At 43.6% G+C, this 288358-nt stretch overlaps 3 protein-coding genes, 1 long non-coding RNA gene and 1 pseudogene across 12 annotated transcripts in view; 3 read left to right on the forward strand and 2 right to left on the reverse strand.

The window, feature by feature from the left end:
* Positions 1-5952, reverse strand: part of LOC146064190 (mitochondrial ubiquitin ligase activator of nfkb 1-A-like) — a 6487-nt pseudogene extending 535 nt beyond the window's left edge. Inside the window, exons 1-3 of the transcript XR_014471763.1 lie at positions 5618-5952; positions 5423-5504; positions 2351-2471 (exon numbers count right to left, since the gene is read on the reverse strand). The product of XR_014471763.1 is annotated as a mitochondrial ubiquitin ligase activator of nfkb 1-A-like (transcript). The remainder of the gene's footprint in view (positions 1-2350; positions 2472-5422; positions 5505-5617) is intronic.
* A 15456-nt stretch (positions 5953-21408) lies between these two features.
* On the reverse strand, positions 21409-125403 carry ECE2 (endothelin converting enzyme 2). 3 transcript variants are annotated; one of them, XR_014471764.1, is made up of 20 exons: positions 114681-114995; positions 105779-105865; positions 100840-100984; positions 82311-82526; positions 62836-62960; positions 53752-53898; positions 52424-52489; positions 52060-52248; positions 51822-51964; positions 50760-50874; positions 42058-42168; positions 41860-41958; positions 34538-34615; positions 34187-34290; positions 33895-34005; positions 31380-31447; positions 27119-27309; positions 26318-26413; positions 25931-26234; positions 21409-25861 (listed from the first exon to the last, which is right to left on the reverse strand). XR_014471764.1 is itself a non-coding variant. In XM_083177411.1 (19 exons), the coding sequence occupies exons 2-19, from the start codon at positions 105863-105865 to the stop codon at positions 26058-26060; spliced, it is 2268 nt and encodes a 755-aa protein (XP_083033537.1). In that variant the 5' UTR covers positions 125351-125403; the 3' UTR covers positions 21409-26057. The 3 variants fall into 3 exon arrangements, 2 of the variants coding, with proteins under 2 accessions (XP_083033537.1, XP_083033536.1); XM_083177411.1 differs by lacking the exon at positions 114681-114995 and adding an exon at positions 125351-125403 and having other exon boundaries at positions 21409-26234; XM_083177410.1 differs by having other exon boundaries at positions 21409-26234.
* A 34854-nt stretch (positions 125404-160257) lies between these two features.
* On the forward strand, positions 160258-171599 carry PSMD2 (proteasome 26S subunit ubiquitin receptor, non-ATPase 2). Its single transcript, XM_083177403.1, has 21 exons — positions 160258-160453; positions 161205-161261; positions 161523-161687; positions 162659-162780; positions 163602-163826; positions 164022-164180; positions 164675-164819; positions 164902-164962; positions 165050-165196; positions 165279-165385; positions 165640-165767; positions 166598-166685; positions 166955-167117; positions 167236-167337; positions 168652-168785; positions 168941-169024; positions 170203-170371; positions 170463-170557; positions 170803-170929; positions 171019-171137; positions 171330-171599. Exons 1-21 carry the CDS (start codon positions 160346-160348, stop codon positions 171510-171512), a joined length of 2688 nt encoding a protein of 895 aa, XP_083033529.1. The 5' UTR covers positions 160258-160345; the 3' UTR covers positions 171513-171599.
* Positions 171600-174022: 2423 nt separating this feature from the next.
* Positions 174023-175219, forward strand: LOC146062647 (uncharacterized). Its single transcript, XR_014471443.1, has 3 exons — positions 174023-174096; positions 174229-174313; positions 174416-175219. It is a non-coding gene; the product is annotated as an uncharacterized LOC146062647 (long non-coding RNA).
* A 47267-nt stretch (positions 175220-222486) lies between these two features.
* On the forward strand, positions 222487-280360 carry EIF4G1 (eukaryotic translation initiation factor 4 gamma 1). Of its 6 annotated transcripts, none has more exons than XM_083177404.1 (32): positions 222487-222626; positions 238973-239086; positions 240691-240777; positions 242403-242423; positions 243835-244002; positions 244120-244216; positions 244842-244954; positions 246961-247053; positions 247561-247630; positions 249061-249939; positions 250696-250784; positions 253486-253666; positions 254688-254821; positions 254913-255032; positions 256326-256499; positions 257423-257620; positions 269701-269847; positions 269990-270226; positions 270485-270589; positions 270830-271084; positions 271197-271296; positions 271374-271476; positions 273470-273717; positions 273829-273956; positions 274031-274203; positions 274586-274711; positions 274843-274924; positions 275010-275108; positions 276595-276729; positions 276830-276911; positions 277022-277162; positions 279049-280360. In XM_083177404.1, the coding sequence occupies exons 2-32, from the start codon at positions 239024-239026 to the stop codon at positions 279237-279239; spliced, it is 4839 nt and encodes a 1612-aa protein (XP_083033530.1). In that variant the 5' UTR covers positions 222487-222626; positions 238973-239023; the 3' UTR covers positions 279240-280360. The 6 variants fall into 6 exon arrangements, with proteins under 6 accessions (XP_083033530.1, XP_083033533.1, XP_083033534.1 ...); XM_083177407.1 differs by having other exon boundaries at positions 244842-244948; XM_083177406.1 differs by having other exon boundaries at positions 222539-222626; positions 238990-239086.
* The last annotated feature ends 7998 nt before the right edge of the window (positions 280361-288358 follow it).

Raw genomic sequence — 288358 nt, forward strand, 5'->3', positions numbered from 1 at the left:
GTTTTAGCACATATACATTGTGTTACTTCTACTAGATAGAGAAAAGATCTTTAGTTGCAGTAATTTTAGCAAAGATTTGCAAATGTAAGCATTCAGAAATAACATTACAAAAGGGTTACTTGCTAATAAAGGTGCGGACCACCACAAGAGCCAATATAGATAGCCAATCCTCAATTGGTTGTGACTGCTGAAGGCGAGATAGTAGTAGTTCGTTTATTTATAAGGCGCAACAAAGTGTCTGCAGTGCCGTACATAGCAAACAAAAAACAAATGACAAGGTAACCTACAGGTTGTGTTGATAAAATACAGCATAAATAGGGGTATAGCTGGTAGAACTAAAATCAGCATCAGTTCTGAAGTAGGTGTCGAAATTGTCGAGGAGACTGAAGATGAAGTAGAGGAAGGGAAGAACAGGGCAGGAGCACTGGTGAGGTAAAGAGGTAGGGTGAGTACGTGAGGAAGGAGGGCCCTACTCATAAGAGTTAACAAACTAAAAGGAGGTGGGTGGACGAACGAAAACAATAGGATAAGTAGGAACGGATGGGAACAGATGGAGGGGTAGGGTAGGCAGGATAGGAGGAGCGAAATAGGTTAGGAGGAGGGATAGGCTAGTCAGAAGAAGTGGGTTTTGAGGGAGCGCTTGAAGGAGGTAAGGGAATCAGAAAGCCTGATGGGTGGTGGGAGGTTGTTTCAGTGCAGGTGGGCAGCACGAGAGAAGTCTTGGACACGGGAGTGGGAGGAGGTGATTAGGTGAGAGGTCAGGCGGCGGCAGAGCGAAGAGGACGGGAGGGAGTGTGGATAGAGATCAGTGAAGAGAGGTAAGGAGCGGTGGAGGAGGAGAGAGCCTTGTAGGTGGTGGTGAGGAGTTTAAAGAGAACTCGGAAAGGAATGGGGAGCCAGTGAAGAGATAGACAGAGGGGGGAGGTGGAGGTAGAGCAGCGGGAGAGGAAGATGAGCCTAGAAGCGGCGTTAAGAATGGATTGGAGAGGGGCGATGCGGATGAGAGGTAGCCCGGAGAGAAGGATGTTGCAGTAGTCAAGGCGGGAGATGACAAGAGAGTAAACGAGAATTTTGGTTGCGTCAGTGGAGAGGAATGGTCTGATGCGTGAGATGTTGCGGAGGTGAAAGCAGCAAGACTGTGAGAGAGCACGAATGTGGGGGGTGAAAGAGAGGGAGGAGTCAATGATGACACCGAGGCAGCGCATTTGGTCGGTGGAGGTGATCTCGGTTTCACCAATGCTGATGGAGATAGTGGGAGAAGAGGGGATGTTAGATTATAAATTCAGTTTTAGCCATGTTTAGTTTCAGGAAGGGTTGGGTCATCCAGGCTGAGATGGCCGTGAGGCATTCGGAGACCTTGGACAGTAGTGATGGGGATAGGTCAGGGGAGGAGAGATAGATTAGAGTATCATCAGCATAAAGGTGGTAATGGAAGCCGTAGGAGCTGATGAGGGTGCCCAGATAGGTGGTGTAGTGGGAGAAGAGGAGACGGCCAAGGACTGACCCTTGGGGAACACCGACTGGCTGCGGGGTAGTAGGAGAGGAGGAGCTCGGAGTGGAGACAGAGAAGGAGCGATCAGAGAGGTATGAGGTGAACCAGGAGAAGACCGTGCCAGTGATGCCAAAGGAGTGGAGGGTGTTGAGCAGGAGAGGGTGGTTAACAGTGTCAAAGGCAGCCGACAGATCAAGCTGGATGAGGATAGAGAAGAGGCCTTTGGATTTAGCCGATAGTAGATCGTTAGTGACTTTGGTCAGGGCAGTTTCAGTTGAATGTAAAGGGCAGAACCCAGATTGGAGGGGGTCTAGAATGGAGTTAGCAGTAAGGTGGCTTAGGAGAAGATTATAGGTCAGACGTTCTAGGAGTTTGAGGCAAAAGGGAGGAAGGAGATGGGCCTGTAGTTGGACGGAGAGTTGGGGTCCAGATTTGTTTTTTTGAGAATTAGGGAGACAAGAGCGTGTTTGAAGGAGGAGGGGAAGATCCCAGAGGATTGGCAAAGATTAAAGAGTTGAGCCAGGTGAGAGCAGACCGATGGACTGAGACGATGGATAATATTGGAGATAGACCTGAAAGCAAATGTCCGATAGGCTGATAAGGTTTATAGCACTTTGCTCAGTTATGTATAATTAACCCCTAAATAATCTCACTCTGTTACTCACACCTTAGACTCCAAAGAATATTTCCATCCATTGCTCAAGGGTTCTGAAGTTACACTGGTGACTTTTTCAAAGAAATAAAACAATTCAAAGAAATGATATAGCTATTATACTCCATTTCAACTACAGTATGAACTTCTGCCAATAAAGACTTAGATTTCAGTAGTAATTGCTTCTAGTCTATAGGTTATCTCACCAGCTTCTGGTCAGGCTGTTCCAGAACAGACGATGCTCTTCCATTTGATGCTTCTGAATTACAGCTTGTAGATGTGGATGGTTCTGGCTGCACAGAGGTGTACCAACAGCTTCCACCCTCCCTGTAAGAGAAACACAATAAGCTTTGTTAGAATTATTAGAATTATTATGGCACAATAATATTTAAAAATGCACTGCAGTTGGAATATAGAAGAAATGTAAAAGACAAATAGCCACTGTGTAAATGCAACCTATACCCATATACATTCATGAATATAGACCATTATATAACATTGTTTGTGCAGAATTTTAGAACTGCAGCTGAAAGGAGTGACATCAGTCACGAATGATCAAGCAGCGTGTAGGCAGAACACACTGGCCGTTCTGTCAGCAGATATATCTTTAGATGTGTACCCAGCTTAAGCTGTCTATATGAGGTGATGTTTCCCATAGCAACAAGATACTATTTGTCATATTCTAAGGTGCAATATAGAAATGCCGGACATATCGGACTGGTTGCTATGGGCAACATCACCTCTTTATTTTTAGAAGCTTTAGTAAATTTATCACTAAAACTTGAAGTTTACATGATATACATTTAGAGATCATTAATTCCCATACATTAGCAGATTTTCATTCCAACCAGCCAGATTAGACTAATGGTTTACTAGATAACTGTCAAATTTACGGGGTATATTTGCTGAGCAATGGATTTTCAAAACCCTAAATCTCTGCATACTTTTACTATACTTAATAGAACAATAATAGTTAATAATTAATTATTGCCCATTTAAATCTGAAAGGCAAAACCAGAAAAATTTAGGCTTTTGAGAATGCCCTACTTTAGCAAATATACCCCTAAAACATCAAAGAAAAGTTTATAGTTCTCTGCACTGATATTTTTGGGAAACAGGATTAATGAAAATATTCAATCTATACTAATAGTCTTTTTAAAAGAATTTTGAATCTAAACATAGACATACAGACGTTCACATACACATCAACAGATAATACAATCAAAAAAGGTTTATAAATGCATCTACATAATGTAAATAACTGTTAGGTGGATCAGATAAACACACATATAATAAAACATTTCGGTACTTGTTTCCTAGCACGGTGCCCATCGCATACCATACTTAATGGTGTGCGATGCGATATTCATGTTAAATTAACAGGAGAGCCTGTACAATGAAATATTGCATAGCATTGCATGCCAGCAAATGGCTTGCAATGTGATTTTTAATTGTACAAGCCCCCTGATGGGTGCTTACAATGTTAAATGCACACCCATTGTGAACGCCACCCCCACTATCAATACCAACCCGAAGCGTGGCAAGCGTAGCGAGCCCGCGAGGGCCAGCGGTACGCGTCCTCCGACCTTTTCATACCCCCACTATCCACGTCGGCGTGGAGTTGATCTTAGGTAGTGTGGCGAGCGCAGCATAACACATGTAAAGTAATCTGTGTCCCCCTCGCTGCGCTCGCCACACTATCTAAAATCAACTCCACGCCGGCATGGATAATGGGGGTATGAAAAGGTCGGAGGACGCGTACCGCCGCCGCTCGCCACGCTTCGGGTTGGCGTTAATATTGGGGGTGGCTTGTACAATTAAAATCGGATCGCATCGCATGCCGCTAGATTGCATGCGATGCAATTGTATAAGATGTAATAAGATCGAAATCGTGGGTGCCGTGCTAGGAAACAAGGTCCATATTGGCTTTTAAGCTTCCGATGTTTAAAATGGTCAAACCTATGCCTAGCTATGCTAGAGACCGCAATCTGGTCGGTTAAGAATGACATTTCTGCCTTCAAACCCCCTGTACCAATCAAATACCTGTCCAGAAAGAATGGGTGCTACAGGTGCATGGCATAAACACATGTAGCTTTCTAGATTGTGTGAATTTGTTCACACACAGGCAAATGTATCTCCATTTCTCAAGTGCTGACTTGTAGCAGCACATATGTGGTGTATGTCACCCGCTGTCCTTGTGGACTTCTCTATGGGTGGAAGACCACAAAGCAGTTTAAAGAACAGATGGCACTCCACAGATCTCCTATCTGGTTGGCAATGGAGGGCAGAGTCGTGACCTAGAACAACTTATGTTCTGGAGTATCAATTTTTTCACGGCACCCACAGGCCACCACCCTCCACTCCCAAAAAGGAGAAAAAAATATAAAATGAAATAAATTATGTTAATATGTGATCCTTAGGTTCAGTTACGTGGCAAAAGGCAGGATTTGCTTCTGTTTGTATATATATATTTTATGATTGGCATTAACCAAAACTGGCCATAAATAAATACTGTTTCCACATCGCAAAATGCAGGGTCGCAATGGGACTTTGAAACGGTTCAGTCCAGACGCAACCCTGTATTTTGAGATTTTCACATCCCCTCAGTGAACTGGTATTATTGCCAGATTGCTGACATCATCCGGGGGTGCGGCGAGGAGTCCGGGGGACGGAGGCAGCGCTTGGAGCAGCTTGTGCTGCCTTCTCCATAGTGTGAACGAGAAAAAGGTTGATCGACCCGTTTAACACGCTCACACTGCACAGCAATGAACCGGTAAGAACTCTGCTTTTGTACCTGTTCTCATTGCCGTGTTGCTACCCGTTTGCAGGACCCAGTAACCCCTTTCACATGCCACTAATTACTAGGTCGAACTGACAAGAAACCAGCTTGTTCCCTGTAATTAGTTGCAATGTGAAAGGGGTATCACTGACCATACATAAATTGAATTGGTCCTGGACCACCAACCTGTGGCACCCAAGGGAGCCACAGCAGCACAGTTTGGGAATCACTGCACTAAGGTGCTGTGTGGAGGCCGCACCCTCTCCCCAGGGCCACTCCCACCTGGTGTAAGCTCCTCCCCCGCTATAGTTTTCACCTGCCATTGCAAAACACACCCGAGTGTCAGTAAATGGGTGGATCTAGACACGTCCTTTGCCACAGAGCATGATGTCTCCACTCAATGGCACTGTTCTTTTTCATAACAACTGAAATCTAACAAACTAGCTTTCAAAAGTAGGCAAGTATGAGTTACTGGGATTGTTTGGTGGTCCTCACTCACCCTCAAGTACTGCATAGCACAGCTTCTGCGAGGATCCCATCAAAGACCTCAGGTCTGCGCCCACCTGTAGCCTAGGAGCTGCCTGGGGGTGACAGAAGAAACAGGGAAAGTGAGGACTCGGGCCAGGTAAAAAGCCATCTTATTAATACGTGTACAATGCAGGTAACATATATACACAGAACAGCAGCGCGTCACCTCTATGCGCCTCACGGCCGCCCGATGCCGCCGGTACAGCTGATAGAAGACACTGGTTAGAGCTACACTGGAGGCCAGGCACACGGCTTCCAGAGCTGATAAATCCATGTCAGCCCCGGAGGAGGCCGGCTAACAGGTCCCCGCTATTGGCAGAGGCCAGCAGCCCGTGGCGGAGTCAGTACAGACACTTTCATCCAAGTTCCACTTTCAGAGTAACGATGATTAAGGTGACCTACTAAACTACATATCCCGGCATCCACCGCTGCTCTGCACTACATCTCCCAGTATCCACTGCCGCTCTAGAGCACATGTCCCGGCATCCGCCGCAGCTCAGCAGCACTATATCGCCCGGCATGATACACACATATGTATATATTATATACACTACAGTCCATACTGTTCCTCCTCCAAATTGTTCATCTCGGGTGTATTGGTTTGAGAGATCTGATGTAATTCTGAACTACACACTTTACGATAAAGGCAGATTATATCTACAGTTTCTTATACAGCGCAGCAAATTCCGTTGCGCTTTACAATAGAAAACATAGATAAAAATACAGGGTAGTAACAAAATGAAATAGAGTTAGACGGGCCCTGCTTGCAATCTATTGCTGATATGCACGATAACAATGTTATAAATATCGTTAAAGGAGGTGCGTACACACGGGGAAATATGATCGCTGCCAATATATTGCTAGCAATATATTGCTCAGCAATCATATTGCTCAGTGTCCCGTTTTCATCTGCGACCAGAGATGTTCGCAGATGAAAATGTCACACTGCTGGGAGAAGAGGCAGTGAAAGTCGCTGGTCGGAGGAGCATGCTCCTCCGACCAGCGACCATTCAGGGGCTGAAAATGGGAGCGCGCACCTGGCGATTTATCGCTGGGGCACACTCCCATCACTGGCAATATGGTCGCCAGCGATTTCAGCCCCTATCGCCCCCGTGTGTACAAAGCTTTAGTCTAGTGTTTACCCATTATATCGTTAACGATGCATGCTCCTGCTGGTAGTTAATGACCACCCCTGCTGTCTGTACATGCAGTCATATTGGGTCTATGTCGTTTATGACGTGAATTTCGTTTCGGCATGGTGGGAGAATAAAATAGTGTGCGGAGTGCAGCAAGGCACCGTGCCCGAAGCATAGCGATGGGAGGGGCTGTTGTTAACTTCCAACTGTGTTGACATTCTGGTCAAAAAACAGTAAAAAAATGGTGTCGACCTAAGTGCTGTCAACAATACGATCCACACCCAAAACAAGATGGTTAGTGGTAATACAAGCAACTAAAGCCCCAGTCTCTCAGTCCCTACCAGATATCAGTGTGGTTACGAATAGTCAAATATGCACAGGGAATGAATTACTGATCATTGCGATCTGCATACAATGCACGAATCCCAATATCCCAAAATAACTGGGTAGGTGGAAACACATATTGACCTAATAACCTTAGGCATTGTACTATAGCCAATTTAGGCAACATAATTGCATAAATCTGTCACACGGCCACAATGCAATAGCACTGTCACAGTATATTGGGCAGTATATTGCTAGATATCAGTGTGGTGGACAACAGTCAACTCATACACACACCACAACTATATCAACACACAGATGCTAAATAGTCATTGTACTACAAGAATACACACACAACGGTCAGTTCTATTTTAATTTTATTATCACTTATCATGCACTTTCACATTGTTTTTAATATTTCGCAGCTTTCTTACAGATTAATAAAAGTTACATTTTAACAATTTCTTGGGACACTATAATGAACCAATTGATTGCTGAATAAGCCAAAATCATCAGCTTCGAGTGCCCCTTGTAGGAATTCTTCACTATTTTCATAAGTACAGAGTTTACGTTTTGGTTTTGTTTGGTTAGTACCTTCAGGGTATCTTAATATGCAATCACAGGCATACTCTGCAGCTTGATGTCAAACAATTTGTATAATTCATCAGCTATCACCTGGTTTATAAGATTAGCGCCTGAAGGGTTATTTTTTTTTAATGCTTTATCCTCATCATTTGAAATCGTTTAGTGTGTATGCCAAACTTTTTTGAACCACGGCACCCCGGAGTATCACATTTTTTGTCCCTCCCCACATCCTTAGGTTTAATTATGTGGGGAGGAACATAGATTATGATTGGCAGCCACCATTACCTGCCTATTACAATGACTATAAATAATTTGTATTGCTCCTGAACCACCAGGCACCCCTGCAAGGTTCCTGAGGCACCCCAGGGTGCCTAGGCACACAGTTTGGGAACGACTGGTGTTTATGCTCTATATCAATCATTATGTAGCTCCGGGGAGTTCAAGGGAAGTCATTAGAAATTTAGTTATCTGCCTTAATCATATAGGGGGAAATTTACGAAGATGTGTATTCTACTTCACATGTGATGTTGCTATGGGCAACCATTCAGAATCTACTTCTTATTTATTTAGCACCCTCTAGAACTGGGGTAGCCAACTCCAGTACTCGAGAGCTACCAACAGTTAATGTTTTCCAGATCTCCTCACAGAATCACAAGTGAAGTAATTAGCGCCACCTGTGGATCTTTTAAAATGTGTTAAGCAGCCCATACACGCTGCGATGCGGGCTGTGCGTTATGTGCTTTGAGGTGCGCGCTCCCGCTGCACCTTATCGCACAGTACGGAAAGTATGTGCTTGCACATACTTTTTGTACTTTGTTTTCATCACATTGCATCGCATTGCATGCACAGGACCAAGTTTGAGAACCACTGCTCTAGAAGATAGTAGACAGGATCTGATTGGTTGCCCATAGCAACATCACATGTGAAGTAGAAAACAAATTTTTGTAAATTTCCCCCAAAGAGGTGTAGAATATCTCAAAACCAGCAATTAACAGGATCCTAAACAGCATGGGTTTACTGGGGGGAGATCATGTCAAACAAATCTTATTGACTTTTTAGACTGGGTGACTAAAGTAACAGATCAAGAGGTGGGCTGTAGAGGTAGCTTATCTAGACTTTAGTAAGGTTTTTGACATGGGGTTCACTCTCTGACAAAATCCTTCTTAGATGGACAAAACCATGTGCACTGCAGGTGGGGCAGATGTTACTTGTGCAGAGAGAATTAGATTTGGGTGGGGTTTTACTTTAAAGTGAGATCTATATTGCAGTGTACAAATAAAGTAGTCAGTATTTTCCCTGCACAGAAACAAAATAACTCACCCAAATCTAATTCTCTCTGCACATTACACCTGCCCCACCTGCAGTGCACATGATTTTGTCCATCTAAAGCTGTGTACACACGGGGACGATTATGTCTAATATCACGGGCAATATGGTCGCTGAGCTACCATATTGCCCGCGATGGGAGTGTGCACGGGCGATATATCGCTGGGTGCGCGCTCCCGTTTTTCCCCCATTGTGATCGCTGGTCGCAGGAACATGCTCCTGCGACCAGCTGATTTCCACTGCTGGGCTCCCCCAGCAGTTTCTTTTCCATCAGCGACCATCTCTGGTTGCTGATGCAATCGGGACATTGAGCGATATATTGCTCAGCAATATATCCCCCAGTGTGTACGGGGCTTAAGAAGGATTTTGTCAGAAAAGGTGTGTACACACGGGGGAGAAATATTGCTCAGCAATATACTGCTCAGTCTCTCCTTTTCATCAGGGACCAGACCGCATAGGTAATCAGCTGGTCGTAGGAGCAAGCTCCTGCGACCAGCGATTATAACGGGGCTGAAAACGGGAGCGCGCACCCGGCAATCTATCGCCGGGGCATGTTCCCATCACTGGCAATATGGGCGCCAGCGACCATATTCCCAGCGATTTCAGCAAGCATCGCTGCCATGTGTACACGGCTAAAGAGTGAACTAGAAAGGCCCACTGTCCCACATCGCAGACTGTTAAACTCAAAAGCTTGGAATTGGATTCTAAGATGGTTGAATGGATAAGATCTTGGTTGCAGGACAGAAAACAGAGTTTTAGTAAATGGAGTGCAGTCACAGGATTACCAGAAAGATTACCAGAGGAGTACCCCATAGCAACATCACATGTGAAGTACAATACACATTTTAGTAAACATAGTGTCTATGAGGGCTTAAGACAGCTGAAATTATCTTTGCATTTGGCCTGTTTTAAATGATCTTCTCATGTACTTTATAATTATTAAGGTCTCTTTTCATAAAGATTTTATCTTGGCAATTCGGATCAGTGGAAGTACATGCTAGAATAGTGTTGCTCTGATTTGGCAGGTTATGTAGTTATTCAAAAAGAAATCCCTTTTGGGGTCTCCTGATGTGCTGGGGTATCCTTGTTCCCCAGAAAACATCGAATAACTGACAATTTAAGAAATGTATGCACTAATAGCTATGAAACAAGGCTGACATTGGCAAATACAATAACACATATAAATCATAAAATATGTCTTATTGTTTTAACCGGTTTAAATTGCCATATCTGTAGCTCATTAATTCTAAACATATATAAATATCATTCAATAGATTACATATAAACCATAAGAGGCGGATAGCTTTCTTATTAAGTAGTGACGTGGGATATACTTAAGTGCTCACCCCGTCACAGTGCTCCTTCTGGTTGCTGCAGAGGTCAGTTAAGATGCATTAAGGGTCGCAATGCCACTGACGCGATTCGCACCTATATGAGTGTTTTATCAATAAATTACTCTTAGGTTGTGTGGTTAAGAAAACATCTAATAAGCCCTTGGTAAGGTTGATATCCCATTGTGGACCATGGTGAAGTATAACTGGTGTTTGCACATGTCCCATTAACTGTGCATTAGGTATCCGCACTGTGAGCTGGTCACATGCTCAGTAAACACTTTTATCAACTTACAACTTTCATCAGTACTGGGCAGGTGCGATGGAGAAATCACACATGCACAGTACAACATTTGCCTATGACTGCAGATAGGTCAGTACAGCATAGCACCATCTTCAGATGGGGTGTGGATTATTAGATAGACAGTGTTTAGACAGACAGTCAATAGGTCGACATGCAAATTGGTTGACATGGTAAAAAGTTTGACAGGTTTTGCACCTTTTTGTGTCGATGTGAACCCCCAATTAGTGTAAAGCATACCCTTGCATGGATCGCTTTGGGCCTGGTGCAAAGTGAGGCAAACTTTACCGTTCTCAAGTGTAGTCCATGTGGATGGTGAAGTATGAAAACTATTTTTGGAAAATCTCATGTCAACCTTTTTAGTCATGTTGACCTATTGCAGTAAGCAGAGGTTATTGAATTGCCATGCACGCCATTTTCACCAGACTTGTGTATGTGGAATTGCCATCATCTGAGGACCGCAGAAGAAAATGTGCACAAACTTGCTCCAATAGATTAGTTATAACCAGAGGCTGTGAAAGCCCCTTGTCGTTGAATAAGGGCTTTTTTTGTATAGAGCCTTAAATCAAGTAGAATCACAGATTTCAATCATTTTTAAAGAAACTTACGAAAATCACTTGGATTTAGCAAGATTTTGTTACCACCCTTTTCACATGATTTATTGGCCTGATGTGTCAAAATCGTGAAGAAACGGGCCAAATTGTACTAGTGTATTTACACATAAACTGGGCCCGATGAAGAACTTTGTCAAAGACAAAATTGTTCAGGCCTTCAAGTGCCTCACTTCTAAATGTCCCAGATAGGCATACTTGCCTACTTTTGAAAACTAGTTTCAGGGAGATTATAGTTGGTAGTAGAATTTTGGAAAGCGCCCCAATGTGTGTCTTTCTCCTCCCAAAGGGCGTGTCTAGTTCCATATATGGAAATATTGTGAAAAGAGATGGTGAATGTGGCATCTAGAAGCATGGGTTTGCACTGCTACATCTGAGAGGAATCCTTTAAAATTACTTATATACAAATGTAGATGAGCCCCAAAGCAGTTAGTAAGAGCTACTATACTTGCTAAAGTGCTGGGAAATGGTGCTGATGATTTAATGTAAATGTATCTATCTCTCATTCCCTTTTATCCACAAAAATTTAACAGTGTAATGTGGGCTAGGGGAAATGAGGGAGATTGCTAGACTAATGAGGGAGGGAGAGAGGGAGATTGCTTCTATTTCAGGGAGTCTCCTGCAGAATGCAGGAGGGTAGGCAGCTATGCAGATAGGTGATGCTAAAATAAAGGAAGGTGTTTCCGATTTGTGAACTTCGTAGAGATAGTGAATTTGACTCTGCAATGTATGACAGGGAGAAGGCTACATAAAGATAATTCAAATTAGTGGCAAGAAAAGCAGAGAACTACTGGGTATTGGTGGAAAACATCAGCAAGGAATAGAAATGCATGGGATGTAACATGCCACTCAAGATACATTATATACAAAGAAGCAGCGCTGAAGTTACAATGGACACAATTTTGATTGATGGTAAAATACCTTTATATCAAAAAATGACATTTAATACATATTACACAACATGAATATATAATGCAATTGTTAAAAAAAGATAAAAGTAAGTAAAATAGATCTCACTCTGTGGTTGGATCGAAAAATGGACCTGGGCTGATGTCCAATTTTTTCTGTCCAATTGGTAAGTGCACTTTCCAATAAATGGTCTGCCAAATGGGATGGGATAGCAATAGATGGGGTACCGGCTCACTGGTCCTCACTATGTCACGGTGATCTTGCTTGTTGCCGCTGGAGGAGTCAGTGAAGGGAATTCCGGATTGGACCCTTTGTCCTGGGCCTTTTGAGGGGTATTCTGGGAAATTTATGAAGTACTCTGTACTCAGGAAATGAGTCCACTGTGTGTGACTTTTTTATGTGGGGGGGAAGTCACCGTTGTAGCAGTACACAAGTGGGGGAGGCAGATGTTAATTCTCCATGTGTGACTTATATGGGGATCCTGGACCTCAAACAGGTGGCTATGATGTTGTTGGCTCACCTGGAGGTATGGATGGCTGTTCACCCCTGTCACTTTGGTAAATGGTGAAAATTCTGGGACCCAATTGTTGGTCCTGTTAGGGAATATACACAGTCTCCACAGGTGGCCAGAGATGGCAAGGCTCACCTGGAGTTCCGTGTCCTGAAAGGTCCCAGATGGAAGAAAGGTTCCCAAACGGCAGAAGATGGTGATCGAGGTGATCCAATATCACAGAGATGAGGGGCTGCACCTGACGCGTTTCGCCACTAGCGGATGATTCTATTGGCTGCCTAGCGGCCAATCAAGAGCCGACTTTCTCGGCTCCTGATTGGCCGCTAGGCGGCCAATAGAATCAGTCTGAGGAGAGGCGCGGAAGATGAAAATCTCTGCGTCTCTCCAGTCCGTGAGCGGGTACCAGCCGGGAGCAGCGCGTCTGGAGCTGAAGATGCCGGGGTCGTCGCCGGGAACCAGGTGAGTAGGATTTCCTTCCTCAGGTACCCCTTTGGATTACTACGGATCCAGGACCCCGGAATCTTCAGCCCAGGAGCCCCGGACCAGCACCAAGGCCCTGGAACCGGACTCTTCAGCCCAGGAGCCCCGGACCAGCCCCGGAACCAGGACCAAGGCCCCGGAACCGGACTCTTCAGCCCAGGAGCCAGGACCCCGGATCCAGGGACCGACCCACGGGCTCAAGGTAGGTAAGTATCAGTATGTGTGGGCTGTGGATGTATTAAACTTTATTTTTCTGGGTGTCAGTGTGTGTGTGTTTTATTTAACTATTTCTTGTACTGTGGAACTACAAGTGCCAGCGGGCCCTTTAATGCCCGCTGGGCAGCCGCAGATTGGCTCAGCTGTGATTGGCTGAGAGCTCTCTCAGCCAATCACAGAACGGCCGGTCATTTGACAGGTATTTTGAAAATCTAATAGCCGCCACTGTGCGTCCCGTCCCGTAGCGGCAGCGCTGCTATTTGTGATCACAGCATGCCCGGCCAGGTCAGCATCACTCGCCGCACCCGGCACCCGCCGGGAACTCATTTGAGAGCCGCCGCCCGCCCCCACTACTGCCGCCGCCCACCCCCACTACTGCCGCTGCCCACCCCACTGCTCCTCACCGCCCTGCAGCTCCCCATTTGTTTTACATGTGATAAATCGCAAGCGATTTATCACATGTAAAAACTGGCTCATCAAGTGCCAAATTGTATGTGAGCCTCCCGGGGAGCTGCCGGGCGGCTCACAGGAGAATTGGGTCCGACTTGTCCTAAGGACAAGTCGGCCTAATGTATGGGGGCCTTTAGGCCCTACATGTCAGTGATATACTGTCCTGATAAGAACATATACTGATAAGGCAGAACTACCATTGGTGTATTGCTCTAGTCTAGGCACTAAGCAGCACACTGCTACCATGAGCAGCAATGAGTTTCCCCATGGACTGCTAATATGACTTTGAGGAAACTCAGATGACTGGCCCAGCGCAGGGTACATGGTGGGCACCAGTGCCTGATGAACCTTGTCCTCACCAAACCTGTCTCTCCCCATCACCTGGCATGTGTCATATTAAAAACTTGGGGTGGGGGAGGGACAAACTATGTTTTTGCACCTAGGTCATCCACTCACAGGTTTCGCCACCACTAACAATGTGTTGTACCAAGCAATCAATATTATCCTGTTTCACATGTAAATGTATATGTAGAAAAATCCATACCATGTATAGTACAATGAATGCCACATCATTTATGTTTCAGGAGACACATATGTGAAACTCATTATGAGATCTGTTCTTGTATAAAAGGACAATGAATGGGATGAACACTAGCATACCAGAATGTTAATTTGTTGTCCCTATTTTTATTCAATATGTATTTACTTTTTTTTTTTTCATATGAAACAAAAATTTTTGTGTTCTCAGAGAAATCCCATTATGATGTAACTTTTATGCATGATTTGTGAAGCAGTGTTGAGGCACATAGTCTAATGCCTCCCTCCCCCCCAACCCCCCCCCCCCCCCCCCCCCCACACACACCTGTCTTCTCCTGCATAGTGGGATAGACTTCACTGCCAAGATTCCACAGGTTGCAGCCCCATAACTGCTTCCTGAAGTGAGCCAATAGCAGGCTACAGAATTGTCACACAAGAGCACAGTCAGATGGTTCTGGGCTCTAGGTCAAAATCAAAGTAGCAGAATGGTGAGATAATTTGGGATCTACAGTAGGGCGCAGGCGGAGATTTTACGTCACAAGAAAAGTGGGTATGGTAGATGAAAGCAAAATCACAAAAAAAGCTGGAGTAGGCAAAGTGACCTAATAGTATGGTAGCTTTTAATAGGTTTAAATCGGTTGCCTATGTAACATCATAGTCACATGCTCTTATCACTTTAAGCGAAGGAAAAAATGGCATATGTTCCTGAGAAGAGAGAAGCCAGGTTTAGTAACCCAGAATCCACTTGCGAGTGCTGGTGAAGAAGGGAAGGAATTTGGGCAGTCTGCCATTCAGATGTAGATATGCACAGGGTATGTGGAATAATTAGCGCAATAAATTTGAGGAAGTGCGGCCTACTACAACAAAAGAAGGAGGTACACCACCTCCTAAGAATACTGGAAACAAACAAATTTAGTTGTAGCCTGGCGCAACTTCTTCAAAAAGATATTGAAACCACCATATACAATTGACAGGGGTTTATTAGATTAAAACAAGCAAACAAATAAATTGATACAGAATACAAACGAATAATTCTTGTGGACTTCGGACTGGGGTTTAACAATTTTTGAGGATATACATATTGTATCTCACCATCAAACGATGCTGCGGTGGGCTATTACTTCAGACGAAACTTCGTCTGAAGTAATAGCCCACCGCAGCATCGTTTGATGGTGAGATACAATATGTATATCCTCAAAAATTGTTAAACCCCAGTCCGAAGTCCACAAGAATTATTCGTTTGTATTCTGTATCAATTTATTTGTTTGCTTGTTTTAATCTAATAAACCCCTGTCAATTGTATATGGTGGTTTCAATATCTTTTTGAAGAAGTTGCGCCAGGCTACAACTAAATTTGTTTGTTTCCTGCCATTCAGATGTGCCAACAGACTGTGCTGATGGCATTAAGGCTTTTATTCTAGTGGATTCGGTCGGATGCGTATTTTCGGACAGAAACCGAGTGTTCTTAGCCCCGCCTTCCATACAGATCACTCACACCATCCGTATGCGGTAAGACGTCGACCGAACGGACCGCGAGTGGATTTTTCAGGTGAACACCTCCTCCATCTGTGGGAACCTCCCCCATCATTCGATGGTCGCCGACCATCGAATGATGGACCGAGCGGTCAGGCAGCACCAAGTGCTCCAGACCACTCAGGCATTTCTCCGTGCAAATGCAGGGATATGGGCGGGCATCTGGCATCTGGCTATGTCATTTGTCCGCCCCCCACACGTGTGTCACGGCCGGATAACCATATGTACGCCCAGCATTTTCATGGGAACGCCCATGAAACACGGGACGTACGCATATGGTAATGAGCCCAAACAGCCCTTCACGCCCCTCTCCACCCCCAGAATTCACAACGTATTCGGACGCCTCTGCACATGCGCAAACACCAACAATCGGCCGGCCGCCCGCATTCAGAGCTATCCGGGTCAATCAGAATAAGAGCCTAAGTGCTGATTTGTAGTAGTGCATCTTATTGTGATTAGTTGTCACGGTACAACAGAGCAATAACTCAAAAATACTTTTTATAGGAACTGTTGACCATTACAGGTCATGTTTCCCTAACTTTGTTGTGGCCCTGAAACTTCCAACTTTCTGCCCTCCTAAACAGATGTTCTCCAACCCATTACACACGACAACCCTCAGCCTTTAACATGGGAAACGGTCGTATTGTGGACCCGACTTAGGTCAACAGTCATTAGGTCGACACCTTTGGGTGAAGGTCGACAGGTGTCTAGATCGACATGGGACAAGGTTGACATGGTTTTAGGTCAACAAATGCGTTAGGTCGACATGGGTTTTTTCACTGTTCTTTTTAGCCGACATGTGCCGACAGGCGGTATTTCATGCCCTACCATCCACTAGGGCGTGGTGGGAGATTAAAATAGTGTGCCCTAAGCATAGCGAGCAGCTGCAGTTGACTTCCAACTGTGTCGACATTCGGGTAAAAAAACAGTGAAAAAACCCATGTCGACCTAAACCCATGTTGACCTTGCCCCATGTCGACCTTCACCCATGTCTACCTAGAACAGTGTCGACCTAATGACTGTCGACCTAAGTCGGGTCGACAATACGATCCACACCCTTTAACATATGTCAGGATGGCTCATAGATTTACATTGTTTACACCTTTTACCACAGTCGTTGACTTTCAAAGTCCCTTAAATCAGATTTCTTTCCAATATTATATTTTATTCTGAATATGAAAACTTCTTGGCCGTGTCTGTGTGCTTGTATACATGGAGTTGTTGTCACATGATTGGCTAAGTAGTCACATTAACAAGCATGAGTACAGGTGTACCTAATAAAGTGTCCACTTCATTAGTAGAACGACCTTCTGCAGTAGTAACTTGAAGATTTTTTTTATATATGAGTTTATTAACCTCATATAATAATAACAAATTGGATATTGTTCCATAAGTTATGTATTTCCTCCAGCTATAGCTTTTCAATACTGTGATATTGTGGAGAGATGTTTCTCTTGACTACAGAATGGCTTTCAATTATTTTCTGAGAAAGCCTGTAGACCCCTAGGAGGAAGCTCTTGGGTAGGACCATAATGGAAAGGTGTAAAGCAGGGATGGGGCACCTTTGCCCCCCCCCCCCCCCCCAGTTGTTGTTGAACTACACATTCCAGCATGCCCTGCTACTTTATTGATATTTGCCCATGCTGAAACTGTTGCAGATGCCCTGTTGGGATGTGTAGTTCAACAACAGCTGGAGGGTCAAAGGTTCCCCATCCCTGGTGTATTATTATTAAAAAAATGAATGCTATAAGCTAAAATCCCAGCATCATGGAAGAAATAGCTGAAGACAGGATGGACACTTTAGCAAACATGCTTCAAAATCAAACATGAAGTACTTCCAGGAACAAAAGCTTATGTTGTGAATAACCTTCAGTCTCCAGAATGTAATATTCTTGAAATCCATAGGGAAATCTCAATAACAATATGAGAGCTAGAAGAGTGCTGCCGGGAAGAGTGAGGAAATCATTGCTAAATAAGAACAGAAAAACTTGTGAGCTGGCTGCAAGAAATGTTAGTGATCTCTGCTTTCTGCCAAAGGAGACATGAAACAATGACAGACATGGTGCCTTTACTATTTTATTATCTCCTATACGTAAAATTCCACATAGAAAGATAAAGTTGCTGATGCTAATGTGAGATACACATGGGGGTAGGTGACCATCGAATGATGTCCCCTGCAGTTACACATCCCCTGGCATGTTTTCGAGGGGATTCGTTGGCGGGGCGGCGTCACAGGCGCTCGGTAAGCTGTGAACATCACTGCAAACCAGAATCTGTATGATTTTGATTATGTATGATTTCTACTAATCTAAAAGTCAGTCTTCGGGTCAGGCATCGACCCACCTGCGTACCCATGAGAATGCCCAGTGTTTTAATGGGGAAGCCCAAAAAACACTGGGCGTTCCCATGGCCCAGCGCCGCCACCGCCCCTGCCATTTGCCCAATGAGTGTATCAATTGTCACTGAGAAATGCACAATCGCAAACCCTGACCATCGGGGCAGGGGCCGCATTCATATCACTATGAGTGATCCAGAATCAGCCCCATACTATAGCCAAAATCGTACATGGGGGGGCGGGGGAATCTGGTTGGTTTGCAAAGGCAAACTCCTTCTTTAATGGATAAAACCATGTGCATTGCAGGTGGGGCAGATGTAACATGTGCAGATAGAGTTACATTTAGGTAAGGAGTGGTCAAACTGAAATCTAGTCAGTATTTACTCTGCACAGAAACAAAATAACTCGGCCAAATCTTATTCTCTCTGCACAAGTTACATCTGCCCCACCTGCAGTGCACATGGTTTTGTCCATTTAAAGAAGGAGTTTGCGTTTGCAAACCAACCAGGATCACCCCCATAGTCAAAATTGCACCATGTGTATGTATCTTTAGTTGGATACCTAAAATGTGGGCAAAACGCACATTGGGCGATTCCCGTGGCCGCCAGTGTAGTTAACTCTATCGGCGGTGCCGCTGTAGAATGATATTGTACATACACGCTGACACGATATCGGTCAGTGATGTACATGCAGTTGCTGATGATAATGTCAGATTGAACTGCATGTACAGACGACAGGGGGGTCGTTAATGACCCGCGGCCATGCACATCATTGACCTCGCACACTAGATGATATGCACATGATATCATCTAGTGTGCATATATTCAAATATTGGTATTATCCATCTGGTTAACAGTAAGTTGTGTGTATATATGCAGCAGTTTTATGCTAAAAGAGAACAATAGTATATACACCAAGCTACAGTAACACCAGATAAAAACCTAGTTTAGACATAAGTTCTTGAACATGTTAATAGTAAACGTACTGTACTGTAGTGCCACACACATTAAGAGAAAAAAAGATGCAGTTGCAGGAGTCAAACATTACTAATTAAAATTGTAATTTTGCAGTAAATAGCATGTATTTTTGCATAATCTTGGCCAGGGTTATGGGCTTACCTACCATGTCTAGGTAACCTCATCGGTTAAGTCCCTAACATTCTAAGGGTTCAAGTTCGGAGGGATGAGCACCCCCAAAACCAGCCCAGCCAAACCACCCCAAAGCATCACACCAGTGAAGCGTTAAAGAGTGTTAGATAGATAAGAGCAGATACTGCATGTGTTAGGAGTGTTATAGAGGTGAAAGATAATTGTGTGAAAATGTAACATATATATAGAGAGAGAGAGAGAGAGAGAGAGAGAGAGAAGGAAGGAGGCGGCACTCATCAGGCGGAATAATTGGTGTCCTTTAATCCGATTAAAGGACACCTATTATTCAGCCTGAAGAGTGCCGCCTCCTTCCTCTCTGTTTGTTGGCCCCACGTGGACTTTCAATTTGGATGGCACCGCAGCATTTATTCACATACATGAACTTCAGTAAGTCAATATATTTTTTTCTTTGAGTGCCGGATCTTGGATATATATATATATATATATATATTCCGGAAGTATCCTCCACACTGTGGGTGGGGGATGTCAGGCACTCGCCTTTATAACAAAAGATATCCAATCTTGTTATAAAATCCAATCCGGGTTTTATTATAACATCCAGTGATTTTTAGTCAGCATAAATCATGGTTTTAACGTTTCCATATGTGCCCCGACGTTTCGGTCCATAATGGCGGACCTTTATCAAGGAGCTTGGTAAATACGTAGTCTCAGCACTCAGCGATGTCATAGAAAGAAGCCCATGGTCAAAGTTTATACAAAACATCCATTTGCATGCCTTCAGGGGGGCACGTCTGGGGGACTCACAGCCTTGCGAGTCAACCACAATAAGGACCAATGTCTCTACATTCAATATGTTACTTTAATGAAGTGTCATACAAAAGACTGCATGGCTGTGTCTGGAGAGTGTTATTAATATATCACATCTGCCTTATCAAATAACATTTACACACAGGCTCAAATGCAAAATAAAAGCACTAGTTTAATTAGAGAATCTTCACTTTTATAAGATTAAATGTGACCTTTTTTTGGTATTTACAAAATGGGAATATCAAATATAATAATAGTAAGTTGCAGAAGTCACACATTAGTTATGGTATTGGGGGTATGGGTCAAGACACCTAGCCATTCAGAAGTGTGTGCTGGTCATCATTGTAATGTAAGCAGTTCAAATCTTGCACCAGCAATAGCATCATTAGAGGCTGTGAGGGGTGCAGAGCAACAGGGTGACCACATCCAAGCAGCGACGACTCCACTGTGCTAGGAGCAGTTCCTAAAGTGTTGTGTAAGAACCCAGCTAGACACACAATCACCCACCAAAGTGTCACACATCTAGGGGTGTGGCTTCACTGGCATAAGGCCATGCCTCTTTTTGCACAAGCATTCTAAAGGAATTCACATTGAGGCATTGGGCAGTATTTAATGGTTTCTGCGAGCTGTGACAGCGTGCAGTGCTGACTGCTCACTGTCACAGTTTGCAGGGTATTCAATTGAACCCCTGCACACGCCATTTCCACGTTGCTAGGTTTTTCTAGCAAGGGGGAAACGGCGTATGCGGCCGCTGAAAGAGCAGGGCTCGCGGCTAAATGCAGCAGGCTTCCTGCATTAGCCGCAAGCCTCGCTGTTTGGGGGAATCCTTGCTGTCCTCTTAATGCTCATTACAACAATGAGCAAAATACAGTATGTATGCAAATAAAATATTTAATCTTAAAGGGCCATATTCAGTCCCAGGTGAAAAATTGGCAGTGTTCCCCCTGGTTTTTTTTTTTTGGGGGGGGGGGGGGGGGGGAGAATTCGATTTGCCTGTTCAATTTTAGTACAGATTTTTTGGCCTGGGCGAAAACTATAGGATCAATGAAGACCATGTGTATTTCACCAATGCTGATTTGCCCGCCCCCCCCCCCCCCCCCACACCCCACACAAAAAAAAGTGAAATGGCATTGGTGAAAATGTACTCTCAAAAACATGCAAAGATACCCATGATTGCAAACGGGAAGGCAAATCTTTGCCATTTTTTTAACCTGGTGAAAAACTCCAAAACGTGTACCCTGCACAGGATATATAACTTATTACAGGTTTTTTTTTGAAACATGGAAATTGATCAAGAGGGCCCAAATATTTGCACACACACACACACACACACACACACACACAAGCCACACTATACTATACACACATGCACTCACGCACCCTTAGAGTGTATGACATACTGTGTGTAATATATATATATATATCAGTTAATAACTTTCCAGTACAGAGAGCCAGACAGATTCTGCTGGGTTTAATAAACATGAAAAAATAAAATATTTTCACAAATACACGGTAATGGAGAAGCCACAAGCTTTCGGTAACAGTAACATCATATAATGAGGAATTGTGCAGTTCTCAGCTACCCACTTGGTCAAACTATAGTAAGGGTACCTTTATATGCAAACATTGCATGTTTTGTGAAATATCTTCGTGCTTGAAATAAAGTCGACTAACGCGAGACTGGGCACTGCCACGTGGTGGTTCACACACAGGGCTCCCTGTATTGTACTAAGACGATTGAGTACTATAACCTGTGTGCTCCACTGAGACCCATTTTGAGGCCTCATGTTTTAAAGAACGGAGCTAATGCTACCTAATACACAAGGACAACAAATAGCGCAATGGATTGCATGACATCAATGGTTAAGGGCAGACTTACATGTCTCATGTGAAGCCTTCAATAGTTTTCATGTATTTGGCAAAAATCTCAAGCTATTAACAACTGATCACAAACTTTCTCAGCAGGTCACTATAGAAAGGCTGCCTCCTGAGTAAGTTCCTTAAGTCCATTTTATCAGCACACAGCGTGTATGTATGTGAGAAGCAGCAGATGTCACAGTGTGAGGTAGGTGTGGAGGGAATGGACAACAGGTCTACCAATGTAACAGCACATAGCCATTCCCTCCTATTAATTGGCTTGCACCTACTGCCTTTCTTTTCCTAGGACAAACTTACGCAACCTTTCTTCTCCAGTTCTTGCATTACAACTGACAATGAACGGATGAGAGGTACCTAATGCTGCAATTGAGCAGCAGATGGCTAGCCGCAGGTAGCCTAAGCATGCTCTAGGAACTCAAAGCCAGTCTGACCTTGTGCCTCAGTAAAGTGTTTCCATCCTGTAATAATATTTCTTCTTCCACAGGCTGGCAGTGACCCTCCCCTGTTATAGGTACGATACCTGGGAAGGAAAAGGAGCATTGCTTAACCGAACTCCTTGCATGAGGGGCTAGACATATCAAGCTTCAAAAGTGATAAAATGCAGAGTGATAAACAACCAGCCTGCTCATAACTGTCATGTTACAGGCTGGGTTTGAAAAATAACAGATAGGAGCTGATTGGCTGGTTGTTTATCACTCTGCATATTATCACTTTTTGAAGCTTGATACATCTGGTCCAAAGTGTGAAACAGTGTACACCTCACTAAAACGTTCAAAACGTATGGTGTACCTGATCACACTTTGTGGTGCTGTGTTGCTACTTGTTTCAGCTTTTATGACTATTCCTTTGTGTTGGTGTGTGCTGGCAATTAAGGCATGGTTTATTTATTTATTTTTCCTTTAGCATCTCCTGTTTCATGTATAGATCCCCTGATGTTCCTTTGGGAGGTCGAAGTTTGTCACTACTGGATCATTTTCAACATATCCCCATTTCTGCCACACTTGTGAACATCGAAAGATAGCGAATTCTATAAACTGATTGTACAGTGTTTGGGTGCACGTGGCAGAACTCTTTGTGATGTTTAATAGTTTCTAATCTCAGAAGCATGATGCCAGCGTGATATGTGTTCCATACAGTGCAAAAAAGTGGGATTGCTGGGGCAATTAGTCTCTTCCGAAAACAGGGTCCCCATGACAGCAGACGGTCAGGTGTGTGGTGAAAAAAAGCTGACACTCCAGACAGGTAGCATCAGCATCATCAACGCATGTTTCTATCAGTTTACACATGCAGCATCATTTATTTTTTATCACTGTCTCATCAGACAGCACACATCCAGCACCGACTCATCAGACAGCACACATCTAGCACTGAATCATCAGACAGCACACATCCAGCGCCGACTCATCAGACAGCACACATCCAGCACCGAATCATCAGACAGCACACATCCAGCACCGACTCATCAGACAGCACACATCCAGCACCGACTCATCAGACAGCACACATCCGGCACGTCTCATCAGACAGCACACATCCGGCACGTCTCATCAGACAGCACACATCCGGCAGGGCTCATCAGACAGCACACATCCGGCACCATCTCATGATACAGCACACATCCGGCACCGACTCATCAGACAGCACACATCCGACACCGAATCATCAGACAGCACACATCGGGCACAGACTCATCAGACAGCACACATCCAGCACCAAATCATCAGACAGCACACATCCGGCACTGAATCATCAGACCGCGCATATCCAGCACCGACTCATCAGACAGCACACATCCAGCACCATCTCATCAGACAGCACACATCCAGCACCATCTCATCAGACAGCACACATCCAGCACCATCTCATCAGACAGCACACATCCGGCACCATCTCATCAGACAGCACACATCCGGCACCATCTCATCAGACAGCACACATCCGGCACCATCTCATCAGAGAGCACACATCCAGCATCGGCTCATCAGACAGCACACATTCCAGCACCGAATCATCAGACAGCACAAATCCAGCACCATCTCATCAGACAGCACACATCCAGCACCATCTCATCAGACAGCACACATCCGGCACCATCTCATCAGACAGCACACATCCGGCACCATCTCATCAGACAGCACACATCCGGCACCATCTCATCAGACAGCACACATCCAGCATAGGCTCATCAGACAGCACAAAGCTGGCATAGCAAAGGAGAGATAACAATACAGCTGTGTGAAAGGTATAAAAGAGGTTCGCTTGCAGTCTGCTAGTTAACACATTTGTTAATTTATAGTCAGGCTAATGACATTTGAGCTTGTAATATAAGATAGCAGACATTCTTTCTATATTGTCTTGAGTCATGGAGTAGAGGGGGAGATAACCGTTTATAATGGAAGTAAATTTTACTTTTAGCAAGCTAAAGCCCTATACACATGCATCGATTTTTCGCGATTTTCGATTCGATTTTGCTTATAGAAGCAAAATCTAATCGAATCCTAAACGAAAACGAATGTTTTTGTGTGTCACTTTTGATCTACATTCGATGCGCGCTCCCGTTTTCACAAAATCGAACAAAAAAATCTACTGTGCAGCCAAGGAAATATCGAATTCGATCTAGTAAATCAAATCTGTACAATGTACATATCTAATGCAAAAGTACAGATCTAATGCCAAATCAAATGGAAAGATCTAATGCCAGATCTAATAGAAAATTGAATCTAACATCGAATCAAAAGCAAATCGATGTGTGTGTGTACAGGGCTTCTAAAAGATGGTAAGTGTAGGCCCCCATACACTAGTCAGATCTGGCCTGTTTTCTTCTGGTTCAGATGGATCTGACAGAACGATCTGAAGAAAAAGGCCAAATCTGAGCTCCCTCAGATCAGATGTGCAGATCCATTGGACAAAGAAATCTTTGGTGCTGCACCAAAGACCCATCTGATCTAAAGCCGCCAGGGGTCCAATATAGACCTGATCTGAAGTGAATAGAGTGAAAATTTAGCCCAGGGTTCGATCAGATTCCTGGGAGAGTTCAAGGGAAATCTGAACAGATTTGTAGCTTCAGATATGTCTGCATAGTGGATGTTGGGCAAGACTGGCCTGCATTATATACCTCCATAATAATAATAATAATAAAGCAAGCCTTTTTAATACAGAGCGTGATAAACAACCAGCCAATCAGCTCCTATCGGACATGTTACAGGCTGGGTTTGAGAAATGACAGGACACATGAACAGCACTGAAAACATAGGGCAGCGGTGCTCAGCTTGGAACACCCAGAGTTTTTTATGGGGATGCCCAGAAAACACTGGTTATTCCGCTACCCGCCCCTTCCCTCCCTTCACAAAGCAAACGACCCGGTGAGTGTGATACTCGCCAAAGGCGTTTGCACAGGGGTCTGTACATGCGCATATTTGCCCATGCGAGGACCTGCACCATCAGCCAGGGAAAGGAAATCGGACCTGAATCACCCCCTAAGTCCACTGGTGCGCTTAGCACAGCCCAACAATGTTGCCCACCCCAACACCTACATTACTTAACTGAGAAGATATTAAGGGCCTGATTAAAAGTTAAACTCTATGCCAAGCTGAGCGCTGTTGGCCGATGGTTACCGTGTAGTGACGCAAAACAAATGTGGACGCAGTGAGTGGGGCAGAGAAATATGTAACGGCCTGATAGCTAGGGAAAACAAGCATGCGCTTTGTGTGCTTCATGGTTAATCTAGGGATGGAGAGAAAGAACTGAATTACTGTACTTTTCTCATAATAAGCACATGTATGCTATGCACGTGTAATAATGCACACATACTGTCACACATCATACAGATATATCACACACACTTTACCATCACACTCATTTGTCAAACACACTCACTTTATCATCACACTCAAATTTCAGTGACACTCAGCTTCACAATCACACAGACTTAACCATCACACTCATATTTATTGTCACACAGACCTTACATCACATGCATTTGCCAATCACTCAGACCTTCACCCTCACACGCATTTGCCAATCACACAGACCTTCACCATCAGATGCATTTGCCAATCACTCAGACTTTACCATCACATGCATTTGCCAAACACACAGACTTTACCATCACATGCATAAGGCAATAACATACTTTGCTATGGCACTTAAATGTCAGTCACATTTGTCACACATCCATCTTAAATTTTCTAAGCACTTGCATTCACACTAATGTGTGGGTACAATCTTTCACCACACATCACAGTATTTTCCTGGGTTCATCGGGGTCCCCTTGGGACAGTTGAAATGTTCAGCAAAGTCCTTTGAGTTTGTCAGGGTCCCAATAACTCTAAATTTGGCTGGACTATGGGGATCTGTAACCAGTCCTTCATGGCTGCTCTCAGGGGTCCGCACAGAACACCACACCTACAAGACAGAGTGAGATGACTTATAACATTGTAGTTGAATAGGATGTATCACTACAGTCATTTAACAGATGTGTATTTCACCTGTGAAAATCCTACAAAGAAGAGCTGGTGGTTTGTCAGTCCTACTCCTGGCAAACGTTTCTCGTCTCCATGTTTCTGTAGCCAAGATTTGTAAGCCTGAAATGAGAATGCAGTGATCATGGTTTTAATTCAGAGACAGAGGTAGACTAAAGCTGTCCATACACTAGTGCGATTTGACCACGTTTAATCTAATTCCAACAGATCGGGCCGAGAAATCGTCCGAAAAGTGGAAAATCGTATATGTATTGTCTCTGATTCTGATTTGATGTGCGGCCCTGTGCGCATTAGATCTGAGTCGGAGATCAGAGGTGCTGCACGTAAAATCTGTTGTATCAGACAGCCTCCAGCAGGGCTGAATGAGATCGTACACGATATATCGTATGGAGCAAATATGATATATCGTATGTGATCGAGCTCCCAGGCGGTCAAGCGGGATCTGCGACTTCTTGCAGTAGTGTATTTTGGGCTTTTAGAGCCTGGAAGATGCAAAGGGGGGTATTCAATCCGGGATTCCGACTGTCCGAACATCCCCATAGTCGGAATCCCAACTGTTTTCGCCTGCTTCCGACACTACACTGCTTCCGAAAACGGCTACGGATTATCGAAAAACAGCTGCAGACTCGACAAGCCACGCCTGTTTCCGACAAAACAGTTTTGTCTTTATAAATAGACAAAACTGACAGCATTGAATAGGGGAGTGCCAGTATTTGTGGGAAATATTGGCACAGATTGAATACCGCCCTTATAGTGGTATATATAAACTCTTGTATAAATGGAGTGCTATTACAGTCTGTCACTCACATGGTATGCTGCTTTTAGGCCTCCATTGTCGGCTATATTCTCCCCAAGTGTTTGTCGTCCATTCACTTTCTCCCCATTCACAGTATAAGAGTTATACTGACTGACCATACACTCAGTACGGTTTTTAAATGCCTCCAGAGATGAGTTTTGCCACCATGGACGCAGGTTACCTTCCTCATCATATTCCCGACCTGTAATAGAAATGATCAGAGAATGACTAGGCTGTACTTCCCTAAGCAACTATGGGTTCTCAGAAAAGAATAACTGAGATTGTAGACCCAATGACAAACTACACAACAAAACACTGCCTCAAAACAGCCCCTTTCAGACCGCACTTTTTACCCATTATTTTTCAGTTTTTTTACCGTTTTAAAACGGTAATTTGTGCAGTCTGAAAGGTGCAGAGTGAATTTACCGGTTCTATTGAACTGGTAGTTCTAAAACAGGCATGTCCAAACTCTGGCCCTCCAGCTGTTGTGAAACTACAAGTCCCATAATGCCTTGCCACAATTTTGCTATTAGGGAATGCTAAAACTATGGCAAGGCATGCTGGGATGTGTAGTTTCACAACAGCTGGAGGGCCACAGTTTGGACATGCCTGTTCTAAACGGTAATAAAGCAGGGTCCTACCCGTTTCAGACCCGTTTTTTTTTCATCCACTGTTTTCTATGGGTTAAAACGGGTTCAGTGTTGTGAAGTAACAAAAACTGCATTGAAATACTGTTTAAAGACATGCAGTGTGAAAGGGGTTTTAGCTGGCATTCCGTTTTTAGAAACATTTTAAAATACCTGGTCAAAGCCAGTTTTGCGGTCTGAAAGCAGCATTATTGAGTACACAGCAATAGCATATGTAGAACATTTATTCATTTATTGTGATCTCACTGCAAACTGATAACTGGATACTGGTACAGTAAAAAATACATCTATGTAATTTGTGACATTTCTATTGAATTTTGCAATATAAAACATTTGTGTGGATAGACTGCAATCTAAGAAAACAAATGCTCTTTACCAAATTTGGTTTTCACCGTGCACACATATTCAATTAATCATTAAATTATATGTTGAATAAAATTAAATATCTAAAGAGCTTTCGATGTGAATTCTGTAGAAAAACTTGCTTTCATCAAGCCATATCTGTTGTTTTGTTCCAATTTGCCTGCTGTTAAGTGTGTGGCTACCTGTTGAAAGGTCAATGGTGTATTTATAATGAGTGCACACAGACGGCATTGTGTTGCAGAGCAGATGAAGTCTCAAGGAAATGCAGCTGTGGACATTTTTACAGTGATTTGCACATGTGTAGAGTACAGAAGTCTTCAGGAATAAGGCGCTTGCACCATTTTCCAAGAGACCTGCATTTGCGCAGTAGACTGGCACAAAGCCAAGTCTAAGGCACTGCCAGAAAGAAGGGGGCAGTACCAAACGGAGACTGCACACTTGCCCTCTCCTCTCTTGAACTGCCCCTGGAAAAGGTATAGGGAGACATTTACTAAGATGGGGATGGAACTTCAGATGGGATGTTGCCAGGGCCATCTTAACATTAGAGAGGGCCCCTGGGCAAAGTAATCCACTGCCAGCCCCCCCCCCCCCCCCCCCCCTGTGAGTTAGTCTGCCGGGAGGACACCCCCCCCCCCCCCCCCCCTTCGCAGCCTTCCGCGGAAAAATTAGTTTGCCGGGAGAACTTCCCCCGGCAGCCTTCCCCCCGTGAATTGCACCCGGATCCCCTCTGTCTTTCCCATTGGGTTGGGCCCCTAGGTCTTAGGGCCCCTGGGCAAGTGTCTATCGTGCCCAATGGGAAAGACGGACCTGGATGTTGCTATGGGCAACCAATCAGATACTATCTATTATCTTCTAGAACAGGCATGTCCTACCTGCGTCCCTCCAGCTGTTGTAAAAACTACACATCCCAGCATGCCTTGTCACAGTTTTGCTATAAGGGAATGCTAAAACTATGGCAAGGCATGCTGGGATGTGTAGTTCCACAACAGCTGGAGGGACGCAGGTTGGATATGCCTATTCTAGAAGTTGCTAAATAAATAAGTAGATTCTGATTGGTTGCCAATAGCAACATCCCGTGTGAAATACAACTCCCATCTTAGTAAATTCCCCCATAGTCTAAAGTTAAAGCTGCCCAAACATGCAGTTATTCTGTGGGAATTCCATCATTTTACAACAAAATCGTTGCAATTAGCTGAATGTATACATTACAGTATATAGGCTCCAAAGGACAACCAATCCTAAACACCACAATATCGGCAGGCATTAGCTTTGCATTGGAACTGACAGAAAATAAGACAGGATAATAACAGCAATCTGCAAATCCAAAACCGAGGCACATTGCCAGGACTTAATATGGATCAATGCCCTAATTAGGTCGAAAGGCAATAGGTCGACCCCATATGGTCGACAGGGTCATTGGGTTGACACCTGAAACGGTAGACATGGAAATGGTCAACACAAAAAGGTAGACAACATTTTTTTTTGTGTGTGACATTTTTTTAGTCAAAGCACATGGAATCCCAATTAGTACACTGTGTGCCCATGCATCAGGTTACTACTGCCAATCGTAGTGCACATGGATGGTAAAGTATGAAAAAGATGAAAAAAATGCAAACCCCCCCCCCCCCCCCCCCCCCAAAAAATATATGTTGAACCACTGTACATGATGACCATGAACACTGTTGACCTTTTACATGTGGACCTATTGACCTAATGTATGTTGACTATATGGCGTGGACCTGTCATCCGGATACCACAAGGACTGTACCTGTACATGTTATTCATTGTGAAAAAATGGTAAAGGGATGTTTGGATAATAAATCATTATTCTAAAAAGCATTTAAACTGTATTTATTCACAATGCCTTGCAAAAGCAAGGAGCCCATTTATCAGGCCCCATTTTAACATATCAAATGACTTAAATGTCGGGGTTATTAAATTAGTACCTAACACAGGAGACACCAGTGATATCACCTGCATCAGGCTATTAGGGAAACACAGCAGTCCGTATTACCCATTATTGTCAAAGGAGACAGGATCATGGATTTATTTACCCAGGTCCAAAAAGCTTAGCTTTTTGGAGTTGCGTCCATTGCCAAACACCATCAGATGGTGTAAGCTGCTTTGTGCCCAAAAAAGCATTATCTCTGGAGAGGGATCTTTTCATCCCTACCCATCAATCAACATCATCTTCCCATCAATCAAATATTCAAGCTTCTGTCCCAGCCAGTGGCGTATTTATAATGGGTGCAGTGTCTGCAGTGCACACAGGCCCCTGAGTCCCAGGGGGGCCACACTGCAGAGGATACACCCATTTATTTAATACTTACCCTCCGGAGTCCAGTGACTGAGGCACCAGTGCTGTGGGAATCGCCGGAAAAATGCCAGCTACACCTTTTTCTGGCGATTTGCCCAGTGGAGTCTGACTGCTCTAGTGTTCAGACTCATGCAGCAGTGCTGTAAAAATAGCCACTACGCCAATTTTTCAGGGAACTGCGCATGCGCAGTAGTGTCTCAAGTGCTCAGACCCTACTGTGCTGCGCTGCTCCCGGCAGAGGAGGGGGCCCAGCTGGTGGAGGCTGCTCTCTCTTAAAATGCCCCTGGTCATAGCAAAACATTTTTGATACATTTGAATGGAATGCCTTATTGCTGCGATATTTGGGGACCTATGAGCAGAAAATGATAAGTAGGCTTATTAGTGTTTATTATTAAATTACAATTAACTGGGACCCTACTCTTAGCTAACTCAATATTCTTATACCAGTAATACAGCTCATTACAAAAGCGGAACTATCAGTGGTGCAGCAGGTGCAGTACACCGGGGCCCCATAGAACTAAGGAGCCCATTGCTGCCCCTGTCACTCTCTTTCTGTCACCCACTGTGTTTCCATGTCACTCACTGCCTCCCCCTGCCTCTTCCTGTCACCCTCTGCATCTCCCGGTCACCCATTGCTGTGTAAATTTGGGTTGGGAGGAGGGGGACCCAAATTATATTTTTGCACCTGCGCTCCCCGCCCACAAGTTCTGCCACTGGCTCATGAGCTAGTATTCTTTTAAATTGAACGCTCTGTTGTGTTTAATTTGCATATGTGATGATAGTTTTTATTTGAATAAATGTTCTCTGTAAACTGTTTTTGCGACTTACATAGTTTTTGTGTTGCGCATTGCTACAGATGATCTATTTATTTCCATGAAAATTAGTGCTCATCCTAAACTCCACTCCCAGCTAATCAACTTCCAACCTAGTAATTAAGTTACAAACCTTGATCATCAAATGCATGTGTCAGTTCGTGTCCCATCACCACCCCAATACCCCCGAAATTTAGAGCCCTGAAGAAGAAAAGGGAGAAAAAACATGAATAGCGTGCACTAGAAGGAATAGACAAAGATTAGGAATTATTGGTATTAAATCAATCAATTAAAATTGTTATAGTCAATTAGTGAGTAGGATAGTGCAAGAGGATAAGATGACGGAATAGTAATGCAGTTAGTGAACCACGCATGCATTTCTCAGGAACTTGCCGCAGTACATTATTTGACCCATTAACATATAAATGGAGCTCACTGTACATGTGAAGACTTTTACATTACAGGCTTTTCAGCAATAATACAGTATTTCTATGTGCTTGAGGCCATGAAACTAATGGAATATAGATAAACATATGGTAATAGATTATTTCACATTCAGAATTCCTGCAGTCTATAAAGATTCAGTTGTCTTTAGGATCCTGGCTGTTCAGGCTATGGGGGTATTCAATGTGCCACCGTTATTCCCAACGGGGAAAATAGCGGCGGCTCTCTATTCAATGTCTTTAGTGACAGAATTGAAGGCGGATCACGGCCGGACTTTAGAAGCTGTCGGGCCCGTTCTGCCGATAACCGCCGTGGATTGTCGCGGTCCCGGCCGCAGATCGCCAATCCGCGGCCATTTTTGAGGCCACGCCCCCTTTGCGGCGATCGGCAGGTGGGACATTGAATCCTACCTGTCATTCAGCTGTCGGGCTTACCGCAAACGGGCCAGGATCACGGCTGTCGGCAGGGATCGACAGCCGTGATCCTAGATTGAATACCCTCCTATATGTCAATGGTTACGTGATGTGCACTTAATGGGGGAAATTTACTACGAATATGAATACAAAATGTTGTATTCGTATTCTTAATACGAATGACTACAACTGCATACGGCTGTTTCAGCCATATTCAAACTCGTGTTCCGGAGGGGAATTTACAAAGCAGTCAAATCCGACTGCTTTGTAACCCTCTGATGGCGTAATGATTTGTGTTAGCGGCTGTATATATATGGCCGCTAATACGAATTTCGTATTGCCAGTCTGACGGCTTTCTCGGCTCCTGATTGGCCGCTAGGCGGCCAATAGAATCATTCGTAAATGCCAAAAATAAGAATACACCAAAAAAATCTTATTTTCGTATGCAAATACGATGTTTTTTCAGGAATTTAGCTTAGTAAATTTCCCCCAATATGTATCACACATACAATATGAGAAACAGTCATATCTGGATTCCTATAAAGACTGTACAGGCCTCTGTGTAGGGAAGGGAGGCATAATTTTAGGGACAGCAAACGGACACTATTTTATTTTATTATATTATATATATTACTAATTGTTTTCTAAGATTGGTTATAGAATCCGGATGGTGATAATGCCGGCAACCTTTGGTAAACATTGGCTAACGCCAACCTTAATGCACTTCTTTCACAGCCTAAAGGAGCATATAGATGCTCCGTTTTTGCCGGCTCCGTTCTGTACTATGCGATGCGCGCTCCCGCGTATCACATAGGCCCTTATTCTAATCGGCTCGGTACGGCCCGCGTGCGGCCGTACCGCCGATGTTTTTACTCTGCACATGCGCAGAGGTGAATCTGCGCATGTGCAGCCCCCTTCGCCGCAGACGGATTTCGTCCGCCGCAAAGGGGGCGTATAGGGGCGTGAGAGGCATCATGCCCTCATTTCCCTATGTGTACGCCCCGCGTTTCATGGGCGTTCCCATGCAAACGCGGGGCGTACGCATGCTAATGAGGGCATGACGCCACTCATGGGGGCGGAAAGCTGACGTCGCCGGATGTCAGCTTTCAGCCCCCATACAAGCTACCACACGGACGATTGTCCGTGTGGTCTCAGCTTGCGGGAGCTGCCGCGGCGTGCGGACCTGCCTTCGATGGTCGACGACCATCGAATGCAGGGGGCAGCTCCCAGCATGGTGGAGGCGTACGCCTCCACCATTTTCGTGCGGTTCGCCAGCCGTCCGTGTACGGACGGCCGTGGCGAACCGTATGGTGGGCGGGGATTCGTCTGGTGCGGTCGGAGCCGCATATGCGGCTCGACCGCACCAACCAGAATAAGGGCCATAGTACGGTACAAAAAGTATGTGCTGCACATACTTTTTGTACTAGGTACACATCGTATCGGATCGCAGTGCATGCACAATGCATGCACAAGGGATGCGATCCGATACGATGTGTACTTTAAAAGTACAGAACGGACCGCAAAAACGGACCATGTATGGGGGGCATAACCCTAACTGTCATGTATATTATTACATTTTAATTCAGAGTACTTTCTGAATAACGGTATTAATTAGAAATATGAGTTTTTCTTCCACCTTGGAATGTGAGGTTGTTTGTCCCCTATAATGGTAATTGGTATTTGTTGAGGATTTCTATTTGAAATGTAATTATGTTGGTAAAGATGATCGTTATTTATTTATTACTCTTTTGAACATGTGTATTGTTCATGGTGGAAGCTTGGCATACATACTTTGGATGTGTGGGGGCGTAGAAAGGAGCCTGGAGGATTCCTGCTGGGAAGACAATTTCATTCTTATTTGGTAAATAATAGGCGTTTACAGTCTGAGGTGTCATACTCCATCTGCAAAGAGAGTCAGCCATATGATAAATGCAAATAACGTGTGTCTGCCAATCACAAACATACTGTATGTACATGGCTCATCTATACGCACACACCAACTGCTGTCTGCATCAAGACATCCAATTGTGCCTGTACAGTAAGTTCATGTGTTTTGTGAGTAATATAAGCAGTAGCCACTTACTGTTCTCTATTTGGAGGCTTCCTTAATTGTTCGGCCATAAGCTTGGCTGAGAAATTGTAGAAATTCAGCATGTTCTGAAAGAAGGACTCCTCAGACACCTCAAACTAAAGAAGGGGATACAAATTATTTCTGAAGCATGGCTCCCAAGAGTGCAACAATGGGGATCGCAGGTAATAAACCCCAATAATAGAGGTAAGTAGATGAAATGGGTATAGATCATTCATACAAAATATCTACTAATAAGGTGGAGTCAGCCTTTAATAATCCCATCGTACAACAGTTATATTGTTATCTAGTGAATGTCATGAGCCTCACACTCATTTTTATCACCATTATCCAGTCTTATCTCACCCCGTCATACACCTCATCCAGTTCCTTGGTGTCCAGAATAAATTCAGGAAATCCAATCATGTCGTATATAGCATCTGCCTGGAACATAGACAGAGTCCATAAGAAATCACTGAGAACACACATCCCATTGTAGCCATGGCTATTATCTGCCACTGTATATAATGTTTCTGTACATTATCTGTTGCTGTATAAAATCTGTTTCTGTATATTATCTGCTGCTGTATATAATCTGCTTTTGTATATAATCGGTCTCTGTACAGTACATGCCTTCACCTTCGTTTCCTTTCTAAATACCAGTTTCTTAGCTCTCCCTTCATATATCACCAACAGGCCACGCTCCAGGGTTTACTACCCTAATTCCTTATACCACATGCTCCAAACCAAAGAAATACTTGAAACATTACCAGCTATGGATATTTAACACACAGGTTAAAAAATGTAGCTCTAGACTAGGCAAAATGGAATACCTTGGCTTGTTGGAAATAGCTAAGTTGGATATTTAACACTAGTCACATTTGGGTTACATGTCTTCATGCCACCATGCTCTACAAGAAATAAGGATGCATCAATGAATTCTATAAACATGTAGGAGCTCTTCGTTTCCCTGGATACCTAAAGGTAAGCACTGTGGAACTAGGTAAGGAATGGCCACTGTTTGGTTGTATGGACATCAGACTTGGACATATCTGTGATCACACTACATTTCATATCGAAAATGGCTATTTTCACATGTCTACAGTAACTTGCATTCATTATTGTAGCATTAGCAGCATGTCAACCTTGATTCCCTGACAAGTGTGTAGCCTAATAAAGCAACCAGACTAGTAAATGTTACAAAGAATGTTTATAATGTGATCTGACGTTTGATGCACTGCACCCTACATACAATTACAAATACAAACATGTAGTGCATATAAAGGCACAGTAAACTTTTGTGCAAAGAAGTTTTTATTGAGACAATTTTAGATAGAAGTGGAATATCCTTCCATCAGATGTGGTAGAGGCTAATACAGCAGAGCAATTTAAATATGCTTGGGATAAGCATAAAGATATCCATACAAATAAATACGGGTAGGGTCGATTTTTACCAAAAGGCTAGAGGGGCCAAGAGGCTTTTACCTGCATCAAATTCTATGCTAACTTTTGTCAGACAGACATTCAATGCTGCAATATATACTGCAACAGTGGTGGGACTACCTATGTGACAGTTGGGGGTTGACCGTTTTTAGGCTTCATCTATGGGACATGTGCAACAATAATAATTTAAATGAAAGAGTAATATCAAATGTGCATAGTATCCGGCCCCAGAGGTCAACTGAAGAATCTCAGATACAGATAAACTATTTTTAAACAAGGTGCGAAATGTAATAGGGTGCGATTTTTAGACATGTGCAATTTTTTTACACAGAAATGGCCAAATTTGCATGTTTTCTAAATATTTCCCATGTAATAGGGTGTGAATTGCAATTTAATTTGCACGTCTTGCCGTAAAAATCGCACATTTTGATATGTCAACAAAATCACACTTTACAAATTGCATCCAGATGTTTTCTCATAGACCATTACCCAAAGTCGCACACAGAATAGAGCAGATCCAGGCTGACGAGTTTGACAGAATCATGCACAGAGGAGTGAGACCTGTAGATGGTTCTGTCTAAAAAAGTGTGTACTGATTCCCCAAATACAGTGGAAAAAATGGGGTTACCTCATATAAAAGAAACCAGCACCGGGAATCCCACTGACCTCCATGCCAGGGACCTGGCTCACTCCACCAGAGCCGGACTGGTCATCTGGTAACTCTGGCAAAGGGCCGATGGCCTGCTGGGCCGATTTTGTGATTTCATTTTTAAGTGCTTTCAGCGCCGCCTCCTAGGCGCGCATCACTGTGTTGAGCGGGCGCCAGGTAGGTGTGTCATTTGCATTATTACATCATGATGCATCGGCATCATGATGTGCCTGACCCGCCGACACACAGCCCTCTGTTCTGAGCGGCGCGGGTGGGCTGTTCAAGTGACGTTCCTGTCTTTGCCTCTTCTCCCCTATGACACTGAGCTGCAGTGTCTGACAGGCAGGGGGAGTCCTCTCACGTGTTTACAGCCTGAGAGGAGAGAACGGAACTTGGAAGCTGTGTACACTCAGTGACACAAACTGAGGTGAGTGGTGCAGGGGCTCCGGCAGTAATCATTAAAGTTCTAAAAGGGAGCAGGTAACTAGCACATGTCTGGGGGAGAGGGAGAAGGAAGTTGTGTTTTGTGTCTGTAATGTTTGTATTGCAGCGTGGGTGGGGGTGATGAATTCACCTGACATGTCTGCCTTGGGGTGCTGTTGTCTATGGAGGGCTATGCTGTCTATGAGGGGCTATGCTGACTATCTATGGGGGACTGTGCCGGATATATATGGGGGGGGGGGGCTTTGTTGGCTATCTATGGGGGTGGGGCAGTTTTTATTGGTTCTGTAACCACTTATTTGGAAACCCCCCTTTCAAAATCCTGCATTTGCCACTGGGTTCCCCCTAAAGTGTTATTCAGGAGGACCCTGAAAGGTATGTATTAATCATATCCCTTATGCTGTGTCCCTGCTGTCACTCTCCTCACTGCATCACCTCTGTCAATCTCCCAGCGCCCCTACTGTCACACTCCTTGCTATCAATCTCCCTGTCCCTAAACCATCTCCTTTTCTGCAAGGCCACGACCCCCTTTTGGCACATTCGGCTTCACCGCGCACAGGTCCATAGTACAAGAGTGGTTGACAATGGGACCACGTGTGTTCCATAATGTGCAATGGGCATTACAGTGTGTGTCATAAAGCAGGTGGGCCTGTGTGGCCATAGCAGGTGGGCCTATGTGCTCAAAATGCCAGATTTTTGGTCCCAGTCCGGCCCTGCACTCCACTATCCGTTTGGGGTGACCTGCGCTGGAGAACCAGCTTTGTGAGAGCGAGGAAGGATGTGTGAATGGATTTGTGTAAAATGTATGTAATAAGGTTTTGTGTGTGCGTCTTTATATTAACATTCTTTTTACAGGTGAACGACAAGTCTAAGGGGGCCCATTAATGCAACGCATGCTGGGACTTGTGGTTTGCCAAGTCCCAGCATGTGGAGGAGGCCTTCTTGGACTGTAAAAAGCAATTGTTTTAAATCAATTTTTTACCCTTATTTTATCAGCCCTGGGACGCCGGGGACAGCCCCAGGCTTCAGCCCGGGACAGAAGAAGCTTGGGGGGGACCCCGTTATTGTCCCCACTCCCCCAGTTACCCTGTCCAGTGCTAACCAGCAAGTGTGATCACCATTCTTTTTATTTTTACTTAAAACCGCACACTCCCATGCCGAAAAAAAATCACACATTATCGTTACTAAAAACTGCACGTCTTAATAATCGCACATTTTCTTGAATTTAAAATCGTCAGAAACCGCATGCGAATTCTGACTTTTTAGGTTAAAATTGCAAATGTCACATGTGCGATATTGTGCTATTTTTTGGCTGTCGAAAGAATGGCACCCAATTACATTTTACCCCTAATCCTAAAGTTTTATTATTATTCTGTTGTGCTGAGCCTGGTCATTTTGGATATGAAATACCCCCATGTGTCTATCATCCTGGGAAATCTTTGGAGTCTCTGTAATATCCTGGGTGACAGATACCCAGTGTAAAAGGTGAAGCATAAGAGATGTCTATGGAGCGATCTCTACTATTCCCTTTACTTATTACACATAAAACTATGCAATCTAGAAACATAGAAACATAGAAACATAGAATTTGACGGCAGATAAGAACCATTTGGCCCATCTAGTCTGCCCCTTTTTTTACTTGCTTGGGGGGGACCCCGTTATTGTCTAATCTCCACATTTTGTAACCATATCTAATATTCTATTTAAAGAACTTCAGCTCATCCTAACTACATTTATTGCATTATAAAGCAAAATAATTTGCATGGTAGACAATAAAAAAACACATTTTTACAAATAATGACTTGGGCCAGTATTCAATGAGAAAAATTTGCCTTGTTTTATGGCGAGTTTGTGCTATTTTTGCGTTGGAAGGAGCATTTTGCTCTCCAAAAGTGAACCACCCTATTCAATGTGATTTTTTTGCCGTCTTTTTAAGTGATTTTCGCCGTGTCTCTCCGTGTAGCAATTCTCCATCTTTTCATGGAGAACTGGAATGTGAACTTTTAAACTAAAAGGTTTTTTTTTTAAATTTTGGTGTCAAAAAATCAGGATTTTTTTTCTGTGAAGGGGCATGTTATTTTTATTCATGTGCTTATAGCACATGAATATATATTTAATTTAAAAAAATATATTTTTAAATTTTTTTTTTTTTTTTTTACACAGAGCAGCCAGCAGGGGGCCGGAGCTCTCAAGCCGCTCATTAGATATTCATATATTCACTGCATCTGATCATTACATATGTACGATCGGGTGCAGTGAATACTGGGTCCCCCGCTGGCTATAGGGGGGGGGGGGGGGCAGCTTGTGCTGCCTGGGTCCCGGGGAGCCCTCCTCCCCTCCACATATGTTCTGGGGCAGCCAGGGAGACTTTAATCTCCCTGGCTGCCACCGTCCCACGGCTCCCTGCCAGCTCCCTGCCGCGGACTCTCGTCCGCTGCAGGGGTTAAGACTCGCCGCGAGTGGCAGCGAGTCTTCACCACATTGAATAGTGGGAGCAGGAGTGGCAGCGAGCCCTCCGGAACAGGGCGAGTGCACGGCGAGAGAAAAAATCTCTCACCATGCACGGAGAATATTTCTCATTGAATACTGCCCTTGGAAAGGAAATGCAAGAAAGATTGTCTGTTACGATTGACCCTTATGCCATATAGTGACCACTACTCCAATACTACAGTAAATTAGGCAGAGGTCCTGTTATTAGATAGCAGCCCTTACAGTGTTACAAGACTTATGTATTTATTTTATTATTAGCATGAAGTGCTCTTTATCACTAACCTTCTACTCCGCAGTATCAGACTTTCACATGCATTTATTCCAAAAGTTGCCTGTGGGACTTGTAACCTAGACCCCTTTATTGATTAAACATGCTATATTCTCATATAACCACATTATTTGTTGTGAAGGGTTTTTCTCGATGCTTGATGCAGTTTTTTTGTTTTCAGTCTGCAATTAGTGCATTTTATTTGTTTCTCTAGTATCTAGCTAATTGGTGGCGGCAAGACCGAGAGATCATTTTACACGGCTTGGCAAGAGAGATCACTGTGTTGGCAAGAAGCTGATTTGAGTGCAAGTTCAGGATGTGGAGATAAAATACACATGGATTCAAATTATCCTATCCTCCAGCAATATTGGCAGGATTGTCTGAATCTATTTTATTGTCCCGACAATATGCCCACTAAGACTATAGATGAGCTTTAGAAAGGAAGAATGTCATTCTTTCACAAACAAGTAGTAACACCTGAGAATCGGCAGCATTGCTAGAATGTCACTGCTGAGTATCCACAAGGGTTGCTAATCCTTCAGATATTTATTACTGCCAATTTTGTAACGCAAAAACCAGCAACATTGACAACACTTACTGACACATTATGCAATATCAAATGTTGACTGGAAAGTGGCATCTACACCAAAATCTGTTAACAAACTGACACAATCAAAACTGTAAAGGGTTATACACACGTTGAGACGTTTACTAAGCGTTTTTGCTTAGCTATTTAGGGTTGGCGATTTCCCGGTGTCTAGATCGCCCATAGAGAGCCCATACACATGCAGCAAAGTGTGCTACGCGGTTTGTTAAGCGGTTTTGCTAAGTGATTTTACTTAAGCATAAAAAAAGGCAGGGTAGTGGTTCAGGATGACTTAAGGGGCATACACACGTAGAGATCTGTGCTAAGCAATTTTGCTAAGCAATTTTGCTGGTGTCAAGATCTCCCATGGAGAGCACATACACATGCAGAGATTTGTGCTAAGCAATTTTGCTTAAGCAAAAAAAGACTGGGTAGTTGTTCAGAATGAGAGATTGCGATCAGTATCTCTCATTCTGTACATACAGAGAGATTTGCAGTCATTTGCTAAGCAATCTGACTAGATTTTGACTGCATGCACTGACTTAGTTAGCAAGAGATATTTAATCTCTCGTAGCATACACACAGAGATCTGTGCTGACTTTCTAAGCAATCTAGTCAGATTGCTTAGAAAATAGCACAAATTTGCTCTGTGTGTACACCCCTTTAGATCGCTATTGCTCAATCTGTACACAGCGATTTGCAGTCACTTGCTAAGCAATTTGACTAGATCAACTAGTGGGCGATAGCGACATGTGGGACTGCGTAATGCCATCACTAGGGAACATACACACAGAGCCATCTGTGCTTACTTTCTAAGCAATCTAGTCAGATCGCTTAGAAGAGAACACAAAATCGCTTTGTGTGTATGCCCTTTAACACTGCTCTATGTACTATTTTTTTTAAACTACTGTATTTTCTTACAGAAGCATGAAAACTTGTCATTAAAAAGAAGATTAAATTGGTTGCAGGTTGTGCTATTAGATTAGAATCTTGAAATTAACCTGCAACTCATGCAAATCATTACACCATTAGAAGGTGTGAGAAAAATCTGCATGAAGTGCTACAGAAGGAGCAGCTCTCATTTGATCTGCTCCTGGCGATTCTATCACCAATAGCCGCCAGCAGCCATCCTGCGACAGAAGGGGCACGTGCGGATGAGACACTTGCTTGCTCCGTTCAGTTGGAGGCTAGCAGCCCTTCACCTGGCTCTGCCACTCCGCCCGCTCTGCCCCAGCCTGCCCTCGCTCCCCACCGCCTTGCTTATGGGGACGCACGTCCCTGTAGATGGAGCTGCCGTCCGCCAGCCTGCGCCAGCACATGAGATCTGAGCAGGCTGGCTGACGGCTGCTCCTTCTGTACCTCAGAGTCAGGACTAGTCATGAGTTGATTGCAGGCTTCTAAATGAATTGCACTGGCCAAGGGTGTAACTACCACTGGTGCAGCTGCTATTGGACCCACAAAATAACCTGTCAAAGTCATGTGCTATATACATTTTTCACCAATGGGTGGTACATAGTGGCCCTTACAAACTTTTTGCTATGGGGCCTACACATATCTAGTTACACCACTTGCTTTGGCTGCTTTATCAAATAGCTGAAATTACTGCAGCTAAATGAATCTCTCATTTTGTTATTATGAATAAACTTACTGATCGCCTCCAACTCTGGTCCTCTCGAGAAAATGCATTATACACAGGCGAGTGTTTGCATGTTTGTGATACATGTGTGGGTTTATGCATAGAACAAAATTGATATGTAACAGTGGTGGATGAAGCAAAACTGGAAAAATTAGAACCAAGCATTGTATGACACCTTCTCCTTTGCTATTCTCCGTGTCTTCTCATCCATCCATGATAGAGCTCCAAGTGTGTATTCAAATGCTGATCGGATCTCAACGATCATCTGCTCAGCCTGAAGGAAAGGTAAAGTGCAGATTATTACGATTTATAAACATCTGATTATGAGTATTATCAGGTGTCCTAATGAGTATTTCTTGTTATGAAAACTTACAATGTTTTTGCTGTTCTTATCAAACGTGGATTTGACAAAGAGTGATCCCAGAGCAAATCCAAGCGTATCATCTGTGTTGGATAAGCATGTCTGCCAGCGAGGAGTGCAGGACTGCAATGGAGAGGGAGAATGATATGTGATAAAGAAAGAAGAACCAGTAAAGTAAGATGACATGGGACACTAAAATGGATGAGAGGTCCAAGGATAACTCTTTAGATGACACCTAGAAAGAAATCAGTAAAGTAGAAAATGAGGTGGGCTTAGTGAAGCCAAATTTAAAATGCAGTAAAAGTTATCGATTGTGCATGATCAATGCTATGCTATAAAACATTTCCACATACTGGTATATTATTATAATAATTTTATTCCCCTCAAAATTCTACACAGTTTACACAATATACCCCATAATGACAACATGAAAAAAAAAGTTTGGGGGAGATTTTTGCAAATTTATTAAAAATAAAAAAACTAAGAAATCATATATACATAAGCATTCACAGATTTTCCCATGAAGCGCAACATTTACCTCAGGTGCATCCTGTTTCCATTGTTCAACATTGAGATGTTACTACAGCTTAATTGGAGTCCACCTGTGGTAAATTCAGTTGACTGGACATGATTTGGAAAGGCACACATTATCACGGCCGGAGGGGGGGTGTCTACCGTAAACCACAAAAAAGGGAGTAGTTTGAGAAGAACTATGGTACATGTTGTTGTGCGAGAATTCGGCCCAAGGCAGTAACTCCACCCAATTATCCTGAGACGAGGAGAGGTATAACCGAAGAAAGGTCTCGAGATCCTGGTTTACCCTCTCGGTTTGCCCATTTGTTTGGGGGTGGTAAGCGGTAGAGAATTTTAACTGAATATTAAGAGCTGAGCAGAGGGCACGCCAGAACCTCGCCACAAACTGCACTCCGCGGTCCGAAATGATCTCTTCTGGGAGGCCATGAAGACGAAAGACGTGAGAAATGAACAACTGGGCAAGTGATGGGGCGCTTGGTAAGCCCTTGAGGGGCACAAAATGGGCCATCTTCGAGAAACGGTCGATGATAACCCAAATGGTATTGAAACCCTCAGCGGAGGGTAAGTCCGTAATGAAGTCCATCGCGAGGTGAGACCAGGGACGGGCTGGAATGGACAGTGGGCGAAGTTTCCCGGCAGGAGCCTGGCGAGGTGACTTATGTTGAGCGCACACTGGACATGCGGAGACATAGGAGTGAACGTCCTTACGAAGAGAGGGCCACCAATAAGAACGTCGCAGAAAGTCCAATGTTTTATGAACACCGGGATGACCTGTGAATTTAGACTGATGAGCCCATTTCAGCAGCTTCGGTCTCAATTCAGTGGGCACGAAAGTTTTGCCGGTCGGAGGGGTAGGCACCTGAGTAACCGCAAAGACCATGGAGTCCAGCACTGGTGGTGTTAATCTCTCCTCCTCAGAGGGTGAGAAGGACCGGGATAGGGCATCTGCCTTGGTATTTTTGGAGCCAGGACGGAAGGACAATTTGAACTGGAACCGGGTGAAGAAGAGTGCCCACCGGGCCAGGCGAGGATTGAGGCACTGAGCTGACTGAAGGTACAGCAAATTCTTATGGTCGGTGTAGACTGTAAACGGATGTTGCGCTCCCTCTAGAAGGTATCGCCATTCCTCCAGGGCTAGTTTGATCGCGAGTAGCTCTTGTTCTCCTATGGGGTAGTTGCGCTCAGCTGGAGCGAATCTGCGGGAAAAGAAACTGCAGGGATGAAGTTTCCCATCCTCTCCATACTGGGAGAGGACAGCTCCTACCGCCTCGGATGAGGCATCGACCTCAAGAACGAAGGGGTGTTTCATGTCAGGTTGTCTGAGGACAGGTGCTGTAATGAAAGCTTGCTTTAATTTTTCAAAAGCATCTACGGCTGTTTGGGACCAGTTGGCAGGGTTAGCTCCTTTCCTTGTGAGGGCCGTAATGGGGGCGACTATGGAAGAGAACCCTTGGATAAATTTGCGGTAGTAGTTTGCGAACCCCAAGAAGCGTTGAACCGCACGTAGAGTTGTGGGTTTCGTCCAATCTAGAATAGCTGCTACTTTCTCGGGGTCCATTTGTAAACCCTGCCCGGACACAATGTACCCTAGGAAAGGTACGGCAGACTGTTCAAAGATACATTTCTCCAGTTTACAGTACAATTTGTTCCGACGGAGACGACTTAAGACCTCCTTGACCTGGTCCCGATGGGTGTCCAGATCCCGAGAGAACACCAAAATGTCGTCGAGGTAAACCACAACTGACGTGTAAAGAAGGTCCCGGAAGATCTCGTTCACGAAGTCCTGGAAGACGGCCGGGGCATTACAAAGTCCGAAGGGCATTACGAGATATTCGTAATGCCCATCCCTTGTGTTGAAGGCCGTCTTCCATTCATCCCCCTCTCTGATGCGAATTAAATTATAAGCCCCACGGAGATCCAACTTGGAGAAAACTTTAGCACCTTTAATTCGGTCGAAGAGCTCGGGAATGAGGGGCAGAGGATATCGATTCTTAATAGTAATCTCGTTAAGTCCTCGATAATCGATGCAGGGACGGAGAGAGCCGTCTTTTTTTTTTTACAAAAAAAAATCCGGCTCCCGCGGGGGAAGATGAGGGGCGAATGAACCCCTTCTGTAAATTCTCGGTGATATAATCTGACATGGCCTGAGTCTCAGTCAGGGATAGGGGGTAAATGCGTCCACGGGGAGGACTGGATCCAGGTATCAGATCAATAGGGCAATCCCACCTCCGATGAGGTGGTAAGACGTCAGCCGCCCTCTTGTTGAATACGTCCAGGAAAGATCTATAGGGAACGGGAACCTCAAATAGTGGTTTGGTCTCGGTATTACACAGAGGAACTACTCTATCCAAACAAGATTTAGCGCATGAAGAGCTCCAGGAAAGGATCTGCATGGAAGACCAGTCGATTTGCGGGTTGTGTCTTCTTAGCCAGGGAAGGCCTAGGACCATGGGAAAGGAGGCTCGGGGAATGACCAGGAATTTGATTAGTTCCTGGTGGAGTACGCCTACCCGAAGGGTCAAAGGGGTAGTACAGCAGGATATCAGGCCTTGTGGAATGGGGCTACCATCGACTGCGGTTAAACGGATCGGGGTCTCTAATTCTAATAACGGGATCTTATGTTGCTGAACAAACTCTTGAGACAGGAAATTAGCAGCAGCTCCAGAATCTAATAATGCTGAGACGTTGACGTTCTCCTTGAGGGAGAGCTGAACCGCAAGTAATGGATCTAGACAAGTCGGAGAGGATTGGACTTGTCCTAATCGGACCTCTCCGGACCCTATTAGGACCGAGAGTTTCCCGGACGCTTTACACATTGGGCGATTAGATGGCCGGCCTCGCCACAGTATAGGCAAAGATTCTCTCGTCGACGCCGCTGCCTCTCCTCGACTGATAGATGAGCCCGGTTCACCTGCATTGGTTCTTCAGGAGGTGGAGTAGGCACGGGAGGAGGACGAGGTACAGGATAGGTACGGGGACGCTCTCCTTTGTTCTTCTCCGTCTGTCTCTCACGGTATCGTAGATCAACCTTGTTACAGAGGGAGATCAACTCGTCTAGAGTCTCAGGAAGATCTCGTGTCGCCAGGTCGTCTTTGATTCGCTCTGATAAACCGCTCCAGAAGGCTGAGAATAGAGCCTCTTCGTTCCAACTAACCTCTGATGCTAAAGTTTGGAACTGTACCACGTATTGAGCTACTGAGCGATTCCCCTGCCGTATGCGCAGGATCTCCATAGCCGAGGAAGTATTGCGCCCAGGCTCGTCAAAGATACGACGAAATTGAGCAATGAAGTCACGATAGTTTGATAGAAGAGGATCATCCCTCTCCCACAGTGGAGAGACCCAGTCCAGAGCAGTTCCGGATAACAAAGAAACTATGTATGCTACACGCGTCTTGTCTGACGGGAAGAGACCAGGCTGCAAAGTAAAATGAACATCGCATTGGTTTAAAAAACCGCGGCACTGCTTGGGTGTTCCATCAAACTTGCTTGGAGAAGGCAAATGGAGCTGATTGGAGGCGGAGGATGCGCCAGTCGGAGAACGGGCAGAATCCGCTGGAGGCCGAGATGGTGCCTTAGGTAAGGATGTCTGTAGAAGATCTTGTCGGTGCGCAATGTCTTGAAGGCCCTGAGCCAACTGCCTCTGTGTATTCTCCAGCCCCTCCAAACGGGCCGCAATCTGTTGAAGTAGATCGGCCCCAATACCAGGTCCTGAGGCGGAATCCATGTGGCTGGAACAAACTATCACGGCCGGAGGATCTTGAGGACCCACCTCAGGTTCAGATTCAGGCGAGACTGGGGCGGAACGCCCTTGGAACTTGGCAGGTTGGATATACGACCTCTGCATATATTTTGGGCAGTGGGTTTTGACGAATACTCCAAAGCGAGGGCGCGGAGTCTAACTGCCCAGCGGTCTTCTCCAGGGACCCCCGCAAGGAAGTTTGGTTTTCGCTGCGTCTGGACAGCAGGTCGCGGCCCCTCACTTGGAGCACCCACGGGTGCCCTAGATGGAGCGGACAGGATGAGCCGCTCAGGGTAGGGATCAGGACAGGAGTAGGAGGATCGTAGGGAGTACCGGGATGTTTGAGGCAAAACTGAGATGTGAATGACGTAAACCGGAGAATGCTGACGGAGGAACTGACGACTTGACCGGATGGCTACTGTAACTGAAAACGGCACACTTGGCTTTAGAATAAATGAGAACTGAAAAGGACCAAACTTGGTTTAAACGTAAACTGACAACTTGTCAAAAAGATGAGGCTTGAAACTGAAGACTGCCGACACGGCTACAGGAGATGTTGACGGAACTGGAATATCAGGATCACAGGAAGGAACGGGTTAACACACAGGAGCAGGAACAGGATCAGAGCTGGGACAGGAGAGCTGGATTCGGCAGGAGAGCAGGATCAGCAGAACCATACACAACCAGGAGCTGCAGAGAGATGCTGACAGCTGACGAGTTGTTCCAGCAATGAGGCTAAGAGCCTCCTGGAATTTATACCTCAGCCCAGCAAGGTCCGGCCCCCTAGTGGAGAGAGGAGGTATCAAATAGAAGCACTGAGTGCCGATCACGTGACCTGCCCAACATGGCGGCGCCCAGTCCCGGGAGCCGGCGTCTGTGCTGCTGCCGGACCCGCCAATAGACTGGGGAGCCTCCGGACTATCCGCCGCCTGCATCCAGCCAGCCCCGCACCATCACGGCGCCAGGACCGGTGAACGCGGAGGGGTGAGTAGCCGGTGCCAGGTCTGGTGCCGCGCCGGGTTGTGACACACATCTGTCTATATAAGGTCCCACACTTGACAGTGCATGTCAGAGCACAAACCAAACATGAAGTCAAAGGAAATGTCTGTAGACCTCCAAGACTGGATTGTATCGAGGCACAAATCTGGGGAAAGGTAAAGAAAAATATCTGCTGCTTTGAAGGTCCCAATAAGCACAGTGGCTTCCATCATCCTTAAATGGAAGAAGTTTGGAACCACCAAGACTCTTACTAGAGCTGGTCGTCTGTCTAAACTGAGCGATTGGGAGAGAAGAGCCCTAGTAAGGGAGGTGACCAAGAACCTGATGGTCACTCTGTCAGACTACAGAATTCCTCTGTGGAGAATGGAGAACCTTCCAGAAGGACACCCATCTCTGCAGCAATACACCAATCAGGCATGTATGGTAGAGTGGCCAGATGGAAGCCACTCCTTAGTAGAATAATGAGGACAAAGAGGTTTATCTTGTTAGACAGAAGGAGGTCAAGAAGGTAATCAGATGTGCAAAAGCACAGGCTGAGGAGAAAATGACCCAGTTAGTAGGTAAAGGTGGGGACGGGACTTACTTTTAGGTATATAAGTGAAAGGAGAAAAACAAAAAAGTGCAGGATTTTTGTCGGACAGCACCCACCTTATGGAATGCCCTACCACGCACACTAGGACTCTCCTCTAGCCCCCAAAATTTCAAGCGTTCCCTGAAAACTCACCTCTTCAGGCTAGCTTATCATATTCAGGACCCCACACAACCTCCAGTAGCATTCATATCTAATTGCATCCCATCAGGACCGTCTAGTAATCTGATAGGACTGCCATGCTATAGAATTCTATCCTTATGTACCCCTCCTATTATCCCTATAGATTGTAAGCTTGCGAGCAGGGCCCTCCTACCTCCATGTCGGCTTGTATCTACCCAGTTTGTTTAATCACTGTTGTTTCCAATTGTAAAGCGCAACAGAATATGCTGTACTATATAAGAAACTGTAAAAAAAAAAATAATAATAAGACATAAAGACAGAGAGTGGAAGTCTTCCTGAGGGAGACAATGTAATAGATCATATTAATAATTATTTCTCATATGCTTGGTTGCACAGGGAGATATCAGCAGTAGGAAGAAAGAAGTAATAATGCCACTGTATAGGTAATTGGTATGACGTCATCTGGAGTAATGTGTTCAGTTCTGGAGGCCATATCTCCAGAAGGATATAAATACACTACAGACTGTACAAAGAAGGGCAACTAAAATGGTGCATGGCCTACATCACAAAACGTACCAGGAAAGACTAAAACACTCAATATGTTTAGTTTAGAGCAGAGAAGGGAAAGGGGGGACATGATAGAAACTTTCAAATATATCAAGGGTTTTAACAAGGTACAGGTGGGAGACATTCTCCACAGAAAGAGATGCAACAGAAAACGAGGACATGCACTGAAACTAGAGTGGAAGTTTCAGGGAAAATTTGAGGAAGAATTACTTCAAAGAAAGGGTAGTGGATAAGTGGTATAGCCTCCCTTCAGAGGTGGTAGATGCAAATATAGTAGAGCAATTTAAACATGCTTGGAATAGGCATATTGATATCTTTACAAAGAAATAAGAATTAAGGTAACATGTTTAAAAAGGGGCAGACTAGATGGGCCAAGTGGTTCTTTTCTGCCATCAAATTATATGTTTCTAGTAAAAGGCGCATGGCAGCCCATCTCAAGTTTGCCAAAATGCACCTAAAGGACTCTCAGACCATTAGAAACAAAATTCTCTGGTCTCATGAGACAAAGATTGAACTCTTTGGCATGAATGCCAGGCGTCATGTTTAGAGGAAACCAGGCACCGCTCATCATCAGGCCAATACCATCCCTAGAGTGAAGCATGGTGGTGGCAGCATCATGCTGTAGGAATGTTTTTGAGCAACAGGAACTGGGACAATAGTCAGGATAGAGGAAAGATGGATGCAGCAATGTACGGCGACATCCTGGATGAAAACCTACTCTAGTGCGGTCTTGACCTCAGACTGGGGCAACGGTTCATCTTTCAGCAGGACAACGACCATAAGCACACAGCCAAGATATCAAAAGAGTGGCTACAGGATAACTCTGTGAATGTCCCTGAGTGGCCCAGCCAGAGCCCAGACTTGAATCGAATTTTTGAGAGATCTGAGAATGGCTGTGCTTCCCATCTAACCTGATGGAACTTGAGAGGTGCTGCAAAGAGGAATGGGTGAAACTGTCCAAAGATAGTTGTGCCAAGCTTGTGGCATCATATTGAAAAAGACTTAGGGCGGTATTCAATGAGCCTGATTCGCCAGGTTTTTATGGCGAATTTGTGCTGTTTGGCGAATTTCTGACAAAAACGGTGAATCACCCTATTCAATGACCATATGGCGAATACATTTGAAGGTTTTTTTCGCCATGATTCACCGAGTAGCAATCGCTATCTTTTTATGGTGAAGTGGAATGTGAACTTTTAAAATAAAGTGTTTTGTTTTTTACATTTGGTGTCAAAAAATCAGGAATTTTATTCTGAGGAGGGGCATGCTATTTTTATTCATGTGCTGTAAGCACATGAATATATATTTAATTTTAAAAATAATATTTTTTTTTATTATTTTTTTTACACAGCATCCAGCAGGGGGCGCCGGAGCCGAGCCGCTCATTACATATTCATATATTCACTGCACGATCATTACGATCCTGTGTAGTGAATATACGCTCGCCTGCTGGCACCCCCGGGGGGGCAGCCTGTGCTGCCTGGCACCCGGGGAGCACACCTAACCCCCCACAAAGGTCTGGGCTAAGCAGAGAGACTACAATCTCTCTGCCTGGCACCGTCCTGAGGCTCCCTGCGGCAATCGCCGCAGGAGCTCATATTCGCCAGTCAGGGGCTTGCTGCCCCTGACTCGTTGAATACCGGAGCCCGCCGGCTCCGGAACGTGGCGAATGTGCAGCGAATCCAAAAAAGGATTCGCTGCACCTCGCAGGTATTCACATTGAATACCGCCCTTAAAGCTGCAATTGCTGCCAAAGGTGCATCAACAAAATATTCAGCAAAGGCTGTGAATATTTATGTACATGTGATTTCTTAGGTTTTTATTTTTAATAAATTTGCAAAAATCTCCCAAAAATTTTTTCACATTGTCATTATGGGGTATTGTGTGTAAAATGTTGAGGGGAAAAATTAATTTATTCCATTCTGGAATAATGCTGTAACATAACAAAAGTGGAAAAAGTGAAGCGCTTTGAATACTTTCCGAATGCACTGTATAATAATATAATAATCACCACAGATCTGTTTAAAAGCACTTCACTTACAGCCATGTCCTTTTATATGGTCAAAGAAATCGTAGCTAACCAAATAAAACCTAGTTTCTTAGTGGTAGTTCTATTTTTATAGCAAAGAGCATACAAAAATTGACACGTTAATTTGTGAACAGCACCTTTTTTGCCCCATATAGAGACTCAAGCAGCTTGTCCTGAGCTTTCTCAAAACGGGAGTCAAGACTTGGAGACATCTTCTGGACCAGGTTCCAGACCAAGTAGTTGTTCAGTATACTGTAAGAGAAACATAAATGGTAAAACTATACTTGAGTCTGATCAGGAATCGGGTGGAAAAGTATGGTACATTTCCCTTCCATCACAATCTATAATGGGATCCACAAAGGGCACAATAGCCAGCAATAAAAATCATGCAATAACGGTGTGCATAGCGTTGCGTTGATACCTTTTTGCCATGATAATATGCATTTGACGCGGCACCTTTTACAAATAGTTCCAAGAAGTAGTTGTAAACAGAGAATTAACAGGTAGCACCAGCGTAGAAATGGGTGTGGATTGGTTGGTCACCAGCAAGTTGTTTGACAATCATTAGGTCGACATGTGTCTAGGTTGGCATGCAGGAAGGTCGACATAAGTCTAGGTCGACAGGGTCATTAGGTCGACATAGGTTAGGTCGACAGTGAAAAGGTCGACATGGTTTTTTTTACTGTTTTTTACCTGAATGTCAACACAATCGACATGGACACAGGTTAAAGTGCTCCACGTGCACTCGGTGCCTCGATATGCTCGGCACACTATTTTATTCTCCCACCAAGCTCTAGTGAATGGTAGGGCATGAAATACCAGCTGTCGGCACATCGGCTCAAAAACAGTGAAAAACCCAATGTTGACAAAACTCATGTTGACCTAATGACCCTGTTGACTTAACCCATGTCAACTTAGACTCATGTCGACCTTCCTGCATGTCAACCTAGACACATGTCGACCTAAATGCATGTCGACCTAATGGTGTCGACCTAATGACTAACAACTTGCTGGAGACTGAATGACAGTATCCCCGTAGAAATAATGCTTCTTTGAAAATAAGAATAATTAAATATTTTCTTAACAACCCATCATACAAGCAACATGACACAGCAAAGAGAGTCTATAATGACGTAATATTATGGAAAGGCTACTGAAGCTTTATCTCAGAACAGGGTAAAGTATACACAGAATCTCACATGGAGTCTGTGCTGTTCACAAGCTCTGACACTTGCTGTAGATATTCCTTGCCATATACCACCACAGGCTCTGTGTCATTGATATCCAAAGGTGAGAGAGCAAATGTCAAATAATCCGTCCAATCAAATGCAGGTGCCAGAACCTGTCAAAATATGAGACCGGTACAAATAAAATACTAGTTTATTGTTTCTCCCATACTGGTAATTTTGCCTGAATGATACAGATCTTTGAGCTAACCTGCAACTCAGCCACAGTCATGCGATTATAAATCTTTTCCTCATCTCTACGCTCATCCTGAGGAACAGTAAGATTGGCGAGCATGGTCTCAAGTTCCAGAATCTGTGCCATCTGCGTCTCCACGGAGCCAGGAGAACCCCCAAGCAGTGTACCGACATCTACCATGTACTGTTGGTATGCAGCTAGCACCTGGGAACAAAGACACATACAGTATAGAACTGCAAAGTAACATATTGTGAATCTTGTAAAAGTATAATACATCTATATGCTATGGCAAATATCCTTAAAAACACTGAGTTGACTGGCTCAATGTATGACAACATATTAGCAAGGGACGAGAACCACATATAACAGAACTACTGACCTTCCCATTAGCTGTTTTATTTAGATAATAATCTCTTGATGGAAGAAAGAGTCCAGACTGGTCCACCTGTAGAGCAAAGCAGATTTATCATCCAAAACTTTTCCTTCCTTCTCATTATTATCTTTATCATAGTATCCCTTCTAACATGTCCAAACTACTGCTTATAATTAAGTAGGCCGGCCTCCGTTTGGATTCCCAAACAGTACTTTCAAGTGCAGTTTGACTGACGCTGCAGCAATCCGGATAACAGGTTTTGGGGACTACTCTGTGGGTACACCCTCTCACCCTACACCTATATACTACTAAACAAGCCATTAAGGAATTGGTAACTATAAATTAGCCTAATCCAAACAAACTAAAAACACCTAGATTATTGGACTGTGCTTATTAATGCTGACTAACAAATTGGCTGTACTTACATTACTAACAACCTACCTGGACACAATTCCTACAGCTGGTATTAACCCTGGAACAATCCGAATGTACTAACAATTTTTACTCTGTTTTTTCTTTTTACTACTTATCCAGTTTGAATATGTTCCTAAAAAGTCCAGTGTTATTGATTTTAATACTATTTTTCTTTCCCCCTTTTTTTTTTTTGGTGGTATCGGACGGTACATTTGAGAATTATTATTGATATATGTATAGTGATGTACTGTTTATTTATTTTTCTGTGTTTATAAATATTATATATGCTTTTTTACAAAAAAGTTGAACTGGCTTATGTCCTTGCCTAGAACCTGATCGCTTTCTACTATTTGTCTCCATTTCTGCTTATAATTAAGGTCTATGGGCCTTATTCAGGTCCGTTCGTTCGTACCCCTTCATTCGCAAGGGGTCTGATGGTGGGCGTATGCGCAGGGTCATTTCTGCACGTGTGCATACACCAGATGCGTGCGGCCACGGCGAACAGCGTGTTCGCTGGGCTTGTGTCCTCGCCGTTTAACACCCTCAACGGCCACTCGTTGGGCTTGTGTCCTTGACGTTTAACACCATAAACGGCCACTCGCCCTATGTTCCAGGGAAATCCTCACTGTTCGCCGCTAATGCAGCGTGCCAGCTGCATATAGCCATGAGCCTCGCCGTTTTGACGGACACACTGGCCGTTTCCCCCTCACTTTTTAGAAACAGTGAAGTGTAAACGGTGAGTGCAGGGGGTGGGTTGAATACTGAGGGCGGGCTATGACCGCGAGCAATAGGCACTCTGTTTGGCATTGAATATACCCCTATATGTGATGTGGTTCAATTTAGGTCCAATTCTAAATTAGGCATTTTTGTCCTTAATTACTGACCTTTTACAGTCTTATCTTGCCTCACTAACACTATACCTGGATTATGTTGCTGTTTGAGCTCTTGGAGTCTGCACTGACAAAAACACTGAAAAATGGGGTTGCCCGATAGGTCCCTGAAACAGTCTTCAGCATAGCCATGAAGTTCTCACCACGCCAATTACAGGAAACGTTCCAGCCACCAACCTTATTGCATAAAAGATATAAAAAAGTTGACAATATAAGTGGGAACAGTTAATGTGCGTGGCTAAGAAATTAGGGGGCAAAAGAGAGAACAAGGGGAGTGAGAGAAATAGAGTGGGTGTCATCAAAAGAGAAGGTGTCAGGGAAAGAGACAAAGGGTGTCAGGTAGAAAATTGAGAGAGTCAGAGAGAGAGCGAGAGAGAGAGAGAGAGAGAGAGTGTCAGTAAAAGAGTGGTAGAGACAGTGTCGAGAGAGACATAGGGAAAAAGAGAGAGACAGTGTCAGGATTAGAGAGAGTATCAGAGAGAGGGAGGGACAGTGTTGGAGAGAGAGAGTCAGGAGAGAGACCATCTCAGAGAAAGGGGAGGGGGGGGGAGGCGTCAGGGACAGAGAAAGAGAGTGACAGAAAAGGAGATCAAAGATGAAATAGTAAGAAAGTGCCCATTTCCTTCAATATACTTTTACCATCAATATTATTTTACAGTGCAAACCATCCCCCCCCCCCCCCTTGACTGTAGCCTGCTGTTAGAACCACCAAAACTCACCTCACAGGTACACCCTTCTCCGGTTAGAAAGACCCCCCCCCCCGACTTTCTTCCCTGTCCCGTCCCATCTTGAATCAGCTCAACTGGGCTCACGGGCAGCACTGCATCCTACTGTATCTTGATGGCTCCTCCTCCCACCCTGTATGTGACACATCAAGTGCAGTGCACTGTGATAGTGTAGTGTACGGGTGGGTGGGGGAGAGATCCATGCAGTGCGGGCACAGTTAATAATAGAGCGTATACTGTATATGCAGAAGAGCAACAGAAGTGGACACCATGAGCCCAGCACCAGCGACAGGCTTTTTTAATAGGCTCTATTAAATAACCCTATCAGCAGTGCTGGGCTCATGGTGTCCACTTCAGTTGCTATGCTGCATATACGCTTCTGCATTTGTGCTATCAGCGGTGGCCGGGGGTGAAAGGGGATCTGCGCCATTGGAGGCAGATTACCAAGGGTACATGGGTAGCTGCGGGGCCTTGAAGCAGCTCGGGCCTCAAAGCAGCTGCACCCCCTCCACCCTCAGTAGTTACGCCACTACTTAAGGGGCATTGTAGCAGGGGGCCTCTTCTAATATTTTGCTATGGACCCCATGAAGTTCTAGTTACACCCCTGTGTAGCACCCCTAGTCTGATTATTGAGGAGCAGATTGTGCTCCAAGTAGCTCGGAATAGTTCTATGGCCAGAAACTCTGGCTACAGACTCTAGCAGGGTGGTTCCAAATTTAGCAAGGAGGTGGCAATAGATTCTGATGATAAAACCTTCTAAAGCCCAGACTTAATGGTACCAGACACGTGCCCTGCCACTCTTGCTAATTACCCTTGAGAAAGAGGTAAGGGAATCGGCATGAATTGCTCAAAGAAACTGGAGGCTGAAGTACTCTTCTTCTGACCTGTGTACCTATAGTATAAAACTAGTAAACGCTCTTATAAAAGCTAATTGAGCCAATAAATGCAATTACTAAATCCTGCTTGTTCCTGTGACGACGCTTGGACTCCTGTGACTAACAGATATAATCCTTAATCCCCTGCTCCCGGCTGTCCTGTGTTGAGCCCAGCATCCTGTATCCATGCTCTGTCAGCTATCCAGCAGCCCTGAAACAGAGAAATCAGAAAGTGCTCAGGCAGATCGACCAGCAAAGAAGTGCTGCAGTAGCTACATATTGCACAAGAAGTGTGAGTGGTTCCAGGTGAGGGAGAGGCAGAATGAAAATGGCAGCAAATACCCTTTTAGAATTGGAGACAACCACGCTTGGCTTGGTTTACTAATACCACCCATACACGGTGTGTATTGGGCTGCCGATGCGATGCTCCCGCGCACATGCCATCATACAGTCCAAATGTTTGTGCTGCAGATACTTTTTGAACTAGATTGCTTCGTATCTAGTTCAAAATGCACGCTGCATTAGCACATCGCATGCGTTTTGAACCAGATGCAATGCAATTGTGTTTAAAATGCACAGTGTGCATCGCAGCGTGTATGGGCGGCATAAGTGGTAAGTTTAGGAGTAATTAGTAATGTCTCTCTTACCCCATTACTGCCTCACAAAAGTGCATTTGCGCAGCAGTGCCAAATAATAGCACTTATGTAACAAAATGCGCTTACCATACCACCCTGTGTTTTGAGGAGTTTAACTGTATGAGAATACTGTAGTTGCTATCACCTGTCTCCTTCACCATCACCTGGAACTACTTAATTCTTGGTGGTGTATGTAGCTGCTGCTGAGATTGTTTGCTGGTTGCCCTGGCTGGATGCTTGCCACTATCTTTATATCAGGACTGCAACCATATAATCAGGGATGATCTGGGATGCTGGGTCAAAGACCTGAATTGCCAGGGGATGCATTGGAGGGTTAGCTCTTAACTGTACATCACAGGAAGTAAGCAAGTATAGGCCGCTTACAGGAAAAGTTCAGGGTTTTAACAGAGTAGCATTACCGCTAATGGACCTTATTCAGGTCCCTTCGCTCCCCCATATATTCGCACAGGGGAGCGATGTTTTGCGTCTGTGCATGTGCAGACACAGGGTGCCTGCGGCCATGCAAAACAGGGTATTCGCTGGGTGCACGCACCCAGGATTGCGGGTAGGGGGAAGTGCGGCGGCCAGGCCGGGAGATTTCCCCATGGGAACGGCAAGCATTTCATGGGCGTTCCCATGAGAACAATGGGCGTTTCCATGCAAATCACCCGGTGATGCGGGTGGGGCAGGCATCACCGGATGTCAGCTGCCCGCCAACTTACTTCCAAGGGTGCAGGCATATCTAAGTGACCTGAGAGTCACTTAGCTATGCGTGCACCTTCGCCATCATTCAATGGTTGTGACCGTTGGCGGGTTTGGTGGACTAGCAAGGCTGCGAATAACCCCCAAAATGTAGTTCTTAAGGTGCCCATACACGTTACAATTATTGTATACAATATTGTATGCAATATCGCATCTCATCGCATCTCGGTTTTGTGATGAGAAGAGATATAGTACAAAAAGTATGTGCTGCACATGTACTAGATCTCATCTCATCGCAAAACCGAAATGCGATGAGATGTGATATTGTATACAATAATTGTAACGTGTATGGGCACCTTTAGAAAAGCTGCTTAACTCCACTACAGGTAATGATGATATACAGACTCATAGATACACACGGATTGAATATACATTATATGGGTAGTTACTACACTTAGGGCCTTATTCTGGTTGGGGCGGCCGGGCCGTACGCGTACGTCCCGGGGTTTTTTATGATCTGCGCATGCGTACATTCGCTAATGCGCAGGCGCGAACACTTCACAACGCTTACGGACGGGTCTCTACGTGCGAAAAAACCTATACGCGAGTGTACGGGCATTGGGGGCGGCATAGGGGCGTGATGAGGGGAGCGGCCGAAATAATGAGGGAAAATGGGCGTAAATATGGGCGTACACGGGGGTGTGCACCAAAAATGAGCGGTGCTACTACCGCACGATCGACTAAAGCACCGTTCATTTCGGACACAAAACAGACGGCCGCCAACCGCCATCTCAAACCACCCCTACAGATACCGCATGCCAGCGTGCGCCTGGGTTTGCTAATTTACGCTGATTACTACCAAACACATACACCTGAATGTAATAACCAATGCTGCAGTCTATTAAGTCCAAACCATGATTTCACTACCTGCAAGCAACACACAGCACTCAAACACATTGGAAGCTTATCTTTCTATACTTCTCTACATTTAAAGGTTTGTTTAATTTAAGGTAAGAATCTTTTTAAGACCTGCTTATATATGCTAAGGTAGGTATTTGTTAAACAGTTAGACACATTCACTACGTGCTTTCATAGACTTTACACAGTAGCACACTCAATCTACACAAGTCGACATGTGTCAACGTGTTCACTCTAATACAAACATAGGTTTTGTATTTATGATACAATAACATAAACCACATCTAACACCTACAAAGGATGTTTCAGCAATGTTTTAAGCCCATGCCCACTATTTTGCACATTAATTAATTCAATCAATTAATTAATTTTCATAATTATAGTTGAAAGGCAAGATTTGCAGGTCCATATATGTGAAGGGTATGTCAGCGTACACGGACGTACGCTCACTCTCACGAGCGGTGACATAAGCTGACTTTTCTATTGAAAACAATAGGGACCCGTCCGTGCAAGCTGGCGTACGCTCAGATAGCCGCAAGAAGTCGGTGGGAAGACGGACGAGAGACGTCCGTAAACGGTGGTGTACGCTCAATTGTACGCCAGTTGTCGGAGTGTAAGGGCTGGTCCGTCCGTGTACGTTGGCGTACGCTCAATTGTACGCCACTCCCCTTTGCAGTTGTTTCTGGCCGTACGTATGCGGCTGAGTTGTGGGTGGACTTAACCCCAACGGCCGCGTACGGATAGCGTACGTTAATAGCGAACGTACGCACGTTTGGCCGCTACGATCAGAATAACCTCCTTATATTCTACATTGGGCAAAAGGTAACTCAGTTCTCTGACCCTTTGAGAAGACCAGGTTGTGCCACTGGTCTTGCACTTGAATCTACACTTGACTTGATTAACACCTTAAGCATTGTACTAAGGGCCTGATTCAGACCTGTTCACTAGGCTGCGTACATTCGCAGCTTAGCGAACACATAAACGCTGCCCGCTTCCCCACCGCAAATCGCCTTTCTAACATGCAAGGGGATGTGTACGCTAACACATCTCCTGGCATGCAGCCGCACGGGTGAAAAATCATTTGATGGTCACGCACAATCGAAGGATTTCTCACCAATTCACTTAACAAAGTCAATAAAAGTCAGTCTAGACTGCGTGTGCAGGGGTGCGCCCAGCGTTTTTATGGGCACACCCATAAAACACTGGGCGTGCCTCTGCTTCCACCCCCTGAGTGCCCCATCCCCATTATGGAGCAGACTGTGCGGCGCGTGTGATATGGGGACAAGAACAAATTTGGCCCATAAAGAATGGGTCTAAATCAGCCACCAATTGTCAGTAATGTGATTCCTCACCTGCCCTGCATTGCTAATTGGGCAGTGCATAAGCCCCCTTTCCACACTAGCACCACAATATTTATTTATTAACAGTGTCTCATATAGCGCAGCATATTCCGTTGCGCTTGGGATATATAAAGGCATATTTTATAATGCTTTTTTGCTGCTGTTTTATGTGGATATTTGCATTAAGTATCCCTTACATATAATAACAAGGGGCCCTCTATTTTCCCCACAATAACAGTGCCAATTTGATCGCCGAGTCTGGTGCCACCTCTTTGCTGAATTTGCTTTAACGGACCTCAGAGCAGCAATCCTACTGTGGATTCAGCAAGGAGTCTTGGATCTCAGTTTTATGGTTTGCTACCTTGGACCTCCAACAGGATTCAATTGATGATAAGGGTTAAATCACAATACTGCCAGCACTCATGTCAGAAAAGTTGGACCAGATAGACTCTCGAGCACCAGCAATGGGGGTTACCTACTTGAACACCAGTGCTCCAAAGTGTACTGTTGCATAAAGCTGTCTCATGCACCCCAAACGTAATTTTCACAACTTGCAATATTAGAAGCATATCAAACCTATGCATATTATATTAAGGGAACTGCATTGCCACAGTCTATGCCCGCTGCTATGCCCACCCTTACTGTCCTACATTCATTTTCCTGAGGACACGTTAGCCATCTAACTTTCAAAGGGCTGCATTTATTATTAATCTAAGTAGCAAGTCATATCAATACATTTTAATCAAAGAAAGAGATACCTATTATAAACAAGCACAATAAGTTCTAACAAACAAATCTTATAACAAAGAAGAAATGAGCTGGGAGTTGCAAGAGAAGATTTGGATGGCTGCTTGGAGCTAAGGCCTGTATGTTTCCCATCACTGATATAACTCAATCTGTCAATAATACTGTAAGAATGTAAGTGAATGACCATGTACACTCAGGGGTAAATTTACTAAGATCGCCAAAAATGGACGATTTCTGTACGATTGTGTATTAAACAGATCAGCCGTGAACAGCCCTAAAATGTGGGTTTGGTGTTCGAGAAGCCACTGCAGCTACCACCTTTAATGACCACCCTTGTATTGTCAGGGGTAAGTACACCTGGGGGCACACCTCAACATCACCATGGAAAATCAACACCCTGACAGGAGGCAGAGGACCTTGTCAATGTCTGGAGGAACCAGCATTTTCCCTGCACAGAAACAAAATAACTCACCCAAATCTAATTCTCTCTGCACGTAACATCGCCCCCCCCCCCCCCCCTGCAGTGCACATGGTTTTGTCCATCTAAGAACGAATTTGTCAGAAAGAGTGAACCAAAATAACCCCCATAGTCACGCAGGGCCGGCAACACGTGGGGGGGGGGTCAAGGGGGACAAGTGTGACAGGCCCATGCAATGTAAAGGGCCCCAGAGCTTCTGTGCCCAGCCCGACTGCCATCTGTACTAGCTTGCCTGTCAGTGACCCCCACACCTGGCTGTCTACTGTGTGCGCGCCCTGCCTCCTGCGGCCGTTCGGCATTCAGAGCCGTCTACTCTGTGTGTGCGCACAGCCCAGGGCCATGTCCGCTCGGCTACCGGATTCTGTACTGCGCGCAGGCGCACAGCCGTACCCACTGCTGGTGCTGTGGCCTCAGTCTCCGGCTCTGCCTGCTCACAGTGCTCTGTGTTATTTTGTGTAAGTGACAAGTCAAGGCAGGTAGCAGCAGGTGAGCAGCAGCCAGGAGCCAGCAGGAAGCAGCAGCAGCCAGGAGCCAAGCCAGCAGGATGGAGAATGAGAGAGGTCCGCACCTGAAAGCAGGATCTGGAGCCGCAAAAGGTTAGTTGAAGCTCATACAGAAGAGGGTTGTTTAGGATTAGGAGGTGGGATGGGGGCCCCCAGAAATATCAGTGTACAGGGCCCCAAGATTTCTGTTGCCGGCCCTGCAGTCATGTCCACATAAGCTCTCTGTGCCTTCCCTGTCAAACAGGGAGCCAGTCTATCAGACCATTCCTCTGCAGGCCATTTTGAATGCATGGCGGGTTCACTCAAACGTGCAAAGGAATGTCTCAATGTCATCAGCTGGATTGAGCTTCGGTAATCTCTCCCGCTCTTGCCCCCTTTTTCTCAGGTCCTTTCACTCCTGATGCAGCAGCTGAATCTGAGCTTCCTGTTTTTTTTTAGCCTGAGTTTGCTGCCCCTCATGCAACATCTGAATCTGTGCTTGTTGCCCCTCATGTAATATCTGAATCTGGGTTTGCTGTTTAGCAGCCAGATCCTGTTGCCCTGCAGAGAGTTCAGCAAACACTTTCATTAATGGCTCCATAGTACCCGGTGTTTCCCCTTTAAGGGCAAATTTAGGCTTAATATAATGTGCTAGATTCACATAACAGACTTAGCTCGCACCTGTGCGCTTCACTGGCCACTTAACAGAAAACGGCAACAATCTTGTATGACAGGGTGGCCCTTTAAGGCTGGCTGCCACAATTAACCTTTGCAACTCCGAGTGGCCCTGCTAATCCACTACAGGCACAGATTTTAAAGGTTTTAACAGGCTGACCAGAAAATGGACACTCCACAATCACAACATTAACTGGCTCACAAAACAGCTGTACAATGTGTAACCAGAAAATGTTTGCCAGTTCATCTGTCTTACCAAGGTTCTTTGCGGTTTGCAATAGCTATCTGTGATGTCCCTGTTCAGGTGCCAAATGTGACAAGTATCACATAGACTGGATAGCAGTGAAGTATTGTTCTTTATTTGTAGCAGGTAGACAGCATAGACAGCATACAAGGTAACAGCCTGGCAATTCTTCCGTTACAGCATGGCATGAATTCCTCAGTAAGGATACACTCTAGACGGAGAACCCCTAATGTAATCCCCACATTCCCACCAATCACCCAGCCTCTTTTAGGCATTGGAAGCAATGAGCCCTGCTCTGGACAAACATATAAGAGGAAGTAACAAAATGCATCTTTAAAATACTGCTGCTGCTGCTGCTGTTCTAAATAATGGACTGGTTCTTCCTGGTCCTTCAATAAGTGTGGAACTATTTCTAGGCCTGTAAATCATAAATTATAGCAGACCAGCATCATATTCTCTATTTAGATACTCAGCTACATGTCCTACTGTGGTATTTAGATCGTAACACCTCTAGGACAATTAGTTTTAGTTTTTCTTACATCCATGAAATGCTATACTGGCTGTTTGAACACTTATATACTGAATGTATATGTATGTTATTGTGTGATTTATGTTTATATTCATTCTGCACATGAGTGGTCACCATCATTCTTCCAAAACTACTTAACCATCTCACTACCAATCAGTGGCGGCTCCTGCTATTGGGCTGCAGGGCATGCTCAGACTTCAGAGTCACTCAGTGTGATGCATCTGAAGGAAGGTATGCATTGCACCAGAGAGGTGCATGGAAGTTTTTTAATTTGAATAATATTTGTGTGTAGATATTTATTAAGAGTATCATTTTGTGTATTTGAATGTACTTCTGTCGGCTGCTGAGCAGCGGTGAATAAATGCTGTGCGCATGCGCATGCACAGCATCTATTCCTGCAGCCAGGGGGCTGGGGGCATGGCTAGAGGCTCACAGAGCCTCTGGGTCATGCCCCCATAGTGTCAAAATGGGGGGCGTGGCCTTGCGGGAGAGCCGCGAGTATAGGCCATGTCCCTTTAAATAGGTCACACCCCCGAAAATTCGGCGCACCTGCGGCGCAAATTCATCTGTCCCTCCTTCGTATCCAGAGAAGTTGGGAGGTATGGTTTTCTGAATATAAAGAGGCTTTATATATTGCAAACCAAGTGTTTAGGTCTTTTATCCATATTATCAATAAACCATTTAATTGTTTTATATAACTGGATTGAACAGAAATAAAGGTGTCATCATCTCATACTTCAAATTGTTCCCAAAATATATGTCACCTTCTTTATCAGATCAGTGAGGGGTTTCTCTCTCAGCTCCTCAATTTTCTGCTCCCTCAGACAGGAGAGGTAAAAGCGTTGTGTCTTCATCTCCGCCTCACTGCTGGAGTTAAATGTAGTATTCTCTGCATTGGGAACAGAAAGTGTAATGCATCAGGCAACATATATTATTCACACAATAAAACACAGGTATGGGCCTCCAATCACCTATTCCAGTGATCCAAGGAACCCGTGTGATAAATTTAGACACACGGTCCCAGGAAATCAACCGAAGCAGGTGAGAAGGACCAACTAATCGGGCGCACAGCAATCGATTTTATCAATTTTATCAAATCAGAATAATTTGAAAGGAGTGTGTCTTGCTGCTCTCAATTAAGGCTCTCTGTAGTCCTTAAAAAAGTTGAATACAAGAAACAGATAGAATATTATTCTAGAGAGCGCAAGAAACACTACACAATTTAATCATATAAAAATGCAAATTTAATTAATCATAAATAAACATAAAAATAACATTTCATAAAACATGTAATTTTTATAATGATCCTTTTAGGAATAATGAAAGAATAATAAAAATATCCTTTAGAGGAGAACCGTGTCCTTTAGCCAATAGCTGTCAGAACACTGACAGTTCTGTGTTCAAATGGCAATTTTGTTTAGTTAGAATATTTGTATCCACTTGCTTTATCTGTAACCGGTTGTGGCAAAATAGATGATTTGAAATTTACAGAGTCCAGCACTTGCCAGTAATATGGATAATGCAATTGATCCGTAACTTGGATTTATTTTATGTAGAAAGTCAGTGGTATAGATACAAAATTGTATATTCACCCGTAAATAGCTCACTCACTCAGTAGGCATGAGGTCAACATAAATAGTGTTTGTGTAGATAACAGCTTCCTTCAAAACCTTATGAAGGGTTTCCACGACCTGACCACAGCACTGAGACCTGCTCGCTGTGTCAGGGAGCCGACCGCCCTCAGACGGACGCTGCAGGGGAACAGATGTAATGGCTGTAATGGCTGTTGATAACTACCTCAGCTCCCGACGGGTCTTCCAAGTAATTTTCGCTGCACTCCGTCACCAGCGATAGTGCGCAGACCTCTGTGTCATTTGGAGACAAAGCTTTCTGTGAGCGCAGTGGGGTACGGGTGAACACAGGACACGGATCAGTTCGCAGACATCAAAGCATCAATGGCAAGGGAGAATCTTGACGCGTTTCTCCGTCATAAAGATTTGACGGTTTCCTCAGAAGATACTCCCACTCTTGCGCTGTGGTTATTTAAATGGTGGTTCACCAATCAGAATAGCACAGGTAAAAGGATCACCTAAATTGCATTTGTAATCAAGGCAGTATCGATGTAATCAGACAGTATAATCTCAACCATATGTAGTTCAATGGCAAGTTTCCTAATTTAAGCAAACAAAAGAAAGGATATATACATATATATTGACAAGGTAATTAATTTGAAACAGTAATAATAATATTGTTGGTCATAATCAGGGGCATAAAACGGACACATAATATATTTAGAAAGAAGCGAGGAGCCTATCTCACACTAATTAATACCCATTATCAGCATGTTGAAATGTCTATCAATAACATCAGACATAGTGTGGTGGCTGTGGCGCAGCACCCAAGGCAGAAACACAAGCACATAGGAAACCAGGGTTCAAGTCCAGCTAAGGACATCCAGGACCAAACTCCCATATATACACATATAACAATAATAACAATACCCTATATATTTTATATATATTTTAACCTCCAAAGCAATTACTCATTATTTATTCATAGCCATTTAGTTATTTATTTATTTATTTATTTATCTATTACTCCTCTCTCTCATGACTAGTAAAACTCGATATGGGCGTGCATATATACACATTCTCCATAGGTTTATAGTTATAATAGTGAAAAATTTACCGAAAACCATACAAATAATAATGACAATAATACAAATAATAATTAAATAGTTAAATGATTCCCAAAGGATTATTAGGTACATAATTCTTATATATATATCCATATATTTATTTTTACAAGTAATTTTTATCTATACAAAACTATGGCCAAATATAAAGCATTACTTTTTACCAGAAAAAGTTCTTTATTTTGATTTTAATTTTAAAAAATTGTTTCTCCCAATAGAAGCAAAACTTTTAATTATAACAGATTTTTACAAAAGAATTTTAGCTATGAAAATACAATATACACACCCATATATTCCCAAAGGGCAGAGGGAGGAATTTTTATATGAAGATTTCCAGAAGAAAAGTATAGCACATAATAATTAACTAAGCAAACAGAAACAGATCAATTTTAATATTAGGTATGTATTCTAAGAATTAGATCCATTTAGTTGTGGAACAAACACAGTTGGTGTATATATATATATCTCGCTATTATATAGCACTATTAATTATTATTAGATGGTTTTGTGCACATAATTCTATAGAGTTGAATATATTAGTATTTTTAACATTATATCATGATTATCAATCCAAAATCTATAGATAGTCACAGATGGACCACTTCATGATCCGAATCAGTACATCTAGAACAATTAACCAAAGAGAATCAGCCCACAATAAGTATATTATAAAAAATGGTATGTAATAAAGGGAATGCAGAAAACAAAAATAAACATTTATACTCTGGATTCAATTTCCTATGTTGTTAAGTTCAATGGACTCATTCAATCCGAGGGGAGTTAGGGAGCCTAGGGAAAAAATCCAAAAAGCTTCACGTTTACAAAGGGTGGAAAAACGGTCACCTCCTCTTTTTGAGCTTGTGATTCCTTCTATTGCTTGGATTTTCAGAACCTCCACATTTCCCTGGTGTTTCTCTTTAACATGTCTAGAGATGCTATGGGTTCTTACTTGGTTAATCACATTTCTTCTATGTTCAAGGAACCTCGTATTTAAAGAGCGGGTAGTTCGGCCTACATATTGCAACCCACAATCGCAAGTGATCAAATAGATCACATACGACGAGTTGCAATTCAAAAAACTAGTAATTCTATGTGTTGATAGGTTAGAGAAGGATGTAAATTGTTTACTTTTATCTATCAAGAATTTACAGGTTATACATCTGTTTCTGCCACACTTGTGGCAGCCTACAGTTTGTGTTGAGATTTTAGAGGACTCTGATGTTTTAAAATGACTCGGAGCTAATGCATTTTTAAGGTTAAGATTTTTCTTAAACACTATTTTTGGTCTATCTTCTAAGACTGTAGCAAGATGTCTATCAGTCTTTAGGATTTTATAATTTTTATTAATAATCTTCTTCACTTCTAAAGAATGAGAATTAAATTTCGAGATAAACAATGGTTTAAAATTAAAATCTTGGCTATTTTCAAAGGTATTATCTACAGTATTTAAAGTTTTAACAGTTGAAACTGTAAGTAAAGAGTCTCTATCAATTTTCTTGACATCTTCTAGAGCTGAATTTAGAACTTCAAACGGATATCCCTGATCTAGAAAGGATAAAATGAGATCATCTGCTTGTTTTTCAAAGGATAGGGGGTCGGAACAGTTTCTCTTAATACGCAACAGTTGGCTTTTCGGGATATTATTCACCCAGGGGCGATGGTGGCAGCTCTTGTAATTTAAATATCGACTACAATCCACTTCTTTTATAAACGTGGATGTGACGATTTTATTGTCATCATCAATATGAAGAGCGATATCCAAAAAAGTAATTTGCTTCAAATTAATAGTGTGGGTGAATTTCAAACCAAATGTGTTGTGATTCAAATAATCAATAAATTTAAGTGCTTCTAATTGTCCCCCTTGCCAAACAAAAAACATGTCATCTATGTACCTACCATAGGACACCAAGTCCGCCCCGAATGGCCCCCCCCAAATGTACTGCTCTTCGAACAGTCCCATATAGAGGTTAGCAAAACTCGGGGCGAACTTGGTGCCCATGGCAGTACCTAGAATCTGAAGAAAAAATAAAAAAAAACCATCAAAAGTGAAATAATTGTGGGAAAGAATAAAAGCAACAGAATCCAAAATAAATTTCCTCCTACGATCACTCAGGTCAACATCAGCCGACAAGAACTTTTCTAGAGCCCTAATCCCTTGTGAATGTGGGATGTTGGTATATAGGGACTCTACGTCGCAGGTTAGAAACATATAATTCTCCTGCCAGTTACAACTATGAATGATGGACAAAAAATGAGTAGTGTCTTTGATGTAGGACCTGAGTGATCGTACATGTGGCTGTAAAAAAGTGTCAACAAAAGCAGAAAGTGAGGTTGTAAGGGACCCAACACCAGAGATAATTGGACGCCCAGGGGGTGAAGAAAGTGATTTATGAATTTTTGGCAAGTGATAATAGGTGGGGATAATAGGATGTGCATTAAATAAAAAAGAATATTCTTTCTTGGTTATCGCGCCCTCATCAATCCCCCTGAGTAAAAATATCTTAAGTTGATCACAATACTCATTTGTAGGGTCCTTTGGCAATTTTTCATAAAATTTGGTATTATCCAATTGCCGATAGGCCTCTTTTACATAGTCTGTTTTATTTAAGATCACTGTTCCTCCCCCCTTATCAGCCCCTTTAATAATAATCGACTGATCTTTTTGTAGACTTTTGAGGGCTTTTCTTTCATTACTGTGTAGATTGTCAGATCTCTTTTTCATTATTTTTGGGTTCTTGTTTTTTGAACACATTGCAGAGAAATCATCTAAAGTAAGTGAATAGAATGCCTCTATACAACCATTTTTAAACTGAATAGGGTAAAACTCAGATTTTTTCCTTAATAACGTTTTATTTTTATTGATGTTTTCATTCTCCAAGTTATAAATTGGAATAAACTCATTCATAGGGGTGTAATTCTCTCTTTCTAGATCCTGTAAAATATTCACTGCAAGTAGATCATGTTGATCTAATACAATTGGGTTTCCACTAATTTCGTTTTGTTTTAGATGTTTACTCTGAAAATATTTTTGTCTGCACATATCTCTAGTGTAGCGATTCAGCTCAATGAAGAGGTCAAATAAATCTGGGCCCTTAGTAGGCGCAAAATTGAGTCCTTTTGAGATAACTGATTTTTCACTTTCAGTAAGAACTCTATCTGAAAGATTGAAAACTCCTGTATTTCTTAATCTTTTCTTATGTTTTTTGGATCTTGTCTTATGTCCTCCTCTACATCCTCTCTGTCTTTTCTTTTTGGCGAAGGTTGTTGTAAAACGCTGAACCTGTTCTGTGTCTTCCAGATTGGGTACAAGTCCCTCTCTAAAAAACTTGGGGAAGTAGCTTTCATTGATTCTCTGATCAATTGTGTTTTAGGCCTAGCTCCCTCTCTGATATCAACCGATCTCTCATCCCTAGGAGGATTAAGGGGTGAATGGTCGGGTAAATCAGATCTTCTATTGCTTTGATTAAATTGGTTTCTATTGTTATAAGGCTTCCTTCTCTGTCTTTGCTCCACTGGTGTAAAATTAGGATTCCTATCATTTTGCCACACTTTTTTGGGGGGTTTACTATACCTCTGTTGGTTATTATTTCTAGAGTCAGAAAAGTCTCTGTTTCTTCTGTTATAAGTTCGTACTTGGTTAGTTTTATAATCATTACTATCTCTGTATAGTTTATTATTCTTACTTGAAATCAGTGTTTTTTCATATTCATTAATTTTTTGGGTAAGTCTGTAGTCAAAGTCCCTGAAATCCTCTCTAACTTCATAAGGTTTTAAAAGTTCTTGAATGTGTTCAATTTCCTTCGCCATTTCTTTAACCTTTTTATCTCTATAGGAGATCAAAAGTTCAATCAAAGAAAAGGAACATCTATCTAGGGTACTGTTCCATGCCTCAGTGAGTTCTTTGTCTTCTTTAAAGGAGCAGGATTTAAAAATCCTTAGCCCTCTAGGGATAATTTTCTCTCTCTGGTATTTAGTCAAGAGCATCTTGTCTAACCAATGTCTTGTCTCGGTCTTAAGCAGTAATTCCAATCTGTTAAACAGCTGACGCATATCAAGGGGATTAATCACATCATTAGCCAACAAATCGTTAGCAGAATCATTAAACAATTTATCTCTCCTAGAACATCTCTCACTTGTACTAATGAAACTTGCCATTGAAAAACACCTGTGCTGCCCAATAAAACAGAGAAAAATATATAGCACACAATAAAACACAGGTATGGGCCTCCAATCACCTATTCCAGTGATCCAAGGAACCCGTGTGATAAATTTAGACACACGGTCCCAGGAAATCAACCGAAGCAGGTGAGAAGGACCAACTAATCGGGCGCACAGCAATCGATTTTATCAATTTTATCAAATCAGAATAATTTGAAAGGAGTGTGTCTTGCTGCTCTCAATTAAGGCTCTCTGTAGTCCTTAAAAAAGTTGAATACAAGAAACAGATAGAATATTATTCTAGAGAGCGCAAGAAACACTACACAATTTAATCATATAAAAATGCAAATTTAATTAATCATAAATAAACATAAAAATAACATTTCATAAAACATGTAATTTTTATAATGATCCTTTTAGGAATAATGAAAGAATAATAAAAATATCCTTTAGAGGAGAACCGTGTCCTTTAGCCAATAGCTGTCAGAACACTGACAGTTCTGTGTTCAAATGGCAATTTTGTTTAGTTAGAATATTTGTATCCACTTGCTTTATCTGTAACCGGTTGTGGCAAAATAGATGATTTGAAATTTACAGAGTCCAGCACTTGCCAGTAATATGGATAATGCAATTGATCCGTAACTTGGATTTATTTTATGTAGAAAGTCAGTGGTATAGATACAAAATTGTATATTCACCCGTAAATAGCTCACTCACTCAGTAGGCATGAGGTCAACATAAATAGTGTTTGTGTAGATAACAGCTTCCTTCAAAACCTTATGAAGGGTTTCCACGACCTGACCACAGCACTGAGACCTGCTCGCTGTGTCAGGGAGCCGACCGCCCTCAGACGGACGCTGCAGGGGAACAGATGTAATGGCTGTAATGGCTGTTGATAACTACCTCAGCTCCCGACGGGTCTTCCAAGTAATTTTCGCTGCACTCCGTCACCAGCGATAGTGCGCAGACCTCTGTGTCATTTGGAGACAAAGCTTTCTGTGAGCGCAGTGGGGTACGGGTGAACACAGGACACGGATCAGTTCGCAGACATCAAAGCATCAATGGCAAGGGAGAATCTTGACGCGTTTCTCCGTCATAAAGATTTGACGGTTTCCTCAGAAGATACTCCCACTATTGCGCTGTGGTTATTTAAATGGTGGTTCACCAATCAGAATAGCACAGGTAAAAGGATCACCTAAATTGCATTTGTAATCAAGGCAGTATCGATGTAATCAGACAGTATAATCTCAACCATATGTAGTTCAATGGCAAGTTTCCTAATTTAAGCAAACAAAAGAAAGGATATATACATATATATTGACAAGGTAATTAATTTGAAACAGTAATAATAATATTGTTGGTCATAATCAGGGGCATAAAACGGACACATAATATATTTAGAAAGAAGCGAGGAGCCTATCTCACACTAATTAATACCCATTATCAGCATGTTGAAATGTCTATCAATAACATCAGACATAGTGTGGTGGCTGTGGCGCAGCACCCAAGGCAGAAACACAAGCACATAGGAAACCAGGGTTCAAGTCCAGCTAAGGACATCCAGGACCAAACTCCCATATATACACATATAACAATAATAACAATACCCTATATATTTTATATATATTTTAACCTCCAAAGCAATTACTCATTATTTATTCATAGCCATTTAGTTATTTATTTATTTATTTATTTATCTATTACTCCTCTCTCTCATGACTAGTAAAACTCGATATGGGCGTGCATATATACACATTCTCCATAGGTTTATAGTTATAATAGTGAAAAATTTACCGAAAACCATACAAATAATAATGACAATAATACAAATAATAATTAAATAGTTAAATGATTCCCAAAGGATTATTAGGTACATAATTCTTATATATATATCCATATATTTATTTTTACAAGTAATTTTTATCTATACAAAACTATGGCCAAATATAAAGCATTACTTTTTACCAGAAAAAGTTCTTTATTTTGATTTTAATTTTAAAAAATTGTTTCTCCCAATAGAAGCAAAACTTTTAATTATAACAGATTTTTACAAAAGAATTTTAGCTATGAAAATACAATATACACACCCATATATTCCCAAAGGGCAGAGGGAGGAATTTTTATATGAAGATTTCCAGAAGAAAAGTATAGCACATAATAATTAACTAAGCAAACAGAAACAGATCAATTTTAATATTAGGTATGTATTCTAAGAATTAGATCCATTTAGTTGTGGAACAAACACAGTTGGTGTGTATATATATATCTCGCTATTATATAGCACTATTAATTATTATTAGATGGTTTTGTGCACATAATTCTATAGAGTTGAATATATTAGTATTTTTAACATTATATCATGATTATCAATCCAAAATCTATAGATAGTCACAGATGGACCACTTCATGATCCGAATCAGTACATCTAGAACAATTAACCAAAGAGAATCAGCCCACAATAAGTATATTATAAAAAATGGTATGTAATAAAGGGAATGCAGAAAACAAAAATAAACATTTATACTCTGGATTCAATTTCCTAGGTTGTTAAGTTCAATGGACTCATTCAATCCGAGGGGAGTTAGGGAGCCTAGGGAAAAAATCCAAAAAGCTTCACGTTTACAAAGGGTGGAAAAACGGTCACCTCCTCTTTTTGAGCTTGTGATTCCTTCTATTGCTTGGATTTTCAGAACCTCCACATTTCCCTGGTGTTTCTCTTTAACATGTCTAGAGATGCTATGGGTTCTTACTTGGTTAATCACATTTCTTCTATGTTCAAGGAACCTCGTATTTAAAGAGCGGGTAGTTCGGCCTACATATTGCAACCCACAATCGCAAGTGATCAAATAGATCACATACGACGAGTTGCAATTCAAAAAACTAGTAATTCTATGTGTTGATAGGTTAGAGAAGGATGTAAATTGTTTACTTTTATCTATCAAGAATTTACAGGTTATACATCTGTTTCTGCCACACTTGTGGCAGCCTACAGTTTGTGTTGAGATTTTAGAGGACTCTGATGTTTTAAAATGACTCGGAGCTAATGCATTTTTAAGGTTAAGATTTTTCTTAAACACTATTTTTGGTCTATCTTCTAAGACTGTAGCAAGATGTCTATCAGTCTTTAGGATTTTATAATTTTTATTAATAATCTTCTTCACTTCTAAAGAATGAGAATTAAATTTCGAGATAAACAATGGTTTAAAATTAAAATCTTGGCTATTTTCAAAGGTATTATCTACAGTATTTAAAGTTTTAACAGTTGAAACTGTAAGTAAAGAGTCTCTATCAATTTTCTTGACATCTTCTAGAGCTGAATTTAGAACTTCAAACGGATATCCCTGATCTAGAAAGGATAAAATGAGATCATCTGCTTGTTTTTCAAAGGATAGGGGGTCGGAACAGTTTCTCTTAATACGCAACAGTTGGCTTTTCGGGATATTATTCACCCAGGGGCGATGGTGGCAGCTCTTGTAATTTAAATATCGACTACAATCCACTTCTTTTATAAACGTGGATGTGACGATTTTATTGTCATCATCAATATGAAGAGCGATATCCAAAAAAGTAATTTGCTTCAAATTAATAGTGTGGGTGAATTTCAAACCAAATGTGTTGTGATTCAAATAATCAATAAATTTAAGTGCTTCTAATTGTCCCCCTTGCCAAACAAAAAACATGTCATCTATGTACCTACCATAGGACACCAAGTCCGCCCCGAATGGCCCCCCCCAAATGTACTGCTCTTCGAACAGTCCCATATAGAGGTTAGCAAAACTCGGGGCGAACTTGGTGCCCATGGCAGTACCTAGAATCTGAAGAAAAAATAAAAAAAACCCATCAAAAGTGAAATAATTGTGGGAAAGAATAAAAGCAACAGAATCCAAAATAAATTTCCTCCTACGATCACTCAGGTCCACATCAGCCGACAAGAACTTTTCTAGAGCCCTAATCCCTTGTGAATGTGGGATGTTGGTATATAGGGACTCTACGTCGCAGGTTAGAAACATATAATTCTCCTGCCAGTTACAACTATGAATGATGGACAAAAAATGAGTAGTGTCTTTGATGTAGGACCTGAGTGATCGTACATGTGGCTGTAAAAAAGTGTCAACAAAAGCAGAAAGTGAGGTTGTAAGGGACCCAACACCAGAGATAATTGGACGCCCAGGGGGTGAAGAAAGTGATTTATGAATTTTTGGCAAGTGATAATAGGTGGGGATAATAGGATGTGCATTAAATAAAAAAGAATATTCTTTCTTGGTTATCGCGCCCTCATCAATCCCCCTGAGTAAAAATATCTTAAGTTGATCACAATACTCATTTGTAGGGTCCTTTGGCAATTTTTCATAAAATTTGGTATTATCCAATTGCCGATAGGCCTCTTTTACATAGTCTGTTTTATTTAAGATCACTGTTCCTCCCCCCTTATCAGCCCCTTTAATAATAATCGACTGATCTTTTTGTAGACTTTTGAGGGCTTTTCTTTCATTACTGTGTAGATTGTCAGATCTCTTTTTCATTATTTTTGGGTTCTTGTTTTTTGAACACATTGCAGAGAAATCATCTAAAGTAAGTGAATAGAATGCCTCTATACAACCATTTTTAAACTGAATAGGGTAAAACTCAGATTTTTTCCTTAATAACGTTTTATTTTTATTGATGTTTTCATTCTCCAAGTTATAAATTGGAATAAACTCATTCATAGGGGTGTAATTCTCTCTTTCTAGATCCTGTAAAATATTCACTGCAAGTAGATCATGTTGATCTAATACAATTGGGTTTCCACTAATTTCGTTTTGTTTTAGATGTTTACTCTGAAAATATTTTTGTCTGCACATATCTCTAGTGTAGCGATTCAGCTCAATGAAGAGGTCAAATAAATCTGGGCCCTTAGTAGGCGCAAAATTGAGTCCTTTTGAGATAACTGATTTTTCACTTTCAGTAAGAACTCTATCTGAAAGATTGAAAACTCCTGTATTTCTTAATCTTTTCTTATGTTTTTTGGATCTTGTCTTATGTCCTCCTCTACATCCTCTCTGTCTTTTCTTTTTGGCGAAGGTTGTTGTAAAACGCTGAACCTGTTCTGTGTCTTCCAGATTGGGTACAAGTCCCTCTCTAAAAAACTTGGGGAAGTAGCTTTCATTGATTCTCTGATCAATTGTGTTTTAGGCCTAGCTCCCTCTCTGATATCAACCGATCTCTCATCCCTAGGAGGATTAAGGGGTGAATGGTCGGGTAAATCAGATCTTCTATTGCTTTGATTAAATTGGTTTCTATTGTTATAAGGCTTCCTTCTCTGTCTTTGCTCCACTGGTGTAAAATTAGGATTCCTATCATTTTGCCACACTTTTTTTGGGGGTTTACTATACCTCTGTTGGTTATTATTTCTAGAGTCAGAAAAGTCTCTGTTTCTTCTGTTATAAGTTCGTACTTGGTTAGTTTTATAATCATTACTATCTCTGTATAGTTTATTATTCTTACTTGAAATCAGTGTTTTTTCATATTCATTAATTTTTTGGGTAAGTCTGTAGTCAAAGTCCCTGAAATCCTCTCTAACTTCATAAGGTTTTAAAAGTTCTTGAATGTGTTCAATTTCCTTCGCCATTTCTTAAACCTTTTTATCTCTATAGGAGATCAAAAGTTCAATCAAAGAAAAGGAACATCTATCTAGGGTACTGTTCCATGCCTCAGTGAGTTCTTTGTCTTCTTTAAAGGAGCAGGATTTAAAAATCCTTAGCCCTCTAGGGATAATTTTCTCTCTCTGGTATTTAGTCAAGAGCATCTTGTCTAACCAATGTCTTGTCTCGGTCTTAAGCAGTAATTCCAATCTGTTAAACAGCTGACGCATATCAAGGGGATTAATCACATCATTAGCCAACAAATCGTTAGCAGAATCATTAAACAATTTATCTCTCCTAGAACATCTCTCACTTGTACTAATGAAACTTGCCATTGAAAAACACCTGTGCTGCCCAATAAAACAGAGACAAATATATAGCACACAATAAAACACAGGTATGGGCCTCCAATCACCTATTCCAGTGATCCAAGGAACCCGTGTGATAAATTTAGACACACGGTCCCAGGAAATCAACCGAAGCAGGTGAGAAGGACCAACTAATCGGGCGCACAGCAATCGATTTTATCAATTTTATCAAATCAGAATAATTTGAAAGGAGTGTGTCTTGCTGCTCTCAATTAAGGCTCTCTGTAGTCCTTAAAAAAGTTGAATACAAGAAACAGATAGAATATTATTCTAGAGAGCGCAAGAAACACTACACAATTTAATCATATAAAAATGCAAATTTAATTAATCATAAATAAACATAAAAATAACATTTCATAAAACATGTAATTTTTATAATGATCCTTTTAGGAATAATGAAAGAATAATAAAAATATCCTTTAGAGGAGAACCGTGTCCTTTAGCCAATAGCTGTCAGAACACTGACAGTTCTGTGTTCAAATGGCAATTTTGTTTAGTTAGAATATTTGTATCCACTTGCTTTATCTGTAACCGGTTGTGGCAAAATAGATGATTTGAAATTTACAGAGTCCAGCACTTGCCAGTAATATGGATAATGCAATTGATCCGTAACTTGGATTTATTTTATGTAGAAAGTCAGTGGTATAGATACAAAATTGTATATTCACCCGTAAATAGCTCACTCACTCAGTAGGCATGAGGTCAACATAAATAGTGTTTGTGTAGATAACAGCTTCCTTCAAAACCTTATGAAGGGTTTCCACGACCTGACCACAGCACTGAGACCTGCTCGCTGTGTCAGGGAGCCGACCGCCCTCAGACGGACGCTGCAGGGGAACAGATGTAATGGCTGTAATGGCTGTTGATAACTACCTCAGCTCCCGACGGGTCTTCCAAGTAATTTTCGCTGCACTCCGTCACCAGCGATAGTGCGCAGACCTCTGTGTCATTTGGAGACAAAGCTTTCTGTGAGCGCAGTGGGGTACGGGTGAACACAGGACACGGATCAGTTCGCAGACATCAAAGCATCAATGGCAAGGGAGAATCTTGACGCGTTTCTCCGTCATAAAGATTTGACGGTTTCCTCAGAAGATACTCCCACTATTGCGCTGTGGTTATTTAAATGGTGGTTCACCAATCAGAATAGCACAGGTAAAAGGATCACCTAAATTGCATTTGTAATCAAGGCAGTATCGATGTAATCAGACAGTATAATCTCAACCATATGTAGTTCAATGGCAAGTTTCCTAATTTAAGCAAACAAAAGAAAGGATATATACATATATATTGACAAGGTAATTAATTTGAAACAGTAATAATAATATTGTTGGTCATAATCAGGGGCATAAAACGGACACATAATATATTTAGAAAGAAGCGAGGAGCCTATCTCACACTAATTAATACCCATTATCAGCATGTTGAAATGTCTATCAATAACATCAGACATAGTGTGGTGGCTGTGGCGCAGCACCCAAGGCAGAAACACAAGCACATAGGAAACCAGGGTTCAAGTCCAGCTAAGGACATCCAGGACCAAACTCCCATATATACACATATAACAATAATAACAATACCCTATATATTTTATATATATTTTAACCTCCAAAGCAATTACTCATTATTTATTCATAGCCATTTAGTTATTTATTTATTTATTTATTTATCTATTACTCCTCTCTCTCATGACTAGTAAAACTCGATATGGGCGTGCATATATACACATTCTCCATAGGTTTATAGTTATAATAGTGAAAAATTTACCGAAAACCATACAAATAATAATGACAATAATACAAATAATAATTAAATAGTTAAATGATTCCCAAAGGATTATTAGGTACATAATTCTTATATATATATCCATATATTTATTTTTACAAGTAATTTTTATCTATACAAAACTATGGCCAAATATAAAGCATTACTTTTTACCAGAAAAAGTTCTTTATTTTGATTTTAATTTTAAAAAATTGTTTCTCCCAATAGAAGCAAAACTTTTAATTATAACAGATTTTTACAAAAGAATTTTAGCTATGAAAATACAATATACACACCCATATATTCCCAAAGGGCAGAGGGAGGAATTTTTATATGAAGATTTCCAGAAGAAAAGTATAGCACATAATAATTAACTAAGCAAACAGAAACAGATCAATTTTAATATTAGGTATGTATTCTAAGAATTAGATCCATTTAGTTGTGGAACAAACACAGTTGGTGTATATATATATATCTCGCTATTATATAGCACTATTAATTATTATTAGATGGTTTTGTGCACATAATTCTATAGAGTTGAATATATTAGTATTTTCAACATTATATCATGATTATCAATCCAAAATCTATAGATAGTCACAGATGGACCACTTCATGATCCGAATCAGTACATCTAGAACAATTAACCAAAGAGAATCAGCCCACAATAAGTATATTATAAAAAATGGTATGTAATAAAGGGAATGCAGAAAACAAAAATAAACATTTATACTCTGGATTCAATTTCCTATGTTGTTAAGTTCAATGGACTCATTCAATCCGAGGGGAGTTAGGGAGCCTAGGGAAAAAATCCAAAAAGCTTCACGTTTACAAAGGGTGGAAAAACGGTCACCTCCTCTTTTTGAGCTTGTGATTCCTTCTATTGCTTGGATTTTCAGAACCTCCACATTTCCCTGGTGTTTCTCTTTAACATGTCTAGAGATGCTATGGGTTCTTACTTGGTTAATCACATTTCTTCTATGTTCAAGGAACCTCGTATTTAAAGAGCGGGTAGTTCGGCCTACATATTGCAACCCACAATCGCAAGTGATCAAATAGATCACATACGACGAGTTGCAATTCAAAAAACTAGTAATTCTATGTGTTGATAGGTTAGAGAAGGATGTAAATTGTTTACTTTTATCTATCAAGAATTTACAGGTTATACATCTGTTTCTGCCACACTTGTGGCAGCCTACAGTTTGTGTTGAGATTTTAGAGGACTCTGATGTTTTAAAATGACTCGGAGCTAATGCATTTTTAAGGTTAAGATTTTTCTTAAACACTATTTTTGGTCTATCTTCTAAGACTGTAGCAAGATGTCTATCAGTCTTTAGGATTTTATAATTTTTATTAATAATCTTCTTCACTTCTAAAGAATGAGAATTAAATTTCGAGATAAACAATGGTTTAAAATTAAAATCTTGGCTATTTTCAAAGGTATTATCTACAGTATTTAAAGTTTTAACAGTTGAAACTGTAAGTAAAGAGTCTCTATCAATTTTCTTGACATCTTCTAGAGCTGAATTTAGAACTTCAAACGGATATCCCTGATCTAGAAAGGATAAAATGAGATCATCTGCTTGTTTTTCAAAGGTCTCAGTGCTGTGGTCAGGTCGTGGAAACCCTTCATAAGGTTTTGAAGGAAGCTGTTATCTACACAAACACTATTTATGTTGACCTCATGCCTACTGAGTGAGTGAGCTATTTACGGGTGAATATACAATTTTGTATCTATACCACTGACTTTCTACATAAAATAAATCCAAGTTACGGATCAATTGCATTATCCATATTACTGGCAAGTGCTGGACTCTGTAAATTTCAAATCATCTATTTTGCCACAACCGGTTACAGATAAAGCAAGTGGATACAAATATTCTAACTAAACAAAATTGCCATTTGAACACAGAACTGTCAGTGTTCTGACAGCTATTGGCTAAAGGACACGGTTCTCCTCTAAAGGATATTTTTATTATTCTTTCATTATTCCTAAAAGGATCATTATAAAAATTACATGTTTTATGAAATGTTATTTTTATGTTTATTTATGATTAATTAAATTTGCATTTTTATATGATTAAATTGTGTAGTGTTTCTTGCGCTCTCTAGAATAATATTCTATCTGTTTCTTGTATTCAACATATATTATTCACATACCTAAACTCATAGCCGTCCCAGTACAAAATACACTAAAGTGAGCAAGTAAAAGCAGGTAGATTTTTTTGCTGGTTTGAGGGACTGATTTTTAAAGCTTTGTTCTCTACCACTGATGCATTTCTGATTACTCTCCATGAATGTAAAGTATGGGAAACTCACATATTTGGACAGCTCTGCTGGCTCCTGTCCACTTTTCCAGAATCAAACAGACCTGTGATGATGCGTTTTGCTGTAAATTGTAGTATTATGGCTTATGGCATTATGGCCTTCTCTTTGCAGCATTAGAGAAATCAAGAAAAGAGGTATTTTAAACCTAGAGCAGTGGTTCCCAAATGGAGTGCCTAGGCACACTGGGGTGCCTCGGGATACTTGCAGGGGTGCCTTGGATTGGTGGTCTAAGACAAATTCATAATAGTTATGGGCAAAGCAATATGCAAAACCAGAGTTGGTGGCCACCAATCTTGAAATATATGTGCAAACAAAAGCTTACCTTGTTCCTGACTATATAACTGATCTTAAAGATGACATATAAACACAATTTACTTAATATTTTCTCAAAATTTATCAACTAGAAACTTCTGATCTAGCGGTGCCATAAAAAATATTCTGATATTCTAGGGTGCTGTAGTTCAAAAAGGTTTGGGAACCACTGACCTAGTGTATTCGGGCTGGCATGGGGGCTGATCACTGCTTTAGTAGTCTATTTTAGGGGCCAGTGAGGTAGTCCAAATCCCTCTGTGTTTTCTGGCTTCCCAACTTCCCTCCCATCTGATTTTTGGTTGGGCTTTCCTGTGGTCACCATCGTCGGGTGAAATTTCATAGTTGAAGTGCGCTCCCTTCGTTGACTGGCAGTTGGCTGTAACACCCTAACAGGGGACAGTATCATCACCCGAAAGGGTGGGTAGCCAAGGTAGAAGGTGAGTGGATACATTTTGTGGCTTATAGAAATTTTATGGTTGTGTTTGGGCAGTATCTGTCTGCAATGCCTGTTGCTGGGTGTGTTTTGGCATTGCAGATTTCTTTGCCATCATACTCTTAAAAATGAATAATAATGCAGTCAATAAATTAACTTACAGTTTCTCTGACAAATCTACGTCTCAGTGTCCTTATTTACTTTTAATTTTCACGAACTTCATCCGATGGAAGGTTTATGATTCAATTGTGTTATAGGAACCGATCAATAATGACGTGATTTGCAGTGCCACAATACTGCTCCCCCTACACAGATCTCCCAAAGATCTTATTAATAAAGAAGATAAGGATGAATTGATGCACCTGCTGGACAGGACTTCTTTTATTACGTACATGAATATCCATTTTGCATCTAGAAATGCTTAAATTCGCTGTATGTTCCTTTACTAGAAAAGCTGTCTCATTAATTGATTGAGCAACTTGCAAATAAGATAAAAGCGTGTGTGAGCATAAATTATATGAAAAATTACATTTTTTTTTTTTTAGGAATTCAGTGCATTCAAATAAATACTTTAGGACATTGTATTGACCTTCTGTAAGGAGCCTAACACCCTCCTTGAACTGCAGCTATAGTTGCAGTGTGGGAATTTGTTGGTAAAATAAATACTTTAACTTATGGGGGAAACAAATATATATTGCTTTTACTTTGTTACCTCCATCATAAGATGACAATAAAAGAAGTGCTATAGATGCGGCATATGTTAGGGCATGGGAAATCCTTTGCAGATGCAGTTATTGCTGGCAACTACAATGCTATCAGTCTTTCATTTATTAGATGACGTGATGGGATGCGGTCATTTGGTCTACAGCATTATGGTAGACAGTCATTAGGTCGACACCATTAGTTCGACATGGGAAAAGGTCTATATGGGTCTAAGTCGACGTAGAAAAAGGTCAACATGGTTCTAGGTCGACAGGTCATTAATACGACAGGTCATCAGTTCGACAAATGCATTAGGTCGACAGGTCACAAGGTCGACAAGGGGTTTTTCACTGTTTTTTGAGCCGACATGTGCCGACAGGCGGTATTTCATGCCGTACCATCCACTAGGGTGTGGTGGGAGAATAAAATAGTGTGCCGACACTTTCTTTAAACGGTACTTGTGTACTTTCACGGCTCCCATCGCATGCCATCGCATGCCATCGCATGCCATATGTAGTGGCATGCAATGGCATGCGATGCGATGAGATTTTCCCGTGTTTTTATGCATTTTTGCTAAAATCGCATGAGAATAGAAAGCGTGGCGAGCACAGCGAGCCACCGAGCCCGAAGCGTGGCGAGCGCAGCGAGCCCCGTGAGGGGACACGGATACCTTCACAGGTATCCATGTCCCCTCGCGGGGTTCACAGGTATCCACGTCCGCTCGCCACACTTTCTATTCTCAACTCCACGCCGACGTGGATAGTGGGGGTATGAAAAGGTCGTAGGACGCGTACCGCCGCCCCTCGCGGGCTCGCTGTGCTCGCCACGCTTCGGGTTGGCGTTGATAGTGGGGATGGTACAGTGTGAAAAATGGCATTTGGGGTGCATTTTACATGATGTCAACTCATGTCCATAATTTCAGTGAAAAATGACATCGCATCGCATCAGATCGTATGCGATCTCATGCGATCGCATGCAATGCGATTTTTCCCTGTACGATGCACATCGTGGGAGCCGTGAAAGTACACAAGTACCCTTTAAACTGTGTCCATGTCGACGGTGTGCACATTCAGTTAAAAAAAAACTGTGAAAAACCCCATGTCGACAATTTCACTGTCGAACTAATGACCTGTCGAAATAATGACATTTCGACCTAGAACCATGCCGACCTTTTCCCATGTCGACCTAGACCCTTGTCGACCTTTTCCAATGTCGACCTAATGGTGTCGACCTAATGACTGTCGACTATAATGCTGTAGACCAAATGAACTCGACATGATAATGAGAGTCCTACAGCCAGCGAATACTTAAATTTTCAATTGCACTAGGGTTCTTTATCAGCTGACACCTGATACTTATGTATATGTTTTTTATCAATGGGTCAAAAGTTTAATGATATTGTTTTTCTCAGTCTTGGACACCTGTATAGAAATGTAATGAGCAACCTTCATTTTGTATATCATGGAAACAAAGGCAACCAATCAGATTACCTTTATCTGACAGTAAATATTATATATCTGACTTAGGACGAGATGTACTAAGCCATGAAAAGTGATAAAATAAAAAGTGTGATAAACCCCCAACCAATCAGCTCCTACCTGTCATTTTTCTAACACAGCCTGTGACATGGCAGGTAGGAGCTGATTGGCTGGTTCACTCCATTTTATTATTTTTCAAGCTTAGTACTTAGTATTTATCACAATTGCAATTTTATGGAAATATTTGGCATTATTGGCACTTGCCTTTCAGTTTTGTCACTGTTCTATGCTGCTATATCCTATTCTACCTCTGTTTTTATATTCCCCATCCACCATCTTGATACACTTCACACATTTTCTCTTTCTAGAATTTCCCCTCTCACCGAGTATATGTTTCAGCACAGCCTGGTTTTGGTCCCAGATACTGTTGAATGTGTTCCATCTTGATCGGCCATCGGGCAGAGGGTTCCTCTTCATCCAGCCCCCACAGGAGTACTGATAGAAGTCTTGACATGGGTCCACCTCCCTATCCAGGGAATCCAGTATACGGCCAGCTACAGAAACACAGGCCTCTGAGAGACACAGGGAACGTGACTTGTCTGAGGATCAGAAGAAGTGAGAAGGCTTTACTATGCAGCAACGATTGATACAGTAGTTTGACATATATTCTTGCAGATGAGATTGAAAACAAAGAGATACTAAGAAGAGAAATGGTAGACAAGATTCATAGCAAATTATATTGTGCTATAGGGGCTAAAGGAAAAAAAAAACAATAGGGTGAGAGATAACGGAGAAGCATGTCTCCAAAAATGTACCAGTCTAGATAGGGCATTGCTGATTTCCCCCTCAGCCAGCAAATTTGTCTGGGGTAAGGGGTATGTCCCTGCCCTCTATCCATTAGTGGGGACATGACCACAGTGGTGAGCTGGAGAAATATCCACCTACCACCGGTGCATTGCAAAACACTGCAAGAAAGCCAGTATTGCAGTGAGACGTAGTTATATAAGCAGATCATCAATAGCAACAGTGATGGAAAACTGTACGATGATAATAAAAGGCCAGCACACTGATGGTACAGCACAGCTCCTTCAGCTTTTCAAATCTGTCATTTATGCTTGTCTGTTGTTGGTGTTGTTGTTATTATTACATTATTATTACTAGTAAGCCTGCTGGAAGCAAAAGCTTTGAAAGCTAGTCTGCTACTTTCTGTGTTTGTGCATGTGTGAGAAAGAGATGTAGTTTCACTCTCTTCCAGCAGATGGCAGTGTTTCTGAGACTCACGGACACTAGACATATATATAGATGATGCATATTAATAACAAAAAATGGCAATCAATAGTTGCACTTAAAGTGCCCACACATGGTGCGATACTCTCATGGGATTTGAAATTTTTAGTTCAAATTGCTTCTAGTTCAAATCGCACCATGTGTAGGGAATCGCATTCAATATGTACTTTACATATTTAAATTACATATTGTAGCCTAGTCCAAATCGTATGTAGTTGAAATAGCACAGTGTATAAAGTTCAAATTGCATAGCACCTGCATAAATAAAGAACAGGACACCACAGGCTGCTCCCTTGCGTAAAGAATAGGACACCACAGGCTGCTCCCTTGCGTAAAGAATAGGACACCACAGGCTGCTCCCTTATGTAAAGAACAGGACACTACAGGCTGCTCCCTTGCGTAAAGAACAGGACACCACAGGCTGCTCCCTTGCTTAAAAAACAGGACACCACAGGCTGCTCCCCCTGTATAATAATCATGGCTGCTCCCCCTGCACATTAAAAGGAGTAAACAGCAGAAATATTACATGCTTGATGTTTCTCCCTAAGTGCTGCTGCGGCTCCCCGCTTCTCTGCCCTGCTTGATTCCTTAACTGCGGCCACAGTCCCCATCCACTCCTCCGCCTGCCAGCTCTAACTTCCACTTATGTTTCTCCACAGACTCATGGTTGGGCGGCATTATGGTCATGACGTCCACACGCAGCTTCTGTCACCAGATATAGCAAATCTTATGTGCACCCCGTCCAGCCTCCCGACTCCGAGCCGATGCCCAAGGGACCGCACATCGGGTCGGACGGGATGTCTACATGTGCGATTTTGACTACTTTCACGGCCCGATTCATCCGAATCGGGTGAAATTGTGCCAAAATCGCATAGTGTATAGGGGCCTTATCAGGTGTATGATTTATTCACTGGGCACCAGCCATCGCAAGCTAGGAGTAGCCAGGAACTTACTTGCCAGCTGCAATGAATACAGGCCTATCCGGCATGGATCTGATGTCACACATCCTCCCCTAAAATGTTATTCAAGGTACAGTACACCTAGCATTTTGTCATGGCAAAGAGAGGATTTGCAATTAATTGCAATTCATCTGATCACTCTACATGGCATTCTGGAGTATATATAAATTGCCATAATAACAATTAAGGCAGTGGACTTTGTGAAAATGGTACTTGTTTCCTAGGAGGGCGCCCACGATTTTGATCTTAGGCATCGCAAGGGAAAAAATCGCGTCAGTCGCATCGCATGCGGCCAAAAAATCGCATGCGATGCGACCGACGCGATTACCGCGATTTTACATAGGGAACAATGTTAAATGGCCCAATTGACCCGATTTCACATAGGGAACAATGTTAAATGGCCCACAGACCCCAAATACCCACCCTGAAGTGTGAAATGGCCCCCCCAATTGTTAACGCCACCCCACGATCAACGTCAACCCGAAGCGTGGCGAGCGCAGCGAGCCCCGCGAGGGGACATGGATTACTTAACATGTATTCTGCGTCCCCTAGCGGGGCTCGCTGCGCTCGCCACGCTTCGGGCTCGTATTCTGCGTCCGCTCGCCACACTTCCTATTCTCAACTCCACGCCGACGTGGATAGTGGGGGTATGAAAAGGTCGGAGGACGCGTACCGCCGCCGCTCGCCACGCTTTGGGTTGACGTTGATTGTGGGGTGGCGTTAACAATTGGGGGGGCCATTTCACACTTCAGGGTGGCTATTTGGGGTCTGTGGGCCATTTAACATTGTTCCCTATGTGAAATCGGGTCAATTGGGCCATTTAACATTGTTCCCTATGTAAAATCGGTAATCGCGTCGGTCGCATCGCAAGCGATTTTTTGGCCGCATGCGATGCGACCGACGCGATTTACATTTTGCCATGCATTTCTATGTAAAATCGCGGCCATCGCATCGGTCGCATCTCATGCCATTATAATGGCATGCGATGTACATGCGATGCCCGCGATGGGCGCCCTTCTAGGAAACAAGTACCGTGAAAATTAATATTTGTGTAATTCTCAAAACTTTTTTTCCAAGCCAAGTTCCATTGTGCTTCATATACAGACTCGGTCACAGATGTAAATGAATCTTCGTAGCCTCGGCTGCATCGTGTTGTTATTAAGACACATTTTTGCCCCCGCCCAAAAAGATGCCTAATTTTAGCAGAGTTGTATAGAGCCCATGAGCTCATTCTTGCTAGGCATCTCATGCTGCATGGTGTATTGAGGCTAGCTGTATGAGGACTAATCTGTAATTATATATCATGCTCCATTTACTCATGTTGTCTAGGTCAAGCTACACATCTTCACAACACAACTACAGATGTGTCAACATACATCTTTGCTATTTTTCTCAATTTGGCACAACATGCAAAACACAATATTTCTCCAAATGTAGCAAGTAGATGGATTCTATTTTTTTTTTGTGCAGCAGTAGAAAGTAATAGATTAGAGAAACAAATTTTTTGAAAAATTACAAAAGCGTGACTTTTGCAGAGTTCAAGGCTTGCCAAACTGTATACATGGCACAATAAATAAAAGATGTATGTGGACACTATAAAGATAAGATTGTGACATCCTTATAAAGGGTCTTAAACAGATGGAGCACCACTCATGCTGCTCCAGCACTCGCCAGAATGCCCATCTGACTGGGACACACGCGTGTCTCGCAAGCATGCACGGGCAGGGTTAGGGGGGGGGCGGGGAGGCGGCGGAGAGCTCCGTTGGAACTGGGCGCGCAAGCATCTCCTGCGCACCCAACCCCTTCCGGCGGCTGGCGGTGGCTGCTGATTCTATCGCCAGCCCCCGGATGAATGATGGGGGCTCCATCTGTAGGTTACAACAGCTACAATTGAAGTGCTTAATGTTAATGTCTTATTTTGATCCATAGTCTGGAATACACAGTTTTTATTTCTATTAGGAAGAAACATTTATTAAAAAGCGTTCGCTCCCCTCTACTAAGGATCAGCATTAAATGTATTTTATAATATACAGTAATGTACAGTAGGTTTCATGAATTCGTGGACTGTTGAGAGAAGATGATGTTTTGTGCTTTGTGTCACCTGTGCAATCATGTGTTGCAGACAGTGGGCTGGTGCTTGGGTGGGAGGGCACATGTCAGTGGTCTCAGGGGTATCATGGTTATTAGACGTATTGAGAAAACCTACATTACAAAGAAACTTGTGATAAAAGTACTAATTTACTAAAAAGATATTGAGGGTAACGAGGGATTAGAGAATGATGTATTCACTGCTGGGAAGTCGTGAGCTGTAAAAAGTGTCAAAATGTAGCAGCATAAGAACAGGATTCTTTGGTATTCTGGAGCCGATTCAGACCCGTTTGTTTGGGTCCAAATTCATCCCTGTCCCCAATGTTCAGGATATGTGCATGTTCAAACTCCAGGAAGGGAGGGCCGAGGTCAGGCAGGGGGCAGCAGAAGGGGGGACGCCCAGCATTTTACGGGCATCCCCATGTTTTGTGGTTTTATAATAATTTGTAACAAGGACAACACAAGATACTCATGGAATCTTTTCTAAGTAAAAGCTGTTTTACATTCATCTATTTCTGTTATTCAGATTAAATGCACCAGACCATGATAAATGAGTTTTGTCAAATAAAATAGAATGTGACCTGTGTAAAGAAGGCAGCACGGGAGAGGGGGATTATGGGATGGTTTTTCTGTTTGGATTCTGTAATGTATTCATGGAATAACTAAAGGATTGGCCCATTGCTGTATAGGTACAGTAGGGTGGGATTGTCTAAGTACAACACAAAAGTACTGAGAGTTAATGGAGAAGGAATAATTTCCTGTGAGGCCAGAGGGAACATGAAAACAACCTACTCCAAGCAGGAGGTGAAGCAAGGGTACCTCATTAAGTAATTGGTCCAGAATTCCAAACTAAGGAATGCGCTAATGAAACCGGCACAGGCCAAGAAGCAGCCGTTAAAAGCCTTAACAAATAATACCATTAAAGGGATGAGAGGAATAATTCTAAATTGGATATGAGGGGATGAGACTCCTGTGAATTCCAGAAGCTAAAATTATTTTTCACAAGGGTACTTTGGTAATAATAATTTGAATGACACATTAATATTGTATTCAATAAAGTTTGCAGATGTTGTAGGGTCCAGATAGGCCAAAGTACAAAAACTTGTTATCTTTTTAACTAGAAAAGCTGAATTTTTTTTTTTATTTGTTGGAGATTAGTAAACATTTTATAGCATAACCTGTCTCTAAACAGATAGTCAAGATACTGTACACTATATCAGCGGTTTTCAAACTGTGGGTCGTGACCCCAAACTGGGTCCCGACCTTCTCAGCATGGGGTCGCGACTCCATGTTGCTGACCATCAGGCTGATGACTTTTCTAATCTCAGTCAGTGATTCAAGGAGTCTGAACAATCTGTTGAATCGTCTGTTAGACTCCTCCCATCATGTTGTGTCCCCACAATGCTGCCATGCATGTGCTGTCTGCGGACTACACATGTGATGTGATGACCTTCTGCAGTAACTTGCTGGGGTCCTGTCATTATTTTTATTGTTTGATGTGGTCCCAGAGCAAAATAGTTTGAGGACCCCTGCTCTATATGCACAAAATTATTTGTCCACACCCATAGGCGTGCGCAGCACATTTTATTAGGGGGTGCACCACCTATTGTGCATGTCTAATAACACCCATTGGGTGCTTCTAAAACCACCAATCAGGCGTGTCTACCATCATCTATTGGCACTCACTACAATATAAAAGTCTCTCAGCCACAACATAATCTCCTGCAAATAAAGTCAAAAACATATCTGGATGACACAGGTACGTAGTGATATGACAATGGTCTAATACAATTACAATGCAAAACACACGTAACTGAATGATGGGCTCTTCTTTTAGTACAGTTCTAAAAAGCAAAAGTCTTTGGTAAAAGGTATTGCTGGTTGCTAGCGGCAGGGAGGTGTTTATAAGGGCGGGCACAGCATTAGGGGGTGCCTGTGCACCCCTAACACTCTATGTGCACACACCTATGTCCACACCTGTTAATTATGCAGATGTTTCAATCAGAACTCAGCCATGCAAACAGTTGTGATACAAAATGGGTCGATCTGTAGAGCTCAGTGACGTCCAGCTCTGTGATAGGATGCCACTTTTGCAATAAGATGGTTTGTGACATTACAGAGTCAACTGTTAGTGAAATTCTTAGAAAGTGGAAGAGTTTAAGAACAGCCAGGGCCAGATTAATAATGGTCCAATTGGAGCTTCAGCTCCAGGCCCACCATTGTAATTATGACTACTGGCTCCATATGAAGCCTGTCAAAAGACGGCGCCTGAAGCTCCACCTTTGCCCGAAGCTCCGCCCCTGTACCTGTGTGTGGCTTCACCCCCTATGCTGTCCAGGTAACAGGCCGTATAAGGCACCCTCCATTGTAGGTGCTGTGCTGTGTCCAATAGTCTGTGCTGTTGCAACGCTGATGAGAGCCCTCAGGACATGACCTCCATAGAAGTGTCTACTATGTCTTGATTGGCTGAGTGACACATCACACACATTCAGTCAGTCAATCGGTGCACAGGCCCTCCCACCCTCCACCGCCCCCAACAGAAAGCTGAAACTCAAAGATGAAATTGCAGCAGCAGCAGCAGCAGTTTAACTGGAACAAATAGTCAAGTGTCACACACTATGGGGGGTATTCAAATGTTGGTCTGTTCTTTTTTTTATGCCTATTCTCCCTTTTTTTTCACAACATTTATATGTCGTGATATTAGTTTGATATTCAATTCTTCCCCATCTTTTAAAAGTTTGAACATCTTTTATTTCACAGTCATTTTCAATGGGCTTCGTATTCAAATGTTTGGTGATAAGTTTCACCCCTTATAATAGTCGTCTAAGCTTGGTCATTTTCTCGTCATTTTATTCACCTGGGTGTCGGGTGGTGACATAAGTGTCATTTATTGTTCTTGTTGTTTTTTTCTTTAAAAAGTTATGTTTTATGTAATGTTTTTTCATTAACTTTGATTTCTGACTTTGGTAAGGGGTGAGGTACCATGTAACAGGTACCATCTGCTACTATTTTAGACAAGTTACATTAACCAAAACAAGAGGATCTGCTGCTTGTGAAAATAGCTGGATCATCCATTATGCACCCCAGGCTCTCACCAAGGGCCCCATCATTTGTTTTTTATTTAATTTTGAAATAAGTGGGGAAAGAGGCCCTAACTAGAATGTTGCATGGGTCCCCACTGGGTCCAAACCCAGCTCTGATTGTGACAGCAAGGAAGAGAGACCTGGGCGAAGAGGTCAGCGGAGCTGACAGTGTGGCCTGACGAGAATTAGCAGCATTTTCTTTACTGCAGCGTCTGTGGCTGTTGAGCAGTGCTTGTGTAGAATGGTGCTGTTAAGGAGCCTACACATGGGGAGATGTTGAGCTGCGTTCTGAACAATGCTAGATTGCGCAGCGCACAGTGATGTGTGCTGAGCGATCTGTCAGGGCCAGTGTACTCCGGTGAGAACACTGGCCCTGACCCCAGCGATTAACTACATTTATCCTGCATGCTGGATATTATATGGCAGGATACATCACGCATCAGATACAACGCAGGATAGAGCGTGGGTCAGATACACCAATAGGGCACTTACTGTGACCAGTGATGTCCTCAGTGCAGGAATGCCTGCAGTATACTGAGTACAGGGGTGTATTCTGTGCCAACAGTGTGGGAGTACCGACGGTGTAAGCAGTAAGGAGCTGCAGGCGGTGTTCTAAGAGTGGAGGTTTCCAGTGGGGTTGGCAGTGCAGGAGGTGCTGGCATTACAGGAGTGCTGGATGTGTAGGAGTGCTCTCTGTGTCCTCAGCTTGGTGGATTAACAGCTGTGTCGGCAGTGTGCAAGCTTCCAGTGGACCTGTGATCTCTATGACGGCAGTCTTACACAGGTTGCCGGAGGGTGATGGGGAGGGGGAAGTTTGCCATGGCTTACATCATAATGTTTTTACATTTAATGATCGTTTTTATTTGCAGGTGCGGGGCACAGCTATGGGGGCGGCGTGTGCCCCCACCTATGCAAATATCTTCCTAGGCAAATGGGAAAAGGAGGTGGTGTTCAACGAAGAAAATGAGAAGTTTACATCACATGTCGCGATGTGGTTGAGATACATCGACGACATTTTACTCATTTGGGAAGGGGAGCAAACACTTCTCCTCCAGTTCATTGAGCAACTTAATATTAACAATCTTAATCTTCGTTTGACTCACACCATCAGCCAAAAAGAACTGGCATTCCTAGACTTGAAGATATATAAAGATGATACCAACCATCTTGAGACACAACTGTACAGAAAGGAGACTGCCACAAATACCTTGCTACACCAAACGAGTGCCCATTTCCCACCCACAGTGGAAAATATCCCAAAAGGGGAGTTCTTACGATTGAGGAGAAATTGTTCAGACGATCGACTTTTTAAGACTCAAAGTTTAGAGCTCTCCTCAAGATTATGGGAAAGAGGGTATAGCCACACCTCTACTAAAAAAGCAATGCGCAATGCCTTGAAGTTAGATCGTGGCACACTCATCTTCAAGACTAAAGAAGATAAAGAATCAGAAGGCACGATACGATTCGTAGGAGAATTCTGCCAGGAGTGGAAGATGGTTAAAGAAATCATTCAAAGACTAATGTTGGACCCGGTCTTATCTAAGAAATTGGGTCCAAGAGTATCTATGAGTTGGCGCAGGGCAAAAAATTTAAAGGACCGTTTGGTGAAGAGTCATTTAACTAGAACAGTAACAACTAACAAACGGGTAACAGGCACCTACCCCTGTGGCCAATGCAAAGCATGCCAATACATGAATACAGTGGACCACATTACAGACAAATATGGCAAAACCATCCCATTCCGCGATTACATCAATTGCAAAACTGAAGGTGTCGTGTACTGCATTGCATGCGGGTGTGGCCAGAGGTATGTCGGGATGACTACCCGTCCCCTCAAACATCGGATACTGGAACACATAGGGACAATACGTAATGGTGAATCGGATTTAAAAAAATCCAAGAAATTAACATCAGTAGCGAGACATTTTGTCACCAAACATAATAGTTCCCTGAAGAGTTTCAGTGTCTGTGGGTTGGAAAAAATCAATCTGGGCATCAGGGGAGGTGACCTTACGGAAGCCCTCCTGAAAAAAGAAAGCCAATGGACATTCGAATTGGGTGCATTAAACCCGGAAGGGATGAATGAATACATTAACTATGCCATTTTCCTATCAGGATAGCATAAGATCCCATAACTACATAATGGTACTAATCCAGCACAATATTCTAAATTAAATTACTTTTCCCCCCGTACGGATGTCGACATAACTAGACCCCTAAGATATGCTGTATACACCAATTAAACATAGCCTTTCTCACATCTTTATCCCATCTCTATATCCCCCCCTTTTCTTCCCTTTTCCCCACATCTTACCCTCCCCCCTTCCACATACCCTTCCTCTTCTTTTCTCTCCCTCTTTACATTGCACAGTTTTTGTTAACACATAATTGGCAAAATTTATTTTTGCCCCTCTTGTTCACTATTCACTTTGCACTCCTAGTCTAGGGAATACCCTACTATTATATAATTTGTCCCTATCTCCTTATATATACTTATTTCAGGCATTACACTATACATATCACTGAGGTATTGAATATAATCAATACGAGTGTGTCTCACCATATAAATACACTATATGTTGCACAATGAGCATGTTTGCAGGGTGAGTATGATCGACATCCTAAACTTTTTTTGAATATGAGAGAATTATAAGAAATCATAAACTCAACCATAACTTAAAATTATTATTAAAATAATATAAAATTTCTTTATAAATAAGAATTATAATAATTCCTGAAAGAACCTAGTTACCTCCCCCTCTTTAGGTATTTGAATTAGAATTCCCATGTAATACTACTTGATTCCCAAACCTATAAAAAATTTGCCTGCTCAATTGATAGGAATTTTTTATTATAATTATATGGGTGATATCCCTTTAAAAATAGGGTCAATTGCAGAAATAAAAGCAAAAATAATGACTACACAAAAGATTAACATCTTTTTCACTAAATTGATGTGTGAATATAAGTATTTATAAATTGAATAGAATTTGATATAAAGTCCATATATAATAGCCCGGCAAGGTGCTACAATAAACAAGTGGATGAGACACATGTCAGTTAATAAGAATTGCAAGGTGATTGGATAGCGGCACACATATAGTATCAGCGCAAACAGCTGAGTTGTGCTGCTGCGTGAACAAGCCTCAAGCGAAACGTACGTCCCCAGCAAGTGCCAGTCACGTGAGCGCTCACGTGACCGGCTGTCGGTCTCCACTCCGTCCTGGATCAGACAAACGGCGCTAAGGAGACACATGCATCGGCGTCTGGAACTGGTAACCGGGCTTCCCTCTGCTGTCTGCGGCTCTACCTTTGTGGATGCCATGGGCATGTAAGAGGCTTCTGCCCGATATACATATATATTTTTCCTTCTGTTTTATTAATTTCTACTCTGCACCTTGTAATCTCCCTGCACATATCTATGCAATGGAATACAACTAGAAGCATGCACTAAGTGGCCATTAGTATAGACAATTGTTATACATTGTTTGTAGATATATTTGCAACATTGTAATTTTGGTCTGAGCAGCAATACCACTATAGTGCCCTTTGTCTCTCCTGTTTGGATTGTTGCCATAAATTGGAGTATCATTATTGGAGTGGTTAAAATTGTTGTGCATGATGCGGTATGGTGTTTGTGAGATTCCCTTTTTTCTTCATATGTGAGAGCATGTATGTTTATACACTTAAAGGGATAGTACTACTTTGTCTATGAGTGGCAATATCAATGTGGTGTCTTTTTCACCCTTAAGATTGGTATTATAAGGGAAAGCTTGAGAGTGGTGCTAATTGCAGTTGTATGACACTGTATATGCACTGATTGCGAGATTTCCCTGCACTGGCTCTTTTGAATTAGGGGCGTGTTATATAAAGTGGGTGTTTTTTGCAGAAAAGTACTAATTCCCTTATACAATAGATGACACACAGTATATTATCTTGCTGCAGAGTGTAATTAATAAGAAGGATATAAAAGCGATTGAGATCCATATAAATTATATAGTGGATGAGATTCATATAAAAATATATATTTGTACATAAAATTGTAAATACTTTGTTTGATTATTGATGCAAATCACATATAATTTTGACCAATGATTAAAACCCTAATCACTATACATTTAAGTGAAACACCCTAAAACATCGATGGTGATGTGGTGATAGGGGGATATGATGGTCATTCATTTATTTGTAATTAATTTTTCATTGATATAACATCAATATCGAACAATTGTTATTTAATACCAGTTCCTGAATAAACTTACCACATATATTCGCAGGATGTTTGTATAAAATCTATTCACACAGCTACAATCTAAGGTGTAAACCCTATACATTAAAGTGTGCACCCTAATTTCTTTTATAACATAAATAAACAAATAATAAAAATTAAAAAATTAAATAAAAATATGGTTGTTTAACACTATAAATTATTAAGCGGGCACAGCAGCTAAAAATAATAAAAAATAATTCACAAATGCTCAAATAAAAATATAAAAAAATATTAACTGAATAGCTTTATTTGGAGGACCTAGAGTGCACCCCACCCGAGTTTCTTTTTTCTCTTTTTTTGTAATATAAGTTTGCCATGGCTGCCAGCAGACTGCCACAGCTTGCCAGGGGGAGGGGATCTCTGGGTCAGCAAAGCTTGCAAAGGGGGGTCGCTGCCGCTCATCTCTACTGTGTATAGCTGTACGCACATATACAGGTATATGTATCTGTATATAGATATAGATATCTTTATCTAAATTTATATATATATATATATATATATATATATAGAGATATATATATAGATATCTATATATATCTATATATATATAAATATATATATATATAATATCTCATATATTTAGCCAGAACTGTCAATCAAGTGTGTGTATAACGCTGGGCGGAGTCATAGATTGAACTCCGCCCCCGCCCAGCGTTATACACACAAACACCCAGCCTTATTCACATAAGATTGACAGTTCTGGCATACGCCCAGTGTCCCCCTCCCTTCCCCCGGCCTCCTGCTCACCTGGACTCCCGAGCCGGCACACAGCCAGAGGAGCAGCAGGCACAGCACTCGTCCAACCCCAGGGTCATCATCCCATCTCCCCCGCCCCCTCCCGCCTAACTTTGCAGGGTGAGGAGAATAGTCGTTAGCAGCTCAGACGCCCCCCTACCCCCGGCACCACACAGCGCAACGCACGTACTACCAGGCTCTCTGCTCTACATGTGGCCAGGGGGGGGGGGGAGAGAATCTGTGTGCCTGACACATCTATACAGAGGGCGCACAGTGCTGCCGAACACCTGTCTGTATGCCGGTGCTGTGGCCACACATGCCGCTGCTGCTGCTCCGGCACACACCACGCCCCCACCTTACCCCCTGCTGCTGACTGCCACAAGGGAGATCACTTCATTTTTACATTGCAGTTATTGACGCACATATAGTGCGCCAGAGAGCAGGGGCAGGATACTATACCCAGCAGGTCTGTCATTGCTGGGGCCTGTGTTCAACTTCCGCAAAACACTGCTCTCCTTCTTCCTCCTCACCCACTCCACTCTGCTGCCCCACTTCCGGCACCCCCCCCCCCCCAGGTGCCGGGACCCGGAGCATAGATCCGCCCCCTACACCCGAGAGGCACCGCCCCCCATATTTTCATTCACCCACAGACCAATTAAACAAAAAGAATGTATGACCATCGTCCTGTACAACCATCGATGCTCATGCACTGCTTATTACTACACTTTCGCTGCCCAGCTACCCTATTGCTATTGCTGGTTAACATCAATAACCACACCACCAATGCCTATCCCTACCCCTTCCCTCACAACCCCTCACAACCCCTCCCTCCCCTCCACCCCCCCTTTCCCTCTCCCATACCTCCCTTCCCTCCCCCCCTTACCTCTCCCTCCCCTCACTTTCACATCCTCTATCCCCCTTTTTCTCCCTGACATCCTATCTCTCCCTAATAGCCATCCACAGCACGGCCACCCCCCATCCTCAACCCACATTTCACGCAACAACCCTGTTTCCGGGTCAATGGGGGAGAAGCCCCTTACGACTGTGTGAAGAGCACTCCTAAAGCGCGATGAATCACCTAGTATAGATATATGTGTGTACACAGAGGCATACAGCTATATAATCATACTTGCCTACTTTTTAAAACTAGTTTCAGGGAGATTATGGTTGGTAGTAGAATTTTGCAAAGTGCCCTATTGAGGGGGCTTGTCATGCGCCACCCAAAGGGTGTGTCTAGTTCCATATATGGAGAGATTGTGAAAAGAGACTGAACGTGGCACCTAGAAGCGTGGGTGTGTTCTGCTACATCTGAGAGGAATCTTGTAAAAGGACTTACATCCAATTTTAGATGAGCCCCAAAGCAGTTAGTAAGAGATACTATACTTGGTAAAGTGCTGGGAAATTGTGCTGATGATTCAATGTAAATGTATCTATCTATCATTTCTTTTTGTCCCAAAAATGTAACAGTGTAATGTGGGCTAGGTGAAATGAGGGAGATTGCTAGACTAATGAGGGAGAGAGGGAGATTACTGCTATTTCAGGGAATCTCCTGCAGTATGCAGGAGGGTAGGCATCTATGTAAATAATACAGGTGCATATACAGTTGTATGCACCTGGCTCTGTGCACAGCCTGAGGGGGAGTTCTGGCAGTTCTCTCTCTATCTCTTCACCCCTCTTTCTCTCTCTCCCCCCCTCTCTTCTTCCATTTTACAATTTATTTTCAAATTATACTGGTACGATTTGGTACGCAGATTGTTTGATTGTATGACAGTGAAACCAAAGAATGTTTATGTACCTGTATTTAAATCCAATAAAAATGTAATTTGCAAAAAAAAAATATAATAATAACGAAATGCAATAGAGCAGGGATTCTCAAACTCAGTCCCCAGGACCCCACACAGCTCACATTTTCCAGGTCACCCGGCAGGTGCACAGGTGCACTCATTACTTATTGACACATTTTAAAAGTTCCACAGGTGGAGCTAATTATCTCACTTGCGATTCTGTGAGGAGACCTGCAAAACATGCACTGGGTGGGGCCTTGAGAACCTGTGCAATAGAGTATAGGCACACATCCCCCCATAGTGTAAAAGCACACCTTCCACATAGAGTGTAAGCACACCGGCAAAACGCGTATGGGTCATTGGTTCGACCACTGAAGGTCAACATAGCTTAGGTTGACACTTGGAAAAGGTCAACATTTATTTCCAGATAACACAAAATTGAGTAAGGAAATTAACTCAGGAGAGGATGTGGAAACACTACAAAGTGACTTAAATAAACTGGAAAGGTGGGCGGAAAGGTGGAAAATGCAGTTTAACGTTGCAAAATATAAAGTAATTAATTATGGGAACAAAAATGAACAAGCTACTTATAGGCTAAATGGAGTTATTATAGGGAATTCTGCTATAGAGAAGGACTTAGGGGTCATCATGGATGAAAAATTGGGTAACAGTGCAGCACACTGCTCAAGTGCAGCCGCAAAAGCAAACCGGACACTGGCATGCATTAAAAGGGGTATGGATTCAAGGGATGCCAATGTGATGCCATGCTGAATATGTTTTCACTGGAGAAACGGAGGGTGAGAGGTGATATGATTAGTATGATCAAATACAGGATTGGAAATCATATGGAACTGGGAAATGATTTGGTCACTAACAGGCCTATACTTAGGACACGCGGGCATGTACTGAGGCTCGAGGAAAATAAATTCCGTACTGAATTAAGAAGAGGATTCTTCACCATTACAGCAGTAACATTCTGGAACTCATTGCCGATGGGGGTGGTTACAGCCACTACTGTTAATGAATTTAAATAAAAACTGGATGCATTTTTGGCCACTAAGGGAATCCTATAGATATGACCTACTCAAGTCAGTAGTTACAAGTTAGATAAGTTGAACTCGATGGACTAGCTTCTTTTCTCAGCCTTAATTACTATCTTACTATGTAACATGGCTAAGGTTGTCAGGGTCAAAAGGTCGACACATGCATTAGGTCGACAATGGGAAGTCAAAATGGGACAGTCAAAAGGTTGACATGGGTTTTTCACTTTTTTTTGTCCCCTATGTTGACATACACTAGTCGACATGGACACCGAAAAAAGTGCCCTGCGTGTGCTCACCATGCTTCGGGCTTGGTGTCTCGCTGCGCTCAGCACACTATTATATTCTCCCTCCGCGCTCTAGTGGATGGTAGGGCATGAAATACCGCCTGTCAGCACATGTCAGCTCAGAAAAACCATAAAAAACCCATGTCGACACTTTAACTACTGACCTTCCAATTGTAGACCTAATGCTTGTGTCAACCTTTTCAATGTCAACCTAAGCCCTGACGACCTTCAGTGGTTGACCCAATGCATGTCAACCTTAATAATGTCGACCTAATGACTGTATACTGTCCCCCCCCCCCACCCCCCAACTGCTTCACACACACAAGTCTCACAAGTGTGTGCGAGACAGACGGATCACCCTGGTGGGTCAGCGGCTGCCGTATCCCTGCACAGAGCAGCGGCTCCTCTTCTCTCCTGTGGTGGCAAGCTCCGGCTCCCTGCACAGCGCAGTGCCTGGTCATCTCTCCTGTGCGCAGCAGGCTCCGCCCAAGTCCCCTTGCAGTTCCACTAACGCTTGACTTTTTTTTATTTTTTCAGAACTGCATCTTAGATCCAATGCGATGCAGCTAGGATGCACCAGGAGACTGATTAATGTAATATGTGAAACTAAAATATGCATATGCACTGAGTCTGTATCCGTTTTCAGGCAATAACAAATGTGGTCCAGGATAAGGTACCGGACCCATGTGTCATCCCAGGAAAATGGGTCTCCTATTATTTATTTATTTGTTACGTTATTTCTAAAGCACACACATATTCCACAGCACTTTACAGAGAATACTGGAACATTCACATCCTGCTCTAGTGGAGCTTACAATCTATGTTCCGTACCACATGGCTTAAAAAAAAAACCGCTGGGAAGAAGCAAGTGATAGGCAAAGATCATGAGATGATGGCAACACGATCACAGGTTTCATGCAATTAAACTGTAGTCAAATTATACATATTTAAATATTTTGGCAAAAAAACAAAAGCCAGTGATTATTGATGATGATGATGATGATGAATAATTATAACATTCATGACATTCGGCGACCATCGAATGACGTGGAACGTGCACATATATGTTAGGTTGCTCTGAGCAATATCTGGTGATGTCAGCTGCCCACCCCCCCGCATCATCTGCCCATTACCATGAGAACGCCCAGCGTTCTCATGGGAACGCCCGTGAAACGCTGGGCGTTCCCATATGCAGAAATGTGCAAACAAGAAACATCGGCCACGTGCGCGTGGCTGGCCGAACGGACCTGCATAAGGTCCTTAAATGCAGATTTCTGTTTGAGCTTGAGGGAGTTTTAAATAGAATTCAGTGCTAAATGCCCTGATTGCGGGTGCCGCAATGTTGTTGACCCGTACTCTTGGAATTTATCTCAGATTTAATTTGTGTTAGTAGGTAATTTATAAAAGGAAATGTAACTGACTCGCTCCTGGCATTACCCTTTTCCCAGTGTGGTAAATAAAATTGAATCTGGTCCTAAAAAACATTCTTCCAACTTAAAGCATTTTTTCAATGGTTTGCTTCTCTTTCTCTTCCGGTAGAAAATAAACCTCTAATACTTGTACAGTCACAGAGTACACTGAATAGATTATTATTCAATTTGGTCAAAAAATATGGATAGTCAAGTCAAGTGATATTGTGCATTCATCCACTGAGGCCAGGCAGCCAGATCCGTTTCTTCTCCATTCTTAATTAGATTGGCAGTGACCTCAGACACAGACTGGAAGGGGCCATATGTCTCTTCCAACCGTGTTTTCCAGTAATTGAAAGGATTGTTACTATGATGATTTACAATCATTATTGTAGTTTCTTCTGTTCAATACAAATTGCGTACATTTAACATGTATTTCATTTCTGACTAAGCCAATAATGCACAAAGGGCCTGATTCAGACCTGATGGCACGGCTTCAATTTCGCAGCACAGGCTATCGACCGACCACGCATGCAAATGCTACACTGTGCGCATGAACAACCTGTCCATGAGAAAGCTGTCAGCATACATTTTCTGGGAGGGGGTGTTAGAAGGGAGGTCCCAGCAGCCGCTTTCTCCCCAAGCCATCGCAGTGCCGAGTAAGCCCTGGCTTATAGAGGAAAACTATTAGATGGTAAGCGATTAAGAATGGTTTTCCCCTCATGTGCACAGCTGCGATCGCAGGTGTGACCAGGGGCGGGGGGAGTGCATTTGGTGTGTGTTTGTGTGGGGGGGGGGGGGTTAGGGGCTGTACCTGATCACTGGGCAGTGAAAACTCGCAGCCTAGCGATCAAGCCTGAATCAGGCCCAATGCCACAAATAATAGTTTCGGGAATTCAAAGGGTACATTATTAACTCATACTTCTGGAATCTGGAATCGCCCTATTATTGCTAAATGTTGAATAACGCAAATTTTTCCAGCAACAGGCCACATTGCACTTGCAGGCCACCCACGGATCTACATCAGGCCTGCTCTGACATTGCTGAGTACCAAAGCACCACTCAGCTACAGGTAACAGGTATCTGCCTTTTTGCCATATTAAGGTATGAAGCTCTTTTAAGAATAAGCTGTGAAAAAGTAGAAAATGCCTTTAAATGTTCCATTTATCGCAGATTCTTATGCTTCACTGACTTGAAATATTACAACCCCCATAATCACCTCACTGCTTACAGATCTGAATGCTGAACCTAAATGGGTATTATGTGTCATCCGAAGATGAGGGATAATGGTAGAGAGTACTCCACATGAACCTGGTAACTCAACACTCACATCTATCAAGCTGTCTTTCATAGCTGCCAATGCAGAATGCATGGAAAAGGTTAACTAGTTCACTGCTGGAAGTTACATTATGTACTACTGTAGTTCCAGAGTGTAGTGAAAAATGAATTGCATGTTACACTGGCTAAAAATGTGCTCTCATTGGGCTCCAACAAGCCTTGTTTTGCACCTATTAAATACCCACAATATCCTTTGTTTTTACAGTCCAAAAGACTTTAATTACCTACTGTCCTCCAGTGCTGACATCGTACTGCACTCCATGCTGGCAACTCTGGAATCCACACCTAAGTGCTGCATAGGACTGAGACATTTGCAACAGTGAAGATTTGTTCCCTACAGTCTCCCCTCTATACTCATGCCATTTTGTGTAATACGGAACTTTAAATGTTACATGTAAAAATATGCTAAACTTAAAAACATTTGGTTATCGGAAAAATTGTGACTAATGAAATAGTTAAATGATGAAATCATAGTTATAACAAACCACTAGATAGAGAGAACACAGTATTGCATATGTTTATACCATTGCAAAGCGACAGAGAATGGCACACAGGTGGTGATGATGTTAGTGAGGAGGACACATGAGTGCAGGGTGAATGTGGGGAAGAGACCAGGATGAATGTGTTGGTACCTGAGGCTTGCTGTACACCTAAAGCAATAAGACTTCCAAGGAGCAGCAATGCTAGAACTGCACTCAGGACTCCTAGAAACACTTCTGGCTGAGATCTAACACCCAGGGAGCCAAGGAAGTGCCCTCTCCCCTTCCGAAAACCAACCTAAAGAAATAAGAGGAATGCAGGCAGATAAATGATATGGTGGAGAAATACATGTGACATATAGTTTCCTCCTTTGAAATTTACATTGGCTCATTATAATAGGCCACTTAGCAGCACTGGACTCTATGGGAGACCTTAAATTACACATTTTAATTAGTCCTGCTTGGCAAACTGAAGTAAAGTTAGCTTTGTACTAATGCATGCCAGGTGCTTGCCTTGAGCAATGGTATAAATGTAAATAGGAGGTAAAGTCACTAGTCCAACATATCAATATAGAGCACACATAACAAATACATAATTATTAGCCCAATGGCTGGCATACGTGCTGGATAATGAGCACAGGCACCCATAAGAGTCAATAGTTTACAACAGTACAAAAAAATGTCTTCTAATTTGTGCAAGTAAGAAAAGGCTATAAATGTTACCTACACATTTACTACACTAAGGGCCTTATTTTGGTTCATTCTTTCTGACAAAATCCTTCTTAGATGGACAAAACCATGTGCACTGCAGGTGGGGCAGATGTAACATGTGCAGAGAGAATTAGATTTGGGTGGGGTTTTACTTCAAAGTGAGACCTATATTGCAGTGTAAATATAAAGCAGTCAGTATTTTCCCTACACAGAAACAAAATTACTCACCCAAATCTAATTCTCTCTGCACATGTTACATCTGCCCCCCCCTGCAGTGCACATGGTTTTGTCCATCTAAGAAGGATTTTGTCAGAAAGAATGAACCAAAATAAGGCCCTAAGGCCCTTATTCAGATCTGATCGCAGTACAAATGTGTTCTCAAAATGGGCAAAACCATGTGCACTGCAGGTGGGGCAGATGTAACATGTGCAGAGAGAATTAGATTTGGGTGGGGTTTTACTTCAAAGTGAGACCTATATTGCAGTGTAAATATAAAGCAGTCAGTATTTTCCCTACACAGAAACAAAATTACTCACCCAAATCTAATTCTCTCTGCACATGTTACATCTGCCCCCCCCTGCAGTGCACATGGTTTTGTCCATCTAAGAAGGATTTTGTCAGAAAGAATGAACCAAAATAAGGCCCTAAGGCCCTTATTCAGATCTGATCGCAGTACAAATGTGTTCTCAAAATGGGCAAAACCATGTGCACTGCAGGTGGGGCAGATGTAACATGTGCAGAGGGAGTAGAATTTGGGTGGGGTGTGTTGAAGCTGAAATCTAAATTGCAGTGTTAAAATAATGCAGCCAGTATTTACCCTGCACAGAAACAAAATAACTCACACAAGTCTAACTCTCTCTGCACATGTTATATCTGCCCCCCCCTGCAGCAGTGCATATGGTTTTGTCCATTAAAGTGAGAATTTACTTTTGTGAGTGATCCAGAATGTATTATAACAGTGTCATAGAAAATAAAATACACAATAGGCAGGTTCATGCAGGGGAGTAGCGAGGGTGATTCCGTGGAGCACGAGATCCAAGCACTGAAAACTTCAGAGGGCGTGTGCCAGGACTCTTACCCACAGACAGAGGTGAGCTGTTCGGTTTCCATGGAAACCCACCCAAACTCACCATGACTTATAGGTTACAAGTCACGGCTTGTGTCTCTCTGCCAGGCTCTGATCCCAAAATTATGCAAAACACTGACATCACAGCATCGTATGTATCACATGTATAAGTTGCACTACTGTGTGGTGTAAAGTGTGTAATGAGTTTTACTGTGCAATAAAAAAAGTATAAGGCATACTGCTACTGTGTGGCATCACATGTATAAGGAGTACTGCTGTGTGGTGTAATGTGTATAAGGACATGTATTATGACATGGTGGTGATTGTCTTGTCGTTATGTGCTGCTTTGATAGTGTTGTTGTTCAGTAGAAGTATATCAGCTTGCTCCAGGGGCTCCTGTAGCTGTGTATGCTTGGTTATACTAACTTTGCAAAAATGCAAGATTTACTCCCAAATATAACTTGCAGTCAACTTTACAACAGCCCTTTAGTTCCTTACTAGTAGCTTGATGTATATTAAGTGCAAAAACTGCAGTCTTATGTGTGCATATTGAGATGCAAGAATCTAAATATGTCCAACTCAAAATGCAGAAGTATTTCGCCCTTAGGCGTATAATTGCATATGCTTCCACTAAATTGTTTCTATAGATTTGGACTGACGGAGTTAGATATAGAGGCAAACGTTGCATTACATTATTTGTAAGGTCGACAGGGTCAGAAGACAATGGGAAGGTCAAAAGGTTGGCAGGAGTTTTTTGTGTGTTTTTTTTTTTTTTCTAGGAACTTGTGCCAACAGGCGGTATTACCCTACGATCCACTAGGGCGTAAAGGGAGAATATAAAAGTGTGCCCGAAGCATGGTGTGCCCAAAGCATGGGGAGCGCGGCGAGCCATGCTAGGGGATGTAGTACACCGATACGGTGTCCATGTCGACTTATGTCAATATTCGGGTCAAAAAATGTGAGTCAAGTCGACCTTTTGACTGTTGACCTATTTCATGCGTCTACTTAAGCAAAATTCGGGTCAAAAAATGTGAGTCATGTGGACCTTCATACAGTCAACATTATGACCCATTCCCCTTGGTAGTTTGATTAGTGAGTATGAAATGAAATGAAAAACAAATGCCGTCCCATTTATTTACTTTTTACACCTAATGTGAAACTTCTTTCCTGCAATGATCACAATGGACATGGCTAATACGGCCAATAAGGAATCCAAATTGATACTAGCAACCGAAAATACGGCAAATTGTATTCGTATTGATAGCACATCAATACGAATTGCCGTATTTTCGGGATAGTAAATGTCAAAAATAAGTGTATTTCTGGATACAAATACACCTATTTTTTACAAATTTCCTTTAGTAAATTTCCCCCTTCATGTAATGTAGCCACAACACTTAACCTCTGTTCTGTAGAGGACAAGAAAGCCTTGACACACCCGCAGTGTAGAGAATGAGCCCCACTTGTGCTCCACAGCAGTGGGTAGATTATAAAAAAAATACCCTCCCAAAAAAATCACCTTGTCCTCATTGATCCAGCTTGTGGTGACTGTTCTGAAACCACTTCTCTATAACATAAAAAACATTGGGGTTCCCTCATTTGAAAGAGGGTAAACCCCACATTAAAGTCAATGTCTGGTGATAACACTGACCATTAGATATTAACTCCTGCTCTACAGATAAATAATGTAGTCCAGGCATGGGTAAAGAGCCCCCAATCTGGCTACCTATAGTAAAGGGGCACCCATTTTAGAAAGAGGGGGTCCATTAGTACTTATTGTCTGGCAATCACTTTGTGATCAGAGGACAATGTTACCCTACGCTACAGAAAATGTCCATGGGGCTAACGTGCTACATGTCCTATCACCCCCATAATGACCCCTGCAAAACTGTGGGCACATATATCTGAAATAGGTGAGTCCCCTCTATGGAATTATGTAGTCTTGGGGTAGCTAGCTTCTGGTGATCACCAGACAATATTACTCTGCAGTACAGAAAATAGACATTTCTCTTATATTGGTGGGAGGCTATGACAGCCAAATATACATCTGGGGCACCGTTTCTTGCTTATGACTCTGAATTAGGCCCTAAATGAGGTCCTTCTTTTAAAATGCTGGAAACAATAAGAGGTTTATGTAGGTATGAGTTCATAACTAATAATAATAAAAAAAACACTGTATATAACAATTAGCTGGACAATTCTATCTAAACCATAACCGTTTGAGTGCCAACACCTCTGTGAGAGATGTGTAAAATAGCTGCTCAAATTGCCAGCGTCACTCACATTTGTTATATAAATTCAAATAAAAAATCTTGTGTAAGAAAAGAAAAAAAAGAAAAAGATAAAAAAAAAAAAAATCTTGTGTAAAAAAAAAGATTATATTTCTTAAATAAGATAAACATTACCGGTCATTATGATGAACACATATGTTTGCTTGGCATCTGTTCTGACAAATCCACTTGGCACTAAAAGGGTTAATAACACTTCTATGTAGTAGTGCAGAGTGAACACTGTGCAATTGCCATGGTTTTATATACTTTTACCAGCTTTTCTTTCGATTAATGTATTATATGAACAGGTAGACGACGCGCCACTATAGTGAATTCCCACCTTGTGAATTAATGAGCACGCTGTGCGAATAGATGTGTACGGCTAGCGAAGAAATGTCCAAAATCATTCGTAGCAGCTATTGATTTTTCCACTGGTCACCACTCATCACTGCCCAGAGTAGTCATGGACTTATTCTGTAGCTGCGATGAAATCAGCCTGATCGAGGCCGGAGCCAATGTCACACGCCCTCCCCTAAAACGCTTGGGCATGCCTACATTTCCCTAGACCCACCTACCATTTTTTATGACATGCCTGCGTTTTTCTTGGCACTCCCCTTATATGGCCAGTTACCACCCCCAGATAAAACAAAAAAACGAATGGAAAAGGAAAGTAGCGCTATTTCTATTGTGTAGGGATACATTATACAAAACAACATTAGGATTGTCTGTAAAAATACACGATTGGTATATTTATTAATACAACCCATTAAAATTAAAGTTTAATTAAGATTGCATAATGTCACATAGGGTCATCACAGTTATTATAAATAGCACATTTAATCCCTCTATTAAAGATGATTTGGTGGAATTTTAAAGATGTAAGTAAATGAAAATTCTAGGCACTTTGTTAATTGGATTAATCCCACCGCTGGAGGAGTTCTAATGGGCCGCTGATGTTACGCAGGTCCTCACAATAAGGACTGATTGTGAATATCCGCTAAACGATAGAACATAGGTGACGTAGACAAGCTCAGTGTGTACTTACCTCTACCGTATCAGGAGTTGATGCGGTCTCCCCTGTAGCATCCGGGACATCCTCATCATGAAATGTGGCACGCTTATAGTCAGACATCTGGAAATAAAAGCTCAGATCAGAACATGTTTAAATCTACATAAAGAGATAGATACTACAAAGAACCCTAGCTATTACAATAAATATTGACTCTAAATATTTAAAAGCAGACAAAACATTTGGTACTTGTGGATTATCACGGCTCCCACGATGGCCATCGTACATGAAAAAAATCGCATCGCATGCGATCACATCGCATGCGATTTTTCACTGAAAAGCATCCAAATGCATTGGAATTAGTATGAAACATGTTCAATGGCCCCCAAATTTCATTTTTGAGGCTGTACCACCCCCACTATCAACGCGAACCCGAAGCGTGGCGCGCGCAGCGAGCCCGCGAGGGGCGGCGGTACGCGTCCTACGACCTTTTCATACCCCCACTATCCACGTCGGCGTGGAGTTGAGAATAGAAAGTGTGGCGAGCGCAGCGAGCCACCGAGCCCGATGCGTGGCGAGCGCAGCGATCCCCGCGAGGGGACGCGTATACCTTCACAGGTATACGCGTCCCCTCACAGGCTTCACAGGTGTCCGCGTCCCCTTGCGGGGCTCGCTGCGCTCGCCACGCATCGGGCTCGGTGGCTCGCTGCGCTCGCCACACTTTCTATTCTCAACTCTACGCCGACGTGGATAGTGGGGGTATGAAAAGGTCGTAGGACGCGTACCGCCGCCGCTCGCCACGCTTCGGGTTCGCGTTGATAGTGGGGGTGGTACAGCCTCAAAAATGCCATTTGGGGGCCATTGAACATGTTTCATACTAATTCCAATGCATTTGGATGCTTTTCAGTGAAAAATCGCATGGGATGCGATTGCATGCAATTTTGTCAAAACGGCAAAAATCGCATCGCATGCCACTATATATGGCATGCGATGGGAGCCGTGATAATCCACAAGTACCAAACATTTTAAAACCACATTATAATGGTTTCACTTAAATACTCAGACCTGTGCCTGCAGAATGTATACTTCAGAAACACTGGCATGTAATAAGAGGACAATGTGGTAATGTTATGGTATCGGGTGTGAACCCGCAGCCGGGACTGCTGTTTAGGACAGCCACGGCGGGACCCTACGCTGACTCTGTTGACCCCCAAAGTTAGGTGACCAGTTCCTGCAGATACTAGGCTTTGCCTGTAGCCGCCACGTTTGAAAGGGCGAGTTAAGCCCGCCCTAGCTCCGGTGCAGCCAGGTGTTATGAGAGGGCAAAGAACCAGGGACCCCCTAAGTGTACAGTCAAAAGGTAATCTGGCTAAGGAAGCCTTACTGAAAATTAAAGAAAAAGGCAACTTGCCGAAACTAACGCAGCTAATTGCACCAGCGACCTAGTCGCCAACCACCAGCGACAGCGTTACATACACAAGAATAAATTACACCACACCAAAAAGCACGCCACAAACAATACGCACGGAACACTGAACACAGAATAAGGCACCGGGAGTTAGTACCCAAACAAAAGCAAATATGGATACAGCGTACTGCTGCTGAAAGGACACCCTTGCACACCAAGCAGAGGGTGGGTAAATAACAATATGCTCGGAGAGCAACAAGAAATAATTAAATAAACCAGGCCCCTAGCAGGGGTACCCACGAGACCAGGAACCAACTGAAGAGACAGGGAACCACCACAGGGAAGAATTCCCTGGCGCTGACAGACACTGGTGCAGAGAAGGAATATGGCAGCTTGCCAGGACTTTATAAATAAACAAGGAACAAAACCAGGCTCCACAGGAGCACTTACATGACCTGGAACTGGCACAGCAAGACCGTGGAACATCCAGCAGCTCAGGATGGTAAAGAGCAGGCTGGGACAGACTGGAGCAGACAGACAGGATTCTGCAACTGAAAGTAAAGCAGGCTGGAACTGCCAAAGACCAGGAAGGTTGCACTGGGCTGAGTGCAGGGTGAAATAACTAATGACCAGCAGACGGCTGGTGAGCTCCTAACAGAGCAGTAACAGACAGAGGGCCAGCAGGAAACAGGAACTAGCAGCTACCTGCAACAGGAACAGGAAGCTAGGACACAAGAACTGAAGCTATCACTGGCAGGGCAGAGCTAGAGAGAATCCCCTATGAAGGGCTCAAGTGATTAATCAGCTGAAAAAGATCCAGACAGCTCCCAAGCTGTACTAACGAGCTCCTTACCTCGCAGACTTGTGAATGAATTAAGCTCACAGAATATACAGCTGTAATGGCACAGACCTACCACTGGAGGCCACCAGAGAGTCTAATTCCAAACACTAGCTGAACAGAACACAAAACAGAACTGAACCATTAATCATGGTTCCTAACAGGTAAAACCTCCTTTTTCTGTGTTTTGACAACATTTTGTGTATTAATGTACTAAGCATGACAATGATTATGGGCTTCTCCATACCTCCCAACATTTTTGGAAAGAAAGTCTTCTTTCGTAAGGACAGCTATTATCAGGAGATAACCAAAAAAAATAAAAGAAAATGAAAAATAACCAATTTTAATGTAAAACTAGTATTAACGAAATACAGTACATTATTACTAAGCAAATATAGATTAACACTTGAGATAAAAAAAGTTGATGTAAGGTCATCACTTATCTTGGCGACATCTGGTGCAGTATGAAGACTAGCACATGCACATCAAAAGGGGGTGTGGATATGTTGAAATGTGCCTGACCCACATTTTTATCACTATGGGGGTCTCGGAGATACTGGCCGAAGATTATCTTATCTGTAGTGCCAGTTACTACACTGTGACAGAAGCCGACTGTCACTGAATATGAATTGGCATTCTAGTGTCACCCCTGTAAATTTTTAATGCGCGCCTTTGGCGCACAATGTCCCTGTTTATGAAGCATTATGTTAATTTTGGCTCAACCTATGTGGCATTATGTGAATTTTGGCTCAATCCATGTGGCATTATGTGAATTTTGGCTAATTCCATTTGGCATCATATGTAAGGGGCAATTATAATGGGGTTTAGTATTTTGGTATATAATGTGTAGAAGTTGTATATGGTGTGGTACACTACACTCAAGGACACGCAACTTTTAAGTGGCCACACCCTTTTCCGGAGTAAAACTACATCCTTCGCTTTTGTCGCCAAGGTGAGCCTGTGTACTTTAAACGCCAGGGCCTATTTTTGGGTGCCAGACAGTTTCCCGACAGTCCGGATCCTGACAGTCATTACCCCGATGTCGGGATCCCGACAGTCAAAACCCCGACACTCGGGGTCCCGATGGCCACCGGCTATTCTCCTTCATGGGGGTCCACGACCCCCATAGAGGGAGAAAAGAATAGGTGGCGAGCATAGCGAGCCACCATGCCCGCTGCGTGGCTTTGTTGCGCTCGCCATGCTGTCTGAGTCTGGCCAGACGGGATCCCAACATCGGGCTAATGACTGTCGGGATCCCCACTGTCGGGATCATATACCACACCCCTATTTTTAATCCCATTCCCACCCTATCTCTGCTCTCCTCTCTCTCATCGCTCTCTTAGCATGGCACCACTAACACCCCCCTTCCCCTTCCCAAACATTCTCCTATCATGGTGATAGTGACTGAGGTGAGGGATGTGTGGGTGGGCGGGCCCCTGCTTCTGGATTAACACGCTAGTCACTGCTCAGTTATTCTATCGTCCTCCTCCTACCTCCCGGCAACCGTGGAAATGTTCTGTTTTTATAAAAGGTGCTGGGGGAAAAATGTCGGACGCTCACAGGACCCACGGCGCTGCTTCATTTAAGTGTTAAATAGATAAGGGGCGCCCTCTAGCAGCCAGCGCCCTAGGCAGCTGCTTAAAGCTGCCTAGTGGTAGCGCCGGCCCTGGGCACTAAAACATCTATTTGTTTGCAGTAAGTGGCGATAGAGATGGCAGCTAACACAGTTGTATGAGATAAGGCGTCTTAAATCTTTAACACAGTGTGGGCCACATAAAAAAATCATCAACGCCCGTGGACCACTAAACTACAATTACAGTATTTAGACTATTTTAGAAGACCTGCTAGTAGCAGAACATTTATCCTATATAAACCACCTTTTGTCTACTCAGCTTCAAAGTAGCAGCACATTTATGCTTTTTATCATCTTTACTTTAAACTAGCAGCCCAATAAATGTATATAACACACCTTATGAGACATTTAGTTTAATCTAGCAGCCCATTTAAGAACCTACAGCTGACTCCACTAGTGAGTAGTGACAAAATAATTACAAGCCTAGGAAAGTAGAAGCTGGTCCATAAGGTGAAGCACTGTTGCTGCTTTGAGAATGCAACATATACACCCCACTGCGGAGATGAAGTAAAGATGGCCAGCAGAAGGGTCCTCCCTGGCCTCTCCTTTTATAATTTCGGATAAGCAAGAAGGCTGGGTTTTCCAAGGCGGGAAAGAGGCAGGATGTACTAAAGGGAAAATGCGGTAAAACAGGGGTTTTACCGCATTTTCCTATGTACCATTACCCGTCCGCCCCGTCTCCGCTGGGCAGGGTATCGCCACCCTCTGGGTGGCAATACCCTATAGAAGCCTATGGGCTTCTATCACCGCCCGCCGTCCGCGCGACCCCCCCTCCCATCGTCCTCCTCCTCCCCCAGCAGGTGTCACAGTCGGGAGGACATCCGGCTGCAGGGGGGAGGAGGAGACGCAGGGGGACACTGACAGCCGCCGGGATGTGACGGAGACCCCCGCACACCACATTACAGGTATCGTGGGGGTCTCCATCACCGCAACCCGATGCTTGCCGCATATGTTAGTACATATGTGGCAGCATCGCAGTGGTCAGGCGAAGGGCAGCGATGTATATTAATACATCCTGCCCAAACTCAGACCTCCTGTCTCACCAGATCTGCAGTTGCCTAATTACCTGTAGGGGCACACAACAGGAACATCTGACAGCTACTGCTAATCACAGCTCAGGGGCGTGTCTCCACATTTTGCAAGGCCTTATTAAATTTCCCAGGAGATTTTCTGCTATGCACTGCTGTAAACCCAAACTTGCTCCTGTTCACCTGGAGCAGGCAGTTTTCCCAAATTCTCTGCAGAAAAAGTTTACGTGAGGAGACACTGTTTTCTGTGGGTCTCATGCTTCTTCTTGCTCCTAATGTGGCTCGAATTCCTGTCGACTACAGAAGCAACATAATGCATATCAGCAGGGTCGGCTCTACCATTAGGCAGCTTTATGCATTTGCCTAGGGCGCCGGGCTTTTGGGGGGCGCCACCAAGTCTGCCTATCAAAAAATCAAGGATGTCTCTGAGGATCCTTGTTGTACTTAATTCAGGTATCTGCTCTGGAACTTCTCAGAACTCAGCTCCATACTTTCCCTTGAGGCATACTTCCCTACTTTGCTGCCACTTCCTCCTTGTACTCTGTTGTGGGTGGCAAAGGGAGGCCTCCAGGGAAAGCAGGGGACTTGTCCGCCGTTCCTGGGGTGGGGCTGGGAGCACCAACCAATTTTTGTGAGCCTCCCTGCCATTACGGAATGTTAGTCATGTATGCCTTTGGGGTTGGAAAGTGGTTATTGGTGGCAGTATGGGGGGGGGGGGGGGGTGCAGTACTGTAGGTCAAAGTTTTGCCTAGGGTGATGAGAAGCCTTACACCGGACCTGCATATCAGGGAGTGGGAATAGCCATGTGTCTTGTATCCTTCAGTCAGCCTTTAGAAGTTTAGAGGGAGCTTTCCAAGGGCGTTACACAGAAACCTACTATAGAGGCAGAATCAGGTGAAGGCATGCTCTAATAGAACACCTCACATTGGGCCTTATTCTAGTTCACTCTTTCTGACAAAATCCTTCTTAGATGGACAAAACCATGTGCACTGCAGGGGGGCAGATGCAAAATGTGCAAAGAGAATTAGATTTGGGTGAGTTATTTTGTTTCTGTGCGGGGTAAATACTGACTGCTTTATTTTTACACTGCAATATAGATCTCACTTTGAAGTAAAACCCCACCCAAATCTAATTCTCTCTGCACAAGTAACATCTGCCCCACCTGCAGTGCACATAGTTTTGTCCATCTAAGAAGGAATTTGACAGAAAGACTGAACCAAAATAACCCCCATTGTGTAAAGACCAGCAACTAATGTATATGTCAAAATATCTCACATAGGATAATAAAATTACACTCTCCCGAGTACATGAATAGTCACATTTCAATATTTCATGTCCAGCAACAAATAATAATTTTTTGGGAATGTGGTCGAAAGGTCAACAGTCAATAGGTCGAACCCCTATTGGTCAACAGGCCAAAGGTCGACACATGAAAAAGGTAGACATGCTTTAGGTAGACATGTTCAAAAGATCAACACAACCAAAAGGTCAAGATAGAAAATGTCGATATGGAAAAAGGTCAACATAAATTTTTCATGATTTTTTTTTTTACAAAAACCAACTCATATTTTTCCATTACAGCGGGCATAGATGTAGAATATAATAATGTACCGAGTGCAGCTAGGCATGTACCCAAAGCATGGCCAACTCATTGAGCCATGGAAGGGGATGCCCATGTCGACATTTTTCGACATAGATACAAAACAGGCATGTCGACCTTTTGCTTGTGTCAACATTTTTTCTATGTTAACATATTCCTTTCAACCTTTTCCATGCATCGACCTTTGGCCTGTCAACCAATAGTGGTCGACTGATTGACGGTCAACCTAATTACTGTCGTCAAAATGTTCCACACCCTAAATTTTCAGAGGTTAATTTAATTAGAAGACAAATTATCCCTTGTCTATATGCTGCACTTACAGTAATGCCAGCTTGTGGATTTCTGTACACAGCCCCACAGGACTGCATACAAAAATCCATGAATCTGGGGTGAGATTGGGTTTCAAGGGAGTGAGCACCACTACCGATAACACTTTTCTACACCTTTGCACCGGCAACACGCACTCCCTTGCTTATGATTGTATTGATCCCTAAAGCTTCCATAATGGAACACTGACAATAAATATATTAACTGATCAACGTACTGAATTGCACTACGTATATTTCTTTAGAGAAAGTTATTTTAGAACACTCATTGCTATTATGACTATGTTGTAGATCACAGGTTTTTCAAATTTGGTCCTCAGAACCCCACATAGTTCATGTTTTCCAGGTCACCTGTGGATTTTTGTGACAGTTGATCACACACAATGGACCTGCTGGGTGGGAGACCTGGAAAACGTGACCTGTATGGGTTCTGATTTGCCGAGGTTGAGAACCACTGATGTAGATAGCAGAATACTGAGAGCACATAATGCACAATGGAAAGTATATAATACAACATAGTTTATGATTATATTTATGGCTTAAACAGAAGGTTGCTAAGGCAATCTGTGGGGCACATGCCACCTGCCGAGTTAAAGATAAGAAAACTACAGCTAAAGATAAGAAAAGCATTAGAGCAAAGCTGTGCTTTTATCATACCTGCCAACATTTACACATGGGAAATTGGGACAAAATGAGCTGCATCTTCAATCCCCACAACCCATCCAGAACGCTCACTTACATGTTATCCATTCCCCATTTGATGTCTATAAATCATGACCAACCTGCCAAAACAGGACAGTTGAAATATAGGCTTTTATTGAAGCAGTAAAAAAAGACTATTGACTTTGGGGCAGATGCAGAATTAGATATGCCTGTTTGCTGAGCGCATTGCATCTTTTATTTATTTACAGTTTCTTATATAGCGCAGCAAATTCCGTTGCGCTTTACAATAGTAGACATTGATAAAACACAGAGCATGCTCAAGAAGTGAGCATATGCTTGCAGCATTTCAGTGGTTACTCCACTTGAGACTGAAGGGGCGTAACTATGTTTTGTACTTGTTTCCTAGCACGGCGCCAGCGATTTTTATCTTAAGCATCGGGACCTTAAAAAATCGTGTTGATCGCATCGCATGCAACCAAATCGCATGCGATGCGATTTTTACAGCGCCGCTGTCAGGATGCCGATATTGTGACTGCCAACATCCCATTGTAACATAGAACAGAAGAATCCGGAATAAACAAGTGTATTTGAAAACCAAAATAAATATGTCATACAGTATTCACTTCAATATAAGCTGTACATACAGTGCACAATACATATTGTGAACACAAATGTTCCCTGCTACTTGAGAATTCTTAAACCACATCATGAGAAACAATCCTGACACACTGGGATTTTCCTTTTAAGGTGTGTACATATCTTTCATTTCATTTTTCTTTCTATTTGTTATTCAGGTGCAGATATGAACTATTACTACATACATTTACTGTGCATCTGACCATAGAAAGAAGGACATATTGACTATTCTGAGGAAAAATGCAAAGATACAATATTATCAGCCTGTATAGCAAGGTAATGGTGTTGGTGGGGTCAAAAAAGGATAGTTGATATGGTAAAAAGTTTTATAAGTATTATGGGAATTAATTGCAACCCAGGCTGGGGAAATAGTGGTCTGTGGGTAGAGGGAAAACTAACTGGTACAATAATTAAATATAGATATATGGAAATGTCTCTCAGAAAATATGGAGTAATAATCTAAAATTCTGTGAAAAGGAGGGAGAGAGAGAGAGAGAGAGAGAGAGAGAGAGAGAGAGAGAGAGAGAGAGAGAGAGAGAGAGATTGATTAAATTCACAATTAGCTATAGTGTGTGTGTGTGTGTGTGTGTGTGTGTGTGTGTGTGTGTGTGTGTGTGTGTGTGTGTGTGTGTGTGTGTGTGTGTGTGTGTGTGTGTGTTTATTATGATACTAGTATAAGTGAGGTGTATGGTACATATAGATAAGTGTTACTATCCCTTGCACACGTCAGTGCATATGTATGGGCAGAGAAATACATTAGTGTGCACCCAGCAGTGTATGTATACAGAGCTCCCATTGGCACTCACGCTGTTGCTGAGATTCTGAAGCGCAACGTTCATGCTGATGATGATGATGGAGCAGCGACTACATAAACCAAGCCAGGGAATCCAGAGCCATGCGCAGGAGCCAAGGGATACAGTGCCCGCTGCCCATCCCCGGATCACCCTACAGATCCTAGCCAGCCTTGGCAAACTGCAGGGAGATAAGGCCTGAGAGAGGGGGAGGGAGAGGCAGGGCGAGGGAGGGAGGGAGTGAAGCTGGGGCTGCTAACTGGGAACGCTCTGGTTACCATGACAAACCCCTATTGTATCCTTCAACAGGAAGGACAGGAGAGCATCAGATGTTACAGTCAGGGAGGGAGAGGAGAAAATCAGACTAAAAGAGGAAAACAGAATGCAGAGAAAGATGCGGAGGATGGAGAAAGCCAGTCACAGCCCTCACAGCAGACGGGAAGAAGCACAAAAAGGACAGCTACAAATAATGCCCCCTACACACGGGAGAGGCAGCAAGTGGGAGCACTTGGAAGAGATGTTGGCTATTTGTAGTGAGGGATCTGAGGCTGCAGCCCAGCAGCTGTCATATACTGTACTGTAACTTGTGGTCTGTCTGCTGCTGTATACGTGCTATAGGACTTTGTGCTATACAACTTTAGTAGGATTGCACACCATTGCATGTAGTACTCTCACAGTCCTTTTACACATAGATGGCATTAGTAGAGGCACATTGAAGATGTGTTACATAAATAACAAGTCACTTTTTCATCTCTTCACAAACAGGATAAACCACTAGCATCTACAAATGAGAAAACAATGCTTATAGTATAATAAACACGGTACTTGTGAGTTATCCGGGCTGCCGATTTCTAAATCGGGTCGGATCGGGCACATCGCATCGCATGCGACCATCGGATGCGATGCGATGCGATGCGATGACCCGATTTTTCCATAGGAATCAATGTTAAAATGGACTGAGTCCATTTTAACATGGAATTCAATGGGAAAAAGGGGTCCTTTTCATACCCCTACTATCCAAGTGGGCATGGAGTTGGATATAAACCTGTGGCGAGCGTAGCGAGCCACCGAGCCCGAAGCGTGGCGAGCGTAGCGAGCCCCGCGAGGGGACACAGAATACCGTCCCCTCGCGGGGCTCGCTCGCCACGCTTCGGGCTCGGTGGCTCGCTACGCTCGCCACAGGTTTATATCCAACTCCATGCCCACTTGGATAGTAGGGGTATGAAAAGGACCCCTTTTTCCCATTGAATTCCATGTTAAAATGGACTCAGTCAATTTTAACATTGATTCCTATGGAAAAATCGGGTCATCGCATCCGATGATCGCATGCGATGCGATGCGATATCGCATCGCATCGCATCTGATTGTATGCCTTAACTTAAGGCATACAATCAAAAAATCGGCAGCCCAGATAACTCACAAGTACCATAAACACTTATAAGGCCACAATGCTCTAAGGAGCCCATTTATCATTAAATATTTGTTGGATATTCCCTAGTGATTTTTAGGGGTACTAGCAACTATTAAGGATCCCCCAGATGTACTATGGATTGCAACAGATATGTCCCATACCTTCCGCGGTCCCTCCATTTTCATCCACAAATGCAGCCCCCCCCCCCTCCCAGTAGTGGATGCCTACTGCAATTTAGGGGTAAAACCAATATTAATACATTAGAGTTAATGTATTAGAGTTATTATTCCAGATGTATAAATCCCACCTAAAACATGGACTAATCAAAGTAAAAAGACAAACCTGGGATCACTATATTGTTAAAAAAAAAAATGTTAGGAAGCAATACATCTAAGCTATGATTGCCATTTGTAATACAGGTAAGTCCGGTGCCAATTTATTTTTGGAAGAGCTTAAAAGTCAGATCTATGCTGAGCATAATAGCAAAATGAATCCATACCAAATGTATGAGTGAAACAGGATACAAATTAATGAAAGCATACACAGAAAAGGCAGATTAGTCCACACACACTCACAAAAACTCGATTTATCCTAGTCTACCTGGCCTGGGTGCTCACCAAATGGAAGAAGCCGTAATCAATCCTAGAAGAACAGATGGTACTCCTGGGACTGGTAAGTAAGAGACATATCTTCAGCAGTAGAATCTGACATTTCCGGCCTTTATTCAACCTTTCTCTTTCTTTGAAAAAGGTCGATTAAAGGCCTGAAACGTCAGATTAGACCACTGGAGATATGTATCTTCTACCCCTTTTACACTGTTATAAATATCCCTGGTTATTGCACATGACTACTAATCTAACTCTCTCTCTCTGCACATGATACATTTGCCCAACAGTATTACACATGATTTTGCCCATTTTGAAACATATTTGTCCTGCGATCAGGTCTGAATTAGGCCCATTGTGCAGTGTAAAAGGGCCCACTTGAAATTGCCCAAGCGATCCGGCATTTCAACCCGGGTAGGGAGCAGGACTGAACACAGATTTAACCCAGCTTGTGGTGCAGTGTTTCACTGCAGTGTGATGGAGCGACCTGGGGTCAATTCACAGAAAGGAAACAGCCGATGCTGGGAGATGATCATAGGCGAATCTAGAACTATGGTAATGGGTGGTCCCAGAACTAGACATAACAGTAGGGGGACCTTTGCGGGGCGTAGCCGCGCGGCAAAAAGGGGGCGTGGTCCCATGGAAAGGAGGCGTGGCATCACAAAATGGGGTGTGGTATTACACTTTAGACCATATACGGTAATGCCCGTTACACATTTTAGCAAACTTTGTAATACCCATTACACATAATGCCACACGCCGTAATGCCAATTACACATTAGGCCACATACCATAATGTCCATTACACCTTGTGCCACACATCATGATGCCCATTACATACTATATAACAAACCGTAATGCCCATTACATATTTGCCACATAAGTGCTGCTTAACTACGTGCTCATTGCTAGGGGGTTCTTGCTTGATGGCACCATAGTACCCATTACACATGATGCCACACACCATAGTACCCATTACACATGATGCCGCACACCATAGTACCCATTACACATGATGCCACACACCATAGAACCCATTACACATGATGCCGCGCACCATAGTACCCATTACACATGATGCTGCACACATAATGTCCATTACACATGATGCTGCACACACAATGCCGCTTACACAGGATGCTGCACACCGTAATGCCCCTTACACATTAAGCCACACATTATGCGTAATGCCCCCACATACTGTCGCTTGTAGCGTCCCTTAAGCAATGCCCCCAAAAGTGCCACTTACTGTAAATTTTTATATGAGCCTTCGCTGCTGCTGCAGGGAGAGTTGGAGAGCGGTGCAGCTGCTTCTATGGGGAGAGGAGCAGAGCGCAGCGCAGATCACGCTCCCACTCCCCTCCTGGTGTCCCCTCTAGCCGAGTGGACATTTGAAATATTATGCGCGCTGTTGTGCGTGATGTCGGGGGAGCACACCGGGCGCCGGCACCACATGATTAAAGGGGGGCGGGCTAAGGTGAAAGCGGGGAGAAAAATTGGAGCGGAAGCTGCAAGGGTGACAGTCATTGACAGCTGGGCAGAGAGCAGGGGGCTGCCCGGCTGTATTCAGAGCACTGCAGGTCACGGCTGTTTGAAATAATACCCCTTTCACAACAGAAAATGCAGGGATTTACCCGGGAATGTGGTACCAGGATCATGCAGGGACATTCCCAGGCTGACCCCTTATACACCAGCCTAGTCCCTGCATTTTCTGGTGTGAGGGGGAGAGACAAACACTCCCCTCTCCCTACACCCCTTTAACCAACAAGCTATATCTTCGGAACCAACTGACCCATTTACATGAGACCAGTATCATATTGAAGAACTTTTGAGTTGGCTTCAAATGATTTTTGGTCCCGTGAAACTGGGCTGTTTGGTTCCAGAGAAATCTGCCCTCAAAGAACATAAACAGTCATGAAATGACATTTAAGAAATGAAAAAAAAAAAAACGGTTTAACCCCTTCCCGACATTTGACGTACATGTACGTCATGGTCGGGAAGTACTTCCCGACATTTGACGTACATGTACGTCATGGCTTCTAACTGTCACTGCGTCTATAGACGCGGTGACAGTTACGAGATGTCTGCTGTCCCTGACAGCAGACATCCCCCCTCGCCGCCCAGGGGGGGCAGGGGTGCCCCCCCCGGTCGGCGATCGCTGTGATTGGCTGTTCAAATCTGAACAGCCAATCACAGCGTTTCCTGTGTTACCGGCGGCTAAGCCGCTCGGTAACACAGAAAACGGTGGTGATCGGTGCAGCACCGATCACCACCGAGCGGCAGCACCCCCCTCCCACCCACCGGCACTCACCCGGCAGCTCCGCCGCCCGGAACAGCAGGCTCACCCGGCTCACCCGGCTCCCCCAGCGCACGCAGCGCTTCCCCCCTCCCACCCCCCCCCCCCCCCGCAAGCTGCAGCAGCAGCAGCAAATAATAAACTGGGGTATAACTGGGTTATAATGAAATATATATATATAAATATATATATATATATATATATATATATATGTGTGTATGTGTATATATATATATATATATACACATATATGTATGTGTATATATGTATATATATATATATATATATATATACACACACACATATATATATGTGTGTACATATATATGTGTATATATATATATATATATATATATGTGTATACATACATATATATATATATATATATATATATATATATATATATATATATATATATATATATATATATATATATATATATATATATATATATATATATATATATATATATATATATATATATATATATATATATATATATATATGCGCTTCCAGACAGATATTCCCGACATATGACGTATATATACGTCATGGTCGGGAGGTACTTCCCGACCGAAGACGTATATATACGTCATGGTTTTATAAACTGTCACCGCGTCTATAGACGCGGTGACAGTTTGGAGATGTCTGCTGTCCCTGACAGCAGACATCCCCCCTTGCGGCGATCGCTGCGATTGGCTGTTCAAATGTGAACAGCCAATTGCAGCGTTTTCTGTGTTACCGGCGGCTAAGCCGCTCGGTAACACAGTGATCGGTGGTGACCGGTGCTGTTAAGTACAGCACCGATCACCACCGATCGCCAGCCCCCCCCCCCCTCCCACCCGGCAGCCCCCCTCCCTCCCACCCACCCGGCTGCCGCAGCGCCAGCACCCCTCCCAACCCCCCACCAGCCGCAGCGCCAGCCCCCCTCCCAAAGCTGGTGACCAAAATGGGGTCACATGTGGGGGGGTTCCACTGTATTGGTGCTTCGGGGGTCTTGCTAATGCGACATAGCACCCACCATTCATTCCACCACCAAAAATCACTCCTTCCCTTCTGAGTCCTGCCATGCACCCAAATGGTATTTTTGGGTCACATATGAGGCATTGCCGTACTGGGGAGAAATTGGGGCACAGATTTTGGGGTGCTTTGTCTCCTTCATTCCTTGCGAAAATGAAAAATTTTGAGCCAGAACTGCATTTTTGTGTAAAAAATTACATTTTTTTACACAAAAATGCAGATCTGGCTCAAAATTTTTCATTTTCACAAGGAATGAAGGAGACAAAGCACCCCAAAATCTGTGCCCCAATTTCTCCCGAGTATGGCAATGCCTCACATGTGACCAAAAAATACCAGTTGGGTGCATGGCAGGACTCAGAAGGGAAGGAGTGATTTTTGGATTTTGCAGCACAGATTCTGGTTGAATGACCCCTGAAGCACCCATACAGTGGAACCCCCCCACAAGTGACCCCATTTTGCAAACTACACCCTTCAGGGAATTCATCAGGGGGTATAGTGTACATTTCAAACCCCCAGGGGTTTCACCAATTTTGATACAACTGAGCTGTGAAAATGAAAAATTTAATTTTTTCATTTTCACAGCCCAGTTGTATCAAAATTGGTGAAACCCCTGGGGGTTTGAAATGTACACTATACCCCTAAATGAATTCCCTGAAGGGTGTAGTTTGCAAAATGGGGTGACTTGTGGGGGAGGTTCCTAACTTTTAGCACTTATGGTGCCTAGAAACCTACATGGTGCCTAAAAAAAAATCTCATAAAAAGGAGGCTCCAAAATCAAGTAGGTGCTCCTTCTATTATGAAGCCTGTGGTTTGGTCAACGTGCACACTAGGGCCACATATAGGATATTTATGAAAACAAAAGAATTGGGGGAATCAATTTTTAGTCACATTTCTCTAGTAAAATCTACTGTGTTCGTTAGAAAAACGTATTAAAATTGAAACTCTGCAAAAAAAAAGAAATTTTGAAATTTCACCTACACTTTGTTTTAATTCCTGTGAAACACCTAAAGGGTTAACAAACTTCCAAAATGCTGTTTTGAATACTGTGAGGGGTGCAGTTTTTGAAATGGCATCATTTATGGGGGTGTCTCACATACAAGTCCCTCAAAGTCACATCAGAACTGAACTGGTCCCTAAAAAAATCAGTGTTTGAAATTTTCTTGAAAATTTGAGAATTTGCTATTCATATTTGAAGCCTCCTAGTGTCCAAAAAAATGAAAAGGAGGTTGAAATAATGATTGCAACATAAAGTAGACATATGGTCTTTGTTAGTTATTAACTATTTTGAGTGGTATGTTTATTTGTCTCACAAGCAGAAAATGTGACATTTTGCAAATTGCTAAATTTTCCATTTTTTCACGACATTTTGGTATTTTTCACAAAAAAACACAGACTGTATCGACCCAAATTTACCACTAACTTGAAGTACAATGTGTCACGAGAAAACAATCTCAAAATCACTGAGATAAGTAAAAGCAAAAAAAAGTTATCCCCACTTAAGTGAAACATGTCAGATTTGAAAAAAATGGCTCTGTCAGGAACGCAAAAACTGGCTCTGTCAGGAAGGGGTTAACCTCAATATCCCTGGAACCAATTAACCCATATGGATCCAGCCTGGTATCAGATTGAAGGCCCGGCGATTTGGGTTTGACTGACATCAACCTTGAGCTTCAGTGATGCAGAAGGGGGAACTGGCAGCTGTTGAACTGGGTGCGGGTCGGAATTAGCGGGTCCCATGTTATCCTATAGGGAAAACATTCCAGCTTTGCCTGGCAGTATCTCCGGTTCCCAGGGGGCTAGAGACACGGGCTCGTTGGAAAGCCCCATCCCTCAGCTACAAAATGGGCTAATGGGTGGTCCTGTCCACCACCGGACCACCCCCTAGATTCGCCTATGGAGATGATCACATGTATGTGTGTGTGGGTGTGTACAAGTCTATTTCATCATATCAGCTCTGTATTCTTATAGCTATATGCAGTTTCATGATGGAGTATAACATCAATGTATACTAAGTACATAAAGCACAATTGTAGCTGAATGACTGACCATAGTCTCAAAAATGATGAACAAAATTCTGCAATCTGGCATCTAAAGGAGTGTGGTATAGAATATCTACAGTATTTAGGTAGACAGAAAATAGGTCAACACTAAATTGTCAATAGGTACAATAGGTTGACATGTACAAAAAGTTGACATATAAAAGGTCATCAGGCACAAAAGGTTGACACGACCGTAGCCAACACAAGTTATTGTAAGTTTTTCCATTTTTGGGGGGTTACATTTTGTTTATGGCCACCATCATTAGAAATGTATACCCTCATAGGGTCAGACCACAGGTTACTAATCCCAATTGAAGTCACTTGACTTGTCTTTTGTTTTCATACAGGTCTAAACTTTAAGCAGTATATTTTTTAACTCATCCATTATTTCACTTTTCTCATGTCACCCTCTGTAAACACCTCAAGCCTCTTAAGACCTGTAGGCTTCTTCATGAATAATTCCTCTGAGAGGGATCTGAAGGCTATCCATCTCCCACATCTTGTGCATGTGCTGACCAGCGGACGGGTGTGCGCAATACGAATACGGGGTCAGTGACCCAGAAGGAACAGCTTTTATCAGAAGAGCTGTCCCTGGTATAATTATTTATGCATAAGGTGATAATAAATGCTGATAATGGATGGATGTCATGAAAATGCAATAGATGATACATCTTTCCCTTTGTGTCTACATTCTATAGCAATACCAGATCCGGATGGTTATACCTAATGCTGGTTGTAACCCTGATTTAGTAATTTGGCAAGATGCAAAATCACCAACTAAAAAATACAATTAAGGGGATTTGCCTCTAAGTACTTGTAATTCTGAGTCAGGATCACTGATTAATTTGGTTAGAATGCTGTTGTTACATGCGTGGAAGTAATTAAGAAAGCACACTGGAAGCATGCCAGAAAACACTATGGGGCTTTTTATACTGTAAGTCACATCCAAAGTCAAAGCTGTAGTCAGTGTCAATACCAGATGTAGTTAGCTGATGTTTTAAGTCTGTGCAATGGGTCCCAGCTCGAGTTCCGATTGTCAGCTCTCAAAATCACAGAACAAAATCAGACACATCGGGACAAATTTAATAGGGTGCGATCTTTAGACATGTGCGATTTTTTGGGGGTGAAAAGTGCCAAAAAACGAATGTTTTTGGAAAATCGCTCATGGAAAAGGGTGCTATTGCAGTAAAAATCGCACATTTTTACCGTGACCAAACATTTGTACATTTAAAATAGCATCCAGATGTTTTCTTCAAAAGTGTAGAACTTGCAAATGTAATAGGGTGCACATTTTCAAATCGTTCACAAAACCTTACCAAAAATCACTTGAAAAACAGACAGGGTCTGGCTGGCAAGGTTGATAGAAGCATGCATCAGTCAGATCCGTGCATGCTTCTGTCTGTGAAAGTGTGCAGATAGTTAAAAAATGTAAAAAGCGGCGTGGGGTTTCCCTCCCTAGCATAACCAGTCCTGGGCTCTTTGAGCCGGTCCTGGTTCCAAAAAATACAGATAAACAAGCAGAAGGACTTGCGGCCATTAACCTTGCAACTGGTCAGCCCTGGCTGGGGGTAGTGGGGACCCCAAAGACCGGATTAGGGGAGGGGCGATAAGGGCAGCCATCCCGGAGCCCCCACACCCCTACATATTGCTGCGGTGAGCTGCTTACCTCCACCACACTTCCAGGTCCATGCACCTCCCAGGAAGAAGAAACATAGCCAAAAGCCGCCATCAGCCTGCTCAAACAACTGACAGGACAACAGGCACAGGCACCTGTGAAAAGGACTGAACACCCAAGGATAGAGGGGTACACACCAAGTAAGAAACAGATGATACATTACATCTCATTCCCTAGATGACAGGATCTCTGCCCCTTGGTCACACTGAATATAGCCATATACCACTGTTTAGCTGCACCAAGAGTGCATGAACATACTAAACAACAAGGGATAAACATAGGTTGAACTAGATGGACGCAGGTCTTTATTCAGCCTCACCTACTATGTATGTATGTTTGCAAAGAGATACAGGACTCTGCATCTAGGGTTGTTATTCTGGTTGATTCGCAAGGCTGCCTGGCGTATGCTGCCCCCACCCCCTTGCCGCATGTGTTCGCACGCAGGTCACCGACCATCGAATGATGTGGACTCTCAGGTCACTTCAATTTGCGTGCACCCTCGGGAGGAAGAGGGTGGGCAGCTGACATCTGGGGATGTCAGCTGCACGCTCCCGGCACCTATGTGATGGCCCGATTACCATGGGAATGCCCAGCGTTAACATGGAAACACCCATGAAATGCTGGGCTTACCCATGGGCGTGACTATCCGCCACCGCCCCCTGGCTGCAGCCTTGGGTGCGTGCACCCGGTGAACAGTCTGTTTGCACCCTGCGAAATGCGCCCACCATCAGTCCCCGTGCGAATATTCTGGTCCATGCGGACAGACCAGAATACCCCCCTAGGCCTTTGTGCAAGCCTCCCCATCATTGTATCATTGCATATTTAAAAAAATACTGTCTGTGTTCTATCATTTCTAATTTTATTGTACTAGATTGCCAATTCATTAATTGATTATTTATTCATTGAGTCATTCATTGTATAACATTGCTCTAATTGCAAATATTCACAGTGCAACTATGTTTACATATAAAATAACCATATTTAAAATATCTCTATCCAGTTTCTTCAATAACATTAATCTGTTGCGCCACCAGTCTACCTGAACAGCCCCCACATACTGTAGTTTCAATGTCTTTAGGTGGCTCAGCTGTTCATCAATAGCAGGCACTGGGGAACTCACGGAGCACCAGACACAGGCAGCTCAGGTGTTTGTGTGTCACAGATGGGTTGGTGTTTGGCTGTGATTTCATTTGTGGGGGCCCCCACAAAGTTATTGTCCCTGGGCCACCACCAGCCTTGATCTGGCCCTGGGACCCCCCCCCCCCCCCCCAATTAAAGGCCCCCAAGGCCACCCTGGGTGGTGTGTGCAGGGTTGATGTTTATGAAAGTGTTAAAAAATAAAATACATTTAACATTAGGTGTGGTTGTGGAACTTAAAGTCCCAGCTAGCCTCCCCCATATTCAAGTGCTTGGTGAACCACAAGTACCTGCATGTTGGGTATTGAATGGCCTGCTGGGACGTGTAGGGCCCCAGCCGAACCAATACTACAATAAAAACACATATACACCATGAAAGTACAAATTAATTACATACATGCACTCACACATACATACATATACAGTACTTACCTATCTTCCGACATTTTCATAACAAATTGACAAAACCATGTGCACTGCACCTTGTGTATTTGTCACTTACCAGTATTCTGTTAACACTGTACTGAACTCAGTTCTTGAAGCTTTTCTTCCTGTGATAACATTTCTTCTTTATTCTGTAGAACAGAGTAAAAAAATAATAATGTTATATTCCAAACACTGGAATTGCTGTAAACTTGTTATGAACACTTCAATGCCTACTGTATTTACTCCTACTCACATCCTTGGCACTTACCTTATGACTCCCAGATTAGTATGCAGTAAACATATCTAAATGTTATGCTGAGGAAAAGTGCAGTATCCACTTGCACCAGACACATGTGGGTTTAGTGATAGCTATAGATAGGGTCTCCTAAGTACAACAGGAAGGGTGTGATCTTTCTTCCTTCCATTGCAATTAATGCTTGTTTAAACAAAATAATGAACAATAGTATGTACTGCTAAATAAACAGCACACTCATTGGTCACCATATTAGAAAGAAATACCTTTCTCATTCTGGATGGGACTCCCCTTTGCTTTGCCCACATAGCAGGCTGAATTCTTCTTGGCACAAATTCAAATTCAAGGTACTAGAAATATTCTTTATAGATTCTGGTCTGTGGTGAAATCAAAGAGTTGTTGCAAATGTGTCAGCCAGGGCCGGATTAAGCCTTCAGGGGGCTCAGTACACTTTGTCAAAGTCGAAGTGCATACACGCCACTTTAGAATGGTATGGCTGCCATCTTGGTTCGCAGAGTTACGCAAATAAAGTATAATAACCAGTTTTGTAATAAGGCGAACCCAGTGCGCTGCCATACTAATACACAAATTCATATCCCACACTCTCACTTAATAAAATATAGTTAATATGGTTTTAATTCACAGCACATATTTTAAATTGGTAATACACAATCTTTCATGTACATATTTCGCATCTCCGTCTTGCAAGCACAGCGCTCCGGTCTGAGCTAGAAGTTCATATCTTGTAACGGCCAGAAGTTATGGAACTATTACATATTTCATTGTTATTTCACCACGAGGACAGTGTAACCAGAAGATCCGGATGTAACAGGTTTCTCAGCATGAACCATGACCCTTATGACGATACCTGAAGACAAAGAAACCTAGGTGCATTCTCCTGCACCAATCCAAGAGAAGCGACATCCGATCTCCTGGCCAATAAGGACACTCACTGCCCCCCCTCTCTGGACACTATAAGAGTTGAAGCACATCCTAAACTCAGTCTGTTCTTCCCTCTACTCCTCTGGGCTATAATCTGGACAAACTATAGCGAGCTCCGACCTGGTTGCGCCAGAGCTTTAGATGAGACGGTAACTGTTGCATTCCTGTATGTATATTCTATAGCGTGGCTGATTGTGTTTTATATCTGTTGTCTTTCTCCCTAGTAGCTTAAATCATACTTTGTATTGTATAACAAACTGTACACTGTGTTATATTGTTTCTCTCTCTCTCTGTAACCCCCTGTTGACCGCTAGAGACTAAATACATTATTAGGAGACTCCATCTCCTTATTTCTTAATTTATACTTGAGTCTTGGCTTTTATTCGCATTTAGTGACAAAGGTTTAATAAGGAATTTGTCCTTAAAAGGTGTACTCAAATTGGGGTACTAAGTACTGCGAAAGGACACCGCGCACTGCGAAAGGATACCGTTTCATAGGTATCGGTATAGCGTGTACTATACACGGACAAGGTTCGCTACGCTGCGTTACGCTTTGTTCGCACGTAGCTAGGAATAAAGGGTTTGTGGTTTATGGACAAAGTACGTAAACTGCGCACTTCACTTATTATTTATCTGGTTATATTTATATCGACATTGATAACTTCCTCAAGATTCCTCATGTCAACAGTGTACCTCTGACTGTTCCCGTTGTGTATGTGCCTCATCAATCCTTCCATTATACATATCATGTTGTCTCTTTACCTATACAGCAACTCAACACCTCAACCCCTTATATAACTAATAACTCCTCCTCGCACCCACCCCTTATACCATATATTTTATCTAGGGATGAGCGGGTTCTGATTTTGGGATTCCGCACACCACCTAACACACCCGATCCGAGACCGGACCTAAGCACTGTTTGGGTATTCCCGCCAGGCTCAGGCTTCAGATTGAAGCACCACATCACCGTCCCACCGCCGAACTCGATATAGGTCCCCTGCTACCTGCCGCCATCTTCACTCCAGCTTTGGAGAGGGTAGTAGGAGGAAGAGTCTCTTTGCTCTGTGTCTATGGTGGTCTGTTAAGCGCGTGGGTTGGTGATCTAGATTGGCGAACTGGTCCTGATCAGTGGTCGTGTCTTGTGCTTCCATAAGTAGTGGTGCTTCTGTATAAGTCCAATTATGTGCTGCTGTGTTGCCTAGTGCTGGTGTCCTGTCCTGCCTAGTGCTGGTGTCCTTTCCTGCCATAAGCCCATTGGTGCTGCTCTATAAGTCCAGTGGTACAACCATATAAGCCAATTCCTGTGGAGCTCCTGTATAAGTCCAGTGGTACAGCCGTATAAATCCAGTCCAGTGGTACCTTTTCAACATGTAATTACAAAAAGTTCAATGTAAAATGTATAAAAAAAATGAAATACACAGATCAGACATGGCTTCTATTGTTGTTATTTCAAGGTGGAAAAAGACCCATCGCGTTTCGTCATAAATGACTTCATTGTGGGAGCCGATACCACTACGTCAACCATAGGGAAAACATCTTTTTAAGGTGGATTTTTTTGTATGTCGTCACTTTTTTAGTGGTAGATTTTTTGTGTTGTCACTTTTTCATCGTTACTTTGTTTAGTGAACCCTTTTAATTGGCTGGAGTCTATATAATTATCCAGCAATCATGAGAAACAATCTCAGATGTCAAGGTTCAAATAAGAATAAACCCGGTGTAGCAATCCAGATGGAGTGATTCCAATGTCTGAGTTGCACTGAGGGGTACACTGCACTGAGCAATAATGATGGAATTGGTGCCAATTGGGTGAAAAATTATAAAATAATTATTAAAACATGACATACCATATTAAAAAGGGGTTTGGCAATAAAAAAGAGAAACAATGCAGTTTTAGTCCAGTTCATACGGTGCCATATTTATAGAGTCCACTGGTTAATGGGTCCGTTCCTATAATGTCTCCTTATTACCAACAGGTTAATTGTGTCCAATATATCCAAAGAGGCCCACGGTAGGTATTTTATGGAGTAGCACTCTCCCGTTTTGTATATCACCTCCGTCTGGGTTAGAGCGTGGGTAGGCCCTAGATGGAAAATGCAGAATGGTGGCTTATGGTCAAAAGTGGACTCTGGATATGAAGACTGGTCCGGATCCAATAGTGGAGGGGTAACAGGGTTCAGAACTGGATGTGGGTTATCCTCTTAGTCCACCAACACGTTTTGCCAGAAGCCTGGCTTTATCACACCCACTCTTTAGTTTGTTTTGTATACATGTAGCACCCTCCACATTTTATTATTACCGCTTACTTATGTAAGACTTATCTCATATAATTTTCCCTTTATCCCTTTACTATGACTTTCATTTTACACCAATGTGATGCCGTGGTGTGGTTCTGCTGGGCTGGCTTGGGGGTCCTGTGCCCTGGACTTGTCCAATAGCAGTGTTAGGGACCTGGCTGATAGAGGTCACCTGGGCGTGGTAGACAAGCCCATAATAATGGTCATCATTATGCTAAGAACCTCTGAAATTAGGTCTTCCGGTGAGCAGGCCCACACAAGCGGCCGCATTTTAACAAGAGCTCCTGGTTCCCCTGCCACAAACCAACCTTCCCTGGGTCTCCATTACACCCACGGTCGGCATCCATCTAGGAGAAGCTGACAGGATAAGAGCAGGCAAGGCGGGACACACAGCGCCAGCTCCCTGTGCTGTAGACCCCGGAACACAGGCTTGCCGGATGCAGCCGGCGGCCATCTTAGGAGTGGCGGAGGAGATGCGGCGGCACCACAGAACGGGTGCACAATCCCACTCCCAGGGTCTCCATCATCTCAGCAGGCAACAACCATCTGAAGAGGCTGCAGAAATAGGTGCAGGCGGCCCGGACTACACGGCGCCGACTCCCTGCGCTGCAGCCATTAGACCACAGACTCACTTAATGCAGCCGGTGGCCATCTTGGGAGTTGCAGAAGGGACACAGCAGCTCCACAGAGAGGGCCCAGCGGTGGTCGCTGCCCGCAGACAGGATCTTACAGAGTGGGGTAAGATAAGCCCCTGAACTCCCACTACACTCACTACATCTTGCTCCTGGCTGGCTGCTGGGGTGATCAGTGCTGCCATTCTCTCTGCTACTCTCTGCTCCTCTCCCCCTGCTGCAGCTGCAGCCCCTCTCTCCTACACAGCCCCACAACCAGGCATACCTGCCTCTCCTCCATACCCTGAATCACCCACATGCACTGTGGGCAACTCTCATCTAGGGATGCCAATCCCGGGGCATTTTTTCAATCCCGGAATTCAGGATTGAAAAATGCTCAATCCCGGGATTGTCTTCCCTAATGCAAAAACCCGCCCCAGTTGCCCGCATATATATACTTACAGGTGCGGTGCTGCCGGGTGGATGCATCCTGGGCATGTAGGTCGGATGATGCAGACTGGGCAGGTGGACGTTGGCCGATGGTACGGGGGTCAGCCTCGGTGGGTGGGCAGTCTCGGAGGCGGCGGGAGGTCAGCGTGGCGGGAGGTCAGCACAGTGCGCACTGCGCACAGGACTGTCAGGCTGTTGTGTGGCCTGCGCAGCGTGACCTCTGCGCAGCATGACCTCTGAGCCGCACTGCCTGGGATGGGAGAAGCTGCCCGGAATTAGACTGTGCACGCGCATTCTAATCCTGAAATCCCGTAATTGGAAACTCCAATCCCGGGATTGAAATCCCGGCGTTTTCGGGGCCAAATCCTGGGATCCCGCCAATCCCGATCCCGGGATTGGCCCTCCTACTCTCCTCCCTCCCTGCATAGTATTATTTTGGGACTCTACTTATATCATTATGGAGAAATATGTGGCTAAAACCCCTAGGGGTTCTAAAGGCTCACAGGCCAAAACTAAGGCAAGTGAAAAGGAAAGAGCTTTGCATTCTGACTGCTCCATCTCCCTGCTGTCCATCCGGGGTGATGACCTTACTGACCCACTGATTATAACCGGGAAACACAGTCCCTCATCAGTACAGAAAGCGAAAGAAATTTCAGATATCATCTCCTCACTATTGGATGCCAAACTGGCCCCTTTGCTGGAAGCCATTAATTCTACCACAGCACAATTAACACAACACACAAAATGTCTCACAGAGGCAGAAGACCGCATATCTGCCATAGAAGACGAGCTTCATATTGCTAAAGCTCAACTGCAATCTCAAGACGCCACTTTGTTGGCCCTCACTGACAAAATCGAAGATTTGGAGAACCGTTCAAGACGGAATAACTTGCACCTTATCTGTCTTCCGGGAATCAGTGCAACCCATGGCACTTCTACCTCTTGTTTCCAAATGGTTTTCTGAAACCTTGGGCATCACCACCGCACCCTCATCTTGCATGGTGGAAAGAGCTCACCGTATTGACCCCAATAAAAAATAACTTCAATAAAGGACCAGACCGTCATCTTTAGACTGCAAAACTATGTGGACAAGGTCAAGATACTGGAATATTATAGGAAAGCCGACAACTTCTGTTATGAGGGATCTTGTTTACTCCTGTTTCAAGATTTTTCCTTCCAAGAACTCTTTTCCAGGGATATGCGTTTTGCCCTTCTGTACCCAGCAAAGCTGCGGGTTGTATATGAGGGCAAGCCCCATTTTTTTGAGAGTCCATAATCTGCACAGAACTTTCTTAGCTCCATATCCAAGGAACCCAGATGACAATGACTGATCCCACTTAGACCGATAAGTATCGCCTTATTATAAATCTATTACATATTAACAATGGTGATTATGTTTCAAACTGTTGATCTGTGCTGGTTGTTATTGAATTGGTTACTGTATATGTATTTACTGGCCTCTTCTTGAACACAGGAGGGTGAGGACCAGAGTACCGCCGGAATGCACCATTACCATATGAGGCAGTGACGTGGGTGTGGGGGGCGGGTAGCTGACATCACCGGATGTCAGCTGCCCACCCATATCCACGCCAGCGTGCACGCAAATGTAAGTAACTGAAAAGTCATATGGGGGAATATGGGGGAATAACCCCCCATATTCCTATCCCATGCTACCTGAAGTGATGTACTGTCAGGCATATTAATAGTTAGGATAATTTGATAAATAGTGGAGTTGACATGTTGGGGGGGCAGCAATATTCATACAAATAGACTCAAAGGGAGTCAATGGTCTGCTCAGAGGCATAAGTTCATCCCATTTGCACGTTGCAAGTTGATATTTGGTGCCCCCTCCATAAAAAAAGAAATTTGTATGTATGCACAGTGAGTCAGCATCCTATGAGTCAGACTCATTAGATTTAGCTGTATGGAGAATCATGGTCCAGCAGCTGCAGTGGGTGCACCAGCACTTGCTGCAGCACAGACTGAGTGGTACCAGATGAGAGCCTTCCTGTCCCCATTGCAGATTTTAGTAGGGCACAGTGAGATGGAACCAATTAACTCTGCAACAGCAGCAAGTGCACCGCAGAGCTCTGTTGGAAGAGCAGTGGTCACACTTGGATTCCACTATAAACCACGTGGGAGCTGCTGTACATGCAGGTGCCCCTTCATGGCTTGGAGCCTGGAGGTTGGCATCGCCACTGTCTCTTGGAGTTATGCTTATGCCCCTGGGTTTGCTGACATGTTTGTATATAGAGCCAGTGATCTTGCCTAGACAAACCTACTTCAGAGCATAATGCATTGAAGCAATTGAATATGCCCCCAAAACCCAGCTTGCCAGACTATTAAACCCTAAAGCTAAATATTTCCATATGCCAGGGCCAAAAAAAGGGGTTATATACTATAGGAGTGAGGGTAGATATAACCGAGGGTATTCCAAGCCTTGTTCTCTGTGTCTTCTACAACTTTGAAGTCAGATGATCCGAACAAATCAATTTAGCATGGAAAGAGATTCTATTGCAACCCGCTGTTTCTCCAATTCATTTCTATATCAATCCACTATTTTATGAAGAAAAGCGGCTTGAAAGTATGATGGAAAAACCGTGAGCTGTTGTCCCCTTGGACTTTGCATCTGAACAATCCTAGTATTTTTTTTTTTCCAAAAGTATTTTATTGGGTACTTGTGTACTAGCACGGCGCCCATCGCATCGCAGACCATAAGGCATACGATGTTATGCGATGCGATGTTACGCGATGTCAGCCGATGTTATACAATTTAAAATTGTATACCATTGAATTGTATGGCATTGTATGCCATTCTATCGCACATACAATGGTATGCGTTTTAAAATTGTATAAGCACCCTAAAGGGTTTTCCTATGTTAAAAGTGGCCCCTATAAGTTAATTAAACGTGCTTACTATGTTAAAAGCACCCCCAACGGCACCCCCACTATCGACGCCAACCCGAAGCGTGGCGAGCGCAGCGAGCCCGCGTGGGGCGGCGGTACGCGTCCTACGACCTTTTCCTACCCCCACTATCCACGTCGGCATGGAGATGTCTTCATATAGTGTGGCGAGCGCAGCGAGCTACCGAGCTCGAATCGTGGTGAGCGGACGCGGAATACATGTAAAGTAATACGCGTCCCCTCGCGGGGCTCACTGTGTGTGCCACGCTTCGGGCTCGCCACACTATATAAAATCAACTCCACGCCGGCGTGGATAGTGGGGGTATGAAAAGGTTGTGGGCTCCCTGCGCTCGCCACGCTTCGGGTTGGCGTTCATAGTGGGGGTGGCGTGGGGGTGCATATAACATTGTAAGCCCCCATTAGGGTGCTTATACAATTAAACATCGTATAGGGGGCTTATACAATTTTTCAAATCGCATCGCACTGCATCGGGTGTTTGCCATGCGATGGCATGCGATGTGATGCGATTATATGTCGTGCGACCTAATATCATGGGCGCCGTGCTAGTACACAAGTACCTTTTATTGAGCTTTGTTCAAATAAGAAACATCTGTAAACATTAATATCAAGCATTACAAGGAGAGAACTGCAAACAGCATGTGACATAGGCATTAAAGGCAACAATGCAAACAAGGCCTTGCAATAAATTAAAAACCACCCTGTCTTCTAGGGATGATGAGTTCTCTTTGCTGCATCCAGTGCAGGCAGGCAGAACATCCCCATCTCAACCATCCCTATGGACAGATTGCGCCTAACTAATAACCTATATATCTAAACAAAATAGTTTTATTCAAGCATCCATTCACTCACGCACAGGGGCGTAGCTAAGGGTTCATGGGCCCTGGTGCGAAAGGTCACCTTGGGGCCCCCCTACATACAACAAAATTAAAATCTCGGTCTGTTTATATTTTAATACATCATTGCCAAGGGGGGTTAATGTCCGTTGCCATGGGTTCTTGCTCGTTGCCAAGGGGTTAATATGTGTTGCCAGGGGTTATTGGATGTTGCCAAGTGGTTAAATTTTTTTTTATCAGGGGTTAATGCTCGTTGCCAAGGGGGGTTTATTCCCGTTGCCAGGGGTTCTAGCTCGTTGCCAAGGGGTTAATACGTATGTGCCCACCCCAGACACCCGCCCGTACGCTGCTGTTGCTGCCCCTGCCTTACCCTGCGCAGAGAGAGACAGACGCTAGAGTCATTTTTCACTTCCAGCGTCTCTGACAGGGAGCACAGCTCTGCAGCCGCGTTACCAGGAAGTGCAGAGCTGCGCTTCCTGTCAGACGCTAGAGGTGAATTATGACTTCTAGCGTCTGTCTCTGTGTGCAGGGGAAGGCAGGGGCAGCCGTAGCTGACGGGCTGGTGGCCGGAAACATAGGCGCACCGGCAGCTATTGCAGTGCTGCCGGCAGCCTAGTGAGAGCTGAGATGAGGACTCGGAGCGGAGGTATGACCTCTGAGTAACCAGGCCGGACAGTGGCGGGGGCTGGGCCCCCCTGGCTCAGGGGCCCGGTCGCAGGTGCGACCGCTGCGACCCCTGTAGCTACGCCACTGCTCACGCAATCACACGTCATACAGGTGGGGGGGGGGGGGGGGGGCATGTTGGATCTGTCCGTTAAACATTAAATAAGCACAATAATAACTCATATATTTTCTATTTGCATCCAAACACAGGTAACCCTGAGGTTGTTATACAGTAAACCTCTGTTAAAAGTACAAAAAGGTATTTTTTGTGCAGCATGGTTAGTTAGTATCATTTGCTATTTTCCTTTATAGGAACCATGTTGTATTATCGAATAGTTTGAAAATATGTTCTTTAGTACACTCATTCAGTTGTTTGATATAAATACCCCATTTCTTGTAAAAGCGAACAACGCCGCTCTCCACATCTGGAAGCGTTGCTCTTCTTTCCATGTAGATTGTTTTTTAGAATGACACTCTTAAGTTCTGTAATCGAAGGTGCAGATCTTTTTATCCAATGATTAAGTATCAGCCTACTAGCCGAGCATAACACAACAGATAATGTAGGGATGATCAATTTCTTTTTGGTTCCCAAATCCCATCCCCCAAAATTCAGCAGTAGGCAGGCCAGTGGTGACTTGGAGACCTTAATGCTAAATACAGAGTTAATAAAGTTAGTCACCTTATTCCAGAAGGAAAGGATATGTGCTGCGCTCGATTAAATAAACAAATTTATTATGTATAAATAGATGAGAATATATTCATGCGTACTGCAAATAAACAGTATAAAAACAATGTAAAAACAACACTGGGACCTGATTATGGACAAACGAAGGAAGGGTTAACCTGCTCTGGACAGTCCAAACTCCCAAGGTGAAGTCCTGATTGTAATCCAATTGAAACCAATGGAGGCAATGGCCAGATGGTAAGACCAATGGGGGTATCCCTGTGTTAGGATGGATGGTAAGTTCCAGGAAAAACATCACCAGATGGCGGTGTGTATGGATGTAACCAAAAAGTGCTGCTGGAGTTGTCCCATTACCTTTCGAGGGTATACCAAACCAAGGGTCAATGGTGATGAATAATTACCACTGAAAGGAGTGGCAATGCTCCAATGGAGGGAAGGATGGTGGAAGTTGTCCAGAATATTCAGCAGGAGGGGTGGTGTCCAATATAGGGTCCCAGTGTGATCACCAACGCATTTCGCTGTCTTGGGGCACCTTGATAAAGCTGCACCAAGACAGCGAAACGCGTTGTAATCAGACTGGGACCCTATATTGGACACCACCCCTCCTGCTGAATATTCTGGACAACTTCCACCATCCTTCCCTCCATTGAAGCATTGCCACTCCTTTCAGTGGTAATTATTCATCACCGTTGACCCTTGGTTTGGTGTACCCTCAAAAGGTAAAAAGTTTTGCGCATACTGGTGTAAATTCCCTGCGGGCTCTTGTGACCTCTGCTGAATAGTCTTGAAATATTATAAACTTCGATCCCTTCCGGTTTAGGTCTCTCTGCTTCCTAGAAGCCGCCCAGATCGCTTCTTTGTGCAGTAAATTAAGGCAGCAAAATATCACCACCCTAGGTCTGCCATCTGGTGCCTTTCTAGGGGGACCCAAGCGGTGAGCTCTCTCTATCACCATTCCTGTTATGAGAAGGGGACCCCTGCCGGACCCTAACTCCGTTGCCTCAGACAGGAGTCGGCAGCTGTGTGCAGAGCTAGGCTTCGCCTGGGCCCGTCTCGGCTGGGGAGCGAGTTAGGCCCGCTCCGCTCCGCTACAGGCAGGTCTTAAGGGTGGACAACACCTGCTGCCGAGGCCAGGAGAGCGCAAGGGGATAACCTAACTAACCCTGAGATGGCAAGGGACCCTAATCCCACTGAGAACAATGGCTCAACTACGGGCGTAACAATACGCAAAGGTGTACCATAAATCCAAAGCGAGTGTAACAATACACAGAGGTGTCTCAGTATAACCAAAAGCACAGTAAAGGAGGTTTGGGGGAATACCCCACTTATCTGTGCGCAGCAGGACTGGTCAGCTGGAACCAAGGAAGGACAGGAGACTACACACCGACACCGGAATGGCTGGATACTGGATACAGACACTGGGAACAAACTGGAAGCTGCTCATGGACACAAGGACGGGCTGGATACTGGATGCGGACTCAGGAACAAGCTGGAAGCTGCACACGGACACACAGATGGGCTAGATACTGGATGCGGACACTTGGAACAAAACTGGAAGCTGCACATGGACACACAGATGGGCTAGATACTGGACACGGACTCAGGAACAGGATGGGAGCACAGGAACACTTCTAGCAAAGATAAAAGCTATAACCGGCAGGAAGTAATAGATGGGGAAGGTTTATATAGTGAACACCAGGAAGTGATCAACACACATAGCCTGCAGGTGAGCATAGCAAGCTAGCAGTTGATGAGAACACCTGAGCCCTAATCACACACCCACACAGACAGAGTGAGCTGCAATGGCCCAGGCTGACCACCGGAGGTCACCAACGAGCAAATACCAACACAGACAGGAAAATATACAGGGAGCCAACACACAGGGGAATGCATGAATCTGTGCATAACACCGATCCGCTAGAGGCGGATCGTAACAGTACCCCCCCCTTGAAGAGGGGTCAAGGGACCCCAATACCAGGTTCTCCCCTACATGGAGAATACCAAACCCTGGCATGGGGGTAACAACAACCAAACAGGAACAAGCTGTGACTGCAGCTTGTAACAGTGCCCCCCTCTCAAAGGTGGCCTTCGGACACATAAGTAGGATAAGACAAAGGCAGAACAGAGCTAATGTCTCCGATGAGACTTCTTCTTCTTCTTCTTCTTTGGTAAATTGGTAAAGGAAGCCGTCCCTGGTTTACAATAAGCTTCTTCAAAGACCATAGGGCCTTTATATACCGGATAACCATCAATCTCCGAATCAGAATCAGATACAGACTCAAGCCTAGACCTCAGTGCTCTAGAAGCTAACATTTCAGGGATATATCTGTTAGACGGAGTCAAGAAAGCACACCCCGCGGTAATAGCTAAGGGCTGGGCTTTCCACGCTGAATGACATGAGTTGTTCACGGGGGTAACATCACCAACTATCTCACTTGAGGTTGTGGCTATAGGGACCCCCCTTGAGGATATGGCCTTATGAGCAGATCTTTTGGCTGAATCTCCCAAATCCGAAGAAGGTTCTGCCGGCCAGGAGGTCGGCCCAGAGACATCTGAATCAACCTTATTGGGGCCAAATCTTTCTAATACAGCATCCTTAAATGCTGAGAAGTTCTTTAACAAGGGATCCTCAGACTGAACCAATTTGGACGCCCATCTGAAAGGCACACCTCTGAAGGAATATATTAGATATAACACCAAATTGTCAGAAGTGATGCCTAAAAACGGTCTGGACTCCATGATGATGACATAATGTTCTAATAATGCAACAAATTGGGCTAAGTCCCCATCAAAGACTATAGAGGTAGAAATATCATCCAAGACATCAGACGTTTCACTCTCTGTTACCTGACTGGACTGCATATCTGGGACTATGGCCTGTGGGGCTGAGACTTCAAAGTCTGATGGTCCTTCTCGTGTGGCAGCACTATGATGAGTCTCTGGCTGAACAATACAGTGATGCATTTCTGACTGGGCAGCACAATGGTGAATCTCCGGCTGATCCGCACCATGGAGAAACTCTGGCTGTGCAGTGCTACGAAATACTTCGGAATGAGCGGCACGACAGTGAGACTCTGGCTGAACAGCACAAGGTAGACCAACAGCTGTTCTCTCGAAGCCACCGGCAAGGCTGGAACTTAGCTGAGAAGCAGGACAATCAGGATTCCTCTGAGAGATGGGGCAGACAGAGTCCCCTTCTGGGGCGACAGGACAGACAGAGTCCCCTTCTGGGGCGACAGGACAGACAGAGTCCCCTTCTGGGGCGACAGGACAGACAGAGTCCCCTTCTGGGGCGACAGGACAGACAGAGTCCCCTTCTGGGGCGACAGGACAGACAGAGTCCCCTTCTGGGGCGACAGGACAGACAGAGTCCCCTTCTGGGGCGACAGGACAGACAGAGTCCCCTTCTGGGGCGACAGGACAGACAGAGTCCCCTTCTGGGGCGACAGGACAGACAGAGTCCCCTTCTGGGGCGACAGGACAGACAGAGTCCCCTTCTGGGGCGACAGGACAGACAGAGTCCCCTTCTGGGGCGACAGGACAGACAGAGTCCCCTTCTGGGGCGACAGGACAGACAGAGTCCCCTTCTGGGGCGACAGGACAGACAGAGTCCCCTTCTGGGGCGACAGGACAGACAGAGTCCCCTTCTGGGGCGACAGGACAGACAGAGTCCCCTTCTGGGGCGACAGGACAGACAGAGTCCCCTTCTGGGGCGACAGGACAGACAGAGTCCCCTTCTGGGGCGACAGGACAGACAGAGTCCCCTTCTGGGGCGACAGGACAGACAGAGTCCCCTTCTGGGGCGACAGGACAGACAGAGTCCCCTTCTGGGGCGACAGGACAGACAGAGTCCCCTTCTGGGGCGACAGGACAGACAGAGTCCCCTTCTGGGGCGACAGGACAGACAGAGTCCCCTTCTGGGGCGACAGGACAGACAGAGTCCCCTTCTGGGGCGACAGGACAGACAGAGTCCCCTTCTGGGGCGACAGGACAGACAGAGTCCCCTTCTGGGGCGACAGGACAGACAGAGTCCCCTTCTGGGGCGACAGGACAGACAGAGTCCCCTTCTGGGGCGACAGGACAGACAGAGTCCCCTTCTGGGGCGACAGGACAGACAGAGTCCCCTTCTGGGGCGACAGGACAGACAGAGTCCCCTTCTGGGGCGACAGGACAGACAGAGTCCCCTTCTGGGGCGACAGGACAGACAGAGTCCCCTTCTGGGGCGACAGGACAGACAGAGTCCCCTTCTGGGGCGACAGGACAGACAGAGTCCCCTTCTGGGGCGACAGGACAGACAGAGTCCCCTTCTGGGGCGACAGGACAGACAGAGTCCCCTTCTGGGGCGACAGGACAGACAGAGTCCCCTTCTGGGGCGACAGGACAGACAGAGTCCCCTTCTGGGGCGACAGGACAGACAGAGTCCCCTTCTGGGGCGACAAGACAGACAGAGTCCCCTTCTGGGGCGACAAGACAGACAGAGTCCCCTTCTGGGGCGACAAGACAGACAGAGTCCCCTTCTGGGGCGACAAGACAGACAGAGTCCTCTTCTGGGGCGACAAGACAGACAGAGTCCTCTTCTGGGGCGACACAGGCTTGAACCCCCTCTGGGGCGACACAGGCTTGAACCCCCTCTGGGGCGACACAGGCTTGAACCCCCTCTGGGGCGACACAGGCTTGAACCCCCTCTGGGGCGACACAGGCTTGAACCCCCTCTGGGGCGACACAGGCTTGAACCCCCTCTGGGGCGACACAGGCTTGAACCCCCTCTGGGGCGACACAGGCTTGAACCCCCTCTGGGGCGACACAGGCTTGAACCCCCTCTGGGGCGACACAGGCTTGAACCCCCTCTGGGGCGACACAGGCTTGAACCCCCTCTGGGGCGACACAGGCTTGAACCCCCTCTGGGGCGACACAGGCTTGAACCCCCTCTGGGGCTGCGCACTTCGGGACCCCACTCGGGGCTGCGCACTTCGGGACCCCACTCGGGGCTGCGCACTTCGGGACCCCACTCGGGGCTGCGCACTTCGGGACCCCACTCGGGGCTGCGCACTTCGGGACCCCACTCGGGGCTGCGCACTTCGGGACCCCACTCGGGGCTGCGCACTTCGGGACCCCACTCGGGGCTGCGCACTTCGGGACCCCACTCGGGGCTGCGCACTTCGGGACCCCACTCGGGGCTGCGCACTTCGGGACCCCACTCGGGGCTGCGCACTTCGGGACCCCACTCGGGGCTGCGCACTTCGGGACCCCACTCGGGGCTGCGCACTTCGGGACCCCACTCGGGGCTGCGCACTTCGGGACCCCACTCGGGGCTGCGCACTTCGGGACCCCACTCGGGGCTGCGCACTTCGGGACCCCACTCGGGGCTGCGCACTTCGGGACCCCACTCGGGGCTGCGCACTCCGGGACCCCACTCGGGGCTGCGCACTCCGGGACCCCACTCGGGGCTGCGCACTCCGGGACCCCACTCGGGGCTGCGCACTCCGGGCCCCCACTCGGGGCTGCGCACTTCGGGACCCCACTCGGGGCTGCGGCCTCCGGGACCCCACTCGGGGCTGCGGCCTCCGGGACCCCACTCGGGGCTGCGGCCTCCGGGACCCCACTCGGGGCTGCGGCCTCCGGGACCCCACTCGGGGCTACAAACTGAGGCTGTGGGCCCCCACTCGGGGCTGCGGCCTCTGGGCCCCCACTCGGGGCTGCGGCCTCGACACAGGCCTGACCCCCCTTTGGGGCCGCATCGGCCTGAACCCCTTCTGGGGCGACACCGGCATCAGAGCGGCTCAGCGGGCCCCCGGCATCAGACTGGCCCGGCGGGCCCCCGGCATCAGAGCGGCCCGGCGGGCCCCCGGCATCAGAACGGCCCGGCGGGCCCCCGGCATCAGAGCGGCCCAGCGGGCCCCCGGCATCAGAGCGGCTCAGCGGGCCCCCGGCATCAGAGCGGCTCAGCGGGCCCCCGGCATCAGACTGGCACGGCGGGCCCCCGGCACATGACTCAACCACCTGGGCTTTCCCTTCAAGGGTTTGCAACTCTGACTCCCTGGTCCTTAAAACATCAGCACTGGGACCAGTAGAAAAAGGCAGAGTGCTTTTACTGGGAGACTCGGCAGAGAGCTCCTCTGCCACAGTGGAGACAGGCTTAGATCTGACAACCTGCTCAGACCTGGCCAGAGGAGATACCCTGTCGGCACCACCGGAATTACGCAAGCCACACGTCTGCAAGAAGTGGCCAGAATCTCCACAGTATAAGCATAGATTAAGGTTTCTACGCCGCTGACGCTCCTCTAACGGAAGCTTCGGCCGTAGATAACTTCTATGCTTTACCTGACCCTCTGGGTCTGAGGACTTGCTGCCTAATACTTCCTTAGGCAGGGCCTCATTAGGGGCAGAACGAACCCCAGTGACCTCTGGGAGGATCAGAAAAATATCAGTGATGAGTCTTTGCAGCTGCAGAAGAGACTGCTGCAAAATCTCCCACTGCCCAGGTTTAAAGGCATTGAATGCCAAATTTAGAGCCGCTAATGACTCTTGCATGGCCTGCATGATATGCCCATGCAAGTTTATACACCAGCAAGAAAAAACTGACACAAGAATAAACTGACACGGGCAAAAAACTGACACGGGCAAAAAACTGACACGGGCAAAAAACTGACACGGGCAAAAAACTGACACGGGCAAAAAACTGACACGGGCAAAAAACTGACACGGGCTGGAAATCTCTGGACTGAGAGGGCAGAACCCAGCTCCAGAGTGCTGTATGGCCGGTTATAATGTTATGAGAAGGGGACCCCTGCCGGACCCTAACTCCGTTGCCTCAGACAGGAGTCGGCAGCTGTGTGCAGAGCTAGGCTTCGCCTGGGCCCGTCTCGGCTGGGGAGCGAGTTAGGCCCGCTCCGCTCCGCTACAGGCAGGTCTTAAGGGTGGACAACACCTGCTGCCGAGGCCAGGAAAGCGCAAGGGGATAACCTAACTAACCCTGAGATGGCAAGGGACCCTAATCCCACTGAGAACAATGGCTCAACTACGGGCGTAACAATACGCAAAGGTGTACCATAAATCCAAAGCGAGTGTAACAATACACAGAGGTGTCTCAGTATAACCAAAAGCACAGTAAAGGAGGTTTGGGGGAATACCCCACTTATCTGTGCGCAGCAGGACTGGTTAGCTGGAACCAAGGAAGGACAGGAGACTACACACCGACACCGGAATGGCTGGATACTGGATACAGACACTGGGAACAAACTGGAAGCTGCTCATGGACACAAGGACGGGCTGGATACTGGATGCGGACTCAGGAACAAGCTGGAAGCTGCACACGGACACACAGATGGGCTAGATACTGGATGCGGACACTTGGAACAAAACTGGAAGCTGCACATGGACACACAGATGGGCTAGATACTGGACACGGACTCAGGAACAGGATGGGAGCACAGGAACACTTCTAGCAAAGATAAAAGCTATAACCGGCAGGAAGTAATAGATGGGGAAGGTTTATATAGTGAACACCAGGAAGTGATCAACACACATAGCCTGCAGGTGAGCATAGCAAGCTAGCAGTTGATGAGAACACCTGAGCCCTAATCACACACCCACACAGACAGAGTGAGCTGCAATGGCCCAGGCTGACCACCGGAGGTCACCAACGAGCAAATACCAACACAGACAGGAAAATATACAGGGAGCCAACACACAGGGGAATGCATGAATCTGTGCATAACACCGATCCGCTAGAGGCGGATCGTAACAGTACCCCCCCCTTGAAGAGGGGTCAAGGGACCCCAATACCAGGTTCTCCCCTACATGGAGAATACCAAACCCTGGCATGGGGGTAACAACAACCAAACAGGAACAAGCTGTGACTGCAGCTTGTAACAATTCCTTCACATTCGGACAGTATTTGGAGCATAGCCGGCAGTGATTCCCCTAAAAAGCTTGTGAGGTCTGGCCCTTTAAGGGATTTGTCAAGTCCCACTATCTGCAGGTTATTGCATCTTGACCTGTTTTCTAGCATATCTAATTTGTTCTGGAGTTGGTAAACAGTGGATTGAAGTTCACCAGTAGTTACTTACTGTCTGTGACATCTTTAAACAGTTCACCCACCCTGCAGTCTGTCTCCTGCTGTCCTCTTGTTATGTCTTTCATCTGCTGCTTAATATCTTGAATGGCCGCAGTGAATTTATCAGCCTGAGCCTCCATTAGCGGGCCCATCGTGGCTTGTATGGCTTTGACAACTGTAGCATATAGTGCTGGGGATTGTGTCCTCTGCGGGGTTTGTTAGCATGTGTGACAGTGCATTTTGTACCTGGAAGCCCTGTGAGGACTCAGATGAGGTGGCCATCTTGGATTCAACAGCTTTTTTCTCAGCCTTCTGTCTCACTGCTTTGGACGGCATCGGAGTCGTCAGGATGTGTTCCATATACCGGAACAGACTCCTGTGAAGTTAGGCAGTGCTTCTGGGTGGGTAAACGGTCATAGCTCCTGGTTCTGGTGGTCGCCACGGCAACAGAGCTCCCCTGAGTGCGACCGCTCACATTCGGGGCGGAGCCAGAAGTCTGGGGAGAGAGCTTTTAATGCATAGGACAGCTGCACATTGTGGTCAGGCAGGTGGGAGCCTCACATCAGCTCAGCTGTGGTATGTAGGAGCTGACTCTGTGTATCTGTGTGACTTCTCCCTTCTCATCCAAGAGGGAGGGAGGGGGGGAGTCAGGGCACTGTATATGGTGTAGGGAGGGGGCACACAGCACCTGGGGCACCAGTTATATACTTTATGGGAGAAGCTGTGTTCCCCTGCTGAAGGTTATAGATTCCCAATACGGATGCCCCAACCAATATGGCCGCTGCCACACAGCACAGAGATGCTGGGCCAGGGAAGGCACAAACAGCCTCCCAGTTCCCCTAACCTCTCGTCCACAGGCCTGGGGAGCGTCAGGGGAGTCCTGGAGAGGTCTGGGCAATCCGTCCACCCCCTCACAGCAATTCCGGCGGTGTCTTTCTGCCGCGGAGCCCAATTCCCGGGTGCCTCCGCAAATCAAGGCCCCGGCTTCAGCCGCGAGTAGGCTGCAGAAAGCTGGAGGCCACAGACGGGTCCCCCGACCACGCAGGTGTCTGCTCCTGGAACCGGAATGGACAGGAGGTCCTCCGGAAGATGCTGAGCTGCACAGATCTGTATGCAGTGGCTCCTAAGGGCCACTGCATGCTGGTAAGTGCGGGGACCCAGTAAAGATGCTGCTGCTTGTAATGGCTGGTAAACCAATCCCAGTACTTAAATCTCGGCTTTCTGATACTCAACACAAAACTGTCGGATAACATTGTGGACAGTTGATAAATACTGGTGGGATGTTAACAGGAATTGTCTGGAACAAATATAACAACCTAAAGAATATATTCATTTTTACAACATTTATTCTACCTAACCAGTAGAATTTCTGAGGAAGGAATTGAGGGGGATATTCTGGTTCATTCGCTTGGATGCGAATTTGCATCCTTGCGAGTGACTCAGATCCCGCCTTGCGACCGGTGGTACGCCGGCCCACCATTCGCAAGGCGCTTCGTTCGCACTGGCTGTGAATGGATGTTTTGCACAAACATCCATTCACATGCCACTGTGAACCTCCCACATCTTTCGATGCTCTGAGCAACCTTACATATGCGTGTACACTCGGGGGGGGGGGGGGGGAGTGGGTGGGCAGCGGACATCCGGTAATGTCTGCTGCCCACCCCCCGCATGTCCGTCATGGCTCCATCAGCATGAAATGCTGGGTGTTCCCATATGCTAATGGCCCACCCCCCACCCCCACCCCCGATTCCCCCCCCCCCTCCGTTTGCAAGCATGGGTGACCAGTTTGGTCGCCATGGACGCATGCACCATGTACAATGCTAAAACATCGGCCACGTGCGAACGCACACGGGCCTGCGAACGGACCAGAAAAAGGTCCTAAGAGAGGCCCAAACATATCTTGGCCAGAAGCGGAAGATGATTCAAAGCACATCATCTAGAAAGATTGCAATATATCACTATGCCTAGATGTCTTAGTTGAGCGGGTATACAATAGTGAAACAGGTTGACGTTCCTGCGCACACCTTCACCACACAATAATACAATAAAAAACGCTAGACTTTCTAGGTATATAATAAAGATAATACTTTTATTGTGAATAAAACAGGAAAATAGTAGTCAAATAAAGTATTTAGCAGGTCAATAAATTTAAAATTCAATCAGAGAAAGGGAAGTGTGGCCTAATACCGGTATATTTACCATCTATACCCAACCCTTGGTTGGGTATAGATGGTAAAAGTCTTATTCCATAGGCTCTGAAGCCTCAAAAAGCAAGAGCGTGTGGATGGGGAAGGTGGATGTATACCTCACTATTGCCCGCAATCTGTCATTTTGAGAGGCAACTAAAGCAATTAAGTTCCTCCATAAGATTAGGAAAAGATGTCGCTGGGGGTCGATTCAGACCCATTCGTTACGGGACACATTCCTGATGATCGGGGTTTTCACATGCGCAAATATGTGCATGTGCAAACCCCAGGGTCATACGACTCATACTCACCGGGCCGCTTGCTTTATAGTGGGAGGGAAGGGGGTGGTCAGGGGGCTAGAGCAGGGTAGCGCCCAGCATTTTATGGGCATCCCTGTAAAAATGCTGGGTGTTCCCCTGCAGACGGATTGATGCCTGCTTGGGGAGGGCAGCTGACATCACATGACGTCAGTGGCCGCCCCAAATTTAAAATATAGCGGCTGCTAGAAAGGCAAAGGCAGGAGAGAGATCATTAGATGATCAGCGACCATCAAATGATTTTCCCTCCATGCAGCTACATGCAAGAGGATGTGTTAGCGTACACCTCACATGAGAAGGGATTTGCTCAGCATAGGGCGTTCCCAGGGTGGCGTTTACCTGTTCACTAGGATGCGAACATAGGGCCTTATTCTGATTCACTCTCAGAGGCAAATTCCTTCTTAGATGGACAAAACCATGTGCACTGCAGGTGGGGAAGATGTAACTTGTGAAGAGAGAGTTAGATTTGGGTGGGATTTTTCTCCAAAGTGAGATCAAAGTGTAGAAATAAAGCAGCCAGTATTTACCCTGCACAGAAACAAAATAACTCACCCAAATCTAATTCTCTCTGCACATGTTACATCTGCCCCCCTGCAGTGCACATGGTTTTGTCCATTTGAGAAGGAATTTGCCTCTGAGTGAACCAGAATAAGGCCCATAGTCAGCCTAGCGAACAGGTCTGAATCAGGCCCTGGTTTCATTATAACCACCAACAGGTACCCAGGATTTTTGAGCCGGGTTGACCCTTTCACACAGAAGAAATACCCGTGTTATTCAGCAAATTACCGGGTAGAAATGTTCATCCCGTTAATTTGTTCTTCTGTGCGAGACTCCCGGCAAAATGATACAGCGGGCCAAATTTAATAGGATGAGAGTTTCAGAAAGTGAGAGATTTTGGGAGAGTTTTCCCATGTTTTTTTAAAGCAACAATCAATTACGTTACAAAACCAGGTTGATTTTGCCATGTAATTGATTGCTGCTTTAAAAAACATGGGAAAACTCTCCCAAAATCTCTCACTTTCTGAAACTCTCACCCTATTACATTTGGCCCAGCATTTCAAATGCCGGGTAATTGCTGGGATTTACAGACATTTCTGTCTGAAAGATTTATTAGTTTCATTTTCATGGGTTACAATACAGTTAGCTGCATTGGATACAACTTTTGGCTGCATTACTACACAACTAAAATAAACTCTATTTAAAAATAAAGTAAAAAAAAAAAAAGTCAGAAGTCAGTTAATTAAAATTGTCTGAATGTGAAAAATCTGCTTTAAGGAAAAAAGGTTAGATCTCCATGACAAGTGAACTTTTATTGGCCGGGACTTCATTCAGCAAAATTGAGACATAAAATGATAACACTTTCATACTGCCAAGTGGCAATAATATTTACATGTATATTTGTAAATGTTACAAAATGTTCTTTTCAGCAAGAACAGCTTGTAATTAAATAAATTCTGCAATGACTATATATAAAATTAAATTATGGTTTACAAAAACCACAGTGCCATCTAGTGGCCTTATATGTTAAAACATTTTCTGTGCAAATTTGCTTGACTGTAGTCTAGCATATGGACTTAATTCGTAGCTGGATGTAGCAGATCTGTAAAATCCTAATGACAAAACAGTGAGGATTTCTATAGACCTACGGACTATTCATGGGGCGAGATGTAAAAGGGTTTGATTTTTAAATAGCTAAAACAATCACACAATATTATTACACATCAAGGGGGACATTTAATAGAATGAGATTTTTTCACACTTTCATAATCTCCCATTATTACACTTTTTTAATATTGCATTTTTGCAGCGAACTCGCATATTTAATGAGGTGCGTATTCTGGGAAGAAAGGTGCGATTAAGTGCAATAATGGGTGATTTTTAGGCATGAAAATGTGAGAATTTTAGGCATGGAAATGTGTGAATTTGAGGTAATGTGCGATTTTGTGTTTATAATTTTTTTTTTTTTAAACGGCGTGAGGTCCACCCTCCTGAGCATAACCAGCCCCGGGCATATTGAGCCAGACCTGGTTCCAAAAATACGGGGGACAAAAAGCATAGGGGTCCCCCGTATTTCTGAAACCAGCCCCGGACTCTTGGACCTGTCCTGGTTCCAAAAATACGGGGGACAAAAAATCTGGGGGTCCCCCATATTTTGAAACCAGCACCGGGCTCCAACAGCCTGCTGTGTCATTGCACAGCCGGGGGACACTTTTTATATAAGATCCCCCGGCCGAAACATGAGCACCGTGGCTGGTCAGCCCTGGACGGGGTACCTGGATGAGTAAGGACCCCCCCAATAAAGGGGTCTTCCCCCCAGGCTTTACCCGTCCAGGGCTGAAGCCCCGGGCTGTCACCGGCGTCCGTGGCCAGTGGACGCTAGCCTGATAGTGTTAAATCTCACATACGTAACATTGCTTTATGCAGGAGAACTACAAGTCCCAGCATGTGGGGCATTAATGGGCCCGCTGGGACTTGTAGTCCACCTGTAAAAAGAATGTTAAAAGAAAACACACACACACAGAAAAGTATAACTTTATTTTACACACATACACACACCTCACTTTTACACCAATATACTTAACATTCAAGGATCCAGCGCTGGCTCCCTGCTCCACAGCCGGCTCACCCCGAACGGACAGTGGGATGAGACGGCTTTCTCCGGTGCAGCTAACAGCCTCTGTAGCGCTACAGAGACTGAGAGCATCTTCGGCTTATGCATCTCCATGGAGTCGCATAGCTCAGCCAATCAGGGCTGAGCTATGCGTCTCCATGGAGACGCATCGGCCAATCAAGCTCTCAGCCTCTGCAGCGTCGGGACAGCGCTACAGAAGGTGATAGCTGCGCCGGAGAAAGCCGGTTCACCCCGCTGTCAGTGCGGGGGGAGCCGGCTATGCAGAAGCAAGTCAGCGCTGGATCCTGGTTTGGTAAGTATATTGGTGTAAAAGTAAGGTGTGTGTTTGTGTGTGAAATAAAGTTATACTTTTCTGTGTGTGTGTGTGTTTTCTTTTAACATTCTTTTTACAGGTGGACTACAAGTCCCAGCGGGCCCATTAATGCCCCGCATGCTGGTACTTGTGGTTCTCCAAGTCCCAGCATGCGGGGAAGGTCTGCTGGCACTGTTCCTAGTTCTCCTGCATAAAGCAATGTTACTGTTTTGGGCGCCCCGCACCCCCAATCCCCCGCCGCCCATGCAAACCCCCCACCCCCAATCCCCTGCAGCCTTACCTATCGCGCTGGTCCCGGCGGCTCCGTTCTTCTTCTGCTGAGGACCACCACAAAATGGCCGCCCCCATACAGCAGACAGTTTCAGAGAACTGTGTGCTATATGGAGGTGGCCATTTTGTGGTGATCCTCATCAGAAGAACGGAGCCGCCGGGACCAGCGAGATAGGTAAGTCTGCGGGGGATTGGGGGGAGGGTGTAACTATAGCACCGCAGCCCCCGGCGCCCCCACATGCACAGCTCCCCCCCCGCGGTGGCGGGGGCTGCGGTGCTATAGTTACGCCGCTGGTGAGATTTAACACTAGCAGGCCGGCGTTCACTGGCCACGGACGCCGGTGACAGCCCGGGGCTTCAGCCCTGGACGGGTGAAGCCTGGGGGGGGGGGCTTTATTGGGGGGGTCCCCACTCCTCCAGGTACCCCGTCCAAGGCTGACCAGCCACGGTGCTCATGTTTCGGCCGGGGGACCTTATATTAAAAGTGTCCCCCGGCTGTGGCATGACACAGCGGGCTGTTGGAGCCCGGTGCTGGTTTCAAAATATGGGGGACCCCCAGATTTTTTGTCCCCCGTATTTTTGGAGCCAGGACCGGCCCAAGAGTCCGGGGCTGGTTTCAGAAATACGGGGGACCCCTATGCTTTTTGTCCCCCATATTTTTGGAACCAGGTCCGGCTCAATAAGCCCGGGGCTGGTTATGCTCAGGAGGGGAGACCCCACTCCATTTTTTCCCCCCAAAAACACTTTAACACATTTTTTAACACAGGACCATGCACAGATCGCAATAATCTGTGCAGGGTTATGGCCTGGTCTAAATGTTTTGCGATTTTTAGGCACATTTTCCCGAATTCGCATCTCATTAAATACGCGAATCTGGATGCGAGTTCCGGTGTGACTAAAAATCGCACTTTCAGAAAGCGTGATTTTGCAAAAAAAATCGCAGTTTTTTCTGTTTTTCGCATCTCATTAAATATGCAAATTTGGGAAAAATTTCGACCGTTTTTTTGCAAACAAAATCGCAAAAATCTAATTTTCGCATCTCATTAAATCTTGCCCCAAATATGCTATTTTCCCCTGAAATTCACACGTAATAGGGCGCAAATTTTTAGACAAAGTCTGAAATCACTTGCGATTTCTGCCAATTTTTTAGTAACAGCAATGTGCGGATTTTAGTTATGGGAAGGGTTCCCCAGAGCATAACCAGCCCGAGCTCGTTGAGCCGGTTCAAGTTCCCCAAATACAATAGGAAAAAAAATAGTGGGGATCCCCTGTATATAGGAAAACAGGGCTCTGGTCCCCGGTATTTTGGAACCAGTGCTGTGCTTTAATACACACACTAACATACAGTACACAAATACTTACCCTATCCACGTTCCTCCAACGGAGCGGCTCCTCTCCCAGACGGGAGTCCCTGTGACATCCTCCATCCTTTCATCCGTCTTCCACCTGATCCGGTTACTTGCTGCCTCTCCCAGACGGGAGTTCCTGTGACATCCTCCATCCTTTCATCCGTCTTCCACCTGGTCTGGTTACTTGCTGCTACTGCCTGGTATCCCTGCAGTCATCTGCATCACAAGTTCAGGTACTTGTGTATTATCAGGGCGCCCACTACTCCATTTGCGTAGAGGGCTATTTATGGTAGTGAAATCGCATCGCATCGCATTGCATGCTATATTGTATGGCATGCGATGCAATGCGATTTTCCTATCTAATGTATTCGCTGCTCTGTGTCAGTGAATCCATTAAAAAGATAGAATGCAATAAAAAATCGCATCCCATACAATAATGGCATGCGATGCAATGAGATATCGGTTCTGATGGAACCTAGAATAATGCCATTTAAAATGGTAAAATTACATATAATGTAATTTATTACATTGCCAGGTAGTTTGGTGACGCAACCATTGTCCCTGCAAGACAATAGCCAGGTAGGTAAAAAGGGATTTTTGTAAGAACTTACCGTTCGAATCCCTTTCTCTGATATGGTCCTGGTGACACAGCTTCACATTGGGATGTAGGAGGGTCCGCAGGAGCCAGGCACCTATCCTAAAGCTTTTGGAGGGTAGGCTCCTCCCCTACTGCATCCCAGACTCCTCAGTTCCATCTTTCAAAGCCACTGGAATACATTAACTCAGTACAACGCCTGCACATATTATATGCACATTTTTAAATTTAACTTTTTTAACCAATTATAACATGAAACATCATGAACACTGGCATACTTACTGAGCGTAAGGGAGGGATCGCTGTGTCACCAGGACCATATCAGAGAAAGGGATTCGAACGGTAAGTTCTTACAAAAATCCCTTTTTCTCTTTCAATGGTCCTGGTGACACAGCTTCACATTGGGACGTTCCAGAGCCGGTCCTTTTGGGTGGGTACGCTCAGGTCTGCAGTTCTCATCACTGCTCGCCCGAATGATGCGTCCACCGACGCAAACTCATGGAACCTATCGGATTTGGCAAAAGTATGAACAGATGACCAAGTGGCAGCCCTGCAAACCTGCTCAGCTGTTGCCCCATGTCGAACCACCCAAGAGGTGGTGACTGATCTGGTGGTATGCGCATTAATCCTGGCTGGCACAGGCCTACCAACTTTAGTATATGCAAACGCTATAAAAGAGCGCAACCACCTAGCAATGGTCTGCTTAGAAGCAGGCCAACCATTATTATGTACATCATACAAAACAAGCAAAGTATCAGTCTTTCTGACACTTTTAACTCTGTCCACATAAATGCGCAAGGCGCGCACCACATCCAAATTCCTCAATTTGTCCCTTTTCCTTGAACCCTCTGGGGGTTGAAACAGGCAGAACTAACTCCTGATTTAGATGAAAAGCAGAGACTACTTTTGGTAAAAATTGGGGTACTGTCCGAAGGACAGCCCTATCATCATGAAATATAAGGAAGGGAGCCTTGCAGGGCAAGGCTCCCAACTCCGATACTCTTTTTGCAGACGCCACTGCCAACAAAAATACCAGTTTCCATGTAAGGAATCTAAGGAACAGCCGACCGTAATGTTCAAAAGGTGCCTTTTGAAGGCACTCCAGAACCAGAGATAAATCCCATGGTGCTACTGGTTGCTTGTAGGGAGGTTTCAATCAAGACACCCCCTGCAGGAAGTTCTGTACTTCCGTTAACAATGCAATCCTTCTTTGGAAGTAAATTGACAAGGCCAAGATCTGTACTTTGAGTGACTGAAGGCTTAACCCGGAGGAAAAGCCAACCTGCAAAACCTCCAACAATTTTGCCAATTTAAAGCGTGATGTGTATGACTTCTGTCTTTCACACCATCGAATATAGGTCTTCCAGACTCTATAATAATTTGCAGAAGACACTGACTTTATGGCTTTAATCATTGTGTTAATCACTGCCTCTGAGAATCCTTTATTCCTCAAAATGGCGGTTTCAACAACCAGGCCGTCAAAATTAATCGAGCTGAATCCAGATGGTTGGACGGTCCTTGTTTTAGAAGGTCTGACCTCAGAGGTAGACGCCACGAGTCCACAGACAATCTCTGAAGCCTCGAGTAACAGGACCTCCTTGGCCAATCTGGGGCCACTAAAATCACTGGAATTGCCTGGGCCTGTATCCTTTTCAACACTCTTTCCAGCATTGGGACTAGCGGAAAAACATAAAGAAGATTCCCCTCTTCCAGGGGATAGTCATGGCATCCACTGCTTCTGCCAGTGGGTCCCTCGTCCTGGCATAAAACCTGGGCACCTGATGGTTGAATCTGGATGCCATCAGGTCCACATCCGGGGTTCCCCACTTCAAGGTAATTTGATGAAATATCTGAGGATTTAGGCTTCATTCCCCATCCTTCAGCTCCTCCCTGCTCAGGAAGTCTGCCTCTATATTCTCCACTCCTGGTATGAATATAGCTGATAAGGCTGGAACATTCTGTTCCGCCCACAAGAGGATTCTGGACACCTCCCACATGGCCAGTTTGCTGCGTGTGCCTCCCTGGTGATTCAGATACGCCACAGCTGTGGCGTTGTCGGTCTGAATCCTTAAAGGGAGCCTTTGTAACCTGTCTCCCGCTAGAGAAATCACTTTCCACACAGCTCTCAGTTCCAAGATGTTGATCGGTAAGGCAAATTCCTCTGGAGTCCACAAGCCCTGCAGACGCAGGTCCAAGACTACTGCCCCCCCAGCCCTGAGACTGCCGTCGGTAGTGACTACCAGCCAGCTCCAGGTCTGCAGTGACCGACCCCACTGAAGGGAGTCCACGTCTGTCCACCATTTCAGGGAGGCTCGAGTTTCCGAAGACAGCACTATCTGTTCGGATTTCATGATCTGTGTGTTTCCTGACCAAGCCGTCAAAATGTTCCACTGGAACGCCCGACAGTGGAACCTGGCAAACTGCCGCGTCTCGAAAGACGCCACCATCTTCCCCAGCAGCTTGAGGCACCTCCATACTGATGTGCTCCGAGAGCTGAGAATCTCCTGGACTAAGGCAACCAGATCCCTGGCCTTTGCCTCCGGTAAAAATACCCGATGTAGATGGGTAACCAGAATGACCCCCAAGAATTGGAGTCTCTGTGACGGCACCAACTGAGACTTTTGTAAGTTTAAAAGCCAGCCGTGAGCCTGCAAAAAAACCCGATGGCTTCTGCCAAGTGACTCTTCAACATGTCTGCTGACTCCGCTCTGAACAGCAGGTCGTCCAAATATGGGATCACCGTGATTCCCCTCAGTCGAAGCACAGCCGCCATTACAGACATTATCTTGGTGAATACCCTTGGCGCTATGGCCAGGCCGAAGGGCAACGCCTGGAATTGCAAGTGCATGGTCTCCTATCTCAAACCTCAATAGAGCCTGATGTCCTGGGTGAACAGGAACATGAAGGTACGCGTCCTGGACATCCATGGACGCCAAAAATTCTCCCTGGTCCAGGCTTAACAGCACTGACCGTAGAGACTCCATTTTGAAATGGTCTACCCACAATGGATAATTAACGACTTTAAATTGAGAATCGGTCTGAAAGACCCGTCTGGTTTGGACACCAGAAACAGAGAGGAATAAAAGCCTTTTTTCCACTCCGCTCTGGGGACCGGGATCACCACACCCTTCTCTAAAAGAGAATGAGCCGCTCCCAAGGGAGCTGTACGGAGCCGAGCCTCCTTTGGTATTGGCGTGGGAATGAATCTTCTTGGAAGAAGACCTTTGAAGGGAATTCTGTAACCCTGGGTTATAATTTCTAACACCCAAGAATCCCGGTCTAACAATGCCCATGCGTCTTTGAACAGTGTCAGATGTCCCCCCATCTTGACCACCGCTGGGCAAAACCCTTGGCAGTCATGCAGAGGGTTTGTCCTCTCCTTTTGTGTTTGGTTTCTTATGAAAGGAACCAAATTTAGACTTTTGGGCCTTGCCCCTGGAGGACTGAAACATTTCCCCTGAAGGGCTGCCCTCGAAAGGACGCACCTCCTCTAGGGGGGGGGGGGGCGCAAGGCCGGCCTGAAAGCAGAAAACCTTGATGTCTGCTTGGCTGCAGGGACTGGCAGGAAAGTACTTTTGCCACCTGTGGCCTGCTTAATAATCTCTTCCAGTTCAGAAGCAAATAACAGCTTTCCTTTAAAAGCTAATGCCTCTAAGGCTTTCTTAGACACATTATCTGCCTCCCAAGCCTTAAGCCAGAGCACTCTCCTGGCATTTACAGACACTGTGGAAACTCTGGCAGCCATTTTGAGAGCTTCCTCTCAGACTCCAATACATGCTCTGCAGCCGCTTTTAAGCTACTCTGCAAGCAATAACACACAAGGGTCAGCGTGTAAAATAGTGCACAAATTTCTGGCCCACACGATCATGGCCTTAGAGACCCAGGCTGAAGCAATCAGAGGGCGTAGGGTGTATCCCACCCCTTCAAATATTGCCTTGAGGTTACCCTCCAGCTTTTTGTCTACGGGGTCCTTAAACGCTGCTACCCCTTGTACTGGTAGCACAGTGGCTCCACCTGTGTCTTTGATACACGTGCCACAGAAGCATCTACCACTGGGACTTTTTTCCAGAGGTCAGCATGCGCCTCAGGCATGGGGTACAGGCTTAGAAATCTTTTAGGTATCTGAAGCCTTTTATCAGGGGTTTTCCAGGCCCCTTTGCAAGGAGATATCAGTTTCTTTACGCTGTCTCATAAAATCAACCTTTGCAGGAGTTTATCCTTCACAGACAAATTTAATGCCTGTTTAACAGCAGTAATAAAATCCTCTACCCCTGAGGCTGAGGACTCTTCAGAAACATCACCCTGATTGGTATGTCTGTGTACTCTCCTTCCTCATCAGCAGCTAATAATGGCACTGAATAAGACCTTTTAGGGGTCCCCACAGAATAACCATAAAACTTGTCCAACAAGTAATTTAAACCTGCTGATTCCCATAGCAGTATCCTGCATGACCTGTAATAAGTCAAGATCTGTCTGGGTCCGAGGCAAAGAGCTAGAGGACTGCTGAGAGAATGGCAATGGTCTAGGGAAGTTACCAGCCATCACTCTGCCTGTCCAGTAATGCACCAAAGCATTTTCAGACCTGCCCAGGGACTTAGCCCACGCAAGCACCGATGCACTACCCTCTGGGGTTCACTCCCCATGGGTTTCACAGCAGCGCAATAAATACATAAGCCCCCCTTATCTGCTCAGGGACAAATCTCAGTGTACAACCACTGCAAGCGCTCAATGCATTAAAGGCTCCCTCCCCCAAAACCACAGACTGTTGCTCAGACATGATGTTCTTAATTAACACAGTCACAGCATTAAATGTACAGACATTATATACAGAACCAATATACTCAGTTCACTTAGCTTTCTGTAGTCTTCAGAATGGGGAAAGCGATGCCCAGGAAATCCAATCACTCTGTCAGGATCTGTAAGCCAGCTCAGCTCCGCTGCAAGCGTTCTGAATGGCGCCAAAACAGAGTGAGGGAAGGGACCAAGTCCCTGCTGCTGCGGGGTCTGTGACTTTTGGTGCCAAATACCCCCAGACAGCCGCTCCCATTGTAGGATCTCCTAGTTCCAGTATCTCCCCCTCAGCTGGGGACCACTCGGAACATGCCTGTAACAACACTGCTGTCCTCTCATATCAGGAGCTCAGTGTGTAAGCTCCGCAGAAAATGGCCGCTGCCATCACGGAGCGCCTGTCCCCCATGATCCCCACCTAGCGTGAAGCCGGTTTCAGAGTGCTCCGGAGCCCAGGCAGCTTCTTAAAAGAAGCTGTAAGCGCTGCACAGGGAGGCCAGACAGCGTCTCCCTTGTGCACAGTGAGCTGACAGGACGCGCTTCTGTCAGCTCCTGCTGCGCTAGCAGTGTGAGGATTCACTAATGAGAATCCTCACACTGTGCCTACCTAGCTAGTGTAAAAGTTAATAAAATAATAAAAAACCCTAACTAACTCTACTCCTTCGGCTGCTCCGGCAGCCCTTTAGAATAGCACCCACTCCAGTGGGCACCTAACACGAACTGAGGAGTCTGGGATGCAGTAGGGGAGGAGCCTACCCTCCAAAAGCTTTAGGATAGGTGCCTGGCTCCTGCGGACCCTCCTACATCCCAATGTGAAGCTGTGTCACCAGGACCATTGAAAGAGAAATAAAGGTGGGTACATTTAATTTAGTAGATAAGTACACTGATGTACTATAAAATAGCAATAATATACAGGTAACTCACATTTTTCAAAAGCAGCGAAACGCGTTAAGGAGACTCATTGACACTCTATTGGAATGGACAACTATATGATCTTTATCCTTCTCTACATGTGACCGGACCAGCCCCAATTGCCATTCATCAACCTCCTGTGGTAAACAGTTACTTCTGGAAATACAATCTATCCCCATTTGGCTGTTGCACACGATCTTCACCACATGTGACGGTAACTTGCTGGAATACAATTTGTCTCACTCAGCTGCTGTACCTCCTCTTCACCGTATATGACAGAAATCCTGTGAGGAGAAAAAGGGAACTCCATCCTCCATATAGCTAACTACTATACCACCAAGTACCTGGCAATACATAATTTGCCTAGGACAGTGGAGTTATCCATTATTGGGGTATCATAGTGTGATAATCACCTATATGCGCATGTGATGCCATACTAAATGCTCTTAGTATAAGTTACTGTTTTTGCTTGTAATATGTGCATCCCCATAGGGGATATTAAAGACATGTTGGATGTATATATAGTGCCTTCACAGAAGGCAGTAAGGACTTTCATAGAAAGCAGCATGTTTATTATTTAATGTATAGACTGAACTCCCTTCCTGGAGAGGACTTCGACTGTGTCAGCCAGAGACTGCCCGATGGTCTAAAAAGGGGGATTGGATGGAAGTTAATGATGGACACATCAATAAAGCTGGGGGACTCGTGACCAGCGCGAGACCCCATTGAGCCCACTCAAACAAGGTGCTCAATAAAGTTATTTAGCACGTGCAGGGAGCAAAAAACGGTGCCCAGTGCGAGAACAAGGATATAAAGGGTCAGCCGTTGATTATTGCGCAGTTCCCTGGAGGAGATTAAGATAAGCAGAGCTTCGCAGCACGGACCGCAGTTCCCTGAGTAAAGTGTTAACTGCAGAGCTACGCAGCATAGCGGGAGCGGACAGCGGTGCTGTGTGGTGCAGTTTTAAAAAAATAAAACACAGCCTTGCCCGGTCCAAGAGGTGTAGTCTGTGGCGTCGCTGGTGAATTGCGCGGACAGGCGGCATCTTCCTCCTCCTGCGGTCGCAGCCGGTGGGGAGATCCAGAGAGGGACGCATCATCAGCGAGAGGCGGCGCCAATCCGGGAGGCCGGACGGAGGCGTCAACAAGGCCATACAGGAGGCGTCAACTGAGGCGGGACGGACGGCCCGGGGAAGGCCGCGTCATTGTAGTAGGTGGCGGCCGCGTCATCAAGGGGCGGCACAGAGTGAGCTGGACGCCAGAGCAGAAGAACGAGAGAAGGGGAGTGGTGAGTGACAAGCAGCTCACCCCAAGGGCAGGCTAATACAGCTAAGGCCAGCCCCACACCACACACAGAGTACCTTAGTGCAGATGGAGTCAGCCTATGGGACAGCTCTCACACAGGCAGTTCATGCATTGAGAGGAGTGACAAGCACATTTGGCTACACTTTCATTTAACCCACAGTGCGCTCAGCCCAAAGCTCTGCTGTGAAGAGTTATTAAGTGACTATTTGTACCCAACTGCAGTTGTCAGAGAAGAAAAGTGAGTTTATAAGCAGCATTTAGAAAATTGGACACTAACAGGTTGTTGCAAACCTTGCTACAGGTTCTAGCGAGGGACAGCAGCTTATCCGTGGAACATATCATCCACAGTAGCGGTGTAGTTGACCAGAACTATAATTAACTCAAGACAGGTCCAAGGAAGGTACATAAGCCTTATAATTATTGCGGAGAGTATACAGCTGGTAACACTGATAGGGAGAGAGTCAGCTGAGGCCCGTTGTCAGGGTCATCAAGGACATACAGCTGTAGAAACAGGACAGCTTCATATATTGCAGCGCCTTCTGCTAATACACTGTTGCGTAGCTGCAATTTGTGCTCAGGAAGAACAGACAGAGGACACAGACAGTTTATATAAGTACAAAGGAGTTTATTCAGAACAGCTACCCGCAAGGGCAGTGAGGAGCTAAACTCGGTTCATGAAACCAGGGGACGCTCATCTGGATTCACCTACTTTTTTGAAAGGATTACCAGGAAAGTGATTCCGAGTTATGGTGCCAACAAGTCCGAAGTTCTTTAATTTCTGTTACTCGGATCATTTTAGATGGTTGTCGGCCGTTTAGTAGGATAACAAAAGCAGAACCTGTGGAAAGAGACTAGGTACATACTCACTACTGCATGATTCGTGAGGATTTCTCTTAGCTGCATTCAGACTCGTTGAACTGGGGACACTGGTGATCACCTAAAAAAAGGGGATAAAGCGCTTGGGTTAAAGGTTAGAGCTTAATACCGGTTAACTTAATTAATACATTATTGCGCAATAATAATACCAAGGTTACTATCCAAGTTATTTATGGTATTAATGTGTGACAACTGATTTATAACAAGTATTGACCTGTTTATTTATTATAGCTAAAAAGGTAGGGTTATTGATATGTTCATTTGATGTAAGAAGGAGCATAGGAGTGGAGGAAGGATCAACACCCACTGTTCCGGTTTAATAAAACTTGTAATTTTGGTTGTTATTTACATTGTAATTGTTGAATGTACAATATTTCCTTGCATTATACTCTTTTCCGTGAACATTAAATTGTTTGATACTAAAAAAGAAACTGTCTACGTGAAATTCTGAACACTTTTCTAAAGAACAGCAAGATATACTTACCTAAGAACCTGTAGAGAAAGAGAAGGATATACGTACCCGTAATAGATTTCACATTAGGAATAGACGGGAAGCGGTCATCTATTAGAATGAACTTAGGTCTACAGTCATTAGGTCGACCCCACTAGGTCGACTGGCAGGAAGGTCGACCTGACTTAAGGTCGACATGGGCCAAGGTCGACATGACTTAAGGTCGAATTTGCATAAAGGTCGACATAAGGAAGGTTGACTGGTCATAAGGTCGACATGGGTTTTTCACTGTTTTTTGAGCCAACATGTGCCGACAGGCGGTATTTCATGCCCTATCATCCACTAGGGCGTGGAGGAGGTTATTAAAGCTGTGGCGAGCGAAGCGAGCCACCGTGCCGAAGCATTGCGAGCGAAGCGAGCGATGCGAGGGTCCGATTCTCATTGCCAACTGTGTCCATGTCGACTGCGTCGACATTCGGGTCAATAAACTGTGAAAAACCCATGTCGACCTTCCTCATGTCGACCTTTATGCAAATTCGACCTTAAGTCATGTCGAATTTGGCCCATGTCGACCTTAAGTCAGGTCGACCTTCCTGCCAGTCGACCTAGTGGGGTCGACCTAATGACTGTAGACCTAAGTGTGGTCAGACAGATGTACCGATTCCGAATAGACACAGTGACTTCCATAACCTAGTTGGATCCATGTCCACATAGATGTCTATTCACTATTTTAAACTTTTTAATGTGATTTACATGCATATTACTGCCATATTATAGTGTATCAGTGTACTCATTTTATGAATTAAAACTTTAAATAAACAAACTAATAATTGTAATGCTATGGGCCAAAAACATTCGAGCCAATGCAAATTGAAATAGAGAAGATTACTGCTGTATAGACTCTTACAAAATAGGGTTGGGTTACCATAAAGATGAAAAAAAAAGAGGCACAGTATTAGATGGACCAACTTGTTCTTATCTGCCTTCAAATCTTTGATTAAACATAATTCTAAAACTTTCTATTATGTCCTCTTTCATAAATACCACATAAATCATAGAACAGATACATTCACTATAGTAACATCCATTGCAGGGACGATCAAATGATGAACTGTTGAACACATGCCGCTTCTAGTACTGCCACTGCGCAGTGACTACAGTAACACATTAGCCAGCGCACATACATACATAGATGATAGCGGGTGTAGCAAGATGGCGCACTTACGTGACTCCCCCTCTCCCTCCCAACGTGAGTTGGTCAGGTGATCCGCAGCGTTTGGCCCGCCTGATAGCGTAATCACGGCGCCTGCGCGGATTGGCCAGCTTGTGTGTGCCTACACTTAGAGACTCATTTGCCGCAGTCATGGAGGAGAAGAGCCGGAGCCAACAGACCCCTCAGGCCGGCAAAAGCAAGGAGACCGGCGGTGATAAGTCCGAGCCGGTGAAGGATAAGAAAGAGGAACAGGAGCTGGTGAGAGGCGTAGTGGGGATGACCTGGCTCTCTCCCTGCTGAGAGCGGCCTAGACTCCAGAGAGCTGAGTCACCGGGCCCATATACACACAGCGGGCTCTGATTATTGGCTGATGCTCGCACCGCCAGCTCGCATACATAGGGGCTCACATATAGCATGGCCTATACGGTGTGTCGTCTCCAGGAGATCCGGGACAGGTAGCCGATCGTCGGGAGAAAGGAGCTAGGTCCAAGCCCTAACCCGTGCCCTATCTGCAGCCAGTGCACCGGGACGAGAGGGTGTTAATGAGGGCAGTGGGGGGCACGGGCACGGAGGAGCCAGAATCGAAGCGAGGCAATATACAGCGTAGCCGTTTTGAGTGCGGGTCACACGGGCGGGAGGCGCTGCACCTGACTTGCACATTTTACTGTGCTATCTGTTACCATTGCAGTGTGGCTGCTTTTCTGCTGGTCTATATACGTTATATTACACATTCTGTCAAGAAGTACACTCATATTTTATATAGCCTGATTTAAGTTGTAAGCATTGCCAGCTGTGTTGTTTCACATAAGGGCTTGTTTAGGTACTAGGGGGGTAGTTCTCTCAGCAAGTGTGGCATAAAACTGCACTTATGCAGACTCAAAGGGAGGGCAGATTTAATGATAAATATTTATTGATGGAGCTCTAACCATACGGTAGCAGAGAATCTGAGGAATCATTCCTGACATACATATATATGTGATACCTCATGTACTGCTTTTATTTTTGACAGTCCGAAGAAGACAAACAACTGCAAGATGAGCTTGAAATGCTTGTGGAGCGATTGGGGGTCAGTATCCTGTTAGAAATTTTAAGCATAAACACTTCCTGTAATACCATTCAAATGTCAGTCTATACTTAATTTGTGTTTTCTTGTAGTAAGTCCCTTTTGTTGCACACTTTATACTTCTGTTGTCGCTTTTTGGAAGGTGTGTTGTGCAGGCTGTATGTTGACCATTCATCTTGTTAAAACGGAAAGTTAATGATGCTTTAGACTTCCCTGCTACATTATTATTTTAATTATTTGTGTTTGGGGGTTAATTTGTTTCAGGAGAAAGACAGCTCACTTTACAGACCAGCTCTGGAAGAGTTGCGAAGACAGATTCGCTCCTCTACTACCTCCATGACTTCTGTTCCCAAACCGCTCAAGTTTTTGCGACCACACTTTGGCAAACTTAAGGAGATATATGAGACTATGGAAGCTGGCGAAAATAAAGTGAGTGTTACAGCTATACTTTTTTAAGAAGTAAATCATTTTTGTAGATACTATTTATAGGGGATTGGAATACATGTGATATGGAGGTAGTGTGGACACTTACCAAATTCATCTTGGGGGAAAAAAGCGAAACCATTCTTCGAGCGCATTGCAATAGGCCAGCAAAAGAGACTTGAATCCTATGTAATAATAAATGCAAAGAATGACCGTATACATGTTTGCATGCATATGGTAAGTCATCAGCCACATTAAGGCCACCTCTATGCTGGTGGTCCTACACTACATATTAATAGCACCAACTTGGGTCATTTATAAAATAAGAAAGTGTAGTGTCTCTTTCTAGGTAAGACAAACAAATCATTATATGATATGCTTCATTTTGGTTTATCAAGTCTTAAGCTGATGACCAAACACAGGTGCAGTCCAAGTATTCATCCTACCAGGTGTCATCTTGTGCTGTGGTGTTATTCATGGGACACACTTGGGTCCTTTTGGAATTTTCTGGGCTTGATATCTGAATGCTTTTCAGAAGGGTACAGTAGCATGCATGCCTGTGAAATAAGATTAGTCAAACTACGGTATTTGGCATAGGCTTCTTCTGTCTCACTTTGACAGCTTTTCGATTTTATTCCTTGGAAAATCAGGCACTTCTGGATATATATATATATATTTTATATATATTTATATTGTTGACCAATACAATGTTACATTGCAACAAGTCATAATGTAGTTTCTTGGGGGTTTATTTACTATTGTGAGTTCTATTGAAGATGGGATGATGCTATGGGCAGCCAATTACATTGTATCTATCTTCTAGAAGGTAAGAAGTAGATTCTGTTTGGTTGCTATTGGCAACATCCCATATTGAATTGAACTTGTATCTTGGTAAAAAGAAAACTTGGTTTCTATGTAGAGAAATTAGGGATGCACCAGTCTTATTTGATAATTTATATCTTGTTCTCTTTACTCAGCGTTTTGCTGCTGATATCATTTCTGTTCTTGCTATGACTATGAGTGGGGAGAGGGAGTGCCTGAAATACAGACTGCTAGGCTCACAGGAAGAGCTGGCATCATGGGGTCATGAGTATGTAAGGTAAGGCAGTGTACAATTCCTGTTTTTTATTATTCTTGAATGGATGAGGAGTCTTCCAAAATAGATAAGGGTTTTTCATACATTCTTTTTCTGCGAGTCCCTAATACAACAGCTGGTAGACCATGCCATCGGTTAACATTCCTGTAAGGAAACTAATCATTTTACTTTTCAATCATCCTCATTTTAATTTCATAATGCATTCCCTTTGTAAAGCCCCGTATACACTAGAGCAGGCTTGGCCAAACTGTGGCTGTCCAGCTGTTGTGAAACTACAAGTCCCAGCATGCCTTGCCACAGTTTTAGCATTCTGTAGTAGCAAAACTGTGACAAGACATGCTGGCACTTGTAGTTTCACAACAGTTGGAGAGCCACAGGTTGTCCAGGTCTGCACTAGAGGATATTGTGAAATATGTTGCTCAGAAAAGAGATGCTGCAAGATATCTTTCACAATGTCATTTAGTGTGTACACTCGATATAGCTAACGAGTGCACGCTCTTTGTGTAATTACTGCATTCCTGAATTCTATCACTTTTTAAAAGAAACCTTTAGGCATGTCAGTTCATCCTTCCTCTTCTCTAAGCTGTACAGCTGGTCATTCCTAAGTTTTGGATATCGAGCTCATGCACAATTTTTGAAGCTTTCTCTGAATGTGGAAAAAAAAATAGCATTATTTATCCTTTGTTTTGTATTATGGGCTTTTGGATAAAGTATCAAATTAGCCCTTTTTCTGACTAATCCTCTCTACTGTTTTCTAACCCTCCATTGGCATTGTATAAGTCTGCACTGGAGCATTTTCATCAGCCTATGTATTTGTGTGATAGGCACTTGGCAGGGGAGGTGGCCAAAGAATGGCAAGAGGTGGAAGAGTCTGATAAAGCTCAACGGGACACTCTACTGACATTGGTGAAGGAGATTGTTCCCTATAATATGGCACACAATGCTGAGCATGAGGCCTGTGACTTGCTGATGGAGATAGAGCAGATGGACATGCTGGAAAAGTACATTGATGATAATGCCTATGCTAAAGTTTGCCTCTATCTGACAAGGTGAGTGTCTTGTACAGTCATATTCAGCTGAGACCGTGTTTGTTTTGTCTCCCTGAAATTTTATTTTTGCTGTCTAAATCTTGGTTTTCTTTAATCGTTATCTGTTTGTGTATTGTCTTTATCTTGTGCACTATATACCTGGGGTACATCAATATCTGCTTGTAATGTGGTTAATATGCTTATGCTTCCATGCAGTTGTGTGAGTTATGTTCCTGAGCCTGAAAACTCCGCCCTTCTGCGATGTGCACTTGCCATCTTCCGGAAATTCAACCGTTATCCTGAGGCTTTGCGCCTTGCTCTGATCCTCAACGACATGGAGCTTGTGGAGGACATCTTCACTTCCTGCAAGGATGTGTAAGTTGCAGTGTCCTGGTTTATGCTTATGGTCCCATGTATGTAGTCTAACATTTATGGGACATTCTACTTATACTAGTGCTCTGAGAATGGTCTAGTAGCTAATTGATCATCATAAATGTATCTGATATATTTATTGATAATTTGAGCATTAGTAAGTCTGATCAATATTATAGTTTACCACTAACAAACCAATACGACACCACTCCACACTCTGACATGCCGCTCAGCAATTACCTCCTCTAATGAGAGCGGCTGTCGGCACAGCTCTGACGGCTGCATCCCACCCCCCCTGCCGCTCACTGTCCCTTTTCAAAAAGGGGCAGGGTGCTGGAATAAAGGCAAAAAATGGGTGCGTCGCCCCGCAAAATCAACTTAGCATCTGTTATCCTGTCTCTATTTTACTAATACTAAAATGTTGTTATTTTTTAAGTCCTTGTGAATCCGTATAATTTCTAAAACTTTTGCTAACCTTATTAAATTGCTTTTTGTAGGGTAATACAGAAACAAATGGCATTTATGCTAGGCCGCCATGGAGTCTACCTCAGTCTGAATGAGGATGTGGAAGAGTATGAAGACTTAACGGAAATTATGTCCAATGTCCAACTTAACAGCAACTTCTTAGCTCTGGCTCGTGAAGTGAGTGACCCAAACAAATTTCTCCTCAGTGGTCACTTTTAAGCTGTAACGTGCCTCATCGTATCCTATTTATTCTCTTTAGCTGGATATCATGGAACCCAAAGTGCCAGATGATATTTACAAGACTCATCTAGAGAATAACCGTGAGTCAAAGGGGGTGGTTGCTCAAATTGGAGGGAGTGAGAATATGTTGGTAGGAGGTCTCTTATAACGTGTAATTTCCTCAACAGGATTTGGAGGCAGTGGGTCTCAAGTGGATTCAGCTAGAATGAATTTGGCTTCATCCTTCGTGAATGGATTTGTTAATGCAGCTTTTGGTCAAGACAAGCTACTTACAGATGATGGCAACAAATGGCTGTATAAGAACAAGGATCATGGTAAGTTTGGCATAATAGTAGGTATTGTCCTCCTAATTTTCAAGTATATGGTGTATGTATATTAATCAATCATTTTTATTAGGAATGCTAAGTGCTGCTGCTTCATTGGGTATGATCCTTCTGTGGGATGTGGATGGAGGTCTGACTCAGATAGACAAATACTTATATTCCTCTGAAGACTATATCAAGGTGAGTTTACACACAACCAGGTTCTCCTTATTGTGGCACTCAGTAATTCCACATTACCATCAAATTTATTTTCTTTCTTTCATAATAAAGTTTTGGGGTTTTTCCTTACCTGTCAGTACTTTGTAGGCTTGTTCACAATTCTTACTGATTTATTTACAGATATGTGGGTTTTTCTTTCATTCCAATTGTGGCCACTGGGACAATGGGGTATGGGTGGAGCTTCATTTGATACATAATGTTTTCTTCTTGTATAGTCTGGAGCTCTTCTGGCCTGTGGGATTGTGAATTCTGGAGTGAGAAATGAGTGTGACCCAGCTTTGGCTCTTCTATCGGACTATGTCCTGCATAACAGCAATACAATGCGTCTTGGTGCCATCTTTGGGTGAGTATTGTGAGGACCATATTTAAATCACTATTACTTTTTAAAGAAGACTGAAAGATATTTAACAGAGCAATTACGATTTTTACCTATGGCTAAACTGCATTTGCTGAGTAGATGGGCCTAGACTGCTGGTCGAGCACTGGTGAATGCATTATATATACATGAATAAAAGACATACCAATATGGTCACATGTACTGTATTTAGTGCTTAATGGTGTGTGCACACTTGTACAATGTGCATGAGATTTTGACTATATAGTCAAAATCTCATCTGGATCTCATGCAGATCGCACAGGTTTTAACCCTTGCGATCCCGATGCGCAGCCAGAAAGTCTTGGCTGCATTGACTATATAGTGCAGATCTGCACTATATAGTCTGAATTGTATGCAGATAGTCTAAATGGTATATATTGTATGCAGATAGTCTAAATGGTATATATTGTATGCAGATAGTCTAAATTGTACAAGTGTGTGTGTGTGTGTGTGTAAACCATTAGTACAAGACATGTTTATCATGATGAACATTGCTTTCTTTAAAAAAGTAAATATGCATCCTAGATGTATCCACTTAAGTTTAAAGGATCTTAATTTATCTATTGCAGGCATGTCCAAACAAACTATGGCCATCCTGCTGTTGTGAAACTACAAGTCCCATCATGCCTTGCCACAGTCTTGCTTTTAAGGAATGCTGGGATGTGTAGTTTCACAACAGCTGGAGGGTTTGCCTATGCCTGATCTAGTGTGTTGAGCTCTTAAAAGTGCATGTTAAAGGACCTTGGACAGATTGCTGAAGAAATGATATGTTAGCATTAAAATCCTCTCATTTGCAGGTTGGGTCTTGCGTATGCTGGTTCAAACCGTGAAGATGTTCTGACACTACTGCTTCCAGTAATGGGGGATTCAAAGTCCAGCATGGAGGTGAGAGTTTTAAAGATGAGGGTTTTTTTTGTTTTGTTTTTTAATACGAGTCAGCTGACCACTTGGTAAGTTCTGACCACTTTTAGTAAGTTGCGCCTATTTTCATCTTATTCAGGTTTGACTACAATAAAACAATTTTGAGAATGTGTTTAAAATGATTAACTGTTCTCCTGCTTAGATCTTGAGGTAAAATCTATGAACTCTCCCTTTTTTAAATAAATTAAAAAAAAACACGATTTGGAGTATTTTTAGATTATGATCTCTTTCAGGTGGTCGGTGTAACGGCTCTTGCTTGTGGGATGATTGCTGTAGGATCTTGTAATGGGGATGTAACATCCACAATCCTTCAGACAATTATGGAGAAGTCTGAACAGGAGTTGAAAGACACCTTTGCACGTTGGCTTCCTCTTGGCTTAGGACTGAATCATTTGGGTGAGTGTTGGAGAAGTGGTGCAAATGATGGAGTAGTTGGTGCAACATAACTTGAAGAAGTTATATAGTATGGAAGTGGGTGGTGATCTCCTCCTGTTTTATTATTTTCCTCCTACAGGGAAAGGTGAAGCTATTGAGGCCATCCTTGCAGCATTGGAGGTTGTTTCTGAGCCCTTCCGTAGCTTTGCCAATACTCTAGTTGATATCTGTGCATATGCTGGTAAGTTTACAAGAAGTTGTGGCTGTGATGTTGATACAAATATTTCACTGCTTGGTAAAGCCTATGTAAGACCAAAGCGTTGACACCTTACTGCAACAGTAATACAAAATACAGTAGTAAGAGATGAATGTGAACACCCCCTTATCCCTGGCTAGATGGAACAATAGTGGCCTTTCATTTTTGGAAATCATAAATTCTGTGACTAAGCAGGTTATGTAGATAATAACATCCAGGAGGATTAATGCTATATCCTAGGGATAGAGGCGATTGTCCTACCATACAGAATGTTGCATCTTATTCCAAGAAGTCTGGGTTATGGTATATTCCCAGTGGAGCTGACAGTACGTTAGATAGCACTGTATTAGACAGCTAGGGCATACACAATTAAGTGAGGGCTTAAGTCCTGGATTCCATACCTGGAGCTATTTACTTGTGTAACCCATAGAATCTGTGTAAAATCCCATTTTTAATGAAGATTTTATTATTAATGAAAACCTGTGTAGAATGGTCATGGTTGCTTTTTTGGAATGGTGAATAATTGCTGAATCAAGAACCAAAAAGTATTTGGTGGTGGTTTAAAGGGGAAAAAAATACACCTATTTCCCTTTTATAGCAACTTCCACAAAGAAACTTGAATTTATTACCATCATGGATAGATTTTCTTGTGAGAAGAAATATACTAAAACTAAATTGAAGTCTTCTGGAAATACAATCTATTTTGTGGGTAGTACAGTTATCAATATTAACTTGGAATCTGACCATCTCCTAAAAATGTCTAAGGTCCGCACATTGGTGAGGTGTTATTTTTATCCTTCTGGTCCCCTAAAGGTTCTCAGGGGTAAATGTATGAAGCTTGGAGTAGTAGTATCTATCCCCATAAAGAACGTTATGTGGAAGGTGATAATGCTTCAGCCAATCAGCTCCAATATGTAAATTGACAAAGGAGCTGATTGGCTGTTGCATTAGCACCTTGCACATAACATCCTTTATGGGGCTAGATACTATTTCTTAAAGCTTCACACGTTTACCCCTCAATTCCCCAACAAAAACTGCATGTCTGACGAACATGCATGTTTCCCAAACTGATCAATTCTAGGCGATCAGTCAGGGAAATTTCAGTTAAAAATTCCAGATTTGCTGATCAGATAATGGAATTTATATCTTTAAAATAGTCACAATTCCACAACCTGGTTTCAGGGTGATTGAGAAATCCTTTGCAAATGGGAATTAAGAATGGGCTACCATAGCTTTGGCACAGCCAGCATGCACCGATTTTAAGGTGCTGACGTTACTTTTTTTTTTGCTCTTAACTAGGATCTGGAAATGTCTTGAAAGTGCAGCAGCTTCTTCATATCTGTAGTGAACATTTTGATTCTAAGGAGAAGGAAGAGGAAAAGAAGGACAAGAAAGAGAAGAAAGAGAGTGCTGCTGACATGGGATCCCACCAGGTGATGACGTGCTGGTCCTTATTCACAACTACTGTATATGCAACTTGGCATGAACACATATTATCATTAAAGAAGCCATTTGGGTGTGGTTAATTCATACTCAACTTGAATATCAGCCATGCCTTTTCTTGCCACTGACCGTCCTTTTCTTCCAGGGTGTGGCAGTCCTTGGAATTGCTCTCATTGCAATGGGTGAAGAAATTGGATCAGAAATGGCACTTCGTACCTTTGGGCATCTGGTAATATCTGTTTGGAATCTTTGTTCCCTTCCTGTTCTCAGACTGGTTTTGTTGGTATAATATGTTCTCCTCCAGTGTCTTATGTGTTTGAGTGAATGCATCATTATTCAGGCTGAATTACATTTATACCTGTATTCTAATTCTCAACTCTGAGTTTATGATTTTTCTCATTACATTGTTGCTGTCGGGTCATCAATTTTAAAATATCTGTGTATTAGTCTAATGCTGGGGTAGCCATCTCCAGTCCTCGAGGGCTACCAACAGTTAATGTTATCCAGATCTCCTCAGAGAATCACAAGTGAAGTAATTAGCTTCACCTGTGGATCTTTTAAAATGTGTCAGTGAGTAATGAGTGCACCTGTGCTGCAGCTAGGTTGTCTGGGAAATGTGAACTGTTGGTAGCTCTCGAGGACTGGAGTTGGCTGCCACTAGTCTAATGAGCAATGATTCTCTTTGCAATAGCAGCAAAGATGTCAGGGCTACCAATACAGTGTGTTGTCAGTTATTTTGTGTTTATGAGGGCAACACAACAAGACATTTTGGAAAAATATAAAGTATTTAAATTTTACTATAAACCATTATTTAACATTTTTTCTTCATTATGTAGAAGTCTATCTTATCTTAAGCCTTTTATTATACATGGCAAGCTATTAAGTCCATTTCACCTTGGTTTTTGTGCATTAAAGCAGTGGTTCCCAACCCTGGTCCTCAAGTACCCCCAACAGTGCACGTTTTCCAGGTCACCCGGCAGGTGCACTCATTATTCAAATACATTTGAAAAGATCCACAGGTGGAGCTAATTACAGCACTTGTGATTCTGTGTGGAGACCTGCAAAACATGCACTGTTGGGGGTACTTGAGGACCAGGGTTGGGAACCACTGCATTAAAGCCCTGACAGCAGCCTTATGCTTATATGGGGTGGTAGGAGGTTTGAGGGCAATTCAATTGTTTTTAATGCGTGCCCGTCTGCAGAAATTCAGTTGCGTTCCTCGGAACAAAAAACATTAAGCACCCAAACAGTTGCATACCACCCTGTTGTGGCATGGGGAAAGTAATTGTGGGTGCCCATTAAGCAATTGAATCTTCCCCCGATATGTGTGATGTAATGTGCATTTTGTAAAAGTGTTTTAACTACACATTCCTTTACCGCTGTGTTTTTTGTGCTTTTATTCTGCAGCTAAGATATGGGGAGCCCACACTGCGCAGGGCTGTTCCTCTTGCTTTGGCTCTCATCTCTGTATCCAATCCAAGACTTAATATCCTGGACACATTGAGCAAGTTTTCTCATGACGCTGACCCAGAAGTGTCCTATAATTCCATCTTTGCCATGGGCATGGTGGGCAGTGGTAAGTTATTCCCTGTACAACCTTGTATTTTACTGACCCAGCGTTGGTCCTGTGGACAGAAGTTAAACATTTTCTTTTTTTCTTTCTATAGGCACCAACAATGCGCGTCTTGCTGCTATGCTGAGACAGTTAGCCCAGTATCACGCAAAGGATCCAAACAATCTGTTCATGGTGCGACTGGCACAGGTAGAAAATGCTCCTGTAGTTTCAAATCATTTAACACTGCGCATAATACCACAGTTGCATACCAAACATATAGACAAGTATGCAATGGCTTCCATTCAAATAAAAAAACATTGCACTTGGTTCGTACTAATCTGTAGTAGAACAGCATTGTTCAGACACACATAGGTAAATACTGCAGAGTGTGTGTGCTGTGATAGTTTGTTGTGTCTGTAAATCTGATTTCATTGTAATCTCTCTATTCTCAGGGTCTCACTCATCTGGGGAAAGGCACACTCACTCTTTGTCCATATCATAGTGATAGGCAGCTCATGAGTCAAGTGGCAGTGGCCGGGTTATTAACTGTTCTTGTGTCCTTCCTGGATGTTAGGAATAGTAAGTAGTGTCTGTTTTGTTTTTTGTCACTGTCGTGGTCCACCACAATTTTTATACATCTCTAATTTTTTTTATTTAATTTTTTTTAGTTGTGTTGGGCAAGTCACATTATGTACTGTATGGTTTAGTAGCTGCAATGCAGCCGCGGATGTTGGTCACCTTTGACGAGGAGCTACGGCCACTGCCAGTATCTGTGAGAGTGGGACAAGTAAGTGAGACCTTTTCGATATTATACCTTCATAACTTTTCAATGCTTAGTACATAGTCACGTAGCATTCCAGGTAAGATGGCTCTTATTAGCTATACTTCATGGGGTTTTCTTATACGCTGTGTACTTCACAAAAATCAATCCACTAATATTCATTGATTATAACCACTACCATATCATCTCCTTCTGCAGGCTGTGGATGTTGTGGGCCAAGCTGGCAAGCCCAAGACCATCACAGGATTCCAGACGCACACTACACCCGTCTTGCTGGCACATGGTGAGCGGGCAGAGCTGGCTACAGAGGAATATCTGCCTGTTACGCCCATTCTTGAGGGATTTGTTATTCTTCGAAAGAATCCTAATTATGATGTGTAGTGTGGTCAGAAGTCAATATGGGTTTGTTGGGTGTAGTTTTTTTTTTTCTATTTGTAACTAAATCTTATTAAATAATTGACAACCATATTGCGAGTTGAGTTAATGATGTCTATATTCAACCTACCTTTTTATTACCAACCCCCTTCCCCCCCCCCCCCCCCCCCCCCCCACTAACTGTGGTTGTGCGTCACACTGATATGACTGCTTTATAATAGAGGAAAATCCATTTGGTTACAATGCTAGATTAGTGTGGTTTCAACATTGCTCTGCATACTTTTACAATAAAACAGCTACCAATAATTTAGTGTGTGTGTGTGTGTGTGTGTGTGTGTGTGTGTGTGTGTGTGTGGAGATGTGTGTTTTCACTGTGGATCACTTTTTTAATAAATTACAATATATGAGGTAGGTCAGGCATGTCCAAACTGTGGCCCTCCAGCTGTTGTGAAGCTACACATCCTAGCAAACCTTGCCATGTTTTTAGCATTCCTTAATAGAAAGCTGACAAGGAATGATGGGACTTGTAGTTTCACAACAGCTGGAGGGACATAGTTTGGACATGCCTGGGGTAGGTAGTCACAATGAATGCTTAAAAGCCTAAAAAGATGTGCGCACTAAGGGGTCGATCCTATTATACCCGATGTGTACGGATGAATCGCTGGGTGCAAATCATTACGACACCGGGCGCACTTTATGGCGGGCCGAATTAGCTGAACCTCCATAGGGGTGCAAGCAAATTTCAGTGAATTCGGCCCTGCGAAGGATGGGAGTTAGGGTTAATTGGGGTGCCGTTTTCAGCGTGAAAACGGCACACTGAAATTATCTTGCACCACTATGGAGGTGCGATCACTTTTCAGCTAATTTGGTCTGCCATAAAGTGTGCCCGGTGTCATGATTTGCACCCAGTAATTCATCCACACACATCGGGGATAATAGTATCGACCCCTTAGTGCACACATTGTTTTATAGGCTTTTAAGCATTCATTGTGACTACCTACTGTCCTACCCCATATATTGTAATTTAAAAAAAAAAAGTGATCCACAGTGAATGGTAATTCGCATCCTTCAGGGTTAATTGGTAGTTACATTTATATATGTGTGTGTGTGTGTATATGTATGTATGTGTATATATATATATATATATATATATATATATATATATATATATATATATATATATATATATATATATATATATATATATATATATATATATAATGTGTATATATATATATATGTGTATATATATATATGTGTATATATATATATAATGTGTATATATATATATGTGTATATATATATATATGTGTATATATATATATATGTGTATATATATATATATATATATATATATATATATATATATATATATATATATATATATATATATATATGTGTGTATATATATATATACACACACACACACACACACACACACACACACACACACACACACACACACACACACACACACACACACACACACACACACACACGTATGTGTGTATATATATATATATGTGGGGGTTTGACCCTGAATGCGCTTCCAATACTAGATAGCGGCCAACCTCTACAAAATCCCCCCTGTTAGTGGGAGATGAGGGACAAGACACGAGAAAAAGATGTAGAGGGCGCTGTAGGAATTCCCACCACCATATTGTGTGCTCAAGTTTCAAGCAGATAGGTAGAGTAATAATTCAATCACATTTATTAAAAATACAAATGTATGACATTTACAAATTCATATTCTTGTGAACCGCAAGGAAACGACCCGACGCGTTTCGTCTCCGAAGAGACTTCCTCAGGGGTACACTGTGGGTGGTACAGAATGCCATAAGAATCATATATATATCACACAGAATATTAAAACTTTTTCTTTCAGAAATTTTGAGAAATATGATATATAATACATACCGGTAGAATGCGGTATGTTGTAAAAACAATCTTTTAAAATTCTTTGTAAGAATCAAACAGAGTTCGGAAAGGACTTTGTAAAATTCTGTAAACCAGAGCATGTGTCTCATGAGTCACAAGTAGCAAAATTCTACCACAATAATAGGAGGAGCAAAAGTAGGAGGATAATGAAGAGGAGGAGAGAAAGCATAAACGAATATAAGGTAAATGGACATATCCAATGTAGACAGGCCTTCAATAAGGGCCTTTTGGCAGAATAGGGCGCTGGAAAAAAGGGGGAGGAGTGTACCTATAGATAGATGAACCATTAAAGGTCAAAAGGTCACCTAGCACAAAATCAATGCTAACAATTCATTGGCCATACCTACTTTAGGTGGGGTCATGTGCTAATAACAAATCTAGCTCAGGGAAAAGTGAGGCTGAGTAGACAATTATAACAGGGAGAATCCCTGTTATAATTGTCTACTCAGCCTCACTTTTCCCTGAGCTAGATTTGTTATTAGCACATGACCCCACCTAAAGTAGGTATGGCCAATGAATTGTTAGCATTGATTTTGTGCTAGGTGACCTTTTGACCTTTAATGGTTCATCTATCTATAGGTACACTCCTCCCCCTTTTTTCCAGCGCCCTATTCTGCCAAAAGGGCCCTTATTGAAGGCCTGTCTACATTGGGTATGTCCATTTACCTTATATTCGTTTATGCTTTCTCTCCTCCTCTTCATTATCCTCCTACTTTTGCTCCTCCTATTATTGTGGTAGAATTTTGCTACTTGTGACTCATGAGACACATGCTCTGGTTTACAGAATTTTACAAAGTCCTTTCCGAACTCTGTTTGATTCTTACAAAGAATTTTAAAAGATTGTTTTTACAACATACCGCATTCTACCGGTATGTATTATATATCATATTTCTCAAAATTTCTGAAAGAAAAAGTTTTAATATTCTGTGTGATATATATATGATTCTTATGGCATTCTGTACCACCCACAGTGTACCCCTGAGGAAGTCTCTTCGGAGACGAAACGCGTCGGGTCGTTTCCTTGCGGTTCACAAGAATATGAATTTGTAAATGTCATACATTTGTATTTTTAATAAATGTGATTGAATTATTACTCTACCTATCTGCTTGAAACTTGAGCACACAATAAGGTGGTGGGAATTCCTACAGCGCCCTCTACATCTTTTTCTCGTTTTTTATATATATATATATATATAATATTTTTATACACAAAAATTATTTCACCTCTGGCGTGGCACAACTTAAAGCTGCAGAAGACTATAATGGTGGTCACCGGACCACAAACAGTAGACCATAGCAAAAAACAGGAATAGCCTCACTTGCGCTGTAAGTAATGTCCCAACAAAATAGTATAGATCCTTGTAATATGTGGTTAAAAAGGAGAACAATCAATAGTGTAATACTGTAGGATTTAATATACGTCCTCCTTTAAGAGTGCAGGGAGACTATGGAGAAACGGTGCTCCCAAGGTTTCCTGGAGTGATATAGGGTCACCTCACTCGTGCAAACATATGAAGATGCTTACATGTAAGGACTGTGAAGACTCCTATAAAGGTATCTTTCAATGGACAGTCTCACCACTTCATTCCGATATAAAATTATTTTATTGTAATAAAACAGTGTAGGACCAGAAATCTGACAGCATATGTACCGTACTAGTCGGAACCCGGGTATTAGTAATGGCCACACAATACTGAAAGGAATATGATCCAAAACACCATTAGGTTAAAGACACTTGATTCATTCAATGCGTTTCGGCATACTGCAATGCCTTTTTCAAGAAGCGTGTCTATAAAATATTCTTTGTAATAATATAAATTATAATGGTAAATAGTTACTGAATAAAAAATTTCTTCTATATGTATACACAGATGATCAGTTTGTTCTTACCAACACCGGTTACTTAATCTGTGTAGATGTGGGGGACTGACACATGCAGCTTCCTCCACGTGCATTAAGGAATCCGGCAAGACGCCGGCATCCGCGTACTGGAAGTAAGAAGTCGGTACCGCCAGAAGTGCCGCGTCACTTCTGCTTTCCGCTGCTCACACTCGTCTGGCTAAGCTCCCTGTCTCATTGCATCTGATACTGATGCAGTGGTGGCCATATTTATTAGGGGTTACTATGCCCTATTGCTAGCATGGTTGGCCAGAGTAGTGCAGTAGCCATCTTAGGTGTGGGTAAATCAATGTTTTGTAATATGAACATGCCATAGATGGTTATTTAAATAACAGATCACAAATAAATGCTTTCTGCGGCAGACTTTCATTATTCTATACTATCCCTCACACTGTAAGCACTTTCTCGAGTAGACATGCGTAAGTCTGAGTTTCTTTTCTCATTATTAGAGACAGGATTATATGCATTTGCATATTTTGCCCATTCTCACTGGTTATTGCATATTTTACCTAAAATCTAGTGATGGTGCATATTTTAGACCCCGCCCTCTTCCCACCCGCGAGTCACAGCACTGCTTTGCCCTGCTGCTGCTGGCCAGGTAGTGGTAGAGTGTGCAGCCTGGGGCAATATGTGCGCAGAGTGGGGAACCTTGGATGTACGCTATGTCTGACACTGCTCTAGGCTGCCAATCCATGTTGATAAAAGTCAGTCGTGGCGGCGGATGCCATTACGAAGTTCCTGAACCTTTGCCTGCCCCTGGCCTTGGACTTTACACCAAGAGACAGACTTCTGCAGCAGAGGAGGAGGGCAGAAGGGTTGTGACATCACGCGGGTGGAGAAAATGCTGTGTGACAGCCAGTATGCGGCGCAGGGAGGAAGCCTTCCACTGCACGCCCTCACACGCTATGCTGACATTTGATCCATCGGCGCTGGAGATGAGGGTCCATGTAGTTGATGCAAGAAGAGCTTTGGACGCTGCAGTATGATGTAACAGCCAGCATACTGACATCTGCAGATGCTGTGGGCCTATTTTTGAGGTTTATTTGCAACTAATTGTATGCTGATTTTTAAATGAATAAGTTAAAAATTACTTTTTTTTTATTATTTAATGTAGCATATTTTAACACTTTTCATGCATATTTCAAGCTTTTTTTGTTGCATATAATCCTGTCTCTACTCATATATAGACTGATGTAATGGCTGCCATATTTATTATGGGTTAATATGCCCTATTCCTGGCAAAGCTGGCCAGTAAAGTGGTAGCCATTTGTATTATGGTTAAATCCATGCTTTGTAATCTGGGCTTGCCATTAGTAGCCATTTCTAAATGCCACTAGCCATATATGGCCATATTCTTAAAGCAGCTATATTTTTGAAAAGTTCTCTTGCATAACATTTTTTCAGTGCCACTTAAATAAATATATATGTATATGTGTGTGTCTTACCAGAAATAATACCCAGGTAACGTCTAGGTCGATCTAACAAACATTACACATTAATAATAGGGGGCATAATTCTAACATAATAAAAAATATATATGTGTGTGTGTGTAAAATTACAGAAACTTAACTTAAAATCAACATTTAACCCAGCAGGTACAAGTGTTTTGAGATTAAAAAAAAAATGTACCTCATTTCAGTCTGAGCCAAACCTATATGCCTATTTTTGGTTCGCCAGTTATCCTGTACCCATGCCATAGCGAAAAACATTTTAATCCCCTCGGTCATTGGTGTTTTTCTTTGAAATGTATGGAGAAGGGATGACTGGGGTTGCCACTGATGATGTTATGTACATGCTCGGCCCAACTAATTTTGACTTGATGTTTGGTTTTGCCTATATAGGCAAGATCACAAGTACAAACTATAACATATATGACATAACTAGTATGGCATGTGATGAAATCCCTAATTTCCACAGAGATGCCATTTATATCAACCTTGACAAATTTGGTGAGTGAACTTTTGCATGATCTACACATCTTGCACTCCCCACAACGATAAAAGCCTATATTTCTGGGTAGGAATCTTTTTCCATCCATATGCAAAGCACTCGAAACTAACCAATCTTTTATCGTAGGTGCTCTCTTATAAAAATAGGCTTTGCGGGCAGTGTTTTTTTTATTTATTTTTTTCAAAATTTCGTCTTTCAGGAGAATGTTACAATATTTTCTGAACACTCCCTCTACTTGTTTGTGCCTTTTATGGTACCCAGTGTTAAAGGCTATGGTAGAATTATTTTTCTTTTTTTCTGAGCTTGAATTTTAACGGACAAAAGGAGACTCTTATCCACATTGCCAACCTGATCTGCCATATTTTCCTTTTTTTTTTTTTTATATCATAACCTTTAACAACAAATTTATCAACCGTCTTTTTGGCTTGTTCTGTATATTTTATTTTTGACGAGCAATTTCGTCTAAGATGAGTAAATTGCCCTTTAGGGACATTTTCAAGCCATGTGTTTAGATGGTTGCTGGTTCTAGGTATGAATGTGTTATTGAAGGTACAAGTTTCTATATGGCCATCAAAAGGACAAACGGATCATCTGTGTATACATATAGAAAGATTTTTTTACGCATTTACTATTTACCATTATAATTTGGATTATTACAAAGAATATTTTATCTCTGTATTTTATAGACGCTCTTCTTAAAAAAGGCATTGCAGTATGCTGAAACGCATTGAATGAATCAAGTGTCTTTAACCTAATGGTGTAAGCATCTTCATATGTTTGCATGAGTGAGGTCACTATATATCACTCCAGGATCGTTTGGGAATCTTGGGAGCACCGTACAACAGGTATTGAGAATCTGGGGATCAAATTGTTGCTAATTTCAATTCCAGCAGCACCAGAACTCCCTCTCTACTAATCAGCCAATGGGGGTTGGGATTGTTCGGTCTACGGCAACTAGGTTGACCAGCACTAGGTCCACATAAGCATAAGGTTGAGTCAAAAGGTCAACATGGGGTTTTTCTGTTTTTGACCCGAATGTTGACATGGACACAGTTTGAAGTGCACCGCATCGCTTCGCTCGCAATGCTTCAGATACTGTGCCTTGCTACGCTCGGCACACTATTTTATTCTTCCACTACGCCCTAATGTACGGCAAAAAAAAAAACGGTGAAAAACCCCATGTCGACTTTGCCCATGTTGACCTTGCTGCCTGTCAACCTAGTGGTGTTGAGTTGTTCAGAGAATTGGAACTATATAAACTATCCCCTGCAATCTAGATGCATTAGGGTTGGCACCTTATTTTTTTCTGTCCACTGGGGACATTGGAAACACTGAGTTGTCCCCAAAATGATGTGGGTGCTCTGGAGATGCATTAAGGAATGTATGCCAGAAGGCTGCATATGTATATGCAAAGGTGTCAAACACCTAAAAACACATTATAGTGTAGGTAGATGCCCCCATCGACCATTTGGAATGAGCCATTGCTGAGTTATCATGGTGGATAGTCAAACAGTCTTGCCTGGCCAAAGTATGATTTTGAAGCTGGCCAGCCCCGCTTGTTGATCATAAAGGGCAATAAGAATCAGAAATTTCTAATCCTGTCCGTGTAAGTTCATAGAGCCGTCACCAACATCAAGTGAGGCTTACTGAGGTGAAATATTCAAGTATTTAAAAAAAAAAATGATCACGATCTTTGGCTTGATGTGGAACAGAGACACCATTATGGGAAAGTAACCGAAGCGAGTCCTAAGGACTGCCTAATCTGTATGAAAAATCAGAAAGGGTGAGTGTTAAGGTCAGACCTGCAAGTCGACCACTCTGCGGCTGACTCAATTGTAAGTTGGTAAACTGAATTCCACACAAATAAATGTCCACCCTATGTAGGGGCTCAAATGGAGTGGATTGGAGAGTCCTAAGAACCAAAGGCCGGTGTCATGGAGTAACCGAAGGGGAAAATGGTGGATTGACATGTGGGAAGCCCTTTAAAAGAGACTCATACGTCTGATAAGAGAATTACCTTCAAGGACCGAGAGTAGAGGCTCAAATACAAGCGCAGCTGTAGGAAGGGTCGATGCAGAGAAGCATTGGGGAAAGACCTAAAAATCCTGTCACTAAGGCTGCCATGGGTAGGTTAAAGCCACAAGGAGCAGCCTGCATTATTCCAATGTCTGCCTGCAAAGGACATGCAGGAATCACTGAAGATGCATATGAGCAGGTACAGCCTCTGTATCACTAGTGGGTAAACAAAGAGATCTTGAAGCTTTCAAACACCTGCAGCCTGTAGATATGTTGAGACAATATTGCAAAAATTTCCATCTGAAGATATTGAGAGTGAAATAGAACATACCTCTACCATTTTGAAGGTGGAACTAGAGCCAAGGAGCTGTATAAAAAGAGTACTGAACCCCTGTCTAGTAGCCTTTTAGTATGGCTGTTCGATTCATTGTTAGGTAGAAAACCCCTGCCCCTGATCACAGGGAAAGTACTCCAGCAGTTTACGACAATTGCCCTGTCAGGTCTCCCAAGCAGAATTGAAGGCCACCATCACTGTGCCAGCTCACATGGAGGGGCAATGAGACATTAGCAGCCTTAAAGACAAATTCGCGACCGAACCGGAAAGCTGTAGCCTGTGAAGCTGCACCGAGTCTTGGCATTTAAGTTTGCAGACAAATGGAAGTATCGCAGCAACCATTGCTCTATGGCAAATGGGCTTTTGTATGAGGTATGCTGGTAAGCTGTGACTCACTTGAAGATACACTACCAGGGGAAGCTGCAAGTTGGTTCCATATTCTATTACCTGTGATAATAGGGGTTGCTTCTCTCTGAGTGAAAAGCGTGGCACAGAGGTTAGTAAGAGGGATTCCTCTACCATCGTGGTTCAAAACCTTAAAATAAAGCACATCCATACAGATTCACCAGCTATCTAATATAGGAGCAAACCCCCCAATACAGTGTTAACTTAGAAGACCATAAAAAGCCAACTAAGAATGTTCCCATGCGTCAAAGTCCCCCCACCTACCGCCTGCATTGTACCACTGAGGAGTCCGATCCGATAGATTTAATGTGCAGCCTGTCCGACCTCCCCACTCTGACCTAATGCACATGGGACCGTGCATCAGGTCAGAGGGGATGTCCCTAGCAGGGCGTGTTATGGTTCAAGGGTGCAGGTAGAGGCACCTCATGTCACCTGTCTGTCTCCCCCTCCCTCTAGATCAGGGGTAGCCAACTCCAGTCCTTGAGAGCTACCAACAGTTCACAGTTTCCAGCTCACCTCACAGATACACAGGTGCACTCATTACTGACTAACACATTTGAAAAGATCCACCGGTGCAGCTAAATACTTCACTTGTGATTTTGTGAGGAGACCTGTAAAATGTTAACTATTGGAGAACTGGAGTTGGCTACCCCTGCTCTAGATTGTCAGCTCCTTAGAGCAGGACCCTCTCCCCTCCTGTTCTCACAGCACTCTCTTCTTGCATTTCAATTACAGCTCTCTTACTCGCCTACAATCTATACCTGCATCTCTTCTCACTCACTTCCCTGTATCTCAGCTGTATTGTGTACTAAGATTTGTGCTGTTAATTGTGCTCTGTTTTTGTTCTTCTGTCGCTGTTATGTCTAGTTCTGTATACCTTGTACTGTTCTAATGTGTTCTACATGTACGGTGCTGCGTACCACTTGCGGCGCCTTATAAAATCAAAAATATAATAATAATGTCAAACACATCCAATTTGGGCCGATTTCTCGATCCGTCCAGAGTAGCTTTATATTTGCCATTGATGGGGTTTTTTTTATAGGTTTTTTTTTTTTTGTAACCTCAATGGGCAGTTGGTGCTCAACAAATCATCCCTGACAGAGCAGGAAGTAGCTTAATTTGTAACCAGACTAGACCAGGGATGGGGAACCTTCAGCCCTCCAGCAGTTGTTGAACTACACATCCCAGCATGCTTTGCAACTGTTTTAATATGGCAAAACTGTAGCAGGGCATTCTGGGATGTGCAGTTTAACAACAGCTGGAGGGCCGAAAGTTCCCTATCCCTGGACTAGAATAAGGTATAAAGGGAGACCAGCCCAAACTACTCTCCAGAGAAAGGCTGAGGCATGCATATAATATGACTGCCTAACTTGTTAAGGGGAGAGTAAAGGAGGCAGCCTAAAGCAAGCAGTAAACCAAGTTGCAAGCATGCTCAGGGTTAGAAAGAGGCAACAGGAAGCCTCTGCCTCCCCCCAGGGACAATTTCACGCTGTCCTGGTGATCCAATGTGCGGAGCTGCGTGCTAGACTGACACTCACCCGCACTGTTGGAGACCAACACTGGCAATAAAAAGTGTATGGAAAAAAAAAATGGAAGATAACCAAACTATACTTAAAATCAGTTTTGACATGTTCTGACATGTTCTATCTGAATGTGACTTGTTACATTTCTGTACCCAGTGAGTAATATATATAGAGGATATTTGTTCTTCTTAGGCTGGTTTCACACACTCCGGCTCCTGCCGGACTGTGAAATCCCGTACGGCCAGGGAGCCGTGCCGCACACACTAGTTTATCATGGAAGGGATGGCCACAGCCCGGCAGCCGTCCCTTCCAGTGGCGGGATCCGGCTGCAACCGTGCGGCCGGGTCGTAACCGTGCGGCCGGGTCGTGGCCGTCCCGTGTGAATGGACACAATAGTGTCCATTCACAACTAATGTGTGCGGCAACTAATGTGTGCGGCACGGCTCCCTGGCCGTGCAGGATTTCACCGTCCAGCAGGAGCCGGAGTGTGTGAAACCAGCCTTAGGCTTCTATGGATTTGGATGAAATTCTGTATATATACCCTTCAATGTTGAACTTAAAATGCTCATGGGGTTTAACCTTAGAAAAATCCACCCCTTCCAGGACCAGGGCCATATATAATATATACAGTACCATGCAAAAGTTTTAGGCAGATGTGGAAAAAATGCTGCAAAGTAGGAATGCTTTTAAAAATAAGTGTTAATTGTTTATTTTTATAAATTAACAAAATGCAAAAAGAATGAGCAGAAGAGAAATCTAAAAAAAAATATTTGGAGCATGGAGGTTGCTCAAAACGTATTGGAGAAGATCTTCTGTATATGTAGGCTTGAATAAATCCTTCTGTGTCTTTATGTAATCCCAGACAGACTGCCTTCTGTTGCAACCAAATATGTCAAATTTGACTCCTCAGTCTAGAGCACCTGCTGCCATTTTTTTTTTTCAACTCAGTTCCCATGTTTTTATGCTAAGTTGAGTCCCTTGGCCTTGATTCCACTTCTAAGGTAAGGTTTTTTTGGATGCAATTTTTCCATGAAAACCACTTCTAGACCCACTTCTCCGAACGGTAGATAGGTGTATCTGAGTCCCACTGGTTTCTGCTAGTTCTGAGCTAAATGGCACTGCTGGACATCTGTCAATTTCAAAGGAAGTAAGTATGATGTGTCTATCATCTGATGCACAAAATACCCTGGGCCAACTACTGCATCCTCAAAGTTGGCCATTTATTTGTGCTTCTTCAAAAGAGCTTGGTCAGCACATCTTGAAACCCCAGTCTGCTTTGAAATCTTTGCCTGGGAGAGACCTTGCTGATGCAGTATAACTGCTGTGCTCAGTCTGGTCATGGTGTATGACCTGTGACATGGAACTGTTTTTTACAACCTCACCTTTGTAGCAGTTTGGCTACATCTCACCCAGTTTTAAACCTCCTAATGACCGTGTTTCAACCTACATTTTTTAAATTATGATCTTTATCACCTATAGATTCCTTGACTTTGTGCAAGTGTACCTAAAAGAATTGATGATATTTTGAAGCAAAAGGGTGGTCTCCTCAAATATTGATTAGATTTCTATTCATTCACTTTGCATTTTGTTAATTGATAAAAACAAATGATTAACACCTATTTTTTGAAACATTCTCAATTTGCAAAATGTTTTGCATTATGTATATATAAAATGTGTTAGTTTGTTTTCCTGTTTATGCATTTGCACACCAATGCACTGATTGTGAGGAAGCCAATGCAATCCATTTGGATCCTAGCCAGGTTTCAGAGGGAATTAGGGTTCCAGGCTGGACCTCACAGCTGAATGCTCTGGAGCTTTGATCCAGGGAGCCTTTTCTGGGTTTTCCACTGTACTGTTTTGTGAGAACACTTCACAAAGTGGTAACATTGGATCCCAGTAGACATACAAGGGGGTTTGGGTCCCATTGGGACTTTTGGTTTAGGCTAGGCAGACCTTTCACCTTAGTGTGCCTGTTCTGGGATTTAAACTGGATGGATTTGGAAGAAAACTTTACAGAGTGAAAGTCCAGAAGATGTACTAGGGGGTTGGGATCCAAGTGAGACCTTCAGTGATTTCACATATTAAACTATTTAAAAATATTTGTAAATAGTGATTTAGTACCAAAATGATCAGTGTTTTGTGCAACCGGTGTGTTTTTATATTGTTTATACCTGAAAAAAATCTAATTAACAAGAAATTCATTCAGCTTTGTTCTTGGCATGACACCTAGTAATACAATATTTTGTTTTAACTTTAAGATAAAAACTTAACAAATAGAAGCCCAAATACAATCTATAGTGGAAGGCAAATATATGATATTCAACCATAAGAGAGATAGCAGTCAGAGGGGATTCCGACATGATCCTGAAAGGCAGGGAACCTATTTCAAATATTTGGGTTTCATTTTAACCACTCTATAATGTAAAAGAGCAACTATGCAAAACTGAAAATGTAAGGGGGTTGCAGTGGTGTGGTCTTCCAAAAAAAAGTGGTTTACTTCCCATCATCTTCTTATTAGAGCTTTCAGCTGCGCCAAGAATATCTAGAATATTTAGCCTATAGTAAATGGAGCAGATTCATTTAGCTGTTTTTTTTTTGTTTGTTTTTTTGGGGGAGGGGGTTGGAGTCTGTTGTTTATTCAGATGAAGTGGCATATCCAGAAGTATCTGATTTCGAGGGCCTAGTATCTGTGATAAAGGAAGAAGTACATAACTGTTCCCATGAATATAGAATGTATATATGAATATAGTGTTCCCATTCTAAGCTATCCGGTATGCAAAACTTAATTCTCTGATTTTAAACAAAAGTGGGAGTTTTCTCATCCAGTCTGCATGGAGGGGGCCAGTTATACTAAACCATAAATTTCAGGGACTAGTTCAAAATGACAACCAGACTTCCATTGAATGTTTTTGATTAAAGAGTATTTATAAACACTTTAAAGAAAGCACAGTGGCTTTATCAGGGAAACCCCATAGGAATCCTCTTGAGCATCGCTACTGTGATAGCATAAATAAAGTTAAATCTGCAGTTTATCCCATGAATAGAGAATTGGACTTGTCCATTCAACTGGGTAAATGGTCTTGCACCCAGCAGTCATCAACAGGCCTTTAAAAAGTAGGATCAACCACAGTACGAAAACAAAGCAGCCAAGTTTTGATACAGACACATGGACCCTTTGGCTCTACTAATCGATACACTCATTGTTCTATGGACTTTTTATCTAGCCTAGATATTGCCACCACTTCAGTGCACACTTGGGTACTCAGGAGGGTAAGGAAAGAATTGTAGTGATCTTAATAGCAATAGCTTTGCTGGAAAGGGTCTGGTACTCTGATGTACTAAATATTGCAGTAGGCCCAGGGGGTCAGGCTTCGACATCAACAAGGTCTGTTCCAGGGGCTGATTTCAATTTTTTTTTGGCAGGGATATCGATGCAAGATAAATTTAATGACACCACACTTGAAGACAATATCTTGATAAAATGCAGTCTTTTAAAAGCATATTCAGAGCTAGAAAGTCTCTTCAAACGATGAGCATGGAAGTAATATATTGCATGGTGTGATGTTAGGTCGATTTTCCATTCAAAACATTTCCTATACTGCTCAGTGTGTACAGGCTATTGTGCACTTCCGCAGTTGCTATCGATGGACACTAGCTTTGATGCGCCGCTCATCAAATCTGAAAATGTTGCTACTGAACTTGTTTATGCTTTTTAAGAAAGGAACATTATAGTACTGTCCTTGATAAACATTGTTCCAGTGTGTACACAGAATCATCTGGGTTTAAGGGCATTTGCGTCAATTTCAGAAATGAATGCCGGTCATTCTAATGCGTTCCCAGTTTAAGTTTTGATCTTTTTCCTTGCAAAGGATTATTTCTTTTCTTCTAGTGGGGCGAAATTTGCAACTTTGTGTAGGTCCCTTTAGGGCACTGGTTCCCATGTTGGGTGCCTCGGAATGTTTGCAATGGTTGTGGGTCCACAACCAAAACAAATTATTTATGCTCAAAGTGATAGGCAAAACTAGTGCTGGTGGCTGACAATCCATAAAATATATGGACAATTACAACCACCGATATGTTCCTCATCACATTACTGAGCCTGAGAGTGACCTTTAAGCAATATGTAATTTTTTAAATTTATCCATTAGAAACCTTTTGATAAGGGCTGCCTTGAACAAATGCTGATATTCTAGGGTACCCTGGTCAAGAAAGTTTGGGAACCACTGCTTTAGGGTATAGAAAACAATCTTTTTGAAAATTGTTTTCTTTTAGCTATTTAATCAGCTATAAGAGTTTCAGAATTAAGCATGTTATCTATGCCTCCATTTCTAGTTATTTATGAAAATGGGACAAAGTTCCACACACTGCAATCAACCTAAGTGGTTTTGGCATTCCATCTTAATAGAGAAGTTATAATACTAACTTTTGTTATTGTAATTCAAGTATAAGGACAACTGATAGTTTATACTTTATGAAGCTAAGAAATGTTTACCGGAATTCAAATAAATGAAAGCCTTATAAATTAGGGCTGTGATGCATCATGTATATTAGGGAGCTAAATTACCTATAACAGCTCGGTATTATGTCTATTCTACTTGTTAACTTGGGACTTTGTGGTGAAGCATTGAACTTTTGCAAAGCAGTTACATTACCTCCGTTCATTAATTAACCCCATTGTACAAATTTCATGATTTTTTTTCTGGGAAATGTGGGAATATCCTCTCATGGGGACAGTTATTGTAAATTCTCATGGTCAAGCAGTGTCTTCCACATAGAGGAAGGGAACACCGCTGCCTCTCATGTTTTTATGGGTGGTGAATGTGTCACTTCGGTTCTTATTCTATAACCTATACTTTGGGTCTTTTTAAATTGAGGAAGGGTTGGAGGTGAGCTTGTATACTAGAAAGTGGTATACCATATACCCATGTATCGGAGAAGGATATTTGATGGTACAGTAAGCACCAAAAATCTTATTTCCGGTAAGTGTCTTTGCGTGTTTTTCAGTGTATCTTATACCTAATATCAGGGCTGGGCAATTGCGGCCCTCCAGATGTTGATGAACTACACATCCCAGGATGCTTTGCATTAGTTTTGCTATGTGGCCATGCTGAAACTGATGCAAGGCATGCTGGGATGTGTAGTTCATCAACATCTGGAGGGCCGCACTTGCCCAGCCCTGCCTAATATGATTAGAAACATTTGGAAGCGGAACTGAGAAAAACTCCCAATAGTTTATTTTGTAATTTTTTCCCCACAAATATTTAATTGGAGAAATACAGGTTACATAGGAAAAAAATCATATATAATTTGCAATGGAATTGTCACCTAAGTACAGAAATAAGCATATGGAGTGAGAGCTGCACACACGCTACTTGTCTGAACAGCAAAATATATATATTATTTCCCTTAAGAAACATCATGTGAAGAATAAGGACTAGATTGAGAAGTCAAGATGGAGGCCATTATAAAGACAACATCTCTGTGTTATACTGTGTAGTCGAGGTTACAGCTGTGTGAAGTAATTCTTTTTTTATGTGTGTGGGGGTCAATCGCACAAGACTGCAGTTCCTATTATAGTTGTATATATAGGTATTGCCCCCTCTTTAATTATTTATCATGTATGTTTACACTCTAGAGTTTAGGGGTGTTCTACCACAGACAAAGTACAATTTGATAAACTTTACGGGAAAGAGAAAATTCTCAAACAATAAAATGTAACCTTTATTACATTTCTTAAAACTGCGAAATACACTGCTCAAAAAAATAAAGGGGACACTAACATAACACATCCTACATCTGAATGAATTAAATATTCTATTATTAAATACTTTGATCTTTACATAGTAGAATGTGCTCACAACAAAATCACACAAAAATGATCAATGGAAATCAAATTTATTAACCCATGAAGGTCTGGATTTGGAGTCACACTTAAAATGAAACTGGAAAAACACACTACAGGCTTATCCAACTTTGATGTAATGTCCTTAAAACAACTCAGAATGAGGCTCAGTAGTGTGTGTGTGTGGCCTCTACGTGCCTGTATGACCTCCCTACAATGCCTGGGCATGCTCCTGATGAGGTGACGGATGGTCTCCTGAGGGATCTCCTCACAGACCTGGACTAAAGCATTCGCCAACTAATGGAAGGTCTGTGGTGCAACGTGGCAATGGTGGATGGAGTGATACATGATGTCCCAGATGTGCTCAATTGGATTTAGGTCTGAGGAACTGCTGACACACTCCAGCCACATAAAGGTCTAGCATTGTCTTGCATTAGGAGGAACCCAGGGCCAACCGCACCAGCATTTGGTCTCACAAGGGGTCTGAAGAAAAAGAAAAGGGCATGCTAATTGCACAAGACCCTGTATCACTGATGGACCCCTAATGTTGAATTCAATAAGGTAATGGTATTGAAAGTGGGGGTGTGCGACCCGTGGACATAGACAATTTGAGAAGATACTTAAAGAGAGAAGGATGTCCACTTGTCTGGGTGCACCAAAAGAAGTAAATAAAATATAACCTTTATTTCACATTCAGCAAATGACCTTGCTGCAGTTCTGCTTAGTGTGTCCCAATAGCAGTGTTTTGAGCTCACGATATAGCACCTGCTTGCAGAGTGAAATCACAGAAATGTGTAATAAATCACAAGTAATCCCTCAATGGGGTGTGTATTTAGACACAATGTATATTGGGCCTTATTCTAGTTCACTCTTTCTGACAAAATCCTTCTTAGATGGACAAAACCATGTGCACTGCGGGGGGCATATGTAACTTGTGCAGAAAGAGTTATATTTGGGTGGGGTTTTACTTCAAAGTGAGATCTATATTGCAGTGTAAAAATAAAGCAGCCAGTATTTACGCTGCACAGAAACAAAATAACTCACCCAAATCTAATTCTCTCTGCACATTTTACATCCCCCCCCCTACCTTGGAGTGCACATGGTTTTGTCCATCTAAGAAGAATTTTGTCAGAGTGAACTAGAATAAGGCCCATTATGTACTGTTCAGGGTGTCCTGCAACAGAACATGCCTGGGGGAATCGTGACCCTGTCAATTATTAATGTGGTCATATATGCAAGAGTATCGAGCACATTGCCACTTAGGTAGACAGTGAATCCACTTGTCAGAAATCTATAGCAGGTTAAGTGAAATCTCAGCCCTTATAATGGCTATCAAGACATCACACTATCAGACACAAATCGGAAATGCATTGTATGAAAAATAACAACAAAGTACACTAAACTGCCCGCGCACCGCTAGCCAGCACGCGCTTCGAAGTTTTCAGCTTCCTCAGGGCCCTGCATGTGCATGTTAAAAAGCACATGCGTGGCAACAATGTGCCCCTTATGACTCTCTTTATAAAGTACTGTCCTTCAGGATATAAATACATCGGAGACAAAGAAGGGCAACTAACATGATAAATGGCCTAAAGCAGTGTTTTTTTAACCTCGGTCCTCAAGGACCCGCAACAGTGCATGTTTTCCAGCTCTCCACACAGATTCACAGGTGAAATAATTATCTCCACCTGTGCACCTGCCAAGTGACCTTGAAAATGTGCACTGTTGAGGATCCTTAAGGACTGAAGAACAAAACTTACCCAGAAAGTCTAAAATCTCTTAATATGTGTAGCTTGGAGCAGAGAATGGAAAGGGGGGACATGATAGAAACTTTTAAATGTATCAAGGGTTTTACAAGGTTTTTAAGGCAGACATTCTTTAAAGGAAGAGAAGTATTAGAACATGAGGACATACATTGCTAGGAGGTAGGTTCTGGGAAAAATGTGAGGAAAATTAAATTTCATGGAAAAATTTTTCACAGAATTGTTAATGGATAAATTGAATACCCCCCCCCCCCCCCCCCCCCATCAGAGGTGGTAGAGACAGTAAAGCAAATTATACATGCTTGGTATAGGCATACGTATATCATTATAGAGACTTCAAAACAGAGTTACAGTTGCCAACAAGACAAAATGGAAAAGGACATACTAGATGGGCTAAGAGGTTTTATTTAATCTACCTTCAAACTCTATGTAAACCTATACCCTTGGAATAATAACACAATCTTTGGCAGTGATCAACCCATGGCCATGGTAATCCATTGGGATAGGATGGTCATTTTACCTGCTGCAGTTGTTTTAGCAAATAAATTGCCCTAATCCAATGTTAATGTGAACTGCCTTGAAGCAGAGGTAGTATCCCAGATGGCCCACTCAGGGGAGATAGCAAAAGAAATGCCTAATTTGCCCCTAATATAATCCTGTATACAATGCCAACATTTATGGACCTCAACCTCCACACAGTCCCACCTCAGGTGCATGACATTTAAAACAAAATCTGACAAAAGCTCCATAAGTAAACATAAGTTGGGGATATGATGTAAGAACTATGCAATGCATTTCAGCATAAGATGCTGAGATAAGACATTTATTTCGATGCAAAGAAGCTGTAAATATGGTTTTTAATGTTATAGTAGGAAAATACATTGTCTATTTAACTAAACCAGTATGTACCATGTCACCATTGAGCCCAACGAAGGGGAGCGGCGCAGCACACCATCTAGAACATGCTCAATGTGCTGCCATCTAGAACATGCTCCCTGTTTGCAGTTAAGATATTCATAACTATGAATTTGGTAATAGGCAAATAAAGGAGTGTTAATATGTTGTTATATGGGAGGTTATTCTGGTCGGTGCGTACATTTCCGAATTCTTTCAGAGCGGGCCGCACGCCACGCTGTGCGGACATCGTCCAAAGCAACGCCCACAGGACCTCCGCATACGGACGGACTCACACAGGAAGAACAGGGCGTGTTTACGGACGACATCCAAACCTTGCGTGTGCGGTGGACACACACATATTCTGCACGGTCTTACAGTGTAAGCACGGTCTTACCGCGTCAGAACGGACGGGAACCTGGCCGTACGCACCGATGCGGTGTATTTACGCACAATTCAACACTAATATCTGAACACAGAAATCGATCACATGACCCACTTATGCAATTTGGCAACCTCATTAAAAAGTGCTTGTTTCCTATTGGAATCAATTAAATCCTAATACATACTTAAACACATTACTACTACATTCATTACAGACATTAACCCTTACATCATGTGAACATAACATACATCTATATACAGTATGTATCTTTTGCTAATTAAAAATATTCTAAACAATTTACACATATACTGTTTAATGTCAAAATAACACACAGACAACTTCTAACTGTTTACAACAATTTATTACATTTTTTTCCAATTTAAAAAAAAAAAAAAAAATTACATTAGCAGGTCCGTCAGGTCCTGCAGATCTGCCACGACCAGCTGGATGTGGGCCCTTAATCGCAGGAGGGCCCCACGGACACCCTCATCTGCTTGGGTTGGCTCATCTGTGGGCATGTTAAAAAGGGTACAATTAGTAATGATATTCATGAATACATTTAACATAGTCATACATAAATTAAATAGAGACATATATAACTATATATATATATATATATGACACATACATCTATACATACATGCATACATACTAGATGGAAAGCCTGTTTTTACCTCTACCCTTTACTCTGTAGAACACCTCACAGTCATAGTGCTCCTTCTGAATCCAAACCCTCCCATGACTAAGCTCTGAGAAGCATGTCATGAGCTCCACCAATAGCAACTCATCAAAAAGCGCTCAGTGTCTGTTCTATGATGCAACGTGGCATGGGACTTAGTCAACTCTCAGGAATGCACCGTACATTTGTGCAATCAAGCATGGCTTGCCTGCTGATGGTCTGCTCCATAAATCATTGTCATAATGCCAGGTAGGTGAAGCTGCAGCACTAACCCACTCCCATGCACAAAATCATTATTAAGACAAAATCAACCAACAATTATGGTGGCAACAATACATGCAGACCGCAGGGGGTGGTTAGCTAGAAGAGGGCCCAGGGGCACTGACCACTTGTGACTCCATTCTAAGCCACGCCTGTCCATACTCCATTTATGCCATACTTAATCTAGTTTAGAAATATCAATCACCTGTAAACTCTATTCACCTATATGAGGCTACAGATTGTACGCTTGCAGCAGGGACATGTAACCCTTAGATGAGCATGTCATCCCTTTCTTCCAGGATACAGATTAACTACACAGGTTCAGTGGCACTTAAAATCGACCTGAAAGCCATCCCCATAACCTGTGTCATTAATATGTGTCCAGGATGAAAGGGATGGTTTGGGCACCCTATCTAACCCCTAAGTGTGTCTGTTGCTACCCAGTTTGTTTTATGACTTTATAGTATTTTAAAACACAATAGAATCACCAGTGCTACATAGCAAATAGTAGATGACAAAAGGAATAATGATTCTTTATGTATACATACCACTTTCGGCCGCCTGCACCACCTCACAGGCCTCCTCATCCTCCTCTTTTTCCCAGCCCTCCTCAGCTGCCACCACATCCTCCTCAGCTGCCACCACCTCCTCCTCCACTTGCTCCCCTTCCTCTGGCACCACCTCCTCGGCCATCTCATCTGTGCCCTCCTCCTGGGCCGCCTCTGCCTCCTCCCGTGCCTGTCGTGCTCGATCCCGTGCTGTGTTGGAGAAAAAAAAACATTAGTGCCAATTAGGGGTCATTGGGACAGATGTATTAAGCCTTAACAAGCAATAAATGCAAAGGTGATAAGTAGAGATAAATGTCCAGCCAATCAGCTCCTTACTGGCTTTTAACAAACACAGCCTGTAACATGGCAGTTATGATGTGACATTTGGCCCATTGTATGCATCACAAACAATAATCCTACACAATTACATATTTTATCCCCATTACAGGATGTCAAACAGGAAGTAGCACACATATAGTGTATGCCATGTTTAACTCATGATCAGCTAGATTACCTTATTGGCTTAAAAAAGGTCATGTAAGCAATAATGTACAATTGGCCATTTAATGTGTAAACACTCACATCGCGCAATGCTGGCCCTGATTTGCTGAAGCAAATCTGGCTGTCGTCGCCTCAGATCTGACCATCGCCGCTCCAGCTGAGCGATGGTCCTCCGCACCTCCTGGGTGCGAGCGAATATGCAGCGGTGGGCCGCCGCATAAGCATGCCGCTTCTGGCGGTTGGTTATAAATGGGCCCGCACGCCCTAGCCTGGTCTCCATAACGGAGACCAGTGCCCTGAGCTCCGCGGGCGAAAATGGGGCTGCTCTCCCATAGGCCGCCATCTTAGCAATGGCACAATTCAAGCAATCATGTCCTGTAATTGGTTGTTCTGAGTGATATTTGGTATTAACTTTATTGTTCATTTTTACATTAACAGTGTGTATGCGCCACAACAGACGGCTAAACCATTGCATCGCAAACACTTGCTGTAGCTTCGCATCGCTGAGCTGACCTTGGCATTACTTAGTATCTCCAAAACAGACAGGGTGAAAGAAGTTGGGAAACCATTGTACTCACCAAACATGGCTGGAAACAATAGGTGAAATAGTGTGCATCAAGGTACTAAAATAGACAGCTTTATTAGTGTGAAAGCTATACACCAGAAACATAGCAAATAGTGCAAGACCTTTTCCCAATATTAGGCCATGGTGCCATGTAAACACTTACCTTCTACCGGGTCACACTAGAGATGTGGAATGAAATGTACCTAGCATCAAGGCAGTATTGAGAGACCTTTCACATGTGATTTGGATGCAAGCACTAATTACTATTGCCTGAGTGGTGGACTGGATTAACATATGGAATGGGTTAGTGTCATTTGTTGTACATACCAAACAAGTGCACAGTACAAATGAACATTCACATATAGATTTCATGTCTGGCCACAGTTTTAGGTGTTTATTGGTGTTCAAATCTGCCAATAAGTACAAAATCAGACTTTGAAAGTATGCCTGGTTTTGAACTTTTGTTTGTCCGCTGGTATGGGCGTGGCCTATGCGCCGCACGGTCTACGCTGCTGTACGGAACACTGCCACACGGAACGCAGGGTGTCGCTGATGTACACCAATTATAGAAATAGTATATAAAGGTGTGCTAGAAAACCAAAAAGTTGTTGCAAACATGGCTGGATCTCAATCTGAGGGAGACCAGGAGTGCCAGGAACTCTTTGATCGCCTGGACTCCAGCACCTCCTATGTGCCCCTCACCACAGACCAGCCAGTGGGAGAAGAGCAGGCAGCTGGCCCATCAACATCAGCCCAATCTGCAGCTGGGCCATCTTCTGCCTCAGCAGAATCATTGGGAACACAACAGGTGGCTTCCCAACAGAGTAGCCTGGCCAGCACTTCAAGTACAGCGACAGGTGGCCGTGGGCATGGCCGAAAGAGGCCAACAGAGGAACCAAGCAGCAGGAACATGGCATTCGAACCGCAGGAGCTTGCCATACTGGTACCCCGTGCACGGGATTGGATCGAGTGTCCACAGGACAGGTTGACACACACAAGGAGATGGAAGATTTGGGAGGACATAGCTGCGGAGATTAATGCGGTAGCTCCACAAGTTCGTGAGGCGGAGCACGTCAAGAAGAGGCAAGTTCATGTGTGTTACATTTGAGCAGTACAAGACCAGTAATGTTTTAATTAGATGTTAGATGGAGTTGGTAAATGGTTGGTCACGTTGCTAGGAGCCACAGACATGATTGCCATGTCATTTAGTCGATAGTTATTGTAGGGTGAGTGTGAATCTATCTTCTAAGGGTTGGTTTTATAGTTTAATATAATGTAAGTTATGTTGAATGAAGCACATGTTGTAATCTGTTGCAGATTGCTATGGCTGCTACAGCAAACATCAGGAGTGACATGTAGTAATATGTAAACTTTGATTGCAGGTGGCACGACTTCAAAACCAACCTCAAGAAGAAACTGACCAAATGGTGGGAACACAGCCACACCTCTGGGGCTGGCCCCATGCCAGGCCGCCTGAAGCTCACCCCCCTGGAAGAGATGGCCGAGTGCTGTATTGCAGTAGAGGAGGTCCGGGGGGTGAGCAACATGGATAGCGAGGCCCCAGCGGAAGTCTTTGCTGCTTTTGTTGAAGGTAATTATTTGGCATAGCATAAGTAGTTGGTACTAATTTGCTTGGAATGTGTTGTAATTTTAATTTTCTCTTTCACCAGCATCCCCACCGCTTGGTCAAGAATCTCTTGAGGAGGTGGAGGAGTCTGTGCCACCTGCCACCAGTGGCAGCCATGTGCAGCAGCAGCAGCCACCGGCCGAACCGGATTACCACAGGTGGGTGCAGGTGCTTGGGCAGATTCACCAGCAGGGAGAGTTAGCATCAGAGCGGATGCGTAGGACCGAGGAGGTCATGCAGGGTTTGGTCAGCACCCAGCAGGCAATAGCTGGGAGCCAGCAGGCTATTGCTGAGGCCCAGCAGGCAATGGCTGGCACCCAGCAGTCAATAGCTGCAAGCCTGCAGGTGCTGGCAGATCAAGCCCTGCGCCAAAATGACCTCCTCCTCCACCATAATGAGCTTATGGTGGAGCTAGTTTCCAGCAATAGGGCCCTATTGTCATCCGTTTCTGGTGCATTTCCACCACCAGCACTCCCTGCTGGCAGAGGGGGAACACCATCCCCCCCTTCACCAGCATCTGCTCCACCTGGGCCACCATCCCAACGTGGCCGTGGCCGAAGAGCTGCTGCACGTGGCAAGGAGCCTACCAGGGCCAAACGTGCCCGCAAATGAACTTGTGTCCGCATTAATCTCCACCCTTATGTCTTCACAAATCTTTCATTTAGCTGTGTGTGTCAGCTTCCTGTGTCCAATCCCGTGCAGAGGGTACCCACATTTGCCCTCGGTTCGAATGTCTTGTTTGGTTCCCCTGTTGCCCTCTTTCGGCTACCATTACTGTCTGCTGTACGTGAAGTGTTGGTGCTATACTTTTGTTGTGAAGCCACCTGATGTGTTCCTAATGATTCTGCTGTGGCTATGTATGTCAAAAATACATTTTTTATTTTGTTTTATTTTTGTACATTCCTGGCATGGTACCTTTTAATTTGTTACATGTGTCAAAAAACGTGCTTTTTCCATTTTCTGTTTGAAGTTATTGGAATAAATTTATATTTTGATCCCCAAATGTGTGGTTTAATTGGTAAATGTAGAAGTGACATGTCTATTTATATTAGTGATAGTAAGTTCTGTCCATTGGTTGCAGTGTAAATGTGTGTCAAAACTGCACCATATATTTGTGTCCGCAAAGAAATACTTGCTTATGGACACCGCATATTTCTAGCCTTTTGGTTCGCGTGCATTCGGTGTGCTGTCCGAATGCACGCCTACCAGAATGAGTGCACTCCCTCGTGTACGCCCATGTTTACGCCCAGTTTAGCCCACTTTGAAACTACGACCCTGTGCAGTTCCGAATGACGCCCATAAGACGCCCATATTTCCCGAGTGATTGCGATGCACATTTCTGTACGGTATTAGTGAGAACAAGTACGGAGACCATGCGTGGCACATGTGCATAGCGTTGCCCACGCATGCGCAGACGGCTAAAAAACGCCATCCGAAAGAATTTGGGAAAGTACGCACAGACCAGAATAAGGCCCATGGTTCTTCTTTGATAGTAGAGTATTTTCATAGTGTTTATTGATCTAGGAGCTGTAGTAATAAACCAAAATAAGACAAAGTTCTCCCTTGTAGGGGGCACAGATCTATGTATATTACAATTTAATTTTTAATAGCTCTAAAAATAAAATCCAGAGAGTTGATCTCGGTGGAACATGCAAATGTGAAAACACTTTAAAAACACATTACACATATTTTCCTAATAAAATGGTCTAAAACTCAGTTGATATATTTGTAGTGAATACGAGCCAAAAGGTTGACAATTTATACTCTAGTTCAGAGTGTATAAATCTGGCAGTCACATTTTAATACACTGTACGAAGGTAGCAGAGGCAGAACTACCATTGGTGCAAAAGGTGCCATGCTCCAGGGTCCCTGAGGACTAAGGGTCCCACTGCTGCCCAGACCAGAATATTGTACCCCTGTTACTCACTGGTATGGGGCCTAAATTATACTTTTTGCACCTGGACCCACCACTCCAAAGTTCCGCTACTGATAGGTAGGCCTGTGTCACCGGCAAAATAGTACCTTTTCTGTATTGCTTTCAGCGGAGCACCTCCAATGTATCATATCATATCCAAGATATCCTATAATTCTCAGTTTTGGAATATATTATTTTTCCCATAGGCGTTACCGTCCTACATTTTGCATCTAACACCTAGTTACTGCATATGTGCTCATCTTTCCCCCATTTCCTTTTACCTTGATCATTTTCATTTGATCTAAGATCTCCAAACTTCATTCGATGGCATCTAATCCAACAGTTTTATGCCACCCTATTACATATTTTAGTATTGTCTGCTGATGTAGAGAAGTTTATATACCCTGTGCTTGATGGCATCTAATCCAACAGTTTTATGCCACCCTATTACATATTTTAGTATTGTCTGCTGATGTAGAGAAGTTTATATACCCTGTGCTTGTCTGTCTTGAACTGTAAAGGCCCCATACAGTACTGTCTTGAACTGTAAAGGCCCCATACACTTATCCAAGGTATTGCATACAGCCTTGCATGCAATACCTCTGCATCTGCCTGCCGGGGAGCTCCCGATTTATCATGTGCAAGTGCTGCCGGATCCGATAAATATGCAGCACTTGCAATCTCTGAATCGGTAATAAGGCATACACAATTTTGGGCACTTTTCACCAGAATCAGGTTAAAAGGGCTTAAATCGTACAAGAGTATGGGCACCTTAAGTGTACGGGCTCCTTAATTCACTTTTTGTTTACTTGTTTATAAACTATATAACTTGTAACTGGGTGTTTTGGATCCCTTGTGGCGCTAAATAAATAAATTCTGATAATGATAATAATAATAATATAAATAATACGAGATTATAAATTAATTGAGAGTTCAGCATAGTCAAACAGAGATAACCCTGAAATCCTACATTATGGGACAGCAGCAGAAAATATTATTATAACCCGAAATTGCAGTGCAAGTTAGGGGTCAGTAATACATTCTTGGCCACATTAGATGGGAATGTAGATGGAGTATATAATTGAGTAATGTTGTAAATTCACTGTAATAGGTTATAGAGTAAAATTCAAGTTATACAGACAATTCAAGGAGAATTCCCTACATTCTTCACTGGCTCTAGGGGAGATGACTATTTATATCCTGAACCAATCACGTTGATACTCGGTGATACTTACCCACTGTTCTGAAACTCTCTGACATTACACCAGGCTGCGGCAGAGCCGGATTAAGCCTTCGGGGGGCCCTTTAGACAGGGGGTCCCCTCCCACTTGTCATTACAGGCCACAAACTGCACAGGAGAATATTACACTGTCAAAACACAGAGTAAATGCAGTATAAACTTGGTCAATGGGTAACTGCAGGGGGGGGGGGGTAATATAAATACACATATATATATATTACCACATGAAAAGTCTGTGTTTGTCTCTCTGTACCTTACTCTATAGGAGCCCTGACAGGCTCAGCACTGCCTCTAATTAAAAACCCTCCCATGACAAGGCCGCTGCTGCTGTCCTCCATGAGCCTGAGAAGCATATGATGAGCTCCACCAAGCAGAGCCCAGAACAAGCTTCTCAGCCTCTGACCTCTTGTGCAAAGTCTCATGGGACTTAGTCAACTCCCAGTAATGCACTGCACACTTGTGCAGTCAGTGTGCCTTGGCTCCTGATGCTATGCACCATTACTCATTTTCACATTGGCAGATAGGTGAAGCTACAGCACTACCCCAGTTCCATGCACAAAACCTTTAGCTAAAAATATATATATATATTTTGATAAATACATGCCAACCACAGGGGGGTCCTAGATAGAGGGGGGCCCGGGTATCAGGGAGCATATTAAGTGCCATTATAATGATCACTTATCTTCTCATATTTTTGCTGGCTCATTGCCTAAGATTCTTTTAAGAACATACATATTGCTCCTAAAATTATAAAAATTACACTACTGTTAATAAGAGCAATTATTATTGTGACCACCATTAGGAGGAGGACACATCCTGTGCTAACAAAACAGAACCTGACATTATGTTATAAGGTTGATGAGAGATACTCAGCACTTTCATTTCTCCACATGTATCACAATTAGACCCTGTTTTGCCTCTTTCCTTTTATTGACAGCATTTATTTTCCAGAGAGAACAGGAGGTTGACACATTATTAGCAGTGGCATTTAAAACGGACCGTTCGTCTAAATATGACTTATGCAACTTGCTGAACCATATTACGTGCATCTATCCAGGCATTACTACCATTCACATGGTTAAGCCAAATCACTAAGCTGAACTATTGATGCTGAATTGTGGATACATATCATGCACATAATCTGCTACAATTGTTTCAGTTCTAGAACTTTTTTGGGTACTTATGTATTATCTGGGCTCCCATGTTAAATGCACCCCATTTTTTCATACTCCTACTATCCAACTACGCATGGAGTCGATTTTATATAGTGTGGCGAGCGCAGCGCACCACAGTGCCCGAAGCATGGCGAGCGGACGCGGTCTCATAAGAAAAACGGGAGCCCAGATATTACATAAGTACCCTTTTTTGTATCTGGTTTATTTGCTTTCAGATAAAATGTTTCAACAGCCTAACAACATCTGAATAAACCAGGGTTGCCGACCCTCCCGGAATTTGCAGGAGTCTCCCGAAAATCGGGTCCTTCCTCCCGGCCCCAGGAAGGGTGGGCAACCCTCCCGGAATCAGGGGGACCCCCACTGAGCCCCCCGATCGCGGCATTTATATGCCGCAATCCGCGGGTCTCAGGGGAGGGGGCGGAGCTAAAACGGCACAATCGTAACGTTTTAGCCCCGCCCCCTCCATGGATATCTGTTATCCCGGCTATTTGTTGTAATGGGGCGGGGCTTAATGACGTCACGGTTAAGCCCCGCCCTCAAAACGCGTAATGCAAGATTCCTCTCCGGGCTTCTCTCGGAGAGGATTTTTTCAAAGTCGGCAACCCTGGAATAAACAGGGTGAGGTATTTTACTGGGAGCTGTCATTCCACAAAATCACAGATTCAGGTTACAGTGTACTATCTCCAGGGGCGGATTGGGGACTAAAAGTGGCCCTGGAAAATTTCTGAAAGTGGCCTCATGTGGGCGGCAACAAATCTATAAAGGGCGGAGCCAACATAACAGTAGGTGGGATTATTACATCACTATACTTAGATACATTGGTGACAAGCAAAACTAATGCCACACATCGTAATGCACATTACACATCATGTCAGGGGTTTACAAATTTTCATAAAACAGGGACAAAAGGGATAGTGTACTCCTCCCAGTATACTCCGAAAATCCACACCGTAATGCCTATTACAGGTCACACACCCATTACATAGTATTCCACATGCAACGATGGCCTGCCAGGCTTGTTGGAGCCGGGCCCCTGGCCCCCCAAACTAACGACTACACTACGTTGTATATAAGTCATTTTACAAGATTCCTTTCAGATGTAGCAGTACACACCCACGCCTCTAGGTGCCACGTTCACAATCTCTCCATATATGGAACTAGACACGTCCTCTGAGTGGAGAATGACACGCCCCCTCAATGGGACGCTGTGCAAAATTTTATTACCAACTATAATCTCCCTGAAACTAGATTCCAAAAGTAGGCAAGTATGTGTTACTTACAGTTAGTTGATGCCACAGCCACTGGATTGCTGAGAGTAGTCTTCTGCTGCTGTGAGCGGACTCTGAGCAGGACAGCAGGAGCCACAACTGAGGACTCCAACTGCTGCGCAACACAGGCTTCTCCCGTTCTCCACCTCTCACCCTGCGCCAGCACAGTTTGCACCTCTTGTAATGTGCGCAGTGACGTCATGATGTCCCGATGCACATGCAATCACAGACTCAGAGTGAGACTGTCACTCCAGAGTCTGCTGCCCCACCTCCCAGTACACTCCCCGGCAAACAGTGCCCTGCCTGCTACTGGATGCGGCCTCTCTCCAAGCGGCTACTGTCCCGCTTGGAGGCCATGTATGTTATATAAAATAAAAATAAATCCCCAGCCGTTGCCGATCAGCAGCCGCTATCCACTGCACTGCCCCCTCCAGAGGCAGAACAAGTGAGTTGTGGGCCCAGGTTCAAAAATATGGTTAGGGCCCCCCAAACACACACAAAAAAAAAACACACACATTATGGCTTGTTTTGTTTACTTCAAATTTAAATCCCATTACACACTGTAGTGCCCATTGCACATTCACTGTAATACCCATTACATATTCACACACCGTGATGCCCATTACACATTATACCGCACACCCTAGTGCCCATTCCATATTATGCCGCGCACCATATTGCCTATGACATTATGCCGCACACAGTAATGCCCATTACACATTGTTACACACCGTAATGTAAATTAAACATTATACCACACACCATAGTGCCCATTCCATTATTATGCAGCACACCATAATGCCTATGACTTATGCTATACACTGTAATGCCCATTATACATTATGCCACACACTGTAGCGTCCATTACAAAGACACACACTGTAATGCAAATTACACATACCGCACTGCCCATTACATATTATGCAGCACACCATAATGCCCATGACATTATGCCACACACCGTAATGCCCATTACAGATCATAGTAACCATTCCATATTATGTTGCACACCATAATGCCCATGACCTATTATGCCACACACTGTAATGCCCATTACGCTGCACATTGTAATGTCCATTACACATTATACTGCACACCGTAATGCCCATTTCCTGTACATCCTTTCACCAAGATCAGCCCCCTCCACCCCCCACCTGCTTACCAGTGTGTCCTCTCTTCCCTATAACATCATATAATACCCCTTTCAGACCTGCGACCCAGCAATTACCCATCATCATTTTGCCTGGTGCATTCTGACCCCCTTTCACACCGAACAGCGGTAATTTGCTGAATAACACGGGTATTTCTTCAATGTGAAAGGGTCAACCCAGGTCTTAAATCCCAGGTCGCTGACCCTGGAGAAGACCAGGGTTGGCGATCTGGGATTTAAGACCCAGGTTGACCCTTTTGCACCGAAAAAATACCTGTGCCTACACACGTAGCGATGTTAAAGCATTCTGAGTGATGCTAGATCGCTCAGAATGCTTGAGCATGATCGCTCAGCACAATGTGTCAGCGCTGTGTGCTGAGCGACCTGTCAGGGCCAGTGTTCTCTGGTGAGGACACTGGCCCTGACAGATGATTATACAGCAAATATTGTCGGGTGATAGTGACACATGGGGCCTCATATCGCGATGGCCCCTACACACACAGCGATGAAGGGCCATTTTCTGTAATTAAATTAAGTAACGTCACTCAGAAAAATGGTCTGACATCTCTAAGTCTGTAGGCCCTATTAGTCTCAAGGAATGTATTGCTCGAATGTTTGTTTGTATTGTGTACACACAGAGCAATACGATCGCCGGCAATATATTGCTCAGCAATCATATTACTCAGTGTCCCGTTTTCATCAGCGACCAGAGATGGTCGCTGATGAAAATGTCACACTGCCGGGAGAAGAGGCAGGGGAAGTCGCTGGACGGAGGAGCATGCTCCTCCGACCAGCGACCATTCAGGGGCTGAAAACAGGAGCGCACACCCAGCGATTTATCGCCAGTGCACACTCCAATCGCTGGCAATATGGTCGCTGTAGCGGCAGCTTGACTCTGTCCGTCTCTCCAACTAGCGCGGCGGCGGGAAGCGCTGATGACTTTGAAAAGACTTTCCGGACGCTGATTGGGTGAATTCAGCCAATCAGCGTCCGGCAAGTCTTTTCAAAGTCATAAGCGCTACCCGCCGCCGCGCTAGTAGGAGAGACGGACGGAGTCAAGCTGCCGCTACAGTGGCTACACCAGTCCCCGGAACCCCGCTGCCTGTCCCCGGACCCCCGCTGGCTGCACACAGGAGGTACGCATGTTGTCAGCGGGGAGGGGGGGGTCTCCAGCGATGTTGTCAACGGGGAGGGGGGGGGGGTCCTCCGGCAATGTTGTCAGCGGGGTGTCTCAGCCCCAAGCACACACATCACTGTATTACATCACAGAGTCCCCCCCCCCACACACACATTATATACAGCCCCAAGCACACACACCACTGTATTACATTACAGAGTCCCCCCACACATTATATACAGCCCCCAGCACATGCATCAGTGTATTACATTACAGAGCCCCCCCCCCCCCACACACACACACACATAATGTACAGCCCCAGCACACACATCACTGTATCATATTACACAAATTATATACAGCCCCTGACTCCCCCAGGATACACAGCACAGCACTCACCACAGGAAGAAGAGCTGCAGTGCAGAGCAGTTGCTGGCCTCACGGAGCTCAGTCAGTGGTGGGCGGGGCTTGCTTCCAGGAAGTAGCAGACAGAGCCCTGACCCCTGACAGCTCTAGTCTCTGCTCCCTCTGCGCTCCCGATGTACAGCCACAGACTGACTCCCTGTCAGCACGGAGCAGCTCGGGCTGCCCTCTGGAAGTGCGGCCGAGCTGACCTAACTAAGATGAGACTCCCTCCTGCCCCGCGCTGGCTAGCTCTCTCTCTACACACTGCCCAGCTAGGCAGCATGTTGCGGAGGAGGAGGGGCCCTGCAGTGGACAGCGCCGCACGAAGTCGGAGAGAGCCGCCCTCAGATAGTGTAGAGGGCGGGAGGAGGCGGGGCCACTAGCTCTGACTGCCGCCACCCACCTCCAGTGACGCCGTCTGCCGCTGAGCGGCTGAGCATCCTGTCACTATAGTTGAGGTCAGTGTGCGCATGCGCAATTTGCGGCGGCGGAGGCGGCCTCACTACTGTCGGCCTCCCGGGAAAGTTCCCGGTAGATTATATGGCCAATCCGCCCCTGACTATCTCTGACTGCAGTAACACCTAACAGTGCGATCAATTTTTTTTTCTATACTTCCATAGGGGTAAATAACTATATCCTACCCCTATGGTATCCATTATTTATGTGACTGTATGTTCGTGTGCTGTCTTTATGAATATATGTGTGTATGTGCATTCAATATTTGAACTTACTGACATTAAAAACTATATTTTAAATAACTCATCTACTCAACATAAGGGACTTTATCCCATGACTATATTACATGATTGCCCTAGAATTTACTAGGATTTGAGGCCTTGTCATCTTTTTGCCAATAAGCAATGCTTACAAACTCAGGAGAATGGACAAAAACATTCAGTGAAATTGTTCACATCAAATAGGTCCAACTACAGTATATTGCCTGAGTGACAGTTGTTGTCCATTTTCAGATTTGGGAAACAAATGACTTAATTACAAATTACATTTGCTCCTATCCAGTACCAGGTTTATATTCCATCTAACCAACTGGATGTTTGGAGCAAAGTTGGTCTGATGTATGGCCAGCGTGTATAGTCATATACATCATATCATACATTTTAGATTTTTTCCTATCATATGTTATTAATATATTCATAAAACAAGAGTGCCTCCATCCAACTAACATGGTTGTTAAAAGTAGACAGGATTACCACCTCAGTTTACAACCTGCTAACAAATGGCCTGGTAAAAAGATTAAGGGGGATATTCAATCTTCAGGTCACGGCAGGCGAGCTTGCTCGCCCGTCGTGACCCAGTCCCGTTCTCGGTCAGCTCGACCGAGAACACGCAGGCGGGATTCAATGTCCCGCCTGCCGGGGAGCGAAAAGGGGGCGTAGCCGCGAGTTGCGGCCGGGAAGTGACGAGATGCAGTCGGCAGCTCGTCACTTCCCGGCTGTTCTCGGCAGAACGAGCCCGACAGCTAGAGATGTCGGGCTCGTTCTGCCAGGAAACCCTGTTCAATGCTGTCGGGGAAGACAGCATTGAATAGGGCCCGTCGAGCATCTCCCCCACGGGAGATGCTCGACGGAGATTGAATATCCCCCTTAGACCCTTAAAAAAATTATAAAGAGGACGGTGTCTTAAGAAAAACAAGACTGGGATTTACTACTACCTGTATTTGATGTTCACAATTGGAGAGGTACCCTAATTCTCTACATGGTTTAGTCCCTTTGAACTCCTCTATGGGTGACAACCCAGAGGGATTCTGTATCTGTTAAGATAAGTGTGGGAACAATAACCATGCCAAGAGCCTAACATTGTTCAGTTTTTGGCCCAATTGTATGGCCGACTAAGGCAGATTGCGCCATTCCTGGATGAACACATGGAAAGGGCTCAACAGCGTCAAAACCTACTTATGATGTCACCACAGTCAACCAGTCCTTTAAGCCTGGAGACAAGGTGCTAGTGCTTGTGCCCACTACTGAAAGCAAGATGTATGCTAAATGTCAGGGCCATTATGAGCTCATAGAGGCAGTAGGACCAGTCAATTACAAGGTTTAGCAGGGTAAAATGAAAGAGATACAAATATACCATATAAATCTGTCGACAAATTGGAAAGAAAGTGCCAGTCACCCCTCTGTGGTGGTAAACGGTCTAGGGGTCATAGAGGAATCAACCAGCGAGTGGAATAACCCCATTGTCTTAGTACATAAGCCTTCGGGTGCTTTAGGATTCTGGAATGACTTTTGTGAGTTAAATAAAGTTTCTCACTCTTAGCCTATGCCATGGGTCGATGAGCTGTTGGAAAATGTAGCAAACAGCCAGTATCTTACCACTCTCGATTTAACAAAAGGGTATTAGCAGATTAATTTGGCTAAAGCTGCTAAAGAAAAAATAGCCTTTTCAACCCCAGAGGACTTATTCCAGTATAATGTGCTGCCATATAGTTTACATGCCCCAGAAACCTTTCAGAGAGCTATGAACAAGTTACTGCATCCACACAGAATATATGCAGCTGCATATTTAGATTACATCATAATTTTTTAGCTCTGACTAGGAATCACACCTCCTTAAGGTAGAAGTCCCTATGGGCACACAGGTTTACCACCAACCCTAAGAAATATATTTGGGGTACATTGTGGGCAAGAAAACCTCAGCCTAGTAAGGTAGAAGCAGTCCTCACCTGGTCTAATCCCAAATGTACGGTAATTTGCAATATTTCTGGTTTGATATTACCGCAAGTTCATACGGGATTTTGCCACTAGAGCGGCTCCAGTAACTGAGGGGTAGATTTATTAAACTCGGTGAAGTGATAAAGTGACTGGTTTTTATCACCAGCCAATCAGCTTTTATCTGTAATTTTTCAAACCAAGCCTGTAACTTCACAATTAGGAGCTGATTGGCCTGTAATAAAAGCCAAACACTTTATCACTTCACCAAGCTTAATAAATCTGCCCCTGAATGTCTTTAAAAAACAGTCCCTAGACAAGATAATGTGGTCTAGACCAGTAAAACTGCTTGGCAGGATTTGAGATTAGCTTTATGTAAGGAGCCTATCTTGAAAGCTCCTGACTTTAAAATCCAGGCATGTTGCTCAGTAACAGGAAAGCCATGAGGCCATTGCCAGTGAATTTTACACCTTCTGGTGCAAATGAGACCTGCCTCTTCTCCCCATCCCTTCCTCTTCCCCCTATCCCTTCCTCTTCCCCCTGTCAACTCTTCTCTATCAGCCCCTATCACCTCACCCCCTTTTACCCTTTCACCTCAACCCCTCTTACTTAATCACCATACCCTGTCTCGTCCCCAGTCCCCTTACCCCCTTTCACCTCGCCCCCTCATAATGTCTTACTCCCCGTCACCTCACCCTCTCTCTCCTTAATCTCCTTTAGCTCACCCCATATCCTTATCCCCTCTCATAAACTGTCACCTCACCCCCACTTACCTCATCACTTCACCGCATCACACTACCCATCACCTCACCCCCTGTTGCCTCACCCTTTCACCTCACCCCCTCTCACCACCCATAATCTCACTCATTGGTCTCCTTAACCGATCTCACCACCTCTTACACCTTGGGTATGGTATGGGGGTCTCACAGTTGGGATTCTGATGGTCATTAGACCAACGTCGGAATCCCGACTGCCGGTACTTCAACAGCGGGTCAAGCACAAAGAAGCCTCTTGCAGGCTTGGTGGCTCACTGCTCACGCTACAGGTTCTATTCTCCTACTATGTGGGTCATGCACCCCCAGGAGGGCCCTGTAAGTCGGGATCCTGACCAGTTTTTAACAGTTGGGATTCCGACATGTCGACTGACCGCTGGAATCCTGACTGATGGGCAGTTGTCCAGCACCTGTCACCTCTTGCCTCACCCATCACCTCAACCTCTGACACCTCGGCGTTGGAGCAGGATGGGGTGAGTATGAGCAGGGCAGGGAGCAGGCGGTCAGCAGGGCTGAAAGTCTTTCATCTTTCAAGCCCGGTGGCTGTACACACCTAGCGATGATGGCTGAAAAACCAGCCATCATCGCTAGACGTGCTGGTAAAGCCAGCATACAGCCCACCTCACTAGCGATGATGCAGGAGTGTGCATCATCGCTAGTTTGCGGTCACTGGGGCATTCACTCAGCTAAAAATAGTCTAGTGTGTATGGCAGTGGTTCCCAAACTGTGTGCCGTGGCACCCTGGGGTGCCTTGGGAGACTTGCAGGGGTGCCCTGGGTTAGTGGTCCAGGACCAATTCAAGTCCGTTATGTCCATTATAATAATCAAATTGTGGACAAACAGAAGTGAATCCTGTCAATTACCACATAACTGATCTTAAGGATGAGATATAAACACAATTTATTTAACTTAATATTTGTTACTGACTTTCTCAATGAGAAATCTTTAGCCTAGGGGTGCCGCGAAAACATTTCTGATGCATTGGGGTGCCGTGATTCAAAAACTTTGGGAACCCCTGGTGTATGGCCTTAAGTTTTAAGCATTTAATGTTCTTAGACCTTAGAAACATATAGAAACAAAGAATTTGACGGCAGATAAGAACCACTTGGCCCATCTAGTCTGCCCCTTTTCTAAACATGTTACCTCAAACCATATTTGATCCTTATTTTTTTTTGTAAGGATATCAATATGCCTATCCCAAGCATGTTTAAATTGTACTACTGTATTTGCCTCTACCACCTCTGATGGGAGGCTATTCCACTTATCTACTACCCTTTCTGTGAAGTAATTCTTCCTCAAATTTCCCCTAAATCATCCTCCCTCTAGTTTCAGTGCATCTCCTCGTGTTCTTCTGCTCCTCTTCCTGTGAAGAATGTCTCCCACCTGTACCTTGTTAAAACCCTTGATATATGTGAAAGATTCTATCATGTCCCCCCTTTCCCTTCTCTGCTCTAAAGTATACATATTAAGATCTTTTAGTCTTTCCTGGTATGTTTTGTGATGTAGGCCATGCACCATTTTAGTTGTCCTTCTTTGTACAGTCTCTAATGTATTTATATCATTCTGGACCTCTAGATGAGGTCGTACCAATGATCTATACAGTGGCATTATTACTTCTTTCTTTCTACTGCTGATACCTCTCCCTATGCAACCAAGCAACCAAGACTTGCCTTCTTCATTGCTTTGTTACATTGCCTACCTGCCTTTAAGTCCCTTGAAATAGTGACACCTAGATCCCTCTCTTCCTCAGTAGTTTCCATTATAGTGCCATTTATACTATATTTAGTCTTTGGATTTTTGCAACCCAAGTGCATGATTTGGCATTTTTTGGCATTAAACTGTACTTGCCATGCTCTTGACCATTTCTCTAATCTACCTAGATCATCAATCATTTGTTTTACCCCACCTGGTGTGTCTACCCTGTTACATACCTTTGTGTCATCTGCAAAAAGGCACATTTTACCCTCAATTCCATTTGCAAAATCACCAATAAAGATATTAAAAAGCACTGGTCCAAGTACAGATCCCTGGTGTACTCCATTTGTAACCTTTCCCTCCTTTGAATGTACTCTGTTTATTACAACTCTCTGTTTTCTGTCCTGCAACCATGCTCTTATCCATTCAACTATCTTAGAATCCAATCCCAAGCTTTCAAGTTTATTTAACAGTCTGCGATGTGGGACAGTGTCAAAAGCCTTACTAAAGTCTAGATAAGCTACATCTACATCCCCACCTTGATCTATTACTTTAGTCACCCAGTCAAAAAAGTCAATAACATTTGTTTGACATGATCTTCCCTCAGTAAACCCATGCTGTTTTGGATCCTGTAAATTGCTGGTTTTGAGATATTCTACAACTCTTTGTTTTAAGAGTGTTTCCATCAATTTCCCTACTACTGATGGAAGGCTCACTGGTCGATAGTTGCTTACCCCTTCCTTGCTTCCACTTTTGTGCAGTGGGACTACATTTGCTGTTTTCCAGTCCTCTGGGATTACTCCAGTAGCTAGTGACTGGTTGAATTCTGTTATTGGTTTTACCAGCTCCCCTTTAAGCTCTTTTAGTATCCTTGAATGTATCCCATCTGGCACAATTGATTTATCCACTTTCAGTTTTGAGAGTTTCTCCTCTGTAAATGTACTTGTTTCTCCCTCAGTTTTCTGACTATACTTGCAACTTAACTGTGGCCCTTTCCCCTCTCTTTCAGCAGTGAATACTGAGCAGAAATAATTAATAATATTATCCGCTATTACATTGTCCCCCTCAAGAAAACTTCCACTCTCTAGGCAGTATTCAATGAGAATATTCTCCGTGCATGGCGAGAGTTTTTTTTCTCTCGCCATGCTTTTTTTTGTGGAGATTCTCCATGTTTGGAGATTCTCCGTCACGGGACTTTAGACAGTATTCAATGTGACTGAGACACGCCGCACCTCGCGGCGAGTCTCAGCCTATACGGCATATGAGGTGACTGTGAACCCCTGCGGCGGACGCCGCAGGGAGCCTGAGGATGGCGGCAGGCAGGGAGATGGAAGTCTCCCTGCCTGCCCCAGAACGTATGTGGGGGGGAGGTGGGCTCCCCGGGAGCCAGGCAGCACAGGCTGCCCCCCGGGAGAGCCAACAGGGGACCGGGTATTCACTGAACCCGATTGTGCATATGTAATGATCGGGAGCAGTGAATATATGAATATCTAATGAGCGGCTCTCGGCTCCCGGCCCCCTGCTGGCTGCTATGTGTAAAAAATATATATATATATATTTTTTTTTTATTAAATATATATTCATGTGCTGTAAGCACATGAATAAAAATAGCATGCCCCTTCTCAGAATAAAATTCCTGATTTTTTTTCACCAAATTTAAAAAAACAAACATTATTTTAAAAGTTCACATTCCACTTCACCATGAAAATTAACCTAGAAATGTATTCTCCGTCTTCTCATTAAATACACTCATGGCGAATGACGGCAAATCTCAATGCAAAATCCTATTGACAAGACACAGCGATTGGCGGTGAGTATCAGATGGAGAACCATCCATTATTTACTGTTCGCCGACGGCGAAAATATCACATTGAATAGGGTTGTTCGCTTTTTTAGACCAAAATTCTCAGACCAACGCGAAAAAAACAGAAATTCGCCATAAAACACGGCAAATTTTCCTCATTAAATACTGCCCTCTGTCTTTAGTCTTATTATTCCACTTTTTGTTTTTCTCCTTTCACTTATATACCTAAAAAAAGTTTTCCCCCTTTACCCACTGACCGGGCCATTTTCTCTTCAGCCTGTGCTTTTGCACATCTGATTACCTTCTTAGCCTCCTTCTGTCTAACAAGATACACCTCTTTGTCCTCATTCTTCTGCGTCTGCTTAAATTTCTTAAAGGCCAACTTTTTTGCTTTCACAATACTTGCTACTTCTTTTGCAAACCACAATGGCTTCCTTTTTCTTGTGTTTTTCCGAACTCTTTTGACACAAAGTTCTGTTGATTTTAGAATTGCACTTTTTAATTTTTCCCACTTATCCTGCACTCCTTCCAAGTTCCTCCACTCTGCCAAAGAATCCTTTACAGAGTTTCCCATCTCTACAAAATCAGCCTTCCTAAAATCTAACACCTTTGTTTTTGTGTGCGATGAGTCAGTCTCTGTCTTTATTTTGAACCATACTGTTTGATGGTCACTGGATCCCAGGTTTTCACCCACATTTATGTCAGATATTCTGTCACCATTTGTAAGTATTAAGTCTAATATTGCATCTTTACGAGTGGGCTCCCTCCCCAATTGCTGGAGGGATGCTCTTTGCAAGGAATTCAGCATGTCCATACTTCTGGTGGAACTTGCATCAGGCAGCTCCCAGTTTACAGGTAGATTAAAGTCTCCCATGATTATCATCTCTCCTTTTAATGCCATTTTATTGATGTCCTGCAATAGGCTCTTGTCAAGTTCCTCTTCCTGACCTGGTGGTCTGTAGATCACCCCTATATGAAGAATCGCCTTCTCCCCTGTTTCTATGGTCACCCAAAGGGCCTCAGTTTTTTCTTCAATACTTTGTATTAAGTATTAATACTTTGTATTAAGGTAGTCTTTATGCTTTTTTTCTCATATATTGCAAACCCTCCGATTCTTCCCATTCTGTCCTTTCTAAATAAAGTATATCCTGGTATAGCTATGTCCCAGTCATTGCACCATGTCTCTGTAATAGCCACAATATCCAGTTCATCCATTTTCATTATTGCAATTAGTTCTGGGATTTTATTTCCTAAGCTCCTAGCATTTGCACACATAGCTCTTAAAGTTGTGTTTGTGCATCTTCTCCTGCTGCTAGCTATGTTCATCTTTCTGTCTATATATATTTGGTTTTGATCGGCATTCTCTTGTGTTGCAGTAGATAGGCTTCCTGTTCCATTTGCCTGCAGAGACAATACCTTTAGGTTGGGGGAGCAGATTTCTTCATTCTTATTTGGTTCACTGCCCCCCTCTGATAGTTTAAATAGTTGCTGATGAAGCTTCCTCACTTAATATTCTCGTTCCCCTTGAAGATGGGTGCAGGCTATCACTTTTATATAAGGCTCTGTCTTGCCAGGTAGCTTGACTTTGACCTAAATATCCAAATCTCTCCTCATTGCACCGATTTCTTAGCCAAACATTGAAGTTTCTGATTCTCAGGGTTCTATCTTCCCCTTATACTTAGAAAGGCATCAGAAAGAAGAATAGAAATACACACAAGTAGCGCTCAATGATATCCATAAGCGAAACCAGCTTGATGATCGGCGAGCAATCATTTTTGAGGTTTTCAAGACCTCAAATTCCTTCTTATTAAGGTTTCATTTATGCTTATTTCCTTTGTTTGTAATTGTATCTATTTCTTCGCACACAACCTTATTAAAACAGTCCAAGAATTAACCCCACTGCGGAGTTGGGTAAAATGTGAATGGAGGTTTCAACTTAGAACATTTAGCCAATAAAGGAGATTGGGCTTCTTGATCATTATACCTAGAAGCAAAAAAAAGTTTAATGGCTAATTTCCTGTGAACACAACAAGTCCAGCCTGTGACAGGTGGCATTAAAACCATTACCACATTTATTTTGTCCCTACCAACAATCCTACTATTGACATAAAAGCCTATGCAATAATATTTTTAAGTATAAGGATGATTTCTACTTGTAGTGATCAGGGACCGCAATGGGGTTGAATCTGGCCCTCACAAACACCAACCTATGCACAGTGGACTACAAGGAGACATATTTTCACATTTTATAATAACCACATTCTCTTCTATATGTGTTAAACATCTAAACAAGTTTGAGAACCCTGCTAGATGCACCTATCATATTGTTGACAATTGTATAAACTTCCCCAAAATCACGGTGTATTAATTAGATGGTAAACTGGAAACAACTGTTTCATAAACCCATTGATCGCAATGTGTTTTTGTTGGCCACAAGTCACCACCCACCAGCCCTTCAAGATAGTTTACTGATCTCCAAATATCTATGAGTGCGATGCATTCTGGAACATTTCCACAAATGGTATGGCCATTCACCTGACATGAACCTAATCAAGCAGTATAGGACGTGTTGAAAAAGTGAATTCCCACTCAAGATCCTTTACCTACAAAAATCTAGGAGCCGTGGGAAGCTATCCAGATGTTTTTGGTAAACATCTCTCCAATGGTGCTCCGTTCACTTGTGCTATAGATGACACATCAAGTTGTTGCACTTTCCCAGGCTAGAAGAGGTCCTACATGATAATAGGCCCCTACCACATGACTTTTGGAATTTCAGTGTATAAAAGACAGACATATTTAAAGGTATCTACATTTCCATTCAAAGATGCTAATCAGGTGGTGGGAAAGGTCATTCATGTGTGTGCAAAGTTTCAGAAAAATCATGTTCATTAGACAAATATCTGCCTATTAGGAAGTATAATCTGTCAATACCATATAGTCACCATGCATAAATTTGACATGCATAAGGTCGACAGGTTCAAATGGTAAACATCACAATGGTCAACATGAGTTTTTACATATCTGCTTTTTTTCTTCCAATTTTTTATACTTTACTATCCATGTGATCTTATGATTTAAAACAATAACCTGTGATGAGGGCAGCAGAGCGAGGCACCTTGCTTGAAGAATAGCTATTGAAACAGTACACTAATTGGCCTGTTATGTGCTGAAATCTATACAGTGACACCAAATAAACCATGTAAAGCTTGTGTCAACCTTTTCATGTGTAGAACATTTCTACGTTGACCTTTTCACAATGTCGACCATTTACCCACATTGATCAGGACACTGTCAAACTATAATACCACAAACATATAGTCTACCCTTACAGAGGCGGTATAATTTATTTTGATCAATGTAGAGTGATAAAGTTATAAATCTGCACCAGTCACAGATTTTGTGTCAAAGTAAGAAAAATAAAGGAATTAATGAAACTTACAGGAGATTTTAAATGACCAGTGCTTTCCATGTGGCAATGCTGAGTAAATGCTCACTATGCGATTTTGGCCCCGATTTCACCTGATTCTGACGGATCTGGCTGAAAAATTGGGTGAAATCAGCCCAAATAGCATACAGTATGTCTGACATCCGATCCAATGCATGGTCCCGTCTAGGAGCTGGAGATAAGTGCTGCACATTGTTATGCGCTGATTTTGTGGATCCGCTTCAGGTGGTTGTTCTGAAATAAGTTGGTTGGGCATGAATTTTGCAGGTTGAATGTACTGTCTTCACATAGACAATACCACTAGGTGTTATCTAATTGAGAAGTGGTTTTCACCAGAGACCCTCGTAAGGAGATATGGGCTTTGCAGTATCTCCTCAGCAGGTTGCGGCTCTCCAAAGGAAGTACCTTGTGGTCTTTGAGTATTTGCAGTCACTAGACAAGAGTGAGGCAGAGGGTTAACTAGTAAATGTCCGTACGGCAGCTGAGATTGGCACACTTGGTGAATTAACTGAGGATGGCCCACTTTGCGTAATAACGGAACTGAAACTGAAAAAGCCCTCTTGGCATAATAACGGAAGTGAAACTGAAGATAGCCCTCGGTGTATAACTGATGTGAAATTGAAGATAGGGTACTTGTTTCCTAGCACGGCCACAATCTTGGGCATCATGTACCTTTAAGTTAAGGTACACGATGCCCACGATGGACCTGATTTCCATTGAAATCAGGTCCATTTTGCGATGCCCCCGATTTTGCCATAGGCTTCAATGTTAAAATAATTTTTAACATTGAAATCGGGAGCATCGCGTCGGTCTTGTGCCATTATAATGGCACAAGATGAGATGGACTTGATTAAGTCCATCTCACATAGTAAAAAATGTGAAATGGGCCAATATGACCCATTTCACATTATATATGGCCCCGTCATCACCCCACAATTGACGTGAACCCGAAGCGTGGCGAGCGCAGCGAGCCCGCGAGGGGCGGCGGTGCGCGTCCTCCGAACGTTTCATTCCCCTACTATCCACGTCGGTGTGGAGTTGAGAATATAAAGTGTGGCGAGCGTAGCGAGCCACCGAGCCCGAAGCGTGGCGAGCGCAGCGAGCCCAGTGAGGGGACGCGTATACCTATGAAGTTATACGCGTCCGCTCGCCACGCTTCGGGCTCGGCTGCTCGCTGCGCTTGCCACACTTTATATTCTCAACTCCACGCTGACGTGGATAGTAGGGGAATGAAAAGGTCGGAGGACGCGCACCGGGCACGCTTCCGGTTGGCGTCAATCGTGGGGTGGGGTTCACGGTGTTAAATTTGGGGGTCTAGGGAATATTTTACATTGAATCCAATGTAAAATCGGGTCCCAGGGACCCTATTCACATTTGATTCAATTAAAAAATCGCGTCGGTCGCATCGCATGCGACCAAATCGCATGCGATGCGACCAACGCGATTTTTACGACACGACCACCCCGATGGAAATCGGTGTGGCCGTGCTAGGAAACAAGTACCGAAGATAGCCCTCTTGGTGTATAAAGGAACTGAAACTGAAGATAGCCCACTTGGTGTATAACAGAAGTCCAACACAGGAACTGATCGATAGGTGATGACCTTGTGGCAGCAAAGAACCGGCAGCTGGCAGGAACCTAAGGCTGAGAAGAATGGAAACAAACTGCAGAAACAGCTATCCTGAGGAGTGTTAGGAGTAGTACCAGCACCAGGAAATCCCAGAGATGGAATTTAACCCCCTGGGCTGCTGTCATTGGACCAGCCCTCTGGAGAGGTCACAAAGGGACCTGACCCCAGAAGTTCCCTGAGGTAAGATGGCGGCACCCAATGGGAGCTGATGGGGGGCGCACATCAGACCGTCGCTGCCAGTTGCCCACCGGAGTTCTTCGCCCGCACGCTTGAGACTGAGGATGCCGGACAGGTGAGCATGCTGTAGGCACACATCCTGTCACCCACCAGAAAGCCACGGCCGCACACTGAAGCAGCAGAGGGACCAAAGACACCGGACAGGTGAGTATACGAGAGCCCCCGAGCAGACCGAGACACAAATAAGATCTCTGGGTCAGACCCACTCCCAGCAGCAGGGAACGGTGATCGCATGTGATACATCGCATACAGAAGTACCGCATGTTATGTATCGACTGCGATCTTACCACTGACCAGCCAGGGTGATCATGTTATGGCTGGGGGACCTTACTTAAAAAGTGTCCCCCGGCTGCTGGCTGTTGGAGCCCAGTGCTGGTTCCAAAATATGGGGGACCCCTGTGTATTTGGTCCCCCGTATTTAGGAACCAGGACCGGTTCAAGAGCCTGGTGCTGGTTTCTTAAATACGGGGGAACACCATGATTTCCCCCCCAGTATTTGGGGAACCAAGACTGGCTCAATGAACCTGGGTCTGGTTATGCTCGGGAGGGGGGACCCCATGTCATTTTTTTTTACTTGTACACACCTTTTTAGACAGAACTCAAACCCGTCAAACTCGCGCCAGCCTAGACCTGGTCTATTTTGTGTGTTATTTTTGGCAATGTTTACCAAAATCACACTCTGTTACATTTGTGATTTTGATGTTTTCTATGAGAAAATATCTGGATGCAATTTGTAATGTGCAATTTTTTTTGGACATGTTAAAATGTGCGATTTTTAACATAAAATGTGCAAATTAAATTGCAATTCGCAATCTATAAGATGTACGGTTTTTAGAAAACGTGCGATTTTGTCCATTTCGGTCTAAAAAATTGCACCCTATTACATTTTACTCCTAATATCTGTGTAAAGGCCCATACACACTGGGCGACTTTGAGCTGAAATTTGCTCAAAACAGCAGGTTTAATTGGCTTTCAGCTCAAAGCCGCCCCATGTGTGTATGGCCCGGCGATGAGCGCTGCTGTGCGCTCCCACAACATCGCCGGCTTTGCATAGCACTCCACCCCTAATGTCCTCCACCCCTCTGTCGGCGCTGGGCCAGTGTGTATGCACTGAGCGGCTTCCCCCCCAGCGATGAATGCGATCATCGCTGTCCATACACACTGAGCATAGTCGCCCAGTGTGTATGTACCTTAAGGGGGAAATTTACTAAGATGTGTATTCTACTTCACATGTGATGTTGCTATCGGCAACCAATCAGATCCTGTCTACTATCTTCTGGAGGGTGCTAAATAAATAAGAAGTAGATTCTTATTGGTTGCCTATAGCAACATGACATGTGAAGTAGAATACACATCTTAGTAAATTCCCCCCTAAGTGTCTAAAAGTCTATATCTGGTTTTTCACTGTCTCTCATAAATGTGTATATGTACCTTTCTCATATTGTGTGTGTGTTTATCCCGTTCCCATGCTGCCAGTATTATATCAACCCAATTGCAGCACTATCTTATCACAGTCTTGCACAGTACTATAAATAATATAGCAAACCTATTATACTATTTATACTGTAACTAGGTTTACCACAATATCCCTTTAATCCAGGATACCTTTTATCTACACAGGTTCTGTGGTTGATTAAAACTTGAATTTAGCCAGCCACAGAATCTGTGTAAATGATAGGTGTCCCTGATTAAAGGCATATTATGCTAAGCCTACTTATAACTGGTAGCTTATTACCATACAAGCTAGTCACTGAAGAATATCCCATAGATCTTCATCAATATTTGCCTCTCTCACATTCCTGGTCCTATATTCTGATACATACGACATATGCCATACAAATAATGTTTCAATAGTCCCATCTGCACACTGTCACTGCAGTAGTAAAGCACGTTTACAATCCCTGACTTGCAAAATCTTAGAATGTTTTTGGTTGGAACTTGGAAGGACTGAATCTGGGATTTCCAACATGTTGAATATTGTAGATCCCCAACCCAGGCATAGTGAGAACAGCAAGTTTCTGCAATTTATCATAGATAGGTCCATTTACTCTAGGCGACAGCATAATAAGCCCAGCCAGTACTTTCCTCATACTTTGCTTCTGGGTGTGCATGATTACATCTTCCTACAGACATGGATAAGTAGTGCACATTAATGCATCTGTATGGTGTATACATACAAGTGTATAAGTAGCGAAAGTGATAAAGAGCAGAACAATCTAATAGTTAAAAAATGTTTTAGCCTAAAACTATAGGGCCTATTAATGTATATATGCCCATTACAAACATACAGGGGGCCCATTGTGGTCACCCAGTATTCATTAAATGTAATCATAAAGAACTTGTCATCCAGAAACTGTGCCATATACAGATAGCGCTGACTACTGCAGTGTGTGCATAAATCCTCTGCTCTCTCAAGTTCTGTGTCCCCCAAGCAGGGTACAAGCATGTATGTATTTAGTTCACAAATGTACATGAAAACTGCTGGGTCGGTTCCAGTAGAGTAAACTTCTACAGCTGCTAATAAGTGGCAGAATTATAAGTAGTAGGTATGGCGCTGATACTGTAGCTGCTTTCCAAACAAAATTGAAATGCCCCAATATTTAAGTGCGTCCACCGCAAATAGAGTACACATATGCAGCTTTTGGGGGAAAATTCATTTGTGGGGAGAGAGTTCCATAGCACTGGGGACCGAACAAACCAGAATTACCTCCTAAGTGCTTGATTTTGGCTATGTTCCTTAGATGAAAGCATGAGGATTTCATTGTGGCTGATACCTGATGATTAGGGGGGAAATTTACTAAAGGAAATTTGTAAAAAATAGGTGTATTTGTATTTAGAAATACACTTATTTTTGACATTTACTATCCCGAAAATATGGCAATTCGTATTCGTATTGATAGCACATCAATACGAATACGAATTGCCGTATTTTTGGGATAGTAAATCAAAAATAAGTGTATTTCTAAATACAAATACACCAATTTTTTACAAATTTCCTTTAGTAAATTTCCCCCTAAGTGTCAAGCCACTGTGCAGAACAACGCCAATATTCCGCATGTTATATTAGTATTGAACCTCCAACTGTAAGTCCTGTTGTAGGCTATGATGCAGTCTTGTCCTGGGATTTATCATAAGGACCTCTGTTTTATCAGGGTTCAGCTGCAGCCAGCTGGCACTTATCCACTCCTGGAGCTCAGCTAGAAAGCCATTTAGGGTTTTAACATGATCAAACTAAAACTCACAGCTCTGGACGCTGCTGTTTCCTATGTGTCATTGGTATAGGTAGGGAATGAGCAGCCCAGATAGCGGGAGATAAATCTATTATTGATATCTCATAAATTGACAAGGGGGGTTATTCTGGTTTGTTTGCACGGGGGAGTAATGTTTGGCATCTGCGCATGTACATTTATGCACATGTGCAGATGGTTGGTGCGAGCGGGTGCGGTGAACTGCTTGTTCTGGTTCCTATCGCACCTAGCAGTGCGGGCAGGGGGCATTTGGCGGCGGGCTGAGTCCATGGGAACACCCAGCATTTCATGGGCATTCCATGCTAATGCGTTCCTGATGCACATGCAGGGGGCGAGCAGCTAACGTAAGCTGACCGCCCCCTTCCCGTACAGGGTGCCCGCAGATTCCGGGAGGGTAGGCAACCATGGCTATACCCCAGTTCCCTTTCCCCTGATTTACAGCCATTTAGGGATTTCAATACCTGGAGCAAAATACAGGTACAGTTGTGTGTCGTCTGCATAGCAGTGGTAAACCAGGCCATGGTGTCTGATTATGGCACTCAGTGGCAGCATTTACACTGCAAAAAGCATGGGAGACTGTATAGAACCCTGTGGGACACCACGTGGCAGTGGAATTGGTGAGGAGTATATTCCAGAAGAAACACTCTATGACCTGCCAGTGATAACAGATTTAAACCAGCTAAGGACTGCAGACCATCCAGTCCACAGAAATTCTTCAGGTGCTCAATTACAATCCCAAGGTCCACAGTGTCAAATGCTGCTGAGAGATACAGAAGAATTAAGATTGAACGGTCACCTCTGTCTCTTGCCATTAGAAAATCATTCAGCACACATACCAGGGCTGTTTCTGTGCTGTGTCTTCTCCTGAATCCTGATTGGAATGGATCATAAATATCATGGGTTGACAGGTGGGTTTCTAGTTGAGTTGCAACCACTGATGCGCTGTCTCTGCCTGCACGAGATCTCATGCGCAGCCCGGAGCAGGCGGTCACCACAGGATTATCCCTGCTGTGTTCATACATTGCCCTGAACATTGGCATGCTAGCTTTTATGGACAGGGGCACATAATTATTTAACAAATTCTGGCCCCATAATACATGGGGCAGAAGAGGTGTCAGTGCACTGATGTTTCATACATCCCCCCTCAGTCCCTGCTACATTGCAGCATACAATATATACAATGTATATTTCCTATGAAGTTCTCCTACTTGGGATATTTAATTTTTTAACTTCAACAAAGATTCTTTGTATTCAGTATCCTGTAGATTCCGTAAACCTCATCAAAATATATAAACAAAACGCCCTTCTCAGTAGATCAGATAAATTTATATATCCAAAAATACACACATCTATCATATAAACCAGGCATGTCCAAACTGCGGACCTTCAGCTGTTGTGAAACTACACATCCCAGCATGCCTTGCCATAGTTTTAGCATTCCCCAATAGCAAAACTGTGGCAAGGCATGATGGGACTTGTAGTTTCACAACAGCTGGAGGGCCATAGTTTGGACATGCCTGGTATAAACTGCGCACCAGAAAAGGGCCCTAACTTAGGCCACAAGATATACCAATATGTAGGTGTTCCTGATTGTGGTCCCTCTGTTCTTCTAGTACCTCAGATAAAAATTGGAAATGCTCCACATAGTGTAAAACAAATATTTATTCATAAAAATATCACAATGGTTAAAAGATATAAAGGGCATAGTACCGTATCCGGCCTTATAATCAAGGCTATGTGATGGTGTTTAGGAAAAATCCTTAGAAGGTCACGTGCGCCCGCGATATGGAACGCAGAGGCATTTCCTTATAGAGGGGAATGATACACAGGATCGGGAATACATTAGATACAAGTTTTAGCTGTAGATGTTATGTGTACCTTGGATAAATAAAAACAGTGTGAAAACAGAAAGGGAAAAAAATCCCATTGTGCATTGCAAATGGGAGGGAACATAGGTAGAGGGTATAAAAACCCTACCAGGAAAGACAGACCACACACACCCTGAGGAAGGCTTGCTGAAGCAGATATTATACCTAAGGCTGGACTAAAGAGGCATATTTGACTATTTACCTTGGAGACCTGGGACCTCCTAAGGATTTTTCCTAAACACCATCACATAGCCTTGATTATAAGACTGGATACAGTACTATGCCCTTTATATCTTTTAACCATTGTGATATTTTTATGAATAAATATTTGTTTTACACTATGTGGAGCATTTCCAGTTTTTATCTGAGGTACTAGAGGAACAGAGGGACCACAATCAGGAACACCTACATATTGGTATATCTTGTGGCCTAAGTTAGGGCCCTTTTCCGGTGCACAATTTATACGATAGATGTGTGTATTTTTGGATATATAAATTTATCTGATCTACTGCACTATGAAAAGGGCGTTTTGTTTATATATTTTTTGAGGTTTATGGAATCTAAGGGATAAAAGAATCGTCATTGAAGTTGAAAAATGATATATCCCAACTGGGAGCACTTCATCTGACTCTCTCATTTATAAACATTGTACTAGAATAGCTGGCAACTATTCCCCAGATAGAGCTGCACCCTTTGTGTGGAGCGCAGGTTGTCACATTTGATTGTATTTCAATGTATATTTCCTGCCAATTCCTGCTAAATTCATACACAATAAGGTTTGTCAGCATCTAATTAATGGAGAAAACCAGAGCACCCTGAGGAAACCTCACGCAAACAAGGTGAGAAAATACAAACAGTTTTATAGAGTGGCCACAGTGTAAGAGGAAGACAACACCAAAACCAGTGTTTTAATGTAAATATAAAATATAAATGTAATTGCAAACTATTTTGATCACAGGACCCTACAGCATACCCTCCAACTGTACCATTTTAGCTGGTACAGTACTGTTTTTTTTTTAAGTCTGTACCGGCTAAAACGAACTGTACCTATTTTACCGATTTTCCGGCTGACTCTGGGAGATGTTGTTCATAACATCGCCAACTGCTCCCCAGGGAGTGTGGGAGAGCAGCCGACCAGGACAACATCTCCCAAGGTGAATGGCGGTGGGACATGGCAGGCCCGACTCCCCCCGCTCAGAGACTCCTGTTGGGGGACGTCACGGCTGTGGGGAGCCAGTGACTGAATTTGTAGTCCTCTCCCCTCCCCACGCCACCCCCCTCTGCCAAAGCACAAGCCGCTGCTGCCGGGATCAGAGAGTGGGCAGCGTGACGTCACCAATGTGCGGCCTGATATGCCACAGCATGGATAACCTGGCAGCGGGGACTAATGGAACCTGTTCTTCCGGCCGGACACAGCCGACGGGACTGTTCCAGGTAGGGACAGCCAGCGCGGGATGTATTTTTAAATGTGATGTGTAATGTAAAATTAAAGGGTCGGGACCACGCCCCTTTACAAATGACCACGCCTCTATCTATGGTCACACCCCCTGGCCTGTACCGATTTTTTTGTTGGAAATGTTGGAGGGTATGCTACAGCATAAGAATTCATGGCACCCCTAGGTCAAAAACGTTTAAAAAAAATTATGAAATTAAGTAGATTATGTTTGTCATCCTTAGGGTCAGTTTTGTGGTTAGGGACCAGATGGGCTCTGTTTGTACACGTTTTATGCTTGGCAGCCACCAACACTGGATTTGTCTATTACATTGACCATAAATAATTTGTACTGGTGCTGCATCACTCATGCAAGTGTCCTGAGGCACCCCAGGGTGCGCCACTACACAGTTCAGGAACCACTGCCCTACACAGTATGACGTTGACCATGATAGTAAAGGTCCCTCAGACTCTGCAGTGCCTGTACTAGGTGATGATGCTCCATCACACCAGTAACCTATACAGGAACATGGCTGGCTTTCCTACAAGACTGCGCTTATTGTGTAGCGGTAAGGGAAATACAAGGCAGCGGACTGTGTAAGCACCGTACGGAGTGTATCCCAGCGCCGAGTAGCGGGTAGCAGCGGCTCGTGCCGCCATTCTCCCTATAGTCCCGAGTCTGTGTGCTGTGCGCCTGCTGTCTGTCCAAATCATCACTCATCGTCAGATTCAGCACTCCACGAGCACTTCCGCTCCCTACCGGTCATGTGATACAGAGCGACGCAGCGCTTTCCCACACCACGCCCCCTTCCGTTTCGTACAGTCACGTGGGCCGGCTTTACGCCTGCGCAGTACGACGCCGGGATCCGGAAATGGGCCATCTCGCTGGTGCGGCTGCGCCCGGCTGCGCGGACTGAGGAGAGCAGGTGAGAGTCGCTGGGGCCCGGCTACAATCGTTCACCATCCACCGCCGCGTACGTCCCCAGAGCTCTACGGCCGCCATCCGCCAGGACCCCATAGGCTTGTGCTGCCCGCCCATCCATATATATATGTGTTTGTATACCCTGCTCATCCCGGCCCACATTACCAGGGCCCAAATCCATGCCAGCCGGCATCAATACCCAGCCAGCCCTCAGTATGATCGGCTCCCCGCCCTCCGTGTGACGGCTCGGCATGTGTGCGCCGGAGGAGGCGAGTTCCCTGAGCCGGCTCTATGCACCGTATGGCAGGGCCAGTGATGTGTGCCGCTGAATGAATTACATCATACGACCCCTCTGACATCATATGTCACGTCTCTTCAGCCGCTCACGCAGCGGCCTCCCCGGGTCCGCACACTGATCAGCAGCCGGCAGGAGGCACCCTGACGTCACGGGCGCTGTAGGGTGACATTGACGTCCCTTGTGGAGCTGCATGTGACGTCACCGGTCCCCATGTGAGATCCCGGCTACCATTCATCCCATGTGCCATGTAGCAGCCCTGCCCCCCCCTCTCTGCCCATGTCACCGTGCTGGTCACATGTTCTCTGATCACACACTGCCTCTGGGTTTGGCATACTCATGGCTGTAGGTCATGAGCCTGGCATGATGCACAGTATTCATGTGTAGGCTGTATGCAGGCTGATTAGCCTGCTCTTTTCTTCTATCAAAGACTAATATCTGCTACCTTTGCATTCTCGTGGTAGTTCCTGAAATTTGCTATCCCTGTTGTAGTTGCCTTTGACATTTAATGTAACTAAATATTTTTCCTAGCTGCTTTTTTTTTTTTTTTTTTGGGGGGGGGGGGGGGGGGTTGTATAGGTGGCGGTGTAGAATATTTATTTGGCCTGCAGCTAATGTGTTCCCCTGTGAATGCTAATTGCTCTGCAAAAGTGTTCCATAAGCTACTGTACCAACACTGTTTCTATAGGCGTTATTACAATTGTCATGCTAATCTGCTGTCCCCTATATGACCCATGTTAGGGTAGAATTAATTGTGCAGGATATACATGTTTAAAACCACTTCCAGGAACCTGTGTGTTGGTGTATGGTCATAAATGCCTCCTGTTCAAGGAGGATTGTGTGTACACCACTGTACTGACTGTTAATGACTTGAAGGGGATGATTCAATATGGTGTTTAGTGAATAGCGCTGGAAGGGAGCTCCAGCAGCTATTCTAGTCAGCATGCGCTAACTCCAGCTAGTGGATTTCAGGTATCTGGGTCCCTTCTGTGGTGGGAGCAGAAATCTGTCAGACCTAGGGCAGCGATGCGGTTTAATGCACTATTATGGCGCAAACAGCGCTTAACTTGGAAAATGCTGGTGCTTGCGACTAAACACCCAGGAGTTACCGATATTCTTCAATTTAGCAGTGCACTGGTTAGAATAGCTCGTGAAGCTCCCTCCTGGTGCTATTCACTGTGCACTGCATTGAATCGACCCAAATAGTTCTGGAATTGGAAGAGATGTAGAGCTATGTGCTTACTGACACCCATTAAGAATATGGGTATGTTTCAAGACTTACTTAAAAAAATTATTACATTCTTAGGCAGATGTGTATAAATGCCATAGAAGCCTGAAAAAGTCTCTAACGATTGTTACACATCTGCCTAATACAGGGCTGCTCAACATGTAGCCTTTAGCGGTTGTGGAACTACAAAGCCCAACATGCTTTGCCACAGTTTTGCTATTAATAAATGTTGAAACGGTTGGGGCATGCATGTATATGTAGTTCTAAAATCCGATTGTAAAGTGGAACGGATATGCTGCACTATATATTTAACTATAAATAAATACAATAGTTGGAGGAAAAGTTAAGCACCCCTGATCTAAATTAAATTTTTTCAACAGGTCATTTTAGGCAGCATAACTTATATTTTTTTAGTAATGGCGGAAATGTTTTCGTATCTTTTAATACACTTTTGTTCTTTTGTATTTTAATTTTGTTATGTGACATATGCTCAGTGTGTTTCTCTGATGGTTTGTTTGAATGAAATGGCTGTTTAGTGAAATAGTCTTCTGTGGTTTGAGATAAGTGGATTTCTTTTATAGTATTAAATGCTTATGCTATAAAGAGTAGATTATTGTATGCATTTTGATTTCTTTTGTACTTGCATGCAGGAAGAGATCCATTTTCAATCGATCATATGTAGTATTTTAAAAAATGGCACCTATCTGACTACAGTGAGGTTAATTTATGCAACTTTATGAAAGCACGTCAGCATAAGCTGAAATAAGTTTATTCGCAAGGCTTTTGGAGTTACCACGTGGTCTTTTTTTTTTTTTGGCATCTGAGGAAGGAAGTAATTGAAATGTTGCACGTGGACTTAAAGCTAATGTGTTTTAATCAGTACATTGTCTGTAATTAGACTTGCTGAAGGCCTTTGGGTGCCTTGACTTATGGGATTTTTTGGTAGATGCTTTATTTCCCGAATGTGCCTTGTGGCTTTATGTACTAAGGCTTGGAGAGAGATAAAATGGCTGGAGATAAACGTAATTGTTTGGATGCACGATGGGCAATATTCAGTTGTTTTGCCGATGGGTAATAGTGCTGTGGGCACTCTTTACTTATCATGCATGTTGTGCCGAAATGGTCACTTTGCTAAACCCATGCTAAGTAATGGGAGTGCTGCTGAAATTGCAGTTTGGGCGCCCAACAGTACAATACTATTTCCACCCGTAGTTTGTTTTGGGTCAGTTGATCCTTGCAATAGTGATGCTCCACATACTAGTAATGATGTGCAAGCTAGTATTTTGACTAAAGTCATCAGTTTGCAGACCATAGTTTAGAAGCCAATTGATGATTGCTGTCATTTTCTTTCATACATGACCAGATTTTCATTCCGACAAGCTGACTAGTGTATGGCTACAGTTCCTGAATGCTGAAACTATTCTTCTATTCTAGACAAGCATTGGCAAAGGCAGTGGTTTCCAAACTCTGTGCCGTGCCACCCTGGGATGCCTTGGCTTGGTGGTCCAGGAATAATTTGAATTCAAATTGGTCAGAGTTATAAACAAAATCAGTGCTTCCCATCATAAAATGTGGTGTAACAGAAGCAATTACAGTCTCTCACCACATAACTAACCCTTAGGTTGACATACAAACACAATTTACAATTTTTTTTATTTCCCACCCCCAAAACCTCAATAAGCAATTTTTGGCCTAGGAGTGCTCCGAAAAAAAATTCTGATACTCTAGGGCACCTGTGATTCAGAAAATGTTCGGGAACCACTGGGCTAAAGTAATGCTGGGTACACACTATGCAATCTATAGTCCATTCAACAGACTATATGCATCAGTGTGTGGTTACTGGTACGATTACCATTGCCCTAACTATGGGGAGCTTGTATATTCTCCCAGTGCTCTGGGTTGGCTAAGTGACTGCTGTCTAATTCTATGTTTCTCTATTAGGTAGGTTGTCGCACAGCCAGTGACGATATATCTGGCAGATACATTTTTTTCAATAGCGTATGCATGTGGGTGTCTGGCCCATAAGGCTGCCACAGGAGCGGCTGACAGTGACATAACTGGCCAGCCAAATCTAATGTCTTGCCAGATATTTCAAGAAAATGATTTGCAAGTTTATAGCTTACCAACCGGTCACTTGGTTAGTGCAATGAGTTGTCTGCAGACATCTAGGTGTGTACCCAGCTTAGCATGCATTGATCAATGTAGGAAGAAGAAAGGATTACTTGCAGTGGCCTTTCTACTGCTGATTGGTCTATTAAAGTAAGTAGAGTCCATACTCATTAGGTGTCGGTTACAATGCAGGCTTTCAGAAAATAAATGCACTAAACGGTAGTACTGGTTTGCGTATGTAATGGGTCCATGTGCTTTTGATATGGGCATGTATCCCTGTTGCCACATTCTGTTGGAACCATGTTTAATGGAGATCACATGTTTTATCTTACCACTTTTCCCCAACTTACTAAACTACTTGGATCATCATCTTTACAGATACAGCTTAAAACTTGTGTAATGGCGCAGACTGCATTAATATGTGTAAGGCAAAGTAGGTGTGCGTGACAACAGAAACAAATGGATGAGTAGATATGCACTTCTGGTGGGTATGGGTCATAGGGTCAGTCGATAGGTTGACATGAACAAAAAGTTGACACAAGCAATAGGTTCTACACCAGACATGGCCAAACTATGGCTCTCCAGCTGTTGTGAAACTACACATCCCAGCATGCATTGCCATAGTTTTAGCATTCCCTAATAGCAAGCATTTCACAACAGCTGGAGGTCCATAGTTTGTACAGGTTTTACTTTTTTTTATTTATTATTAAGATTTTTATTTTGGTGGTGTGTCTTGAGGACCAAAGTTGGCATTGCCTACTCTAGGCTATCTATCTGTGGATTTAATGTCAAAATACCTGGTCTTCTACAGCTTTAATTATAAAACCGAATTAGGTAACATACCTCACTTATGCTACGCATACACTTATGTAATCGGATTCGATGCAACATCAAAGTGCGATGTCTATTGAATCTTGTGGTGCAAAAAGTGCCCCCTTTCAGCACCCAATGTCGCATGCCAGTGCTGGAAGAGGGTGGAGGACTAGCGGGCGGTCGAGGTCAGCAGAATTGTTTAAACCACTGGCAGCGGAACGTATAGTGTGTAACCAGCCTAAAATTGAAAGTTTTCTCTTAGGTTGTATTGATGGATGATTTGGAAATTTGCTGTGTTATTTATTATTTATTTGCAGTTTTTGTGTTGGAGTGACCATCCCTCTTTATCCAGAGTGATTCCCTGTCACCTTGCTAAGCCAGTGGAAATACTTTGGATAGACCAGTGTGGTAAAATGAGACAATGTATCCCTGCCTACCATCCGTGTAGACACCCTTCCTGATTTGGGGGAGAAAGTTGGTGAAATTTAATAGGATGAGGATCAGAAAGTGAGAGATTTGGTAAGAAATCTCCAGTATTTTTAAAGCAGCAATCATTTACACTGCAAAACCTGTCTAATTTTAAAGTGTTAATGATTGCCGCTTTAAAAAAAACAGGCGATTTCTTACCAAATCTCTCACTTTCTGAATCTCTCATCCTACTAAATTTCACCCAATATTTCTTTCAGAAGTTCAAAAATGGGAAACTCATGAATACGGTAATTTTGTATGTCAACTCAAGTTTTTAATACCTGTGTGTACATGTCAAGAGAGAACATGACTCAATTTAACCATGCAATTGTACTGAGGTCAGAAAGGTAAACCAAACTACCTCAATAATGGAATTCAAAGTTCAGTTTCAGTGTTTTTTGTTTAAAAAAAAAAATAAATTAATTGAGGCAGTGCAAAACAGGTTGTCCTTCTGCAATACAAAGCAAACATTATAGATACATCAAGACCTAAGTAACAAATGCGTGATTCATTACAGGTAATAAATATTTGCCATATGTACCAAGAGGACACACGGTGCAATTTGCCCTAGCGATTTTGACTATATAGCCAAAATCACATTTCACATAGTGCAAATCGCACCATGCTATGCTGCACCTGATGCACGGTCCTAAGCCATTGGGATACAAAGTAGAAATAGACTTCAGCACAGTCTATTTCTACTATGTTGGAACAAGGGCCCTGCTGCAAAATGCAGCATGGCCCGACCATCCCTCCCTACCAACTGATGCCACCACCCTGGCTTAAAGCATATCTTTCTAGCATAGAAGTATCATGAAAACAATCAAGATGTGTACATACAGAAAAAAAAAATACAAAGTGATAGCAATTTTATCAATTTATAGGTAGTGATTAAAAAAATGTAAATAAAAGAACCTGCTAGGGAGGCTGGTAGTCTTTCATATCCATCAACTCAAGGTGGTTTAATGTGCAGCCTCCTGGTAAGGTACCCGGTAGCATTACGAAGGCTGTAATTAATTTTTTTATTGCTTTAATATGAAAGTGTTACGCTAGTGTTTCCACCCTATCCATACTAAACAATAAATACAGGTTGAGTATCCCATATCCGGAGATCTATTATCCGAATTATTACCAAGTCCCTTGGCGTCCACGGCAGGCCTTAAGCATCCTCTCCGGCGTCCCCAGCCGTCCCAGGAGTGCATTGTGTGAGTGCGTGCACGAGCTGGTGACATCACCAGCACGCCTGAGATCTTGCGCAGTGCACTCCTAGGACCACTGGAGACACCGAAGACAATGCTAAAGGCCTGCCGGGGGATGCCGAGGAACCTTCGGGGCACCACCAGGGGACAGGTACGTATGTTTAAAAAAAAGAAAGGGTACTTCTGTACGTTCATGGCGCCGCGTGTCAGAGTCCCCTTGCGGGGCTCGCTTCGCTCGCCCACGCTGCGGGCTCGGTGGCTTGCTACGCTCGCCACGCTAATTAAAATAAACTCCATGCCAACATGGATAGTGGAGGTATGAACTATCCATGTTGGCATGGCGTTAACTTAGTTTATTTTACTTAGTACGCGCGGCGCCATGCTGGCGCCGTGAAAGTAAAGAAGTACCAAAGAAAGATAAAAAAAAAATGGAAATATCCCTTATCCAAAATGCTCATGGTCCCGAGCATTTCGGATAAGGGGTATTCAACCTGTAGTTTATTTAAAAGTAGTTGTATTTCAATAGGTGTACAATTGACAGGGTTGCATAAAAATCTGATTTTTAAAAAGAAAAACATCGGCTTTATTTTGTTTAAATCATTTTTTTGTTTTATTTAAAAAGGATTTTCAAAATTAAAAGTTTAATTTTAGATTTTAACACAATGTTTTAGTAATACAATTTTTGAAGTGAGAACAGTAACAAAATGAACCCAGTAATGTACACTAAAGACTTGCAATAAGTACAATCAGGCTCTGATTTCAATTAGTTGTTTCAGTCGAAAATGTGCATCTTTGGCCACATCCTCACATTTATCCTCAACTGAGGAACCATCTTAGCTGCTTTTTCATTTGCCAATCTGTAGTGTTTTTTTGGTTTGTACAAAACCATATGTTGATAGTCCATTCAATTTCTGCACTCGATGAAACAGCGGTAAACGTCTGCTAAAGAAGATTTATTACAGAAGTGTCTAACTGAAGTTGAGATGCCGTAGGACAATCACCAGGCTAAAAGATGGTTGGCTTCAAAATGTATGGTGCAAATGGTTGCATGAAGTTAATGACTGGCATAATTTGACAGCTTGGCATGAGCAAACTCTATAGCAGTCTCAATTTCTGGACTTGTTTCCCTCTGTACCTAAGATCAAGTAGATTAGCCAGAAAGTAAGCATCTGTGAGTGCACCTATGTAGCTCTTGCCTTTGCCATCTCTAAAACAATGCTGTGGTGTCCAATATTTTTTAAGATCATATAACTGCTTCTTCCACACTTGTACAACCTCGCAACCTTGTAGTCTTTAAATGTTAGATTGAAATCCATGATTTAATCATTTGATTTAAATTGTGCAACCCAACTGATCCAGTCCTGTAAGATAGTTTGTTACCTGCAGCACTTAGTGCTAGTGAAAGCTTTTTGGTCTCTAGGATCCCCAGGGTCTCCCAAGCAGTGTCCAGCCCGGTATCACCTGCTGCAGGGGTGGAGCGGGAATCCATCTCTGCCAGGCTGCCTCTGTCAGTCTGGTATTGGTGTCAACGGAGTAGGTGGAGGATCAGAGCTGCTTCTGCATGTCAGTCTTGCTGCCCCATCCCCTGCCACCTGTTCATTGCTCCCCCTATCCACCCCTCATCACATTGCTTCCTCCGCTGCGGTGAGTATACTGTCTACGGCAGGGGTAGCCAACTCCAGTCCTCGAGAGCTACCAACAGTTAACATTTTCCATGTCTCCTCAAGTGAAGTAATAATGATGCATGCTATATATGTACTGTGTGAGAGGAGCAGTACATATGTATGCCACTGGCATGAACAAGGCACCCTGGTAGGAGCATTATAGCTCTGGTACTATGGGAAAAATGCTGGACATGATCATATTTTATTGTTTCAAATATTCAAAATATGCAGAAGTAGGCATACTGTACTTCTGGGGCAGCACAGGTTGAACAGAAGTAGGTTAGGTGTGTGGGTCAACATTTAAAGTGACAAATTGGGGAGATTTTGACTAATGGACAATTTTGACTAAGCAATTTTGGGATAGATTTTGGCTAGATGCACTGGAGACTTTGACTAAGCGATTTGGTACTTGTTTCCTAGCACGGTGCCCATCGCATTGTATACCATAAGACTAAATATGATATACAATGGGATGCGGCACAATATTGTACAATAAAATATCGCATCTTATGCCATACAATGCGATGGTATACGATTTTTTATTGTACAACCACCCTGATGGGTCCTTACAATGTTAAAAGCCCCCCCCCCCATTGTCAACACCACCCCCAGGATCAACGCCAACCCGAAGCGTGGCGAGCACAGTGGTACGCGTCCTCCGTTCTTTTCATACCCTCACTATCCACGTCGGCGTGGAGTTGATTTCTAGATAGTGTGGGGAGCGCACGCGCAATACATGTAAAGTATTACGCGTCCCCTCGCGGCGCTAGCCACGCTTCGGGCACGGTGGCTCGCTGCGCTCGCCACACTATCTATCTAAAATCAACTCCAACGTGGATAGTGGGGATATGAAAGTCGGACCACTGCGCTCGCCATGCTTCGGGTTGGCATTGACAATGGGGGGCATTTAAAATTATAAGGATCCATCAGGGTGGTTGTACAATAAAAAATCGTATACCATCGCATTGCATGCATCGTATGCGGCTATATGGCATGCGATGCGATCGCATAAGATGAAAATCTTGGGCGCCGTGCTAGGCAACAAGTACCAGCGATTTTGTCTAATGAAAGTCTGATCTAGTCAAAACTTTCTTGCCTGCACAGTCAATCTATGCTAAGCAATTTCTGCTAGACAATATTGACTAAGCAGGAGAAAAATAGGGAGATTTTGACTATTTAGTCAAAATCTCCTGTTTAAAAGTTCTCAGTGTGTGCACCCCTTTACATTCTTTATATGCTTGTCTGCACACAAACCAATGTCCATTGTTAATTGTCATTCTGCTCTTGCACAAACTAGGAGCTATTCAATTGTTGGACAGGATTTTAGCTCCCAGGCAAAGTGGTTGTGAACTATTCAATTCATGTGACTTTTTTTTTTTTTCCTTCTCTAGGAATGCTTTGTATTAGCAACATTAAGCAGATTCTCCTGTGCTAAGTGGGGGTGCAATGCAGTAATGGGGTCCTTGGCTCCAACATGAATTCTAATTGCACCTCTGTGAAGTGTGTAGAAATCTGCACCAAGTGCAGCACTTTAGACTGGGGAGCTATTGTAATTTGTATCCAAAATTCTAGGTCTGGTGCTTATTTACACACACTAGGATTAGAAATAAAATCTTGTAAATTTGCTCAGGTTATATGAGTGTTTTAGTGATCAGGTTTCAGTGTGCTTTTCACTTGACCTTTTAGCAATACAATTTATTGTAATAGCACACATTAACATAAGCTACGAGCCCATGAGAAACCATTCATTCTGTTTTATGTGCTTTCCAGGCAATAGTGCCTAAGAGCCCATTAGCTGCAGAGCCTTCCATGTTTGTTTGTTGTCAAATATTTTTATATCTATATTTCCATACCTTGCACGAAAAGAATATTAAAGTAAATTCAGTGCTGCAAATGATATTTTCCATGAGAACACTTTACCCCTTTTAGCAAATGAATGGCTTTCATATGTTACACAGCCTTTGCTGTGTAAATCTTATAATTATTTATTACCAGTTGCGCGCACACATTCTGCAGCGCTTTACAGAGAATGTTTGACCATTCACATCAGTCCCTGCTGCAGTGGAGCTTACAATCTATATTCCCTACCACATATACACGCACACACAGACATTCTAGGGTTATTTTTGTTGGAAGCCAATTAACCAACCAGTGCATGGTGCTATGGTCAGTGATGGCTAACCTTGACACTCCAGCTATTGTTAATCTACACATCCCCACATGCCCTGCTACATATTTAGTATTTGGCCATGCTAAAACTGTTGCAGGGCATGCTGGGATGTGTAGTTCAACAGCTGGAGTGTCAAGGTTATCCCTAACTCTGCTATGTGGTCTCTTCTCCCGTGGAAAGTGCCTGGAAATGTTTTATTACAGACACTCGTACAGCCCCTGGAAACAGCCAGCTTCTACATGGGCAGCTTTATAGCCCGCTGAGGCAGCTGTCTTCTTGTTGGCACAGTGCTGGAGGCAGAGCTGGCCAGAGACATGAGGATGAAGGAAGCTTGGGCAACCTGTGATCACAACTTCCTTGCTATTTCCTGTACTGTTATCAGGGCTCCTCATCAGGTGGTTTGGCTGTGAAAGCGCTGACACCTGTATAGGCTGTGGCTGGGCAGCTGTGTTCGCGGGTGTCCTTTAATATTGTGCATTTAGGTATGATGGGTGCAATAAGTAATGGCCGCCCATTAGCTCATACCTAAACAATTGAAGAATTCAAATAAAAGTTCTGGCTTAGTGACCATAAACTAATCATTTGTTTGTGGGCACATATTCCAAATCTTGGACTTGGTGCCTCTGTCTTCTCCCATGCAAATTGACAGTTTTATGGTGCCCAAAAGCACGACTTTAGGTGTATTTCTGCTCATGCCTTAAGAGGGTGCCAATAGAAATACTTGAGTGATTTGCACCCGATAACAATTGAATAGCTATTTTTCATTTTAGACATGAGTGCGTATTCCCCCACTAAAATGGTCTCATACCCGCTAATGTGCGGTTTCTTTTTTATTTTTATTTTTTTCCTGATTCCCCCCCCCTCTTACTTATAGCATGTAAATGGGTTTAACATTAGAACTCATTGTTCCTAGTGTCCCAATACACAGAGCCTTTGCTACTAGCATTTAAGTTCTGTAAGTACCTTTAAAGCAGCTTACAATGAGCTCCATACGCTGCTTAAACAAATAAAGGCCAGTGCAATACAAGTGGATTTGTTTTAAAGGGGGGAAATTTTATTTGACCTAATTTTTTTTGTTCTTAGATTTTGTAACTTCCACCCAGTGTATTCCCACATTCTCAGGGGAGGGGATATTTCTTTGCCTGTTCTGTTAGATGGAAGATTCACCATGAAATGTTTGTTTTGGTTGGGGGTGGGAGCCATCTGTGCATATCCTGCTGCCCTTTTCATATGCAATGAAATCCCCCCCCAACTATATCTCCTCCCAAATGTTATCAGTAGGCTGGAGAGTACTCCTAGTGGCTGATTTGGGGTCAGGGTTGGGCCTTTATATCAGCTTGCGTGATATCTGCCCCCATTATATACAGTACAGTGTAGACGTTCCAGTCCCCTGCATGCTGCTAATGTAAGTGTGCATATTTATTAGCAGTAAGTATTAGCACATTTTTGTTTTTTCTTACCTAGCATATATTTGCATTGCATGTGTATTTTGCTCTATTATGTAAGCAGGACCTTATTTTGTGGGTGACCCTGAACTGTACATGTGTTGTGAAATGTGTTTGCTGTTTACACAACAAATTACACTATTCTTTCAGTGCTTTATGTATGTTTTGTGTAGACTGAGTTTTCCATTTAGTTTGCTACAGTTACTTTTCTGTATTGGCAGAATGTATTTTTTTTCTGGGTGCATTCATGTTGAGAAATATACTGGCAGTTGTATACCTGTTGCAACTGTGAAATGTAGCATTGCCTGTATTAACACACTGCTAGAGACTGTAGAGTATCTTTAGCTATATGGCTTGTCTTCTGTGGTCCTACAAAATATATGCTTCTGTGCTGTTGTTGGACAGCGGCCATGTGTGCGGTGGCTTACCTTCATGCTGCACTTTACCATAAATCAGTGAGAAATAAAGGACATTTGCTTCCTCTGTAATGGTGTGTATGTGCATTAGTAGATATTTGCAGTCATTTGAGTTAGAACTGTCTTTAAAAAAAACCTTGCCTTTTTTTTATCGTTTTTCCCTCTCCATGACTATTCAGTTAAGAAAAATATATATATATAAAAAATTTCAGCATTTAATTTATGTATTTACTGTAGTTTTCAGGAAACAGATTAAATAGTTTTAAGTGTTTTAAAATCTTTTATTTATATTTCTAGTGCTCTGGTTTACATATAATTGTCCACTTGAGTGGTATTAATCCTATTAGTCAATGTAAAATATAGTTAAGTAAAGGCCCCCATACATTAGGCCGACTTGTCCTTAGGACAAGTTGGTCCCAATTCTCCTGTGAGCCGCCCGGGAGCTCCCCGGGAGGCTCACACACAATTTGGCACTTGATGAGCCAAATTATCACATGTCGGGGCGCAGGGGGTGGACGGTGAGGGTCAGGGGGCGGCGGTGCTCCTCATCAGAGGGAGCAATGGGGCGGGCAGCGGGTCCCTGAGAGCTTAGCTTGCGGCGCCGGCGAGTGCTGACATGGTCGGGCGGTGATGATCATAGATATCAGCAGCGCTGCGGGAGTCGGGACTGGACGCGCAGTGGCGGGTATTAGATTTTAAAATACCTGTCAAATGACTAGCCATGCTCTGATTGGCTGAGCTGAGATGCGCAGTGGCAGGTATTCGATTTTAAAATACCTGTCAAATGACTGACCTCAGCCAATCAGAGAACGGCTAGTCATTTGACAGGTATTTTAAAACCTAATACCCGCCACTGCGCGTCCCGTCCCGACTCCCGCAGCGCTGCTGATATCTATGATCATCACCGCCCGACCAGGTCAGCACTCACCGACGCCGTAAGCTAAGCTCTCAGACCCGATGCCCGCCCCACTGCTCCCCCGGTGTCTGCATGCATATGCCTGTCAGGTGTGCAGGGAGGTCGGACGTGATCTTGTGATCTTATGTGCAGACCGTCCGACCTCCCTGATCTGGTCCGATGCGCACGGGACCGCGCATCGGATCAGATATCACACACCTGCGATTTTGGGCCGTTTTTGCCGAAATCGGAAGAAATTGTCCCAAAATCGCATAGTGTATGGGGGCCTTAACTTTCTTTGAAACCGAGAATTCTTTAGTCTGTCTTTTGTGATTACATTCTCCTTTGTTTACAAATGTTAAAACCTGTCTTCCACAATAGCACCCATTCATGTATGTTACCATATGTGGGTGAGGTGAGTTACCCCATACTGTCAGATGTCTCCGGGTGGAACTGTACTTCTGGCCTCCATCGTTAGAATGACAATGGGCTTCTTCGGTGTTTGACTGCTTCTAATAATTTTGTTTTTCACGTGAAACTGTTTACATTTAACCCTATTGAGTACCAATGTTGTTGTGAGAGGCGCAAAATATTGGCTAAAAATGCCAGTCGTGCACAATTCTGTTTATCAAAACTTTTTTTTATTAACTGATGATTCATATTCCTCGACTTCGACCTTGGTATTTTCATATTTTGCACATCTCACAGCAACATTGGCACGCAAAGGGTTAAAGAACTAAAAAAAAATCTAACATTGTTTAGTGACAAACCAGTTGTGGTGTAATGCTGCATAACTGCCCATATGTACTTTAAGTGTGGTAGATTTGCTCTGCTGTTTTGGCTCAGTGGATGGTATTGGACTGGTTTTAATAGCACAGAAGTGGATCTCTTCTTCCTATAACTAAATACACATCTTATCCCATTGGGCGCTCTATTATGTGATGTATGTCCCCCCCCCCCCCTTTTTTTTCTTTGAATTCAGCTTCCATCATAGTGCTTAATGCTTTCCTTTTCTTTGTGCAGATGTGACTGACAGTGCTTACCTAATTCAGTGCCTTTGTATCATGCTGAGTGCAGGTCAATAGCCACCTCTTTGAAATCCAGTGTTTGTGTTTTAACAGTAGGCAACACAACAATATATTCAGACCTGTTCCCTCTTCTTTTAGCCACAATTGTATTGGTTGTTACCTAGAACATCTGTTATAACCTGAAATAATGTTCTGTGCATTACACATCTTTACTGCTTGATGAGTTGTACTTGTTAGCTTTAATATTCAAAGTACTTTGCAGCTTATTATGATACATAGCAGTGAGGATGTGACACCAGCAACTGGCATAAATGGTTTTCAGTGTGAGTGTGTGTGTTGGTGTGTTAATGGACCAATAAACCTCATAATAGCTCCATGTATCTGTCAAGACATTGTCCTAAATATGTATCATGAGCTGTAGCACTCCATTTTAGAAAGCTACAGACAGTCTTTTTTTTTTTTTCATTCTTCATCTGATATTTTATTTTATTTTATATCAATAGGAGACTTAAGATGTATACAGACTGGGCAGTTTTGCCTAGCGACGATCAATAAAATCGCTGGGCTGAAAATCGCTTAATGCTTACACACTGAGCGATTTTTTTTTTTTTTTTTTTTTTTTTTTTTTTTGATTTTTTTTTATTTATTTTTTTTTTTCTCCCTGCCCAGCGATTTTTCGATACTGAACAGCGCTATGGAAAGCCGTTCAGTCTGCTAGCAATACCAGCAACTGAATGCCGGTGATGGCATGGGAGCGCACATCAACGCTCACTGCTCATCGCCTGCCCATACGCAGTTGGGTGGCTTTTGAGCTGGAAGCAGCTCAAGCTGTGAAACCGCTGCTTTCGGCTCAGAATTGCCCAGTGTGCGGGCCTTTAGCGTTTCATGCAGCCCTTCCACTTCCCCTTGCAATCTTGTTAGTCGACTATTAGTTTGACACTTGTTTACCTTGTATTCGGATGCTTGCTTGTAGGATTTTACGAATGTGTTTTTCTTTGAATATATGTATCCTGTTATTAAAGAGGTTAATGGCATCATGTGAGGTTTACGTGGTCACTTTTGCATCACCTGATGTTTCAGATTGCCCACCAGTGCTTTATAGTTCTAGTATGCACCAAGTCTCCTGTCAGTGTTGAGGTTTGATTCCCTATTTTTAAACTTATTTGAGGCCTGGAGACCACAACAAATAGGTGAAAGAAATGTCTATGGGGGGCTTCAGTTGTTCTGCACAGCTCCCTTCTAAAGTGTTCAATTCATGACCTTTTTGTTTTGGGACACGCATGACTGTTGCGAATGTTGTCCCTAAAATGCAGCAAAATAACTGCATAAAGCAACTTTGTCAGTCAAGGCAACCAAAATCCCTACTATGGGTGGATTGTTGCTCATACCTTGGGAGGCTGCAAACAGAAATCTGCATAGTTATTGGCAACCAAAAACAACCAAATAGTTCTCGTCACAATGAACAATTGCATTCTTTCCCTATATTTTATTGCCATCTTAATTTTCAATATTTCATTGTTTATCTTAATTGTCTTGTCTTAAAGGAATGTAGTTGGGTATTTAAGTAAAGCCACTAGACACTAGGCGATCCTGGACACAAATAACTAGGCGATCCTGGACTGCAAATAACTCAACAGCGTGATGTGCAGAAAACGTTTTTTCTGCACATCACGCTGTTATTTGCGCAGTCAGTTGTCCTGAGGAAGGAGCGTAAGCTCCGAAACGGTCGACCTGTTATACTGACACGTTTGCCACTTTGATGTTTTAATACAAGTTGACCACGTTTTTGAGAGTGCCGCCTCCTGTCTTCATTCATTTGAATACCGCTGCTAGATATAGATATGTGTGTGTGTGTGTGTGTGTGTGTGTGTGTGTATGTGTGTATGTAAAATATTTTGCCCAGAAAGCCCTTTCTAATACACAGGTTTCGCCAATTTGACCAGTTTTCATCCAATTCCAACAGATAAGATAAACTGTCCAAATCGGATATGTTTTTAAATTTCCGATCCGAGGCCCCATGCGCATTGGATCCAGAGATCATATGTGCTTGACATATGATCTCCGTTTATGGCCCCCTCAACGGCAGCAGGGAACGGGGTCACATGCGATAAATCACATGTTAAAAGTGAGAGATGTATTTCATGCAATCCTGCCTCCCAGGAAGGTTGCCGGCAGCTCAAGGGGGATCGGATGGACATACACTGCCGTGAGACATCGCAGCAGTGCATGGCCACCTTAAGCGATATCTCTTACTATATGCTCTAGTTACTATACGCTCTAGTTGGTATGGGGCTTAAGTATATTTTCGATTATTTTGTGCTTAATGTAAGGTGTTTTTTTTTTCATTTTGGAATCTTTTGGCTTCCCTTATTCAGTACCATGTTAGGCCTTGTTCTGGTCATGATACTTCTATGAGATGTGCCAGGTTTTTTTTTGTTACTTTTTCTCTCCTATAATTTATCCTACAGTATTTCTCGATTTCAAAGTAAATGTATATTTAAGAACAACAAACCTGCTGCACATTTGTTATCCTGTCAGCAGCTTCTGAGTGTCGTATAGTTTTCAATGTAGTCTGTAGTATGTCTAACTGGTTATAAATGATGGTCTCTTTATTATATAGGTTTCATTTCTTTATAGACCTTGAGGGGGACCCTATGCAGCAGCACATGAGATGAGCAAAACCACACAGCCTATAGGAGGACCCCCTACTGCCCCTTCCCCTGGACTCCCACAGGTATGCATTCTAAGCTTGTGAAGAACCATTTTCATGCCGGTGGCGTCTTTAGTAATCACAGCTCTTTATGTGCTACTTAAGAAAGATCAGCTGATATGTCACAGATCATATGCCTCATGCTGGTTATGGGTAATCAAATAAGGGATATAACAAATATCCCTTTATATAGTTTGCCCAGGATTACAAGGGAAATTGGTGATATAATTCTAAACGTTATAGCCAAGTGCAGGCATAGGTAACCTGTGGCTCTCCAACTGTTGTGAAACTACAGGTCAAAGCATGCCATGCCACCGTTTTTCTATTAGGGATTGTTAAACCTGGGCATGCTGAAATGTGTAGCTGAACAGTTGGAGGACCAAAGGTTTCTCATCCCTGTCTTAAAGAGAACTCTCCTAAACATTGTTTTAAACAACATAAACCTTGTGCCTGATTTCAAGATAATTACTAGCTGCAACGTTAGCTGTGCAATATAGTTGTGCTAAACTAGGGGGGGGAAAAGGCAGAAAAATGTGCCCAGAAAATACTGGATGCTGCAGGCAGAGGCAGAATATAGAGGGGGAGCCTGTGCTGATGAAGAAGTTTTACTCTTTAGCACTCAGACTCCTCAGCTGACTCTATACCCATGGTTTCCAGTGTCACACGTGGGCTCACAGAAAAGGATTTAACAGGTAAAAATCATTTGTTTTCTATTTGTCCCCTTGCTACCTGCCTTCTTTTTAGCAGTTGGTCATTATATACAGCTATTGTACACACCCAAGTACTAAGCACAGCCTTTCTCTAGTGTGGACAGCAATTTTTTTTTTTTTTTTTTTTTTATGGCCATATGGAAGCAACTCTGCTTCCATATGGAGAAGTGTCAAACTCGCACCTGCCAGGCTAGTAATTATTTAAAATAGTAGCATGTGACATCAAGCATATGACTTGCTTTGAAAACCTCCAAAACATGCTCAAATGGTACAAACTATTATATAAATCACTGTATTGAAATGTTTTTGCGGTAGACCAATGGCGCGTCCTCTTGCCATTTCAGGCCTTTCACCTCACTACACTTGGATGTGGTGAGCTAAAGTCTGTGAAGTCACCTGTTCGAGTGCCGAAACAGGACTTTCGCGGCATGCTAATTAGTTTGGGCAAATTTTGACGCTGTGCGAAGCTAAACTTAATGATCATGACAAAAATCTATTGCATATTGCCCCACAAGTCACTTTAAATGGGAGAACTAGCGCAATATGACATTTGAAAATATGGCCAAATGTATGATTCTTACAATTCATGGTTTAGTTATGACTGGTCCTCTTTAGTGACCTGTGATAAACCAATACAGGGGGAATTCAGTTCTGTAAGATTTTTTGTGATGCACGGCTAAGCATGTCAGCCGGTGACGGTAGTGCTGACCTGTGATGCATGCCTGCAGATGCTCATTTTGGAGTAGCACATTGCTAAGAATGAAATCACCCATCAAATACTGAAAACACACCCATTGTGATTGGGGATTCATAACCTCAAATTATGTTGTGCTTTTTTGGCAAAGTGAAAGTATTCTGTAATCTCTAGGTACAGTATGCATAGCTGAATTACCTTCTTTCTATCCATTTTCCTTACAGTCAACATACCCCTCTGCGCCTACGGCCCCTGTGGTGTTTGGGCCTCCACAGACTCCACAAATGAATACACAATCTCAACCACGACAGGTATGTGACCTACACACTAGTGGCAATGCCAGTTTTAAAAGCTGATCCATTAAATATAAATTTTAATTATTTTTCATGAGTGAATGCTTTTTACAAACTGTTTATCATGGTTATGGGGCGCTCCTTAAGTTTTTGGATAATCACACGTTTTAATGTGTTGCATAAATAAATTATATATATAAAAATCAAGAAAAGGCTGGCACTCCGGGGTGTTTTCGAAACGTGCTGTATTGATAGTAATAAAACGACTGAATAAAACGGTCGTTTTATTGCTATCAATACAGCACGTTTTGAAAAGACCCCCGGAGTGCCAGCCTTTTCTTGATTCTTCATACCAATTTGTGGAAGGGCACGAGGGCAGCTGAATCATAGCGGCGAGTGCCAGGCCGCACCAACATAAATATATATATATATTTCAGATGTGGTCTTTTCCATTTTCGCCGACACTCCCCCTTTTCTACACTCGGCAGTCAGAACATTGAATTCCGCTTGGCGAGAAACTGGCCAGAGTTCCGACTGTCGGAATGTTCTGATTGGAATCCAAGATTAATTAAACTGGTCACGTTTTGATCATTTCAGCTCTATACTCTCGGGGTGTCCTAGCTGAAATGCAGGGTACCGCATTGTATCCTGCCGGAATAGAGAAGCAATTGAATGGCTCTGAGTGCCATCTACTGGCTGTGGGTGAAATATCAAGAGCTGATGGTTTTCTACCACTGGTGCTGTAATGAAGTGTTCATACTAGCACCTTTCAAAACCCGTGCAGTTCCTCTTTCCTGCCTGGGGTGTCACTGTCTTCATTGGTGCTTCTAGTACCCTCCAAGCAGGAAAGAGGAAATGCATGGGTGCAGGGTGCTAGAATGGACACTAGTGATGTCACAAGATTCTAGGCGTAACTTGTTCATAATAGTCACAAGCTGTAAAACCTCATTGCAGAGTGTTTGCAGAAATCCATTTTATTAATGTGATGTACTTTTCACAGATAAGAACTAAAAATGTCATGGGAAAAATTAGAATATACTTCCATTAGGCATTATTTACAAAATGGATAAGAGTTACTAATAGCTGCTAAAAACCTTGATGTGTTGGACCAGCTGCTGTCTAGTTTTGTGCTTTCCTTTGGTTCTTAAAATACGCCTGGCCTCAATCTGTAATTCTTGGTATTGAATGGAGAAGCTGTATGCATTATGTCTTTGTTATACTTGACAAAGTTTTAAATTCTGCTCCCAAGTGAAGTTCCGCCCCCTGCCACACTTTTTAAGTTGGTTATACAGGTCAGATTGTGCACAGTCACTTGACCTGTGCTGCTGATTAATAGAAAAGCTGTGGTTCAGACACCAAATTGTGGACTGTGATCAACACCACACACACACTAAACCTTTCTGTGTATGTCTCAGACTTGGTTTTTCAATGTTTCTTGCTCCAGCTTTGCTCACTGTGTGCTCTACGTCATTAACCTATTTGCATTGAGAGTCTTCTGTCCCGGCTGTCTGTCCTTTTTTACTTGCATATTTTATCCCTCATTTACTCATCTCTTGATGGACGCTTCTTTGGTAATTTTTCACGTTTGTCTCCTTCCACCCTCTGCTTCTTCCTTTTTTTGTTTCTGCTGCTGCTTCTAACAGGCAGGATTCAGATCAATTCAGGTAATGCTTCATCTTATCTTACACAATTTAATTGCTGTTCTGCGGTATACATATATCCTGTGCAGATGGTATCTGGGGAGGGCACAGCTCTCGCTGGTGGCAAAATATCCCCGAAGAACAGTGTGTGTATATGCGTGTGGGTACTCTCCTTCAGATGATAGCCGTGGTGCCTGTACAGTGTGTGCATACAGTTCAGGTATTGGACTCACACGGTCTTCTCTCCATATAAATACCTGAAGAAAAGTCCCGAAACATGGTAGGCTATCTGTCTCTGGATTGATTATTTATATGGAGATAAGACCATGTGAGTGACGTACCCATCGGATGAGTAATTAATATATGTGTGTGTGCAAGGATAATACGTGCTGTAATCATTCTGTTGTATTAAAAAATACATGAACGCTGAGCTCAATTTGAAATAGGGTTTTCTTTGATACATTGGTATATTTATTTCATATGTCTTATTGTTTGTGAACCTTTTATGTGTACACTTCCCCTTCTACGCTTTCAGGGAATTTAGCTATTTGATGCATTTTAGAATTTCGGGCTCCTAATATAAAGTCATTCCACTGTGCTGACAAAAAACAAATCAACCACTTCTAGGGGGAATTTAGTTGTTTAGTAGCATAATAGTTAATGGACACCCGACAGAGCAGTTCTTCATTTGTTCCGGCCACCCATTCATTATCACACTTGTTGTGCCCAGTTTACACATGTAAATCACCTAATCCCAACTAAAGTTCTGGCCACAATGTGTTTGGCTGCCCAAATGGGACACTTTTTGCTCAACTCTTCAGGAGGTGACGAGCGGAAATGTTGGCAGCACTCGTACCTGAATAGAGCCATGGTTCAGTTGCACCATCGGGTGAACAATAATTAGCGCCACCAACAGCAGTGTTGAATCCCCCCCACAATGTTACAACCAGAAGTTGAGTATTTTTATGTACGAGAAGGTGTTTGGCCCATGTTCATGCTACAGATGGCTGGGATGCGTATGTTTCTATAGTTTTGGACAAAGGAGAATGTATTGAAAACTAGACTATCGATCCAATATGGTATGCTGTAAATAAAGCCAGGATAGAGCCTCTGGAGCAATTCTAATCTGCACGCTGCTGAGATGGAGAATGCCAGCGTGGAGAATGCAGGGGTCCAGTTGCAAGTACCAGCATTTAAGTGCCTTGCGCTGATGCTGCTGCTTCTTGCAAGGGCTTGATACAGCATCGCCGGTTTAGTTTTGTCGGAATTCTTCTCCGACCCCAGCAGGTGTGAGCAGAAATCCACCAGTCTCAGTTAGCGGCGCGGTAACTAGACAAGCGGCGGGGGCTTCCTCTGTTCCTATTCACTGTGCAGGCATTAAATAGACTTCTAGGATTCTTTGTAGTTATCTGAATTTTTGTTTTCTTTCCTGCAGCATTACTATCCAAGCAGGACACAGCCTCCTAGCACCGCCACCAGAGTACAAAGTGGCTCTACGGCCCGAGCAGTGCCTCCTGCCCATGTGTACCCTGCTGGTTCCCAGGTGATGATGATACCCTCACAATTGCCCTATCCATCCCAAGGCTACTATATCCAAGGGCAGGTAAGCATTCACCACTAATCTATTTCTCATTATACATTGTGCTCTGCCACACTATGTGCCCGCTTTCCCAGCATCACCTAATGGCAGTTTACTATAGTAGTAATGTTTCCTTTGCAGGGTCGCTCCTATGTGATGCCCACACAGCAGTACCAAGTGCAACCTGGTGCTCCTGGCTTTTTTCCCAGTGCCAGTCCCACAGAATATGGCACATATGGTGAGTAACAAGAAGAACCCCCTTAAGATACCTTAGAAGTCTCCGTAGCTGATTTGTGCTTTTGGATTGGAATACTTTTGGGTCCCACTGAGTCCTTTTGTCACAGGTACTGTAACTGTGCGATCCCTCCAGCTGCTCTCCACACCTCCCCCTTCATGGTGTTTATATGATCAGGCGTTGACTATATTTAGTTCAGTGTGGCTGGGCTGTAGAAGAGGCTCTCTCTGTATGATGAGTGGGGGCAGCGGTTATACACAGCCGTTAGCCTGTATGTTTGGCAGCTGGAGTTTGCTGTTTTTGGGGTGAAGTGTATTGAGACATTTTATCAAGGTTGGTTGGTTTTTACGTTTCTCTGCTGAAACATGTATTAGTTTTATATATTCTAGTAGAAGATGGTTACTTTGTAGATTTGAGTCAGTAGGATCTTCTCTCCTGCAGGTATACTTGTATACATGTGAAGCATGAACTTCTGTATATATGTGTGTTTCTTATATCTATTATGTTTGCTTTGCTTTGGTGATCATTTTTTACCTTCTGTCCGTTCAGCCGGAGCATATTACCCCGCTCTTATATCTATTATGTTTGCTTTGCTTTGGTGATCATTTTTTATCTTCTGTCCGTTCAGCCGGAGCATATTACCCCGCTCAGCAGCAGTTTCCTCCAGGAGTGCCAGGTGCCCAAGTGATGATTAACCAGCAGCAAGCTATTCCTCCAAAGAGAGAACGGAAGACGGTAAGTGTAAGTTGTTGCTTCTGTATTACTGGGCATTTTAATCTGTACTGCATGCAAGCATTTAGCCCTCTGCATTGTAAATAGCAGTGTAACAGCTGAGTTGTAATGTATATGCATTGGAACATATGCTAGTTTAAATTGGTTTCTTCAGAGCTGTCGTATGCTCTAATGCAGCAAATTGTGAAACTTTCCAAACTATTACTACAGTAAGGAAGCCGACAATATATCTGGTGTGGAATTCCAGGGTTATGCAGATTATAAACAAAATAAAAAAAAAGCTTGGTAGAATAGTAGAGGAGGTAAGGTAAATTATCAGTATTGAGTATAAACCTGGTTATAAATGCATAGCACTTGTAGATTTATGTATGTGATAATCCCACTTTGCAGGAGAAATAGCACCTTTAGGCGTTTTATAGATTATGTAGAAAAAGCAAGACCAGAGAAATGGATGTGGAGTTCCAGTTTTGAAGTAATTGTTTGTATTTGCTCCAATAAATGCACACACATGATATATACTGGCAGTCGCTCAATCAGTTTAGGGATATCACCCAGGTGCATAAAAGGGAGGGGTAATACTAAGTAAGACAGATGGTTTCCTCCAGAACACTGAATGATGTCAGTAACTAGATTTAAAAACCATATGGTGGCAGGATTCTGAGATCTGTTGCATATATTTGCAAATACATGGGTAAGCCCTCAAGCCATAAGTCAAGGATTCTTTGAGTATTGTTGGTCCCTATTGCTATATCTAGGTGTGGGGTGTAGCACCCCAAAATTCAGATATATGGATACACATGGGCAAATACAATAATTAGATGTGACACAATGCTATGGTATATTGACTATTTTAACAGATACTTGTAGTTGACCTGTATTACCACTACGCGGCTATTGTAATGTTTTATACTTTGTAACAACAATTCAATCTTTCTTCAAATAATATTTTGATATTTGGTACTAGTCATGCAGGTGTGATAAGTGTTCATAGACTGCAATACCATGGTTGCAATGCAGAGTTGGTTGTTTTGGTGGGGTGATGTCTGTAATGGGTTCATTAAGATTAATGTAAAATAACAATGAGCAATACCGTGTTTACATTACTTACCTAGTTTGTAGGTTCAAACAAATCTATTTTTTTCTATGCCTTGAGATTAATGTTGGGTGCGGCAGAACGCCATATTGCACAGGCCTGTAAAGGTGACCTCAGCATAACTCAGAACTGGGGAATTTTACAAGGACCATTCCTATTAATTACGATTCGTTCCCCGCCCATAGCATCTCAGGCGAGCATACAGAATGAGACTGTACAAATATATCATGCAGTCTTCAAGTATCAAGTTAGATTAGCATCGCCTCCATCCTTAGTTCAGTCTTTTCTATTTTAGGAATGTCTCTTGTCTTCAGTTTGTTTTCTGTTGAGCTAGAACCCATCCTCTAATGTCTTTACTTGTCACAACTGCCTTCATTCTTTATTTGTCTTGTGTAGCTAAAACTTTAATTTTGTCCCATTTTGGTTTTTTACTTGTATAGTTATTCTCTTTTCTTGCCAAGATATTTATTTCTTATTTGCCAAAGCAGAGTTGAGCTTCACTGTGCCAGTAAAATGATTATCTGGCGTTCATGTCTGAATAGGGAGTATTGTAAAGCAAATAGCTTGTTTGAACATGTGATTTGTTTTTGTTTTTTTGTTTTTTCTGCTATTGCACATAGTGACCTGGTGAAACAGCATTTTTATGACCTCAGTCGATAGTAAAGCCATCTCTGTGTTTTCTTCTGTCATTCTTTTTAATGCTGCTGTCCTGTGCTAGATATTTGGGAATATGGCTTGGCTTTTCTTCATCTCCCTTTTTAGCGTATGCTAGTCTTTTGATTCAAAATGAATCAAAACATACGAGGTTGCTTAAAGTCATTTAATTCCTGAAATGTCGGAACGTGTTAAAGGTGTCTAGACTGGAAATATAAGTTTGCTTTTAAAATCAATGTTGAAAAGCGTTCTGGTCTTCCTCCATTAGATAAGAATTAGAGATCCAAACCAAGGAGGAAAAGACGTCACAGAAGAAATATTGTCTGGAGGAAGAACATCATCAACACCAACACCTCCTCAGGTACACTCCCTCTTTACCTCCCAAATATGGGAACTTTAATTGTTCTGTATTTTACAACCTAATGCTGGATCCTAATGTTCTATTTGTTTAGTAGCGTTTGGCATCTTACAATAATTGTACCCAATTAGCAATTACCCATGTGTAGTTACGTTTGAGAAATGAAATTAACATATATGCAAGAGAGCTGAGATCCAAGAGTACAGTTGGCAAGAAGTTGTTTTAAGACCTGTTTTGGTTTTCTAGTTTGGCCAAATTGTTTCAATCGGCTACTGTCAGAGTTTTGGAAGGGCCTTCTTTTTTTCTTGACTCAAGAAAAATCTCTTAGCAAACATGTTCATGTGTATGGGTGATTTTATACTCCCGGAAATCACCTACCCTAAATAGCTTAGCAGAAATGTTCAACGAACATCTCAACGTGTATATGGGCCTTAAGACCACCCACAGGTGTCCTGACATGCAACATGGCTTCTCATTAGTTTTAATATATATATTTTTTTCACCTTTTAGTCTTTAGGTGGAGGCTCTGAAGTGCAGGCGAATGGAGAGAGTGTCCATGTGCCTATTGTAGTACGCCCAGGTAAGTAGACCAGGAGTTTTAATTGTCGTATGGTACTCAGACAGCAGTGTACTACGTTCAATGAATGGGTGTTTGTGAGTTGGGACATTTTTAATGGACGTGGGCTAGAACTACATGTAGTAGATTCACAAGTAGAAATACATATCCAACCATTAAGGCACAAGTTTTAGAGCACCTAGAAAAAGGAATGGGAAATGCTGTTCACCCCATTTATATCACACAGGATCTGAATGCTCTTTCCTTTCCTAATGGTTAAAACACATTCTAAATGGCACACATAACATAATTTGTTATACTGCAGTTAAAATATACCAACGCAACCAGTAAAAAAATAAACATAGGCAAAATACCCATAGAACAACCTAGTTCATTGAGTTTTGCATTGAGAAGCATCCAGTCTCAACTTGTTAGATCTGGGGGGACAAACATGCCCCTTCTACAGGAAACTCAGTCTGCAACTGCACAGGCCAAAATTCAAATAATGGATCCACATCAATTGCCACTGTGTTCCAGACATTGATGATTTACAGTTTTTCGGGTGACAATTGTTGCTGACGTGCTGAACGTCTCATTACGGTCAAAAGTGTGATTGCATGTGCTTTTAAGCACATATGATCGCTTGTTTAACTACTCCACGACCTACATGCGACCAGGTCGTATGCAGGTCGTCTTTATGTATGGCCAGCATAAGTGTCATACATATCAAAGCTTGCGGAGAGCAATAAAATAGCAACCAATCAGCTCCAGTCAGTTTTCAGGATTTGTTTGAAAAGTGAAGGGATCTGCTTGGTGCTTTATCTCTCTACAGGCTTTGATACATTAAGCCAGGCATGTCCAAACTGAGGCCCTCCTGCTGTTGTGAAACTACACATCCCAGCATGCCTTGCTGCTCAATGCAGCTGATGCCATCACCCCGTTGGCTCCTGTGTACACACAGTCATGGGGTCTTTTTGTTTTAGCTTTGATTAACCGTATGAGAGGTATTATTTTTATGTATTCACATTTTGTAAATGTGGCTAAGATTCCGAGAGCTTCTGTACAATGTAGGCATTTTAGTATAGTCTTTTTTTACCTTAAGCCAATGAACTACTGTTATGTTCCTCATACAGAATAATGGGGCTTGCATATATTGGGACTACTGTGCAGTCATTTAGTGAAAATGTATCCTAATTTTGAAGAGTAAGAGCAGTTACACAATTGTATTTTTCCACCTGTGCTACAAAGATTACTTTTTGTTTCATGTGATACTATCATTAAATTAATTCTGCAGCTATGTACTTGGTTTGGCACTTTCTGAAACAGTCTATGATCATGGATTTTAGGGCCGTTTTGAAGTATCTGTAGTTAAGGAATACAATCGTTTTGTCAGGCTGATGTCGCGTGTTTTTTCCTTGCCATTTAAATGACTCTTCTTGCATGTTTTGTTTTAGATGACGGCCCCAAGACCACCCAAGTGCCGACTAAGATGTCTGAGAGCCCCTCACCCTCTCCTCCTTCAGAAGTAGAATTAAACATGGCAGTTGCTTGCGAGCAAGACGTAACACTTGATAATACTATACCTGATGTATCTGTACCTGTGCTAGGGACTCTTAATTCACAGGAAGTGCCCTTGCTGGAAAACCCTTCAACTCAGGTACCAATATTGCCAGAGGCTCCTATGGCCATTCAAGAGGACCCAGTTCCTGTAGAAGTAATCATAGTAGATACAACTGTCAAACAAGCAGAGCCTCTGCTAGAAGCTCCAATTATTGAACCCCAAGAGGAAACCTTCATACTTTCCCAGGCTGATCGGTCTGATTCACCAGATAATCCATTGCCACTAGAGGATTCAACTTTAGAGGTAGACACTAAGACACAAGTTCTTTCATCCCTAACTTTATCTGAGCCATGTCCTGTAGAACCAAATGAGCCAGCTCCAGAATCTGCCCAAGAGTTGACTCCTGTGGACAGTCAACTTAGTACTACTACCATAGAGCTACAAACTAATGGTCTCTCAGAAGAAGTATCTGTGCCACCCGCACATCTAGAGCAACCAGCTGTTTTCCATCCGGAGCCCAGCTTGGATTCCCCAATTGCTCAGCCAGAGGAACTTCTGACAAATGGTGACAGAACTTCTGGACTTCAAGAACTTGAGGCTCAGGACACCCAACACGAAGCTCATGTCAGTCCCATCGCTGAGCCAGAGGAACAGCCGTTACCATCTCTTGATCCTACAACAGAAAGTGAGGAGGTTAAGAAGGAACCACCTGTCGAGGCAGAGCCCGCTCCTTCACAAGTATTAAAGCAAAACTTAGATGTCCATGTGCCAGGTAATTACAAGACTTGAAATGATTTGTTTATATAAAGCAGGAAAGGGAGCATTGTTAGTTTTCAGAAATGTGCTGGTTGTTACAGGGGTTTTGGAAACTTCCTATTCTTCTGGAACAAATCATGATTGTGTTTCTGCTCAGGTGTTCATTGTCCAAACTCTTCAAATGGTTAAATGCGGTGCTTGGATTATTCCATGTTTGTTCTGTTTTAGTTTTGGATATTTTTAATTAACAGTTGACAGATGTTGCACAGGTTCTCTGCTAATTGGGTATTGAGAATAATTATGAATGTATTGCAGGTATTTTGGGGAATGCACTGCATATCACAGGGATGGTGTTAAATGGTTTTCTGGCCATCTATGCTAGAAGCTTTTTCTGTGATGGCAATACTTCGTGTTGCAGTACTCTGCAGCTGTCTACACACTACAGGAATTTGCCTTGCGAACCGTTTAAAGCGGCCGACTTTCTGGCGCACATATCCTTCATCAAAAGTAATGTTGTCCCAACACACTTTTTCGCTAAGAAATAGGGTTAGATTTTCACACATTATGCCATATTACTGGTAACAGAAGTCAGAATGCTGAACGAGCCAATAAGTTCTGCTCGGTTTTATCTTCATTTGTGCAAAGCCGCCATGGCTACACAAATGGTACCTGATAATTGGGTTAATGGCAGAACAATTGTATAGTGTACACCGCTTTAATTATAATGCTGGTTCATACGTACGGAAATTGACTGTGCCTGCCTTGTTTATAGTTGCTGTATCTGCACCTAAGAAAAAAAGGAAAATAAAGGATTTAAACAAGAAAGATGCAGTTGGAGATCTGCTAGATGCATTCAAAGAGGTGATGTAAACAATATTGTAATTGTATCAGGAATGTTCTGTAATGGGACTATGCACAACCTGAGCTGGAGCTCCACGTAGCCCAATGTATGAGCCACACTAGTTGGGAACAGTTCTATACTCCTACATTTTATTTCAGTGAATTATACAAAAAAAGCTCTTTCTACAAGAATAGGACTGAAGTAGCAAGACACAATCTCCCAGTTCTCTGCGCTGTTCTACTCTACTCATCAACTATGTTATCCTAGAACTATCTACATGTCCAGTCCCACTTTTACCATTGCTTAGTTGTCAAATGACATGCAATCAATTTGAAAATTGTGCCAAAGAAAACTTTCAACCCTTTTGGCGGGAATTTAATCCCAGGTCACCATTGTCCCGACAGCCATGACCCTGGTCCTTATCGACCACAAATCGCCATTAGGGATTAAATGTCCCACCTGGTGTTCGGTGAAAAGGGGGCGTGTGCGCATAAACGGCCATGGATTGTTGAGATCCAGCTGTGAACGCGGCAATTCACCGCTGTTCTCGGAAAACCGGGCCCGACTGCTTTTAAAGTGGGGCCTGTTATGTCGATCTGCCTCTTTAATGCTGTCCAGCAAGACAGCATTGAATAGGCGCCTGCCACTAGTTCCTTTGTCAGGAAATAGCGGTGGGGATTGAATACCCCTTTTCTTGCACATTGGAGCCTTTAATAGATGAACCATGGGATTTTAGCTTGACGCTATAGTTGCCACTTAAACTAGAAATGTAGCTTTCAAAGCTAAAGGTTTTTCTCCCTCGATAGTCAATTACTAAAAAAAAAAAAATGTTCTCCCTACCAGACTGTCTTAATCTTGTACTAGCATTATGGGGTTGCAGTAGGAAGTGGGGTTTTTAAAACTACAATTTTTATACCAACTGTAGCTCAAACTTGCAATCCCATAGTCCATTGTCCCCTAGCCTGCTTAAGAGAAAAGGATTCAATGGTCAGTGATCAAGAATCCTTTTTTTAAGAGGTCAGTCCAGTTATCAGCCCTAAAGCTCTGGTAGTGACACTGCATCCCGCAGCCCACTCTCAGACCAAATATGTGCACACAACCAATTTCTGTGTTTGCAGGCTGCTGCTGTAAAATGTGCCTTCTGCGCTAACTCTCATCTGAGAATACATCGCAGACAATTGGATTAACTCCTCGAAGTATGAAAAATAACAAACCCCCCCAAATGGTTCACTCATTAATGTACTAGAACTGGGAGCAGTGTTGAGTGCTTTAGTCAAGTTACAGCTGCTATGCCAACTTGACAGTCATCTGGGAACTCCCTTGAGATGAAAAATACTGCATGCTAATGTGTTGTGCAGAACTAAATGTTCCAGCAATCTCCGCTGTATCCATTCTGGGGGTTAAGAACTAGGTAGCGGATTTCCAGCACAAACCCTCTATAGTGTTCATTCTAGCACCCGCCATCTTTGAAAACCCATGCAGTTCCTCTTCCCTGTCTGGGGTGTCGCTGTCTGCTGTAGTTCTTCTAGCAAAGTGTTGTCTTTAGATCAGCACTGATATGCAAACTAGACCTGTGCTAGGAACACCACAGCAGACAGCGACACCCGAGGCAGGGAAGAGGAACTGCGTGGGTTTTTAAGGATGGCGGGTGCTAGAATAAACACTACTCTATTTAGCAGTTTTTTTATATGAGTTAGGAATAAGTCTTTTGACACTGCTAAATCCAGGTGTCCATCCTTTTAGGATATATGTCTGAGAGAAATAAGCTCTGTGAGTATAGGTTTGGAAAAATGTACTGGGAACAGGGAAAGATAGGAGTGTTTGTGATTTCTTATTTGTCTGTTTGATTATGTTTGTGGAATGATACTATAAAAGATGGAGGTTAGAGAAAACAATAGTAGATAAAATTATTGCTGGGAGAAGTCAGTGCCCTTCAAATCAAAACAATTTAAAACTTGGTTCACTTGTGTTAACAATCTCAGTCAAATGCTTTAACCGTTTGTTCCCAATTAATTGTTGATTGCACTGATGGAGTTTCTTGTGTAGTGATATTTATGCTTTTTTTTTTTAAATACTTTTCTCTGAATCCATTAATACAGTGCTTCCCAAACTGTGTACCGTGGCTCCCTGGGGTGCCTCGGGACACTTGCAAGGGTGGTACAGGACCAGTTCAAATTATTTCTCATCAATTGAACCAGTGTTGGTGGCTGTCAATCATAAAATATGTGCAAACAGAAGCAAATCCTGTCCGTTAACACATTACTTAACCGAAGAATCACATGTAAACACAATCTACTTAATTTATATTTATTTTTCTGCATTTTTTTGGGCCTGGGGGGGGGGGGGGGGGGGTGCCATGATTCAGAAAAGATTGGGAACCCCTGCATTAATTTCTTCCTCTTAAGTTCAGGTTGATTTTTCCAGGACAACATTTTCTTTATTCTTTTCTCCATCTCTTCTACATCTGGGCTAAGCTATTAAAATAACAGATTCATGCCAGGCTAGAAGGTATTTAGAGTAGGGTTCTAACTTTGTTTCACATGTCCAAATTGCTTCCTAAAACTCCATAACTGCAGTTAGTGTCCTTCAGTAGATGAAGAGAAAAGGATTTATTTGTTAAAAAAAAAAAAAAATCCAATATTGCTGCAATCCGTTATTGTGTTGATGGACAATGTTGGGAATTGTATGATATGTATTTTCATGCAGTAATTTCCACTTTAGGATGGAGATAGTGCTACTGAACCAACAGAGTCTGTTGCTAACCCACCTGCTGCTGTGCCTGAACCGGACAAAGTCCCAAGTGTTCCGCCAGAGGAGCAAGATGAGACCTGGGAAGAGAAGGAAGACAAGCTAGATGCAGAAAATATTAAGCCAGGGGATCTAAAGTACAAATACAAAATGGGTAAGACATTAAGAGTATTTTGTTGCCGTTCATCCCAAACCATTGTTAAAGCATTGGTTGGAAAGTGTAAGAAAATATGTAAGCCTGATTTATTTTTACTTGTGGCTTTAAGGTAGTAGTGGTGGTAGTTTTAATAAGCAGTCAGAATACCCAAAAGTTTAAGGCCACTGATTGCAGTGAGGAGGATGAGATGGTGAGCCTGTTCTGATTGCAGTGAGGAGGATGAGATGGTGAGCCTGTTCTGATTGCAGTGAGGAGGATGAGATGGTGAGCCTGTTCTGATTGCAGTGAGGAGGATGAGATGGTGAGCCTGTTCACATGTGGTTTGGACAACGTCACTCGGCTGCGAATAGATGTGCACAGCAAGCCCAATTGATTCGCAAGGCGGGATTTCACTGTAGCAGAGCTGCAACTACACTGAACGCTGGCCATGCGAATTTATGGCCATGTGATCAAGTCTGTATTACCCTCTAAATCTATAGATTAAAAAAATGAAAACCTAGGGACTGTGCTTCACTTTTGATTTAATGGTCCTTCACTTTTCAAGGTTCTAGAGATATATGTTAGGATGATAAATATATGGATTTAAAATATGGAACAAAAAATAGTGTAAAATATAGAAGGACCACTAATGAAAAGGGAAGTACAGTCCCTGTTTTTGTGAGTGCTTATAATCTAAAGGGTGAGGGAAGATCATACTAGTATGAGGGCAGTCATTCTAGTCTCTAGACCTGGGGTAGCCAACCCTAGTCCTCGAGAGCTACCAACAGTGCATGTTTTGCAGGTCTCCTCACAGAATCACAAGTGAGCTAATTGGCTCCATCTGTGGATCTTTTAAAATGTGTCAGTGATTAATGAGTGCAGCTGTGCAGCAGCTAGGTTGTCTGTAAAATGTGAACTGTTGGTAGCTCTCGAGGGCTAGGGTTGGCTACCACTGCTCTAGACTTTAGTGTTAACTATGGTATAGTTTGATATCCGCTTTTGAATTACTGGATTATTTGAATGAATCTTGTTTTGGCAGAGCAATGGAAACCTCTGAACCCAGAAGACAAGAAAAGCTATGATCGTGAATTCTTACTTGGCTTTCAGTATATTGTAGCAAGCATGCAAAAACCTGAGGGCCTACCACAGATTTCAGATGTAGTATTGGACAAGGTGGGTGCATATATCCTAAAAGACAGATACATTTTCCTCAGATTGCAGATTAATCACGTTAAAATAAATGTATTATTATTTTTTTTAACAGGCAAACAAAACCCCTCTTAGACCCTTAGATCCCACAAGATTGACTGGCATGAATTGTGGACCAGATTTCACACCATCATTTGCCAACTTGGGGAGACCTTCTATGGGCAACCGTGGCCCGGTAAGTTTCTCATTCGCTTCTGTGAGAGCCGGGGACATTTTTCTACTTTTATAGTTGATGGTTATTTTGCTTTAAATTGTGTTTGTTCAATGTTTCCCATATTTTTGTTGGATCACTACGGCACTTATACAGATTTTTATTTTTGCTTGTTTGCGTGTTTCAGTTAAATTGCAAGAAACGGTTTCTGCAATACATGCATTTTGACCACTGCTTTATTTATAAAAGTTGGCAATATTGCCTTTGATATTGTGACTTTCAATTAGAGCTGAAGGCCTTTTAGGGAGGGGGTGAGAGAGTTGAGGTGGTTATCTTGCCCAGCTAAATCAGTACAGCACCTGCCACACTTTAGGCAACAGGAACTCTCATAGTTTGTTACCCATAGAGTAGGGAGCATTTTGGGGCAAACTGGCTGTGTGACAGATGTAAGTCTACTGGGTGGAGTTTAAGCTCTGTAGTTGCTCAGTCTTTTTCAGCAGCAGAATTCCCTCATGGATGATATTTCGACTCCTACCCCTTTTAAGATGTGCAATAATCCGGGTTTTTTTTCTCTCACATGAACGCGCATAAACCCGGGACTATTTTAAAGGGTCTAAACCCATGATCTGAAAGGGTCTTCCCAGCATTTCCCTCCCAGATTCTAAGCACCTGCAATCGACCTGGGTTACTAAAATCCCAGGATCGAACCTGGGAGTGAAGTCCCGTGTAGTATGTCTGAAAGGGGTGATCTCCTAGTCTTCAGTGTTTTTAAACCTGTTGCATCTAGACTCACAGAGCCTCAGTCACAGTTTTCTTGACCGGGGTACCAGAGTAATTGGCTTTCTGAAACGCTAGGCCAAGATATCTTCTGCACTTTGCAAATAGAATAGCAACCTCTGCAGTATTGCTGAAACACTTTTGTTTTAACTTATGGTCTTGTTTTTCAACTGAATGCTTTAAAAACTTTACTTTTTTAATTTTTTATTAAATTGTTAGTCCAGTCTCTAAGATGAGAGGAATTCCTTGGAACTGTTGATCGATGTAGAATTGCTTTTCCTTCACTTTCCTCCACCCACTATTTTTATTGCCTGCTACTGATAAAGACTTAAAAACAAATTACCTCACCAATGCTGTGACTTTCCTGGATTGTCATGGATAGCTTATTCCAACCATGAACCTTTGTTTTACGTGTTGACATCAGTCCGACTGTTCTTAAAACTCCTAGATTGGCAAGGGATAGCCCCAACAGACAGCTGTGCTATTGAAAATGATTTGCCTTTCTTTTTATTTTATATCTATCTCCTTTCATGTTTGCAGCCAGCAGGAATGGGACCTCGGCGTTCTCAACAGGGACCAAGAAAGGAGCCACGAAAAATTATTTCAGCTGTGTCATTAAGTGAAAATGTGCAGCTAAACAAAGCAGAAAAAGCCTGGAAACCTATAAATAAAAGATCAGCTGAGGAAGAGGAACCGGAAAACATAAAGACTCTGGTGGGTTGGCGGCGATATCCCTATTCAAGCCATTATTGCTTGAGCACCATCGTTCAAAATGCAGATTTACAGGGAGTTTCCCCAACGCTGCCATTATAGTCCAGGTTTTAAGGATATCCATGCTTGAGCACAGGTGACTAATTGGTACTTAAGTCAATTTTATTTAAACATCTGTACTTAAGCATGGCTATTCTTAAATCATTTTTTTCTAATTTATTTTTTCTGTAACCCTGTCGTTCTGTTCCATAGGTGGTGCCACATGCACAGTACACTAACCTGCAGAAGGTTAAGCTCCAAAATAAGATTTATTAGATAATATATGCATTATTTTATGCGCTTGTTGAGATATTAAGTTGAACATGTTTTAGTAATCAGTTATGAATATATAAAAATATATTTCATAAAATATAAATTAAGAATGTCGGCAGTATTCTATTAATTTGTATTGGCCTTATCAGACATTATTATTAAGCGCAATGTCCAATTCTGTACTGAGTTTTCATGCCCATGTGTACGTGGGTATATCTGTATCCACAAACATATCATACAACCTGCTGCTGAAAATATTATCGTTATTCGTAATATATTGGATAATTATTACAATTCTATTGTGCCAGAGTATATATACGGTTAACACCCCCACCCCCCATTTTTTGTTGTTAATCTCCAAAACTAGGCCTTTGCAGCCTTTCTTCATATCCTAAAATTTTCCTTAAATTGTCCCCCATTATCCCTAATAATGTGATCCCATCACTACACCAGAATTCCCTATAGACTCCCACACATACACGCCCCTTCAGACCCTAGATAGTCACTTAACTTGGAGCACCAATAAATCCCCCTTCATGCGTACAGGTGGTGTAAAATGCATTTTTTATTAAAAGGATACAAAGCTGTACTAAATTAGAATTTTCTCTTTACAGGAGTTGTTCCGCAGAGTGCGTAGTATCCTCAACAAGCTAACCCCACAGATGTTCCAGCAACTGATGAAGCAAGTCACAGATTTAGCCATAGATACAGAGGATCGGTTGAAAGGGGTCATTGACCTGATATTTGAGAAGGCCATCTCTGAGCCAAATTTCTCTGTTGCATATGCCAATATGTGCCGCTGCCTTATGGGGGTAAGAATGATGTGCAGGATTAGCTAGTCTTTCCACAATTACAATGCAAGCTTAATTAAAGGAATATCTTAAACTACTGTAGATTTCTTGGTAGAATGAGAGGCATTTGGAAGCTTTACGTGATGCTAGATTTTCTATTTCCTTCAGTTTTACTTTGGGGTGTTCCATTTTTGTGCAGTACGTTTGGGATGTAGAAAGGTTTTATATGTAGATTGGAGCAAACTTGGGTATATTTTGGGGGCGCTATTTGTGTTACAAATATCTGGCACTGAACGAGCAGTACTGTTGAGCTTTATTCCCACCTTCTAATTTGGGTTGAACCTTTCTATATTAAACCAAATGTGGCTCTCTGAGCATTCATTTTGAATACTTAAATTTTGATTGTTTTTAAATGATTATAAAGAAACCTGACCGTATTTTGTGAAATATAGACTTTTGCAAAAGTCTACATTTCAAAAAAGTGTGTTTAATTGTAGTGTTTAAAGACTTGTTCACTTGGTCTTCTGATTTAAAAAACATTTTTTACCCCCTTTATCATCCTTTAGGGGTATTCAATAGTTTTGCACTACCGCAGTTCTTGGATTAGGAGCAAGTCCATTTATTGTGCCACACTGTGGTCTTTAATTCGTTGCTTGTTCCTGAGGGATTTCATTTTTCATGGCTAATCCCTGGGCATAGTGCGCACCTGTAGCACACTTGCCCACAGCACAAACAATTGAATATTGCCCATCTACCCCTTCCAAAGAATATTTCCATGCAGTCAGTGGAACCCTATTGGGCAGCTCAGTGTGATCTTTTTTTATTTTCCCTCAGGAGCAGCGTGGTGAAGCAACCACAGGCTCTTCTGCCCAAATTTTTTTTAATTTTTGTGAGCGTTTTCTACACTGTTGGTGCCTTGCATCTTCAGACGCGACTTTTCTAAAAGCCGCTCTGGGGCATCTTTGGGACAATATTTGATGTGCCACTGTCCATGTGCTGTCTAGTGGATGGAAAAAAAAACTTTTGTAAGCATTATATAGGGTTTTTGTTGTTACCTGGTTAAATTGCAGCTGAATTGTGCCCCTTGTATAGGGCAATTTTATGACGTGCCATAGGTTGATGGGAAATACTGAGTCTTCATATTATATCCTTTTTCTCTAACGTCCATAGGGTATACTGGGCAATCAAGTAGATAATAGGATATAGATGGGTACATAGGAGTCGGTGCACTTTTATAAAATTCAACATCCTGTTTTCTCTACTGTCCAATGGGATACTGGGTTCACTACTATGGGGATTGAGACCTCCGCAGGAGAGACAGGCACATAAAAGAACTTTCAGTGTGGGTGCACTGGCTCCTCCCCTCAATCTCCCTCCACTAGTCAGTTTTGAAAAATGTGCCTCAGGAGAGGCAGTGCTTCTGGATGCTCCAGAGTTTTTCTACATTTACTTTCAAAGTTTGTTATTTTGGGGCGCTGTGGTGACCACACAGCTGTCCTGCTTCGTGGGTGTCAGAGGAAGGGTCAGTCCCCGACCTCTTCAGGTGCAGAGCTGACCCTGCTACAGGACAATTCGGTCCTGTGTGGGGCTTGTCACCGCACAGCATTGCGCTGTGGCGAGCAAGCCCCCTAGCCGCTGCACACCCCTGACAGGTCTGAAGACTTCAGTGGTGAGTACAGGCTGGGGGTCCCACAAGGGGACCCCGCAGCCATTTCTGGTGCGGCAAGACGACGGCCAGTAATGGCGGCCCTCCAGCAGGGACCGCGTGAACCCCGCGTCTGGTAACTGGCATAGGGGTGCTGCCGCTGGACCACCAGGGACACCCCTCAGGTTATATGTATATAATATTACACCTTTTATTATATGTCAGTATAAATATATGGAAGCGCCAGCTCCGTGTACAGGGGGGCGGAGCTTCACTCAGAGCGGGACCAAGCTCTGCTGGGCGCGCACTGTCACTTCCTGCTTCTTCACACGCTGCCAGACTCCATTACAGAGGGCTCCCCACTGGCGTGGTGGATCCGGGTCCTTGCAGCACGGCAGAGACAGCAGGTTTTATAGCGATTTAGCACTGCTGCGCTATCTTGCTCATTTAGACACTGTGTTGTTTATATCACTGTGTTTAGCGTTACCAGCTCACCCAGATCTGTGAGTTCAGGTTAAGGGTGCACTTGGTTCCCCTATTGCTCTGGTTTTCCCCCACTCATTAGTTACTGGACACACATAAAACAAGCACATAGTCTGTTTCCCAGCGGTGTGGTGTGTGCACGTGTGTGACTGCGTGGGGGTTGAGTTGTACTGCTGTACACTGTAGTACTGTCTCATCATGGTGAAAAAGTTCACTTGTATGGTGTGTAGCACCAAGTTTGTGCCCAAATCAGTCCCAGGTTACTTGTGAGGCTTGTATGTCACCACAGCCCAGTAGTGCTGACACTCAGATCAGTGGGGTGCCCCCACAGCTTGTGGGGCCGTCTCAGGCTGACGAACAGGAGCCTGTTTGGGCCTCCAACATAAAGACATTGTTGGATTCTGTGGCTTCACAGCTTTCCATTAACACTCAGCAAACGCAGAGGGTTCAGAGGGAATTGTCCATGTTAGCTGCCAGGGTAGATATTCTTCATACTCTTAATGTACCTCCTCCTCCCGCACAGCCTCAGAAAAGGCCGGCTGCTGCGATGGCCCCTGATTCAGATGATGATGATGAGGACATACTGGAGGAGGGTGAGGAGCAGGTTCTGCAGGAACCAGTCCCTGAGGCAGCAGTGCATGGTCCTGAACCGCTTATCAGGGCCATCAGGGATGTTTTAGATCTCCCAGTGGAGGCATCCGCAGAAGGAGATCCTTTCTTCATGATTTAGAGGAAACAGCCAGTGTACTTCCCTGAGCAGGCGGAGTTAGAAACTGTTTTCAGGGCTGCATGGCAAAACCCTGATAAGAGGTTTACTCTTTCAAAGCGGTTCACAAATGCTTATCCTTTTGAACCTTTGGGCAGGAAGAAGTGGGAGGAGCCACCGGTAGTGGACTCATCTGTCTCCCGCCTTTCTAAAAAGGTGTTGCTACCAGTCCCAGGTGTATCCACCCTTAAGGACGGGGCGGACAGGAGGCTGGAAGCTACCCTCAAGTCCATATATACGGCTAGTGGGGCCTCCCAGCGTCCAGTTTTAGCCAGCTGCTGGATGGCTAAGGCCATTCATACCTGGTCAACCCAGATTCAGGAATGACTGTGGCCCAGATAGGCGACAGCCTGCGTCACATTCAGGATACCGCTAAGATCCTGTGCGAGGCGCAAAAGGAATTGGGCGCAATAAACGTGAGCAATTCAGCCATGTCGGTTTCAGCCAGACGGGCCTTGTGGCTACGTCAGTGGTCTGCGGATGTAGATTAAAAGAAGAGTGTGGAGGGTATTCCCTTTACAGGAGAATGGCTTTTTGGAAGTGAATTAGACTGTTGGATTTCCAAGGCCACGGCAGGAAAATCTACCTTCCTTCCATCAGCTCCCACGGTTGCAAAGCGTACCTTCGCAGGTACTTCCCAGCAGTCCTTTCGTGGGAACAGGTTTCGCCCCAAGGCTTAGGGGCGCCTCCAATTCCAACAGAGGCACGAGAGGCAAGTTTAGGAAGCCTAACTCCTCCAGCACCCAGGACCGTCCTAATGCCGCAGCTTCCTCTAAGCCTGCAGCATGACAGGGTTTTCCCGCCACAAGACTCTCTTGCGGTGGTAGCGCGATTGTTGCATTTCAGCCATGTGTGGGACGCCTCTGGTCTGGATTCCTGGGCCAGGGGTCTCATTTCTCTAGGTTACAGGCTGGAATTGGACAAACCCCCTCCCAGAAGATACTTCAGGTCGGCCCTTCCAGCATCCCAGGAGGATCAGGTTCTCCTTCAGGGGGCCATTACCAGGCTGCTTCAGTCTCAGGTAATTGTACCGGTGCCAAGCACGGAGCAGGGCCAGGGATACTATTCCAACTTATTCCTGGTACCGAAGCCAGACGGCTCAGTAAGGCCCATCCTGAATCTAAAGTCACTGGACCCCTTCCTGCGTGTGTTCAAGTTCAGGATGGAGTCCTTGCGCTCCGTGATCGCCAGTCTAGAGAGAGGGGAGTTCTTGGCCTCTATAGACGTCATGGACGCCTATTTACACATCCCTATCTGGCCCCCACACCAAATCTATCTCAGGTTTGCCTTGGGGAACGACCATTACCAATTCCGGGCCTTGCCTTTCGGCCTGTCGACTGCCCCGCGGAAATGATGTCACTACTCAGGCTTCGAAGGGTGAATGTCGTGCCATACCTGGACGACCTGCTAATAAAGGCAGGGTCGGCAGAGGCTTTAAGCAGTGCTCTCAATCTGTCCATACAGGTGCTAAGAGACCACGGGTGGATCCTGAACATGTCCAAATCCTCGCTGGTTCCGACCCAGAGGATGGTTTTCTTGGGCATGATCCTGGATACATCGGAACAAAAAGTTTTTCTGCCGATGGAAAAGGTCAGTGCAATACAACAGCTGGTCAGGGATGTCCTACAGTCTCCTCTGGTACAGATCCATCTTTGCCTCCGGCTTCTAGGCAAGATGGTGGCTTCATTCGAAGCAATACAATTTGTCCGTTTCCATTCCAGGGTCCTTCAATTGGATATTCTGACAAAGTGGTCCGGCTTCCCCCTGCAGATGCGCAGAAGGATTGGCCTTGCAACAAGAACCAGGATCTTGCTGCAGTGGTGGCTAGATTCATCCAATCTGTTGGCAGGCAGACGGTTCCTGGATTCTGGTAACCACGGACGCCGGGCTGGGGGGCTGTGACACAGGGAGTCCGCCTCCAGGGTCGATGGTCTCCACTGGAGTCAGGCCTTCATATCAACAAGCTGGAGTTGAGGGCGGTCTACTATGCCCTGTTGCAGGCAGCTCCATTGTTACAGGGCAAGGCGATCCAGGTCCAGTCGGACAATGCCACCACTGTGGCCTATATAAACCGGCAGGGTGGTACCAAGAGCATGCCTTGCATGAGAGAAGCGTCAAAGATTCTGTCCTGGGCGGAACAGAATGTCCAGGCCCTGTCTGCCATTTTTATCTCGGGGGTCGACAATTGGGAGGCGGACTTCCTGAGTCGTCACGATCTTCACCCGGGAGAGTGGGGCCTTCACACTCAAGTGTTCGATGCCATAGTGGATCTGTGGGGGCTCCCTCAGATCGACCTGATGGCTTCACAACTGAACCACAAGGTAGCGATGTACTGTGCACGGACCAGAGACCCAGGGGCGATAGCGGTGGACGCTCTCACCTGGACCTGGGATTTCCAATTGGTGTACCTGTTCCCACCTCTCCCATTGTTGGCTCGGGTGCTAAAGCGGCTCCGGCATCAGGGGACGGAGGCCATACTGGTGGCACCAGATTGGCCAAGAAGGGCCTGGTACGGGGACATTCAGGCCATGCTAGTGGAAGACCCGTGGCGTCTGCCCCTAAGAAAAGACCTGCTCCTCCAGGGCCCGTTCGTCTTTCAGGACTTACAGCGGCTACGTTTAACGGCCTGGAGGTTGAGCGGCAGATCTTAGTCCACAAGGGTCTCCATCCCTCTGTCGTCACTACAATGATCAAAGCCAGGATGCCGGTGACGGCTTCTCATTATCATGTAATATGGCGAAGATATATTGCCTGGTGCGAGACGAATGACTTGCCTCCGGACAGTTTTCGTTTAAACAACCTGCTACGCTTCCTTCAGGCTGGGTTGGATAAGGGACTCAGATTGGGTTCCTTAAAGGTCCAAATCTCCGCGCTGTCTGTGTTTTTCCAGAGAAAGATTGCGGCCTTGCCGGAAGTGCAAACCTTCTTACAGGGGGTTCTAAGAATCCAGCCCCCCTTTGTACCTCCCACTGCACCATGGGATTTGGAGGTAGTTCTTACTTTCTTAAAATCAGCCCGGTTTGTTCCACTGGAGGAGTCTGAGCTACGACACCTCACTTGGAAGACTGTTGTTCTGCTGGCTCTAGCTTTGGCCAGGAGGGTGTCCGAGCTAGGGGCCTTATCATGTCGGAGCCCTTACCTTGTGTTCCACAACGATAGGGCGGAGCTCAGGACTAGACCACAATTCCTTCCAAAGGTGGTGTCAGGGTTCCACCTAAACCAACCTATCGTGGTCCCTTCTAGCGCGGCACACCCGGATATACCAGATTCCTTGGATGTGGTCCTCACCCTTAAGGGGTATGTCAAGCGCACAGCTAGGATCTGGAAAATGGACAGCCTTTTTGTGCTTTATGATGCGCAGAACGCGTACCATTGCCAGGTGGATAAGATGTACTATCCAACAGGCTTATGCATCAGCTGGTTTATCGCTTCCTTTTTCAGTAAAGGCTCATTCAACCAGGTCTGTAGGTACCTCTTGGGCAGCGGCTCGAGGGGTGTTGGCAATGCAACTCTGCAGGGCCGCAACTTGGTCAGGGCAACACACATTTGTGAAGTTCTACAAGTTTGACACCCTGGCCAGGGAGGATTCCCAGTTCGGGAATGCGGTTCTACAGCAGACTCCGCACGTTCCCGCCCGTTCTGGTAGCTTTGGGACCTCCCCATAGTAGTGAACCCAGTATCCCATTGGACGGTAGAGAAAATAGGATTTTGGGTACCTACCGGTAAATCCTTTTCTCGTAGTCCATATGGGATACTGGGAGCCCGCCTCGGTGCGGCTTTTCTGCTGTCAGATCCTACTTCATTGTTAGGCTTATTGCCTTGTTCTCTATAGGATGGATATGTCTATAGACTTTTTTTTCTAGTTACAGGTGTCCTCTGAAGTTGTTAGGACTCACCTTTTATATGTTTTTGTTTCGTTTGGGTGTGCTGGATGAATCTCACCACAATACATTATCACATACTCCTCACATGCTCTCCTTCGGCACAGTTTTTGCATTAACTGACTAGTGGAGGGAGATTGAGGGGAGGAGCCAGTGCACCCACACTGAAAGTTCTTTTATGTGCCTGTCTCTCCTGTGGAGGTCTCAATCCCCATAGTAGTGAACCCAGTATCCCATATGGACTACGAGAAAAGGATTTACCGGTAGGTACCCAAAATCCTATTTTCGGGCTCCTCCCCTCTATGCCCCCTCCCACATCCCAGTTTAGAAAAAAGTGCCCTCAGGGCTGGTAGCACACGCTGGAGCTCCAGAGTTTTCACTATCGTCCTATGGGATGGTCTCAAGACATTGGGTATTAGAGGGTATATACCACAATTGTTTATTATCCCCCATTTGTATTGGGTATTAAAGGGTATCCGCAGGAGAAAGGAACATATAAAATTTGGAACTGGGTGTACTGGCTCCTCCCCTCTGATTCCCCACCCACGAACCAGTTTAGAAAAATGTCCCCTCAGGAGAGGATGCACACTGCTGGAGCTCCAGAGAGTTTGTCTTCAGTTTTCTTTTATTATTTTGGGTTTGCTGTGTTGGACTTCACAGCACTCTTCTTTGTGGGAAGTCAGGAGAAGGGTTAAGTTGCAGGCCTCTTAAGGTAGCGAGCTGTCCCTGCTGCAGGACCACTGTCCAGAGCTGCAACTTAGTCGAGTCAGCATTCCTTTGTAAACTTTTACAAGTTTGACGCCCTGGCCAAAGAGGATACCCAGTTTTGGGGGGGGGGGGGGGGGTACTGCAGCAGTCTCCGCACATTCCCGCCCTTCTGGAAGCTTTGGGACTTCCCCAGTGTCTTGAGACCATCCCAGTATCCCATAGGACGATAGTGAAAATAGGATCTTAATACCTACCGGTAAATCCTTTTCACAAAGTCCTTATGGGATACCGGGCACTCGCCCAGTGCGAGGTCTCGCTGCAGATAAATTAGTCTGGTTGTTAAAAAGTCCACCTAGTTGATTATGGTGGCCTCATTGTTGAGTTCAGTTTTTTGTTTTGGTTGTATGCGGGTGTGCTGGTATAAATCTCACCACATGTTTCACACACATGTATTTAAATATTGAAATATATCTCTCTCTCTCATATGTTCATCCTCCTTCGGGCACAGTTTTACCTTAACTGGTTCGTGGGTGGGGAATCAGGGGAGGAGCCAGTACACCCAGTTCAAAATTTTATATGTGCCTGTCTCCTGCGGATACCCTTTAATACCCAATACAAATGGGGGATAATAAACGGTTGTGGTATATACATAAAAACAATATATATAAAAAAAATATATACAAGAGGGATTCAGATATAAAAAAAACAGAGTTGGTACTTAGCTGGGTAAAAGAAAGCAAATAGTTTTTTTAAAGGAAGTCCTTTTTCCTAGTTGAAAACTAGGGAGCAGAGCAGTAGTCTCAGGGCTCAATAGCAGGAAGGATTGGAGGGTGGTTCCGACGCGTTTCGTCCACTTATGGACTTCAAGGGGAGAAGAAGTCCATAAGTGGGGGACAAGCCGGGGACGGGGCGCAGGGCCGTGCAGAGGAGGATTGACAGTTCAGCGTCGCTGCCCGGACCGGGGGAGGCAGTAGTGGATTTTTTAAGGGAGTGCTCTCCATAAAAAAAAACCACCACTGAAGGGGTTAATGGCTGCTCTCTACATAGGTCACGATCGCTTAGGTTAGCTTTTTAGAAGCGTATGCTCCTTACGAGACGGGGACGCTAGTTCTCAAGGAGTAGAATCCCTTATTTTTGCTATTAGCAAAGTGCTAAATCTCCCCGATGAGGAGGAGCAGGTGTTTTTCTCCATGAGGCAGAAATCAACAGCTACTTTCCCTGTATCCACAGAGCTTAAAAATAAGGGCTTTGGGTGCGATTTGGGCTCACTCGGAAATGAATCTTCAAATGCCCAAGAGATTCTTGTTCGTTTTCCCCTTTCCTGGAGGATAGGAGGGTATGGGAAAATCCATTGGCAGTGGATACCTCTGTGCCCCGTCGGTCCAAAAAGATAGTTTTACCTGTCCTCGGGGTGGTCTCCCTAAAAGACCCAGGGGATAGAAAGTTAGAGACTAGTTTAAAGGCTATTTATGTAGCAGTAGGGGATTCACAAAGGCCTTCATTGCTGGATGTTGGATCACAAAGGCCATTAGCTTATGGGCCGCTGCAGTCCAAGCTGACCTGCAGGAGGCTGTTCCTCAATTGGACATGCTTAAACTACTTAACAGCATTCAGGAATCGGCAGACTTCTTATGTGAGGTGTTGTGACTGCACGCATGACTACTGTGGCGGTGTCTGCCCGTAGAACCTTATGGCTACTTCAGTGGGTAGCCGACCCCGAATCATAACTGGGAAGAAGGCTTGACGCACTGACCGTGCCGTGGAACTACCACTTTGCCGCTTTTCATTAATCCCGACTATTGAAGTCCATCAAACGGGAGAGTGCTCAGGTGATTTTCGTGGCACCAGATTGACTGCGCAGTGCGTGGTTTGCAGACCTCCTGTCCTTACAAGGGCCATTTGTTTATTATGACTTACGTCAGCTGAGTTTAATAGCTTTAGAGGTTGAGAGGGAGATCTTAGCTAGAAAAGGTATTCACAGTGTGGTTATCCCTACTATGATCAGAGCTCAAAAGTCCCTCACTTCCAAGCATTACCACCGGATCTGGAACTGTTATGTCTCCTGGTGTGAAAATAATTAGTACCCACCAGCGGTGTTTAAATTGGGTCGTTTCCTGAGAAGCGGGTGTGGGTTTTGGATTACGCCTGGGTTTTCTGAAGGTTCAGATTTCTGCTTTATCTGTCTTAACGCAGCTGGAGTTAACTCCTGAGGTACAAGCATTTTGAAAATGGTACTTCACATACAGCCCAAATTTGTTCGATGGCCGGCACCTTGGGATTTGTGTTTTGGAGTTTTTACAATCCTCTTGGTTTGAACCGCTGTGCTCAGTTGACTTCACGTTTCTCATGTGAAAAACTGTTCTCTTGCTGGCTTCAGCAAGGAGAGTATCGGAGCTGGGGGCCCTTTCCTGCAGAAGTCCTTACCTAATTGGCCATGCTGACGGCTGAGCTTCATTCGAGGCCAAAGTTCCTACCGAAGGTGGTGTCTGCCTTGCATATTAACCAGTCCATTGTGGTTCCCGCGGTCACTGCTGGTTCCGATACTCCACGCCACGGACTGCTCATACCAGAAAATTTGACTTTGTTCTGTATGATGCCAACAAGATTGGCTATCCTGCCTCAAAACAAACTATCAATAGGTGGATTAGGTTGACAATCTAGCAGGCATACACTTGAGCCACTGTCCAGGCTTCTGCTTTTATTTCAGCTCACTCTACTAGGTTGGTGGGCTCTTCTTGGATGGCTGCCCAAGGAATTTCGGTGCTGCAGTTGTGCAGAGCAGCAACTTGGTTGGGTACCAACACATTTGTAAAGTTCTATAGGTTTGAGAATACAATAAACAAACCGTAAAGTCCCAAGGCGCTACCAGTCCTTGCAGCCACAAGTCCAATGGAGGGCCACAACACAATCCTCTCTAGAAAATACGCAAAAACACAAAAGGTGGAGATGCTGGCGCTTGACTTGTCTGTAATTGAACTTTCAATGTGGTGTAGTAGATGATTTTTCTCACGATCTGGGTATATGTAAAAAAAGAGGAAACAGTAGTGTAACTAACACTATACATATAAATAAAGAAATATAGGGGATTTTCCTTCAACTCATACCGTACTTACAGTATGTGAACGTGAATCGGCGTATAAATGTTTCTTTAAAGGTTCACCCTTATGTGCACTCAAAAATGGTGATATACCAAAGAATACAGGATGTCCAATGCTTTCAGATGCGTAACGGACGCAATAAGTATATAGCAGTTTCTTTATTAATCAAGGGGTGCATATAATGTCACATGCAGACTTAAATTCTCAATAATCCAGAAAGCTGCGTACCATACTCATTGAATAGAAATATAGCTCCATGCACGTAGTGGTTTCTTGAGACTTTTATCCTCCCCACAGTCTCTTTATAAGGTCTCCCAGGGATATAAATACAGGAGGAATAAAGTACTGGTCTCAGTAAACATTTAAATGTAATAAAAGATAATATACACTGAGAAGTGGCCACATTGGCCAAAAACAGCCACAATCACTGTAAAGCACAATAAGAATGAAAACAACAATGCAGTAAAATCACTCCCTTTCTGCCAAGCACCAGCATCTCCGCCTTTTTGTGTTTTTGCGTATTCTATAGGTTTGACACCCTGGCTTCAGAGGATCTTCAGTTCGGCAATTCTCTTCAAGGTACTCGGCACTCTCCTGTCCATTGTGGGAGCTATGGGACGTCCCCATTGTCTACTTAATACCCCAGTATACCCTATGGACATTACAGAAAAGAGGATTTTATATTCCCTACCAGTAAATCCTTTTCTCGTAGTCCATAGGTTCTACTCCCTCCTCCTCCGTGTCTTGTTTCCCTGTTTGGTTGCCTTTCGTTTTTTTTTTTTTCTTATACTGCTTGTATGTTGTGTTTACTTCTACTAATATTTCCTCCTCTCTGAGAATGACCATCCCCTTTGGGCACAGTTTTCCTAGACTAGGCTGTGGGAGTGGGTATAGAGAGGAGTCAGCACACAGGATGCTGAATTTGATTAAAGTGCATCGGCTCCTATGGACCCATCTATACATTGTATACTTGATTGCCCAGTATACCCTATGGACTATGAGAAAAGGTTTTACCGGTAGGTAATCTAAAAGGGTGCCGGATGGCTCCCCGACAGTCGGGATTCCGACAGTCATTACTCCGACGTCGGAATCCCGACTGCTCCCTCGTGGGGGGTCCACGACCCCCATAGAGGGAGAATAAAATAGGTGTCTTCATTGCGCTCCCCCCGCTGTGCAGTCGGGATTCCGATGTCCGACTAATGACTGTCGGAATCCCGACCGTCGGGGATTTATACCACACCCATCTAAAATCCTCTCTTCTCTGAAGCTATTAACAGATACCCTGCAGTAGATTTTGTTTAAAGTTTCTAAGGTTACTTTAGTTTTTATTTCCCCGACACAAATATAACTTTCCCAACAGAATGGGCATATGGAAGGAAAGAGCTTAGCGCATTTGTGTACGGACGTCATATAGTAGTCTATATAAAATATATACATTTTGTATTAAAGTCTGTGTGTGTGTGTATATTTCAACACTTTAAAAAAAAAAAAAAAAAAAACTTTTTTTTTTTCCCCCTCAGCTTAAAGTCTCCACTACAGAAAAGCCGGGAGTGACTGTCAACTTCCGCAAGCTGCTATTGAACCGCTGCCAGAAGGAGTTTGAAAAGGACAAAGATGATGATGAGATTTTCGAAAGGAAGCAGAAAGAGATGGATGCCGCTTCCACGGTATTAGTTTTTGGGTCTTGTGTGGTTTTAGTAAACTTCTGCCAAATTCCAGTAACATGTCAGTATATTTTTGACTTCTGAACCTTTTTCGTATTGGAAATCTTATCAATGCCTAAAATACGATTTTGTTTTGTCTCTAAAGCCAGAAGAAAAATCACGCCTGAACGATGAGCTAACGGAAGCCAGGGATAGTGCTAGACGCAGATCCCTCGGAAACATTAAATTCATTGGAGAGCTTTTCAAATTGAAAATGCTGACTGAAGCCATTATGCATGATTGTGTAGTAAAGTTACTAAAGAACCATGACGAGGAGTCATTGGAGTGTTTGTGCCGACTGCTGTCCACAATCGGGAAGGACTTGGACTTTGAAAGGGCTAAGGTCAGCATTTAGTCTGTCATGGATTGCATTAAGCCTGATCCCACATGCCATCTCCATACTTGTTTACAAAGCTACCCTTGTTCCTCTCTGTAATAATCGCCTTCTGCTCATCCTATTGCCAGTTTTAATTTTTTTTTTTTCAGTTTGTGCAAGTCTTGTCTGTATTGGACATTCTTTGATCATTCTACATTCTGTCGATTGTGTCTGCATCACGTTTCCCTGCAGTCTCTTATGTTCTCACGTCTTTCACTTAAACAGCCTCGAATGGATCAATATTTCAACCAAATGGACAAAATCATTAAAGAAAGAAAAACATCCTCTCGAATCCGTTTCATGCTACAGGATCTCATAGATCTGCGAATGGTAAGAATATTATTCTTAAGTATGGCTTTCTCTAGTGTCAACTTGGATACCTAAGGGAATAGAACATTGTGACAAGAAACTTCACACTTTTTTCGTTGACCTCCCTGACCTTACCTGTAAGCTCCATGGAAACGTCAGGTGTTTTAAGTGTCCTATAACCTATTTTTATAGTAGCTGAAGTAATAAGTGCATTTTTGTATAATAGAAGTTAATTAATCTTCCCTTTCTTTTCTCCTTAAGTGTAACTGGGTACCTCGTCGTGCAGATGCGGGTCCTAAGACTATAGATCAAATCCATAAGGAAGCGGAGATGGAAAAACAACGGGAACAAGTCAAGGTTCAACAGCTAATGAATAAACAAGACAAGAGACGAGAACCGCCAGGGCGTCCCACTGGTGGACGTGGTAGTCAACCGACAGACGATGGTTGGAACACTGTTCCCATTAGCAAGGGAAGCCGCCCAATTGACACCAGTAGGATCACTAAAATAACTAAGGTGTGTGGATAACTAATATGCACAGTGGTAGGACGTGTAAGCAGTTTTTAGTTTGGTTTGTGACAGACTTTAGATATACACTGAATTGTGGTACCATGTCGTCTTGTTCCAGCTTGGTGCAATCGATTCTAACCAGTTGCTGGCACCTGGAGGCCGTTTGAGTTGGGGTAAAGGCAGCAGTGGAGGAACTGGAGCAAAGCCTCCTGAATCGGGTATGTACTATTTTGTGATTTTTCAAACTGAAGTAAAACTTGTAGATTGTACATGACCTATTCTGTTTGTTCTCCAGCACCAGAGACCGGACGGCCAGCCACCAGCACGGTTAATAGGTTTTCTGCTCTGCAGCAAGCTGCCTCTGCAGAGAGTCAAGATGCTAGACGATCTGTACAGAGGTATGTGGACATAATCACTATTGGTAGCAATGTTTAGGGATTTATTTTATTTTAAAGCTGAAACAATATAGATATACGTTTGTACATACTCTATATGGACAAGAGTATTCGGACACATCACGATTACATAAACGAGCTACAATGACATAGTATTATATAGTTGGGTCCCCCTTTTGCAGGACGGCTTTCCACAACATTTTGGAGTTTTTCTATAGGAATGTATGCCCATTCGTTCTGTAGAGCATTTATAAGGTCAGGCACTGATGTTAGATGAGAAGGCCTGGCTTGCAGTCTGTTCCTGTTCATCCCAAATGTGCTCCATGGGGTTGAGGTCAGGACTGTGAGAGCCAGTCAAGTTCTTCCACACCGAAATCCTCAAACAATGTCTTTTACCATCCTTGTTTTTGAGGACCGTAAAGTAGGAAAATTACTTTTGCCAAAAAGTTGTACGACTAGCATTGTTTTAAAATATCTTTGTATGCTGAAGCATTAAGATTGCTTTTCACTGAGATATAATGGGCCTAGCCTGCCCCTTTAAAAACCACCCAATACAGTTATCCCTGCTTCTCCAAACTTCAGAAATGTAACATTCTCCCAACATCTGCCAAACTCAGGCTCGCCTATATGACCAGATTGATTTGTCCACGCCACAGAACACATCCGACACTTGACATAGGACTTGGTGATGTGAGGCTTACATTCAGCTGTTTGGCTATGGAAACACATTCCATTAAGCTCCTACCACAAAGTTTTTGTGCTTATATTAATTCCAGTGGGATTTCGGAACTCTTCAACTATAGAATTAGCACAACAATTGCAAATTTTACGCATCATGCGCATTATTAGAAGTTATTGAACCCTCTATGATTTTATGTGGTCTTCCATTTTGTGACTGAAGGTGCGTACACACGGGGCAATATGATCGCTGGCAATGTATTGCTAGCAATAGATTGCTCAGCAATCATACTGCTCAGTGTCCCGTTTTCATACTGCTCAGTGTCCCGTTTTCACGCTCCTCCGACCAGCGACCATTCAGGGGCTGAAAATGAGAGGGCACACCCGGCGATTTATCACTGGTGCACTCTCCAATCGCTGGCAATATGGTCTCTAAGCGGCCATATTGCCAGCGTTATGTGTACACCGCTTTAGATGCTGTTCCTCAGCACTTCTGCTTTCTAATTATAATCTCACTAGTTTACCATTGAATATCCAGCGAAGATGAAGTTCCGAGAGTGGTCTTATCGCAAAGGTGGCATCCTATCACAGTACCACGTTTTAAAGTCACTTAAGTTCTTCAGAGCAACCTATTTTGTATCAAAAATGTTTGCAAATGGCGACGGCATGGCTTTGATACTGTATTTTATACAGCTGTGGCAAACCGGTCTGCCTGAAACACCTGAATTCAATACTTCACAGGTGTGGCCAAATATTTATATATTGTATTTTCAGAGGTGCTCTCATCAGCAAGGGTCCCAGATTACGATCTTGATCTACTGTAGGAAGGTGTGGAAATTATTTATGAATGAATTGGTCGATGTGGAGCTTTGCACGTTCCAGCACTTTACTAAATATAACTGTTTAAAAAAAAAAATAATATTTAAGTAAAAAAAAAAGTAAAAGCTGCCTTTTGCATTGGTATAGAATAAAGCTGTTCAGTTGATAAAATATTGTAGAACATGTTAGACTCAAGAGCTTTTCTGTAAACTATTACCCGCCACTTACCTGCAAACTGGGTACAAAAATAAAAAAATATATATATATATGTGTGTGTGTATATATCAAATTTTTTTTTTTTCTATCTCTACTTGTTCTACTTGGAAACTTTTTAGTGGGTTTTGTGGTGTAGGATGCTTGAGATCCCGAACAGACCTGTTCTACAATGATTTACAAATGCCTAATTTATTAGGAATCTTTTTACTGCTATACAGTATTTGCAACATTTATTGGATTGAATCCAAGTACCAGTTGTAATCGTTCTCCTCCCCTGTTGCAGAGGTAGCTCAAGTCGTGAACGCTCAGAGAAAGACCGAGGAGACCGCTTTGAGAGAAACGAAAGATTTGACAAGGCGGATCTTTTTGAGCGTCCGGACCGTTCAGAACGAGCTCGGGCTGTGCTGACAAAGAGGAGTTTCAGCAAGGAAACCGATAACCGCAGCAGAGAAAGAGAAGCTCGAATTCCACAGGAAGCTGTGAGAAAAGTGGCAAGTATGATTGAGCCAAGGGATCACAGCAAAGAAAGCAGTAAGTGCACTCCTATGTGTAATGTTTGTCCTTCCTTATAATAATCTCCAGCCAGATCGGTTACATCTCCTAGTGTTATTACTACTAAAATGCGCTTTTTGCCTCTTACAGTCGAACGTGAGACCCCAACACCAGTTGCGCCTACAGCTGCTATTCCAAAATCTACTATTTCTGAAGAAGAATTGGAGAAGAAATCTAGATCAATTATAGAAGAGTACCTACACATTAATGACATGAAGGTGAGGTGGTGATCCACAGGTGGGGTTTTGTGCTTTTGGTTCTGAATTCCTCTAACGGTCTATTATCACTCCAGGAAGCACTACAGTGTGTGCAGGAGCTCAGCTGCCCTACAATGCTCTTCATCTTCGTACGGAATGGCATAGAGTCCACATTGGAGAGGAGTACGATTGCCCGCGAGCACATGGGGCTCCTTCTGTACACACTAGTAAAGACTGGCGCACTACCCAAGGAGCAGTATTACAAAGGGTAACTACAAGTCACAGATATGTCTGGGTTGTCTTTAGAACCCTTTGTTTGTATTAGACCGTAACATCTTATGTTAATGAGTACTATATTATTGTACACATATATATGTGAGTGTACTATATTATTGAGTAGCCTAATAGCAGGTTGTATACTAAGCTTGTATGTGTACTGAATGTGGCGGTTGTGGAATGGAGCGTAGCTGCAAGAGTTCTCTGCATTGATGAATTGCTGGTGATGGATGAGAACAAATTATGGAATGATTGGAAGTAGTATAGTTAAGTTTACACTATTACGATACTGCATCTATACTTATACTGTATAACACTATGCACCTACACGTTAACGGATTTTAAACAAAAATCAAAATACATTTAAATCCTAGAGTTTCAGAAGTACTTGAGGTGGCTGATGATATGGAGATTGACATCCCTCACATCTGGCTTTATCTGGCTGAGCTCATCAGTCCTGTGTTGTTGGAGGAAGGGATTCCCCTAAGAGAACTATGCAGGTAAGGACTATTCCCAGGGTTCTCACTGAGACCTTCGGCTGACTTAGCTTGTGTTTTGGATAGTCAGGCGGTGGTTTCTGAATTGTACATTAACCTGTAGTCCTAATGTCCTTTTTCCTTATTTTTTTTAGAGAGTTGGCTATGCCATTGGTTCCAATTGGCAAAGCTGGCATCTTGTTAGCTGAGATCCTAGGCTTACAGTGTAAAGGAATGGTGAGTGTTGTCATTTATGCGGGGATAAAGTATATTCTCAGCAGTGTAAAGACTCAAATGTCATCACTTTTTATTTCTTTTGTAGTCTCACAAGAAAGCCGGTGCCCTCTGGCAAGAATCTGGACTCAGCTGGAAAGAGTTCCTGTCAAAAGACCAGGATATGAACAAGTTTATCAGTGAGAATGTAAGTACATTGGTCCACTGACTTCATATAATCCCTACTTCTGAGTCCCTCTGTGTCTTGCATGTTGTAAGAATGCCTTGTCTGATCACTTGCTAGTAAGATGGGTGAGCTGACATGGCTGCTTGTGCAAGGATGGGCACTGTTGGTTCATCTGTATTGTGCTTCATGGAGACTTGGCTTGGGGATCATATTGCTGATGCTTCACTGTCCCTGCCTGGCAGGGCCGGATTTAGTGGTCAGGCCGCCCCTAGACACTATATTTGGCTGGACCCGGAGGCTCGGCTGAGCTATCTCCGCCCATGCATGCCTATTCTATACACAGCAGCCAATAGGCTGTGTGTATTCCAATGGACACCGGATGGCAGTGAGCCTGAGCCGGTGAGACAATAAGCGGAGCCTATGAACCGGGACGCAGGACCGCAATTATTCATGTTTATGGCAGATTGGGCAGCAGCGAGTGACAAGTGGCACCACCCTGACATGAATCATGATGGGGCAGAGCAACATGGACAGAAAGACAGACAAGTGGCGGACCTATAAGAATGGGCAGGAGGCATAGATGGGGGGCAGAGCACCATTAATAGTAAGATCGAAATAAGAGTTGGTGGGCATAGATGTATGGGTGGGGGACATAGACAGATGAGGGAAGAGCATCGTAGAAAAATGGATGGGTGGTGGGCATAGACAGATGACATAGACAGATAGGGCAAAGCACCATAGATAGATAGGTGGGAGGGGAACATAGACATATGGGGCAGAGCACCACTGATAAAAAGATAAATAGTTGGTAGGCACAGATGGATGGACAGGGGGCATAGGATGGCAGAACACCATTCTGGGGGACAGACTGAGAGACGAATGGACAGGGGGACAGCATAGATGGAGGGAAGGGTTGGGGGCAAATATAGGATGACAGGGGGTGCTCACCATCACTGGGTCTTCAGACTGCTACAGCTGGCTACATCTTTTCCCAAGCTGCGGCACCAGTCAGCAGCGGCTCTTCTTGTGCCTGTGGAGCAGGCCTGGGCAGCAGCAGTGGTTCCTCTTCTCTCCCCCCCTCATGGTCACTGTCAGCGGCGGCTTCTGACAGCGACAGCAGCGTGTTCTCGTCCTCTCCGCTTCTCTCCCACCCCCCATAGTGCGGCTCCTCGTCTTTTCCTCCGACCTCACCCTGCTTTGGTGAGTTTCCAACATCGGCGGTGGCAGCAGCTATTTGTCCCATCCTCTGACCTCCCCCTGCACTGCAGCAGCAGCAGCAGCGGCTGCTACAGTACTTTCTATTTTCTGCAACAGCCTGCCTCCCTCCCAGAAAACCGTAAGTGGGGCTTAGATTTACTGATTGGAATTATATATTGAGCCTTGACTTTGTATGTATGCTGTGTTTAGCTGGATACTTGATGTAGTTGCAAACAGGAGTTACGTTCTTTGTATACAGGTGCATACCTAGCCAATGAATGCTGATTCTGATTGTGCTTTCTCTTTGCAGAAACTTGAGTACACATTGGGCGAGGAGACTGAGTCATCCAGTAAAAAAGATCTTTCCCCAGCAGAACTCGAAAATGTGCTCACAAGACTCTTGAAAGAGAATAGTAGTAACCAGCAGATATTTGACTGGATTGAAGTAAGAAAGCAAAACAATCCATGTACTGGTAACTAGGCTGCAATAAACACCATACAGTTACATTTTATTAATGTTGCGCATCTTTATTGCTTCCTCACAGGCCAACTTAACCGATGTGCAGTTGTCAACCAACCCCATTGTCCGAGCAATTATGAGTTCTGTGTGCCACTCTGCTATTATCTGTAAGTATGGCAGCTGGTTACAGAGCTTGTTTCGTCAGGATATGCAACATGTTCTGTGTTTTGCTTGCAATTTTCTGTGACTATTCAGTTCTCCCTTTTCTTTTTCATAGGGGAGAATCCTTATAAAGTAGATGTCAACGTGATCCACACTAGAGCTAAGCTGCTTCAAAAATACCTAAATAATGAGACAAAGGAGCTTCAGGCAGTGTATGCTCTGCAGGCGCTTGTTGTGAAACTTGACCAGCCCCCAAGTAAGTATCTCGCTGTTCTCTAAGTAGATGTTCTGTACAGGCCACTGAGTATTGCAGTCCCTTTCACCTACATACATTTGGTAATATCTGTACTCTGTTTGCTATTAGCAGGAGTTGTTTTTGCACTGAAATTGTTTAAAAAAAAAAAATTATAAAGCTTGTGGTGGATAATTATTTTCCCCCATAGTTTGTTTAGAAGAAACATATTGTGTACTTATTTAGCAAAATTCATTTTAATGATTGCTCTTATAACAGGCAGTGGTGTTACTGGACTATCACGTTCTACCTTGCCTGCCAACCACCATTTCTATACCCGTACTTCTCACTAATCTGGAGTTCTGTAGTATGAGCTAGTTCTACCCCTTTCAGCCAACAACCCTTGTCATTGCTAGGGCAAGCCTTTTCAGTCAGTGTTACACTGGGCCCCCCACAACCAGGGTTTTTCCCGGGTCATGCCTAAAAGGCTGCCGATTGGCTGGCTCAGGAACACTTGGCGATGACCAAATCTCCAAGCATCCTGTGTGAAAGGGATAAGTATGTGAAGCCCCTTCCCCCACGCAACCAGCATCCTATGTACGAGCAGGTGCTTCTCGTGATGGGTATAAGCTTCTCTATAACTGTTATACGTTTATAATTTGGGTTCCGATTTTGTTGCCCTACTTTGGATAGCTTGTAATGTGCATTTTTTTGAATACTTGCATGTCTAACTTAGGGCAGTATTCAATGATAAATTATGCGATGTGCAGCGAATCCAATTTAGGATTTGCTGCACATTTGCAGTGTTCCAGAGGGCTGGATCATTCACTGCCAGCCCTCCCTCTCACCCTATTCACCGCCGCAGGGGCTCGCTGCCCCTGACGGCGATTTTTAACCGCCGCCGGGGGACGGTGGCAGGCAGGGAGATGAAAGCCTCCCTGCCTGCGCTGAAATGTGTGCGGAGAAACTAGTGCTCCCGGGTCCCCTGCCCCTCCAGGAGAGCTGGCAGTGGCCGCTTCACTGGTCCCGCTCGTGTATATGTAATGAGCGGGACCAGTGTGAAGTGAATATATGAATATTTAATGAGCAGCTCCCGGCCCCCTGCTGGCGAATGTGTAAAAAAAATATATAACAATTTAATATATATTCATGTGCTGCATACTCATGAATAAAAATAGCATGCCCCTTCACAGAAAAAAAGAGCCCAAAAAAAAGAGCCTTTTATTTAAAAAGTTCAAGTTCCACTTCACCTTAAAAAGATCTCGAATGCAAAGAGAATTGAATACTGCCCTTAGTCTTAGATATCCTATGTATGGTACTGTCTGTACATTGCTCCCTAGAATAAAATTGTGCCTGTATGTGTTTTATATACTAGAATATTGCATTATATGTGCTTCCATATTTTTTGTGTCTTCTGTTACTACGGTTGGTATTATTGTCACGTTAATGCGATCCATAGACTGCTCTTAGTGCAACAGACATGGCGCCATGAAGAAAGTCTGCCGACTAATCTTGATCACTGCCCGAGGCAGCTCAATCACTATAGAATCTCACTTGTTTGATTAACCAATTGATCAAGTTCATTTGTAGGCTGGGAATGATTATCATTCAGCACCATGTGCTGAGTGATAACTGTTCAGAACAGTCCTTTCATCAGCTGATCTGAATGATTATCGTTTATTGTATGGCGTCTCATCCAGAGAGCCTCCTATAGCCAATGCCCACTTGCGGTTTGGTCAAGAATATTCCTGTGTGTGTGTTAGCCTTGATAGCAACATATTGAATTTATGCATTTTTACAGTGTGATTGCAATATTCTGTATGTAGGAACTTTATACATTATAAATGTCTTTATTCGTATGGTTGGTTTTACCATTCTGTATTGATCGGTGTTGTATTGCTTCCAACTAGACCTTCTGAGGATGTTCTTTGATGCTCTATATGATGAAGATGTGATAAAAGAAGAACCATTTTACAAATGGGAATTAAGCAAGGACCCAGCAGAGCAACAGGGTAAAGGTGTCGCCCTGAAATCGGTCACCGCATTCTTTACCTGGCTGAGGGAAGCAGAAGATGAGTCTGATACTGATCACAAAGACTAAGCAGTCTCCCAAATGCTTGCTCTCGGTTTTCCTTGGGGCTTCCTGATTTTATTTTTTATTTTTTTTCCCCTCCACCCCATATTTCCTGAATGACTTTGAAAAAGAGAAAAAGACAAATCCTAATGACTTTGCATTTGTGAGAAAATATTGACTGAATGGTAAAGCCTGGCAAAGCATTGTGAGATTGCCTGGCACAAAGGAGTTAAAGGGCAGAAAGTCTGACATTTGCGGCAGTTGATAAGAGGGAGTCTGGGACATGGGCAGACTGCAAAGATTGGTGGGTTCTTTTTTGTTTATGCAACAATTTTTTGGGGGGGTTTCACTTTAAAAAGAGTACTTGAGGTATTTTGGGACTGCTAAAGGGAATGGCAGAAAGCGGTGCCCTTCCTTCTCCCTCTACTCTCCATCACACAGGTTGGGGCACACGCAGACCTTTCACTCTTGCAGACATGATTTTTAAAAGAGCAGATGGAGCCTCCATGCTTCAGTGGGACGGAGCACTTGAGCTTCTGTTGCTCTTTATGGCTGAAATATAGATATATAAATATATATATATAAATATATATATAATTATTACAAATTGTTCTTGGTTTGAAGACGGCAGCAAGCCTTCTTTGAATCTTGTGTTCTGGTGTCAAGCTCACCCAGAGATCAGGGCACAGACAGGTTGTTTTTTTTGTTTTTTTTGTTTTGTTTTCTTTTGTTTTTTTAATAATCCAATGAATTTCTAATTGATTTGTAATAATCCAACTTGGTGGCTGCTCAACTACCAACAGCTGAGATTATTTTCATTCTTTTTTTTTTTCTTTCTTTTTTTTTTGTGGTTATAAATCTCCCTTCTCAACGGAGTTAGAAAAGATTTTATTTCTATTCAGATCACCATGTGTTGGAAAGAGGCATCTCTCAACCCTAGCAAATTCTGTATTTATAGAGAAAGCAAAGCCTTTTGGTTATTTGGCCTTCCAATATGTTTTGGAAGTTCTTGTAATTATTAAACAAACCAAGGAAGAAATGAAATTTGTAAATACTTTTTGCTTTCTTTATTAAGTATTTAATGATTCTGACGTACAAATTTCCCCAAAACCTCTTTTCACAGAAACTGGAAATAAATAAGAACCTTACATGCTGTGTGTATTCTGTTTGATCCTAGATTCCCATATAATGAATAATACTTCAATACTTCCTCCTTATACAAGTCTAAATTTCATGCTTGCCAGTGTAAATGCCTACTATGCGATGCTACAGTGAATAGAATTTTGACCATTAGCTGCTAGTGAAAATCCTTGATATTGGGACATTTGCACTTTGCAATTGGACTTCTAACCAGTTGGTCTTGTGTATAGTGAGGTGGTTCTATTCCAGCACAATATGTGTATCATCTAGTTGTAAGATAGACAAACGGCACGATTTATCTGTCTACTTGTATAACCTGGTGATACTGTTTATGGACTCTTTGACCAAAGTTCTAATACATAGTGTATAGACCGTTAATAGGTCAACTCCATATGAATGACAGGTAAACGTTAGACTGTCCTTAAGGTTATCGGGTTCAAATGGTAGACTGTTTTTGGGGAGGTTTTCACATATTTTTCAACTCTTGCTTGATTTACCATCCACATAGGCAAGGATTGGAAATGGTAACCTGCGGGGAGCAGAGTGGTAGCAAAACGAGTGTTCTTGCCCGACGCAAGCCTGTAAAAGTTTAATCCAGTGGTTACAGGTGATAAAACCTACAAACCGACACCCAAAAAACATGTCACCATTTTGTGTTGACCATTTTCATGTTGACCTTTTCTACACATCAACCTTTTCTAATACTATTTTTAGGTACTTATGTTAGTTGTACGCCCACTAAGCTATTTGCTTAATTTTACACGTCCCCTTGCGGGGCTCGCTGCGCTTGCCACACTATATAAAATCAATTCCATGCCGACATGGATAGTAGGGGTATGCGTGTACTTACTATAGTGGGCGCTCAACTAACATAGAAGTACCTATTTTTATGTTGTCCTTTTGACCCTGGCGACCTAATAATTGTCTAATTGCTGTAGATATTTTATGCCTCCAATTGAACAGCAGATTATACCACCTCTGCTTTAATCTACCCCGATTTATTCTTTGTGTATCACCCTTTCAGTATTTTTACAGAACTTGCCCCCATGCTTACCATATACTAGATCAGTGGTGCTCCAGGTGCTGTGAAATGACATCCCAGAGTGCTCTGCCACGGTTCTGTTTTTATGGTATGCCGGCATGTCTAGTTGTGTTACAGGGTTCACTAATCCACTGATACAGTAATCTTGGGCCTACTTTTTCAGTTATTCTTGATAGGAGGAGGGGTTTGTTTAAACTGGTAGTGCCAATAGGCAGCTATACAGCAACGCGTTTTCCAATTCTAGGAAACTTTAGGGTTATGGACTTTAATGGGTTTACATTTGTTGCCACATAGTAAAAGATTTGCTAACATGCTCTTAATCCATAGCCCCTGTGAATTAATTTACTAGGTTTCTATGTTACCAGCATATTGTAGTACAGACATTCCTCACTTAACGACCAGGTTCCGTTCCTACGACCCGGTCGTTAAGTGAATTGGTTGTTAAACGAGCCTATATAAAACCCATTAAGACTTCTGAGACGCAGGTCGCTAAACAGGCAGGGCAGGAGGTAACTGTGAGAGGGTAGGCGGGCAGTTTGTAAGTCCGAGGAGTCACAGCACGGACGCTAAACGAAGGCCCGGGTCGTAAATTCGGGTGGTCGGTAAACAGGTAGGTCGTTAAGGGGCAGATTTATTAAGCTTGGAGAAGAGATAAACTGGAGATAAAGCAGAGAAAAGGTAAAAGGAGATAAAGCACCAGCCAATCAACTCCCAACTGTCTTTTTCAAACACAGCTGATTGGCTGGTGCTTTATCTCCTTTTACCTTTTCTCCGCTTTATCTCCAGTTTATCTCTTCTCCAAGCTTAATAAATCTGCCCCTCAGTGAGGAATGTCTGTACGTAGTTGCAGTGGCGTAACTACAGTGGGTGCAGGGGATGCAACTGCTACGGGGCTGGGGGGCCCGGGGACCCAGCAGTCAATCCCCTGCACCCTTTTGAGTTTTTTCCCATTTTTAGTAACCAATTGCCCAGTACCGCTCACCCAGGACTGGCAGGAGCTCTACTTCCTCTACGAAGGAGGTGGGAGGCCGGGTAAACACAGCAGGCTGCGTAGGACACCATGCTAGAGGGTGCTGCGCCTGCGGCTATCTTCTATTGCCGGGCGCGCACGTTGAGATTGCATACCAGCGGGCTCCAGGACTCCGGCTCCTGCGCATGAGGAGCAGATCCCTGTAATGCAGCACTGTGCATGGGGATGTCAGAGGGAAGCCTTTCAGAGCACCTCCACGGTATAAACAGCGGTGCAGCGCAGCAGGGATTCGGCCGGGTGCTTGATGCATACACCCGTTATAATGCACACAGAATGGCCCCTGAATCAATCAAAGCAGGTAACCGACTTGGGGAAGGGGTAATATGCAACAGTAGGCACTACCTCTCCTAATTCACCCCCACCCCTTCCAGTGTATCATGTTTTGCCCTCACCACCAGGATACATACCCCCCCCCCCCCCCCTATGTGGGCCTGCACCCCACCCCCCTGCAAGTGCCAGCCTGCCTTACCTGTGTGCCCCCCCCCCCCCTGCAAGTGCCAGCCTATCTCACTTGTGTGAGTCTGCACCCCCCCCCTGCAAGTGCCAGCCTGCCTTACCTGTGTGGGCCTGCACCCCCCCTGCGAGTGCCAGTCTGCCTCACTTGTTTGGGCATGCACCCGCCCCTGCGCCTGCCTTACCTGTTTGGGCCTGCACCCCCTCCTGCAAATGCCAGCTTGCCTCACCTGTGTGGGCCTGCAGCCCCCTGCAAGTGCCAGCATGCCTCACCTGTGTGATCCCTGATACTATGTGCACATTTGTCCATCTTTGCCCCCGGTCCAACCATATATTCCTGGATGCAGCATATTGTGCTCAGTTACAACCATGTTCCCCCCCCCCCCCCCCTTCTCAATTCTGTACATCTATGTTCGTCATTCCTACCTGATTGTCCTGGCAATGTCTCTCCTGCTCACTCTCCTTCCCTCTTCACTCTATTTTCTTCTTTCTATCTGACACTCTTTCTCTGCCTTCCTGATGCTTCCTCTCTCTTCCAAACACCCTTTCTTTCTCCCTACAACCCTCTCTCCTCTCTTTATCACTCCTTTTTCCAGGTAACACTCTCTCCATTACCCCCACCCCCTATCTAATTCTTTCTCGCTGTTCTCTCTTTCTGACCACCGCTTTATCTCTCATTTTCCTGCCCCCCCCTCCCCAAGAGGCATTGTAGTGACAACTGTGGGGGGCCCTATCAAGATTTTGCTATGGGGCCCACAACATTCTAGTTACGCCTCTGCGTAGTTGTGTATATGTATAAATATATTGCACAGACATACATATAACTCTTCAGGTCTGAACACATCCCTTATCAGAGACCTGTAGGACAAAAAGTAATGAGTAAAAGTGCACAGACAATACTAATCTAGATACAAAAACGTCAATTCAAATACAATGCAAAGTTATGCATCTGCAAAACGCCATTGATGAGTATAGAAGTAGGAATACATATTTGGAGTCATAGAAATATTTGGCAAACCTATTAAAGGTGTGTATTTGGTGTGCTTGAACATACAGGAAAAATGAAAAATATCTTTAAACATGATATAGTCTATAATTTCAAAAACAGAAATAAGCAGCTAAATACAATAATTATATAAACAGTGCAGACTCTTAGGTATTTGTAGGAACAAAAGAAACATAGAATTTGACGGCAGATAAGAACCATTTGGCCCATCTAGTCTGCCCCTTTTTTTTTACCCTTCAGGTGAACTCAACCCTTTTTGATCCTTATTTCTTTGTAAGGATATTCATATGCCTATCCCAAGCATGTTTAAATTGTTCTACTGTCTTAGCCTCTACCACCTCTGATGGGAGGCTATTCCACTTATCCACTACCCTTTCTGTGAAGTAATTCTTTCTAACATTTCCCCTGAACCTACCTCCCTCCAGTTTCAGTGCATGTCCTCGTGTTTTATTACTTGTTTTCCTTTGAAGAAAATTTCCCACCTGTACAATGTTAAAACCCTTGATATATTTGAAGATTTCTATCATGTCCCCCCTTTCCCTTCTCTGCTCCAAACTATACATGTTAAGATCTTTTAGTCTATCCAGGTAAGTTTTGTGATGTAGGCCATGAACCATTTTAGTTGCCCTTCTTTGTACACTCTCCAATGTATTTATATCCTTCTGAAGATATGGCCTCCAGAACTGGACACAGTATTCCAGATGAGGTCGTACCAATGACCTATAAAGTGGCATTATTACGTCTTTTTCTGCTACTGATTCCTCTCCCTATGCAACCAAGCATCTGACTAGCCTTCCTCATTGCTTTGTTACATTGCCTCGCTGCCTTTAAGTCACTTGAAATAGTGACTCCTAGATCTCTTTCCTCCTCAGTAGTTTCCATTATAGTACCCTTGATACTATATTGAGCCTTTGGGTTTTTGAGTCCCAAGTGCATAATTTTGCATTTTTTAGCATTAAACTGTAGTTGCCATTCTCTTGACCAATTCTCAAGTTTACTTAGATCATCAGTCATTTGATTTACCCCTCCTGGTGTGTCTACTCTGTTGCATATCTTTGTATCATCTGCAAAAAGGCATACTTTCCCTTCAATACCATTTGCAATGTCACTAACAAAGATATTAAAGAGCACTGGTCCAAGTACAGATCCCTGGGGTACTCCACTGGTAACATGTCCCTCCATAGAATGCACTCCATTTACTACAACTGTCTGTTTCCTATCCTGCAACCAGGTTCTTATCCATTTAATTGTTTTATAATCCAATCCCACACTTTCAAGTTTATTTAGCAGCCTGCGATGTGGGACAGTGTCAAATGCCTTACTAAAGTCTAGATATGCCACATCTACAGCCCCCCCTTCATCTAGTATTTTGGTCACGGAGTCAAAAAAGTCAATGAGACTTGTTTGGCATGATCTCCCTGCAGTAAAACCATGCTGTTTTGGATCCTGTAAGTTGTTTAATTTTAAGATATTCCACTATTCTTTCTTTTAATAGTGTTTCCATTATTTTCCCTACTACTGATGTAAGGCTCACTGGTCTGTAGTTACTTGCTTCTTCTATGCTTCCGCTTTTGTGCAGTGGAACTACATTTGCTTTCCTCCAGTCCTCTGGAACTGCACCTGTATCTAGTGACTGGTTGAATAAATCTGTTAATGGCGCTACCAACACGTCTTTTAGTTCTTTTAGTATCCTTGGATGCACTCCGTCTGGCCCCATTGATTTATCCACTTTCAGTCTTGAAAGTTCTGTTAGGACTTTCTCCCTAGTAAATGTACCTCCATCTACCTTATTTTTATGAATGTCCTTGCAACTTAACTGTGGTCCCTTCCCTTCTTCTATAGTGAATACAGAGCAAAAGTAATTATTTAGATGATCTGCAATTGCCTTGTCTCCCTCCACCAAATTCTCAGTGTCTGTCCGCAGTCTTATTATTCCTCCATTTGATTTTCTCCTTTCACTTATATACTTAAAAAAAGTTTTGTTTCCTTTATCTACCCACTGAGCCATTTTCTCCTCAGCTTGTGCCTTGGCACGCCTGATCACTTTCTTAGCCTCTTTGCGTCTGGCAAGATACACTTCTTTGTCATTATTATTTTGAGTCTTCTTGTATGTCCTAAAGGCCATCTTTTTTGCTTTTACACTAGTTGATACCTCTTTAGTAAACCACACTGGCTTCCTTTTCCTGGTACTTTTCTTAACCCTTTTGATACAAAGGTCCGTTGCCTTTAGTATTGCACTTTTTAATTTTCTTCTACGATCCCCATGGCAGCCTATACATTGGGTTAATCCCCTCCTCCTCTAGTTCAGACAGGATCTTTTTTGCAGGGACCGCCCACCTTGGGTATAACTGACCCCTCCTCCCTGTACCCTGTGTCTTTTTTTCCTGTCTCCGGTTTAGTTAGACAGTGTAGGGGCTGTTTGTTTGTTTTAAAGAAGGTTTACCTCTATATACAGCTGGAGCTGTGGGGTGGCCCCCCGGGGAGAAGAAGAGTGCAAGGGGATGTGGCCCTTTAGGATTCCTGCCCCTTGCACTATAAAACATGCATTTATACCTGCCGCATATATAAGTGTACCTGGTGGGTTCTGGAAAGAGGCACCAAATGGCGTCTGTACCGCTGCAGCTTCTATCCGCCGGCATAAGGAAGGAACATGTGGACAGTATGAGCGGCAGGCGAGCGCTCAGGAGAGGTGAGCGCTGGGTGAAGTTTCCTATGGAGACGCTGCCCGGGTCCCGGCTGCAGCGTCTCAGGCAGAAGGCGTGTACATTAATGGAGACGCTGGCCGGGTCCCGGCAGCAGCGTCTCAGGCAGAAAGGGCGGAAGTGCGCGTCACCTCACTTCCGCCCAGCGCGTCCATGTGCGCTTTGGAAAAGCTTCCCCGCAAACGGGGAAGGGGTTCTTTTGGTCCGCTCGGTCATCCTGAATGAAGTAAACGGGCAACAAAGGGTTAATGACGCCCTTATATACAGCGCAGCGGGGCCATTTGAAAAAGTGCTGTTAACATGGAGACTCCTGTTGCTGCAAGCACTATGGATGAGCCTTCTCCCCAGAAGCCTGTTGATGCCCCTGTGAGGTAAGCCCCTGTTTTATGGGCATTAGATGTGTTTTTTATTTCTAGTACTTAGTCAGTTTTGTACTTCTCTGCAGTGTGCCTTCATCTGCAAGGAAGAAAAGAGTAGCAAAGAAAAAGAACCTTTCCTATACCTGTGTATCCTGTGACAAAAGTTTCTATGCAACTCATAAAAGGACCTTATGTGAGGAATGTGATGCTGTCAAGGTTAAAGCTCCTGAGGCTGCTGACCAAACTGAAGTGTTAAAAAGTTTGATGGACTGGATGAGACAGTCATTTATGCCTAAAGAGGAAGGTAGACAGACACAGACCGCTAAAAGATCCAGGGTTCAGGCGGAATTTTCAGGCGAAGATGAACCGGGATTAGACGATGCAGGTGATATGAATACAGATGAATCCGGAGAGTTGGAAGAGCCTAGAGCGTTTAACCTGGATCTAGTACAGAGTCTACTAAAGAATATCTATAAAACTATGGAATACAAGGAAGAGCCTAAATCAGCAGATGCAGATACTTTGTTTGAGGATCGATTCAAGAAAGGGAGAACCTTTCCTATCCATAAGGTCGTTAGAGAAATTATATCTAAAGAATGCTCAGCGGTGGATAAAAGAATGGGTGCGGGTGTCAGAATCGATAAAATGTACCCATTTAAGGATGATGAGTTTCTTAACTGGTGCTCCCTACCGAAGGTGGATGCAGCCGTGGCCGAGTTGACATCTAAAACCACCATACCAGTGGCGGATGGAGCGGCATTTAAAGACTCCATGGATAAGAAAATCGAGAACTCGCTTCGTAAGGTTCATTCAGCCTCAGCAGTAGCTATGAAGTCTAGTGTCGCTATAGCCTCAGTATCAAGAGTGCTAAGACTATGGGCTACTAATCTCCAGGAGGATATTGAAGAAAAAAATTCTAGACAATACCTTCTTAGGAACCTGGGCATCATGCAGAAGGCAATTGAGTACCTGTGCGAGTCTTCACTAGACACAGTCACGTCCTCAGCCAAGACTATGGCGGCTGGGGTAACAGCTAGAAGGGCACTGTGGTTAAGGCCCTGGAGTGCGGATGCCAGTTCGAAAAACAAGCTGGCAGCATTGCCTTATGAGGGGACTTACCTGTTTGGTCCAAAATTGGATACAATGATTAGTAAGTTATCAGGGGGGAAGTCAGTCAGACTCCCGCAGGACAGGAAGAACAAATTTCCCATCCCTGGCTCATATCGGCAGAACTTCAAGGAGGCTAAGAGTTACAGACCGGGTCGTCCATACTACAGGAGAGGAAATCCCAACACCTCTCGGCAGTCCTTTCGCCAGTCATTCCGAAGAGGATCGAGATTATGACTATGGACAGGGACCGGAGGTGGGAGCCAGACTTCTCAGATTTGCCGAAGTTTGGAGGCAGTCGATTACA

The sequence above is a fragment of the Crinia signifera genome, chromosome 3 (assembly GCF_055691185.1).
Source record: "Crinia signifera chromosome 3, ASM5569118v1, whole genome shotgun sequence".
NCBI lineage: Eukaryota > Metazoa > Chordata > Amphibia > Anura > Myobatrachidae > Crinia > Crinia signifera.

Coding starts and splice junctions, on each gene's coding strand:
- ECE2 (XM_083177410.1), bottom strand. CDS start 114,713: ATGAACGTTGCGCTTCAGAATCTCAGCAACAGC. Junction 50,875..51,821: donor GTGAACAGCACAGACTCCAT/GTGAGATTCTGT, acceptor TTTCTCTTACAG/TATACTGAACAACTACTTGG. Junction 26,414..27,118: donor GCCTAAAAGCAGCATACCAT/GTGAGTGACAGA, acceptor TTCTCATTTCAG/GCTTACAAATCTTGGCTACA.
- PSMD2 (XM_083177403.1), top strand. CDS start 160,346: ATGGAGGAGAAGAGCCGGAGCCAACAGACCCCTCAGGCCGGCAAAAGC. Junction 161,262..161,522: donor TGCTTGTGGAGCGATTGGGG/GTCAGTATCCTG, acceptor AATTTGTTTCAG/GAGAAAGACAGCTCACTTTA. Junction 163,827..164,021: donor GTTTGCCTCTATCTGACAAG/GTGAGTGTCTTG, acceptor GCTTCCATGCAG/TTGTGTGAGTTATGTTCCTG.
- EIF4G1 (XM_083177404.1), top strand. CDS start 239,024: ATGAGCAAAACCACACAGCCTATAGGAGGACCCCCTACTGCCCCTTCC. Junction 253,667..254,687: donor AAAGTACAAATACAAAATGG/GTAAGACATTAA, acceptor TTGTTTTGGCAG/AGCAATGGAAACCTCTGAAC. Junction 271,085..271,196: donor GGATCACTAAAATAACTAAG/GTGTGTGGATAA, acceptor GTCTTGTTCCAG/CTTGGTGCAATCGATTCTAA.